This window comes from Lynx rufus, unplaced genomic scaffold (genome assembly GCF_022079265.1).
Source record: "Lynx rufus isolate CCGP_SWC_20201006 ecotype Redwood Valley unplaced genomic scaffold, mLynRuf1.p SCAF_8, whole genome shotgun sequence".
Lineage (NCBI taxonomy): Eukaryota > Metazoa > Chordata > Mammalia > Carnivora > Felidae > Lynx > Lynx rufus.
Window position 1 is genome coordinate 116,113,259 of NW_025814896.1, and position 288,358 is coordinate 116,401,616.

Here is a 288,358-nt window from a genome sequence, read left to right on the forward strand (position 1 = left end):
AGCTCAAAGTGGCTAAGTTAGGAATCGCCTCTATGACATGATATGATAGAGGCTTGCCTGTTATCGAGGCCTAACTGCTTCTTCCTGGGTTCCTGGAAGTCCTCCAGCTCCAAGGAGACATTGGCTGCTGTCTTCTGGCTCTGTGCCTCATCCCTTCCTGGAGGATTATGACAGAGCCTGGGGCCCCACATTCATGCCAGCCTGACCTGGGGGAAGCAGGATGTGCTGTAGGCTGTGACTTTGGGGAATCCATGTAAGCCCAGTTGGCACTTCAGGAGCCCAACTTCCATCTTCTGGCCTCCCTTCAACCCCGGCTTAGGGGAATTCTTTTCTGTGCCGCTCCAGAGGCTTTTGCATTGGGCACCTACCTGGAGGTCTGGGCTTCAGCACAGGGGCTTTCTCCTCTTCCATGGAGTCAGGACCATGTGGGCTCAAGGCCCTGGGGCTTTGGCTACCAAGGTGCCAGGATCTCTTTGTATTGGGGTCATTATGAAACCAAAGTTTCTTCCAGAGGTGGGTTCCATGTCACAATGTAAAATAGTAATCAGAACTCGCACCCTTGGGTTTCCCATGTGGCTGTGTGTAGTAAGGCACCTTAACTCTGTCTGTGAGCCTCCTGCCAACCCTTTAAAGTGCTATGCATGGAGACCTGTGTGTCTCTCAGTCTGTTAAGGGTCTGACTTCGGCTCAGGTCATGATCTCGTGGTTCGTGGGTTAGAGCCCCACCTTGGTCTCTGTACTGACAGCTCAGAGCCTGGAGCCTGCTTCCATTTCTGTGTCTCCTTCTCTCTCCGCCCTTCCCCCACTCTCTCTCTCTCTCTCAAAAATGAATAAGCTTTAAGATAAACAAATAAAATAAAGTGACAATCATGCCTTTGCAGACTTGCTCTTTCCTCCCTCTGAATCGTGTCTCCACTCCTTTAACTCTGCCTCCTCCACGCCACTCCACCACCTGGAAAATACCTCCCCACCTTTTAAGACACAACTGGAAACTGTCACCACATCTTCTGCCTCTGGAACAACTGCAAGCATGGGCTGTGGCCACCCCCTCTGTGACCCTGCAAGGCTCTGTGCCCACCCTCTCCACAAGCTTTTACCACGGATGGATCGATCTGTGGGGCAGCTGGGTGCCAAAGATGACCTTGAACAATTCTGCCTCTTCCTGCACACACCTTCCCCTGCCCCCACCAAGAATCAGGGCCCATTTCCTCTCTCCTTGAATTGTGGTGAGGCCTGTGGCTGCTTTGAGGAAATGATCCATTCCAGGACGGCACCTCCTGCTTCTTCCATCTTGGAACCCTCGCTATTGGGGTGCTCCTTGGAATCCAGCCACCATGCCTTGAAAAGCTCAAACTGCATAGCAGGCCCCATCTCTGTTCCACTCTCTGCTGCTGGCCATGTAAGTCAGTCATCTCAGACATCCTGGCCGGCCTGGCCCCCAGGGGACTGAAGCCCCAGCCAACACCACGTGGAGCAGAGGAATGACCAGGCTGAGATAATAAAATGATTGTTCACAGCCATTAAATTTTGGGTGGTTTGTTATGAGCCATGGATAAGTGAAACAAAAGATCTGTATTGTCTATGAGACTATAAACCCATTGAGGACAGGAGTTGGGGTCTTGGTCATATGTGTGTGTCTAGTACCTAGAACAATGGTTTGGCTGAGTGGTTAGAAGCTCAGAATCTGTTTTTGAGGGGCCTGGGGTTGAACCCCTTCTCTACCCTTTACCGGTTATGTGGCTGTATCAGTCAGGCAACAGAGCCAGTAAAATGATTATGGGACAAAGAGATTTATTACAGGAATTTGGCCTTAAACAGATAAGAGCTGTAGAGATGGTGGTCTGGAAGGGGAGTCAGAGGATCAGAGTCACTAGCCAGGCTGCCTGATGGGACAAGTTGGAACTTACCAGGAAATCCGAGATGCCAAACCCACCCAGCCCTATGGTGGATGAAAAAGGGACACATGTGGAGAGGTCTAGCCACCACCTCTGTGGGCCCACTGTCAACCTTCTGGTTGAGAGTGCAGGACCTCTGTTGGTCAAGAGGATCAGAAGTCAGAGTGACAAGCCTGATAAGAAGCAGAGGAGAACAAGGGCAAGGTGGGACCTGCTAGATACCTTTGAATCTGTCAGACACCAAGATGCATTGTGACAGCCTTCAGAGAGCAATGGCCACTGCTCCCCTTCCACCTTCCAGAGCTCATACAAGTTGTTTTTTTTTTTGGTCAACTCTATGCAGCTCCTATAATCTAGAGCCATATAGGGAAAGGAATTCTGGGAAGTGTAGCACCCAGCTTAACCTAACTGACACAGCACCGTCCCGCACAATTACCTTTACTTTAGCAAATCACTTTCCTTGGAGCCTCTGTTCCTTGTCAGTAGAATAGGGAAATTAACACTTACCAAATTCAGATTGATGGAAAGGTTAACTGAGAAATCCATGCATAGTTTGGCATATGCTAAATTCTCAATACATGCTAGCTATGTTGCTTGAGGTAGAAGAGCCCATTCATGCTTATGCTTGTTGGATAAATGAATCGGAACTCTTTGGGGAGGCATAAAGGGGGCAGGAAATACATTATGCCCCAGAACTTCAAGGCCAAGCAGGAGCAATATGGACCTGTCATGGGAAGCTTCACTTCTATCTTTAGTGACTCAAGGAAGGAGAAGAGGGAAGAAACCAGCATTGACGTGGCTTTGTGGGACCCCAGGGCTTCCCTGCAGGCTTTGCTTCATAATGGGAAGTTTTGCAAATGTGGAATATATCTTCCTCTTTAATTCTCCAAGTCTGCCAAGAATTTCATAGATACTAGCTATGGTGTGTTATCCCCATACAGTGGACGAGGCAGAGAAGAGCTGTGAGTGTGAAGGTGAGGGCATGGGCTGTGCTTTTGGGTCTGTTCAGAGCTGATGTTTGGCACATAGCAGAGCATCGCTTGGGTGGTTGGGAGAATGGGTGGAGTCACCAGGCCAGAGGATATCTAAGGGAGAGATCTCAGAGCAGGTTTGGCAGAGTATGAGGGGAAGCGAGATGCTGGCATTCCTCTTTATGTGGACAAGAAATGCCTTTGCCCAGTGGCTTCCCCTGAATTGACAAGCTGCTCACCACAGTTCCACTGTTAACCCCTAGAGCCCATCCTTCACACAGAGCTAAAGTGATCTCTTTATTGAAAACATAAACCAGACCATGAGACTCCCGAGCCAACTCTCCAATGCATATACAATATGCCATGTACATCCTGTGCTGTAGCCTGCAGGATCCTGTGTGAAGTGGCCTTACCACCCCTCCCCTCCTACTACTCTGCACCTCAGTTTCTGTGCTGAACTGCTCTCCCCCTAATCCCCCCATCCACACCCCAGCCCAGAGTGAGTAAGCAGACCTGAGCTGCTGACTGGATCATGTCTGCCCCCTCGATCTGTTCTTTTTTTCTGGCTTTATTGGAATATTATTAACATATAACGTATGTAAGTTTAAGGTGTGCAACATGATGACTAGATACACGTATATATCGTGGAATGATTGCCACAGTAAGGCTAGTTAACACCTCTATCCCTTTACATAATGGATCTTGTGTGTATATATATTTAAAATCTACTCTCTTGTGGCACCTGGGTGGTTCAGTCAGTTGAGCGTCTGACTCCTGATTTTGGCTCTGATTGTGATCTTGTGGTCGTGGGATCAAGCCCTGTGTCAGGCTCTCTCTCTCTCTCTCTCTCTCTCTCTCTCTCTCTCTCTGCCCTTCTCCTGCTTGTGCATGTGCTCTCTCTCTCTCCATAAAACAATAACAATTTAAAAAAATAAAATGAAATCTCTCTTAACTTTTTTTTAAGTTTATTTATTTTGAGAGAGGGGTCAGAGAAAGAGGGAGAGAGAGAGAGAGAGAGAGAGAGAGAGAGAGAGAGAATCCCAAGCAGGCTCTGTACTGTCAGCACAGACTGATGTGGAACTCAAACCCACAAACCATGAGATCGTGACTTGAGCTAAAGTTGGATGCTTAACTGACTGAGCCACCCAGGTGCCCCACAACTTTTCAGTATATAATACAGTATTATTAATTATAGTCACCACGCTGCACATTAGATTCCCAGAGTTTATTTATCTTATAGCTAGGAGTTTGTACCCTTTGAATCAACATCTCCCTATTTCCCCCACCTTCAGCTTCTGGCACCTACTATTTTGGTCTCTATTTCTAATGAGCTCAACATTTTTAGATTCTGCATATAAATGAGATCATACAGTATTTGTCTTTCTCTGATTCCTTTCATTAGCATAATGGCCTCAAGTCTCATCCATGTTGAAAATGGCAGGATTTCCTTCTTTTTTATGGCTGAATCATATTCCATTGTACAGATACCGCATGTGCTTTATCCATTCATTCATCGGTAGACACTTGGCATGCTACCATCTCTAGACTATTGGGAATAATACTGCAGTGCAGAGTGGAAACTATCCATCTCCATGGGAGTGCGGATATCTATTTGAGATAGTGTTTTTATTTCCTTTGGATACACATCTGGAAGAGAGAATGCAAATTCAAATGGTAATTCTATTTTAAGTGTTTTGAAAGTCCCCTCAGACTGTGTTACATAGTGGCTGCACCGGCTGACATTCGCAGGGAGGCTTCCCTGGCTTCCACATCCTCACCAATGCTTGTTATCTCTTGTCGTCTTGGTGACCAGCCATTCTGACAGGTGTGAGGTGGACTCTCATTTGTGGTTTTGATTTGCATTTCCCTAATGATGAGTGATGTTGAGCCTCTTTTCATTTCCTGTGGGCCTTCTGTATGCCTTCTGTGGGAAAATGTCTATTCAGGTCCTCTGCCCATTTTTAGATTGGTGGGGGTTTTATTTTGTTTTGCTGCTTGAGTTGCAGGAGTTCCTTGTATATTTTGGATACTAACCCCCTGTCAGAGAGATCATTTATAACAATTTCTCCCATTTGGGGGAGGTTGCCTTTTTATTTTGCTGATTTTCTTTTGCAGAAGCCCCTCGATCTTTTCCAACCCCCTCCTTCTGAGCAAAGGGACCTGACTTTGGGGATGTCCAGTTCTCCACTATTCTCTGACTAGGTTTGACCAAACTCCCACTCAATTCCTCCCAGCATCTAGAAGTTCTTAAAGGGGCTCACCCAGCTCAACCTCTGCCATGATGTAGTGAGTATTTGAGCCCTAGAGGGGGAAAGTGAATCAGCCAAGGTTAGAGAGAGGCAAGGCTGCACCTCTCTCTGGCTGCCACCTGGAGGGCAGTGCCCCCTGCTGCCCCCTGGGCTTTGGGGCCTGAGCTGCAGGATCTTGGAGAATGGCTCCTCATCATTCCTCTGGCCCCCTGACAGGCTTTGACCCCGCAAGGGTTGCAGTCTAGCCTCTGCATGCCCTGGTCGCTACCCAACTCCCTCCTGGCTGAACCTGAGCCCCTGCTGACACCTGGGGCCTCTGGAAGCATCTCGAGTCAGCCCCAAGGAAGATGGTCTTATTGTTCTAGGAGCAAGAGGGGAGCAGGAAGGAAGCTGAGGAGGATGATAGAGAGGGGAGGGCATCTAAGCTCACTGTGAGGAGGGAGAGAAAGATGGTTCCAGAGGGAGCATTTCAAGAGAAGAGAGGGTGCCGGGGTAGAGGGTGAAGAAGGGGGATGTGGCAACAGAATGGAAGCTTGCAGGTAGCATCACTGTTTGTAGCCAACTAGTCCAGAAAGCAGGGGCTGAAAGCAGAGGCCCGGAGCCAAATCTGCCAAGCCTTCCAACCTCGGCTAGTAACTCAGGAACCTTGGCCAAGTCACTTAACCCCTCTGAACTGACTTTCCACACCTGTAAAGTAAGCACAACAATGGTACCTATCTGCAGTAGACCATTATTTGGTGGACCATGCTCCTACCCTGGTGAAACCCCCTTCCACGCTGACTCTTGGGGTGATTCTGTGAGGAGCTTTGTCCAAAAGGTCTTCCATAAGGGTGATGCAAATGGAGGTTTGCTGAGCTCTTGCACACTGGAACTTCTCCTCTTGGAACATTTCTCCTTAGAGGCCACCCACCATGCTGTGAGAGAGCGCAGGCAGGCTTACAGACAGGCCCACATGGAGGGGAGTCAAGACCCTGGCCAACAACCCCACTGAGCTCCCAGCCAGTAGCCAGCACTACCTGCCAGTCATGTGACTGAGGCCATTGTAGACCTTCCAGTGGTTCCAGAGCCCCAGTGAACACCAGGCAAGATGGAAGAAACGCACACACCATCTCATGCAGTTATGGCGAGGACAGCAAGTGTGAGGCAAGCACTCCATCAATGCAGCTGTTATTTGTACTGTGGCCTATGATAATCATAACAAGCCATGAAATGTTAACCCTTGCTGCTCTCCACACACACGTACTTATAAGTAACAGGCATAATAGTTTGCAGTTTGCAAAGCACTTCCTCAGATTTGATCCACATTATGACAGCATGAGCCCCAACAGGATTAAGGGCCATGCCCAAGGTGACTCGGCTCCTAAATGGCTGAGCGGGGGCAGAAACTCGGTCTCCATATTCCAAATCCAGTGCCATTTGACACAAGGACTTCCTCACAGGCAGCAACAACAGGTCTTGGAAAGAAATGCAACAGTGTAGAGACTTAGTGGTTCCCTAGAAAAAGTGGACTCGGGGACCACTTCCTAACCATGTGGTCTTAAGCAAAATACTTAAAGCAAGCTTGGGGGCCACATCTGGGAGATGGAGGTAATGCCCATGGCCTGGCTTCCTTCCATTAAGGAATGCCATGAGATTCAAATAGAAGAATGGGTGAGAAGGGGTAATGGGTTTTCAGCAGTTTCTGTAAAATTCTTGGACAGGTTCTGGCCTCTTCTCATCCCTATGGTGGTCATGCATCTCTCGCAGGACAGTTTGGAGTGCCCAGAAGGCCTATGTGCCCTGCCCTCTGAGTGCTTGGAGTCTGGGAACATCTGACCGCTGCCAGGGGCTGGGCAAGAGTGCTGTTGGCCTGAGACACTGAGCAGGGCTGGCTCTGGCCCTGGGCCCTGAGCAGGAGGGTAGAAGCTACCCTAGTGGGTAGAAGCTGTCCTTTGTTTTACCTAACAACACCCCATTTGGACATCTGCAGGCCCCACTCAAGGCTACCACCCCTTGACCTTCTTTTCATCCAGCCAAGAAAGATGACGCACAAGCCCAGCCTCTCCCACCCTTGATATTTTCCTTCTCGGTCTCAATAGAAAGATTGTGGGGATGTTTCCTGCAAAGTGAATGGGGAGCACATGGCTCAGTTGAATGACATTCTCCCACCGCGGAAAGCTGATGACATCTGAGACCTCAGCGTGTTTGAGTAAAGACCGGAAGGGAATGAAAAAACAAGCCATGTGGCTATCTGGGGAAAGAGCTAGCCTGGCAAAAGAAACCACACGGGCATGGGATCTTGAGGCAGGAGTGTACGTACTTCCTCTGGCTCCCCCAAATCTTACCATCTCACATAACCAGAGCACAGTCATCAAACCCAGTAAATGGACATGGGTGGGATGATATTAACTGAGTCATGGAGCATATTCACATTTTGTCAGGATCTCATCCATGACCTCCCCTCGCGTTCAGTTGTCTTGTCTCCTTAGTCTCTCCACTTCCCCAATCTGCTATACCTTCAGTCTTTGTCTTCCCTCACCTCAATGCTGCCCAGTTAGCTTGTAAAATGTCTCTCAACTGTCTGAGGTCTGCTCATGATTAGATTAAGGTTGTGCATTTGGGGCAAAAATGATGCTGTGTCCTTCGCAGGGGCTGTGTGATGTCAGTGTGTCTTAGGCCTTGTGATGGTGATCTGGATCACCTGGTTAAGGTGCATTTTCTGGACTTCTCTGCTACAAAGTCACTATTTTTCCCTGTGTCATTACTGTCTTGTGGGGAGATCCCGTGAGGCTCTCTATATTTCCTGTTTCTCATCACGTACTTTTTGCTCACTAAATGTAGCATTCATCCATCATTCTTGCCTGCACCGATTATTACAGAGGTGTTTGCCAAGTGGTGATTTGCCCTTCCCATCATTTCTTCCACATTTACTAATTGGAATGCTACTGTAAGGGAGCAATGCCTTCTCTCCCATTTGTGTATGTATTCAATTACTTATTTGTATCAGGATGAACTTGTGACTCTAACTCTACTCAGTGGGTTATGACCCATTTCTATGCGTTTCTTTGTTGCTCGAACTGCTCCAGCTTTGACGTTTGGGTGTTCTGTAGCCTTGGTTCCTGCGTGTTTGTATCTGCCACGTGGAAGCTTCTATATCTGGACCCCCAAGGTAGCCATCCTGGTGTAATTGATGTGGACTGGGGCCTGGCTTTCTGACTTTCTAGCTGCCCCCAGGCCGTTCTGTGCAGCCTGGGTTGAGATCCACTGATGGAGTGCAAGGCCTCATTGACAGATGAGGAAGCCAAGGCTCAGAGAGGGGAAAGCAATTGCTCAGAGTTGAGCCGTTGAGTCAGGGGGCACCTGGGACCAGGGCCTTCTCTCCGGATTTCCAGGCCCGTGTCTCCCCACTCCTCCCTGGCTGCCAAATCACATGCCAGAGCAAACAGACATTCTGGACAGTGGTGTGTAAGATTTTTTTATGTTTTTTATTTTTGAGACAGAGCTAGAGCATGAGTGGGGGAGGGGCGGAGAGAGGGGGAGACACAGAATCCAAAACAGGCTCCAGGCTCTGAGCTGTCAGCACAGAGCCGGACGGTGGGGCTCAAACCCATGAACCGCGAGATCATGACCTGAGCTGAAGTTAGACACTTAACCGACTGAGCCACACAGGCACCCCAATAAGTAAATGTTTAAATACAACAGTGTTTCTTCCAATGGAATGGTAGATAGCCATTGAAAAGTTCACATTTCTAAATTAGGTAGAGACATAAAAAAGCTTTTTTTTTTTTTACATTTTTAAAATGTTTATTTATTTTTGATATCAAGAGACAGAGCATGAGCAGGGAGGAGCAGAGAGAGAGGGAGACACAGAATCCGAAGCAGACTCCAGGCTCTGAGCTGTCAGCACAGAGCCGGACGGTGAGGCTCAAACCCATGAACCGTGAGATCATGACCCGAGCTGAAGTCGGATGCTTAACCGACTGAGCCACCCAGGAGCCTGGACAGGGGTGTTTATATCTGGGGACCCCTGCAAGTCATTTTAGAGAGTCCATCAGGTCAAAGCCTGTGTGCCCTGCCCTCTGATCGGGTGCCACCTTGGAATAACGCTGAGATGATATTTGCCTTTTTCACTCCCACTCTTGTTCACACACGCAAGTGTACAATGTAGTTTTCCAGAGACTATATGACAGGTGATATTCAACAGATTGACTCCAGAAGCAGATCTGGAAATTCAGTCTTCTGTTAAGCCAGACGTTAAAGAGATTGGAAAAATAAAACGACACCGTGTTTCTCACTAATTTCTTTTTTGGAAAATACAGTTATCTCTCATAAATGCATTATTCAGGTTTATTATTTTAATGAATTAATGAACATCTTAAGTATTTGTCCCAGTAAGTGTTGATAGAGCCCATACCAAGTGCTTGGGACTTCTCAATAGGTTTTAAGAGTGCAAAGAGGTCTTAGTACCAAAATGGTGTTCTAGAATATTCTGGAAACCTGTTTTTCTAGAATATTCCCGCCAAATGAGGTATAACAATTTAAAAAAGAAAGCTACACTCTACCACCTTCGAATTCTCTAAGCACTGGTGGAATCTGAGAAGGGTTTTCTTGTTTGCTGCCTCGCCACAGTGCCAGGGACGTAGGCTCCTTCTCTGCCTTCCACAGAAATAAACATAGAACTTCCCAGAACACACATGAACAAAGGGCAGTGTGGCTCACACATCGTGAAAATAATGGAGATTTCCAAAATAAATGACAATATAAGTTTATGAAAAATACCAGGATAATTAAAACATCTGCCAAGCAGATATTTTCTAGTTTCGAAGAGGCCGTGATACAGATGGAATTCTTGAGTTGTAAGTGGGCACCAGGGACAGTGGGGAAATCCCGCAGAGGCCCAAGTCCCTCTTTGTCACCCTGTCCTCTGGCGGGTCGAAGCAGCTTGCCCTGGGGTGTCTGTGGTGTTTTAGCCCCAAGGTCTCAAGAGGCAGTGAAACCGGTGTAGATCGCACGTGGGGTTTTAGTGTAAAGGATTTGGATGGGTGGAGGGGAATGATTTTTGAGCACCGGCTGTGTGTTGTTTCCAGGATTAATGAGATCCATCCAGTCTCTGCCCCAGGGAATGGGAGCCCGTGAGCTTCTGTGAAGCCTGGCTGCACATGAAAACTGCCCCAGGGGGCAGCGGGGGGGGGGATTGACACAACACTGATGCCCGTGCCATCCCCATTCTGGGGAGGGCTGGCTGCCTGTAGTTTTAAAGAGCATCTGGTGATTTCCATGAGCAGCAGGGCTGAGGGCGATGATTCTAAATTAGACTTTCCTGGGTCTGCTACGGCCTCCAGCAAGGACTGGCCATGCAATTCGTGGGGCCCTGTGCAAGGGGAAAATGTGAGGCCCCTTGTTCAGAAAACTATTAAGAGCTTCCGGACAGTGAGAACAGAGCGTTGAACCAAGTGTGGGGCCCTTCTGAGCCCAGGGATTTGGTGCGGCTGCCCAGGATGCCCACGAAGCCAGACCTGCCCCTGCCTACTGTTTCCCCAGCCACATCCTCACAAGGACCCATAGCCGACTTTGCATCCTCAGTGGCTCTCCCGGGTAGAGTCATGGGTCGGTTCTTCAAGGCGGCCGGCCCTCCGGTCCCATGTACCTGAGGACAAATGAAGTCATCTCCAAAGCAGGAGGCAGGTGAGGGGGAGCTGGGCCCTTTGTTTGCCCAACTCTCCTTCTCCGAACGACCTCATTCTTCCTCAAGGCCCCATGTGCGCTGGCTTCTGGCTGCAGGCCCAGCCCTGCATCTCTCACTGTGCCCTCACGCCCTCTGAGCAGTCGGGCCCCTTCCCTGGCCCACTCCCTGGACCCAGAGGGACAGACCAGGGGACGAGGCTGCTACTAGACTCCCCGGCAAGTGCCGGTCACTAATGGTCATTTCCTGTTGGAGCGGAGCCCTTATGGAGTGAAGAGGTTAAGAGATGACGGACCCTCTCCAGCCAGCCCAGGGGATGGGAAGTTCCCGCTGTGGGTTGTGGTTACTTGTCGTCTTACCAAAGTTTCTGGAAATCGTGCTGCCGGCTGCTGTGCGGATTGCCTGCTTAGCCCTACGGGGTGGACAAAGCAGTCACCGGGCTGGTGTCTTCTGTTTGCCAGGTGCGTTCAGGGAGTCTCCGGTCCTGTCTGTGGCCAAACTTTGGCACCAGGTACAGGGCTATGCCGCGGCCAGGATGCCTTCTCTTATTTACCCTCTTCCTTTCTGTCTGGTTGGCTTCACACCTGGAAGGTGGCGCTTCATAAACAGCGGTTTTGGGGGAAAGAAAAAAAGCAAGCGTGTATGTGGGCAGGAAGGGCAAAGCATAAAGCTTATTTGTCTTGGCTCCCTTCCCAGTCCTAAGCCTGGGCCTTACATCCAGTAAGTAGTTAATAAATATTTACTGAATTAAATCACCTCACAAATCATCCAGATTTCCAGAACATCTCAGACCAAAGGCTCATTTTATGGGCAGGGGCATGGGGGCCTAAAGAGTGGACCCCCTCACTCTGAGCTCTAAGAAGGTAGACACCTTATTAGAGTCACCTGGGGAGCCTCAACGGCTCCTAATGCCCAGGCCGCACACCTGAGCAATTAAATCAGTGTCTCAGGGAGTGGGACGTGGGTGCAGGTATCATAGCAGGTGACCCACGTGAGCTGGTTGGAGAGTCCTGGCCTCAGAGGGAGGCAGAGGCAGAGCTTACGCCTGGGGACCAGGCCAGAGGGAGCACTGTCCGGGTGCCTGCTTGCTCGCACGAGCCGCGGTGCCCATGAGGTCCCTGCAAGGGGACCCCCAGGGAGAGATTGCAGGCGGGCATCTCTTAGGAAGAAGAGCTGGGCGGATTCGTGCAAGCTCGTGTCTACCTGGCCGGATGGCCCAGGACAGGCTGAGGGGCAGCAGCTTGCCCTGGGACAGGCCCCCAGCCCTGGCTCAGGGAGAATAAGGGATTCGCTCAGAGCCCCACTGCTGTGAAGAAACTCGTACTAGATGCGGCCCCTGCAGCCCCCACACACCCTGCTCTCTTCTTTAGACTCCCCCTGCCTTCTTCTAATCAGCCAGGGGAGCTGAGACACGCATGGAGCTCTTGAGGTCGATTATTTAGCAACAGTTTCTTTGAACAGCTTATTATCCAAAGTGGACACGGTTTAGAGAGACCAGAATGATGCAGGCTCGCACACCCACCACGAGCTGCACGACCACCACCCAGGGCTCTGCTTATCCATTCGTCGTTGATTCGTTCTGATCGTTTTCAGTTCAAATTTAGAATTATGGGGATTTGGGTTAACTTAAAAAATTTTTTATATAAAATGTTTTTCCTTTAACAATGAAACTCTTGGTTCCTAGCAATGACATCATAATCCCTCGCAGGATTATCTGAAAATAAACGCAATAATTTCAGAAAATAGCTATCATTACTAAGAGTATGATGACAAAAACAATTTGAGATTTTTTTTTTTTGTAATTCTTTTTGTCCTTAGGATATATACCATTAAGGATCTACATTATAATTCCCTGAAGTAATTCCTCTCTGCCTCATTAATCCACACACCTGATATGTTATGTTCCTTTGCTTTATTTTTCTTTTGATTTCTAGAAGTTGCTTTTTCATTTTTTCATTGAATTTTATAATTACATAAAACATCCACTTGGTTCCCAAGTCAAGTGTATCATGTAAAAATAAGACGTAGTCAAAGAAGCCTAGCTTCTACTGTGGTCCCACCTGTCACGTTCCCTTCCTCCTTCTTCATGTTGCCATTTTACTTTCATGATTCATATTTTGAAATGACTAATGAACTAGTTTTAACATAAGCCTGTGTGCACGCATCTGTATGGCTTCACCTCCTTTGATACAAGGCAGCCTGAGGATACACATTGTTCTCCACCTTTCTTTTTTCACTTAACATAATATTCTAGAGAAAAGTCCCCTATCACAGTGTCTACACAGATGTTCATCATGCCACTGGAGACAGCTGTACACAACCCAGTCACGGGATCACATTGTAGTGTACTCAGTTACTCCCTCCCATGAGCTTCTCAGTTGTTTCCAGGATTTTATCCCTACAAACAAAGCTAGCAGGAAGAGTTTTGTGTACGCATCTTATCATTCCTTTTGGCCAGTGTTTTTGGCATAGATTTCTCAAGGTGGGATTGTGGGACAAAGGTAAACGCGTAATCATTACGTTAGAACTTGGGAAATTTTCCGCCATAGGCATAGTTGGAGGAAAGTGAGATTAGTTGGACATCTTCTTGAGGATGTACATTTTAAGCCAAATGTCTACTTTTTCTGACTTTTTTTTTTAAAAAAAGCTTATTTATTCATTTTGAGAGAGACAGAGCATGAAAGGGGTGTGCAGAGAGAGGAAGGTAGAGAATTCCAAGCAGACTCCATGCTATCAGCACAGAGCCTGATGCAAGGCTCGAACCCACAAACATTGAGATCATGACCTGAGCCAAAACCAAGAGTTGGGTGCTTAACCAACTGAACCACCCAGGCTCCCCACGCCGCCCCCACCCCCACCGCCCAAGTTTCCATTTTTAATAGTTGACATGCTAATATATTTTGGTAAATCATATCATCAGTCAAAATGATTTGATTCTTGTAAAAAACAAAAAACAATGAATCATCCCCCAGATGTAGACGGCTTTGCATTTTGATTTTTTTGTTATTTTAAATTTGTAAATTTTTGCACCCAGCTTTAGTTTAGAGCTAAACTAAGTCCTTTCTGAATGACTCCCATGGAATCACCAGTAAGAATTTATTGTGCAAAAAAGAATGGAAAAGAGAAATGTGAGGCATCCTTATCTTGGCTTTCCAGAAGCTTATATTCCAGCTGGGGTGATAAGACTGAAAAATAACTATAACACAAGATAGTATGTAATGCAGTCAAGCATGAGCTGCAGAGAAATGACTTTGTGGCAAGAGGACATTTTAAGCTAAATTGATCATGAAAACGTGAGAGAAAAAGTGGGATTTGACTGGTCGTGGGTTGGTGACAGAAATGCCTTTCACGTGTGAGGGCTCTGTGTGAAGGTGGGAAGGGGCAAGAAGCAGTCAGGTACATTCATGTGAACCGGTTCACACCTGGGGCCAGTCCCAAGGACTGGTTGGCTGGGTTGGGAGTAGGCTGTCTGGCAGTCAGCAGGAGGCCACTGGGGACTGTGAGAAGGGGGTTCCACGATCAAACCGGGTCAGGTGTTCTGAGGTCGGTACGTGGAGACCGTGGAGCAGGGAGAGCTGGTAACAGGTCCCCAGATTTGTCGGATCTAATGCACCAGGAAGGAAGGACACACTCGGAGGCAGGTGAGGGAAGACTGAGTGACACTGCAGGTGCGTGTGCAGTGCTGGGACATGGAGGGGCGTCAGAGCTGCAGTGTCGTTACTTTAACAAATCCCCATGGAGAGAAAAATGTTGTCCATGTTGTCTTGCTTGAGTCTGGGTGTTGTGTGTGGAAGCAGTAACAGAAGAATTCAGAGGGACCAGTCGTTGATGAGATGGTCTGTGCACAACCATGGAGGACGCCTGGGTTCCCAAATACCCCCTACTGTTGATGGAGAAGGTTCCCACTGTGCAGGACCAGCAACCCCGGCTGGACACCTTGTTGACCTGCTTGGGCCGCATTAGGAGACATGGGAGCTCTCACAGTTGAGGTGGCCGTGTGGCCATCCACTGTCACCCCATTCTATTCTCAATAACAGTCCTCTTAAAATCCATCCATCCCCGACATGCATCCCGGGGACGAGGGACCAAACTCCACCCCTACTCCGGGAGGTGGCAAGCAACCCAGGAACTCAACCCACACAGGGTTTCTGGGCAAGTGAGCAGTTCAGGAATAATCACTGAAACCCAGTTTAGGGTTTTTGTTGGGCCACTGGGGAAGCGGTCCCCTGGGCTCTTTCCCACTAGGTTTGCCCCTGGGAGGATATAGGGACACAGCAACCACAGGCTCTGGTCATCACGTGGATCCTGCGACAAGTCAAGCACAGCCAGCAGAGCACACATTGCCTCTTAGCAATTTACTTCTGCTAAAATATTTTGACACGAAGATTAGCACGAAGTCGATGGCACAAAAATGCAATAAGCATTGCACACGCATAGATGAGCTTCTGTACACACCCTAGGGCTCACTGGCTGGCATTTGAAATGCCTCATCAGAAAGCCATACTCCACTGGGAGTTGCTTAAGCCCTGTACACAATTTATCAGTAAAGTGAGTAATGTGGAGGACAAGTGGGCATCTAGCAAGACTATGCTCTCCTCTCTCTCCCTTGCATCAACAGTGTGTGGAAATCCCACCAGGCTATGGCCCAGTCCTTGAAACCAGCTCTCAAGATCTGGGCTCCTCGGTCCCTGTGTGTCCCTCTGCTAGAGAATGACACCGTGGGCTCCCCTCAGAGTGAATCCTTCAAGCAAAATGCTTGTAGACCCTGAAGACAGAGCGGCAGGCATGGTAGAGCTTACAGGACAGGTTCTGCAGGAGAGGAAAAATAATTTTCCCTCTACCCTTCTGAGTTCTTGTCTTGGTGATAACAGATTAACACGAGGAAGACAATCAGAAATTTATTAACATGTATCCCTCAGGTATACATAGAGATACCCAAGGAAAAAGGAGTGACTCCCAGAGATAGCTTAGAATTCGGGATTAGGGATGCCTGGGTGTCTCATGGTTGGTGAGATGGAGCCCTGCAGTGGGCTCCGTGCTGACATCGTGGAGTCTGCTTGGGATTCTCTCTGCCCCTCCCCTGCTGTCTCTGTTTCTCTCAGAATAAATAAACTTAAAAAAACAACAACAACAACAACAAAGAACTCAGGATTAAATAACACCTTCATCAGGAAGGGGAAGAGGGGAGTGAGGGAGGCCTCTTCGGGGAGTCAATGACTTTTAGGAAAGATGTACTGGCCCTTAGAAGAAGATCTGGGTGTGGTGTTGACTTCATCTTCTCTCCTGTGACAGGAGTCCACCCTCGCTGGTTGATGAAACTCCCAGGGTGGGGGTTTATGGCTGTTGAGTCCTTTTGGGGAATGAGAATGGGTCTTCAGGCAGATGAGGGCCGTTCATAGAAAGTCTTTCCCTCTGTTTGCTGCTTTTCAAGTGCTTATAGCTCAAAACCAGCAATGCACCCAAGTGGCATAGTTTGGGTGGCATGTGTTTAACTATAGCCGTATTTTGGGGTAGCATATTCTGCCACCCTTAGGTTGCATGCTTTGTGTGCGTGTGTTTGTGTGTGTGCAAGCATACTTGCCAGGCACATTTTCATGCTTTGATTCAAGGCTTTGCTCCAAGATTTGCTTTCCCAGTTACATACTCCCTGACAGTGATGGTGGGTGCAGAGTCCCATTTCCCTCTTGCAGCTGGTGGTGTGGAGATCTGCCATTACAGCCCCACAAGTGTGAAATAACCAAATCGCCCTCAGGGCTGAACTGAGAAAAATGGGAGGAAAACCAAGTTCTGATGACATTTACTGAGACCTAAATTCGACTGTGGCCCCTAGACTTTTTCCAGTTATCGAAGAGGTATATTCCCTTTGTGTGTGGGCTTTTTTTTTTTTAACCATCTGTGAAAGAAAGAGCCCTGATGAGGATCTCCTTATACTACATACTGTATGGCTTTACCAACGTGGGAAAAGAAAGTAGCACCCAGTCGCCCGGCAAGAACAGAAACATGACACATGGGCAAACTGTATCTAATTCATTCCACTTTATTCTGGGATGTAAATTACAGATAACACAACTCACAAACATACCAGTGGACATTGAAAACTAAGGCCATTCTGTGAGTTATTTTTAAAACTTGGTGTTTTGTACATAATCTTTTAAAAAATAAATTACCAAAACCAAGATTCTCTTCTGAAATAAAAACTTAAGGTCGGTACAAGGCGGCTTTTGGGTCATCTCCAATCTGAAGCTCATGGTGTGACGGGACCGTTTTTGTTTCCTACGGCATAAATAACAGCTCTAAGGCAAAAGCCACCTCAGCATCTAGCTCTCCTCTCTGGATGTCATCACAGAGTTTACGACAGTGACCAGTGTTTACAAACCATTTTGTTCCCAGTGAGTAGCAAAGAGAGACTTTTACCTAAGAAACACATTGCAGAATTCCTGGAACAAGAAAAAGAAAGGGACCCGTAACTAAGGCACTGAAAGCACATTATTTATATAAAGAAATGTAAACAGTTGGCTACCAACAGGCTCCCTCCAGCAGAGTGTCGATTAGGGAAGTGCACAGGGGCATCATGGTCGCGGCCCGGGTGAAACGAGAAGGGCCCCCTTTCTGCAGAATTCGGGCTTGGCCACCAATGTCCGACTCCTGATGTGGTGAGGAGGAAGGAATGAATTTCAAAGTGACGTGAAGGGAAGCTGGTATTTCTCCCTAAGCTGTGGGTTAGTGTTATAACAAACAAGGAAGGGTTTTAGTAGGACTTTCAAATTACGGCCGTTGACCGTGTTTTCTTCCTGCCTCTCACCACTTGCTTCTGCTGATTTGCACGATGGCTTTGGCCTGCTTCATCAGTGGGGTCTGCTAGAACGTGTGACCTGGCCGGTGCCCTTCCCTACAGGTGCCTACTTCAAGTACAATGGTTCACGGCCCACACAAACCACACTTCAGTTAAAACGCTTCTAAACAGTGAAGATCGAGCAAATTGGACAGACAGTACTGTAAATGTTTCACGGTCCAATGGGTTTACCTTCAAGGGCCTGAGAGGGTGTGAGGTGGGGTACGGTGTGTAGACGCAGCCTGACAAGTAGCTGTGGAGTCCAGGGTGAGGGGTGGGAAGGGGGGGGGGTGCATTCCTGAGGCCGATCACGACACCAAAGTTCAATTACTTCCTGCTTGACGTTTTGTTACCAATTTTACAAAGCTCTGAGTTCCAAATCATCAAATGAATAGTCCTTGAACACTTTTTAAAAGAAAAGGACCAATATGTAGGAACACAAATAATTATGATTTTAAAAGACACCTTGTTGCAAAAGCACAAATACCCCCTCCCCCCAAAACCAAAAAACCAACAAGAAGCAGCTTTTTTCTTTTTGAAGTTATCATTCCTGATTCAGCAGGTACAAGGTCTATTATTCCCCAGTTCTAGTGTGTACGAATTTTGGGTAGATAAAACAAAGTTTGAATCTTCTATGTGTATTTTTTTATGATCAAAAGGAAAACATTTTCTACGAAAGAAAAAAAAAGATTTCCTCTTTTACGGATCTCACGCCTCATATGGAGGTTATACTTAAACCAGGAGCCATGAGAAGCTGGAAGAGGGCGGCGGGCGGCAGTATCAAGTGTGGGGTGGGAAACACAGCTTTTCTCTATCGCCCAGGACAATGTGAATGCGATGCTGACTGTGAAACTCCTTCTATGTTTCCAAATATAACCAAAAGGAAGTCTGAGAGAAACCTAAATTAGAGAACTCTTTCATTAAGGAAAAAAAAAAAAAAGCTAAAAAAGAAAACACCTGAAAAAGCCAGGAGATTCAACAGCTGGGTTTAGAGCAGATGTTCATAATAATGAATTAGTAGCTCCAGGCAGCATTAAGAACAGCCTTGGGGGAGCAGATAAATACAGGCTGGTGCGTGTCTGCGCGGCACTGGTCAGGTCCCTCCCAGGAGAGGTGATGTGTCAACAGCGTCGTACGTGCAACCTGTACTCTGAAAGAATGTCCTCCGTAAGTTGGGCTCATGATGTGCTCACCTTTCACGGCAATGCACACTTCAATTGTCGGGCTAAAAGTCACTGTGGAGCAAAAAGAGAAGGCGTTCATGCCAAAAGAGTAATAAAGCAATGGCTTTTGAGGCTGGTTCAAGGCAGGGGTGAAGTAGACGGGTTTGCTAACAGCTAAAGGCTTTTCACTGCCTCTGACCAGCACCCCCGTCCTATGACGAAAAGCACAGTGCCTGGCCCCAGCAGGGTGGGGAACATGACCCCGCACTTCTGCCTCAGAGGAGAGTGGTGCTGTTGGTTTGCTGGATTTCCCATGGGCTCCAAATCGAGGACTACTGAGGCAAACAACTGGTCAAAAGTGGGTCTGAATTTTACTACTGAAAAGAAGCCTGGGCCTAAAAAGAGTGAGCGAGCCCTGGTTATCCTTAAAAAGGGGTTCATTTTCGTGCTACCATTTTGGTTCCAAGAGTAAAATTTGTCAAGGCTATGAGGGTTGAATAATTTAGGATAAACCATTACTGCCCCGTCTGCAAATGCTGTTGTTTTTGTGGCAGATGTTACAGATACCTATGCACGTACAAGAAATACAATAACTTTCTCTCTGGGGGCAGGTTTGAAAGAAATATTTCAAAAGACACAACTTCGAGAATTTCTGACTCCAAGAACAGAACCTTCTCTATGCTGTTCCTTTAGAAAGGTAAGTGATGTGATGTGTATCATTTTTACGCAGAAAGAGCTACACCTGCCAATAAGCAGCAGAGACCCCAGCACTGAGCATGCTAGAGCACGTAGAAATGAAGAACTGTATTAATTCCTATCTTTAAAAACTCAAACTAAGGTTTCTAAGTGGAGAGCCTGTGGTTGCTCCCTGAGACACGTCCAGGTCTTCGTGTGAAAAGAGGGCACAGGTGGTCTTCTGATGTCTAGGTCAGTGCAAGGCTAAATGCCAAGGTTTTATGAGTAATGAAGGGCTTCTTATCGAAATGGTTGGTTTAAGGGCAAGGGATTTCTGGTCTCTGGCCTTAAGGAAGGCTGCAGTGGTCTGACTGGTGTAGAAATGAGTGTGGGGACAGTGCCGAGGGAGGGAGCTGGGAAGAAGGGCCCTCACCTCAACAGTCAAGTGCCAGCACTTGATCTGAGCCAGTGCTCCCAAGCCCCAGATCTGCTTCTTGTCTGGGGAGTTGGCTGGGGAATTGGTTAGGGAAGAGGACTGGGCCTGTAGGAAAATCGTGTATGTGTACCTTAACAGCCTGGCGATTGCTTAATAAAACTCTGGCCCGAGTTATTTCACAGCGATCGCTCCCTGCTTCGTGTATTGAAATTACATTCAGAGATTTAAAAAAAAAAATCGTGTGTAGCAATATTTTCCCACAAAACTAAGTGCAAAATATCTTTAACAAATAATGATGGTAGTAGAAATATCTGACATAGTCATGCAAAAATGCACCTCCATTTAAAAAGGCTCAACACATCTCCAAAAGACCCTTGGGTTGTTACCCTACGAGCTCACTCATTTTTTTTTACATTTAAATGTGGCTGCTTGTGTAAAAAACGGTAACATGCAAGTTCAATGATCTCCAGTCCACCAAATATTCTCTCTTGTAGCACAAAGACAACAACGGTGATGATAAAATACCACCGAACAGGACTGTACAAATATATGAGGAGGCACATTGCAGGGCTGAACAGGGTCCAATAAAGTATAGAGAGCAGTTTGACCGCAAAGACCCTCAGCTCAGACTTGCAAGGTGGAATTATGGTGTGGCCGGTGAAGTGAAAGCTCTTCTCCCCTTGGTAGAAGGAGCGCAGCCTCTGTTCCTTCTCCTCCCACCGCCTATGGCACCAGAGCTGGAGGCCCTCCCTGGAGGCGGGGAGAGTGTCCACTGGGTAGCGGTGCACGTGGAAGTGGATCTCCTTGGGAAAGTCGCCGTAGAGAAGGTGCTTCTCTGTCTGAGGAATGTTGTGAGGGTACGCCACTGTGATGTCGTGGACGGCATCAAGGTTCTTCCCTAGGTTTTGGAAAAGATGAAAATACAGACTGAGTGATGATCAATGGGGGTAGTAACGCTGATGCAAACCACAAGGCAGAACCAAAAACGGGGGTGGGGGTGGAAAAGGGACAGAGAGAGCCACGGTGAACAAAAAGGGCTATTTAAATACTGGTGTTTCTAGGCATTTGGGTCAATAAATTTACCCGTCATTTTTAGTCTTTTATCTGTTTGCTAATCACCACCAAAACCTTTAGAAAGAATTATCTTCACAGAAAGAGTAACCTGTCATTCTAGAACTAAATGGATAAGCACATTAAGTCAGGTTTGAGGTAGAAATAAAAGGATTAGCCCTTTTATACCAGGGGGAGTCACTGCTTTGATACCTCTTATTAATATACCTTCTCTCCAAATAAAAACACAGAATTTCTTACCTTTAACTCATTATTGCTATGATAGTACTGGAAAGAAACACTCAGAATTAGACTTAGTGAAGTGGTCAGAAACGCATGAAAACTTCCACATGATTTTTAATTTTTTTAATTTTTAACATTTTTTATGTGATTTTTCTATTTTTTAAAACCATATCAGCTTGAAGTCCAAGTGAGACCCTGCCAGGACACCATCATCCTTAGCAGTCTCCTGATTAATTACTTTGGGGTTAAGTGTTTTTAGCAAAGTCACATGCCAGATGCTGGAGAGAAGAGAGAGAGAGAGAGAGAGAACGAGAGAACGAGAACATAATCTCTAATCTCACTCAAGAGTTCATAACAGAATCAGGGAGACAGCTGCATAAACAGTGCCCTAATAGGGGAGGGGAAGGAGGGGAGGGAGCTGGGGAGGGAGCTGGCCAGGCAGGTGCAGTGGGCCCAGAGAGCATAGTGGGGCTAAGGGGCTCACAAGTACACTGGAGGCATCTGGTAAAGGCCTTCAACTGTCAAACTTGAGAATGTGAACTCTATTCTGTAAGCGACAGAGAAGCACGTTAGATGGTGGAGAAGCATTTAATGATTATCAACAGAGAAGGGATGAGAATGTGTTTCATTTTGGCAATGATTACGTTGGGGGCAGTGACAAGAATGGTCTGGAGAGGACCACGGGCAAGAGAGGTAGTAAGAGTAATTTGATGGTCATGACAAGGCAAGAAATGACAGTGAGGTAGGGGCCAAAGGAAGTGACATGTCTAAAAAAATTACAAGAGAGCTGACACGATAAGAGCGGTCAACTGGATGTGGGAGAATAAGGTGGAATGAGTTCCTGTGTTCTGGCTCAGGGTACTGAGTGGATGGTGGTGTCTCTGAGATTAGAAATGTAAGCAGGAGTAGTAAATCCTTAAAGAAACATGAGGATCGCCTACTTGAATCCTGTATACAAGGGCCAGAGAGGTTAAGCTTTTTGCCCAATGCACACAGCATGTTGGTGCACAATCTCTGAATGTTGCTTTCTTCCATACCATGCCCTCTTCAGTGAGAGCCCTTGGATCTGGATTTTGATTCATTACAGAAATGTATGATGCAGGCAAAATTAATCTGTGGGAATAGAAATCCAAACAGTGGCTGCCACGGGGGTGAGAACTGATCGGTAAGGAGCACAAGGAAGTGTTCTAGGTGGCCGAAACACTCTGGATCTTGATTAGGGTGTGGAATATACCCAACTGTGTGCATTTAAGACCCATGCACTTCATAGCATTTAAGTTTTACCCCAATATGAACAAGACACAAAGCAACTTCCCACCTTAACTCACCATGTTTACCCTTCCCATTGACCTTACTATTAGAGGTTGTTCTCCTTGCTTTTTTAATGATTAGGTCTTCTGTAAATGTCTACTGTCTCCTTTACTCTGTGATTTACTTCAGGATAAGGACTGGCTTGCAGTCTGGTTTCCTAGGTGTCTGATAGATATAATCAGTCCTTAATTAGGACTGTGGTCTAGAAAATGAAAATACCTATGTCAACAAGGCTTAGATTCAAAATTGGAGGACAGTGTTTTAGGGATGCTGAGCATTGTTGATAGGAGAGCGGAGGGGGACAGAAGGCCCGCGCAGGACGGCTCTGGTGGAGTTGGATCAGAACGCCTACAAAAAAAGGCGAGGCTGGACCTTTTTGACTCCAGCGGGGGGGGGGGGGGGGTCCACTTCATCTCACGACGGGAAAATAACAGGACACGTTTTGTCACTCGTCATGCCGCTTAGCCTCTTATTCCGAACCGGGTGCTCATTTCACTTACTTTCAAAACTCCCCTGCAATCAGTCAACATTTCTGCTTCACCTGCCCACACCCTGCCCTGAAAAGGTTGCCAGTCTCCTCAGCCTCACTCATCCACGGCCTCCCCCAGCAGCTGCCACCATCCTCAGTCACCCCAAACCACTTCACAGGGCTCCTCCTGAGCAGGGGGCTCCTACGAGCCCGCCTTCCTTCCACACGTGGCCCTTCATGCTCACAAACTGGTATCAAAAGGACAGGCCATACTAGTAAGAAACTAAAGTGCCCTTGCTTTCTATTTTTTCTGGGCAACCCGTGGAGAAGGGCGTGTATGCAAACACCTGTCTGTTCACTGTACAAACGGCAAGTTTTAAGACTGTGTTGGTAGCACTTACAGAAATGTTCCTAAGTGAAAAATTCTAGAAACCCTGCTGTGTAGAGCACGGAGAGCTGGGGAAGGAGACCGTCTGGGTTCAAATCCTAGCTCTGCCTCTTACTGACTAATTACTTGTCTCTGTAGCTTAGTTCCTGTATCTACAAACTACTTCACAGGGTTGTTGAGAGCATTAAATGAGCTAATACATATAAAAACACAAAAATAGGGTCAAAAGTATATATAGTAAATACTCAATAAATGTTAGCTGCTAACATTGAGTGAGCAGGAGAACTGGGGAAGGGAGAAGAGCCGGCTTATACCTTGCTTCCCATTTCCCTTGAGCTGCACTGGATCCTTAAGAATCACAGACTCAGGGGTGCCTGGGTGGCTCAGTCGGTTAAGCGTCCGACTTCAGCTCAGGTCACAATCTTGCGGTCACTGAGTTCAAGCCCTGCGTCAGGCTCTGGGCTGATGGCTCAGAGCCTGGAGCCTGCTTCCGATTCTGTGTCTCCCTCTCTCTCTGTCCCTCCCCCATTCGTGCTCTGTCTCTCTCTGTCTCAAAAATAAAAATAAACGTTAAAAAAAATTTTAAAAAAAGAATCACAGAGACTCAGAAACGCATTAAAGCCAGAGCAAGAGAGGAGATGGAGAAAGGCTTTTACACCCTGAGGTACCTTGATACTTCGTAAACTTTATAGTAAGTTTCTTGTCTCCAGATAACCCAGAGCCACACACAACCCTTTATCACTAATAGAGGAGCTTACTTTTCACTGACATCTTATCAAGACCTCCTGGCCTCTAAGACTAGAGCAGCCATTACTACTGGACCTGTTAGTTTCCTCCCAGAAGGTAACAGGTGAGGGTTAGCAGACTCGAGGGGCATGCTTCGTTCCAAAGTGACAATAACAAAATGCATATTCAAAAGTTGAAATGTGCCTTCATTACATGTATCAGCTTGTAATGGGGCTAAAATAATGCAATAATAGATTAAGTTCCTTCAAGTGCAAAGGATTTATACGGCCTTTAAAGCTTTTGGTATGAAAACAACATACTTTAAAATATGCAAATTAAGATGGCTGCCATCAGTAATATCCATTTTTAAAAGATCTCATTGCTTTTTAGATAGCATCTAGAGTTGTAATCTCAACTATCTAGCCACCTGCCATCTGTCTGTATGGCGCTTAGAAAATAATCTGTTCTGTTGCTGATACTGTGTCTTCTGGAAAGTTTCAAACTTTATTATTATTATTATTATTATTATTATTATTATTATGTAAAGCTACTACTCTGTTAGAACAATCACACTCATGTGGGCCCATAAATGTTTCTTTTCCTCTCCTGGAAGAACAGGACACTTAGTACCTCAAATCTTAATTTTTAGTCTAAGGCTGAGACTGAGGGAATATTTAATACATCAGTCAGGTTTAAGTAACCAACAGAGGTTTAAAAGATATGACTGGAATTTATAAATGTAATATGCAGCAGGGAGTGTCTCCAAGCATGTCAAGTTGAGCCCATGATGATTACAAGAGTCCTATTCAATATGAAAAGCTCATTGGGAGTGAGACAAGTTTATGTTTCAAATGAAAGAGTTGGGTGAAGAAATCCTGGTCTGCCCATAGCTGCTGAAGAACACATCCATCTATACAGTTCAGTGGCAGAACAACAGAAATACAAACTTTTTTTTTTTTTTTAACCCAAGATGGTCTGAAATTTCAGTTATCAACTTTATTCTTTCCCCATTCTACTTTAAAATACATGGAGAATATATAAAAGTACAATCTATTTTGGATTTCACCTTAATACTTTTTTAAAAATTAAGAACACATGTAAGCTGGAACACCAGGGTGGCTCAGTCAGTTAAGCATCTGACTTCATCTTGGGTCACGATCTTGCAATCTGTGAATTCGAGCCCCACGTCGGGCTCTGTGCTGACACCTCAGAGCCTGGAGCCTGCTTCACATTCTGTGTTTCTCTCTTTCTGCCCTTCCTCCACTCAGGCTCTGTCTCTCTCTCTCAAAAATGAATAAACTTAAAAAAAATGAAAAAAACATGTAAGCCTATATTCTATTACTCAGATCTAAATCCATAAATCTAACTATATATATTGGAGACTTTTATTTTTTTATTAAAAAAAATTTTTTTTAACGTTTATTTATTTTTGAGACAGAGAGAGACAGAGCGTGAATGGGGGAAGGTCAGAGAGAGGGAGACACAGAATCTGAAACAGGCTCTAGGCTCTGAGCTGTCAGCACAGGGCCCGACGCAGGGCTCGAACTCACAGACCGTGAGATCATGACCTGAGCTGAAGTCGGCCGCTTAACTGACTGAGCCACCCAGGCGCCCCTATATTGGAGACTTTTAAATAAAGTAGCTTGTCATCTAAGATGCATTTGTGTTAAAAGAAAATGCTGAGGCTGCTGGTTTTGTGCACTGTTTTTCAGATTAAAAAAAAAAATTACTCCAAGATGATAAAAGTTGGATTTAGTAACTTGACAATCATTCACTGTGGCACTTTAACACTGACATATAATAGTACATGGCTGACAAATTGGCACTAGTCAGAACAGTTTGAAGAATGGCTTTGAACAGACAGATTTAGATAGACTAAAAACACTAATAAGACAACTTTCAGCTTCAAAATAAAAGGGCATGCACAAACCCACTGAAAATTAAGTGGCATTGGGACTCAGTACCATCTTCTTACAGAAAATACTACTTCCCACTGAGAACATTATTCATTTTGCTTTTGTATAAGTTGAGTAGTTACTTAAGGAATGAAAAGTAGAGGCAGGCAGCTTCTGATCCTACGTCTCACCAGCTCTCCGGCCTTAGCTTGTTAACCATAAGCCTCCTCTGTGTGTGCAGATAATAACAGTGCCTACCCTCCTAGGGTTTTGTGAGGATCCACTACGTAAGACCTGTAAAGTGCTCAGAGAAGGTCCTGGCCTGTGGGATCTGCTCAGATTCCTGTCACTATTCCTCCAGGTGGAGTGACCACTTAGAGCACCTGAAGGGAGTTTAGGTTTAGGCTGCTACCCTCGGCCTTCCTTTCTTCCTCTAGACTTCCTCTTCCTCTGGGAGAGGTTCCAAGTGGGCTCTAGCACACCTTGTGGTTTATCCTCTGATTGCAGTCACGCCTCTCCCATAGCACAGAAGCAAAACCGTTGAGGAGACTGACCTTGGCTCTAGAGGGAGGCCCTAATTCCCCTTTGGATACACATTTCTCTCCATCTCTACCAACTCATCCTTAGACATTCTCTGGGAAGTGTAGATATTAATCCTCTGCTGGCATTCAGAATCAGAAAGTGATGGTCAGTGCTCTAGCATTGTTGACCTGCCCCATCTTGCTTTTACTTTCTTAGAAATCAAAATTAGTACCTCCTCTTTTTCTAAGAAAGAACCATCCTATGCTTAAAAATCAACTTTTAGGGGCACCTGGGTGGCTCAGTCTGCTAAGTGTCTGATTCCTGATTTCAGCTTGGGTCATGATCTCACAGTTCGTGAGTTCCAGCCCCATGACGGGCTCTGTGCTGAGTTGGCTTTGAATTCTCTCTCCGGTCCACCCCCGTTCAACACACACACACTTTCTCTCTCTCAAAATAAATACTTAAAAAAATCAACTTTCACCTGGAAAGGTGAAATTAAAAATTGTGTATTTGTGAACAATTTTGCTTATCCAAACTGAATTTGGTTCCTACAGATAATTTCAGGGACCTATATTTTCACATTCCTATCCTAAATCTGTTCAGCTTTGGTGTTTTGTATAAATGTATGAAATCTTTTCAGTTTTGACAATCTGTTGTCCAATAGACACTGCTTCTCTGAGTCTTTAAAACAAGTTTCATTTTCTAGATAGAATGAAAACATGTTGACATTTTCCACAATTTACAATATTGGTGTATTAATAGATCATTTAAGGCAAGATCAGAATAGTGTATACTTGGTGAGGACAGACTCACATACATATAGACATATACATACATAAGTATATAAAATGTATGTCCTGAAAAAAGAGATCTGTAAACATTTAACAAATAGGACCATACTATACATACTGTTTCATAACTTGTTTTTTCATTCATTTTTCCATTCATGCCATTAAAGAATTTCTAAGATGTCATTTTATGGGTGCATAATATTTGCTTGTGTAGAAATCTTAAAAATTCCTTTGTTTTTCAGATATTTAAGGTGTTCCCACATAAACTACATTTAAATTGATCATTATATAACTAATGATGGTGATTTTCTAGAATAAATTCCATAAATTGCTGGATCAAAGAATATGAACACCTTAACACTTTTTGCTAAATATGGGTAAATGACCTCTACAATGTTCAGTTAAAACCCGAGAAACGTAGGATCGTGCTTTTCACACTTTACCTATAATGCTTGGTATTATAATTTTTATTAAGTTGCAAACTGTATCATTTTTGTTTTAATTTGTATGTCTTTGATTAGGTTAAAAAGTCCATTGGATGTAAATACTGGTCATATCCTTGACTGTTTTGAAAATTCAGTTGTTTATCTTCTGGTTTGTAAGAACTCTACCCTCTATCCTAAGCGGTGAATCTTTCACACTGGTTTCATCAGCTGGTCACTAGTGTTTCCCTGGCCACAATGAATCGATTTTGTTGGATTTGCTGCTCTGTGAAAGCAGTGTTTCTTTTAGCCAGTTCCTCTGTTGTTTGTCTCTTTTTCAGTCAAATTTGCAAACCTCCTCCTTCATCATGGATTATTAATCCTCTGCATTTTTTTGTTGCAAATATTCTTACACAATCCATGATCTATGCCATTTATAGCAACTTTTCCAATAATTGTGTGTGTGTGTGTATGTGTGTGTGTGTGTGTGTGTGTGTGTGTGTGTGTGTCTATATAAGTTCATTTTTCTATTATAGCTTTTGGATTCCTATTTATCTCCCCTGTTCCTAGACTGTATGTATATTCTACATTTTTCTGCAAGATGAAAAACACTTTTTCCATTTAATTTTATAATTTAATTTTCTTTCAGTAGACATCAGTTTTTCTAGCATCTTTTATTAAATGACTCCTCTTTCTCTATAGTTTGGAAATACCAACTCAGTCACATGTTAAACTCTCAAATATATAAACATCTAGTCTCCCTCCTCTCTTCTGCACTATCTGTGTTTATTCTGGTTCCAAGACCACATTGATTTCCCTAGTGACGTATCTTTGGTAAAGCAAATCTGCCTGTTTTCTTTTTCACACTGTATTTGATTCCTGCTGGTAACTGTTTTGCAATGTAAACTTGAGAGCATTTAATTCCATTCTAAAATAACAACCCTCCTCGCCCCCCCACCGAACTTCTTCAGAAATTTCATTTGCATTATATTTACATTGTAACTTTGAAAGATCTGAACCTTTAATATTGTTTTTTTCTCTAAGAAAAAAGTATGCTTTTCCATTTGTTCAAAACTTATTTTATGTCTTTCCATAAGATTTTAGTTTTCTTCACACACTTCTGTGGCTTTTAACATTTATTCCTAAGTAATTTAAGAATTTTTGCTGTGATTATGAATGGAATATGTGGTCCCACTTCTGCTTTTAGGCAGTTACTGCTAGAGAGAAATCGTTTGCTGTACATTTATATGCAGCCGTCTTAACAAATTTTCTTATTAAATTGTTTCCTTTTTTTCTACATTCTTTTTGACTTTCTAGATTTTCTATCAGCTGCAAAAACCGTTTCATGTTCAATTTTCTCATCTTTAAGGTAGTCTTTAATTTTTTAAGTTTATTTATTTGAGAGAGCACAAGCGGGGGAGGAACAGAGAGGAAGAAAGAGAGAATCCCAAGCAGGCTTTGCACTGTCAGCACAGAGCCTGCCTCAACTCACAAACCTTAAAGTAATGAGCCGAAAATCAATAGTCAAGAGGCTTAACCGACTGAGCACCACCCCCCCCAGGCATCCCAAGGTAGTCTTTTCTTAGTGCCTTCATTAGCATTTACTTACTAATAAAAAGGATAGTTCTGACTTTACAGTGTGGATTTTAGTGCATTAGATCACTGCTGTTGAGTTTTGGTAAAACACTAGTGTATGTTATTAGTTCTATTTTGTTCTAGTTTTTATTAGGAATGGCTTAAGGTTTATCAAGTATCTTTTTAAGCATCTATGGTTAAGATTAAACTTTTTCTTTGTTAAAGAAAATAATAGCCAAACATCTGTATGAACCAAAGTAGGTGTTAAATATTAAAAGGAAAATATGAGAAATGCAAAGGGAATTAAAAATTATAGTGTAGGCTTCAGTGTCCTCCATAATAGGTCACTCCAATAATAATCAATCACATGAAAGAACTGAATAACTGTTGATAAATTTGGTTTAATAAGATTATATAGGTCTTTAGGTCTTTCAAAAATATTTTAGAGGGGTGTATCCATGGAACACCAATAAATAGGATTACGTGCTTGGCAATAAGAAGATTTAAACCCATTTTGTAAAAGTTAAGATATTAAAAGCCACATCCTTACATCAAAATCCCATAAAAAAATAAAGTATGATGTCCTCCTTTAACAGAGCACTTTTAGATAACCCTTGGATCAAAGACAAAATCAAAAGGAAAATTATGAACTCCTTAAAAAAGAATGAAAAATGGAATCAATGGATATAGTGAAGGCCGTAGTCAACAATAAATGCTTCATTATTAAAGAGGAAAAAGGAAAAAGAGAAAGAAATTACTAAGCTTGGAAACTGGGTGGTGGTGGTGGGGAAGTGGGGGTGGGGGGAGAATACAAAGGGAAATATAGTGGAAAAAATTACTACAGATAAAAAGCAATAATTAATGAAAGAAAACTAGGAAATAGTGAAAGAATAAAGAAGTACAAAAGTTGGTTATTTAACAAGATCCATAAACTACTAAACTCTATGAATGTGATTAAGGGGAAAAAAGAGGCAAATTTAAGATTACAGATAGCAGAGGAAACCATCATAAATATGGAAGAGATGAAAAGAATTATGGGAATGTACACATGATAAAATCGCTCTTACACATATACAAACTAGAGCAGAGTGTGCTTGTGCAAATGTATCGCAATACTAGAGACGTGCCTGATAAAATTCTGTGGTCAATTCAAAAGCCATCCAATATCATTATAGAGTCTATTTTCACCAGAAATGCAAACTATTCTGGCACTACTGTGTGATCAGGACAAAGGGCACAGGTGCTAATTTTCTAGGCAGGCCAACCCAGCAGCTATACTCTGGTGCCACGTCTTCTCAATCACGGGGATTTTAGTGTAGAAATTACAAAGCAAAAATGGACAGCCAGGAACAGAACAGCAAAATGAGCTAGGAAGTAAAGGGACAAGAATCCGAGTTCCAAATTCATCCCAGGACCTATTAAGCACAACGGCCACTTACACTTGTTTATCTGTAGAGGGTGGTGTTGATGACATGAACGTATTTTGCCTAGTCTTTGAAAAACTTAAACCCTGCTCATTACTCTTCAAAAGAAATATTTGTGCTGAAACGCTGTTGAGAGAAGACCATCAAAATGCAGTGTGAAAAACCAGAGCATTGACGACATATAATTTGTCGTTACAAAGTTGTTTAGATGTTCCCAAACTGCTAGACATGCATCAGTAACAGATGAAAAGATCAGTAGTGTCAGCACATGCATCCTCTCTACTCATTTGCTGGTCTTCAAATTCAATGAGATCAGAGACCACACATTTAGTCCCCTCACTCTGGTGTTAGGGTTGAAGGTGACTAGTAATGCATTTGGGACATTACTATTTATTTCTAAAAAAATTTTTAAATGTTTTTATTTTTGAGAGAGAGAGAGAGAGAGAGAACGAACGCATGAGCAAGGGAGGGGCAGAGAAAGAGGGAGACACAGAATCCGAAGCAGGCTCCAGGCTCTGGGCTGTCAGCACAGAGCCTGCTGCGGGGCTTGAACCCACGAACCAGGAGATCATGACCTGGGACGAAGTTGGCCACTTAACCGACTGAGCCATCCAGGAGCCCTGGGATATTACTATTTATTGAATGACTACTAAGTGCCAGGATTTTGAATTCAACAAGCTCTCTTTTGAGCACATCTTCACTGTGCCAGACACAGCTGTAGGCTTAGGGGTCACATTGGTGGACAAAAGGAAGATCTCTGCCCTCATGGAGCTTAACAGGATACAGTCACTTTAAAATAGGATCTTTTTTAAAAACAAATTTTTAATGTTTGTTTATTTTGAGAGAGAGATACAGAGCACGAGCAGGGGAGGGGCAGAGACAAAGGGAGACAGAGAACTTGAAGCAGGCTCCAAGCTCTGAGCTGTTAGCATAGAGCCCAACGCGGGGCTTGAACCCACAAACCGTGTGATCGTGACCTGAGCAGAAGTCGGTTGCTTAACTGACTGAGCCACCCAGGAGCCCCTAAAATACGATCTTTAACAACCTTTGTGACATCATCCCTCTTTTATAGTTGTAGAAACTGAGGCACAGAGAAGTTAAGTCACTTGCTGAAGATCAGTTAGTCAGCAATTAGTTTGACTAACTGCCTGTTTGACTCAAAGCCTTTCCGCTACCCTATTCTACCTCCTAAGAACTGCATATTAAAAACAGGAGCTACGGAGTCAAACTGACCTGGTTTTATACCTAGGCACAGTGATTTATTAACCATGTGGCCTTGAGCAAGTTACTTAACCTTCCTGAGCCTCAGGCCCCTCATCTGCAATCAATAATGCTTCTCTTGGAGGGCTACCAAAACCCAGAGAAGGAGGACCTGTCAGCCAGTTTATAAAGGTGGTCTAGTAACGTAAAGAAACCAATTCTATGCAAATGAAAGGTCTTGATGTTTCTATTCAAGTTTCTTTTAACCTTGCACTATTATTATTTCCATCTTTGAAGCACAATCACACACATGTTCTGAGTAAGAGCTTTGTTATGGTTTGATATATAGTCTAAATGATGACCTTCTATAAAATTCTGTTATGCATTCCTGGAATGTTTCATTGATGGACCCACCCAGTCTCAAGCTAGGCCCTACCACCCATTTTTGGTAGCAATCTAAAATACAGTGGAGTATCTAAGTTGCAATCTTGTAAATCTTAAAAAAAATTTTGCTAGTAACAGTGTAGCTCAACTTAAAAAAAAAAAAAAAAAGTTCCCAAAGCAAAGCCTAATGTGACTACAGAGTCTTCTCTGCAATTTCATCTTTTTCTCCTCTAAGAGTGAAAGGAAGTTTGGCTGAGGATATGGGGTATTATTAATGGGGTGTAGGGTAAGTTGCTGTTTTCAAGAGCAAGGCAACAAAGTAGAAGGTGAAGGCCTCTGGTGGCAGATGAGTTTGATCCTTGCCCTGGGCTCCGCAGGGGGAGCCACACGGGTCCCAAAGGTCTCATCAAACTGCCTTAGGCTTGTGCCACACCCCCTGTGACACACTTTCTCCTTGGATGATCTAAGAATTAAATTTCCTTGTTTTCAATCATTTAAGAGTCCGAATTCCCATTTAGTAAGCTTGACTGCAGTCTAAGATTCGGAGATCTCAGTAAAACAAGGTTTTCTCCATCAACTAGGACTGATCCAACCACAGTTGTATGCATTCATTCTACAGTAGGGGCTTGTTAATCCACAAGACCCTCTGGGCGATGGAAGGCATGTGGGGAGATCTTTCTGAGTGAAGGGCTACGCCTCTTTTGAAGACTGTTTGCCACTTCTTCATCCCACTGCCACCTGCTCATATGATGTTCTCTCAAACAACCAAATTAAATATGCCACCAGGGAAAATACTTTATAGCCTTGAGTTCTTTATTCAAACTAGTTATAATTTGTTCTTTCTTGTGTTTGTATTTTGTTTTAATGAGTCCTGTAAGGCAAAGTACAAAGCGAGGTGGCGGTGGTGGTGGGGAAGAAAATGGATCAATCCGGGGACCACTCCAAACTTCAAATGACGAACTCTCAAATGCACGTCGTCTTATATCCAGTTCTTCATTTGTGCAAAGGGTGCCACCATGGGATGAAGGGATAATCTGACAGGACTGTAACTTCTTTTTTACTGAGAGGATAAAGAATCAGGCTGTGTGTAGCTCAACCAAAGGACAAAAGTCTCAGGTGCTTCCAAGATGGCAAAAGAACAGCAGGCTCTTTTCTTATATAGTATATGGAGCATCTTTTGAAGTTTAAAACAATATGAAAAAGCAAATCAAGTTTACGTAGGTCAGAGGATGTGTCTCAAAGAACAGAGCAGACCTACCGATAACAACATTGTATACCATTTTGATACTTCCGGCCAAAAGAGGTTACATTTTTCTTTTTGCATGTTGTTTTCCTTTTTGTACTTCTTTATTTCTTTTAAAAATTATATGTGGATGAATCTCAAAGACAAATGGTTAACATAACACAGAATTAGACGTGAACCCAAATAGTCCTAAGCCTTTTGATCAGAATACCATCCAGGTGGCAGTCTACACCTATAGACTCATAATTCTTAGTTTTGAATAACTGCCCTGCTACATGCTCTGCCAGGCAGAAAACTCATTTGTTTGCATCCCATAGACTCTAGACTCAACTGTTGACATGAGGGAGGGAATATTCCACATAACAATGTTCTTTCTTTGTATTTTATGCCTTAGAGTAGACAGGATCAAAGATTCTTCTAAATATTCCCCAAACTTCAATGAGAACTTCCTTAGTGTTGACCTATTTCTCAAAGGAATACTCTCCAAAGAATCAATGGAGACTGGGGATGGGGAGGAGAATTAAGGGTGAGTTTATTTTCTAGTAAACTTTGTCCAGTTTCATCAGAAAGCAGAGGTCAGGGCTGATAATCTAGCCCACTTGTTTAGTAAGTGACTATATTCCATTTGAGCCGCAGAGGAGTGGAATCAGGACTGGGGGCCACTAAAGTACTGTTTATTAAGGAGCAGTTTCTTTCTTTGAAAACAGTCATCAGGACACAGGACGTAGACAGAGAAAAGGGCTCCCCGCTAAGGATCAACTCCTATGAATTGGCATAAAATCAGTCATTGGAATAATAACTTTAAACTTTCTGTTTAAAGTTCGTTATAAACACATTCCTCATGTGGGAAATGTCAAAACTGCAATGAGCTATCACCTCACACACCTGTCAGAATGGTTAAAATAAAAAACACAAGAAACAACCAGTGTTGGTGAGGATGTGGAGAAAAAGGAACACTCATGCTCTGCTGGTGAGAATGTAAATTGGTACAACCACTGTGGAAAACAGTATGAAGGTTCTTCAAAAACTTGAAAGTAATAATAACATGATTCAGTAATTCCACTACTGGGTATTTACCCAAAGAAAGTGAAAATGCTAGTTTTTAAAAGATATGCACACTCCTATGTTTACTGTATTATCACTTACAAGAGCCAAGATATGGAAGTAGCCTAAATGTTCATCAATAGACGAATGGATAAAGATATAGTGTGTGTGTGTGCGCGCGCGTGCACTCGCATGCGTGAGAGAGAGATTACTCAGCCATTAAAAAAAAAAAAAAAAGGAGATCTTGCCATTCGTGACAAGGATGGACCTGGAGTGTATTATGCTAAGTGAAATAAGTCAAAGAAAGACATAATTTCACTTATATATGGAATCTAAAAAACAAAACAAATAAACAAAAAAGCAACAGACCTAAAAATATAGAACTCATGATTATCAGGGGGAGGGGGATCAAGGATGGGCAAAATGGGGGGAAGGGGATTGGCTAATACAGGCTTTCAGGTGTGAAATGAACTAAGTCATGGGAATATAAGGTACGGCATAGGGAATATACTGGTACTGGATACTGAATATACTGGAATATCAATGGTACTGTCATAGCGCTATACGGTGACAGCTGGTAGCTACACTTGTGGTGAGCACAGCGTAATGTATGGAACTGTCAAATCACTATTGTACACCTGAAACTAACATAACATTATGTGGCAACTATACTTCAATAAAAATAAAAATAAATAAAATTTAGTTATAGGAGCGCCTGGGTGGCTCAGTAGGCTGGGCATCCGATTTTGGCTCAGATCATGATCTTGTGGTTTGTAGGATTGAGCCCTGCATCAGTCTCAGTACTGACAGCATGGAGCCTGCTTGGGATTCTCTTCCTCTCTTTCTCTCTCTCTCTGCCCCTCTCCTGCTCATTCTCTCTCTCTCAAAATAAATAAACTTAAAAACATTTAGTTACAGACATATGGAAAGTCAACATCTGGATATGTAACTACCAATCCTGAAATTTAAACTGGGAGAATAACAATGTATGAGGGAAGCAAATAAGTATATGTAGTGGGATGAGTAGTGTCTTCCTGAAAGCTCACTTCTACTGGAACTTCAAATGTGACCTGATTTCGAAATAGGGTCTTGGTATCTTGGTAGATGTCATTAAGGACTGAGATGAGGCTGTTAGGTGCTTGGCTAGACTGGAGACAGCAGCCGGCCTGCCTTCTAACTCAGCCTACTTCCTCAGTTAATCCCACTACCTTCATACACCAGGATGAGGGCAGGAATGTTTTTGAAGGGTACATGAGTAAAGTCTTATTAGTGCTAGAATACAAAGTGTCCTATTTGTAGAAATCTGCATCAGTGGGACAATGGGGATGGGGCTGCTGACCATGAGCGAGGGAAATGGCAGACACATACTAGAGGCTTCCTGATTGATGGCAGGGGGCGCTGAAATCTGGTGGTCTGCACCTTAAGGTTAAGGAGAAAGCTATGGCCAGAGTCTTAGAGCCATGTGGTACAGTAACCTATTACCACTTCCCAACACCAGTACTCACTCAGCTGAGGCTATACTTCATAGTGGGTTTGGGTTTTTTACATTCCAGTGTTTATAAGCAGTATGTAAAGACCTAAAGTTTTAATGTGTAATAAAAACCAGTGGTTCTCACCTTTTTTCCCAGACCTAGCTAGAAGCTCACCAGCACAGAGATGCTCAACAAGGGGTAGGGAGAGCTGTTTGAAAAATTAACCCAAGTTATTAGGTAGAATATTCCTGGTCTCTCATTCCACATATCTAAAATAACACCAAAGCATATACCTGTCCTACATTAATATGATAACACTTAATATGACACACATGGTATGCAATGCCTAATCACTGCAATAGGCAGAAAAAGGCACAGAGATTGAAAAGAAAAAAGTAAAACTATCTTTATTTAAAGCAATATAAAAGACTGTACAGTATCTTTAGGAATCTACAAAAAAGGTTGCTGGAATAAGTGGAGTTAGCAAAGTTCCAGGATACAAGTTCAACATAAAAAGTTACTTGTACATACTAGCAATTAACAACTGGAAATTCAAATTCTAAAGAATACCATTTAAATATATCAAAAATATGAAACACCTGGAAATAAGTTTAACAAAATATGTGCAAGACTGCAAACTGTAAAACATTGCTAATAGAAATGAAAAAGGCCTAAGCAATTGGAGATACTAGAAGATGGACTATTAAGATATTTCTCCTCCACACTGACCTATAGATTCAAAGCAATCTCCATTAAAACTCCTAGTATGCTTTGTGTAAATTAACTGATTCTAAATGTTATAAAGATCTGCGAAAGAACTAGAATAACAAAACAATTTTGAAAAACAAGAACAAAGCTGGAAGCCTTCCACTAACCTATGTCCGGACTCACTATAACGGTTCAGTGAGGGACTGAAAGAAGGCTAGATGTATACATCAGTGCAAAAGCAGAGTCCAGGAACAGAGCCACATACAGACAACTTCATTTTCAACAAAGCTGCCTGGGTGACTCAATGGAGAAAAGATGGTCTTCTCAACAAATGGTGCTGGAACAAGTGGATGTCTACATGCAAAGGCAAACAAATCGGATGCTTACCTCATACCATATGCAAAAATCAACTCAAAATGCATGACCGGCCTAAGTGGAAAGGCTAAAACTATAACATTTCTGTAAGAAAACACAGAAAATCTTTGTGACTTGAGGTAAGCAACAATTTCTTAGGACAAGAATAACAACCTAAAATTAAGAAATGGAGAAACCCTCCTTCATCAAATTAAACACTTGGGCTCTTCAGAAGACAACCATAAATGAAAAGGCAAGCCACAGACTGGAAGAAAATATCTGCGAACTGTATATATGAGAAAGGACTTCTATGCAAAATATATAAAGAAGTCTTATAATATAGTAAGACAATGTGATTTTTAGGAATGGGTAAAAAGATTGGATTTGACACATCTCCAAAGAAGATATAGTAAAGGCATAGAAGTCCAAGAAACACAACTTAAACATCTTTAGTTATTAGGGAAATACAAACTAAAACCACAATAAGATAAGCACTGCAAGGTAAGATACACTGTACATTTATTAGAATGGTCAGAATTTAAAAGGCTTTCATGGGGTTTTGGTGAGGGCACCAAACAACTGGAATTTTCCAACACTGCTGATGGGGATGTGAGAGCACAACGGCTTTGAAGGGAGTTTGGCAGCAGCCCAGCAACCATACTCGTAGGTATCTGCCAAGGAAACAGAAGCCCACACAAATACTTATACACAAATGCTCATCTCAATTTTTTATAGTATATTCTAAAACTGGAAGCCAACCCAAATGTCTGTCAACCTATGAGTGGGTAAGCAAACTGTGGTATATTCCATACAGCAGAATACTACTCAGCCATAAAAAGGAATAAACTGATAAATGCTGAAAGAGGCCGACAGAGGAGACTACATACTACTTAATTCCACTTCTATAAAAATCTAGAAAAGCCAAAACCATAGTGACAGTAAATAAGCAGTTGCTAGCAACTGTAACTCAGGGGAGATGTCTGAGTGCAAAGGTGGCTGGGGGGGGGGGGGGCATATGAAAGAAATTTTGGGAGTGATGGAATGTTCTAAATTTGTACTATAATGTAGTTATGTGACTGTGCATTTATCTAATACATCTAATTTGTATTTTGCGTTTTACAGCAAGTAAATTGTACCTCTAAAAGCAGTTATTTTTTTAAAGCTTTTCAAATATGTGCCCTAAAAAATACTTAAAGTGATAATATATCCCAAATTTGTAATATCTGCTAAAGTCTAAATGGAGCTTTAATATAGGCTGGTTGGATTCTAACCAAAAGGTTAGAAAACAAAGTATTTAAAGCTTGAAACAAATCCAAATTTATTTTCATGTACTAATTTTTAATGACTTTTTTGGTATTAGCATTTTGTGGAATGCAGAACATTTTCCTATTCATTCAAATGAGCATTAACATATCCATATGCTCTGCATTATTGTTTTGCAACATTTCCTGGCTAATGCAAGATATAATTTCCTAATTAAAAGATTACTCTAAATACAACCCGATGTTTTAAAATTTCTACTATCGTAATTTCTTTCAGGTCAACAAATAATACCTAACATGTTTTCTTGCTGCTATCTAGAAAGGAAAAAGATCAAATCAATGTGCTCCTGAAAAAGTCAGATAATTCAATTAGGATTGACAAAGAAAATAATAAAGATAACAAGATAAACAGAAGACAATGTGTCTTGAGATCAATATTTTTTAGGAGCAGATATTTCTAATTCATTAGATTACCACAGTGGCAGGTTTATCAAATGAAGCAAATACACACACACACACACACACACACCTCTCCATCCTTGGGCCCTTCAATATTAGAGTAACAGTACAGCATCTAATCTCTTCAGATTTGGGAGTATGTACTTCTGCTTTTAATGCTATGACACAGAAACTTACAAAACATTTGGGAACTAGTTCTACATAACCCCCTCTAACCTTCCCCCTCCGCTGGCAGATGCTCCCTCCCCCACCACTCAAAAGGACAATCCTTTCACCCCCCACAGCAACTCAACGGCAGCATTCTCTCTCAGCTGTGCATACAGCATGACACTTGTGTCTAAATGACCTTGCATAGCTTTGCTGACTCTTGCCCGGTGGCTGTAGATGAGGCCAGGCCTGGGCAGACTGTGGAGGGCACAGCTGCTCTGTAACCCAGTGCCCCCTCCACCTCTGGTACACAGGGAAAGGTCTCCCTTCAGTCCTTTATACAGGTGATCAATGACTGCTTAATATTTTGTTATGAGTGGATTTCAACAAGGCTTAACCATTCAATCAGTCTTGAGACTTTACCATAAAGTAATCTGATTTTGTCCTCCTGACAAGTTCTCATTCTTTTCCTGGTAAAAATTCTCCACCGTACCTCCACAAAGCAAATCAACGCAAGTGAACTGGAAGGCCCAGTTCTGAAGGTTTATCTCCTTTCACTTCACCCATTTATGGTACCACTCTCACTGCTAAAGGTTTCTGAGTTTGCTGACTCTCCTTTGCCCAGAAATTCATTTGAGCTTATTAGATGGGTACATGTTTTGGTGGGCGTTATTTTATTTGATTTTTTTGGCTGGGAACGGAGACAAGTGGGAGTCCTTGGTAGATTCCGGATTGTTACGCAGAAGTGGGCCTTCAGTGCTGTTTGGCAATCCTATGTATCTTTGTAGTCCATTCTGTGTCCCATCTGCCCAGATGTGAGTGCTTCATGCCTTTGCTTTTCTCTTAAAGTTTCACTACTTCCTCGCCATCTCTCATTCTCATCCTGTTTCTCCCAGGAAATAAATAAGAAAGTTCCACAGGCTCTTACCACTCCATCTCCCCACCTAAGTGGGCATGTAAATCCACGTACTTACTTTGCCTTCTCTGCTTTGTATGGATGATCTGTACACACTTGGGTTGACAGTCAATGCCTTCCCCTATGTGCTCGATCTTCTCCCCTCTTGTCTACTTGATGATTCTGCTCCAGCAATCTCCCCTCTCTCCTACGTCAATTCCACCTTTAATCGGTCAGTCCCGCCCCGCCCTTCTTGCTCATCATTAGCTCATTAACATGCTCATAAGTTCTCCCATCATTCTCCCATCATTCACTTGATGCCCATCTCCTTCCAGCTACCACTCATTTCTCTGCTTGCCTACACAGCTAAACTTGTTTATACTGTCTTCAATCCTCCTCTCTCATTTCTCTCTTGAATCCTGCTGTCATCACTCTACCAAAACCATTCCCATCAAGGTCACTGGTGACCTTCATAGAACGAGATCCAATAAGTTCCTCCCTCCTTGAAAGACCTTTTTACTTGGCTTCCCGCCCACATTACTCTTGGTGCTTTTCCGGCCTCACCGGTCACTCTTAAGTCTGATCTCTAAATACTGCAGGCTGATCTCTAAATACTGGAGCTCCTAGTCTAGACTTGGGTTTTACTCTTCTTTCTCTGCATTCCTTCCCTAGGTGACCTCGTCCAGTCTTGGAGCTTTAAATTCCAAATGTGTGCTAATGCCTCCCAAATCTGTATTGTCAGCCTGTCTCCCACCCTTGCAGACTCACATATTTGACTCTTAACTTCACATCTCCTTTTATATGTCTAATTAGTACCTCAAGTCTAACATCGTCTAAACTAACTTCTTCCTGGTCTTTTCCCCCAAAGCTGTGCTTCCCACATTTTTTTGCCTCAAAGGCCAAACTGTCCTTCCTCCAGTTCAGGCCAATAACCTCGCAGCCAACGATGTTTCATCTGTTCGTAAGCTCCACACCCAATCGGTCAGAATGTCCTGCCTGTTCTACCTTAAAAGATACCCAGGATCCAGCCAGTTCTTATCACCTCACTGATTTTACCTTAAGCCCCCCTCTCTCATCTGGATTATTGCAAATACCCTTCTAATTGGTTTCCCTGTTTGCCCACCTTCCCCCCTACAGACTTTTTCACCCTAACAGGAGAAAACGGAGTAATCCTTTTAATGTTAGTCACCGCACTGTAACACCCTCATTTGTCCCCTCACCCCGACAGGCAGACCACCCACCGAGACAGAAGACCAGAGTCTTTCCCACACTTGACGCTCCATAAAGCTGTGTGTAATCTGGCAGCCTATTACCTTTCTGTCCTCATTTACGAGGATCATGCTCCTGGCTCACTCTGCTTGAGCCACACAGAGTTTTGGGTCCTTCTTTGAGTACACCAGGCACATTCCCATCTCGGGACGTGTGCTGTTTCTGTACCTGAGATGTTCTTCTGTCAAATTTACCTTTTCGGGGAGGCCCAAGTACCCTATTTAAAATGGCAGGCTTCCCTCATTCCGGATTTACTTTGCTCTACAGGCTTTATCATCCTCTGACGTACCACGTATTTTACTTGTTTACTGTCTTTTTCTCCTGCTAAAAGTGCCACAGGGTAGTAATTTTTGTCTATTCACTGACCTTCCCTGGTGATTCCTCAATGTGCTCGGTAAATACTGCTCGCTGAATAAGCTGAATAAGCTGAAAAAGAGAAACTGAGCTGAGCTTCCCTCTCTGGTGTATTTATGCATGGAGGAGCGCCTGAGAATAGAGCCCTGACTCACAGCCTGCTGGAGAGAGAGGTGCCGTGAGACCGCCACCAGAGAGTCCTTGTGACCAATGGTCCTCCAAACCACAGGAGAGAAGGAAGATGAGAATGTATGCTTCTGTTCATCTGTGAATATCAGACACTCTGCTCCTGCCATCCTCTATGCCTATTTGTGTGATCACTGCTCTCTTACTGTCACAAGCACTGGTGTTCGTGAGTTCTCTATGAGTTAGTGGGCAACCTGGGATAATTTCAGTGATCTGTTGGGAAGTCAAGGTCAGGTGTGTGGTAACACTAGGTCAAAGGAGCCAACTGCAGGATTTCTACAGGGAGCCACAAGGATAGGCGCTAGCGATCTAACCTATCCAGTGTGGACAGGTGCCTGTTGCACGTTTGAAGAGCTAAGTGAGTTTGATATTCGCCCTCTCCCACTACCTTCAAACTCCCAGATGGATATTTTCTAGTTGATGGCATATTTGATAATGTTAAATACATGTTTTTTAAGCTGAAATTGTTTCCTGAAATTCAGAATGCAGTGCTGAGTGCTTTCTGCATCATTTCTCTCTGATAACAGAAGATGTTTCGTTAAGCATGCTGGAATGCAGCCTCTTCCTTAATTGAGCTATTACTGTGGAAGTATTTGTTTCCTAATCAATTCTCAAAAATACGTCTTGAAATAGAAGCACCAACCTCCCCAAAGAAAGCCTTGTAATTCTCTACTGTGCTGGTTTTTAATTTCTGTCCATGAGCCACATGGGTTCCTACCAGCTTGAAAAACTCTCAGAGCTGGCAATTCTATCAGCCCAGACGTTCCTCTGAAACTAGTACTTGGTGCCGTACTTGCATGGCACCCCCGTTTCTACTTTGATCGCTTATGGGGGGGCGGTTCTTTGTCAATGACCACAGTATTTCATCACTTACAGTTTAGCATCCTGTGGGTTCATGTGGTCTGTCTGCTACACGGTTCATCAACCACCTCCCTCTGCTCACTCAGACAAGCACCTTTCGCCGCTGCTGAGCTGCTTAGAGCCTTTCAAACCATGCCGACCTGTGAAGAATCTTACTGGACGCAGTCTAAGACCCCTCAGTTTCCAGTCCTGACTCGAAGCACCCCAGCCTGACTGGCTGGGTTCTCTGTGCCACTGTGTTCAAATGGAGAATAGCTCACTGGGGCAGAGGGGAGTTGGAAGGGAAGGATAAGCCACTCTCAGGAAGCTGAGGCCTGAAGGGACAGGCTGCGAATGGGACCTCAGAAAGTTCAGGATACAGAATGCCTTTCTTTTCCTCTCATGGCACTCCCTCTCACCTCCACTGAGAATGTGGACACGCGCGCGCACACATACACACACACACACACACACACACACTCCCCTTTCCCTAGGATTTCCAAAAACTAGAGTGAAATTATGATTGGAACAAATTTAGTTTGCTTCATAATGGACTTTCTTGATATCACAAAAGAGTATTTTCAGGATCTTTTTTTGGTAACAGATATGTTTTGGCTTCATCTGATTAGTTCACGTAGCTGTAGTCCTATTCACATACAGACAAAAATGCAGGCTTGCTTCTGGTCACACAATAGGAAAGGAGGAAGGACTGAAAAACCAAAAATAAGCTGAACACAGGAGTCAGAAGAAAAAGGCTAAAAGTATAAGACTGAGTGGTCAGGTTAGACTTCAATGAAGTATGGGGGAATGTGGGAGGAAAATAGTTAAGAAGGATCCCATAATAAAGTATGGGGGAATGTTGAAGAGAAATGGTTAAGAAAGAAGTAAACTGACCCCAAACAAAATTAAATTCAATATTTAATATCTATTAAATGTTCATCATTGAAAAACAGAGGAAAAGCAGAAGAAAGGTAAAAGGTAAGGAAGCAAGAAGGAGTCCCAAGTAGTTAAAAAAAAAAAAATAGTTGCATTCATGTTCATGGAGGCCCTTAAGGATATTTATAGATGGTCTGCTTGTTTCTAGTTAACAGTGAAGTTCTGGTAAGACAGAAAAGGCACATTTGATATGTTGAACCAGCTATCTGGAATGAAAACTGATTTCCAAACCTGAGGAATACAACAGTGTCCTAACTCTAAGCTCAGTATTTTGATATGAAATAGAATCAGTGTACTATTTTCAGTGGTGGCCCATTCCAGCACTTGTGATCCACTAGAATTTAGCAGGGACATCAGACCTGGTGGACAGAACAATTCAAATAGCAAGGCCTTAAATACTTGAGAGATCTGTGAATATCAAGATGATTTTAATATTCCTAATCTTCTGGTGTTAAAAACAATTTCTACCAGACCTTGATACACAAGTGGATAAATCACATTAAATTAAATCAGTCTGTACTTGGGGAGCTATCTTAATCAGAAAGAGATTTAATGAAAAGCCTTAGCTTAGATGAATACTCTAATTATTACAAGCTAGTATTTGTCCACAAAGAAGAATTTGTTTCAGGATTAGTCAGAGACCAGGAGAAGCCAGAGACACCAATTCAATAATGGAATGCCTAATTAAATGATAATGGAATCCTAATTATAATGTATTGCTCTCCCTTGCACATGATTTATTTACCACCACTCGGTTCATTAAAGAAAACTAAATAAAATGTAATTACTAAAAATAAAGGGGGGAAGAAAAAAGAATTGGTAAATTAAAACTTTTTTTAATATGGAGAGATTGAGATGTAACAAAGTCTAATGGTGAAAAAAATCCTGCCACACAAGATATGGCTATGTTGAATTAGTGCATGTAGACACTGTATATTTGTATTATGTCCTTCATAAGTCAGTTGTTGCCCTTCTATGCTTAGAGTTCTTTTAGGGAGACACACATCCGTCAAATCAAAAGTACTGATGAAATGTCCAGTAAGTGCTAAGTCCCAGTTACGATGGTGATCATAGATCCTATGTTAGCTACAGCTACAATAGGTTCAAAGACAGAGAAGAAATCCGTGTTTTTATGTTTATAATCTAATTAAAATATAAAATATAAACATGTGAAAGGTTAAGTAATAACACAGGAAATAAAAGTTAATGCAAAATTTTAACAGAAGTGAAGTGAGTGTAACAGAAAAAGAGTATCATGGGTTCAGAGAAGGACAAGATCACTGAGCTGGAATGTATAAACCACGTATTCTAGTTTAATATGTGCATAAACTAGTTGCTTGAAATTGAGAAGAAACAGGGTCTTTAATATGGGAAATACATTCTAAAAGAATTGAGTTAGGGAAAAACACACACCAGATATCTCTTTTAAAAAGACAAACTAATGCAACAGAATAGAGTTCAAAGCCATTCTGATGGATGAACGGGAACTTCAGAACACAGGTGACCCCACAAAGCAATGGCAGAATGACTGATGGCTTAATACGTGGTGTTGGAGAAAAATAAAACTGGGACCTCACCAACAACAAAGGAGGATTCCAGATGGATAAAAAATAAATGTAAAAGGTAGTTCTATAATTAACAGAGAACAGAGGCTATTTTTCTAATAAGAAGCAAGGAAGGTTTTCTTAAATTTCAAGAGCATAAATTTTAAGGTAAAAAATAATGATTTTGATTACATCAAGAATTTCTGTTTAATGCATATGTCATTGAAGAACATATTTGAAATGTCTAAAACTGAACATGGGATTAAATATCTAGCACATAGGAATTAGTACAAATCAGTAAGTCACTATGGTAATCTCAATACAAAAACAAATTATAAACATAAAAGAGAAAACCCAGAGACCTACCAGGCACATGAAAATCCTTTCCGATCTGATAAAAGCAAATCAAAACAACAGGGTACCCACTTTATATATATTCAACTGGCAAAAAGTAGAAAGCTGGATAATACCAAATGTCGGTAGGAGTGAGAGGAGATAGGCACCCTCGTGGCTTGCCAGTGGAAGTTCAGGGGAGAGTAACCAATTAGGTTAGTCAATTTGGAACCAGTCAAATTAAGGTCACCCAGGCCTAGGACTCAGCAATTCCACTCCTGGGCATCTATCCCTAAAGAAATTCCCACGGGCATCTAAGAGAGCCTTTAGAAGATACTCCCTGCAATGCTCCTGTGATGGTGAGAATCGGGGGCTACCTGGGAATCCATCTTTGGGATTCTCATAAATGAGTTGTGCAAAGGACATACCATGGAGAAGAAGGCCAAGTCAGAAGCCAAGGATTAGATAAGCACATAACAACATGAATGTATTTTAAAAGCAAAATGCTAAATTAAAGAGCAAGAAAACAGAATGAGATATAGAACAGTCCTATTTATATAAGCTTAAAAAATATAGAAATGTAAAACAAGTTTTACAGGAACACTGTAGAGCAAAAGATACAAATTAAATATATCAGAATGGTCGCCCATGGAATGAGGAAGAAATGGGAGTAGGGTATAGGGATAAAGTGGAATAAATAACAATAAAACAAAAGAGAAGCTTTTCCCAAAAGCAATGATAATATCCTCATAAACTGAGAAGTATGACTAACTCAGTCATCTCAACCCAAGGTCTTTATCAAGTAATAAAAGTATTCTTAAATAGTTAACAGACACCAAAAAAAAAAAAGCAATCAGGCCCTTTAAAATAACACAGCCCACAAGTCTTTCAACTAGCTACACTACCCATTCAAATAATAGCATATTTAGAAAAGAAGCGCTAACTAACAGTGGCGCCTGGGTAGCTCAGTTGGTTAAGCGTCTGACTTCAGCTCAGGTCATGATCTCCCGGCTTGTGGGTTTGAGCCCTGCGTTGGGCACTGTGCTGACAGCTCAGAGCCTAAAGCCTGCTTTGGATTCTGTCTGTCTGTCTGTCTCCCTCCCTTCCTCCCTCCCTCCTTCTCCCCATCCCCCTGCTTGCGCTCTCTCTCTCATGCTCTCAAAAATAAACATTTAAAAAAATTAAAAGAAAAAAAAGAAAGGAAGAGCTAACAAATTTTTGAAGCAGAATTTAAAGGTCAATCCTGACTGCCATAGAATGCTCTAATTTTAAAACACATCATGGGATAGGGGAGGAGAGGATGGTTTGTCTTGGCCGGTAAAACCTGTTGTAAACTGGAATACGACAGATTCTGAGAACAAGATTATTTAGATCTCTTTGGTTTTTATATGCATCGTTTTAGTTTCTGGTTGTGGGTCAAATGAAACCTGTCAAAAGCTTTTTAAGATTTAGGAACTAGCTTTGCTGGGTTTGCTCAGCTTCCCTTAATTCTCCCGTATAAATCTAAAACAGATCTCTCCTTGAGCTATGTGAATCTGCAAAGGATTTATACTATATGAGGATCCATTTTCTTGCTTTTCTTGGTTTTAATCTGAGATGATTTCAAGTTTATAAAAAATACTGAAGTACCAGGAAGAGTATTTCAAGTAAACTTGACCTTATACGCCCTATACACGTTAACATCTTTTACAACCATAGTACAATTAAGCAAAACAAGATTCACACTGATACTTTACTATTAGCTAACCTAGAGATCCAGTTTTATGCAAATTTTTCCAATTGTCCCACTGTTGCCCTTTTTCTGAGGATCCAATCCAAGAACTGATGCTGGTAGTTATTTTGTGGAGTATCTCTGTCTAGTTTGCCTGATGTTTCCTTATGACTAAATCCAAGGTATGCATTTTGGCATGAATGCTTCAGAAGTGATGATGTGCCCTTTTCAGCAAATCCTATCGGGATCCATTATCTATTCAATATAAATTGATGCCACTCGTGATGGGCCACATTCACCTCTTAACGTATACATCAGTGTGGTCTGTGGTGATAGTTACAACATTCAAAGTCAGGTTTTATCCCCACCCCCCAGTCCTCTAACCTCTGGGGTTTTGTGACAACATCCACGTGGCCTTCCTTCTCTAAATCCCACAGTTCTTTACGTGGCCTTCTCCCACGCACCTACCATTTTTCTAGTTTATACTAAGCATTTATTCAAAACCATTTGTCTTAGATGAGATGATCTACTCCTTAAAGGCAGGATGCATGTCCTTCTCATCTTTGTTGTCTCCACATTGCTTTGAACATACTCTTTGTACCAACAGCTGGGAGAAAAATGGTTCTCCTGTATCATGAAGACTAAGACAAAAAAAAAGAAACCCACTGAATAAGTGCCAAACAGTATGCTGGGTACTTTCTCTTGTTATTTTATTCAACACTCATAATGACCCCATGAAGTGGGTCTTGAGACTCAGGTTGAGTAATCTGCCCAAGGTTACAAAGCCAGTAAGGGACAAGGTGATGGTTCTAACGTAGGGTCGATAGGATTCTAAGGCCCTGGGGTTGGGGTTAAGAATATAATATTGGGAGACAGTTGAGAATTTCTCCTTGTCAGTTTGGTAAACAGAAGATCAGACAGATTAAGTAAATTTTCAAAAAGGCTTAGAGTTGGCTGAATAAAAAGACTACATTTAGAAGCTAAGTTTCCTGCCTCCCGGCTGTAGTTAGCACTTTCCACTGCGTAAAAGGATTGGAGTGAAGGCCCCCATATTGTACTCTGGTATTCTCAATAAGCACAGTTCTTAAAATCTGGAAGAATACAATTGGTTTCTACATTATCTTTTAAAAAGTCTCTTAAAATGTTAAGTTTGGCACCAAAAGCCCTTTAGACACACTTAAATATCTTAATTTTATTACACTGCAAATATAACTGAAATTCTTTCCATTTCTGAAACGTATTACAAACAAAACATCAATTAATCAACATTTACCCACAGCAGAAAAAACACACTGTTCTAATTGAGAATATGTCCAATGGAAAAGGAGGGGGCTATGGTATGTTTTCTTGCATGTGGTACTGAAATGGAAAAGTTTTCCATTACTCTTCTAGGTATGATTATGAATGCCTAATTTTACTTGAAAGAATAATGGGCTCACATGTAAATTTTTAAATGCTTCCTTCATTGACCTATAATAAAGTAAGAAATGGTATGGTCGATCACATCCCTAGGGTGAACTGGGTTAGCTTTTACTCCAGTGAATTTACATTGCTTGAAATAAATTTGTTACTCTTACTTTACTAAAAGGAGGTTTGTTCATATTATCTTCTATATCCAGTCTGACCGAGAAAACTAAAAGTTTGTAAGTGAGGAGGGTGATCATATAAATGAATATTCTCTACTGGTTCATTTACCTCTATAGTTTTATCTTTATGGTGCTGCTACTGTCCATTATTCTCGTGAAAATCAGTGACTCTTGGGGCAACATAGCAATACTCTCTTGTAGTTCCGTTATATCTGGCTCAGCTGTAGTCACAGAATGACTTCAAGTCTCTCTGATTTGACACACTCCGAGACCCTCTCCAGATGTAACATCCACTTTTCTTAACCAAAGGCTAAGTACAAATCTAACTGAGAAAGTCAGGCAAAGCAACTTGACAGCAAAAGTACATTCAAGAAGACTCCCTCAGAAATATTAGCTTGCACATTTAAAACGAAGGCTAAACTTACACTCTGGTGTATCTGTCAGTCTAGAAAAACAGCTCATTCTAAGGCTATTTGTCTTACATACTGCTGCAGATACAGTTTATAGAGGCTCCGTGTGTGTGTGTGTGTGTGTGTGTGTGTGTGTTTATCGGGGGATCCTGCTCCAAGTTGCAAGGTCAAAGTCCATTTCAAAGTCAAACTAGGCTGTCCCTCCTCTACGATGGGGAGGGATTGAGAACACCTCATTCTTGATCCTATCAGTGTTTACAATGGCTTAAAAGTAGCCATACAATCAGCTCTGGACCCTTGTAAATATACCTAAAATGAGAATTAACACTTGAGACTTCCAAAAATTGTCACAGACCATAGGAATTCATCACTGAATCATATGGAAGCAGGAAGCTTTTAATCTGATAGGTTGTTTTTTTTTTTTTTAACTCACCAACTCAATCAAGAATTTTACTAAATTGCGTAGGTTCCTCAAGAGTAATGAGTACAATGATGCCTTTATAGGTCATATATCACTTAGTTCAATGCTATCTCATTATAGACATTCAATAAGTATCTGTTGAGTGAATGGATAACTACCATAATTGGCTTAATAAAACTGTCTCAGCCTTCATTTTCACTGACGTATCAAAAAGATATTAAGTTATATCTTAATGACTTTAAACTTATGTGGCTTTAAATTCATGACTTACATGTCCCAGTCACCTGGGACAATCAGTGATGATGATATCAGATTTGCCAGAAAATGGGGTATACTCACATTTCTTATTGCATTTGAATTATAAGCCCAGCTGTACTTGATCCTTAGTCATGTACCTGAGAAAAGAGCTGCATGAGCCACTCATCCAAGAAACAGAGTGGAATGCCACTTGCTAAACTATTTTAAAAAGTAACCATGGGAGATCCATTTATAGCCAATAAATAGCCAATAGCTCTGGGCTGATGACCTGGACCACCCTTCCCCTTATGATGCTTGAGAACAGAGTAATTTCAGGACCCTCAGGGAATTTTGTTCATTTTAATTAAAACTTCAAATGATTTGGAAACTCTTGATCCAATTAAATCCCTATCCTCCCTGCCTAATGAGAAGCCCCATAAATCTCTGCATGGTGGCCGTGGTGGAAGTTGAGGGTACCTGACTGAGGGCTAACTATAATTTCACTGGGTCATTATTAATGGAATAGATGCTATGGGTATGCTTGGGCTGAGAAGAACTTAATTCTATTCAACTGGCCTAAAAATAAGACAGGTTTTTTGCATTCATCAAAAGAAACAAATGAACTATTCTTTAGATTTTCTATATTAAAGCTTTGTGGGCTACCTCCTAGAACATTTCTAGCTTGAGAGGATGTAAGAATGGTGGCATTGCTGAATAGAAACCAAGAAGAAAGGAAGGAAGGAAGGAAGGAAGGAAGGAAGGAAGGAAGGAAGGAAGGAAGGAAGGAAGGAAGGAAGGAAGGAGTTTAGCATTAGGTACATTATATTTGAAGCAATAGCAATATATCTAAATAAAATTATCCAATCCACTTATTGGAGACACAAGTAACTCAGACCAGGAGACAGGTTAGCCAGAAGCATAAATTTGGAAATCATTAGCAAACAGATGACAGTGCATGGAGGTATATTCTACAGGAGACACTATAATGAAAGAAGAGCCAAAGCGCAGGACATAACTTTGCTGGATGGTTTTTCCACTGGAGACCATAAAATGAAAGGAAGCCAGCAAAAGAAGTCCAAAAGGATAAAACTGTTCCGAGGAAAATCAGCAAGATAGGAAGGTACTGGCAAATAGGTGAAAGATAAGGTCCAAGATACCCACAGGGTCTAGGTACACTGAAACTTTTCTATCTGAACTTTTTTAATGTTTGAGAGAGAGAGGGTGAGCGAGCATGTGCGCACAAGTGGGGGAGGGGCAGAGAGAGGAGAGAACCCCAACCAGGCTCAGTGCTGTCAGCAATGGAGCCTGATGCAGGGCTACAACTCACAACTGCCAGAGACAGCCAAGTGCCCCTTATCTGAGCTTTTTGCACTCATTCTGATAACTGGTTTTTTGGCACGGCTGGGAGATCCTTTTTGTGTCAGGGTAGCAGCAAACTCTAGGTTATCTCCCTTGTTTTTAAGTTTATTTATGTATTTTGAGAGGGAGAGAGAGAAAGCTGGGGAGCAGCAGGAAGAGGAAGAGGGAGAGGGAGAATTCTAAGCAGGCTCCATGCTGTCAGCACAGAGGCCGACACAGGGCTTGAACTCACAACCTGTGAGATCATGCTCTGAGCCGAAGTCAAGAGTCAGATGCTTAACTAACTGAGCCACCAGATGCCCTAGGTTATTTGTTCTGATTAACTATCTCTTGTGGAAAATTAGTTAGAATTCAGGATTTTGGGGGAGTAAAAATGTGAACTTGGTATTTAAATTGGCACTTTCAGAATATAAAAGATAATTTAGAGGACTTCACGTGACACATGAGATTTTGCTCATCAGTTTCTAGAACAATCTAGATTCATTGCAATCGTTCACTAAAACTGCTACTGAACTGTTCTTTAAAGGTGGAGCTTTTAAACTACAGGGGAAAAAAGAGATGCGTATTTCACTCATAGGAGGGGGAATTATGTCACTGATAAAGAAAATAGCTTTCAGAATTATTTTAAAATTAATTTTGCTAGACTGAAATTGCCTTAAGTATCTAAAAATTGTACATATTTGAACACTTTTTGAAAGCCAAAGCAATTTCTAAGAATAGCAATACAGAGAAATCTGGAGAAATAAATATACTAAAATGTGACATGCAAATTGGTCTACTTTAGAATAAATCTGCATATAGAGTCCTGCAGTGGTACATTTTACAAAGGGAATTAAAGCCATGAAATTAACATTTTAATGAAGCAGACAGACTATTGACGTCAAGACTACTCACTGATTGCAGCTTCCAGGTGGCCTAATGAGATGAAAATGAAGTTTATACCTTCCGCTAGTCTAGGCTAGGGCTGTTTGGAGATTATGATTGAATTTAAATTAGAAAATACTGCTGTGTGCAAACATGTTTAGGCTAGCAAGCAGGCTCTGCAAACCTTGGCACCATAAATGCTTAATTTAAAATACTTCACACACACACACACACACACACACACAACTTCTTCTAAGAACTGTCCTAAAACCCATGGGAAGTGACTATACTCTGGAAAACATGGAAATAGCTTTATCAGAAGGATTTTCCTCTGAATTGTGTTATAGGGCCAGGAAACACAAGAATTAAAAGGGAGCTCAGTGGTTGGTCATCTAGGGCAGCCTCCTACCTCTGTGTGAATATTTCAAGTACAGAGACACCCTGAGGCAGCCTTTTTCATTGCAAGGCAGCTCTAAATTTGTAGAAATGGTCTCGTTATGCAAGGAAATTTGAGGCTGAAACTGATGCCCCTGGGACTCCCACTCTTGAATTTCAGGTTGTCCTCTAAGACCAACAATAGGGATACTGTTAGATTTTGTGCATAATAATCCTTTGAATATTTAAAGCAAGTCAGCGAATTCCACCTGTGTTTGTGTAGCCTGTGGGCTAAGAACGGCTTTCCCCATTTCTGAGTGGCTGAAAAAAATCAAAACATTAAATTTTACAGCACATGAAAGTTATATAAAATTCAAATTTCAGGATCCATAAATAAAGTTTTACTGAAACACAGACCCACCTCTTCATTTGTACTGCAACAGTGGAATTAAGTAGCTATGAAAGTAACTGTAAGTAAGGCCTGCATGGCCTACAATATTTACTATCTGTCCCTCTACAAAAAAGTTTGCCAAATCTTCTCTTAGTCTTCTAAGAGGTCACAGTTCTAAAGAACATAGGAAAGTTTTCCAGACTACTGGACATATTCCAGTCTGTCCCTGTCCCTTCCAGGTTGCTGAGGCATGGGAAGGACGAGCTGAAGGACCAGGCTGCCATAGTGCTCCGTCTAGGCCAGAGCTGGTCATACGGTCCTGACCAGCTGGGAGGGTGTTTGAACACACATGTGCTTCCATTTGTCCGAAACGAGAGAAGAACTGCACTGATGAGCATTAGTAACGTTTGCCATGGCTTATAATCAATACAAAAAGCAATCACCTGCCCGACACCTCTGATCTGTAATGTCACTCCCCAAAGATCAGCATTTCCAACATTTTAAGCTGTTTATTCTCAGGTTTACCTCCATATAGCTAAATAAAATGCCTACAATGATCTTTCTTAACTTTTTTTCAGTTTCCCTGTTATCAACTTTCCTGTTATATAAGAGGATTTTCCTCTTACAGCATTTTCTCCCCATATTTCCCTTCCTCCAAGGTCCCAATATAATAATAATAATTCTCAGTAAGGTTAATATCTAGTCTTCTCTAACAAGACAGATATTCACAGAGTGGTGGTGTAATGGCTATTATGTATCTTTTTTGTGCTACTAACCATTTTCCCTGGAGTTAATGTTCCACGTTTTTCTCTTTGCTTACTTTTCTAGAGACCTGCCTCTAGTTCATCCCCCAAACTTGGCTAGAAGGACAAATCTCTTTCTAGTAGATTCATACACATCAGACAATCTATCAGTCTCATCTTCTTGAAGACATTCCTCCTGGAGCCCTCTGTGTCCCTGCTCTGATCAGGAATATAGTCCACAAGACCTGTTGCACAGCCATCATCCTGGAAACTCCCTTCCTGGGTTGTTTCCCTTGTTTCCCGAGTCCACTCTCTTCATCTTTTTCAGTCTACTTCTTTATTTTGTTAGAACACCTCCTTCAGGGGCACCTGAGTGGCTCAGTCTGTTAAGCGTCTGACTTAAGCTCAAGTCATGACCTTGTGGTTCGTGAGTTCGAGCCCCACATAGAGCTCTGCACTGGTGGTGCGGAGCCTGCTAGGGATTCTCTCTCTCTCTCAAAATAAATAAACCTAAAAAAGAAAAGAAAATCTCCTTCAGTAGCCACCTAAAAAAGGTGCATGAGAGGTAAATTTTGAGACCCTGAATGTGTAAAAAATGCCTATTCTGTCTTCACACTTGAGAATTTGGATATATCAGGATTGTTAAATGGAAACCATTTTCCTTCAAAAAAAATTGAAGGACTTCATCCATTTTTTCTACCAGTGTTGCGTTGGATAACAAAATACTCTAATTTTTGATCTTTTGAATGTTATTTCTCCTCTTTGGAAACTTTTAGGATCTTTGTTTTGTTGTCAGTTTTCTGAAATTTAATACTTTATGTTTTATGGTAGGTCTTTTTCTTTTCCTTATATTGTGTACCCTCTCGGCTTTCTCCATCTTAAACAGTCATGTTTTTTAAAGAAATTCTGGCCTGATGACTTCTTGAAGAATTTCTTTGATAAGTAACTCCCTGGGGCAAAGACTGCAGCATTCAGGAAACGACTGTGTGAGTGATTACTCTGTGCACGTACTGTTTCTTACATACTTTGTCTTATAGATTGTGCATTATAGATTAATGTTAAGCTTCTTACATTTATTTTACTGAAGCAGCACAATGAATGTTAGGTAAAGCCTTATTATCCTTATTTACCAATGTTAACTCACCAGGGTCACACAGCTAGGAAGACATAAATCACAATTCTAGCAAAATTCTACGCTTTACTAATGACAATGTTCTAAATTATTAGGTTTGCTTGTTTCTGAAAGAAAGATGGGAAGTCTCTATTTCTAGAGATCTCATCTTCCTCTAAATTCATGTGGGAGCAATCTAAAGACAAAAGAAGGGAAACCAGGGATGGCCTTCTACTAAGTGTGACTGGAAGAGCCCTACCTAAGGACCAACAAACTAAGACTCCTGAGTAGATGGCCATGATGCTTAAACTTTCCACCATTAGAATCACTCCTTTATTTCAGAGCATTAAAACAAAAAAGCTCTCTGTTATACATAGAAAGGAAGAAAAAGAAAGGCTTTCAGAAGAAATAGTTGGTTAGATTCACTGGTCTGTGAAAAACCTAGGGAAAACAGACACAGAACTGATGCTTTTGAACAGGTCCGGAGGATAGAAGAATCCACAGTGCCATGTGTGTCCAGGCAGAAGCCTCAGGTGGCCAAAGAACGGCAGGATCTCAGTAAAGGATGGGGAGTCCAGAAAGGATAGGCAATGACCTCTGAAACCAATCTCAGCTTCTTAACCATTTTACCAAAGGGTGGCTTCATGAAAGCACTTCTCAGGACTCTCTTGAACTCTTGGAGTTGAAATACTTTGGACTTGGTTGCCTGCAGGAGGAATGAACTACACATTCTTCTGAGGAGGAATTTTCTAAGGTGCTGGTAAGGCCCAGTAAGATTGATAATACTAGAAAGGGTGTGTGGTTTCAAGCTCAGTCTGCTCTGCTGTACTGTTACCACAGCTGCAAGGATAATCTCACTCAAGCACACTCACCAGCCCATTACTTCCTGGTCAAAGCCCTAAGGTCATCCACTTGTCTGTCTGATGAAATCTAACTACTGTAGCCTAGCACTGGAAATCCTTTTGAGAAAAACGCTGGATGAAAGACAAGCAACCAGTCCCCTTGACCTAACAAGAGAGGTCTGCCAGGTGCCTCCTGTCCCCATCACTTCTATTCACCCTGACAGCCCACTGTTGGAATTGGCCCAAATCTGTCTTGTTCTCAACTTTGTTATTCCATTCTCCTGCATTTAAAAAATTTATATGGCTAACAATTGTTTTATATTTATATGATATAGCAATTGAATTGTACTATTTACAAAGCACTTATATATAACACTGATATCACTTTGTTGGTATGTCTCTGGCACTGCATTAAAAAAAAGGCAAATACTTTCATTAAAATGTATTATTTTTCTGTATCTGCTACCTTTGGGATATGAAGCTTGTACCACTGACCATGATAAATGGGTCTGTGCTAAACTAGTCTTATTTATGTGAATACTGAAAAGTATGTGTTGAAGTTAACTGGCCCACGTGGGATTAAACCCACAATCTTGGTCTTATTGGTCTTTAACCCAAAGAAATAACACACTGAAGCAAAGTTAGTGTTCTGCTTTGGTTGTTTTACCACTTCAACAATTATCTTCACTGACAGAGCAACTTAAGTGTTGAAAAGTCGCCCAGAAATATTACAACAGTTCTTGGCATATGGTAAAAATATTTGAAAAGTGATAGCATACCATATTCAAATTCAGAATCCCAAAATTCAGACTCTTGAAAACTATGCAGACCTATTATTTGAAACCTTTGGTATAAATATCACCTTGATATAAACAAAGAAGCCTTTCTAACATACTATTTTTAAATGTACCTCTTAAGGTCAACAAAAGCTCAAAGTAGCTGGGTCCGGATGGACGCTGGTTACGAATGACATGGGGTGGATGGAATTAGAATGGCATTGCAAACAAGGGCAAATGTTCCAGGTGGAAAAGGCTACAATGTGTTCAGGAGGTACTGAGAATCCAAACTCAGCAGAATGGGAAGATAGGGTGGAGGCATCTTTTTGGCTCAAGTTCGGCCTGGCACACTCAATATATTGGTGATGTGAAGGAATAACTAAAGCTTGAGAGAAGAAAACTACTGGGTCTACTATAAAAATCAGAAAGTATGCAGGTCTGGGAGAAAGACAAGGAATGGGAAAGCAGACAAGAAGGTGAAAGGTCAGAGGGGCTGACCAGAAGGGTACACCAGTGATAATGTAGTACACAGAGCAGTACCTAAAAAAAAAAAAAAAAATAGGTAAAGGATGGCAGAAATTAGGAATATAAATGGGTGTATCCCATACAACAAAAATGAAAACAGATTCTCTTTAAGTTTCAGGGAATAAAAGAAATATAATAAACCTCTTATTTTCAAAACTGGCTATGATTAAAACTGATCTTTAAATAACACAGGAAAATGATCAAAGGCAAACCAGTAAAATCTATAGGCAATCACTTCTGAAAACTAGCATAATCAAGGTGATAGCCTTTAGGTTCATGATTTATGGAGAAAATATATATGTGTACAACGATTATTTTGTGCTTGATTAAAATATTTGAGGATTATATGGCAAGATTCCTATATGGCATAAACTCCGTAGACAACTTTATCCACTAAAATTTGCCTCATTGCTTTTTTCTTAGCAAAGCATTAATTATGTACTGTTTCATTTCAATTAAAATTCCTGAGACAAGAGTAGAAAGGAAAAGGGAGATCACAATTTTATACACGGTGCTGAGAAATAAGACCTTCCCACATGATGGTTAATCTAGTAGAAATAATTGGTCACTTTGGTGGGAACTCTGGTTCTGAAAATGTATGCAATAACCCACACATACACACTCATGATCAAGGGAATCTTAGTAAATAGGGCTAAATGAAACTGCAATATAGCTTGATGCATATCAAGAAAAAAGGTAAGCCAAAAAAAAAAAAAAAAGAAAAGAAAAGAATTTATAAAACAGCACTAATTAGGGATTACACCCAACTACCCAAGTAGCTAACATTATCTAACAGATACGTGATCAAGTAGAGTAAGGTGTTTGGTGTAGAATCTTGATGGTGTTGTTTGGATGTTCACTGTAAACTTTCCTGAACTTTGTACATTTGAAATTTTTCATAATGTTTGACAAAAACTAATAACTAAGTGAATCTGCAGAGAATATAGAAGGGGAAAAAACATATATTCTGGCAAGAACAAGTTTATAAAACTTCTGATTATTTTCCCTTAATTTTTATTAGAATAACATATATACATCAATTAAAATATCAAATAGCACCATAAGGCTTATAATGAAAACCAGCAGGCCCTCGAGCATCTGGGTGGCTCAGTCGGTAAAGTGTCTGGCTCAGGTCATGATCTCATGGTTCATGAGTTCAAGCCCCACCTGGGGCTCTGTGCTGACAGCTCAGAGCCTGGAGTCTGCTTTAGATTCTGTATCTCCCTCTCTCTGCCCCTCCCCCAATCGCACTCTATCTCTCTCAAAAAAGTAAACAAACATTAAAAGAAAAAATCAGCAGGCCCTTATCATATCTCTGAGTTCCAGATCCTAAAGACACTAGTGTGAAACTAGAAAAACTTTATCAAAATATAAAACCTGTATTACACCTCTTGCGTAAGTTGAAAATGAGCGTGTGGGGTGAATAAATGAGTCACGGAATGCCAAAAATTTTACAATTAAAATTTTACACCTTGTGATGAAACTCGCAGGAAGTTGTCTTCTAAAATGTCACAGAAAATGTCTTCTGCATGTAACTGGAGGGAGTGAATAAATCACAGCGAAACGCAGGGAGCCTAGTGGAGCAGAGGTTTCTTAGTGGTGCTTATTTCTTAGGCAAGAGAAAGGAAAACGCTCAGCTGATTAGGAAGCCACACAACTTAAATATTGAGACTTGAGCATTTATATCATTGCCCAACCCACTGATTAAAAGCCCAACCTGAGTCAAGTACTACATGAAAGGAACGGATTGGTATATTGCCTTGAAATTAGTTTCTGGCAAAATTACCTATTCTCTAACTAGATAGGTGCTAGGATCGATCCCAGGGAAAATCTAAAATTGATCTGCCATTTTGCCAGTTAAAAAAAATTTTTCATATGGAATTTTGCAGAAATACCAAGATTTTAGTATGTCCAAATTCTTGATTAGCTAGTCAGGATCACTCTTTTTAAACAGTGATGTTAAATTCTAATTAATTCATTCTGCCAATAATTAAAATGAACAATTTACCAAGCACAGGGAAAGTATTTTCTTGAATGTGACTTTCTGACAATTCACTGAAGTTTCAATATAATATTCTCTTCATAGTTTTTAAGCTTAAGACTTACTGAATTTTGCCTTAAGTAATTTAAAACAACTGGAAATAGCAATGGATTTCTTGGCTCTTAACTTCTAAGAGCTGAAAGAGTTCAAGAAGAATATGTAGTTAACACAAAGGGAAGCCCAAGAGACCCAAAACAGATTCTAGCTCTATCAATTTTTTTAGTGTAGTCCAACTCTGTCATATAAGACACACATCATTTTAGTATAAATGTCAAATAACCTTAGTTTTCAAATAACAAATACAGTCAACCAGGAAAAACTTCCTAGAGATTTAGAACATTACTCTAAAATATTTTTGTGATGTAGAATCATAGAAAGGACAACACTAAAACAAAAATCAGCATAAGTAACAAATGGAATTCTTTTTACTTAAAGAAGTCTTAGGTTTAGCTCATCATTTAGTTGCATCTCACAAAAAGTAGACTTTCAAGTGCTGAGAGTGACTTCTGAATAGTAAGTTTTATATACATCTGTAAAATCCTTGTAGATAAAGCATTCTTTGGTGGTTAATCGTATCCTAAATACTGAATATCGGTTTTAAAGGGATGTGTAGAATCCATGATCCACATGCCAGAAGATACTGATATACTGGATTTGATCTTAAATTAGAAAAGCCCTCATCTAAGCGTTTGTTCTATAGCTACTCAACACTAAGAGTGGGGAATTCAAAAGCTATTTAATTTGGATTAAGTGGGAAGATGAGGAACTATTTTCCAGTTCAGACTTCTTCAAAAATGGCATTTTTGTTGCCTCAAGTGTATTCTGTTAAAGGAAACTGCTAACTTGGCAAATAATAGCTCCTACTAGATATACTTTTACAAACCACTCTTTTATTGTCATTTGTAATCAGTATCATACGTAGCTGAATATAATCAAACGAGTGCCATTAAAATGTACAAAATGGTTAAACAATCATCCAGCAGCTTTATTCACACTATTCTCTGCTTGGCAACCTCCTTCTTCATTCATAAAATAGTGATTTATTTCAGTCCTGTTCTATAAGCAATGTAATTCATTCTGAACTGAGAAAGTCACATTAATAGGCCTTTGTTATACATGAATAAAACTATTAAGCTTGGAATGAAAAATGTTTTCCTATCAATCGACTTCATAATTTATTATTCCTTTCTACTAATGAGTTTCACTTCAGGTGTTTGATGTTCCACCACTTGTTTTCAAGGTGCATGATGGAATATGGGAAAGGGGCTGGAGAAGAAAGGATAGAGAGTATCCAGTCATTCATATTGAGGGAGTCCTTGGGAGGTGCTTAGTGCTGTGCTGGGAGCTGGGATCAAAAAGATGAATGATCACTCTCATGATGTTAACAGTCCAGTAAGAGAGATAGGCACAGAAATAAACTACGAGAGTACTGATATAAGAACGTATGAGATACAGAGACATTCAAAGAAAGGAATGAGTAACTATGGTGGAGGGGTTGAGACAAGGAAATTTCTAAGAAGAGCAACAGCCAAACCCCATATTCAAGGTGTCTAGCTATACACCTCTAGACTACGGGAGTATTTATAAGGCAAAGAGAAAGATAAAGAAAGGTAGAATGGTATACAGTGTTATTGTTCACATGTTTGTTTCCCCTGAAAGTCTGCGGGCTTAAAGGCTATTATGCAAGACAGGCCTACATTTTATTAACTACTGTAGTTTCAGGGCCTGGTTATATATAGTAGGTGCTTAATAAAAAAACAAAACAAACAACTTTTGCAGGATTGTTTCCTCTGTCAGTGGCCATAACATTCCACCTATAACACATGAACCATAAAACACTTGTTTTCAACATTTGTAGACAATAATGACCTAAATTTAAAAATTAAAGCAACATGTCATTTTACTTAATGCAATAAGAAGGACTTCCATTTGTTGACCTTAGAGGATGCAACAAATATTCTACTTCCTAAGTTCATTGCTAAACTCAGGACACGGCAGTTGAAATCTGTACTTGAACAGATAGTAATACTCCTGATGACGTATTTATAGAATGCCAAGCACGGTCCGGGTACTGAGCAAAGCTCTTTATACAGGTTATGTCACCTGTTCCTGATAATAATCCCGAGGCAGGTATCTTCATTTTACAGATGTGACGGGGATAATAGTTTAGCCCACTGATCATCACACTCTAGTTTGTAAAGTAAAATGTTTTTCTCCTATGGCTGTAATCAATACATTTCAGTGATACAAACTGTTTTTACAATGCCCTAAACTGTGGAGATGGCACTATTTTATCTGCTGATTGACAAATGTCAAGCAAACTGCCTATCAGCTATCCAATTTTACCTCTAAGAAGGACTGAGAAGAGGGGAACATTTTAGAACGTGAAGCCTGTAACTGACAGCATGTTTTGATGTTACAAATCACACAGTGTATTCCATTAGTGGTATTTAGACAAGTAATGGATGGCATATTAATTAGCCTTGGCTAGGCATAGCCTTGCTGGTTTATTAGTACTATTTTTTCTTGTTTTAATACGGTATTTGGCACCTTCAAATCTTGTTTTATTTGTGCAAAAATAAACTGACCTGGCCCTTTGGTATGCCTGAGTATCTGAGTTTTCTATGTATATTTATTTCCATGCCACTACCTGCTGCTACACAATTAGTTCCTGAAACTCTTACTGAATTTCAAACAGTGAAACCTAAGATGATCTGTTTTAATGTCAAGTTTCCATTGCAAAGAAAATTTGTAATTTTCCTATTAATTACCCTCCTCTGTGTAGGAGTCATGCCTTATCACTCCCAGAATACAGATGAGGCCCACCTTCACATAAAAGTAGGTAATAAATAGGTTTATTGCCTCTTGGTAGGGCCATCAAATCTCTTTCTTTCTAATGCATTCTTCTTTTTGGAAGCCAAGTGATTTCCTTGCCTCCTATAAAGTTGCTTCATCTAAGGAATAACTAAGCAACTATCTTTTTTCCTATTTAAAAAGTAATCTCTCAAAACCCTCATTATAGTATTATAAGGTCAATGATGGAAGCTGAAAGTAAAGAGCTGGCAAAAGTTATTTTGAAGTTTTAAGTCACATCTTCACCTCCAAATGTTCTAGAATCTCTAGGGGTTTATTTGGATGAAGGCCCTTCCTATGCAGAAGGATCCAGAATTCTTACAGACACAGCAGGTTCCAAAATTCTTCTCTAGATAAAGTTGAAGAGTAGAACAATTACATAAGGAAAATCAAATGCACCAGAAGGGCAGCACTGAAGGCAGATGTCTTTGAACTCTCGCTCATGAGGAAACATAATTATCACCTCTGTTTCAAAACAGTTCAATAAAATAAAATTGAAAATGCCATACAGAAGGCAGAAAACTTAGTTTAAATTGCCTCTTGGATGCTGAATTTTATTACAAGGGTCCCTTTTCAAATGCTGAATAAACAGCAAGAAAGAATCCTGGCCCTAATTTACCAAAGAAAACAAAAGGGATAAGAAAGCTTGTAGGAGAGGCAGCAGGCCCAAAAAGAACTACAACATTACTGGGTGAAAGTCCGTCCCTCATCATTGGATACTTTAATAAGCTTGCAATAAAAAAATATATCTAAAATAGCTTTTTATTTATAGTTGTGTCTATGTGTGCATATACACATTTGTGTTTTGTTTTATTGCTTTGTGGGTTTTTTTGCAATGTTAATATATAAATTCAATTCACTCTAATACTAGCTTAAAGAACAGACATTAATAGTTCTATAATTTAGGAACTAGGTGAACAGGAGAAAAATATATTCTCACTCAGTTGTATGTGAAATTTAAATCTTTAATAGATGGTAATATACTGTCCCTTTTCTCTACTTTTTCTCCTTCACACGGTACCCCTCAGTTATGCTCCAAGCCTAGGATAAACGTATTCCAGCTATCACCCTTTCCTCACTTTGTCCAACTAAAAAGAAAGGAAAATAAGGTCAGCATCCAGCTGTGCTGCAGGGTGCTCTAACGCTGTATCTGGAAGAACTACGGTAATTGTGTTGCAAACACCGATTATAAACCCCAGAGAGATGACACCATTTTGTTCTCAATAAACCTAAATGTGGAACAACATTTCAATTGAAGACCTCATATATATTTAAAAAGCATTCTGAAGCCCACTGTCCTGAAAGAGCTATGGGAGTAGGAAGTCCCAACTGAAGCTGAGATTTAATATCTGATGTACTGGAAAGCAGGCCCATTTGCTAAAGGACCCATATGCCAAATAACCAATTTGCAGAGTTTACAAAATGTACCATTTACCAAAATCTTATTTACCTATCAAGTTTGTAGCAATTCGTACTGGAAAGGAAGATATTTTTAACAACTTTTGTGTAGCTTTATTTGACTAGATTTGAGTGTTTCACTAATTTATTACAGCTGGACAAAATGGGGGTTGGGGGACTAAGAGGCAAGGGGAGAGTCTGAAGCCTCAGAACCCTGGAGTTGTCTGGCTCCCAAGAGCTGTAGCAAAGTCTCCAACGGGACTTTTCGTCCACTCTCCTGCCCTCTTCACCTCCCTTTATGAGCACGGCAGTGCCGAGAGGCCTCTGCAGAGGATGTTTGGGGTCCAGCCACAGGAGCAGAAACTGCTACAAAGAAGGCAGAAAAGAGAGCAAGGAGTTTTCCCCCAAGGATGAGGTCTGAGTACTAGGCGGTGAGCAGATGCTAACTAAAAGCCGAGGGAATTCTTTCCAGGAGGGCCTTTGGTCATATCCAAGGGAGTACAGGGCCACATAGCCCTTGGGAGTGGGCAGGCTGGGGAGCCTTAGGCAGTGAAGCCATATCCATGGCCCTTGCTACCCATGATATGATGTGACCTGGTCAAGTAGCTTCCTTGAGCAGACTGCAGGACAGACTTCTACCAGGAGCTCACGCCCAGGAGAAATATTTGGAATTACTGGTGAGAAACACCTGGAGAGAGATGCCAAGGTTCAGTACCCAGGCTGGAGGGCCTCCAGGACAGGACTTTGCCGGTATGAACAGTGTCTCATCTGCATCTGTAGGCTACAAAGAATCTGGGACATTTAGAATGAGTGCAACAGCATCGAGACTGGCCAATTATATTGTTATTTTTTTAATGTTTATTTATTTTGAGAGAGAGGGAGACCACGAACAGGGGAGGGAGGGAGCGAGGGGCAGGAGGGGGAGAGGGAGAAGGAGAGAGAGAATCCCAAGCAGGCTCTGCACGATCAGTGCAGGGCCCGACATGGGGCTCAAACCCATGAACTGTGAGATCATGACCTGAGCCAAAATCAAGAGTCAGATAGTTAACCGACTGAGCCGCCTATGAGCCCCTGGCCGATTATCTTTTAAACACTTCTCTTGGATAAAAACCAAATTGCTTAATAGAATCAAATGGTTTGTCTAAAGGGAGAGGTGTTTAAAATTTTTTTACCATAAACAATGGAGTTCTTCATAGTCTAGATATTTTCAGGAAAAGGAGGAAATTCTAAACTATTCATGTTTTGCTGAATTCTTTTATCACAGTTTCTTTCCATTTTCTCTTATTACTTTGTCATCTTATCCTCTTTGAAAAATTAAATTAGATAATAAACCTATTTTTATAGATATAAAGCCTTAGGATATTACAAGAGGACCTTTCAGACTTCAGAACTTCAAAAGATAACTTAATACATCAAAGTCTGTATCTTCAGATCTTAGAATTTTTAAACTCAGTACAGCTAGTTTCTATTTAAAGTTTCCCTAGTGTGTTTTCTATTTCTGAGAAATTTTACAACAACAAATACAGTTACTAAAAATAATCTCTTTGAAATTACAGTAACTGCATGAGAGAGATGTTGAATTCTGTAGTCTCAACTTTTTTAAAAAAGCACTACCAATGTTTAACCACAAATTGACTAAAAGTTTTTTTTTTTTTTTTAATATGAAACTTATTGTCAAATTGGTTTCCATACAACACCCGGTGCTCATCCCAACAGGTGCCCTCCTCAATGCCCATCACCCACCCTCTCTTCCCTCCCATCCCCCATCAACCCTCAGTTTATTCTCAGTTTTTAAGAGTCTCTTATGGTTTGCCTCCCTCCCTCTCTTTTCCTTCCCCTCCCCCATGGTCTTCTGTTAACATACAGTATCTGTCTTTCTCTGTATGACTTATTTCACTTAGCATAACATTCTCCAGTTCCATCCCCATTGCTACAAAAGGCCATATTTCATTCTTTCTCATTGCCAAGTAGTATTCCATTGTGTATATAAACCACAATTTCTTTATCCATTCATCAGTTGATGGACATTCAGGCTCTTTCCATAATTTGGCTATTGTTGAAAGTGCTGCTATAAACATTGGGGTACAAGTGCCCCTATGCATCAGCACTCCTGTATCCCTTGGGTAAATTCCTAGCAGTGCTATTGCTGGGTCATAGGGTAGATCTATTTTTAATTTTTTGAGGAACCTCCACACTGTTTTCCAGAGTGGCTGCACCAGTTTGCATTCCCACCAACAGTGCAAGAGGGTTCCCGTTTCTCCACATCCTCTCCAGCATCTATAGTTTCCTGATTTGTTCATTTTAGCCACTGAGACTAAAAGTTTTATAAACACAGAGAACTCAAGATTCCTGAAATCTCAAAAATCATCAAATCTCAGAATTGGAAGAAATCTCAGAAATCTTGTAGTTCTATCTATGAGTGGGGAAAAGAATAAAGGCATTAAGCAAAGGGAGGTATTAATAGAATAGCTATGGGGGGCAATAATTTAAAGTTATAAGAAATGGCCAGAAAATGAGGTGTTTAAATTTAATGTTTCACAGTTGGAGCAGCTCCAAAAGACGAAATCTGAAGTATGAACTAGTGTGGATAATGGGGAGATCAGGACACTAAGCTAAACGTGTCCATGTGTTGACAGTGTGGTGACCTGAGAGGAAGGCTAAACCAGAGGCAGGAAGGCAGGCCGAAGGGAGCCAGGTGCCAAATCTCCTCCCTCCGGTGAAGTGAGGGCTGAGAAAGTATGGCTAATATCCAAGAGGAGTAAAAGTCGCTGCATTTATATGCAAAAGCCTCAAAGAAATCAGTTATTTTGTGATTTTTTTTTTTTTTGGTTGTTGTTATAGCTCCAAGGTGCATAGGTCAGAAGTGAAGAAAACTTCCTAAGGTAGAAAGACCAGACAAGGAACAGATTTCACTTGGGAGGGCAAGAGGATAGAAGCATGAGATCAGGAGACAGCTATGTTTTAATAAAGGCAGTAAGGTAGACTGTGAATGTTATGGGTAAGGCTTCTAGTGGCTATCGGTAGTTAAGTTTTGGGGAAGTCAAAGTTATATGTGGATTTTTGACTGTGCAGGACAGTGTGTGTGGTGCCCCTAACCCCTGTGTTGTTCAAGGGTCAGCTATACTGAGCTTTATTTTAACGACAAGCCACAGTAACGACCTTGTAATTAATACCCAATAAATAGTGAGTTCTATCTGTTGGCTAATTTAGCTGTATCTTAAATTTGTGTAGGCCAACACTTTAGATAAAAACACCAAAGAGCTAGTAAGAGCATAAAATAAAATGAACTGGTTTATAGGGCAGGAAGTATGGTCAGAATACAAAGATCTGAATTATTAAAATTTCAAGTGATATAAAAAAAGGATGACCTTTACGTGAGAATAACAATGTGCTTCAATTTATGCAAATGTTATGAGCGCCTACCCAATGGGAATCAAGGCTTCATAAAAGCTAAGAACTCTCAGGCATGCTTCATCATATTTTGCTGTGTCTAACTCTGCCATTTTCTGTAATTGTTGTTTTCAGGGTAAGTGTCCCTCCCCTAGCCAAACCTTGTAAAATGTTCAAGTTGGTACACAAAGTTCCTTCAGCATAGCACAGTGAATCACTGAGCAAGAGACTAAAAGGGAATTTAAAAAGGAAGCCTAATCTTTGGACGGATGGTATATTAAGGTATGAGTGTCCTTACCTATAGAAAAGGCAAGGTAAAAGCTCCATAAGAAACAAAGGTGGGCACATTAGAGCTTGGGGAGAACAGAGATAATACAGGAGAATACAAATAATCTAAACACTAAATCACCTGAGCCACCAAGTTAGAGTGATCTTCCCTACAAATACAACATACTTCACTGTTAGTGTTGAGAGGGAAGTTAAATACCTAGAGAAAACAGCATTCTCCAAGTTAATGCCTCTGGGGTATTAGCCTGGTAAAGAATTCTGACACACTTTACCCTTGTATAGAGGGCCACCATTCTCTTCTACAATGTGGCTGCAGTGGATGTGTGGTCTCAATTTAGTCATTCAGCAGCTACTGAACAGCAGAGCAGCACTGAGAGAGAGAGAGTGAGAGACAGAGAGAGAGAGAGAAGAGAAGAGGGGGTGGTGCACACAGCAGGCGGACACACCCGTGAGTCTTGCTCCAAAGAAACCTCAATCTAGGGAAGAAGATAAAATAAGTTTGCAAGTTATTTGACTCTTAAATGTGGTTCAACTGTTGCAGAAGGCTGCAGGATCGGTCTTGCAGCTGAAGAGATGGAGACATGAGCTGGACATAGAACAGGTGGGTCTGTTCAAAAGGAAAAGAGACGGAAGTGTTGCAGGCCATGGGGGGAGGGAGGAGTGAGGCCGGTGCAGGCAGTGTGAGTCACCACTTTGGATGGGGCTTAGAGCTGCAGTGGGGAGTCTGGGAAGCCAGACGGGGCCTGTAGCCCAAGGTCAGAGAGCTCAGCAATGCTCTCACTTGTTTTATCAGCTTCCTTTTCTTATTTTCCACAGCAAATATTCCAAAATCTCATTAATCACCTCTGTGTCCCAGGCACCCAACCATCATCGTCACATTACCTGACCTCCAATGTGACCGAACAGTCTTCCATCAAAGCATGGCTCACTGTCTCACCACCTACTCCCTAAACCAAAATATATATTCAAGCTCAGCCTTGCTTCCTGCCTTAGCAAGTGAGGAATCCTCTGTTCTTTCCTTCTGTTCCTGTCCCCTCATGATTTCTGAGAAAATTTGCTCTGTCATGAATCCACTCTGCTTTCAGCTTTTCCTCTATCGAGTTTTCTCCACCTTTAAAAATACATCCCTAGTCCTCCTTGATGCAGCTGCCCCTTCTAGTGACCACCCCAGGTCTGCCCTCTCCTTTATCAGTAAGTTCCTTGGAGGAGCCACCTAAACTTGCTGTCTCCACTCACATCCATCTTTGCACCACTTAAATCTGGCTTCAGAAACCCCCAGTACCGAGAAATTCCTCTCGCCGAGATCAACAAATACCACCTAGTCACTGCACCCAAGGGACTCTGCACTGCACCCAAGGGACTCTGCAAGTAAAGATTCCGTTGACACTTAGAACTTCAGAGAAGTTGCACGTGTTTCAGAGAACGAATCCATTAAAGTCCATGAGCATCTGACCTTGCTAACAGGCCAACTACTGCTGAAAAAGACTTACTTAGATGAAATCAATATTTGCAAATACAAAATTGTAGCCATTTATAGCCATATACAGAAAAGCCAAGATGTTTTTTAAAGTCTCAAAACCATTTGTACAAACACAAATAAGACATTTGTCCCATGATTCTTTCTTAGGAAATAGCTTTGTAATTAGGATGAATCATACTTTTTTCCTACTATATGCCACCATTCAGTCTGTAAATACCTCACTCATGAATCAAAAGAGATGTAAAAAAAAAAAAAAGATGCAATTACTTTTACGGAGTTCTTCCTTTAAACTGCACATAATTCAGAAATCTCAAAATAGGACTCTTTGGCAACGACCATGATGATGACAAAGCCAAGAGATCTTACTTTATCTGAGAACAAGTAGTAAACTGCTTTCAAAGTTTCTCTAGTATTCTCTTAGAATGCTGAGAAGAGAATCACTTACTCCCCAGCCGCAGACTATATAAAGTCGTAAATACTACTTGTGAAATGCCCACTATTTCTGATTCCCTTTAATGTCTACTTTGTTAGAACTGAGGCTTCATGACAACTAAGACGACCTCTCTAACTTCAGATCTTACCACGTAAAAAGATGACCTCTGGCCCCTAGTCAGGCCAGTCTCCACTGCTGGGCCTTGAGCCCTCACTGTTCTCTCAATTCCTTACCAAATCAAACCCTCCTATTCCCCAAGATCTAATTCAAGGTCTGGGGCACCTGGGTGGCTCAGTCAGTTAAGGTCCGACTCTTGATGGTGGCTCAGGTCATGATCTCACTGTTCATGAGCTGGAGCCTGAGGTTGGGTTCTGCACGGACAGCAAGGAGCCTGCTTGGGATTCTCTCCCTCCCTCCCTCCCTCCCTTCTTTCTCTCGGCCCCTCCTCTGCTTGTGCTCTCTCTCAAAAGAAACTTAAAAAGCTCTAATTCAAGGTCTAACTCAATCTAACTCTCCCCCTTACTCTGCCAGCTCACTACAACGCTTCTCTACGCTCGTATATTGTTTCTGTGGTACTTGATCATACACTTTCTAAATGTGAGCACACGGATGTGCTCACCAGTGTTTATTCTGATGCTGCCAAGAGCATGCCTTGATCACACAGTATTAAATATAAAACACGGGTCTTATCTAAGATTCTTATCTAAGGTTACATACATTTAACAAAAAGACACTTTATTTAGAATATTTAAATACAGGGGTGCCTGGGTGGCTCCGTTGGTTAAGCATCCCACTTTGGCTCAGGTTATGACCTCCTAGTTCATGAGTTTGAGCCCCACATCGGGCTCTCTGCTGTCAGTGCAGAGCCCATTTTGGACCCTCTGTCTCTCTCTCTCTCTCTCTCTCTCTCACACACACACACACACACACACACACAAATATTTAAAAAAAGAATATTTAAATATAAACACCTTATATTTACAATATTTAGTCACAATTTTAATGATAATACATTACAGGGCAAATTTTTTATAATGTTTGTCTTTGCCTAAACTCTATCAAGTCTATCCTAACTTCAGCTCTTACCAATGTCTATCTCTAACCTATTAAAATATAAGCCTTCATTATGACTGATTTAGTAACGTAAGTAGTGGGTACAGTCTACCTGAATTACTAAGGAAACTAATATTGGAACCAACATACTGTTTTTACTGATGAGAAAGGTTATTAATTTCTTTAACAAAAATTAATTGGTGGGGCACCTGGGTGGCTCAGTCAGTTAAGCATCCGACTCTTGGTTTTGGCTCAGGTTGTGCACGATCTCACGGTTCATGAGTTCGAGCCCTGCATCAGGCTGTGTATTGACAGTGCAGAGCCTGTTTGGGATTCTCTCTCCCTCTCTCTGTTCCTCCTCCACTCATGTGTGCATACTCTCTCCCCACCCCCTTCGAAATAAACATAAAAAAATTAATTGGTAAACTACTTGGAAACTTCATCTGGATTTACTATTATGAATCTATTGTGCTTGTTAAAATTCTGTTCTAGAGGAAAGCAAGTAAGCCTTAGGACACAGAAAAGAATATGTAAAGTCATTTCCATGTATTCCCACCAACAGTATGAAGTTGCTCTCCTGAGCGGAAGCATAGACTGGCCAAGTGATAGATTGTCTATCAAAATGACATCTAAGGGCAGTCTGCAAAAACATGATACAGGTGGCTGTCCAGCTATGAGGACTGCTGACTAACTGGTTGAGGAGCTCGTCAGATCTGCTACCCCAGAGCAGTGATAACTGTGGCAGAGCAGATACTGACTAACACCACTTCTTCTGCTCTAAGTTAGTTCATTACCATCGTAAGTCACCAAGAACTTCACACCCAGTGAGTAAAATGTAGGAAGGCCCCTTGTGTCTTGACTTCTAAGAAGGTCACTGCCAAGGTTCATGTTTGACTAGGGCAGTTTTTCTTAGTTTGGGTAATAATATGCCTTCCCTTCAAAGCCTATGCACACATACACTCTAATACCGGACTTTGGCACTGCGGGCCATGTTTTCCTTACGTGACCTTCTGCTAGAGGCCATTTCAAACCTATGAGGAAATGGGAAATACAAATCATAAACGATGAATACCGGATTTTAAAACTTTTGTACAACAGACTCAAGAGTTCTGCCACAAGTTCCCACATGGAGCCCCAAGCTACTTTCAGACTATATGTATGCAGTGCAAAATTACTCCAAACAATGGATATTGTTTGGCGATACAATCTATCAATTCAAAGAAAGTAGCTATTAACCTACCAATGAGACACACAACCCTCAACACAAATATCTCACACTATCATCTAGGAAACTGTATAGCACCTTCACAGCTTCAAACGCTAATTGTTTAAAAGTCTATAATATGTTCTGTAAACTCTTTTAAAACGTGTTCTGTATAAGGAGTCACAGACAGATGTTTACTTCACAGTACTGAAGTCTCTGTTGGAGAAGTATCTTAGTCCCCATAAACAGGCCTGTAACACGAACAGGAGAACAACAAAGACCAAGAAGAAGGGCACAAACAGAACACCTGCTGTCCCAAGATTTAAGACAGTATTGTTCTCATGTAATCTTAGAATGGAAAGAATCTAGCACATAGTAGGTTACTGTGTGTTTATTATATTCAAATGAGACTATAACTGGAAAAGGGACTTGATAAAACAAAACTTGAGAAATCAGTAGAAGTCAGTGGTTACTTTCGTTTCTTTCAATTATCATTTCCTACGAAAAAGACAACTAAGCCATAATGAAAAGTATTTGCATGACGTTATTATGACAGGATAAGCACACTCACATGGGCATGCTGAGTGTCTGTGTCTGCTCTGACGGATTCTCTAAGTCGGTTATCTTATCAAGTAGGAGAATACTTGGAATGTGCTTTAATGTGTTCAAATGTAATACTTCTGTACAGAGGGAATGAAAGCCATTGAGGACAGACATGCTTCCCTCTCCCACACAACTCTGTTAGGAGAAAGCAACTTAATTTTAGAAAGTTCCTAATATACTTTCATCTGGTCCTTCCTCAGTGCAATGCAGAGGGACCAGCTTGTGACAACTGTGCCAGGACTCGCTTTGCCTCGTCCAGATTCTATGACAAAGTGAGATTGCGTTTAGCAATCCGATGATAAATGTAGGGTGCCTATGTTACAAAATCTGTATAATGACATTATATAGAAGTGAGATTTACATCACATATAAAAATATTCTCTGCAGGGGCACCTGGGTGGCTCAGTTGGTTAAGCATCTGACTTCTGCTCAGGTCACGATCTCACGGTTCATGAGCCCGAGCCCCGCGTCGGGCTCTGTGCTGACAGCTCAGAGCCTGGAGCCTGCTTCAGATTCTGTGTCTTCCTCTGTCTTTGCACCTCCCCTGCTTGCGCTCTCTTTCTCTCTCCAAAATAAATAGACACTAAAAAAATTTTTTTTCTGCAGAAAAACGAAAAAAAAAAATGCCTCATTCAGAAAGCTGTCCAGATATTGTTCAACATGAATAAGTAAACAATTTCAGTATGTAGTTTTATGTTCTTGTGAGACTGATTTTTCACCATCTATTTGTAAAAAGCGAAGGCACATGAACTTGGTCTGCATGTGCATGTGCAGAGACACACACACCAGCGAGGTCAGTGTTGTTTTTTTTTGTTTTGTTTTTGTTTTTTTTTAATTTTATTTATTTATTATTTTTTTTTTCAACGTTTATTTATTTTTGGGACAGAGAGAGACAGAGCATGAACAGGGGAGGGGCAGAGAGAGAGGGAGACACAGAATCGGAAACAGGCTCCAGGCTCTGAGCCATCAGCCCAGAGCCCGACGCGGGGCTCGAACTCACGGACCGCGAGATCGTGACCTGGCTGAAGTCGGACGCTTAATCGACTGTGCCACCCAGGCGCCCCAAGTGTTGTTTTAACAATACCTTTGCAATACTCAAACATCAATTTATTTAAAAACAAAATAAGAAAAGGTCCTACCAAGTGGAACACTATACAGAGAAAGTATTTTTAATACGGAAGAAAAAAATCTGTAAAGCTAAAAGAGAAAAAGGTACAACCTTTTATAAATAATGCAATGGACACATGCCCAGAATAAAGGAGAAACCAAGTAAAGCTTTTTTGGACAAACCCAAAAAAGAAATCTATCCGCAAAGAAATTATATACTATATAAAACCAAAAGGCAGTCACAAGTTCCTGTTAAGATGAATTTCTGGATTCGCGGGTCCAGAGGGTTTAGATTCAGGCCAACAATTCAACTTGCATGAGGATATATTTTGATTTTCACATTAACAGGAATCTAAAGCATATTGCTACATGCATTTTGCATTTGCACTAAATTCTTAAAACTTGCTTCAATACAACAGTATAAGGACAGAAAAACTGAGCATGTAGCTGCCACACGGGTCTCGAACCACGTGAGGGAATGGTACTGGCGTCCTCTACTGTCGTTCTGTAGCTCCCACTTCTGCCTTCAGAGGGAAAGCTAGCAGAACGTTTTAATGTATGTAACAATATTCTTTGCAATCAATGTACAGTTTGCAGAAAGTTCTCAAAGGCAATTCCACAAATTTTACTTACGCAGCTTCTTCCGCAACGCTGAATTCTAAAATAAACATATTTTTGAGTGTCACAGTTATCAGCATTTTTCAGCATGTTACTCTTAAGAAAATAATATAAACATGGTAATGGCATCAATACTTAGGCAAAGACAAGCCTTTTGAATGAGTAAAATATACCAAGTATATAATTTTCACTCCCCTATGAAAATGATAATCTAACCAAAACTAGTATATAGATTAATGGCGCCACAAGACCTGCATCCATAGTCATCCTGGCCTACCTTCCACACTAATAGGTATTTATTATAGCTGGCTGGTATTAGAAAAACAGTAGATAGCCCTAGGGCAAGAGTTTCCTCCTACTGAAGTCAAGTAGTACAAGAGAGGCCCTAGGTTGCAATGATTGTCTCCTTAGCACTATCTCAGAATCTGAACCTCACTGAGTAGGGAAATACTAATAAACTAGGGAAACCCTACCTAAGAACCCCAATTCCATACTGATTTTTACATCATCAAATGCCAAGACCTTGTTCATTTAAGTTAAAATTAATATGCTTTTATTAATGTCCCTTATAAAAGCATAGGTAATCTAAAAAACAGGAACAACAAAAAACAGCCCTACTTTTGTCCTTTGGTAATTAAAAAAAAAAAAAGACTATCTTAAGATAACATTTATTATCAAATGTGCACCTGCCTTATGTGGCCCTCCAGCACTGCCACAAATCTCTCCTCTATTGCAATAAGAGAGTCCATGTGAATTAATATCTGATCGCTAGACTGAGGGTGGTAGGGGCATTACCAATCAGACGTGCAAAAACAAGCATATCAAGTGCATATGTATAAGATGCTGAAAATAGATCATCTACAAAAATCTGTACAAACCATAAATACACTGAGTACCTGTAATATTCATGACGGTGTCTTAGGGGCTCAAATACAAAAACAAGACACGTTATCTATCCTAAAGGAGCTCAGAGTCCAAGGGAGAAAGAAAAAAAAAAACTATAAAAGAGGATGAAAGAAGTGATGAAGACAAATGTATAAATGAGAGTAAGAAGAAGGAAGCCCAATAACCTGGAGAAGCCAGGAGATGGTATGAAGTAGAATAGTCATTTGAACTGTCTTGAAGGATCAACAGGAACTACCCAAATGGTTGGAACAGTTTAGGAAAAGGAATAGCATGAGAAAAGTATATTCCACGTAGGTGGACTGAAGACAGGGCAAGAGGTCACAGGAAGAAATCAGTCCAGAAAGGTCAGACAGGGACTGATCTTTGGGCAATGGTCCACTGACTATGTGACTATTTGGTTAAGCATTGCAGAGGACATAATCCCAAGTGTCCTATAAGAAACACACTGACCAACCTCAGTTCAGAGGTAGGTTGCCTTCACTTCACACAGGACGCTTCACTCAGTAGGCTCCTCAACGACCCTAAGAGAATCCTATTAGTAAAAGCCCCTGGCCCCACACTTAAACTCGTGACACGAGATATCTGTAGAACAGATCCTTTAGGAAGAATAATCAAACTCTGCGTGAACTAATTCCTACCTGAATCTCAGTGAGTGAAATCCCATTCATGGAGAATGGGTTGAAGACATGCAGTGTCTCCAAACCTCTGGAGTTGAGACACTCTCAATCACATATAGCCGGCTGTGCTGGCCTCTTAGGAGACTGTCTTTACTGAACTGCTCTTTCTCATTCTGCTGTCAGCCAGTGAGGATGAACGCTCTGAGGCTATGTGTGACATTAAACTTAAAGATAAAGACGCTGGTCACGACAGTGTACAATGTCTTCCATGAGGAGCCATGCGTGGGAGGTCTTTCTCTCAAGTCCTTCAGAAATGGTCATATTTTTTCTGAGCATAGGATATGCTTTAATCTTACGGATTTGTCAATGATACTATCCAGTTTCCCCCTAGAGAAGATGCCAGAAAGCTCAAGCCAATTTATGGACCCATATTTTATAAGAATATAGAACCTATGTATTTTGTGTATTAACCATATAACATATGTTTTATATACCAACCTTACACCCTTATTTTCCCTTTAATTTATTCTCTAATATTGTGGTGCTGCTGTCATTGTAGCATACATATTTAGGTCCACCACTTTAGCTCTTTATGGGAACACAGCAGGGTATGAAAATACATCAACCAGTTAGCTGATGGGTTCAAAAAACTTAGAGTATTATATGCGAGGCCTATGCTGAAGGCTGGGGATAAAAATGGTCAGGGAGACAGACTTGATTCTAATGGGCATGAAATTGAAAGTTCATAGATGAAATAGACAAATGATAATACAGTCAGTAAAACATCTATGCAGGGCTGGCAGAGGAGGGAACACACTCATATGGGGAACAAAGAAGTCTAAGAGCCGTGAAGGTTTCCTGAATGAGGCTAGGAGGGGCTATGCCCTGGTAGGGAAGGCTCAGAGTACTGTGCACTCTGGGAATGGGAAGCAGTTCAGGAAGGCAAGGAGTAAAGGGACAACAAAGGAGAATGGAGAGAGGTGAGAAAGCTAAGCAAAGACCAAGTCATGGAGGGCCTGGAAAATCATGTTAAAAAAAAAAGGAGATTTTTAAAAAATGTTTATTTCTTTAAGAGAGAACACAAGTGGGGGAGGGGCAGAGAGAGAAAGAGAAAACCTCAAGCAGATTCCGTGCTATGAGCACAGAGCGCAACACGGAGCTCAATCTCGCAACCATGAGATCATGACCTGAGCCGAAATCAAGAGTCGGACACTTAACTGACTGAACCACCCCGGTACACCTAAAGAAAGTAGATTTAACCCTGGAGCATTGTGAAACCCAGGACGGGTTCTGGCCAGGAGCTGACACAATCAGATTTGCACTGTAACGTTTATCGAGTGCTTGCTCTTTTCCAGGCACTGTGCTAAGTGCTTTATGTACTGCACTGAGTCCTTATAAGAGCCCTACAAAGTAAGCACAGTTACTCCATTTTACAGATGATGGAAGTAAGGCTTGCTGAGGGACACTGCTAATTCCGGTGATGCCAGGGTTCTCCCCAGGTCTCCTGACTCCAGAGCCTGAGCCTCTAACTTAGTGTGCTGCCATCCTCATTTAGAAAAAGGCTTGATGTTCCAGTACAACATGGAGAAAGGACTGGTTAAGGCAGGCCCAGAACTAGGAAGACCAGCTGAGCTGCTATCTGGTAATTCAGGGGAGATATGATGGCAGAGAGAATGAAAAGAGAAGAATGAATTTGAGAGTAAAGAGAATCCCAAGGCACTTACTGGTTGGGGTTTCACGGCACGTGAGAGAAGCAGAGGGGACGGATCCAAGAATGACGCCCAGGTTGTAACTTGAGTAACTGAGTTGATGATAAACAGCGGTTAAGGCGAAGGCTCCACAGCTAGATTCCTAGCTCTGCCATTTGAAAGGTGGAAATCTTGGATGACTACTTCTCTGTAGCTCGGTTTCCTCATGCATAAAAGGAAGATGATAATGAAACCTCCTCTAAGAATGGAATGATTTAGTTCATGTGAAGCACTTAGGATAATCCTGGCACATAAGTACACAATCTCACCAATATTACCATTATCATCATTATAGTGCCAGCAATTGGTGTGGGGATATGGGAGGAACAGCAGTGTAGGGGGAAATGACAAGTTCAATTTTCAACACTGAAGTGCCTACAGCACCTCCAAATGGCAAAGGTCACATGTATGGCTCTGCACTAAGAAAGGGATTTACGAACAAAAGATTTGGACTCAAGCCAAGAGCATATGGAATGACCATTCAAGCCACCAACCTGAGTGACATGGAGTGGGAGAACAAAGGAACCCAGGAAGCCTTATAAGGAACACAGACACTGAAGGGATACCCAGGTAGGAAGACTCTACAAATGAGTCTTGAGAAGTGGCCAGAGATGTAGGAGAAAAAAGGAGAAGCCCCAGGGAGAAAGTATTTCAAGAAGAATCTACAGTGCCAGTCGTTGCTAGGAGAGGAAGTAAGATATGGATGGAAAGATATTCAATGGATTTAGTAATAAAATCTTTGCCCTAATGGTCTAGGTGACATGGCCACTGCTGTCCGTTTCGGAAGCTAAGAAGTAAAATGTATTAGAGCAGCTATAAATAACAGGTCCACTATGCTAACTAAGTCCTATTAGAGTGGAAAAAGATAGTTCAGATGACTGCCAGCAGTGGAAATAGGGATGGACCCTTAGAAGATCACTAAAGGACAGTATCTGGGGATTAAAGCAAGGAACAAAGCACTACAGGTTTTAGCCTGAACAGACTTAACTAGACGCATGATGCACAAAGCATAAGGCACAGTCCAGAATAGTCAATTAATTCAAATAGGTTGGCTCATGTGGTATGAAGAGGGGCTTCTGAGTGGTAAAATTTAAAAAGTAGATTAGAACCATATTATAGAAAGGCCTGACCATGGAATATGGAAGTGATGCAAACGTTTAAATGCCTTTCCTCCCTGGAAAATGCCTAATTATTCTTTAATTCTCAGCTCATATGCCACCTCTTCAGTGTCACTTTAGGTAAAGATCAACTAACCTTCATGTCCTCAAAATACTTTCTATTTACATCTTACGGCACTGCGTTACGATTATGTTTTCTAAACCGTATGATACTCACAGGAATGGACTATGTATTGGTACCTGCGTCTTGCGTCTTGCAGGCCAAACAACACCTGTGCCCAAGAAACATTTTCTGAATAAATATATACACAATGACATTAGAGTGGCACCTTATGAAGACTGAGAGCTAAGTAATATGGATTGGCAAAGAAGAAACCAGAGGTAGACCAGTCAGAAAGCCAGGAAGTAAAAAGGAGAAGTAATGGGGTCCCTCCATTCAGGCCACTGTGGAAACAGAAGAAGGTAGGATGTCTCTCTAAAAAGCAGTATCGGGGCACCTGGGTGGCGCAGTCGGTTAAGCGTCCGACTTCAGCCAGGTCACGATCTCGCTCCGTGAGTTCGAGCCCCGCGTCGGGCTCTGGGCTGACGGCTCAGAGCCTGGAGCCTGTTTCCGACTCTGTGTCTCCCTCTCTCTCTGCCCCTCCCCCGTTCATGCTCTGTCTCTCTCTGTCCCAAAAAAATAAATAAACGTTGAAAAAAAAAAAAATTAAAAAAAAAAAATAAAATAAAAAGCAGTATCAGTAGAATTTGGTGGCCAATTGAAATAGGACAGAGAACAGGAGTAAATTTTTTTAGAAAACCTTAAGAAAATGGGGGCCCCTGGGTGGCTCAATCGGTTACGCGTCCGACTTTGGCTCAGGTCATGATCTCATAGTTTGTGAGTTCAGGCCCTGCATCAGACCCTGTGCTGACAGCTCAGAGCCTGAAGCCTGCTTGGGATTCTGTGTCTCCCTCTCTTTCAGCCCCTCCCCCACTCACGCTCTGTCTGTCTCTCCCTCAAAACTAAATAAACATAAAAAAAAAAAAGTCATTTAAAAACCTTAAAAAAAAGGAATACCCTTTGACTCAGTAATTAGCCTTGGAAATATATCCCAAGGGAATAATTAGAGATTTATGCATACTTTGGTATTATTTATAAGGGTGGTAAACTGGAAACAATTTTAACTTTGAACAATGAAGGACTAGTTAAATAGTGGTCCTTCTAATATGTGCACACATTAACATATACTTACGCCAATTATGCAAGGATAATGATAAAACATGCACATTATAATAAGTCTTAAAAATATTTCTAAAACAAAATATATGATCTGACTTTAATTTTGTTTGCGATGTATGAATACAGGTGGAAAAACACAGGAAGAGTTTCTGTCAAAAAGTATACAAGGCACACACCAGGTATTTCTGAGATGTGACTGAGCAGACCATAGGTACCTTTTCCTTCTTTATAATGAACTTTCCAATATTTTTATAATAAATATATTGTTTTTATAATTTAAAAAATCCCGTTTTTACAGGAAGTGAGTTAGTATTGAGAAAAATCAAGTCACCAGTTTATTGTTTTTGAGGCTCAGCGGCAAAAGAAAATTACGGGACCACAATTTGAAAGAACAGTAGGAGTGTCACTTTCTTTGTTTTGCCTTACAGATTAGAGATATGAAGGAGGAGCAGATAAATATAGGAACCAGAATAATGACATGCTTTACAAAAAGGAAACTCTTGATGTATTTTTCCATTTAAACAAAATGCAGAGTATAGCTAAGGGTACCAGGGAGAAGGTCTTGGAAAGAGAGAAGAAAAAGAAAAAAATCCTACAAAGGTTACATCTTTGTAGCACTTGGCACAGAAAAATTGTTAACTTACTACATAGTGGGAAGAACATGGGCTTTGGCATCAAATGGAGCAGAAGTGAACTCATGTACCACCCAGCAGCCATGTGACCCTGGGCAAGTCGCTAGAGTGAGTCTGTCTCCTCAGGGGTGGCATGGGGCAAAGCACTGCCTAGCGCAGCCATGGGAATGAAATGATCTGTATGACAGTGACTAGTCGGGTAGACATGAGCTCAGGGCCCCACCACTGGACTTTGATTCATTTAGCAGGTCTGAGCCCACACCTGATCATCTGTGTTTTAAATAGCTCCCTGGGCATTAGTACTGCTTGGGCAGGGTAGAGAAACATGTGAACCGCTCAGTGCCTGGCACATGGTAGGTACTTGTTAGATGGCTGTTTTTATGTAGAGAAAGAGGGCTCTGTCACTTTTCATTAACACAATGCCAAGACCTGTCCTAAATGAGCTCAGATTTTCTGCTATGAAAGAGAACTAAAATGAACAAAGATAACAGAAATGTCATTAAAGACCTAAAGGCATGCCATGGCATTCAGAGATTCAACCTGACAGACTCCAAAGGTCTTTGACATGTAATCACATATAATTTTGCTGAGGAGAATTTAAATCATTTCTGCTTCATGACATGTAGGACCAAGTCCTTTAGTTGATCCATGTGCTTTTTTACTGATCAGAACCCAGGTTCATTTAGGTTTGCTGTATTCTATTCATCACCATAAACAGATGAAAGCATTGTTCTTTGTAAAAGGGTCTCAAAAGAGAGTCAAACGCTATGCTACAGAGAAATTTGCAAATTTGGGGAAATGGAAAAGGTTTCAGAAAATATTCTAGCAAATGTCAAAGATCTACTGTATAATTACATTTTTTAAACATAAGGGAAAGGTCTTATCCTTTTTCATAGTTTCCAGCAATAAAAAGTCACATGAAAAGGTCAGAGTGCATGGCATTTAATGCACCCAATATTTCAACAGTTTTTCTCTCTTTCTTCCTAGTATCCTAGATTATGCTAGCTGTTAGGAAGAGTCACCGAAATGCAATCCCAAGGGAGGCTCATCACTCATCAACTAGGATAAACATAATGTGAGCCACAGAGAGCGATGGCTCCTGCTGGCCATCTTTGGTCCCCCACCATCTACATCCACTATAGGCAAGAAACAGAATGGATTATTAGCTGTGCATGAAGCAAAAAGTCCAAGAAATTAAAACACTCTGAAAACACTGAAGATTGAGCTATCTATGATTAGTCTACTGCCTAAGTGCCAACTTTCGTGGAGCAAATGAGAACTATCATAGACCAAAATGAGAGAGCCAAACACAGGACTACCAGATACTACATATGTAATCTGGGGGTTCAAGTAAGCAATTCTCTGTCCCTGAATACAGACCGAAGAGTTTTTTAATCAGATGTGCTGATCTAAATTACCTGGTGGGAATTTTATTTTTTCCTTAGTGACTAACCCTATATCCCCTAGATTAGTAGAAATACACCATCTTTCATATTTAGAATATAAACATATGAGCTAAACATGGATTATCTTGGAATTTAAAAACTCAAAACTTGGGGTGCCTGGGTGGCTCAGTCGGTTAAGCGCCTGACTTCAGCTCAGGTCATGATCTCGTGGTGAGTTCGAGCCCCGCATCAGGTTCCATGCTGACAGCTCAGTGCCTAGAGCCTGCTTCAGATTCTGTGTGTGTGTGTGTGTGTGTGTGTGTGTGTGTGTGTGTCTGCCCCTCCCCTGCTCACACTCTGCCTCTCTCTCTCTCAAAAATAAATAAACATTAAAAAAATTATTTTTAAAAAACCCAAAACTTAAATATATCTATATGATGTTTTATAGTCTTAATACATGAGCTGATTTGCTTGAATGACTTCAGCTAGAAATGGACATCTAAAAACATGACTATTTGGGGGCAGGAGTTTAAGTTTTTCAACAATGGCTCCAAACAACCTTCTTAACTACTGTCTATTATTCTACAGTACAAGTCTTCAGCTCGATCACATTCATTGTGCCTAGTTTACTGCACAGCCTCATACTGGCCCAAACTCTATGCCCTTTCTTGTACTCTTCCTATCTTGCCCTCAGCCATCCTTGAAAGTCCAAGGAAGAAATTAAGCTTCTTAAAGAAGTGAAGTGTTTCGGGGCGCCTGGGTAGCTCAGTCGGTTAAGCGTCTGACTTTAGCTCAGGTCATGATCTCGCGATCTGTGGGTTTGAGCCCCGCGTCGGGCTCTGTGCTGACAGCTCAGAGACTGGAGCCTGTTTCGGATTCTGTGTCTCCCTCTTTCTCTGACCCTCCCCTGTTCATGCTCTCTCTCTCTCTCTGTCTCAAATAAATGTTACAAGTGAAGTGTTTCAATACTATATGCTCTCTCTTTACTGAACACTCCTATAATTACTCAAAATGTTTATATACTATATACCATAAAATTTAACATGTAATGTGATATTTTTTAAGATTTTTCTAGATGTATTCTTATCTACCCAAGAAGACTGTAAACTTCTAGGCAAGGTCATATTTTATTTTTAATGTCTACCAGTTTATTAAAGGATATGATAAAGCATACATATGAACAGTCAGATGAAGAGATACATAGGGTCTGGGAGGGTCCCAAGCAGAGCAGCTCTGTCCCTGTGGAGTTAGGTGAGTTATCTTCCTGGTATGTAGATGTGTTCACTAAGCAAGGTCATATTTTAAACAAGACACACCCTCAAACAAATATGAAGTGTTTTATCCTCACCCCCAACCACTTTAACCTAACTTCAAGTGTTTCAAATGTACGCATTTGTGCCGCCTAATGGTGAAAAGTAATTATTGCAGGGTTATAACTTAGTAATTGGCTTCTAAAACATTTAACAAAATCAAATAATGGTGGGACCAAATCTTTATTTAAAATCAAAGAAGAGTAAAGCTATTGTTAAAAATGATGAAGCACCAGGGGAGCCTGGGTGGCTTAGTCGGTCGGTCATCCGACTTCAGCTCAGGTCATGATCTTGCAGTTTGTGGATTCCAGCCCCATGTCGGGCTCTGTGCTGACAGCGCAGAGCCTGGAGGCTTGCTTCAGATTCTGTGTCTCTCTCTCTCTGCCTCTCCCTTGCTCATGCACGTGCTTGCTCGCTCTCTCTCAAAAATAATAAATAAACATTAAAGAAAAATTTTTAAAAAATGATACAGCACCAGAGATGATGATAATATAACTAACTTTTGGTATGAATGAGTTACAAGTTTAAAATTGTCTGATAAATTTATTAGCACTGTCAATTAAAAAAAAAAAAAACTTTCTCATATGAAAAGCCTTTTTTCCCTAAGTTAGAAAATTCCTTTTGGGTTTGGGTTAATATAGTACTGGAAAAACATATAATCACATACTGAAAGGTTGTGAAACCATCCAAGACAGATAATCTATCAGTGTAATACATACTTAGAAGAACATCCAGGACACTAGGCTTGTCTTATTTTTCAGATAAAAGGAAAAAACATTTAACTCAACCATGTGCAGAACATTCCATACCCTCAAGAAGGTTATGATCTAGTAAGAGTATAGAGCAAGCACATTAATGGTGAAATTTAAGGTACTCAGGGTAAACCTTTTGCAGTTACTACCACAGGAATAACACATCTGTGTAACATTATATAATGGGTGCTATATTTCAGGGTAAATGTGTGTCTTCTAAATGTTCCTAATCTCTGTGACATGTATTCTGAACAGAAGTGCAGAAGCTACTTTCCTTGTTTTGCATTTTCATTTATCCAGTCCTTCTTGGTAGGACTTCATCCTTAGTTTCTTGATGTCCTAAACTTCTCATGTGCCCATTGCCAAACAGACATCGGCAATGCTGAATTTAGTTATTATGGTGAGCAGTATTCCACTGCAATAATTTATTTATACAGTCATTTGTTTTAACAGAGAGCTTCTTTTTTCACCTAACTGCTTATCAAAAGCAGATCTCAGGAAGCTAAAGATCAGAAAGGTGGGCTTGGCCCTTTTGGGGGCTTTAATTTGTTTCTAAGATCTTCACTTCTGATCCTTGATGAAACTTTTGATGCTCACTAGATACCACCCCTCGTCCCCCAAAAGTAGAGCTGCCCTTGACTCTCCACCTGATTCCCCCTCCCCTGTCATGTTAGGCAGAACCATAACCTCCTCCTTTGGGACTACCATCCCTCCATGATCTGGCCATTTAGCTACTGCTTTTTCTTTTTCAACATCTTTTTTGAGGGAAACCACACAGTTCACTACTACAAAAGTGCTTTATGGAGACTCTGTTAACTGAAATCATACTACAAATACAAGAGGCATGGGGCATGCCTGGGTGGCTCAGTTGGTTAAGCGTCTGGCTTCAGCTCAGGTCATGATCTCACAACTCGTGAGTTCGAGTCCCACGTCAGGCTCTGTGCTGACAGCTCAGAGCCTGAAGCCTGTTTCAGATTCTGTGTCTCCCTCTCTCTCTGCCCCTCCCCTGCATGTGCTCTGTCTCTCTTTCTCTCAAAAATAAACATTAAAGAAAAAAATTTTTAAAGAGCATAGGATATTCAGTCAGAGGAACCAGATTCTAATAACTCTGACAAGCTTCTTCATCTCAATTTCTGCTTCAGTTTTGTCCTACAAGTTAAATATTAATAATGATAACTACCATGTATGGTAATTGTCAGGATTAATTGACCTTAGGCATATGAAATACTTGGCTCAATGCCTGGTACTTAGTAAGTGCTCAATAAATGTTAGCTGCTGTTACTATAATCACAATCCTATTTCTTTATTATTATTATAAGGTACAGATTCTATTCCACTTTTCTAACTGAAGTAAATAGAACCATCTAACCGTGTTTCTCTTTTTTCTGATATGGCGGGTGGGGGAATCAGTTGCCAGTTCTAGCAGGAAAAATTACACAGTGGTTGTCGACTAGTTCTCTGAGTGATGACTAAGTAACACACATTCCCCAAAGTTATAAATCAGCTTGCTTCTGAAATATTTTCCAGATCTCAGAACAAGAGAGCTCTACAGATATATCCTTATCCAGTATAAAATAATCTATTATCCTGCCTACATTTAGGAAGATCTTTTTTAGCAAAAGATGCGTTCCAACAGCATGCTTGTATTTACAGAGAAATCCAGTTGATGAATGTGTTCTATGATGTCAGAAATACCTTCAAAGAAATCATTAAATACTATAAGCTATCAGATTAGTAAGGACATAAAAAACACATTATTGAATAAGAAGGGTGAGCCTAAGCTGGATGCCACAGTTAAGTGGTACCACATATTAAAACAAAAACACACAAAAAACCATCGCCACTTTAATGTCTTGGTGCCTCCCTGTCCCATTCTGTAGGCGGAAAAACTGTGTTCTCCAGGAGCTTCACTGGGTAGATGGACACTTGCTATTCATATACAATATGGCCATCAAGCCCACAAGCCCATTTCGCATTACCTATGACCATAGAATTTCAAGAGCAAGCCAAACTAATAGGAACAACATTTTTGGTTTACTATCACAATGTAGTTTTGGATTGACTATACGTTTTTTTTAATCATGGGTATTTAGTTGGAAAGATGCTTCAGCCTGGCAGAGTTCATTAAGATTATACTTTGTACCTTAAAGCACATTAAACCCTAAAGGAACAACAATGATGCCATTAGGGAAAGATAAAAGAACTTTATACCTTTGCTTGTATGATGGTTCAACATCTTTCATGTTAATCCACAAGCAGTTTTATGACAATGTAGCAATTATCAGATGAAGGTGATAATTTGTCACAGATGCCATCATCGTACAATATGGCTTGGTAGAAATCAGAGTGGAGAGCAGAAACACGTAAACAAGATTTTTCTTCTAGGTGACTGTGGGCTTCAAATCATTCTTGTAAAATCAGTAACACGTCAGCACGTTTCTGGATAGTTCCATTTCCATATACTTTCATAAATGTTATGTGTCTCTACACATGTATGTATCCATATACAAACGTACAAACATGCAGCAATAAGATGTACAATGGCTTTTATATAACAAATATAAAAATGTAAGCATTTAAATGGATGTGATATCATCAATGAATCACCTTGTCCTGATATGCCCTTCAACAGACACAACTCTTGAGGAAGTGTGAGGTAGAATTATGAGCTACAAAGTAGGAAGCAGAAGAATGAGGTTCTATCCCTGACTACAGAAATTTCCTAACCACCTGGAGGTCAGTTCAACTTAACTATAAAACGGAGGATACAGTCAGTACTTGCCTTCCTACCAACCAGAATCATTTGTTGGAATGAGCGGAATAATGAATGCAAAAATACTTTATAAGGTATAAAGAACAATAGTGTAAGTGTTAAGATACTTCCAAGGTAGTTTTGCTACTTTGAGAAAAATTTAAAAAGAGAATGATAGTCTACTTGTATTATTTTCTGTTATCCCAAGAGAAGGAAACATTTTTTATAAGGCTATCTTTGATATTTGATAAAGAATATATACTAAGACATTTTAGTGCATGGGGTCAATTTAGTATAAATGTGACAGTATCTTATACCTTGAGAAAAAATATGAAAAAGTGCTTTGTAAATTCTAAAGGGCTACATACAAAGTTCAGCAACCGTTGCCACTTACATAAAAACACAGCCTTTTGATGGTGCTTACCTTCTCTTAGGCGGTCTACGACAAAAGTGAAGCCTGTAGTTCTTGGGTGTAAGACATATTCATATTTCTGAAGCCCATTCTTTTCAGCAAAATCATTACTTCGAGCTTTGCTGTTTTCTAAACAAAACAACAAACTGTTAGAAGCCATAAAATAAAGGAAGAGAAGTGAGATAAGGAAGCCCTGAAGGATTTCTTTGATGAAATGGCAGTTATTCCATCTGTAAATACTGAATACGGCATATTGAGTCAAATGAGAAGATACAAACACTGCAGTCCCTAACAAAGATCCTAGAGTTTGGGGAATTTTGAAATTTTTATAATAAGGTATTAAATAGGACTTGTTAGAATGTTTCCTGAAATTCATATTAAAATATTTAAAATTCTTAAAGGGATTTCATAAAATAGTCAACATACAATGAAAACTGAGGTACAAATAAAATACTAACAAACCGAAATTTTCATAAAATAGTCCTTACATAACAAAAACTGAAATACCAAAAGAGGTTAATAAAACTAAAATACTTAAAATAAACATAAGGACCTCTATACTCAGAAAAAAACAAGTAGTCAATATGCCAAATATATCAAATCAACATTTTTTTAGCCCAGTAATTTAGGGCTTCAATGCAAAGTGAAATCTCTGCCCTGCTCAGGCATAGAGCATGCTAATATTACTAACCAAAACCTCTCCCCAACAGAATGGGCACATGATTAGCACATCGTGTACAAACATCTGAACATGGTTTGGCTGAATATAGTTACAGAGTCAAGTATATGTTCCAGTTGTTGGCAAAAGTTGCTTTTTCCATTCCATGAGGTAACTTTATAAGTTCCAAGAAGAACCAAACCCATTATTCAGCAAATATATTTGGAAAAAGTAGTGTTCAGAAATTTGGCCTCAACTGCTGGGAGAGATCATGAAATACCTTCTGATGACAGCAGATGTTAGAATCCGCAACTCTCAGCTGCATCCTAAAATTTATAGACTATTCCAAGTCACAAGAAAAAAAACTTTCTCTATATAAACCCAACCTTCCTCGGAATAAATTTAAGATCACGGAGTCCTCAAACCTCAAAAAACCATAGATGAATTCTTCAACATGACAATATTCAAAGAATACCCCTTTAAAGGTGTTACGCTATTTTATAGTTGAAGAATCGAGTCAAAGAACTAATAACCACAGTCCCTAGAAAGACAAAAGTACAGGCTGGAAACATGAAAAGGAGTAAGTTCTTCTCACGTTCATTTGAGAATATCCTGGGCATGGGACTCTAAAATAGTTTTTGATAGACAGCTAGGAGGCCCTTCCATGGAATGAAGAATCCCAGGGACACTACAAAGATGAATAGTTAACTACTCTTCGGTTTCCTCTTCCGGTGCATCACAGACTCTGGGGATCGGAACTCTGTCGTAGAATGGGAACACAAGTAGTTCTAAAAATGTAAGGTCACAACGTGGGGCAGTAGAGATAATCAGAGACACAAAGAGATTAGAGATGCAGATTTTTCCTTCCATCCCCACTTCATCTACCCAACCCCGGACTCTGATTATTAGTAAGCATACCAGCCTCCCTCTTTCTGACCACAGCCTCCTGTCTCGTCAGCTCACTGCTGGTAACACTCCAGTGCCAGCCCTGCTCACTCCTTACACTTGGAGTTGACTACTGGCCACTCTGCATTCTCAAACCAGCCAGGCATGTTTCTACTTCAGGGTCTGTGCAGGTATTCCTTTCCCTGCCTGGAATGCCTTCCAGATACCTGCAAGGTTTTCTGCTTCATTCAATTAGTCTCTACTTTAAGAGAAATTTAACGGGCTTCTTTTGACAACTTCTATAAAAGAGTACTCTATACCCTATCTATTCCTCTCCCTGTCCTTATCTTGCTTTATTTCTCTGCACAGCATTTATGAAGACTTGACATGTTTTTATTAACTGATTGGTTTTTTTATTCTATCTTTCCTCATAGAATGTAAGCCTCATGAAAGTAGGGACTTTGTTTTGTGTATAAAACTTCATGTACTCACATTTCTTAAATGAAGAAGTTCTATGTACAAAGTGTTTAATTACATGAAATATTATAATTGTTAAAACCCGGAAAAGCTTTTTTTTTTTTCCAAATCACAGACACAGAACTCAAAATTACAGTATACCAGCTGTTATGGTTAATTTTATTTATCAAAGTGGCATAGCCAGGTTACCCGGACAGTTGGTCAAATATTATTCTAGATGTTTCTGTGAAGGTATTTTTCACTGAGATTAATATTTAAATCAGAAGACTTTGCATAAACAGATTACTCTCCATAATATGGGTGAGCCATATCCAATCACTTACAGGCCTGAATAGAAAATGACTAACCTCCTCAAGCAAGAAAGAGGTCTGTCAGCAGACTGCCTCTGGACTTGAACTGCAGCTCCTCCCTGGGTCTCCAGCCTAACTTACCCTGTAGATTTTTGACTCGATAAACCTCCACTACCATGTGAGTCAGTTCCTTAAAATAAAGTCCCAATTCCCATCAAAACTTCTCTCCATCTCACTCTCTCGCTCTACACACACACACACACACACACACACACACCCTGTTAGTTCTGTTTTTCTGGACCCCAACTAATAAACCAATATAAAACTCCCCAACCTTTAAAACACATGTTTTGAAAGAATAAATAATGAAAGGAGAGATAATACCACATTAAGTGCAAAGAAAAGTGTAATTCCAGTTTCACCATTATTCAAAATTATACATGTGTACATATGCACATATATATGTGTATGTGTGTGTGACCAAATGACCAAAGCAATGGACCAAAATTACAATGGTGTTTGTTTGTGGGCAGTGGGATTATAATAATTTTTGTGCTCTCTTCTATGTTTCTAAATTTCCCCAAATTCACATCTATCACTTCCATACGCAAGAAAAAAGTTATAACCAATAACATATAAAGATAAAATATATGTAAAGTTACATTTAAAAACACTAACTTGAAAATGTTGCAAGCCAGTTGGACTCTGAACTTAAGGTTATAAAACATTCCCTTCAGGCTTAAAAAAAAAACAAGTTTCAAGTTAACTGTGGTAACTAAAAACACCCTTGAATTAACAGACACTTTTTCAAAGACAATCATTATCTTAACTCAAAACTACATGTATAACCCTGTTAAAAAAACTTCTGAAAGCTTCAGGACCTGTTTTCTCTAGCTTTTGTAAGCTGGCCTTAAAAAATGTAAATATCATTTTAACTTAAAAAATATAAAACCACAACATGTAATGGTGAGCAGAACCCTGAAAATAAGCAACTAGATGTTAAGTTCATCACATAAAAGAGACAGCTGAGAACAAATACAGACTGAAAAAAGTTTTAAATATATACTTCATAGGCTCTGAAGATCTAACATATAAGCATTTTAACACTAATATACCATAAAGTCACACCAATCCAGAAGCTTTTTTTCCCTTAGCTTTTAATGACTAAGTAACTTCTAGAGCTGCCATTCTTTAATGTACATTTTGGCATTTGCAAATATAAACCAATCTATCACTTCAGTAAATTACCTTTTATAATATGGCTGATATTTCAACACCCAAATATATTCTACATTCTTTTTTTTAAAGTTTATTTATTTTGAAAGAGAGAGAGAGCAAGCATGAGCGAAGGAGGGGCAGAGAGAGAGGAGAATCCCAAGCAGGTTCCACGCTGGCAGTGCAAAGCCCGATGTGGGGCTCTATCTCACAAACCGTGAGATCATGACCTGAGCCGAAAGAGTTGGATGCTTAACTGACTGAGCCACCCAGGCACCCCAAAGTATTACATTCTTAACTATTATAAGATTTAAATATGGCTATGTGTCCATGGTAATTTCCTAATGATAGTTCAGTTCTGGGAATCAATTAATCTACAAGCTACAATACATTTTCAAGCTTCAATGATATGCATCCAATATTATCCTCAGTATTATTCTCTGTGATCCAACTACTTTTAGAATTTTAACTATTAAAATCAAACCTATATAGTAAGCATATATTAGTACATTAGTACATAATACTACTGAATAAAAATTGCCATGGTTTACTTAGCTCCATCCAAACAGGTAAGTCCAAGATCTCTTCCATGGTATCAACAGTGAATGTTTCCCAAAATATCTGAATTTTCCTCATTAACATATTATGGCTTAGTCACCCATTCACTTAAATAGTTGTATAAAATATATTTTTCATCTTGAACTCTCTTTGTAGGTACCAGGTTCCACAAATTATTATGTCCACATAATGAATTAGTATGTTCATTTACATCTTCTCCCCTCTTAAGCTCTAAAAGTTGCCCTTCTCAGTAGCTCTTAAGTTGCCTCGATCTGGTCTTGAAGATTTGGAAGACAAGTTCATGTTCTGTCTCTCCATACTATTTGTGAGTTTTAGACTTTAGTTTGTCTTCTCTCGTACAGCAGACCTTCATCGACTAGATCCTTCCCAAATTCTACTGTATCTTTCTTGAAGTAGCCAGGTTATTAACAGCTTTAAAATTTTGCTCTTTTGAGTCGGATTCTATAGAACTGCTTCCTGTCCAAGCTTACCCACACTGCCAATACTCAACCACAACAGTTCTTCTGTCTTAAATGCTAGACTGCAGTAGGTGGCTTCATCTGCAAAAATGATCTGTGCCTTAAAAAGTGTGAGAACCACTGATCTGGAAGAATAAAAGACTATTTTGTTTTTAATCTTGTAAAGAATTCCTTGAGATCCACTGGTATTCTTGACCCATGCATATAGTTTAATAGCTGGGAAGGCACAAAAGTCCTAAATATATCCTCCTGTGTCGCCCTCCACAAATCTGTGGTAGATGAATTTTCTTGAGGACAGGGCAAAGCCTTTCCTGCTTATAGTAGGGATAAAGCTTTAAAATACCCAGAGAAAGGGGCACCTGGGTGGCTCAGTCAGTTAGGTGTCCGACTTCGGCTCAGGTCATGATCTCACAGTTTGTGAGTTCAAGCCCCATGTCAGACTCTGTGCTGACAGCTCAGAACCTGGAGCCTGCTTCTGATTCTGTGTCTCCTTCTCTCTGCCCTGCCCATGCTCACGCTCTGTCTCTCTCTGTCTCTCTCTCTCTCTCCCCCGCCCCAAAAATAAACATTATAAAAAATTTTTAAGAAATACCCAGAAAAAGGCAACATAATAACTTAAATCAACAATAAATGAATGGGTTACATCATATGTTTTTCTTAGGAAAAAAAGAAGTTGAGAAAGAAGGGCTTGATGGATAAATACATATATCTTGAAAGAGGACAGAGAATATATAGAACAGGAAGGGGATTTTAAAATTAGCCTTTATTCTTAACATTTCATTGGCTATTTGGGTGTGTGTGTGTGTGTGTGTGTGTGTGTGTACAGTGGATCCATACAAACCATATACAACTATATAAAAAGCTGATACATGAAATATATAGTGAGACTTAAAACATAAAGCTTGGGGCGCCTGGGTTGCTTAAGTGTCTTGACTCTTGATTTCAGCTCAGGTCATCCCAGAGTCTTGAGATCGAGCCCCACACTGGGCTCCACACTAAGTGTAGAGACTGCTTAAAATGCTCTCTCTCTCTTTGCCTCTGATCCTCTCCCCTACTCACGCTCTCTCTGAAATAAATACTGTAATTAAAAATAAAATAAAAATATAAAGCTCTAGGATGGCAAGGAGGAACAGTAATGGCCTCTTGAAGTTGCCCATCATAGATTCCATGGTCTGGAAACCAGGAATTCTAGGTTCTGACGTGCTACCGATGAACTGAGTGAGTGATCTTAGTGGCGGGCCATTAATCTTAGTTCAGTTGCTTCATGTGAGGAATAAGTTTAGACTAAATGATTTCTAACTTCCTTCATGTTTTAAAATTCTGTGATCTAAGCCTAGGTTACCTACCTGTGAGATCAGTCCCTTCTGGGAATATGAGGAGTTGAAGTGGTTCATGGATGTCACAAAAATAATCAATCATGTCTTCAAAATGGCTCTTGTCATCTTTCCATTTCCTATGAATGAAGATATAGGCAGCAGCCTGCATGGCCCAACCTAGAATCAATTTAACAAGTATTTACATACAATTTTATTACCAATATCCACATAGTATTGAGTATTTCAATTTTTTTTTTTTTTACTATGGATTAGTTACTATCCTAATCACCTCACGATATACCTTGGGTTAAATAACACCTATACCAGAGAATAGTCTTAAAGGGTTTGCAAAATTCTCAAAAACTTTTTTTCAAGCCAAGCCTAGCTATTAAAATAGCAGGGAAAAAAACTTTCCTAATATTTACCAGTAAATCATCCAAAGTTTTAACAATCCTAACCATTTTAACCAAGGTACCTACAAGAGATATACAACAATATGTTATTAGGCTTATAAAACAGTAAGCAAAGGATTGTTCTCAAGTCATGTATACAAGCATTCTCTTTCATATTTCCCATTCTGTACCAGTCAGTGTCTAAATTCAACTATTTTCAATGCTGGCCACTTCTTTAGATTTTATTGAAAACACAAAATGTGTAATGGGTACTAAACACACTAACCAGAATATACACTGTGATCACAATCCCTTTACACTTAGGGCGAATCAACCTTGCTACCAAAGAGGTAGCCAGCCTTGGACGAGCCATGTTTTACCTAACCAGCCATCCCTTCCTGGCCAGAAATGACTAAAACTAGTGTGGTAAATAGCTGACTTAAGACAGCCAATCTATAGCCTGTTCAATAGTCTATGAAGCACGAAACACTTGGCCCAAACACAGTAACTCTCATGGCCAATCAAATGTTCTCCCTCAGAATTTTACCTGAGACCATGGAGAAAAAGCACTGGCAATATAAAGGTAAATGGATGGATAAAAAAGCAGATACTATGACAGTAGCAGCTGAGGGAAAATAAACATTGCACACTGTAGTACAGATCTAAAAATCTTGCTGAAGTGCCTAAAGTTGATTGTAATCCAGAGCAGAAGACAGTTTTAGTCTCCACAAGCTGGCCAGTCTATGGATCCGCCTCTCGGGTGTCCGTAAGAGTCCATCTCCCTTACAGCCACGTGTATCTTTGCAGTAAGTGGTAGTTCCTTGCAAACAAAGAACACGACTAAAACGATAGTTTTAAAACGTCATTTGGTAAAGACAGTGGCACCCTGGGAATATATAAAAGGATCATTAAGTCATTTGTTAATGATTTTAAAAACCATAAGACTCTTTGGTTTGAATAAGTCCGAGCTAGAATACTGGAGTCTACAAATACAAATGAATACACACCCAACAACCCACTTCAGTGTAGGTCTTGCTGCTGTACTCCCAATTATTAGTCACGCACTGTACTGTCAGTCATATCCATCAGTACTGGACTTGATCCCATCATCTCTCCTCCTTCACCCGAGGACACTGAGGCCCACAGTGTAGCGCCTTTCGGCAGTGTAGCTCTGGAGTGAGATTGCCCGGGTTAGAACCATAGCTCTACCACAAAAGAGCTGTTCAGTCTTTGTCCCTCACCGACTCCAAATGTCAAAATGAGCATAATGCCGTGATAGTATGTACCGAATAGGGATTGTTGTAAGAACTAAGACTTATCACAAACTGCCAATAAATAATAGCTATTATCATTATTGTGATTAAGAAGTTATAATAATACTAAGAATATTATATCAAGGATCATAAAAATGTAACAAGTTCCTATTCACAATATCAAAACAAAAATGCTTTAACGGTCAGTTATATGAATATGCCACAACTTATACTCTTGAGGGAGAGATTTCTTAGCTATTAGGAATAAAGTTAATATGGATATTCTTGTATCTTTTGTCAAACACAAGCACTAAATTCTATAGAGTTGAGTACTCAGGAGTGAAGCAGCTTCATCGCAGGATGTACATATGCCCAGCTTCAGTAGACAGCATGTTTTCGAAGTGATTGTATCAACTGACACTCCCACGGCAACGTATGAGCGCTCTACCTGCTCTATTAATGGCTTCGGCAACTCTAGGTCTTATAGGTCCTTTTAATTTTAGCCCTTCTAATCCAGGTACAGTGGTTTGAGCTTGAATTTCTCTTATGATTAATGACAGTGACAGCCTTTTCATATGCAAGTCTTCGATGTCTTTGTGAAGTGCTTCTCCAAACTTTTTGCACACACATACACAGTAACTCTATATAACTCTAGGTTTCAAAGATGCAATATGCCAAATATCATCCCTCAATCTGTAGCTTGCATTTTCTCTCCCTTAACGGTGTCTTGTTATACACCTAACATCTAACACTAATGAAGCCCAATTTACAAATCTTTTCCTTGTGGCTGGTGCTTGTAGTGCATCATTTAAGAAAATTTTGCCTGCTCCAAAGTTGTGAAGACATTATTCCACGTATTCTTCTAGAAGCTCTACTGTTTTAACTTTCACATTTTGGTTTATAATCCATCTCAAATGAATTTTTATATATCATGTGAAGTAGCAGTATAGGTCCTATTTTCCATATGGATATTCAAATGACAAGTATTGAAAGGACCATGAGATCATTAAATAATAAAATATTTAAAAAGCATTACACAATAAATGAAAACCTATTACTATAAAAAAAAGTATCAAACAAGATAAAAGTATATAGATTCAAACAAGAAATATGTCTTCATTACCACATCTTTCAACCCTGGTCCACCTGTCATAATTTGTTTTATAATCACAGCTAATAGTTTGATGTGACTTATTCTACATTTAAAAAATTCATTACATGTATGATTGGGGTTTTAAAAAAACACTTAAGAGTCATACCTTGTATACTGTTCTGTGATTTCCTTTTTTTCATTTAACGTGTCTATACATATGGATCTACTTCATTTTTTAATACCTGCACTGTATTCTCTACTAGTGTTTCTCAAACCAATTTTAATTTTAATTCCTTAACCATTATTGACTAACAGTTTCGTAAAATACAATAAAATGAATTACTAGGGCAACGATCACACACTTGGAAGTTATAACAATGTCACGACACTCTAAAAATTCCCACCTACTATTCTTCCCTGTTTATGTCCTTAGGGGAACTGCTGTTTCTTTTCCTGACATTTATGTTTCATGTGTGTTGGACTTTGATTTCTTGCCCACCTCTCTCCCCTTTTCTGTCTTTAGCTGAAATTACTAAGTTTTCTCAGCCTCCTTCCTTTGTTCTCTGATGCAGAGGTCAGCAAATTATGGATCAAATCCAGCCCACTGTCTTTGAATGGCACACAATCCAAGAATGTTTTAGAAGATACGAAAAATACATCAAATTCAAATTTCACATTAATGAACAAAGTTTGATTGGAGCTCAGCCATACCCATTTATTTATATAGATTATCCACGGCCACTTCTGTGCTGCAGGGGCTGAGTCAAACAGGTGCAGCAGAGACAGTACTGCCCACAACGCCTGAAATATTTTACTATCTAGCCCTTTATGAAACAGTTTGCTAACTCCTATTCCAGTGATTTGGAAACTGTATACTCTATTTTGTTCTTTTAATGGTCATCAAAGTTTTTTCAACTTTCTATTTTTGACAAACATTTAAACTTCTATAATTATATCAACATTGAGTCAAACAATAATGCTCTCCAAACAAAAAAAGTATGTTTTCCTCTTGTCCCCTTTCCAAAATTTGTATAAATCATCTACTAGTTCTCCAAAGCTGCTATTACTAACACATTCCTTATGCTTCACAGAAACAATTTTTTTTTCATGGAAACAATTTTAATTACTTAGACCTGACTCAAGTTCACTGGCTTCCCTGCTTATCACTGGTTATTTTATCTTATGTCCTTGTTAGTCCTCCTGAAGGAATTTCTTTCAATAAATGTTTGACTCTTTGCATTCCTAAAATGTATTTATTTGTCCTCAACTTTTTGGAGGGTAGTTTCGCTAAACACAAAACTTGAAATTCCAAATCATTTTCCCCTGAGAATTTTAAAGCTTTCTTCCCACACTCTTCCATCATCTAATATGGCTTGTGAGAAACTGGACATCAATCTGATTTGTGGAGATAACCAAATTTTCCCCTCTGGAAGCTTTCATGATTTCCTCTTTATTCTCAGTTTTATGAAATGTGACCTGTATGAGTCTAGGTGAGGCATGTTTTCATTAGTGTCTGCCCAGCAGTCGTTACATTCCTCCAATATGAGTCTTTAACACTGGGACTGTTCTTTTCGGTATTTAAGAAGATACACTTTTCTCCCCTTCATTCTCTCAAACTTTCTCTCTGGAACTTCTGTTAGCTAGATGTTAACTTCTGGACTCATCTTCTACTTTTCATCTCCTTTCAATTGACATTGTGCTCAAGGAAAATCCAATCCATTGGTTTCATCATCTACCTCACTAGTCTGATTTTATCTGGCCTACTTACTGAGTTTATTTCAGCAATTGCCTCTTTAATTTTTAAGACTTACAGTTGATTCTTTCTATAGCAGCCAATTATTACGGACAAACGGCAAAATATAGAAGCTATGACAAATAAGAAGAGTAATAATTTTAATAAAACTGCTCACTGAATGATTGCCATGTGCCCGATATTATTCTAAGCTGAATTGTTAATTCTCAAGACAACCCTATGAATTAGGTAAAATTATTATCCTATTTTATGGATAAGGAAACTGAGGCATACTGAAACTCAAAGAGCTAATCAGTGGTTAAAACCAAGTTTCAGACAGAGACAATCTGGCTCCATAGCTGATGTTTTCAACCAGTGTGCTAAACAGTCTGTCTGCAATATATACTTAAATCTCTTTAAAGGTATTAGGTAAATAAACATAGTTTAAGTTCTTCTAGGAGAACTATATATTCCTCAGAGGTTAGACTTCCCATTTTTTTTTTTAGTACTAGACTCTCTTTAATGCTGTGCATTTTCCTCAAATTTCAATTCTAAACGGTCTTCAAATTTATAAAGGATGTTCTAGACTGAATGATACTGACAGGTAAAATGTATTTCTCCAAACCAAGTGAGAATATCTGTTGCTCCCTTGGGGAAAGGGAGCTGTAGCAAGACTTCTGGGGCTGTGCCATGAAACTTGTCTGATGGCCTGTATATGTCTCAGAAATCCCAGAAAGGGAAGTAAAATGGATGCATCAGTCAGGTTCTTGGACCTTTCTCCTCTGAAGATGGGATTATTCTTCTCCTTTGTGCCTTCACCTTCTCAAATCCATTTGTACATCACTAATGCTTCTGAATCTTTTCTACTCCCTTAAGCTTGAACGTTTTTCTCCCTTTCATAAGAATCATAGGAACAATCTTGTGAATTTTTTTCCCCATGTCATTGCCATCAGTGTATACTTTGTGCTTAAAGCAATATCCACAGTTTTAACATTCTGGAGATCCTCAAACATACATTTTTATGACATTTACTTCACATGTCTATAGCTAGATAAATAACAGTACAATTGATCGTGTCATCTGAAATTAGTCTGTATTACTTGTTTTTTTCATACTTTTCCATTGGAGGGCATTCCATCCATCACCTGAATTTCTAAGACAAGGATTGGGAGTCTGGCAGGTTTATAAAGACAGATTTTGTGCATGCTGGCATGGCTCCTTCTGTCTTCCTTCTAAAACCCCATTTATGTTATCAGCATTGCCTTCTCTTTCTCAAAGCAGACAAGAGTAATCCCCAAGCATACTCTATTGTCAAAAACCACTGTATAATTTTAGAAACTGGTTTTCCTTGGCTTAAATTCTCTTTTATCAAATTTCAGAGTTGTATTAAAAAAAAAACGAATTGAGTGGATTTTTAACATCATGCACTCTTCTGATTAAAAAAAAAGCTCTTTACACATTTTTTTTCCTTTTTTCCACTTCAATGAGGATACAGTTAAGGGAATCATAAAAACATCTGCACTACTCACCTAGTCCTATGAAAACTGAACTTCAAAGATAAATTAATCTGATGTATCACTGTTGTCCATGTATTCATTAATTCATTATGGTATCTACTATGAGACTATAAATGTGACACCAAAAACAACATGGAAGAGACAAATTGTTCTCTTCATTACATCTTCAATCCTAAGGGAATGCTATCCACAGGCATCTAATACATGAGAATGAGTGATATAAACAGATGCAAATTTTTGTACAAACTTACATCACAACAGTCATGAGCAAATACTGTATTTACTGAGGGTGCAGTTATGTACAATGATAATTTACATATAAATCCAGAACAAGTAATTATTTCTCAGAATTTCAACTTTGGTCAGGGTGTTAAATGCTACACAAAGTTAGGGAAGCCCTATCTTCTTTGAACTCAACATTTTATATTAGGTAATGCTGTCTACATCCCTCTCATAAGCTGCTTAACTTGCAAGATAAAAACCAGCCTTACTGCAAATTTCACAGACTCCACAAAGAGATTAACCTATCTACCTGCAGACAGTAGGATGTCGTGCTTGACACTAAGGAAACACCTACCGATGGCTTTTGGTTGGCGAGATAAGGCTCCTTGCTTATAATTTGTGGGTTCACACTAGTGTGGGACTAAAATCTGTCTTTCATACTGGGCAAGATTTCCCATTTAATCAATTTCCTAGATGAATTGACATCTAAGAAGCCCACTGCTGTGCAACATGAATTCCTAAGTGAAGTACATTACTAGTTCTGTACACTGAGAAGAACAACTAGCATGTGATAGACAGAATAATGTCCCCACAAAATAGGTCTATCCTCATTCCCAGACCTGTGAGTATGTGACATGGCAAAAAAGAATCAGCTGAACTTAAGATAGGAAGATTATCCTGGATTAGCCTACTGGACCCAATGCAATCAGAGGGGTCCTTAAAAGTGGGAGAGGGAAGCAGGAAAAGACTCATGTAAGCGAGAGGGATGTGACCAGTCTTTGTTGGCTTTAAAGGTGGAGAAAGGGGGCCAAGCGCAAGGGACTGAGTGTCCAATTAAAGCTGGAAAAATCAAGGAAACCGATTCTATACAAAAGCCTACAGAAAGAAACCAGTCCTGACAATGCCTTGATTTTAGCCCAGAGTCACCTCAGACTGGTAACCTCCATAACTGTGAGATGATAAATGTGTGTTGTTTAAGCCACTCCACTCACAGTACAAGCACTAATAGGAAACTAATACGAGCACAATCAGGGCCAAGATCTCAGTTTCTAATAGCATTCATTAAGAAATGGAACTAGGATTCCTTAGAGAAATGTGGAGTCCAGGGCTGGGGAGGGAAAACACAAGAATCTTATACCACTAGAAAGTGAAAAGTTAAAAAAAAAAAAGGTTAAAAAAAAAAAAAGATGGAGGCCCAAAAAGACACAAACGCCAACCTCCAAGATATTCCACTGGACAAAGCCATACAATGTCAACAACAACGTAATAAGTAATACGAAATTATAACCCAAAGGAAAAAATATCAACAAGTTCATATTGGTATAATTAAATGACTGAATAAATAAATGAGAAGGGACAAATCTTCCTTACAGAATTACAAATAAAATATGTAGACACTCCTCACTGCAGGAGGTAAAGTTCAATACCCACCCCCTCCCAGCCCTTGTATGTGGGCTGCCGTTAGTGAATAAACATATATAAAAAGGGGGAGAAAACAGAAACTTTATGGTGGAGAAACCTGGCAGGCACCACCTTAAGCCAAATGATTACAATTAACAGCACCAGTGATAAGCCATGTTGATATCATGGACCTCCCTGCTAAAATGAGAAGAGCACTTTATCTCCATGGTGCTTTTCCCTCTAACCCATAGCCCCCATCTAATCATGAGAAGATATACAAACTCAAATTGAAGAACATTCTACAAAGTATGCAACCAGTACTTGTCAAAAGCACCAAAATAAAGAGAGACTGCCACTGAATGGAGACTAAGGAAACATGGTGACCAGAAGAAAGGACAGGATCCTCAACTGGCTCCTGGCACAGGAAAAGGACATCTGAAATCCGAATGAGATCTGTAGTTAATGGGATTGTACCCTCTTCTTTTGACACATGTCCTAAAGAAGCTAGGTGAAGAGAAACATTTTTTGTACTATCTTTGCAAGTTTTCTATAAATCTAAAATTATCCCATATAAAAAGGTGTTTAAGAATCAGCTATTAGTTGATCCAAATTTTTGCTTGATTAAAAATATATATATAAACAACCACTGCTTTGCATTCTAAACTCGGAGACCTTAATATTCTTACTTGGGATTCGTTTACCATTTACTTGACTATAATAGTTAAAAGATTATCAGTAATAACATTTCTAAGATATAGTTTTGGCATTATTTGTACCGTGGAGGAACATTTCTAATTCTTGGCTACATCATATGTCCCTGCCTGGTGTTCATTACACAATGGTGTAACACTCAGAAATATCTGACTGCAAGCACAAGGAAAATGTTTACTGTAAGATTTATGATAAGGAATAAGAAAAAAAACCCACAGTTTTTTTTAAACTCCCCTAATAATGACATATATAATAAATCTAACAGCCAATTCATTTTTTCCTCAGTGTTGCAATGCTGCCTTTCTCATAATAAAAAATAAAATAAATAAAATTTCAATTTAGAGAGCCCTCTCTTAGCCACAAGTGAAAGGACAGCTGAAGGCACTGCAGTCCAGTTCTCTATTGACATTAAGGTCAGGGTCCATGGGGTCCACTGGGGCCATCTCTCCTATCTTTTTACTATTATTATAAAGTACTCTTTTCAAAGTTGGCTCAAACTGATCACTGAAAGATTTACTTTGTTTGTGCTTCTCCACTAAATGCAAAACAGACACAAGACCCTAAAGCTCCCCCTAATTCTTTCACTGCTCTCTCCTAAAAATCACCCTGTCATAAAAGCATTCTTTTTAGGTAATTTTTAGAATCTACTTATTAATTTAAGCAAAGGAATCCCTTCATTTTCAGTAGGCATAGGGGTACTGAAAAGCCGAGAATCAAAACATGCTTCATAAGCTCGTATTTGGGAGGCCAAGCAGCCTGAAGCAATGCAAATCTGACTGGGATATTAGAAATGGTACACACCTCTAATTGGGACATCCAACTGAGGTAACCAATTGTATTAACTTCAGTAAGTGATTGCTTGGATGGCCTTAAAGCCCAGAGCAGTTTCTCCCACCCCAAAGAAACTGTAAACTTCCATACAGCTCAGGCTTTAAGTTTTGTTAAGAAGTAAACTAACAAATTCATAAGCTTCATTTAAATTACTTAGATCTCAAGACAATCCTAAAAAGTTACTTAGTTTTCAGTATAATCCTAGAAAGAAGTATAATCCTGGTATACAGCCTGGCACATGACTTAACTGAACTGAACCTTTGTTCCCAATGGGTTTCCCTCCCTCCCTGACCACCCCCCGCCCCCGCCAAAAAAAGGCATCAAAACTCATCTCAGCCAAGTAACTCTGGCAACTGAAACTATAAAATCAACAATTACAAGAACTTATTTTGCAACTAGAATTGCTAAGATGAAACTTATCTTTGCTTTGTATCTGAAAAGACACAGATCTGAATGTGATATCTAGCCACAGAACTAAAAGGTTTAATATACTGTACTATATTTCATTTGATGGTTTTCATAAAGATTTTGATTCATGATAAGCACTGAATAAAATGTACTGAATGAGTAAATCAATCATTGGATATTTTTCTTTAGAGCGTGGTGAAATGGGGAAAGCAAATTTTTGGCCATGAATGACAGAATACTAATCTGTAAGTCATATAAACAATCTGGATTTATGTTTCTTACATAAAATAAAGCTGGCCCCAAGGCTGGTTCGGAGGCCAGGCTCTCGTATTCTACTCCGCCATCCTCTTGGACACAAGACAGCTGCGGCAGCTCCAAGTATGATGTGCTCTAACAATAATGTCCCAAGCAGGAAAGAGGCAGCTCCATCCTCCCTTCATCAACTCTTGCCCTTTGATGAAGGAGGAAATCTTCCTTAGAGCCTCCTGACACACTCCCTCCCTTTTGTCTTGACACTGGCTATTAGGAGGCAGAGAAAGTATCAGGTATTTTCATCCTGTCATGAGATGTATACATTAATAATAATAAAAAAAAACAGTTCACTGTCAAAAATGGTGAAACATCATCTCTGTGTGGCCTTTAGGTGTTTAGTAATAAATGCAACAACACAGGGAACAAGGCTGCTGCGAAATCTTCTATAATTTAGATACAAGAAGAAGCCAGACATTGATCAGTTTCTTGTGGTTTAGCCATACAAAAGTTTGCTGTGAGAGTAACAGCTACAGTATAGGTATTAAGTAGCCAGGATTTGTCTAGTTAGTAACCAGGAACCCTTGACGAGAAGTCCCCTTTGAAGAAAGGGTCACAGAGGGACCTTCAAATATGTTTGTGGAAGAGATTCCTTCCCGGAAGGCCAAACCAGTTGTTAGCCTGGATGATGAACACACTTATCTAAGGTAGGCGACAAAACTCATGTCTTGGTTGTACCAAAGAAACTAGTGGGGCTGGGATGTTAGTGACACCAAGTCTTGTGAGAGATTTCTCCAATTAGAAATTTATTCCTCTTCCTCTTCGAGTTGTGAAGTAGCACTAATTTTTTTCTTAGTTGACACACAGTGTTAGTTTCACGGTGATTTGACAACTCTGTATGTATGTCATGCTCAGCACAAGTACAGCGACCATCTGTCACCATACAATACTATTACAATACCACTGACTACTTTTACCTATCCTGTACTTTCCATCCTTGTGATTATTCCATAACTGGAAACCCATACTTCCCACTCCCTCCTTCACCCATTTTTACCCGATATCTACCATCCACATCTTGTCAACCACCAGTTCTATTTATGTGTCTGTTTCTACTTTTTTGTTTATCCATGTTTCATTTCTTAGATTCCATATATACATGAAATCACGTGATATTTGTCTTTCTCTGACCTATTTCACTTAGCATTATACCCTCTAAATCCATCCATATTGTCACGAATGGCAAGATTTCATTCTTTTTTATGGCTAATGTTCCATTGTATACATACAACATCTTCATTCATCTATTGATGGGCAGTTGGGTTGCTTTCCTATCTTGGCTATTGTAAATAATGCTTCAAGAAACATAGGATTGTATATATCTTTTCAAATTAGTGCTTTTGGTTTCTTTGGGTAAATACCTAGTACTGGAATTACTGGATTACATTTCTATTTTTAATTTTGGGGGGAAGCCCCATATTGTTTTCCACAGCAGCTATACCAATTTGCATTTCCACCAACAGTGCCTTAGGGTTCCTTTTTATGGACACCCTTGACAACACTTGTTACTTCTGACCTCTTTGATACTAGCCATTATAATGGAAGGTGATACCTCACTGTGGTTTTGATTTGCATTTCCCTGATGATCAGTGATGTTGAGCATCTTCTCATGTGTCTGTTGGCCATCTATAGGTCTTTTTTTTTTTTAAGTTTATTTTGAGAGAGAACACACATTGAGTGGGAAAGGGACAGAGAGAGAAGGAGAAAGAGAATCCAAGCAGGCTCTATGCTGTCAGCTTGGACCTGGTGTGGTGCTTGATCCCATGTTCAGTTTCACATCTAAACTGAAATCAAGAGTCAGACACCTAACCAACTGAACCACCCAAGCACCCCAGCCATCTGTATATTCTTGGAGAAATGTCTATTCATGTCTTCTGTCCATTTTTTAATTGGATTATGTGTGTGTGTGTGTGTGTTATTTAAGTTCTGTGTATATTTTGGATATGAACCCCTTATTGGACATATCATTTATAAATGTCTTCTCCCATTCATTAGGCTACCTTTTCATTTTGTTGATAGTTTCCTTCACTGTGCAAAAGATTTTAATTTTGGTGTAGTCTCAATAGTTCGTTTTTGCTTTTATTTCCCTTGGCTCAGGAGACATATGTAGGAAAATGTTGCAAAGGCCAAAGTCAAAGAGATTCCTGTCTGTTTTCTTCTAGTCTTATGGTTTCAGGTCTCACATTTAGGTCTTCAAACTATTTTGAGTTTACGTTTAGTGTACGGTGTAAGAAAGTGCTCCTGTTTTCTCAACACCACTAACTGAAGAGACTGCCTTTCCCTATTGTACACCCTTGCCTCCTTTGTCACAGATTAGTTGTCTATACACACATGGGTTTATGTCTGGGCTCTCTATTCTGTCCCATTGATCTATGTGCCTGCTTTTGTACCAGTACAGTACTGTTTTGATTACTACAGCTTTGTAAGTACATCTTGATATCTGGGGTTGTTTGTGACACCTCTGAGTTTCCCTTTTCTTTCTCAAGATTCTTTTTGGCTATTTGGGGTCTTTTGTGGTTCCATACAAATTTTAGGGTTTTTTATTCTAGATCTGTGGAAAATGCTATTGGTATTTTGATAGGGATTTTATTGAATCCGTGATTTGCTTTGGGTAGCATGGATATTTTAATAATATAAACTCTTCCATTCCATGAGCATAAAATATCTTTCCATTGGTCTGAATCATCATCAGTGTCTTCATCAGTGTTTTATAGTTTTCAGAGTACAGTCTTTTACCTCCTTGGTTAATTTTATTCCTGGGTATTTGATTCTTTTCAGTGCCATTGTAAATGGAACTGTTTTGTTCCCCTCTCTTTCTGCTACTTTATTAGTGTACAGAAATGCAACAGATTTCTATATGTCAATTTTGTATCCTGCAACTTTATTGAATTAATTTATTATAATAGTTTTTTTGGTAGAGTCTTTAGGGTTCTCTGTGTGTAGTATCGTGTCATCTGCAAATAGTGACAGTTTTACTTTTTCCTTACCAATCTGGATGTCTTTTAATTCTTTGACTGCTATGCCTAGGATTTCGAGTACTATGTTGAATAAAAGTGGCAAGACATCCTTGTCTTATTCCTGATATCAGAGGAAAAGCTCTCAGTTTTTCACCATTCAGCATGATGTTAGCTCTGGGTTTTTCATATATATATAGCCTTTATTATGTTGGCCTCTAAGCTCACACTGTTTGCAGTTTTTATCATGAATAGGTATTTAATTTTGACAAATGCTTTTCTGCATCTATTGAGAGGATCATATGATGTTTACCCTTCATTTTGTTAATGTAGTGTATCACACTGATTGATCGGCAGATACTGAACCATCCTTGCATCTCTGGAATAAATCTCACTTGATCATGGCAAATGATGCTTTTAATATACAGTGTGAAATTGGTAAAGTAAAAATCAGGGTCCACCAAACTGGATGAAGTCAAAGACTTCCAGGGCTTAAAGATATTAGTTTTAGAGAATGTCAATTTAAAGTAGGAGAAAGCAAATAGTAATAATAATAATAATAATAATAATAATAATGAAAATAAAATAGGAGGAAGCTATGTAGGAGAGGAAGAATTTTCCTTCTCATAGGAGATAAAGTTTGGTATTATAAATTGCACATATCTCAAATAGGAAAACATCCATTCTTTGTGCTTAATACACAGTTGTTAATAAAAGTTAAGGTCACATCAATTTGGTAACTCTTAACACTGTAGGAGCAACGACATCTTTATTTCAACAATGTATACTTTACTAATCCTTATAAATACATCAATGAAACACAGTTAAGATGGAAAGTTGGACCACCTAAATGATTATCTTTGCATCAACACCTCCCTGTGTTACAGCACTTCCATGTGTACTAGCTGGGTGCACTATAATCGTTGTTGTTACTGGGGAGTTGTAGAGTAGACTTTGACTGTTTTATTCAGGATTGATAAAAAGAAAAATGCTTAGAAAACACCAAAGGTATTTGAAATAAAATTGCAGTTATTTCTGTAAATCAAATTCACAAAAAATATTTAATGTGACCAAAAATATTTAATGTTTTGGCAGACAGGTCAGTACTCTGGGAGGCCAAACTTAGGAGCTACCCCCCACCCAGTTTGAATTATCCTGGGAAAGCAGCCCAGCCCAGGTGAGCTTCTGGCATACACTCAGTCTGCGTGTCTTTAACAACAGAACCGATAGAAGCATTCATCAGAGGCCATGCTGTTACTCCCCCTTCTCCCTGATCTCATTCTGAACAATTGTATTTCACAATTTCACATATTTCATAACAATTCTATCTCACAATCTGTGATTTTCCTACTTTTCACCATTCTGTTATGTTGCAGTTTTAGAACTGCAGAACTGCGTGACAATTTACTTTGCAACTATGATGTCAGGTCAGGGAGATTTTAAATTTAATACACAACATGGCCACTTTTTAAATCACTATCTCTTTAATATTTACTCCTCTTTATACTTTGGAAAGGCCTCAAACTCTTCTGCCACTAAGTGTCTGGAAAAATCAAGAAGCCATGAGTTGTGTAGGCACACATGAACAAAAAGCCCATTTGCCTGGTGATTCTGTACCAGGCAAATAGGCTTTTTATGACATCTTTGGGTTAATATTTCATTTCATTAATTGCAACTAAGTGGTTACAAAGTTGGCTAAAAATAAAAATCTATGTGTATACTACCATTAGATACAGCTGAATTCTAACTATAGGACATTTTTGGTTAAAATTTAATTTCCTGTATCTTAGCAAACTCCACCAAACTATTAACTTTAACAAAATTCTTTATAACCTGACCTGGAATCCAAATACCCTTACTGATTTCTTTCCTAACCCGTTATATTAGTCTGTTATTTTTATACCTTAGTGAAAGAATTCTTAAATTCCAAACTCTCATCCATTTTCCAACTTGGCACTACAAATATAAAATATCATTTTTCTTCAGTCATTTGTAAATGAACTAAATAGACTAGAAAACCCTATTCTAAACATCCGGTAAACAAACATTTATCAGAAATAATTACAAAGAGCAATATTAAATATTCCCTAAAGTCATGTCAAACTGTCAACAGGCTAAGTCTAGTATAATCTGAAGCAGGACTGGGATGTTTCCATTCTTTTCCCTTTCATTTCCCCCTGCAAATTCCAGCTTTAATACTCTCATTTGCAAACATGCTCCATTTGAAGTTTGGTTTGATTTTCGTGTTTTGTTTTCTTTCTGCCTATATTTTTGCCTTAATTTTCTTTGCACTTATTCACCACTGGTTCTAAAATCATTTTCTCTAATCCATAATCAGTTCTCATTAAATTTTGCATTTTCAAGAAATCCTACCAAGTCTACAAATATTCAAGAACCTACAATGTGAAGGATACTCTATAAGGAGCTTATAACTCATGTGGGGTTAAGATGTACAAATGGAAAAGCTAAGAATGAAATACTTAGATAGGAATTCATGACAAAAGAGGAGAAAGATTTGTGACAATAAAAATGACTATACCAGTGAAGAGCAGGAAGAAATAAAGCTTAGGTGGTGGGATAAAGAGAAAGAGTATGGGTCTCTGAGACACTGGAAAAATAAGAGGCCTAATATGGACCTCTGTGAGGCAAAAGGCAGAGGAGGGATGTTCCAAACCGAACTACAGAAGCGACAAGAAGCAGCAAAAGCACTCCACTGGAACTTAATCCTCACAGCTACCCAATAAAGCAGTGCTACTTTTTTAACCGAAATGAAACTGATATAAAACATTAATTTTAGGTGTAAAACAAACTGATTCCATATGAATATATACTGGGAAATGATCACTATAGTATGTCTAGTTAACATCATTACCACTAGATACAATAGATAATTCTTCTCATAAGAACTTTAAGCATCTACTCTCAGCAACTTCTAAATGTTCAATCTAGTATTATTAATTATACTTACCATGCTGTATATTTTATCCCCATAACTTATTATTTTATGACTAGAAGTTTGTGCCTTTTGATCACCTTCACAAATTTTGCTAAATCCCCAACCCCCAGGCTCTGGCAACTACCAATGTGTTCTCTGCATCTGAATTCAGGTTTTGCTGTTTTCTTTGTCGTTATATTTTATTTTTAGATTTCACATATATGTGAGATCATATGATATTTGTCTTCCTCTGACTTACTTCACTTGGCATAATACCTTCAAGGTCCATCCATGTTGTCTCAAAGGCAGAGTTTACTCTTTATCTATGGCTAACTAATATTCCTCTGTGTGTATAACTCAAATCTTTTGTTTTTTAATTTTAATTCCAGTGGAGTTAATGTACAGTGTTATATTAGATTTAGGTGTACAATATACTGATTCAACACTTCCATTTTTACTCAGTGTTCATCATGGTAAACGTAATCTCCACCTATTTTACCCATCGCCTCACCCACCCCTCCTCTGGTAACCATCTGTTTGTTCTCTATAGTTAGGAGTCGGTTTCTTGGTTTGCCTCTTTTTTTTCCCCTTTGTTCATTTGTTTTTTTTCCATAAATTCAACATTTGACTAAAATAATATGGTATTTGTCTTTCTCTGAATGACTTATTTCACTTAGCTTTAAACTCTCTGGAATCCAACCATGTTGTTGCATATGGCAAGATTACATTCTTTTTTATGGCTGAATAATATTCCATTGAATACATATACCACATCTTCTATTCATTCATCTGTCGACAGACATTTGGGACATTTGGGTACCTTCCATGATTTGGCTATTATAAATAATGCTGCAATAAACATAGGAGTGCATGTATCCTTTTGAATTAGTGTTTTCCTATTCTTTGAATAAATACCCAGTAGTTATTATAGGGTAGTTGTATTTTTAACTTTTTTAAATTTATTTTTATTTTTTTAATTTATATCCAAGTTAGTTAGCATATAGTGGAACAATGATTTCAGGAGTAGATTCCTTGATGCCCCTTACCCATTTAGCCCATCCCCCCTCCCACAACTCCTCCAGTAACCCCGTTTGTTCTCCATATTTAAGAGTCTCTTATGTTTTGTCCCCATCTCTGTTTTTATATTATTTTTGTTTCCCTTCCCTTATGTTCATCTGTTTTGTATCTTAAAGTCCTCATATGAGTGAAGTGATATGATATTTGTCTTTCTCTGACTCATTTCACTTAGCATAATACCCTCTAGTTCCATCCATGTAGTTGCAAATGGCAAGATTTCATTCTTTTTTTTTTTTTTTTGATTGCCGAGTAATGCTCCATTGTGTGTGTGTGTGTGTGTGTGTGTGTGTAATAGTGCAGTTGCTGGGTCCTAGGGTAGTTCTATTTTTAATTTTTTGAGGAACCTCCATACTGTTTTCCAGAGTAGCTGCACCAGTTTGCATTCCCACCAGCAGTGCAAAAGACATCCTCTTTCTCCACATCCTTGCCAACGTCTGTTGTTGCCTGGGTTGTTAATATTAGCTATTCTGACAGGTGTGAGGTGGTATCTCATTGTGGTTTTGATTTGTATTTCTCTGATAATGAGTGATGTTGAGCATTTTTACATGTGTCAGTTGGCCATCCAAATGTCTTCTTTGGAGAAGTGTCTATTCCTGTCCTTTGCCCATTTCTTCACTGGATTATTTGTTTTTTGGGTGTTGGGTTTGATAAGTTCTTTATAGATTTTGGATACTAACCCTTTATCTGATATGTCATTTGCAAATATCTTCTCCCATTCTGTCAGTTGCCTTTTAGTTTTGCTGACTGTTTCCTTCATTGTGCAGAAGCTTTTATTTTGATGAGGTCCCAGTAGTTCATTTTTGCTTTTGTTTCCCTTGCCTCTGGAGACGTGTTGAGTAAGAAGTTGCTGCGGCCAAGATCAAAGAAGTTTTTGCCTGCTTTCTCCTCAAGGATTTTGATGGTTTCCTGTCTTCCATTTAGGTCTTTCATCCAGTTTATTTTTGACTATGGTGTAAGAAAGTGGTCCAGGTTCATTTTTCTGCATGTTCCTGTCCAGTTTCCCCAGCACCACTTGCTAAAGAGACTGTCTTTATTCCATTGGATATTGTTTCCTGCTTTGTCAAAGATTACTTGGCCATACGTCTGTGAGTCCATTTCTGGGTTCTCTGTTCTGTTCCATTGACCTGAGTGTCTATTTTTGGGCCAGTACCATACTGTCTTGATGATTATAGCTTTGTAATACAGCTTGAAGTCTGGGATTGTGATGCCTCCTGCTTTGGTTTTCTTTTTCAAGATTGTTTTGGCTATTCAGGGTCTTTTCTGGTTCCATACACATTTTCAGATTGTTTGTTCTAGCTCTATGAATAATGCAGGTGTTATTTTTTTTTCAAAGTTTAAATTATTTTTTTAACGTTTATTTATTTTTGAGACAGAGAGAGACAGAGCACGAACGGGGGAGGGTCAGAGAGAGAGGGGGACACAGACTCTGAAGCAGACTCCAGGCTCTGAGCCGTCAGCACAGAGCCTGACGCGGGGCTCGAACTCAACGACCGCGAGATCATGACCTGAGCCGGAGTTGGACGCTTAACCGACTGAGCCACCCAGGCGCCCCTGCAAGTGTTAGTTTGATAGGTACTGCATTGAATATGTAGACTGCTTTGGGTAGTACTGACATTGTAACACTATTTGTTCTTTCTATCCAGGAGCATGGAATATTTTTCCATTTTTTGTGTGTGTCTTCAATTTCTTTCATAAGCTTTCTATAGTTTTCAGTCTATAGATTTTTCACCTCTTTGGTTAGATTTATTCCTAGGTATTTTATGGGTTTTGGTGCAATTGTAAATGGGATCGATTCCTTGATTTCTCTTTCTGTTGCTTCATTGGTGAATAGGAATGCAACTGATTTCTGTGCATTGTTGATTCCTGCAACTTTGCTGAATTCATGAATCAGTTCTAGCAGTTTTTTGGTGCATTTTTGGGTTTTCCATATAGAGTATCATGTCATCTGCAAAGAGTGAAAGTTTGACCTCCTCCTGGCCAATTTGGATGTCTTTTATTTCTTTGTGTTGTCTGATTGCAGAGGCTAAGACTTCCAACACTATGTTGAATAACAGTGGTGAGAGTGGACATCCCTGTCTTGTTCCTGACCTTAGGGAGAAAACTCCCAGTTTTTCCCCATTGAGCATGATATTAGCATTGCGTCTTTCATATGTGGCTTTTATGATCTCGAGGTATGATCCTTCTATCCCTCTTTCTTGATGATTTCTATCAAGAAAGGATGCTGTATTTTGTCAAAAGCTTTCTCTGCATTTATTGAGAGGATCATATGGTTGTCCTTTCTTTTACTGATGTGATGAAACACATTAATTGCTTTGTAGATACTGAACCAGCCCTGCATCCCAGGTATAAGTCCCACTTGGTTGTGGTAAATAATTCTTTTAATGTATTGTTGCATCTGATTGGCCAATATCTTATTGAGGATTTTTACATCCATGTTCATCAGGGAAATTGGTCTATAGTTCTTTTCAGTGGGGTCTTTGTCTGGTTTTGGAATCAAGGTAATGCTGGCTTCATAGAATGAGTTTGGAAGTTTTCCTTCCATTTCTACTTTTTGGAGCAGCTTCAAGAGGATAGGTGTTAACTCTTCCTTAAGTATTTGGTAGAATTCCCCTGGAAAGCCATCTGGCCCTGGACTCTTGTTTTGGGGGAGATTTTTGATTACTAATTCAATTTCCTTACTGGTGATAGGTCTGTTCAAATTTTCTATTTCCTCCCGTTTCAGTTTTGGTAGTGTATAGGTTTCTAGGAATTTGTCCATTTCTTCCATATTGCCCATTTTATTGGCATATAATTGCTCATAATATTCTCTTATTATTGTTTTTATTTCTGCTGTGTTGGTTGTGATCTCTCCTCTTTCATTCTTGATTTTATTTATTTTGGCCCTTTCCTTTTTCTTTTTGATCAAACTGACTAGTGGTTTATCAATTTTGTTAATTCTTTCAAAGAACCAGCTTCTGGTTTCATTGATCTATTTTTAACTTTTTAAGGAACCTCCATACTGTCTTCCACAGTGACTACACCAGTTTGCATTCCCACCCACAGTGCTTCAGGGTTCCTTTTTCTCCACATCCTTGCCAACACTTGTTATTTCCTGAGTTTTTTATTTTAGGTATTCTGTCAGGTGTGAGGACATATCTCATTTTGGTTTTGGCTTGCATTTCCTAACAATCAGTGATGTTGAGCATCTTCATGTGTCTGTTGGCAATCTGTACGTGTTTGGAGAAATGTCTGTTCATGTCTTCTGCCAATTTTTAATTTGATTATTTAATTGATGTCTTTATATTTTTTTGGTATTAACCTTTTATCAGATATGTCATTTGCAAATATCTTCCCCCATTCCATAGGTTATCTTTTAGTTTTCTTGGCTGTTTCCTTTGCTGTACAGAAGCTTTTTTTGGTGTAGTCTCAATAGTTTATTTTTGCCTTTTTTTTTTTAATTTTTTTTCAACGTTTATTTATTTTTGGGACAGACAGAGACAGAGAATGAACGGGGGAGGGGCAGAGAGAGAGGGAGACACAGAATCGGAAACAGGCTCCAGGCTCTGAGCCATCAGCCCAGAGCCCGACGCGGGGCTCGAACTCACGGACCGCGAGATCGTGACCTGGCTGAAGTTGGACGCTTAACCGACTGCGCCACCCAGGCGCCCCTTATTTTTGCTTTTATTGCCCTTGTCACAGAAGAGAGATAAATCCAGAAAGATGTTGTTATGGATGATGTCAGAGAAATTACTGCCTGTGATCTACTGTAGGATTTTTATGATTTCAGGTCTCACATTTAGATCCTTAATCCATTTTTAAAGTTTATTTATTTATTTTGAAAGAGAGTGTGTATCAGTGAGAGGGGGAGGGGCAGAGAGGAACACAGAGAATCCTAAGAAGGCTCCATGCTCAGTGCAGACTCCAACACTGGGCTCAGTCCCACAAACCGCAAAATCATGACCTGAGCCTAAATCAAGAGCCAGACGCTCAACCACCTGAGCCACCCAGGTGCCCCAGGTCTTTAATCCATTTAATTTGTGTCTAGTATAAGAAATTGTCTAGTTTCATCCTTTGCATGTTGCTGTCCAGTTTTCTCTTGTCCAGTTGGCCACCATTTGTTGAAGAGACTGCCTTTTCCCCTTCTTGCCTCCTTTGTTAAAGATTAATGGATCCTATAATCATGGGTTTATTTCTGGGCTTTCTGTCTGTTCTATTGGTCTATGAGTGTATTTTTGTGCAAATACCATACTATTCTGATTATTACAACTTTGTAATATATCTTGGAAGTCTGGAATTGTTATACCTCCAGCTTTGCTTTTCTAAAGTGCTTTGGCTATCTGGGGTCTTTTTTGGTTCCATATAAATTTTAGGATTATTTATTCTAGTTCTGTGAAAAATGTTGCTGGTATTTCGACAGGGACTGCATTAAATCTATAGATTGCTTTATGCAGTATAGACATTTTAACAATATTTGTTCTCCCAATCTATGAGCATGGAATGTCCATTTCTTTGTGTCATCTTCAACATCTTTCATCAATGTTTTAGTGTTTTCAGAGTACAGGTCTTTCACCTTTTTTGTTAGGTTTATTCCTAGTTATCTTATTTTTGGTGCAATTCTAAATGGGCTTATTTTCTCAATTTCTCTTTCTGCAGTTTCACTATTAGTGTATAGAAATGCAACAGATTTCTGCATATTGATTTTGTATCCTGTGACTTTACTGAATTCATTTATCAGTTCTAATAGTTTTTTGGTAGAGTCTTTAGGGTTTTCTATATATAGTATCATGTCAGCTGCAAATAGCCAAAGTTTTACTTCTTCCTTACCAAATATCTCAACAAAATACTAGCAAACAGAATCCAATAACACATTTAAAAAAATCATTCACCATGATCTAGTGGTTTTTTAGAGGTTCAATACTCACAAATCAATGTGATACATCACATCAATAAGAGAAAGGATAAAAACCATTTGATCATTTCAACAGACGCAGAAAAACCATTTAACAAAGTACAACATCCCTTCATGATAAAAGCCCTCAAGGGGCGCCTGGGTGGCGCAGTCGGTTGGGCGTCCGACTTCAGCCAGGTCAAGATCTTGCGGTCCATGGGTTCGAGCCCCGCATCGGGCTCTGGGCTGACGGCTCAGAGCCTGGAGCCTGTTTCCGATTCTGTGTCTTCCTCTCTCTCTGCCCCTCCCCCGTTCATGCTCTGTCTCTCTCCGTCCCAAAAAAATATATAAATAAACGTTGGAAAAAAAAAAAATTTTAAAAGCCCTCAATAAAGTAGGTTTAGAGCGAACTTATCACAACATAATAAAGGCCATATATGAAAAACCCAGAGCAAACATCATACTCAATAGGGAAAAACTGGTAGCTTTCCTTGTAAAGTAAAGAACAGGACAAAGGATGTCCACTCTCACCACTCTTAGTCAACATAGTACTAGAAGTCCTGGCCACAGCAGTTAGACAAAAAAAGAGAAATGAATGGCATCCAAATTAGTAAAGAAGAGGTACTAAACTCTTATTTAAATATTTAGTAGAATTTACCTGTGTAGCTGTCTGGTCCTGAAATTTTGTCTGTTGGGCATTTTTTGATCACTAATTCAATTTTATTGCTAATAATCTGTTCAAATTTCCTATTTTTTTCTGCTTCAGTTTTGCTACGTTTTCCGCTTCTAGGAATTTATCCATCTCTTCTAGGTTGTCCAATTAGTCGGCACATAATTTTTCACATAGTTTCTTACAATCTTTTGTATTTTTATGATATTGGTTGTTATTTCTCCTTTGTCATATCTAATTTTATTTGAATCCTCTCTCTTTTTTTTTTTTTTTGTAAGTCTGGTTGAAGGTTTATCAATATTGTTGATCTTTTCAAAGAACAAGTTCCTGGCATCATTGATTTGTTCTATTATCTTTTTTGGTTTCTATATCACTTATTTGTGCTCTAACCTGTATTATTTCCTTCCTGCTACTGGTTTTGGGTTTGGGTGATTGTTCTTTTTCTAGCTCTTTTAGGTGTAAGAGATTAAGCTATTTCAGATTTTTCTTGCTTCTTGAGATAGACCTGTATTGCTAAAATTTCCCTCTGAGAACCACTTTGGCTGCATCCCAGAGATTTTGGACTATTGTGTTTTCATTTCCATTTGTCTCCATGTATTTTTTTATTTCCTCTTTGAGTTCTTGGTTGACCCATTCATTGTTTAGTATCATGTTATTTACCCTACATGTATTTATGTTCTTTCCAGATTTATTTTCTTATGGTTGATTTCTGGTTTCATAGTGTTGTGGTCAGAAAAGATGTGTGGTATGACTTCAGTCTTTTTGAATTTCTTGAGACTTGTTCTGTGGCCTAATATGTGATCTGTTCTGGAGAGTGTTCCATGTGCACTCGAAAAGGTATCTTCTTCTGCTGTTTTAGGAATGGAATGTTCTGAATATATCTGTTAAATCATCTGGTCCAAGGTGTCCTTCAAAACCACTGTTTCCTTTTTGATTTTCTGTCAGGATGATCTGTCCATTGATGTAAATGGGGTTTTAAAGTCCCCTACTAATTTTGTATTATTATCGATTAATTCCTTTTTGTTATTAACTGTTTTATGTATTTGGGTGCTCCTATATTGGACACAAAAATATTTACAACTGTTATATCTTCTTGTTGGATTGTCTCCATTATGATTATATAATGTCTTTGTCTCTGTTACAGTCTTTGTTTTAAAGTCTATTTTATCCAAGATCACTATTACTACCCCTGCTTTCTTTTTGTATGCATTTGCAAGACAAACATTTCTCCATCCTCTCGCTTTGCATCTGTATGTGTCTTTAGGTCTGAAATAAGTTTCTTATAGGCAACATACAGATGGGTCTTTTTTTTTTAACCAATCTGTCACCCTATGTCTTTTTCTTTTCTTTTCCCTTTCCTTTTTCCTTCCCTTCCCTTCCCTTTCCTTCTTTCTCTTTCGAGAGAAGGAAAGAAGGCACAAGTGGGGCAGGGGCAAGGAGAGAGGGAGAGAGAATTCCAAGCAGGCTCCACATTGTCAGCACAGAGCCTGACACGGAGCTAGAACCCACAAACCGTGAGGTCACAACCTGAGCCAAAATTGAGATGGACACTTAACTGACTGAACCACCTAGAGCCCCTGCCCTGTGTCTTCTGACTGGAGCACAGGGCCATTTCCATTCAAAGTAATTATTAATAGATATGTATTATCATTTTGTTGTTTATGGTTTTTAAAAAATTTTTTTAACGTTTATTTATTTTTGAGAGAGGCAGTGTGAACGAGGGAGGGCCAAAGAAAGAGAGAGGGAAACACAGAATCTGAAGCAGGCTCCAGGCTCCGCACTGTCAGCACAGAGCCTGACATGGGGCTCGAACTCATGAACTGTGAGATAATGATCTAAGCCAAAGTTGGACACTGAACAAACTCAGCCACCCAGTCGCCCGTATACAGGTTTTTTTAATAGTTCTTCTCTGGTCCTTTCTTCTGTTGTTCTCTTCTTTCATAAGTTGGCTTTCTTTGATGATGTACTTGGGATTCCTTTCTCTTTATTTTTTGCATGTTTATTACTGCTTTTGGATTTGTGATCACCACTAGGTTTGTAGATAACATCTGCTGCATATAGCAGTCTAAATTAACAGTTACTTACGTTTGAACCTATTCTTTACTCCCCCACTCCCACCAAGTTTAGGTATCTGGTGTCATACTTTCATTTCGTGAGTCACTTAACTGATTTTTTTTTTTTAAATGTTTATTTTCGAGAGAGAGACAGAGTGCAAGTGGGAGAGCCAGCCCAGAGAGGGAAAGAGAGAGACAGAATCCGAAGCAGGCTCCAGGCTCTGAGCTGTCAGCACAGAGCTGACACAAGGCTTGAACTCACGAACCGCAAGATCACAACCTGAACCAAAGTCAGATGCTTAACGGCCTGAGCCATCCAGTCACCCCTGATTTTTTATAGTTATACTTATTTTTACTGCTTTTGTGCTTTCTAGTTATTCTTGATTATGGTCTTTCTTTTCCACTCAAATATTCCCCTTTAACCTTTTTTTTTTTTTTTAACATTTATTCATTATTGAGAGACAGAGAGACAGAGCATGAGCATGGGAGGGGCAGAGAGACGAGGAGACACAGCATCTGAAGCAGGCTCCAGGCTCTGAGCTGTCAGCACAGAGCCCGAGACAGGGCTTGAACTCACAAGCCATGCTTCATCGACTGAGCCACCCAGGCGCCCCATCCCCTTTAACATTTCTTACAGGGCTGGTTTAGTGGTGATGAATTCCTTTAACTTTTGTTAACTTTTTAACTTTCTCTCCCCTTGTATTCTGAATGATAGCCTGGACGGAGAGAGTATTCTCAGCTGCAAATTTTTTCCCCTGTCAGCACTTTGAATATATTATGCCACTCCCTTCTAGCCTGCAAAGTTGCTGCTGAAAAATCCACTACAGTCTTGAGGTTTCCCTTATATGTAATGGTATCCTTTTTCTTTGCTCTTTTAAAATTCTTTCTATTTTTGGCCATTTTAATTACCATATGTCTTGGTGTGGACCTCCTTGGGTTGATTCTGTTGGGGGAATCTCTGTGCCTCCTGGATCTGAATTTGTTTCTTTCCCCAGATTCAGTAAGTTTTCAGCTATTATTTTCTTCAAATAAACACTCTGCTGTCTTTTTTCTCTTCTCCTTCTGGGATCCTTATAATGCAACTGTTACTACACTTGATGGAGTCGCTGAGTTGCTAAGTCTATTCTCATTTTACATTTTTTTTTTTTCTCTCACATGTTCAGCTTGATTACTTTCCATTACTTTGTCCTCCAGGTCACTGATTCATTCTTCTGTTTCCTTTAGGCTGACATTTATTCCATCTAGTGTATTTTTAATTTCATTTATTGTGTTCTTCATCTCTGATTGGTTCTTTTTCTATCTCTTTGTTAAGGGTCTCACTGATGTCCTCCACTATTAAGTTTAGTGAGTATCTTTCTATTATTTTGAATTCTCTATCAGGCATATTACTTATCTCCATTTCATTTAGGTCTCTTGATGTGATTTTGTCTTATCGTTTCATATGGAACATACTCCTCTGTGTCTTCATTTTGTATGCCTGTGTCTGTTTCTATGTGTTAGGAGAAGTCAGCTATGTATTCTGCTCTTGAAAGTAGTGGCCTTGGGGCGCCTGGGTGGCTCAGTTGTTTAAGCATCTGACTTCGACTTGTCATGATTTCATGGTTTGTGAGTTCAAGCCCCATGTCGGGCTCTGTGCTGACAGTTCAGAGCCTGGAGCCTGCTTCAGATTCTGTGTCTCCCTCTCTCTCTGCCCCTCCCCTGCTCACACTCTTTCTCTCTTAAAAATAAACATTAAAAAAACTTTTTAAAAAGAAACTAGTGGCCTTATGAAGAAGAGGCCCTGTAGTGTCTTACAGTGCAATGTCCCCTGTTTGCTGGAACCTGGCACCTCAGGGGTGGTTCCTATGTGTGTTGTGTGCACCCTGCTGTTTTGACTGAGCTGCTTTCTCCTTCAGTTCAGTTGTCTGCAGTGGCTCGCTGCCTGCTTTGGGCAGTGTTTGGTCCCTGTGGTGTTGGTGGGCCAGTCTGAGGCCACCTTGGGCTTGAGTTGAGTCAGACTACATGTTTGTCAGAGATGCAGTGGCACCAAACTGCAGGACACTATCCCCATGTTGTCCCCCAAAAAGCTTCTGTTGGTGGGCAGGGACTGCAATCAGACCAGCTGTTGGCCCCCCAGCTCTTTTCTGGGGGCTGTAATCTGAATAGTGTCAGGCAGGGCAGGAGTCACTTTGGAGTGGTGGTGGCTCTTCTTGGGGCTGTTTGTATACTGCCAGGCTTGTACCTTTTTTTTTTTTTTCCATGTTTATTTATTTTGAGAGAGAGACAGAGCATCGGGAGGGTCTGACAGAGGGAGAGAGAAATCCCAAGCAGGCTCCACACTGTTAGTGCAGAGCCCGATGCGGGGGCTTGAACCCACAAACTGTGAGATCATGACCTGAGCTAAAATCAAGTCAGATGCTTAACTGACTGAGCCACCCAGGTGCCCCTGAAGAAAATTTTTGTTAATGTTTATTTTTCAGAGAGAGAGCACTAGTGTGGGAGGGGCACAGAGAGAGAGGGAGACACAGAATCCAAAGCAGGCTCCAAGCTGTCAGCACAGAGCCCAACGCAGGGCTCAAACTCACAAACTGTGAGATCATGACCTGAGCCAAAGTTGGACACTTAACTGACTGAGCCACCCAGGCACCCCTGGACATGTGGCCCTGGTTTGAATAGGCTCCAGCCAAGAGAGTATTGGACAGAGTGGATCTGCAATATGCTGGGGGTATGGCATGCAGTTTTAACAAGGTTTGTGAGCTGATCCTCCATGAGAGGGGACCCAGGCCCCACAGATCATGGGGTCAGGAGATAAGGTGTTGGCAAAGTTCGTGCTGGTCTTCTAGGAGAGGGCACCAGCAGCACTGGGAACGAGGCAAGCCTGGCTGGATGGGACGGATCCACAAGGTACAGTATAAGCAAGTTAGGTAGTGAATTTCTATACTACAGGTGGTCGTGTGTTTATGCTAGGGGCGGGGGGAGTGGGGCGGGGCGGGCATGAAAGGGAAGTGGCACCTGCCCATTCATTTGTACCTGGAGAAGTCTCCCAGTGAGCTCTGTCCCTCAGAGATCCAATCTGAGATTAGTAAATAATTCTCCCTCCTGTATACCCAACACATTTTTTAAGCTGCTGCTGCTTTGCTGTTATCTCTTTGTGTTTGTTATGCTGTCTCTTTAAGGGCACAGACTCCGTCTTCTTTTGCCTTCTGCCCTCCCAGCTCTCAGAGAGCTAACCCACTGATTTTTAAAATTGCAGACTTTAAGCCCTACTGGTTAAAAGAACTCACAACAAATTTAAGCCCTTCTGGTTTCTGAAGCCAAATGTTATGGGGATTCATCTTCCCTATGCTGGCTTCCCAGTGTGATAGTTTAGTTCTATTCCCCTCTCCATGCCCACAGGTCCCTCCTTTTCTTGGACAGTACTGTGGTTTCACTCCCCACTGCATCTCTGCCCTTCTTACCCTCTTCAATGTGGCCTCTTCTCTACATTTAAGTTATGGAGTTTGTTCTTCAGTCTTTGGTTATTTTCTGGGTTATTTACCCTGTTGGGAGTGTTATCTAGTTGTATCAGTGGGACAACATGAAATTAGGGTCCTCCTGTTCCCATATCTTCCAGCAATCTCCTATCTCTCATCTTCTTCATCCATTGATATGGATGGATGGTTAGGTTGTTTCCGTATCTTGACTATTGTTAATGAACATGGGGGTGTATATATCTTTTCAAGTTAGTGTTTTCTTTTCCTTCAGATAAATATCCAAAAGTGGAGTTGCTGGATCACACGGTAGTTCCGTTTTTAATTTTTTAAGAATTCTCCATATGGCTTTCCATAGTGGCTAAACCAATTTAAATTCCCACCAACCATGCACAGGGCTTCCCTTTCTTCCACATCCTCACCAACACTATTTCTCATCTTTTTGGCAGTAGCAATTCTAACAGGTGTGTAGTGATATGTCATTATGGTTTGGATTTACATTTCCCTGATGATTAGTGATGTTGAGCACCTTTTCATGTACCAGTCAGTCATCTGTATATCTTCTTTCAAAAAACGTCTACTCTGATCCTCTCCCCATTTTTAAAATCAGGCTTACTGGGGGATTTCTGGTGTGATTTTTGTTTGCATTGTTTCTGCTATGCTGTTGAGTTTGAGGAGTTCTTTATGTATTTTGTATACTAACCCACTGTCAGATATATGATTTGCAAATATTTTCTGTAGACTGCCTTCTCATTTTTTTGATGGTTTCCTTTATACCGGAGATTTTTAGTTTGATGTAGTCCTTCTTTATTTGCTTTTGTTTCCTTTGCTTTTATTGTCAAATCCATAAAGTCACCACCAAGACCAGTATTAAGGAGCTTACCATCAATGTTTTCTTCTGGGAGTCTTATGGTTTCAGGTCTCAAATTCAACTTCAATCCATTTTGAGTTAATCTTTGTGTATGCGGTAAGATAATGGTCCAGTTTCATTCTTTTGCATGTGGCTGTCCAGTTTTCCCAATATCATTTACTCTTCAATAATGTGTATGATATATTCTTGGCTCCTTTGTCATAAATTAATTGACCATATTTGCATAGATTTAGTTCTGATGCTCTCCATTCTCTTCCAGTTATCTGTGTGTTTTATGCCAATACTGCTCTGATTACTATGGACTTGTAATACACTTTGACATCTGGAAGTGTGATGCTTTCATATTTGTTCTCATGATTGCTTTGGCTGTTTGGGGGCTTTTTTTTTTTTTTTTTTTTTTTTTGGCTCCTTACAAATTTTAGGATTGTTTATTTCTGTGAAAAATACCACTGAAATTTTGATAGAGATTGCGCTGAATCTGTACACTGCTTTGAGTAGTATGGACATTTTAACAACATTAATTATTCTTATCCATGAGCACCAAATATCTTTCCATTCATTTGTGTCTTTTTCAGGTTCTTTCACCAATATCTTATAGTTTTTAGTGTACACGTTATTTTACCTCCTTGGTTTAATTTATTCTGAGGTGTTTTAGTCTCTTTAACACAGTTACAAATGGGATTATTTTCTTAATATCTCTGATAGTTTATTATACATAAATGCAACAGGTACTTGAACTTTTTTTAAGTTTATTTATTTTGAGAGAAAATGAGGGAAGGAGAGAGACAGAATCCCAAGCAGGTTCCTCACTGTCAGGGCAAAGCCCCAAGGCAGGGCTCAAACTTACAAACTGTGAGATCATGACCTGAGCTGAAACCAAGAGTTGGACACTTTTAACCGACTGAGCTATCCAGGGGCCCCAAACATTTTCTCTCTTTTGTGTATCTACTCCAAAGTTTTGCTTTGTAGTTAACCTGAGACTTACATAAGACTACTTATATCTTTAACAGTCAATTTTAAGTTAATAACAACTTAAATTGGGACACATTCTAAAGCTCTACAATTTGTACTCCTCCCCCATTTACTGTAGCATGATCCACACATGTTCATCCTGCTCATTTATTGTTTATATAGTTTTTTAAAATAAGCTCTTAGATAAATGTGGACCAGCTAAGGCTATTAAAACAGTTATACATGACATTAAGAGAAAATTTAATAGTTCCTAGATTCTGCCTAAACATGTTTGGCTCTAAAGTTAATTTCACAATAGGAGATAAATATTCTATATTTAGATTCAAGTCAACGTAATACCTATCTGGAGAGTGCAAGCTTCAAATCTATTTTGTACTATATTAAATGGGAATAAAACTTCTGAACGCTATAAGGTAATGCAATCACACGGACCTAAACTCATCGTTTCTTCATACGCAGATGTAAAATTTTTATTTTACCAGAGACTTCCAGCCTAATTTGCTTTCTTGGAAACCAGACAACTCAGTCATCATGTAATCAATATGCAGTTATTCGAGTGAAGATAGTGAGGGCTTGTAGAAGACAGCTGTGCAATGAGGAGGGAGGGAGGCAGGCCTGTTTTCTTGGCTGCACCAGTTTAGAGTGGAATTTCTGTTTGACTAAATTGGGAGGTGAAAGGAACGTGTGTTGTTTCAAATACCACAGATTCTCACTGTTCTCAACAAATCTTGGTGCACTTTCTCGAATAAGTGGCCATTCGCTGTATGTCCTTGGGACCACTTCTAGAGACTTTAAATGACTGTTGTTTTAGAATTTTCACCATTTCTCTGGGCAGTCGGTCTATGGAGGCTCATGCTTCATCCTGGAAGTGCCTCTCATGTTATCTTTTATGCCCAAAATGTTTTCTTGGGTTGTACTTTTGATTGTCTTCTTTAGGGACTCTAATTATATATACATGTCAGACCTCCTTTGGCTATCTTCCATTTCAACCACTTTCTGACAATTTTTTCCCTCATTTCCATTTTCTTTGTTTTCCTGTACATTCCTGATAGGATTTTTTGCCTTTATGTTCTATTTTTCTTTTCTTGAATTCATTTCTTGTTTACATTTTTTGCTTTCTTGACCATTACTGTTCTTTGTGTTGCTTATACAGGTTTTTTTTTTTTCATATCCCCAAATGCTTATTTGATGACATTCTCATTCTTAATTTCCTTGTTTTCCTCACTGCCACACCTCTCTGAGGAGCTAACTCTTCTGTGTGTATCTGATTCTCCCTCAGAAGCAATGCTTCTCTGAGGCTGCCTCTTCATGCCCTGCTGTCTTAATAGTCATGTCCCTGTATCTTGTGCCACGAACCACTGTGTCTGACCTGTGTTCGGCATTTGGTATTAGGCGTTTTCTTAGTTGTCTGTGTCCCTCTACTCTTAAGCCTTACATCCCCACCCTTAGCACCAACGGGCTTGCAACAATAGGAAGTCAGAAGGAACACTTAGGATTTATGTCTCTATTAAGGCAATGAGAAGGTCATGGTATTCTTTGCCTCCTAGTCATACTGAAGAGATGAGTGAGCCATGTTTTTATTTCCTCTGATTGTTAATCTGAACACTTTTTAAGTCCGAGAAAAATCAGCTGCCACTATCCTCCAGAAAGCTAATTGTTCTTCGTTGTTGACAAAGTTTGTCAGTTGCATTTTTCTGTATGTAATTTCCTAAGTTTTTAATATTCCATTACTATATTTTATGCAGAATCAGGAACAATAAACAAGACATTGTCATTGTTGCTACTGGTGACACATGCCTTCTCTTTTCTTTTTTGATCAGTCCTTTTAGGGATGTGGCAGCTTTGAAAATACTGATAAGGTCTCTGACATTTCTCTCAAGAACCGAAGTCTGTGCTTTCCCCCTAGAATCTTGAGGACAGTGACTGCTTCCACCAGTAATATACTGTGGATATGTGAGACTATATGAATTCCGAGGCGAGGTCATAAAATGCCTTGTCGTTTCACGCTGGTTTTATGAGGATGTGAACTCTAAAGGAAGTTAGTTGCTATGTAAGAAATCAGTTTATCCTGAGAGTACAAATCTCCTGATTAGTCCATCCTGAGGACAACACCTGCCTTTTGCCCTCACAAAACTATTTCAGTACACTGACAGGGGCAGAGTTCAGAAGGCAAAGAATTCAAATAATAAATGTTACACAGGAAGCCACAGAAGTAGAGATGTAATAGATAAAGCAGTCAGGGGGCTTTCATATACCCATATGTGAATAACTGGTTTGAATACATATTCAGTCTGCTCCCCCACTCCTTTCACATTATGTATGGGGCGGGAAGGGTTAAGTTTTATCCCTACTATACAACATGTTGCATTTCTAGGAATTTTTAAACATAGTATACAATGAGAAAAATGAAAACTTTAAAAAAAAAAAAAAAGCTATGGATTAGGGAAGTTCAGAAAATACCAGCAACTAGTATACTGCTAAGAACCAATGGGTTGTCAATTAACATTTATTGCATGAATGTGGATGAATCAGATTATTTCGAGTAGGTTTCTGGCCTAAATCACCATAAGCCTGATACGAAATAAAAAGTTACTGAACTATTAATTCATATCCTTCAAAGTGCTGATCTCTCTGGAACCATATCTACTTCCTTGAGAACAGTTTAGTCTCTCAATGTAAAATATTTCAAAAAAGATTAAAATAATCTTTTGCAATCCATGAAGAAAAAAAACAAACTGGTGACTGTTTTTAGGCTAGTGAGAAAAAAAAATGGAACGACTTTAATACTTATGTGGCGTTTAACAAATTATTCTGTCGTTTTATCACATATTAAATGGACAGCTTAAAATAATTTGTGAATAACCTACCAAATCCAGGAACACTTTTGAGACTGGCTTTGAGGCAAATTTTCTCCAATCTGAGGTAGCTATATCTCATCAGACAATTCCACAGGAACATCCAGTCCATTCTTGTCCGATGATTCATGATAATGACACTTCTTTCTCCAGGAACGAATGCATCACCTGTTATAATAACTTTTACACCAAACATGGTCTCCAACAATGCCTAAGGAATAAACAATATAGGTATGTGACAATTTAAAGTTATAATTTCCCATAGGTAAATTGTATCATGTTCTGTAAATAAATCTGATTTCTAGTAAGTCAAAGGCATAGTGTTTCTCAAGATTATGGCTTCTATAATAAATCTGGAAAAAGAAGTTAATCTGGAAGAATGAGAATATAAAGGCAGTACTTTTTAGTTTTATTAATTTAGGTTTCTGACAGTTTCCTAATTAAATGTTAGCTTTCATTGAAATCTTCAAGATATATTAACTTGAAAAAAAGTGTAAAAGATACACAAGAAGATTCCACTGCATAATTTTTTAAGGCTATAGATACATAGGATGATTACTTTCCAGAAAGGATAATCAAGAAATTTAGCACTGAGTACAGGGCTGAAGGAACAGAAAGTCAAAATCTTCATTTTATACCTTTCTCTATTATGATCTCTTTAAACAAACACACGTATCTATTTAACAATATATAAATAATAAACCAGATGTTTATAAAGTCCTGCAACCCTAGCACCTACAACAGTGTCTGGCACCTGGAAGATGCCCAAATATTTGCTGAATTTGTTTAATTAACTTTTCTGCTAACCAGCCGTATAATATACATGAAATATTGAGAGGAAAGTATATTACATGCTGGAATTCTTGTGGAGAAAAAAAACAGGAAATAAGAAACCTTGATTTCAATCCCTTATTTAAATTTTCCAATAATTTATATATAACAAATTAATATAGGACTTCACTATGAATGGAGAGAAAACTGGTCCAAGACAGAGCAAAGGTAAGAAAATCAAAACTTCTCTCCGGCAACAACATCATGAAAACCTCTAGAGAAGCACAGCACGTACAGTGCAGTTGAAACAACGAAAGTAAATGAACTACAGGTGTCTATGACATGGATGGCACACAAACATAATACTGAGAGAAGCGAAACAAACAAAAAGTGTCCTGTAGAAATTTTTTAAAACAGTAAGATATTTTAGGTGTATATAGCCAGTGAAATTGTAAAGAACAGCAAGGAAAGGGCTATCTTACAGTCAAGTTACTGGCTACTTCTACCAAATAGATGATTGTGATTTGAAAGCTAGATGGCTTGCTGGAGGGCGGCCAATATTCTAGTTCTTGACCTGGTTGATAGTTACACCTTAATATATAATTTTAAAGTGTGCGTTTATGTTTTATTAACTGTCAATGTTTGTTACATTTCACAAAAACTTTTTTTTAAATAACATGACACAGGTGAACAACAGGACTTTAAAACAAAAATAGGACCAAGAAAAAAACAGTTCAAAGGGAATATCAGCTAAGGAAAAGTTAGAAATGTTTTATGCCCAAAGAATTATAGAGTCAGAGTGTTAACACCTTAACAGAGTAAAACAGGTATCTCACAGGACCCAGTGAGTTACTTTCCCACAGTAGAGATCCACTTTAGGGCATGGGTGTTTAACCTGACATCAAGTCCTAAAAGGACAGCCTTCAAGAAGTAAATAAACGTGCCAATACCATACTATCTTGATGATTACAGCTTTGTACTAGAGGCTAAAGTCCGGGACTCTGATGCCTCTAGCTTTGGTTTCCTTTTTCAATATTACTTTGGCTATTCGGGGTCCTTTGTGGTTCCATACAAATTTTAGGATTGTTCTAGCTGTGAGAAGAATGCCAGTGCTATTTTGACTGGGATTGCATTGAATGTGTAGATTGCTTTGGGTAGTATTGACATTTTAACAATATTTGTTCTTCTAATCCAGGAGCATGGAATGTTTTGCCATTTCTTTGTGTCTTCTTCAATTTCTTTCATAAATTTTCTATAGTTTTCAGCATACAGATCTTTTACCTCTTTGGTTAGGTTTATTCCTAAGTATTTTATGGTTCTTGAAACAAATGTAAATGGTATCGATTTCTTGATTTCCTTTTCTGTTGCTTCATTATTAGAGCATAGAAATGCAACAAATTTCTGTACATTGATTTTGTATCCTGTGACTTTGCTGAACTCATGTATCAGTTCTAGCAGCTTTTTGGTGGTCTTTTGGATTTTCCACGTAGAGTATCAGGTCATCTGCAAAAAAGTGGAAGTTTGACTTCTTTGCCTATATGGATGCCTTTTATTTCATTTTGTTGTCTGATTGCTGATGCTAGGACTTCCAACACTATGCTGTCGTGTTCCTGATCTCAAGGGGAAAGCTCTTAGTTTTTGCCCATTGAGGATGATAGTAGCTGTGGGCTTTTCATTTATGGCTTTTATGATGTTAAGGTATGTTCCTTCTTTTTCTTTTTTAATTTTAATATTTATTTATTTTTGAGAGAAGGAGACACAGAATTAGAAGCAAGCTCTGAGCTGTTGGCACAGAGCCTGACATGGGGCTCAAACTCACAAGCAGTGAGATCATGATCTGAGCCCAACTAAGCCACCCACCCAGGCGCCCCAAGGTATGTTCCTTCTATCCCAACTTTCTTGAGGGTTTTTAAAGAAAGGATGTTGTATTCAGTCAAATGCTTCTCTGCATCTATGGACAGGATCATACCGTTCTTCTCTTCTCTTCTATTAATGTGATGGATCGCACTGATTGATTTGCAAATATTAAACCAGCCCAGGAATGAATCCCACTTGATAATTCTTTTAACATGCTGTTGAATTCGATTTGCCAGTATCTTGTTAAGAATTTTTATATCTGTGTCCATCAGGGATATTGGCCTGTAGTTCTCCTTTTAGTGGGGTCTCTATCTAGTTTGGGAATCAAGGTTAACGCAAATCTATAAACATCAAGACATTATGGTACTGGAACAAAAACAGACACACAGACCAATGGAATAGAACCGAGAACCCAGAACTGGACCCACAAACGTATGGCCAACTAATCTTCGATAAAGCAGGAAAGAGCATCCAATGGGAAAAAGTCTCTTTAGCAAAGGGTGCTGGAAGAACTGTAGAGCAACATGCAGAAGAATGAAACTGAACCACTTTCTTACACCATATTCAAAAATAAACTTAAAATGGATGAGAGACTTAATTGTGAGACAGGAAACCAATCAAAACCCTATAGGAGAAAACAGGCAACAACCTCTTTGACTTCAGCTGCAGCAACTCCTTACTCAACATGTCACCAAAGGCAAGGGAAATAAAAGCAAAAACGAACTATTGGGACCTCATCAAGATAAAAAGCTTCTGCAATGCAAAGGAAACCAACAAAACTAAAACGCAACCAACGGAATGGGAGAAGATATTTGCAAATGACCTATCAGATAAAGAACTTACCAAACTTAACACCTGAAAAACAAATAATCCAATGAGGAAATGGGCAGAAGACACGAACAGTTTTCCAAAGAAGACATCCAGATGGCCAACAGACACAAGAAAACATGCTCAACATCACTCATCATCAGGGAATTACAAATCAAAACCACATTGAGATACCACCTCACACTGGTCAGAGTGGCTAAAGTTAACTCAGGAAACAAGAGATGTTGACAAGGACATGGAGAAATGGGAACCCTCTTGCACTGTTGGTGGGAATACAAGTGTGCAGCCGCTCTGGAAAACAGGTGGAGGTTCCTCAAAAAATTAAAAATAGAACTACCCTAAAACCCAGCAATAGCACTACTAGGAATTTACCCAAGGGATACAGGAGTGCTAATTCACAGGGCCACATGTACCCCAATGTCTATGGCAGCACTTTTAACAAAAGTGGAAAATCATGGAAACAAAAATAGCCAAATTATGGAAAGAGCCTAAATGTCCATCAACTGAGAAATGGATAAAAAAGATGTGGTTTATATATACAATGGAATACTACTTGGCAATGAGAAAGAATGAAATCTGGCCATTTGCAACAATGTGGATGGAACTGGAGGGTATTATGCTAAGCAAAATAAGTCCATCAGATAAAGACAGATACCCTACGTTTTCACTCATATGCGGAAGTTGATAACAGAAGACCATGGGAAATGGAAGAGGAAAAATAGTTTCAAAGAGAGAGGGAGGCAAACCGTAAGAGACTCTTAAATACAGAGAACAAACTGAGGGTTGATGGGGGGAAGGTGAGGAGGGCACTTGTTGGGATGAACACTGGGTGTTGTATGTAAGTGACGAATCATGGGAATCTACTCCCGAACCCAAGAGCACACTATATACACTGTATGTTAGCTAACTGGACAATAAATTATATTTAAAAAAAGAAGAAATAAACATGGACCCCTCTTGAAAAAGTATACACAGGGCACCTGTGTGGCTCAGTTGGTTAAGCCTCCAACTCTTGATCTCAGCGTCCTGAGTTCAAGCCTATGTTGTGCTCCACATACTGGGCATGGAGCCTAGTTTAAAAAAAAAAAAAAAAGAAAGAAAGAAAAGTATGAACAGGTACTTTGCTAAATGCCTGTAGTTTTCATCATATTTTCAAAAGGGTCCATAACCACTCAAATAATTATAAGCCCCACTCCCCAAGTCTCTGAGCAGTCAAGTCTCTATGCACAAGACTTCATGATAGAGAGGATCATGGCAGAGTCCTCTAGGCTTGGACCCACAAGCACATACTTGTAAGTATAAAGGGCCATCAACTCCCAAAATGAGTCACTGAATTATATGTCTTGGCCCAGAGGACATGTGTGAAGTCATCATCCATGGCTTATTAACTTGGATCAGTTCCATTCTGCTTTCCAAATGATATACTTTACAGTTTTTACAGAGAATTGAAATGCAGAATGCCCTTCCCTTAACTGGTAGAAAGATGAAGTTGATTACTAATTGTGTGTTGCACCACAGAAGAGTTGTTAAAAATCTTAAAGCCTTATAAATCCCAAACCTCAACCCTCATCTTTTCAATGCAATTTCTAATACATGTATCCCGTGGATCCCAAAACAATCTTTCGCTTTTCATTATGGAAAATGTCAAAATAAATCCAGACTGTCTGTCCAGGAGCATATCATATGGCATTTTCTCCCTTGCCATCCAGCACTCTATCAGAATGCACCTGAAAGTTATATATAACCTTTTGGACAGCCTAGATCTCAAACTCACATTCATCATTTGTAATACCAGATAAAACATAATCGAGTCAACGTTATTTACAGGTCTCACAAAGAATTACAAATATATACTACACAGAGGTAAAATTGAACGTCTGTAAAGAACTCCAGAATTCAAATTATCCAGATCAAAAACTGTTAAAAAGACACCATTCTTACATTTTTTTTCTATTTCTAGTCTAGAAACTAGTATAGAAGACAAACTAATCTTATGAAATTTCATAATGCTTTATGGAAGCGATTTCTGAGGATCTTTTATAGACCACTGATTACTACTTCCAAGTGTTCCACCGTGTCTAAAGGTTCCCCTCATGATCACAGAGAAATTGGTTTTACCATTATGCCCGAAGCTCTCATTTACCATTCCAATGACTCTTTATTTAGACTGAGCTAAAACCAACTCTGTGGCGTTCCTCATCTCCCAGTCTGCCTGGGCCTTTCAGACTCCACTTAGCCTCACTCCTCAAATCCTTTGCTTTATTTAAGGTCTTGCAATCCCAAGTCATTCGTCAAACACAGCATCCCTTTTCTTAGCAGCAGGCTATTTGTTCTAGGACTGGGCTGGAATCAGCAGGCTGTGGAAGAGACCTGTATCCTAGGTGGGGAGTTAGAAAATGATCTCTAAATCCCTAAGTCATGACTTATGGTGAAAGGACAGAACTCCAAACAGTTTTCAGAATCCCAGGTTATTAGCTAACAATTGGTCTGCTGGAAAGACTCCAAATTTTGAGAAGTAAACACTGCTCTTGGACACGTGCAGAGTGTGACCTTGACAGTATTGATTATGCTGAAGAGAAATGTCCCCAAATAGAATGACCAAAGACCACCCCTCACTGTAGAAATGTACCAAGAGAATGAATGGACACTCTGCAGACTGTTCTGGAAGGAATTCTTACACAAGTAGGTTAGTTTTCAAAATGAAGGGTCTCTGGTTTACAACAACTAAGTGAAGCTTATAGAAGACTTTTTAGAAATATCTACTTAGTACAGTTAATCTGTGAGTTGTTTATTTACTTTTCTGGAGAAATACTTTGTAAATAAGCATGCTCGGGGCGCCTGGGTGGCGCAGTCGGTTAAGCATCCGACTTCAGCCAGGTCACGATCTCGCGGTCCGGGAGTTCGAGCCCCGCGTCAGGCTCTGGGCTGATGGCTCGGAGCCTGGAGCCTGTTTCCGATTCTGTGTCTCCCTCTCTCTCTGCCCCTCCCCCGTTCATGCTCTGTCTCTCTCTGTCCCAAAAATAAATAAAAAACGTTGAAAAAAAAAAAATTTAAAATAAGCATGCTCTAGTGGGTAAATTCCATGTATGTTTGAGGGCTGTAATGAAACAATGGACTTTGTATCTTTAAAGTAATTTAAAAATCTACCTCTAAAAATTCACAGCCTGAGAAGTCACCTTCTGTCCTCTAACAAAGGAAGTAGTAGTCTCTCATCAAATGAAAGACAAAAACAGGTCAAACTGTGTATATCTACAGCTAGGAAAGATAGTTTAGGTAGAACACCATTACCTCCACAAGGCCAGAGGTCATATCCGTCCTGTTCGTCATTACATTCCAGCAAAATGCTCAGCACATAGTGGACACTTAATAAATAGTTGTTGGACTAATGTTCTAGGATCCTGCTGACTAATTCTGCCATAGACAGCAGTTAACAAAACTTACCAAAAAATCCTTCCTGCTATTATGAAAGGAAAAAGAAATTTTGCATTAATGTATAAGGAGGATCCACACTGATACTGTAAGATCATAAATATTCAATGCAAAGTACTTCCTACTGGAAAAATAAAAGAAAATAAATAAGCAAGGGACTGCTGTTTCCAGACCTGACAAAATAAGCGGTATTAGTCTTACCACTGAACTGAGTTGCAGGAAAATAAGGTTATAATGAATTATACAGGTGAAAACTCTGTTATGAAACCACTGAAGAACCCAACATAAATTCTAGAACTTGAAAGTACAGTACATTTTATAAGTGTTTATTTATTTATTTGAGAGAGAGGGAGAGAATCTCAAGCAGGCTCCACGCTATCAGCACGGATCATCACGTGAGCTGAAATCAAGAGTCAGATGCTCAGCTGACTGAACCACCCAAGCACCCTAAAAGTACAGTATTTTAAACAGAAATCCTCCGTGTGAACAAAACAGCAGTTAAAGGTGGCAGAAGAGAGGGTCAGTGAACTTGGTGACTTGTGTTAACAATACAAGCAACCTAACCTACAACTCTAGTCCCAAAAGGGGATGAGAGTGAAAGGAGCAGAAAAAAATGTGAGGAAATAACCACCCCAAATTTTCCAATTTGGAAAAAACAAAGCTACCGATCCAAGAAGCCCAATGAAACACAGCAAAATTAACATCAAGAAAACTAGGACCTAGGCATAACATGACCAAAACAAACTGCTAAAAAAGAAAAACAAGAAATCTTAAAAGCAACCAGAGGAAAAGGGCACATTATATAAATGGAAACAACAACATATATGCTAACTAACTTTTCAACAAAACAAGGAGAGCATAAGACAGTAGAATGTGAAAGTTGGAAAAGAAGGAGGAAAATGTCATCCCAGAAATTTCACAGTCAGCAAACTATACTTCAAAAATGAAGGCAAAATAGGGGCGCCCGGGTGACTCAGTCGGTTGAGCATCTGACTTCAGCTCAGGTCATGATCTCACGGTCCATGGGTTCGAGCCCTGCGTTGGACACTGTGCTCACAGCTCAGAGCCTGGAGCCTGCTTCGGATTCTGTGTCTCCCTCTCTCTCTGCCCCTCCCCCGCTCACACTCCATCTCTGTCTCAAAAATAAAAAAAATAAATAAAAATAAACACACATTAAAAAAAATGAAGGCAAAATAAAAGAAAACCATCTACAGGAGCCCTCACTACAAGAAAACCTAAATGAAGTTCTTCAGGCTGAAGGGAAAGGACACTAGACAGAAACTCTAATATACAGGAAGAACAAAGGATACTATGAATGGAAAATATTTAGATAAACATAAGAGATTATATTCTATGATTTCTTTGAAAGAAATAGGACCATGTAAAGCAAAGAATTATAACACTGCATTGTCAAGTTTATTTTGTGAGCAGAGTAGGACAGCAGCAGCACAAAGGATGTGGGAATGAAAGTCCTACACTGTCACAAGCCTTACACTTTATGCAGTGTGCTAATAAATACCAACTCCAAGGACACTGTGACATACTAAGGATACATTATGTAATCCCTAGGTTGTGACTAAATTGTGTTCACACACAGACACACCATTTTCTTTCAAAACAGACGCGGAGGGAATATTGTACAACTCCTTCTATGAAGCCAGCCAGCATAATTCTGACACCAAAGTTTGGGCTAGTCTGACCAGGGCACTTCTCACCCAACAAGTATTTATTAAGGGGTACCTCGTTCCAAGTATTTCGGCAACCTAGGTCTTTGGCTTCTCAAAGGCTTTGTAGGACTATTCCTTACCACCTTTCCTCTTCGACTGTGAGGAATCACCACACCACCGGGACTGATTGTGTTAGCAGCTACCAGATTTTTTTTCCCTTACGAAGTGAGGCATTCCCTGACTTGAAAGAACTCTGAACCTTCTTCTTTTAAAACAATCAAGAGGTACTAGTTGACTTCTTACCACTGTAAGTTAGAGTCACGTGACCCTGACCAATCCTGAAAGATTCTTCTTATCACCTAGATATGGCAGCAAACTAGGTTTAATCTCAGCTCTGCTTAAATAATTTGCTTATGCGTATGGCCTTCAGCAAATTATTTGATTTCTCAAAGCTTCTACTTCTTCGGTAAAGTGGAGCCTGAAATGAAGACATCCTAAAGCCCCTAGCACAGTACCTGTCACATAAGTGTTTTAACAGCTATAATCATCATTGCCCTTTCAATAACAACTTGTCATTCCTCTCCTTAATCTGGAACCAGTTATTTATCATCTACCAGTATGCTCTAAGTCCCTTTCTTTGTGCCTGTAGATTAAGTTCAAATAGAGAAAAGAAACGGGGAAGAGGAAAGGGAGGAGGGACAGAGAGAGATGGGGGACTACTTTTAGTTTAACGATACCACATTTCATAAAACATATCTGAATAATTTTTTTTTAACAAAATAACCTTTGACAAGGCACAAATGCAATTCTTAAAATTATTCACCAGAAGAATCCTTTCTAAAATATGAAAAGGGTGCACTGTAAACAACTCCTCAGCCTCCACGGGAGGAGTCCGGGAGGAGTCCGCAGCATTAGTCTACCTTCGTCTCTGCAAATGGAACCTCGGCCGTCCGCCTGAGGGCAACTAGGCAACAGCATTTCAAAGGACACAGGGTGAAGAAAGACCCTTCAACACTTGAAGGAAAAGGATTCCCTCCCTGTTTTCCTTGTCGGGTATGTCCCCATCACCTCTACCATGACTGGTCAGTAAACCCAGGAACATGAAGTTTCAGCTGTTGCTCAGGAAAAAGAAAGAACAGAACAGTCTCAGGAAATAACAACCTATTCAAGGTAAAGGCAGCTACATGGGTGCCCCTCCATTTCTGGGGAAGGCACTGTGGGTTAGCAGCAACAGGGAAGGGCTGAAGCAGCTTTAATCCAGACAAGGGAGGAGTCTGGGCCAGCTCAGAATCACAGGGAAATGTGCTCAGAGCTGTATGCACTGACGGTGCAGAAAACACCTGTCTGTTCCAAGAATCTACTACACATTTTGTACACACTTACATTTACAGATGTTCTCATTCTAGCCCACAGTCAGGAAATCACTTTATTCCTAAATTCTGCGGTTACTGGGAAGAATTAAATCAATCACATCAATGTCAAAAGTTCAAAACAACAGTTTCATCTCAATCTTAAATTGTCATTATTCGTAAAATAAAGGGAAATTGAAGAATTTTTACATCATTAACTATCTATATCTTTAGATTTGTGCATTTTGCAACATGTAAAGTATACATCAATGAAGGAAATAAACTTCATGAGGAATATAAAAGAAAACTCTTAATTTGGAATATGGCTCTTAGATATTACTTCAAGGACACGAATTATATTTCATGTTCTCTAGTTTCTGTATTTCCTCTAAATGCTAACATACCTCTTATGAAACAGAAAGGATTCACATGCTTATCACGTTATCAAAGGGTAACATTCGAGTAACTCTGACTCTAGCTTACCACAGGTAGTGTGAGCCAAGTTGCCACGAGGCGGTTGTTGATCCAGCGATACCAAGATGGGTTTACAAACATCAAAGGTAAAAAGGGACCCAGCATGAATATGCTTCCAAAAAAGCTTCCCCAAAACAGAGTGAGTATGAAGTAAATCCCTTTCCATGACACCATGATTCTGAAAGATACGTAAAGAAAAAAAAAAAGAATATATTTTGTTACTATACACATAAACTGCCCAAACTGAGAATGCATAAAATAATCTTAAATTACAAGGCCACAGAAAAGGCTCTGGTAAAGAATTTAAGAACTTGAATACCATAAAGGTGACTCTCTTATATGTCCTACAGGTCTAACAAATTTCCAGTACATTAGAAATGAATACTCTCAGCAGAGTAAGTGTCTGACTCCTCCCCCCACCCCAAAGCTATATTATTTAAGAAGCGCCTTTGGTTTTTTTAAATCTAGTTATTAGTATTAACATAAACATGTATGAGTTACCCAATACAAACTCTTAAAATATTCCAGAGGTTTTTTTATATCCTACTATAAAAAGTCGACTTAATGGACCAAGAATTACAGAACAGTTTCCCAAGGGTAATCATGCCTAAAAGCGTTGACAATCTTATAGAGTGCACTAATTTTTTTTTTTAAACCTAGAAATGCTGGGGCTCCTGGGTGGCTCACTCAGTTGAGCGTGACTCTTGATTTTGGCTCAGGTCATGGTCATGGCTCATGGCTCATGGAATAGAGCCCCATGTCAGGCTCTGTGCTGACAGCACAGAATCTGCTTGGGATTCTCTCTCTCCTTTGCTCTCTCTCTCTCTCTCAAAATAAATAATTTTTTTTTAATGTTAATTCTTCACACTAGAACCTGAAAGTAATGTCTTTGGGCAACTGTTCTTAAACTGGCTTTTTCTTTATGAGCTGAAAGAATAAAGAGAAGTCAGATTCCTCACTTTATTTGCCAAAAGATTACTTTCAGGGTCCTCATAACCAGAAACACTTAATACTGACATTTTAAAAGAAACTGTTGGAAACACAGTTTAAAATGAATAATCAAACATTTGATTCTATAACCTAACCTATATTAGAGCAACAATATGTTTTGCCTCAGGATAATACAACTGTTGGAATCATTAAAATTCTGAAAACAATAATGGCCTTAAATTTTTCATTTTACAAGAGGTATTCCAGTGATCAAGACCTGTGGTTCTTTTTAAATATTCAGAACAGAAAACAAAATTTCAAATGTCAAAGTGCTTTAATAAATGTCAGACGATAAAACAGGTCAAATCCCTTAACAACACAGATTCGACTTTATCTGGGTACGGAGTATGTTTTTAAATCTCTACCAATACTTGACGGTGTGTGTACAAAATCCTTCCAAGTACAAAGAGAATGAGTAAGAACTGGTTTTTTCTGAACTCTAGATCTGAACTTCTAAGTAGAAGTCAGGTGAGGGACTGAGGGTACAGAGAAAAACCACTGAAATGCAGTGACCACTTTGCTCACCCAGGGCCCAGAAAGGTGTGTGTTTGTTCCTCCACACCCTCAGCTTTGCTTTGTGAGGCCTAGGTTCTCCTCTTCACACTGAAAGATGACACTCTTGGCAGCTTTTATCGAGTCTTTAGATTTAAGCTTTTTTTACACAGGAAAAAGAAAAAGACCATCTGCAGTGCTGCTCCTCTATCAGAAACCCTGTAACTCCCTTTTTTGCTGTTTCTGCCAATTAGCCATTAGCTGGCTCTGTTTAGACACTTAAGAACGGGACTCCACACTGTATCTGTACACACCCATCAAAGACTCAGACATACCTCTTCCTCACTTAGTAAACTATTTCTCATTTGATGTGATTAAACTCTTTTAACTCCGTGTATTTCTTCTCTTAGATATCACCTAATAACATCTCACTTTACAGTGATGAAGCGGAGGACCAGAAGAGTTCCGATGACTTTCCCATGTCCCCAGACCAGCTGGAAGCATCAAGTCTTTCTGCCTTCTACTTCTTTCATGATATTATCCTACGTCCTTCTCGCCAAGTGGCCGGGAATGAGAGGCCCGAGTCAGCTTCTAAACACGTATGTAAACACAGACTCAAGTAGAGAAGGATGTGTCCCATGAACATACAGGGGTTATTCAGGCCAAGTCCCATCTAAAATTACTTTTCTGTCCTGCTCCTGTCTTTTCCCTAACTTCTCAATCATTTGTTCAATGACTCAATAAGCATACAAAGAGATCCTACTGTGTGCCAGGCTCTGTGCTAGTCACTTGGGGATACCACAGTGAGTATGACAGTCATACCAAGCTCTCGTCAATCATGGCCTATCTCCTCACGAACTTCTCCCTGGCTCTGCATTTAATCCAGTGCCATCCGGTCTTCTTCCAAGTCTCACAGGTTTCACAAACAAACACGGTTAACAGTTATGACAGCTACACGCTTATTTAGAATAGCTAAAATGGGGGGGGGGGGAGGGGACCTGGCAATACCAAGTACTGGTGAGGATGCAGAACATTAAGAACTCACACACACTGCTGGTGGCAATGCAAAATAGTATATATGCTTACGATGTAATCCAGCAATTCCAAATATACAGGACAAATGAAAACTTATGATGACACAAAAACCTGTACACAATTGTTTATAGCAGCTTCGTTCATACTTGCCAAAAACTGGACGCAACCCAAATGGGGCAGGGGATAGGCAAATAAATCCATAGACCAGATATCTACAGCTTCTCGCTCAGGAAGGAAACCTCTTTTCCTTCATAAAATGTCCTTATGTAATCACCGAACAACTAAAATGTGCAGTAGCATTGTTCTCATATTCTAATAGGCATACTAAGAAATAAGTGCAATTCAATGGGATACATGCTACAATAGAAGGTATAACAGAGCATGCAACATGTGTTAAGGATAGTTCAAGGTAAGGCAGGATGAACTGTACTAAAAGGGATTAAAGAAGGCATCAGACTCTTGGAGGATGTGAGGCTGGGGGTGGGAGAGATTATTCCAGGCAGTAAAACAAAACATGCAGAGTCACAGAAATACAAAACAGCATGGCTTAAGCAGGGAACTGTAACTCATGAGATTTCAATTAGGTATAGTGTACCCATTGGGGAGCTGCAAGAAATCACAAGAGCACAGGTCCCAGGGACAAACTGCACACACCCAGGCCAGGACAGCCAAGAAATACCACCTGTAGCATGTCACCATGGGTAAGAAAAAAACCTAGGGCCTATGACTCATGTTTTGGGATAAGTGGTAAGGGTGCATATATAAGTGTCGACTCAATGAGTAAATAGATTGGTTTTGTTAAAAGCCTTAAGAGCTAACAGCTTCTCTTCCCTTCAAAACTGACAGCACATGGAACTTGTCAGCAAAAATCCCAGCATAGACAGATGCTGGTATCAAGGTCTGGGACCATCTGCTCCAGCTCCACCATGCAAAAGCCTGATATCGTGACCACATCACTTCATCTGGATGCTTACAGATGAGGAAGTTGGGGAAACTCTCAAAGGCCTACCTTTTGAGCACCTAATATTTGCCAGGCACTTTACAGAAGGCTCCTGGTCGTTACATATTTAACACCTACATATTGAACTATTCATAAGCAATGAAAAGATCCATAATAGGTAAATAATTCAAAATTTTGCTGAAACTCCCAAATTTGACTACTCCGAGGCTGGTGTCAAAAAACAAATCATTTAGGTAGTAATAATCTGGTCAACTGTCCAGTATCCTAATCTCAATGGCCCTTTATTCTGTCTCAGTTACCTCCTAAGCACTTGGTAGGGCAAGTTAGAAACACAGTGGATTTGTAAATTTGAGGTTTTAAAAGGACCTTACTATATACCTTTGATGAGTCAAGCATGTCTTAAAATAGGCACTTTACAAACATTCTCATCTAATCAAAACAAGAGCCTCAAAAGTAAGGTATCAGTAATATCAGTGGTATTTGTAGGTACAGAACTAAGGGACTCGGTTCCCCAGCACTGTTAATACTGACAGAGGTGCGCTAAAGAGCCTATCTATACCCAGGGGCACTCCCAGAAAACACAGTGGAGAGTTTGGAACTGGTATAAGAAATATTTAAAGACAAAAAAAATAAATAATGAGTAATAAAAGTAAGAAAGAGTTAAGCATATTATTTAAGCCCATCTTCTCTAAAGAAGGTAAAACTGGGCTTCTAGATTAGGGGACACACAGTGGGATTAAGTAACCCTACACATAGAGAATCCTAAAGCTGAGACCCAGACCATCTTTCCTCACTGGGCTTTCAGGTGGCTGGGAACAAGAGTTTAGTCCTAGTCCAGTGCTCTCCAATAAAACCTCATGCAGTGATGGAAATGTTCAGTAGCTGTGCTGTCCAGTATGATAGCCAATAGCTGTATGTAGCTAATTCAGCTGAGGAGTTATTCATTGGATGTGGCAAGTGGCTACTGTACTGAATAGCACCGCTCTAGGCAGACTACTGGGGCACACTTCTCTGGGGATCTGACCAGACATTGAGGAAAAACAATATAGAAGCACCGGGGGTACCCTAACAAACGGTCCACTTGGATCACCCTATAGTGAAGCCCAAAGTTCATGTAAGCCTCACCTACATACAAGTTCCTCAATGGCTTTTTAAGTCCCCTATTTTTCACTGTAAGCAGATAAAGAGACATCTGAGAAAAGTCTGTAACATAACATTAGAGTCTAAAACAGAAAAAAAAATAAACTTGAAGGAAACAAACTATTCAGGAAGAAGAAAACTATCTTAAACATATCAGAAAGATTAAAAAAATACTGCATCTAGTAAACAAAAACGTGAGGAAACATTAAGAGAGTAAACGAGCTATTGGAAGTTGACCACATACAACGTTGAGCAAAAATTAAAAACTCAAAGAGTTGAAAAATAAAACAGAGGAACCCCCCCCCAAAAGTCAAGAAGATAAAGGGCTGGAGAAAAAAAGAAAGAGCATTAGAGGACCAAACAGGAGGTCCTATATGCAAATCATATGAGTGCTAAAAAGAGAGTAGTGAGGAATTGAAGGGGAAGAAACCAACAACAAAAGAATTTTTAAAATTTTTCCTCCAAACTTGGTGAACAGGACACTCCACATCAACAGGGCCTGCCGAAAGCTAGGATAATGGATGAAAACATGCTCACCAAGGCACAGCACTGTCACATTCAGGACAGAGAAGACAAAAGGACATTCTACAAAACTTCTAGAGAAGGTAGAAGAGCAGGTCACAAAGGATTAAAAATGAGATTGGCTTTGGACTTCTCAGTAGAAACATCTCAAGAGCAATACCAGAAGCAAGATGAAACAGAACAATGCCTACAAAGTTCTCAAGAAAATTATTTATCCAGTCACTTTATCAAGGATAATAGAATAACATTATCATACATGCAAGATCTCAAAGGTACCTCCCATACAATCTTTTTTCAAGAAACTATTAGAAAATGGCCTTCCTAAAACAAAGACTAATGGAGATGAAACATGGGAAATGAGAGCTCCCACATAGGTGAGAGGTCCAGGGAATCTCCAAGAAGATCATGAACGAAGATCTGAGGATGACAGTCATGCACAAGACAAAGAAGGTGTCCAGTCCAAATTGGGGATGGGTAACTCAGAAGAAAGACTCTTTGAAAGCTGTATCACCAAATTCCTTATTCTTAAACTATCTTTTTGAGCCAAGAACAGAATGTCCAGGTGAACCTTGGCACAGATTCTAATCTGCACTTGGCTTCTTGAACATGTTCTGATAAAATTCCTGCAGGCCAGCTGATGACACTCATTTTATCTACCATAAGTACTCTGTTTTGATCTACTCCTGAGACGGGGTGGGAGGGGGGTGTTCAAGGTGAATTTAGGAGAAAACATATTCCCACCAGAAAGCCAGAATCTGCAGACTCCAGCCAGATGCCCTGACTATGGTGAGCGCTGGACTGTGGTTTTTTTTAGGACTCATTTATGTATGAACTTGCTCACTAACTTCCCCAGAAACAGATCTGGTCAATGTTCTGGGACACCAAGGTCAGACTACCACCCAGAGATTCTGCACCTCTAGAAGCCTTCATCTAATGATAGATTACGCTGCTTGCTTCTCAACTTTTCAAATACATACATACATACATATGTATACATATACGGCTTAGGGATACATACATAGGTGATAAAATTTGAAAGAGAAATAATGACTAATATAAAAGGGTAATAGTTGTCATGGGGGAGTCCACAGGAGACTGGCAATATTCTATTTCTTAAGGATGGTGGCTACTAATATGCTCACCAACAGTGCCATTTAAAGTAGTGTTCTTTATGCACTACTCTTAGAAGCTAGATGAATAAATACTTCACACCCAGACACAATCACACTGATTTAGTTCTTTCATAAACATAAGTGAACTATGTATGAGTTGATTAATTTCTTTTAAATCCAACAAAATTTTTAAATCCCTGGATGCATGTTAATTTGCATGACCTGATTCTGATGAATATTTCTGCATTTTTCAGAATTTAGTAACATACACACATCTGTCTCGCCTGATGAAATGGTTTGCTGCTTTATTCCCCAGTGAGAACTGTATTTGTTTTCCTTTCAAGTCACAAAGACAGAGGCTCAGAGCTAAATTTAACATTTAATTTGAGAAGCAAAGATTAGGGTTATTATTATCTCTTTCTCCTCTTACAACCTTTTTATTCTTATTGGCATTCTCATTATCATGTATGTCTTTTATTGTAAATCAGTTTAAATTCTTTTAGGAAGCAGATTGTTAATTAAAAATAAATTTAAAAGAATGCTAACATTAGTGACCTTATTCATCATATTTTACTTAAAAAACAGTCTCTAATGTCAAGAAATCACTGGACTATTACACTAAAGAATTTAAGTTCAAGATATTCTGAAGACAAAAAGGTATACTCCTTTAACAAGCAAATCACCAAAAGAAACAAATGAACAAAAATAAGCCAAAGACACAGAAGGTAAAACACCTTTCTGTATCAAGTTAGCAATCATAAGGCAGGTGGATGAAGCTGAAAGGATAATGTATAAGGTTTGCTCAGGCACCTTTACCTGTTTGGGAAAATGACACAGACAGTAACAGGAAAGCCAAACAAACTACACAGTTTCATTCTTCCTGAAGCAGCACAAGAGAATAATATTTTCCCAGATACTAGAAGAAGCTGCAAGGTAAACAGGCATTTAGTTACGATCATTTAGATGAAATAAAACCACAGTTTACCAATTCTGATAAACCCAACAGGCGGTTACAGAGCACAGAATGGGGTCAAACCTCAGTTAGACCTACCCAAAATGAAGCTGGATTTCAGTAAACAAGTCTGCTAACTCCCTCTGGCGGGGAGGGGTCCATTGTGAGAGTTTCTAACACATCTAGGGTTATGTTAAAATGACTCTATCTTATTAAAGTTTAGTGAGAGAAGAAATTATCTGTGTAAATACTCAGAGTTATCTCTAAACCCTGATGCAATTCTTTCTCTTTCTTTCTTTCTTTCTTTCTTTCTTTCTTTCTTTCTTTCTTTCTTTCTTTCGAGAGACACAGCAAGCCGGGGAGGGGCAGAAAAAGGAGGGAGTGAGAATTCCAAGCCCCACTAATGTGGGGCTCAAATTCACGAATTGCGAGATCATGACCTGGGCTGAAATCAAGAGTTAGAAGCTTAACCAATTGAACCACCCAGGTGTCCCAACCCTGATGCAATTCTTTTACTTAAAGTGTACTTAAAGTTGATACCTAGAGGGACACCTGGGTGGCTCAATCGGTTGAGCATCCGACTTCGGCTTAGGTCATGAGGTCGTGAGTTCGAGCCCCGCATCAGGCTCTGTGCTGACAGCTCGGAGCCTGGAGCCTGCTTCAGATTCTGTTTCTCCCTCTCTCTCTCTGCCCCTCCCTCACTCATGCTCTGTCTCTGTCTCAGAAATAAATAAACATTAAAAAAAATTTTTTTTAATAATAAAAAAGTTGATACCTAGTAAGAAGCAGACAGTATATACTGTATGATTCTATTTGTTTAACGTTCAAAAATAGAAAAAATAATTTATAACGTTAGAAGTAACATTAATGGTTATACTGGGAGGTATGGAGCATGGGTAGTGACTAGAAGGGGCACCAGGGGCTTCAAGGATTTTGGCAATATTGTTTCTTGATTTGTGTGCTGGTTACATGTGGTGTATTCACTTTACAAAAATTTGTTGAGCTATACATTTGTGATCTATTTACTTTCCTATACATATCTTTTTAAAAATTTTTTATTTATTTATTTTGAGAGAGAGAATGAGAAAGAGAGAGCATGAGCGGGGGAGTGGCAGAAAGAGAGGGAGAGAAAGAGAGAGATGATCCCAAGCAGGTTCCATGCCATCAGCGCAAAGCCGGCCACGGGGCCCCATCTCATGACCAGGAGGATCATGACCTGAGCCAAAATCAAGTGTCAGAGGCTTAACCAAATAAGCCACCCAGGTGCCCCTCTATATATATATTTCAACAATATTTACCCCAAAAAGTTATATATGTAATAATTTAAACTGGATACCTTGTAAGTAATCACTTCCACATATGAAGTTTATAAGAAAATACAAAGCGTCCATAAACATGACGAAATGTTCAACCTATTTTCAAGAAAGTGGAAATTAAGACAACAAAACACCGAGGCACCTGGGTGGCTCAGTCAGTCAAGCATCTGACTCTTGATTTCGGTGCAGGTCACGGTCTCATGGTTCACAAGTTTGAGCCCCACGTCGGGCTCTGCACTGACAGCATGCAACCTGCTTGGAATTCCCTCTCTCCTCTCTCTCTGTCCTTCCCCTGCTTGCTCTGTCTCTCAAAATAAATAAATGAACATTAAAAACAAAAAGTTAAAAAAAATACCAATTGTTTTCTTACCAGATTGACAAAAATGTCTAATTTTTGCCTTTGGTATTCTAAACATCATTTGTTGATGTCTTTGCCTTCACAGCTGAAAGAAGTATACATTTTAGAGGGCACACTGGTAAGTGAGCTGTAATAATACATATAAGCTATAATAATTTTGAATATGCCTATCATCATGAATTCCTTCTAAGTATTTACCCCAGAGAAATACTCAACTGCGTGTACAAAGATCTTTGTTGAGCATTATCTGTAACCAAAAAATCAGAAACATAAATGTCCACTGATGGGAGAAGGGCTAAACTGTGGTACAACCAATGATCATGGAACACTATGCAGCAGGTGGAAAGAATGAGGTCAAACTGTATTTTCTGAAATGAACAGTTCTCTAAGATATATTGCTAAGTGAAAAAGAGTATGATACTATTTTCAAAAGAGGGGAACCACACCCCTGGAAAAAAAAAACCTTATGCTATATGGTTTATATAAATAAATGTAAATGCACATAAATCTGTCTATAAGGACACATAACGTTTCCATGGTCTGTAAAGATGGAAGAGGCTGTGACTAAGGCTGGTGGTCAAAGAGAAATAGATGCTTTCTTTAATGTTTTAAAGAGACATTTCCATTTGATACTTACATAGCAAAATGGGAAGAAGCAGAAAAGAGAGGTAAAAGAGGAAGAATGAGAAAAAAAAAAAAAAAAAGCACCGTCAACATAGCCAAAACAAGTCAGCTTGTCAGATGCCAGCAATACCTGTTTCTCCACAATTCCATAATCAAAGTAAAAATGATTAAATGTTGAGGTAGAAATAAGTCCTATCTCTTAGACAAATTACTGTTTGTCATACTATCAACTCAAAGTTTTACAGACAAATTAAAAACTACAATTAAAAACAAACTGAGACAGGAATGGTAAAGTTCATACCCTGGGTAAGCTAAAAGTACGCCAGCACCCACTCAAAACCACCGCTGAATTTATTTTATAGCATTTATCCATGTTAACTTGAAGTTTAAGCTCATGTTCCATTTTTCACTTCATGAGACACAGAGCCAACCGGTAAAATGTGCAAAGAGCTAAGTGATGGAGGTATATAGACTGTCGGAAAGCAAGCAAGGAGTTTCCTGAAACTCTTCGTATACACAAAATAGGAGCCCATGAATACATGTGTATAAAAGTCTCATAAGGATAAAGTTCTAGCAGAAAGCAGTTATTTTAAAAGTTTCTAAAAACAGAATGTTCATTTCTGACTATCCCCATGGATACTTTAATCAAAAGCATACTCTTAAAAAGACAGAAAAGGAAAAAGTTAAAACAGCTGTCTAAATTTACCAAGTTATTTCGATCATTTAATTCTGATCAAACAGAGAATAAGTACCAATTAGAGTCATTCCACAGTCATTAAAAAGTCATAATAATATCTGCACTATTAAACACTAACCATCCTCAGACAAGGTACTGCAAATGGTAACATAGAGTCTCTGCCCTCCTTGGCAATATCATCTAGGTGCAGAAAGAAGAACACATCTGTAAAGGAGGGAGGAAGCAATACAAGGAAGTATATATTAAATGCCAAGTTCATGAAAAATCAGTAAGCTTGACAACCAGCTTGCAAAATCTTAGAAGTCTAGAGATAGAGTTAAGATCACTGAGCTTTAAACATCTTTCAATTTCATAGATGATTCTCTCATTATGCCAGTGAAGAAAGTGGGGAGCAGAAAGGTTGAGGGATCTGACCTGTGCTTACAGTGGCACAGCCGGTGGCAACGGAGCTAGGCTAAGACCTTCCACCAGCTCAGCGTTCCTTCCATTAGACAAGAATCATAGATGGCTAAGGCAACCAACTGAAACATGAAGAATTAAGATGCAAACAAGGTCTGGGCTTAGAGGAAGGATAGTAGTGAGTCAAGCTAGGACTAAAAGCAAGGGAAAGAGGCTACCTCTTAACATTCTTGATGGTGCATACTGTGCAGTGATTGGGTTAAGCATGAGAAAGATTTCCCAAAGTCTCGGGATTTCTGTTGGGTTTTGTTTCTTCCAAATTGTTTCAAACAAAATGAACTGTTAACAGCAAGCATTTTTTTTTCATGAAAATGCCACCACTTCTTTTTCTGCAAAAATGGCAAGCACACTCACTACATTTCAACAATTTCCTGTTGTTATAGAAGTTTCCTTGTAAGATGTAAAAGTTAAAACCGCATACACCCACACTAAGTGGAACACTACTATATTAAATCATTTCAGAAAAACTGGTTAGTACAACTCTCTTATACCTCTTACCTATTATTCAAGAGACTACCATCCTTGATCCAATGACTTACAGTCCTCAGAATGTTAGAGTACCACATAACCCAGCAATTCCACTCCTAGATATATATACCTAAGTGAAATGAAAATATATGTCCACATAAAAACATATAGATGAATGTTCATAGCAGCGCCATTCATAATAGTCAAAAAGTGGAAACCCAAATGTCCTTCATTTGATAAATGGACAAACAAAAGGGATTTAGCCATCAGTGGCTATCATTCAACAACAACCAGAAATGGAGTGAAGTACTTGATACATGCTACGACACAGACAACTTTGAGATTATTAATGCTAAGTGAAAGAAACCGATCACAAAAGTCCACATATTCTATGATTTCATGTATATGAAATGTCCAGAAGAGGCAAATCTGTAGAGACAGAAAGTAGATTAGTGGCTCCCTATGGCTGGATGCAGGTGGAATGGGAGTGACTGGAGGGTGAAAGAATGTTCTAAAATTAGACAGTGATGATGGCTGCACAACTCTGAACAGTCTAAAACCATTACCTGTACACTACTCTTTAAATGGGTGAACGATATGGTATGTGAATTATATCTCAGAACAAAAAAAGTTCATTAGCTGGGAGATTACCAAGACACAAGTAACTCTAACCACTTTACCCTGAAGGCCGTGAATACTGAAGGAAAAGAGAAACTGTAAGGATGACGACCACTTCAGAAATTAGAAAAAAGCATATACAGGGGCACCTGGGTGGCTCAGTCAGTTAAGCGGCTGACTTCGGCTCAGGTCATGATCTCACGGTTCGTGAGTTCGAGCCCCACATCGGGCTGCACTGTTCTGACAGCGCAGAGCCTGGAGCCTGCTTTGGATTCTGTAACTGCCTGTCTCTCTGACCCTCCCCTGCTTGTGCTCTGTCTCTCCCTCAAAATAAATAAACATTAAAAAAGTTTTAAGAAAAAAGCATATACAAGCAAAACAAGTACAAAAGGGAACCAAAATCGAGACAGAGTGCAATCACTGAACAGAAAATAACCTAGACAGACAAGCATCAAAATATTACCAACGACTCTCCTTGCATCGTGAGACTATGATTTTCCTTCCAAATTGTACACAGAAAGTTTTACTTTTAAATTATTTAATAAAATCCCAATAACATTTATTTCAAAAGGAAAAACGAGGGACCAGGATTTCTTACACTAAGGGACTAGAGAGGTGCCATTAATAATATACCATTGAGTTTGATAAAGTTAGCCACTAATGAAAAGCATAAAATGGGAATTTCATAACATTAAAACACTAGCCCAATGTTCTTCATATGTAAAAGATGCTGACATTCTGATATCAGTAACTTTTCTAATATAAATTACTGGTATTCACTAGAAGGTATAAAATACCACTGTCTCAGGGTGGCACCTAACAAGTGTTTTGACTGGGCAAGGAATAAAACGTTTTTCTGTTTCATATTACAGTTCTTCAACACATCACAGACTGATCACATTATTTCTAACATTACATTAACATCGTTAATAAAAGACTTTTTACAAATCAATATAAACTGAATGAAAACACTACCGTATTCTCAAAAAAGTCAACTATCATTCATAGCAATTTTTTCTTTTAATAGATACAAGCAAAATAAAAACAAAAACAAATGTTTCCTTTCTACAATTTATTCTTCACACAGCAAAGGGAAGTTTACCCGTAGATGGCTCATGGAATGTATTCAAGGCTTCATAAACCCCTAAAATTGTAAGCTAATTTATGTGTGTTTTTCTTCAGAGAGGATCCCTAATTTGTATCACAGGGATTTGTAATTCAAAGAAAGTTAAGACACTACTGGTTTAGAGACAACTGAATAGCAGCCTGAAATGGTCTTCTGTTGCAAAGGAATTCTGGAGACATTCTTAAGTCTCAAGAAACTATACTGTGTAATTTTCATTTATGAAATACATTTATCAAGTATCTGAGCAATGAGGTGAAACCAAAGATAAATCATATAATGACATTATTCTAGAAAAAACTTAGTTGGGAAGTCAAAAAGCCCACAAAGTATTATAAGCAAAGGCAGAAATGTTACATATCATAATACTATTTTATGTATATTTATTTATATTAGGCTTTGTTTTAAAAATATTTGAGATACCTTTATTAATACCTTATAATATGAATGGAATCAAGTAATCTTGATTCAAGGTATTTCAGACTGAATTTCATTAACACTGCTGTTACTCATACATTGTGGAATTCTGGGTGAATACTACAAATGTATAAAACATTTTTTTCTAACTTCTGAAAGACATGACTGAGATTTGGGTCATGTATAAAAGTCTACTTTGTACAAATAACAACAGGGTTAATATCTGGAACATCTGTTTTGCTATTAAAACATTATTCTGTGACCTTTTTTTCCCTAGACTTGCAAAAATCAAAATAAATAACAGATGGAGAATGACCCTGGAGCTCTCTCCATGTATTTTAACGTGTTTCATGTAGCATGTTCTTGCCATTAATAAAAACACAGGTGGAGAAATTAATACGAATGCCAATACAAATACTTGATAACAGAAGCTCATGACGCCTTAAGAACAGCAATTAATATTTATAGAATTTTTAAATTTATTTATAGAACTTACAAAGCTAACTCCTGAACAAGGAGGTAGTTTTCAGGACAGTATAATGTATAAAATATTATGAAAAACATCTCTGAAAACTCAATTTAAAAACCACATCACCTATCATGGAAAGTCAAGAGTTGTGACAGGCTGTAGAGATCATTCAGTCCACTGGTTTGCAAACTCTTTCAGCCATAGGACTGTTCATTCAAAAATCTCACCAGAAAGGCTCATATGTAAAACACAAGCAGAGCAGCTGTGATTCAGACCTGTTTCCACTCTCAGACCCGACTCCTCACCGTCACTGGACCTCTCTGCTCTAAAGGATGTTAAAGAATATCATTTGGAACCAGTGGCCCAAGCAAAAAAAAACCCTTCTTACCATAGATGAGGCAACAGAGATCCAGATTCACTTTTCCTTAGTGCGAAGAGAACTCTCCATCTAGACTACCTTAGTGGTTTTGTTCCTCTTTGAAAGACCTTCACATTAAGTCAGTCACAAACTCACAAAATCTTTTAGACCAAAGGGGTCTTCAAGCAAGCCAGGACTTCTCTCTCACTCTCCGTTGGGTCTCTCCTCTATTCCACGCTGCCTTTTTTTTTTTTCCAGAGATGTTCAAAGACACAGGAAAGAGATAAATACTCTATCAAGTGTTTTACAATATTTACAATATAATTTACAGTAAAATACTCCAACATCTCAAAACTCTGAAAAGTAGGTAAAAATACACCCATTTTACAATTGAAGAAAGTGAGCTCAGAAACATTCAAACATGTTCAAACTATTTAACTGGCAGGGAGCAGAGCTAGGATTTAAACCCATATCCATTTAACTCTACAGCCTGTGCTCTTTCCAATAAACCACTTTACATTTAAAAGCCAGACTATAAAAGAAGGGGGAAATCCATAGTCCAGGCAGAGAGAAACACCCATATAATCTCCAAAATCAAATCAAGGTAATAGGTATCTACTAACATGAGCACCCTAAGTTAGCAGCACTGAAATTGGGTTGTGAAGAATATGGCTGACAAGACTTTAAGAAAGAAGAGAAACAAAATAAGCATAAGACCAGCAAAGCAAAGCCAGATTTAAATTAATGAGGCATAGCTGCTGAATGCAAGGAAAGATTCATGAACACATATTGAGGAAATCAACAATAAGAAATGGAATTGTTGCACTGAAGCAAAAGCATGGAGTCCAAAAAAGAAAAAAAAAAAATTACAGTCAGAAGGCTGCCAGAAAAGAGTAAGTTATCCTCTACTTAAAACAAAAATACTCACAGAAGAGTAATATGCCTTTCATATGCTTAACAAAACTCTACAAAACTATTAGTTCTTTTTTTTTAATTTTTTTTAATGTTTTATTTATTTTTGAGACAGAGCATGGGCAGGGGAGGGGCAGAGAGAGAGGGAGACACAGAATCGGAAGCAAGCTCCAGGCTCTGAGCCATCAGCACAGAGCCCGACACGGGGCTCGAACTCAAACCGCAAGATCATGACCTGAGCCAAAGTCGCACGCTCAACCAACTGAGCCACCCAGGCGCCCCAAACTATTAGTTCTTAACGCAAAAAGTCCAACACTAAAACAAAATGTTTTTCCTCTATAACGTAATTACCGTTGATTACCTGGAATCTTGATGAAAAAAGAACTCAACGTAAGGGCTGAAGTCAAAAGTATCAAAGTTAAGTTGCTATAGAATTCCACATCAATGATAAACATCAGAAGCAACATTCTAGAAGTTTCAGGGGACACTGCTCCCTCAAGAGATTAAATGACACACATACAAAGGAACTTGAACTGGCTGGTGCTGGGATAGCTTCCTGTTGTGTTCTGCCACAGGCGCCTCTGGAAACACCAGATTATCAGAGAGGGCTGAGCCTGGAGGGTAAAGACAACACATCTTCCTGAGTGTTAATTTGACTCTATTTTGGAAATACCACTTTACCTGCAGTACAAGCACGTAGGGTAGACTACAAAATTCTCATGCAACCTACAATCCAGCAGGGGAATCAACAGTGAAATAAGTAAACGGTGATATTGCAATAAAGGTCAGGAAATCTTTGGTTTTGGCCTTTTGTTTGTGTGTTTACTAGGGGATGAGCAAGTGGAGACAGGAACTGGAGACAGCACATATATGACACTCCAGGTCTCTCGGGCAGGTGGGTTCAAGGAACTGAAATAAGATTCAGGTTAGAGTATTTATTATGACAATATACTAACTACGAAGTATTAAAAAAGGACCATATATTCTCTTTATAATATTGGAGGAGGAGGATGCGAGGCTTTCAGTTAGCATGAATCCACTGCATTTGCTATCCAGTTTACCACTTTCCTTCATGCTCTTTCATTTGGCCTTTGTGACAACCTGTGAGAAAGAAAAGGTAGGAATTTTACAGATGAAAAAATGGGTTTGTGCCCAAAGTCATAAAGCCAGAAAACGGGAGCTCTGGCAGGATCTCTGAACCTACAGGATGTCCTCTGGTTATTACACATACATCCATATGTCTACTACCTCCACGATGTCCAGAAGAAAGACCCTAAGAGACTGTGCCAGGGGCAGGGCCAGAGGTTAAACGTTCACTGTGCTGTCACTCCACCACAGAACTCCCCTTAGCCAATAGATGAATTTAGAAAGAGTAACTTCAATGTATCTATGTAGCTCTACAGCAAGCAACAAGTCAAGAATAACATGCAGTTAACTCCCTCATTCAAAAATGAAAAATGTTTTCACATAAACTTTTAGAAAGACCATGAAGCTGTTTTTACTTCCTGTACCACTGGACTCATTCTCCTCCTAGAAGCAATGAATAAAACAAGAGCGGCAGAGCAACTCACAAGACCTGGGATTCCCGTGCAAGCTCTACTAGCAATCACACTAGTGTCATCTTGCAGAGGTGACACCAAGCCCTGTCCAACGCTCTCCTCTGCCCTTTCACCCCACCCCTCGTCTGCTTTACCAAAGATAAGAGAAGACTGCGTCTGGAACATGGTTCAGGGGGCAGTACATGTGCTTAACAGCATCTTAGAAATTTGGGGGGGGGGGCTGTTTTTTGTGGGGTTTTGTGGTTTTGTCTTATGGCATAATCATATTTCATATTTTAAATTATTTTCCTTTTATTTTTCCTTTATATTATAGTTAGGGAATTGTATTAATCTCTTTCAATTATGTGAGTAAAACAATTTTTTGTTAACTATTAATTTTATTTCAAGACACTAAAGAGAGTATTACAAAATACTTACTATGAAAAAGGGGCTTTGGGTTAGATAGAATCAAGAATTGACTAGAAGATCTCAAAGGCTCTTTCCAGTTCTATAATTTACTGATCCTACTAATATTTTGAACACTAATAATGAGACAAAGAACAGTGATAAAGACAGTGTACATGAGGATTTGTGAGCAAGAACAAAAACTTCTAAATCTGCTTCTGCACTTGATTAAACAATTAAATTTGTAGAAAAGCAATTATATCCTACTGCCTAGGATGTTGTATACCAGAATACTGTGTACTTCACTGTTAAGAAAAAGATTAAAATGTCCCCCCACATCACTATTACATTAGGGCTTAGAAATACAAGCTCAGAAGGAAGCCCTGGGGTTAGCAAAGACTCAGGCCATACATCTCAATCATCAACTTAAAAAAATCACATTTTATGAAATGGGCATAATGTGAAATGAACCCTAAAATATTAGGATAAAGTTAAACAGATATGGGTACTCCTCCCTCCAAGCCAAAACAGAGAAACTGATGACACATTTCTAAAAAACTTATCAGAGGATTCTTTGACAATCAACCTTCCCACTCCAAAAGCTCTAGATATCAAGAGAACATGATATTTCTTTACTAAGCTATTCTAAAAGTTACTGTAAACTATATTACTTACAAAATATATTCTTAAAAAAAACTGATAGGAAACCTACTACGGGCCAGGCCACGTGTGCGTGCACACACATGCACACGCGAGCACATGTGCGCACACGTGTATTTATATTTATGGATAATGTTTATGTAATATCACATTTGATTATTGTAACAACTCTTCAAGGTAGATATTACTGTTCACTTTTTCTCTGAGGAACATGAGGTTAAAAGACATTAATTAATAGAAATTTTCAGTAATCAGGAAGATATGGAACAAAAGCCCTTCAAGACTATAAAGAAATAGCACAAGGGAGTTTTTTGGAGATGGAGGTTACACCAATCTATGCATACATTTACACCCATATAAGTACACCAAAAGAAAAAAAGTCTACTTAAAAAAAAAGCTTAACTGCATTTCCTTAACTGCATGATACAGAAAATGGCTGACATAGAATATTTCTCCTGAACTGCATTTCCTTTCTGTTTTTTTTTAAGTTTTTATTCAAATTCCAGTCAGTTAACATACAGTGTAATATTAGCTTCAGGTGTACAATATAGTGATTCAACATTTGCATACAACACCTAGTGCTCATCACAGCAAGTGCCCTCCTTAATCCCCACCACCAATTTCACCCATCCCCCTACCCACCTCCCCCCCTGGTAACCATCAGTTCGTTCTCTATAGTTGAGACTCCATTTCTTGGTTTGCCTCTCTCTTTTTTCCTTTGTTCATTTGTTTTGTTTCTTAAATTACCATACAATTTCATTCATATATGGAATTTAAGATGCATTTCCTTTCAATGCCACAGCCACAGTATGCTTTAGGTTCATAAAATAACATTGTAGAAACACCTTAGTCCTTTGATAGTTCAGGTTTTTTATGGAGATTCTAATTAAACAACTTCTCTTGATATATCAACATTTTAAAAATTTAGGTTATTACAACAAATATTAAGTCAGATTTTACAAAAGTAAATGCCTTCCAAATTTCTTTGAGTTCTGCTGCATGAAAGTCTATGTTTAAGCTAAGTATATACATAATTAGAAGTTGCTAGTCACAACCATTTCAAAATCAGGAAGAAGGGAGAGAAAATTTACTGAGTATATATGTCCAATATGTCCAAACATTACCGCATTTTCTTTAAAGCGTCTTATCTCACTGAACAATTTCCTCACCCCTGGGAGACAGAGATCTTCCCAATTTTACAAAGAAAGAACATGGAGTTTAGCAGGTTAAACAATGCAGCCCACGATAAGCCAGGATAAGCCAGAACTTTAAGAGCAAATTTTAGTGTGACTATAAATAAGGGTACAAATTCATTGCACGTGGAAATTTATAAATGAAATTAACTGTCAGTGCAAAATACTGATTTGTCATCTATAGAAACAGACAACTATCAAGTATTTGCTAAGTGATACAAAATTCTTCCAACCAGGAAGTCTGAGATAATGCTAACAAGCCAATTTCATATGCTGGATTTGCCTAGTAACCAAGAAAGCAAGCTCTTCATTAGTTTTTTGTACCAACAACTAAAAACATCTATCTTGTTAAATCAAGAACGTAACTTATTAGAGTTGTCTATCACATAAGCAGTAACTCAAGGATAAAGTATCACAGAGCCAAAGCTTTTTGCCTCCCCTCAACTCTGAACTTCTTAAGAAATCCAAACTCTTGGGGCACCTGGGTGGCTCAGTTGGTTAAGGCATCCAACTCTTGATTTCAGCTCAGGTCATGATCTCAAGGTTCATGGGATCAAGCCCTGTTTTGGGCTGTGTGCTGATTGCACGGAGCCTGCTTAAGATTCTCATTTTCTCTCTCTCTCTGTTACTTTAATGAACTGCATTTCTTTTCTTCATGTGTGTCTCATTTCTACAGGACAGACATGTAACATCTATTCTTGTATCATCCACAGCATCTCATACCTAGCTGGTAACCAGAAAATATATATTTTTTAAATTTTAGGTTACAAACTAATTTAGGATGATTCTTAAATGTACTTATGTGATATACATGATATAAATATCTAATGTAGGTTTAACCTAGACAGAGTATTACAGTTTCCTCTTGAGAATAAAAACTTTTACATGTGTTATCTTTCTTAAGGCTAACATCTAAATGATAGCTTCTAAGCAAGCAAAGAAACCCAAATTCCTGTATCGCCTTTTGATACGACACATTTAAATTATTAAAAGCTTTTTTTTTTCATTTGGCCATATACACTTCTCCCAGAAAGTCCAAGCAGATCTTTTACAATATACAAAATTTATGGAGCACTACCACAAATGCAATTAACAGGCTAAAATTAAGGCATAAACAACCACCCCTGCAAGTAGGAAATGTAAACAAAAATTATTCGCTCTTAGGCAGTTAAAAATAAATCCACAAAATGTAAATGCAAGCCAACACTAAGGCCACCTGCTAAGCTTAAAAAACAAAAATCCAGTGCACGCATTACCACACTAAATCATAAGATTCAAAAATATAGCAAATCATAAGGTCATACAGTTTAAAGAGGCAATACAGGTTTCTCTCCCATACCTGCAAGTGGTACTTTCCTACAAAACCTTTCATAAGCCAAATGGCATAAAGTGAAGAAGCAATTACCATTACTTCATTATGAAAAAACCTGAGCATTCCCAGGGCCAAAACATAACCTCTCTTAGGCTTTTTGATACCTCAGGACACATCTTGCTAACAGATGCACAAAATAAACCGAGAAAAAGCACAGATGCTCACACAGTTCAAAGCTACGGCGGCTTGATACCAAGATGCTGAGTGTGTGGCTCCCAGGATAGGAGCTTGGTGGCGCCACTCTCGCTGCTTGGGCATGCATGCTGCCTCTTTAAGGGCTTGCTGCCAGACAAATGCTGAATGCTAATTTTGCTTTTGACTTCTTTTGATGAGCAAAAACAGGTACTAATATAAATCTTTCATAAAAGGGATACAACATGAACTTTCGAAAAGCAGGGGATACCTGTATACCACAGTCTCTGAAGTCAAACTGTACAGACTCGCAGTAACTCATTATTCACTGTACTGCATGGCCTTAAGCGAGTAGCTCACTGCGTCCAGATCAGTAACAACAGTCACTGTGCCTGGCAGTATCTACCTGCCTGGCAGCGTTAGTATCAGTACTGAGTTAACATATACAAAGCGCTTAGAAGAGTACCTGGTATATTTAAGTGTTCAATAGATACACTACTTTGTTACCCACGGCACAAATACACCTATTCTTTCAGTTAGTTTACTTTATCAAACATGTTCAAGTTATTATAACAAATATATATTATTCATCCATGGCTAAGTGGGAGACAATATACTGACCACTTCAGTTTACTAGATATGAACCACCGCTCCTGTCTATGTCTCCAAATTAGTTTCCTATCCACAGTAACTACAACTTCTTTCTCTCATTGAAGACTCTCTACAATAATACTGTCCAACAGAAAAATAATGTGAGCCACGTATGTAGTTTGAAATCCTCTAGTAGACACACTTAAAAAGCAAAAAAAATTGGGGCACCTGGGTGGCTCAGTCAGTTAAGCATCCGACTCTGGATTTCAGCTCAGGTCATGATCTCATAGTCCTGGGAGGCAGCCCCACATTGGGCTCCGCAATGGTCATGGAGCCTGCTTAAGATCCATCCTCTTTCTCTCTCTTTCTCTTTCTCTTTCTCTCTCTCTCTCTCTCTCTCTCTCCCTCCCTCTCATGCTCTCTCTCAAAAAAAGCAAAATAGACAAAATTAATTTTAATAGATTTAACGCAATATACATAAATTATCATTTCAGTGTGATCTAAAATAAATAAGAAACTTTACATTCATTTTTTTATACTAAGTTTTGAAATCTGCTATGTATATTAAACCCTCCAGCACATCTCAATTCACACTCTAACACGTTACAAGTGCTCAATGTCATGTGTTGAGTGCACAGTGCACCTTGGCATACTTCAGCCCACAGGAATGTATGAAACACACTGATGACTACAAGGTAAGATCAAATCTATAACGAAATTTTCATGCTGTATTAAAATAAATCTGTTGAAAGGAATTAGGTATTATAACTTGTGAAGTCACAATCTTAAGACTTGTCCAACAGGAAGCACTTCAAAGACCTTGTTTCTTGAAACTCTTTATTTTACAGATGAAGAAACCCAGAGAAGTGAAGAAACTTGGTGTCATCAGTAGGGGCTCCCTGGAAAATCTTTTTGAGCCCCAGGCCTCCGACAATGAAACTTTACACCTCTTCTACATCAGGTTTGCCTCTTAATTAACCAAAGCATGTAGTCAGACAGGCTGTGGGTTTGAATCCCAGCTCTGCCACTTAATAATTGTGAAACTTCCAACCTGTTACTTCCGCAATTATAAAAATAGAGGTAACAGCAGTACCTACAGGTCAAAGGGATGTTGTTCAAAATCAGGTGAGCTACCACATGTAAAGCACTTGCAGCAGCGAGGTACACAGCACATACTTAGTAAATACTGGCTGTTACTGTTGTTATTAAAAGCTGATGGATGGTAGCCAGATTAAGATGCATCTGTATGAATTGTTAGATACAAATGCTTCATCTGAAAGGTAAGAGTGTGCCAGCTTTTTGCAATGTTTTAAAAGGAACAGTGGGTTTCCTGTACACAAGCAGCCAGAGCCTCAAATGGCTCTCTCCAGACCCTCAACTGGCTCTCTCCAGACCAGGCTGACACTACAGGGCACTCCTTGACCCCTGTCTTACAAAGCCCTGCAGGGCAGAATCGCCCTTTCTTCCTCGATCAGAGGACACAGAGGTGGCTCCTTCCCCGCTGCATGCCGCCTGTGTGGTAAGAAGCTGTGAAGGGCCGCTGCTCCTTGCGGCAGACACCCTTCCCTTCCCTCCTCACGGGGCCAGGGGAGTGAGAGACGCAATATTTCGTGTGTTTTCCGTCATTTTACTTACACTTGTGGGTCGTAATCTCTGCATAAAATCCATCCACCGGGGGAAGGGGGGCAGAAGGTCCTGCTCATCAAAGCTACCATTTACCAAATCTACCTCTGAAATAATACAAAATTTGTCTATGGTCAGACTAAGCCACATGCCAAGGTCACAAAGTGAGTTAGTGGCAGCACCAGGTCTAGAACTGCAATGCAGGTCAAGTGCTCTCAACTTGACAAGGAAGTGATTTGAAAGCTTGTCAGTACAAGGGAAAACTGCTCCTAAGGCAGAGTACAGACTGAGAAAAATGATTGGAAATTTAATAAAATACAATTTTGAGTCAATAATTTCAAACATAATCCATAACAGCATCTGAAGAATCTCCATAGGGTCAACAAGAAGCTGTTTTATGAGCATTATTTGTCAATTCCTCATAAAAATACAGTCACGGTACCCGAGAGAGACATCAAGGACAGAATTAAGGATTGGTAAGTATAGATACAAGCTTTGCACTGACTATAGTTCTAGAACTCTAAACTTTCTAGCTCTAAGATCCTATGTATTTAGGAGGAGGGATCTGAGTCCATGCTGCCTAGGCGAGCGGGATCCAGGTGAAATTGTGATACAAAGAAACAATAAACTAAAGATTATTTCTAGAGGAAAAAATAAAATAAAAGATAGTCTCTACGAGCCAGGATCTGAAGAAGCCAAGATCCAGGGAGACAGCCTAAGACAGGCTGTTCTGAATATAAACCATTTAAAGCAAACAGAAAGCAGGCATGATTCTAAAGGCAAAGCTCTCAGGCAACTGCCCTGCAAAGTCAGCATGGTCTCAATCCCAAATCGGTCATTACTGAGCACAAAGCCAACACTACCTTTTCCTCAAGTTATAAACGGAAAATAATCAACTGTTACTTTAGCAGCAAACCATTAAGAGTTCATATACATGGCAGATTTTAGGGTTGGAGTTTTTAAAAAGTTATGGCCAAAGTACTCTGATATGAATTTATTAACATTCATTATGATTACTGTGCTTTGCACAGTATCTGGGTCTGACTAGAACATGATTCGTGTGATTTACTGTAGTAACTACAACTCTACAACCAAACATTGCTAAAGACAGCAGTGAGGAGAAGGGTTTTCTCCCAGGTTGATGCTGAAGACCTCGAAAGCTCTGATGTTTTCTTTCTAACCATTTTACTGAGATGTAGTTCACATACCCTAGAAGTCACGCACAGAAAGCGTGCGTCTCGGTGGGTTTCAGTGTGCTCACAGAGCATGCCATATCACCATGGTCAGTTCTAGAACATTTTCAACACACTCACCCCGGGCTGAAGAGCACTTGTGGTCTCTTCTACTTACTCACTCTGTTTCCAGTTAGCCACATGTTTCCACTCACCTGGTTCAGGTCTTAGCCCAAAGGTCACTTTCCCAGAAAGGCCTTCCAGGACACCCACGTTAACACCCTAACACCAAGCCCACAGAGCAGCACACACTCAGAGCAAGCATCCTCTCACCTGCTGCCCCTACCCTCAACCCCCTCAACTTTATTTTTCTCCAGATACTGACCACATTTAGCATTCCAAACGTTTACTTGTTTATTGTCTGTAAACTCCAAGGAGGTGACAATTTTGTCTTACTGCTATACCCCCTGGGCCTAGAACATGATCCTGTTGTAAAAGTTCAGTGACTGTAGAGGGAAAGGGGGAGGGAGAGGAAAGCAAAGGAAGCAGCTTCACCACTACAAATTTCATGAGCTTGTAAGGTCTTTGTTCTAATTTATTCTTATGGGTTCTCTGTACATTTTTCTCCTTTAAAATTAAAGTCTAACCAGAGAAAGTGAAAATAAATGAAGTTAACTAAACTTAACACCACTGCAGATGTCAATATCTATGCTACATCTAAAGATTTGTTCCCTGAGGCACCTGGGTGGTTCAGTCAGTTAAGCGTCCAACCTCGGCTCAGGACATGATCTCGCGGTTTGAGTTCAAACCCCACGTCGGGCTCTGTGCTGACAGCTCAGAGCCTGGAGCCCACTTCAGATTCTGTGTCTCCCTCTCTCTCTGACTCCCCCTCCCTCTCTCAAAAATAAACATTTAAAAAAGTAATAGTAAAGATTTGTTCCCAAGTTTTCATTCCTCAAGGTCTTTACTGAATGCCTAAACAGTGTACCATGGAGAACACAAAAGAAATAGAAGATAGTCATGGTCTTCCAAAAGCCTATAGTCCGTGTGAGCTAGCCGTGCACAAATTAAATATATGCTGCCTTTGTTTTTCTGCTTTTGTTTTTCATTTTTTTAAAAAGTATGTGAACAGCAAATACATAATAAACACCACAGAATTTGGGGAGAAAAAACAATAATCTGTATGAACTGAAATAGTCAGAAACTGCTTCCTAGAGAAAGTGGTGTTCTTAGAGTCAGGGAAACTGAGGTAACCATCGAACCAAACGTGCTTCACACACTAGTTTAGTTCTTGCATGTGTAGTCGTAGCAAGGTGGGGAGGAAGGTTCTGGTTGGTGGACAACTCTCTCCCACACACTCAGCGATCCAGGTGGCTTCCGTGTGGCTCCACATTCCCCTAGTTCCACATTACGGTACACATCCAGCCAGTAGAAGAGGAAACTGCACCGAGAACTGCCACACATCATTTCTACTCACGTTCTAGAGGCTACAACTCAGTCACACAGGAGACAAGAGCCAGCTCCAGGCTCAGGAAGAGAAGAACAAATTCTGGTGGAGAGCCAGGAGTCTCTGCCACAAGGAGGATTTGAAATGAACCAGGAAGGGTAAGTGGCATGAAACTGGAAACAAAGGAACCACACGAACAAAAACAAGCAAGTGAAAATAAGGCAACAGTAGACCAGAAGAGTAAGAGGACAAAGCTGGCTATATTCTGAAGAACAGTGACAGAGACGGTGTTGGTCAGATCAATGGTTCCCAAATGTAAACTGAAGACACATCCCAACACATGTCAAAGTTTCTACTGGTCTACAATGAAGTGAGATAAGTACAAGTCGATAACCTATTAACAATGCTAAATTAATTACAACATGTTTATAATTCAGTTTTCTGTGACTTACATAAAACGTGGTATCAGAATTTTGTGGCTTAATTTTTATATTAAAAAATGTTTTAAACATGGCAGTGAAGGCTATCAACAGTTCTTTCTAAGACAATGTCCTTTCCTGACTAAAACAAATTCAGTCTCTGCCTTGTAGGCAATGGGGATTTACTTGCACTATCCAGTTTATTACATAATTATAATGCTTAATATTTTCTAACAAACATGTATAGCTTTGCAAATTAGGAAACACTGATTACTCCTAAATAGTCCTAAGAATTTAAATGTAAAAAACAGGAGTTACCTGAGAGTGGGCAGAAAGCCTTACATATATAAATTGAACTCAAAAAACATGCCTCAAAGATTGAAAAGAAAAAATAGTTGACTCTATATAAACATATAACATATATGACAAATATTAAACTCAAAAAAAGGGAGCTCAACAAAGCAGTAAATTGAAAAATAATCTACTATGGAATTAACTCAAAATTTCCTTTTCTAAAATAACCATTTTTAATCTAAACATTATGTAATATACTTATTCTAATTATTTATCTTAGCTTACAGGGGGAAATGTTAGTTACCATTAAAAACAGCAATGAAGAGAGGCTCCTGGGTGGCTCAGTCGGTTAAGCACCTGACTTCGGCTCAGGTCATGATCTCACGGTTTGTGAGTTTGAGCCCCGCATCAGGCTCTGTGCTGACAGCTCAGAGCCTGGAGCCTGCTTTGGATTCTGTGTACCCCCCATCTCTCTGCCCCTACCACACTCATGCTCTGTCTCTCTCTGTTTCTCAATAATAAATAAACGTTAAAAAAATTTTTTTTTTAAACAGTAATAAAGAATGTCTTTGTTAGAGACATTCAAATGTCATCATTCAACTAGGAGATAAAAATAAGAATTTTACTTGGAACAAAGGAGTGTGAAACACTAAAGAAAGTGAACACTGAGAACTACTTATGACCAATGGAAATATGTGCTTATTCAAGACAGAAAGCCAATTCTGAGCCTCCATTAAACCAAACTTCTACAAAAATCACTCTTTCTACTTTTTCCCCTGTATACCACTAATGCAAGGTTTGAAAAGGATAACACTGCACAGCATGCCTCCTTAAAGATAGGAAAACCTGGCAGAGGAAAGATAAGAGGTGCAAATTCCATTTACTGGAAACCCAGTGCATGCCTCAGGAAGTTCCCAACGGTTGTGCAAATGTTAGCCATGCATCTTTCTAGTCAGTTTAGATCAGCTAAGGGGTGACCAAACTAGATGAAATCAATCATGCAAAGAAAACATCTGCTGATAATTTCTAAAGTGAGTGCTTTCCAATAGTCATATGTATCTCTTATCACAATGCTTTCCATGGAAAATATTCAAGTATTCATTGGAGAAAGATCAGCCTAAGTAGAATTATTATCAAAAAATACTTGTGGGGCGCCTGGGTGGCTCAGTCGGTTGAGCATCCGACTTCGGCTCAGGTCATGATCTCAGTTTGTGGGTTCGAGCCCGGCATCAGGCTCTGTGCTGACAGCTTGCTCAGAGCCTGCAGCCTGCTTCAGATTCTGTGTCTCCTTCTCTCTCCCTGACCCTCCCCTGCTCATGCTCTCTCTCTGTCTCTCAAAGATAAATAAATGTTAATTTTTTTTTTTTTAAATACTTCTACCAGGCCGCCTAGGTGGCTCAATCAGTTAAGCATCTGACTCTTGATTTCAGCTCAAGGTCATGATCTCACAGTTTGTGAGTTCCAGCCCTGCACTGGAATCCAGGCAGGTGCGTGGAGCCTAATTTGGATTCTCTCTTCCACTCCCCTACCCCACCTCTCTCTCTCTCAAAATATAAATAAACAAATTAAATAAACAAACAAACAAACTTCTACCACACGGCAGTCTGTTAGTTTGGATAATTTAATTAGGTTCTAAAATACTTCCTGCTTAACTGAGAGATTACTTTTTAAAAATTTAACACATACATACGATTTCTATGGCAAAATATCTGAAAAATTATGTCTGTAAGTAAATTTCAGTTTGCTAAAATTTAATTTACCACACATTTATTTTTAATTTTTTTTTTTAGTATTTATTTATTATTGAGAGACAGAGACAGAGCGCAAGCACGGGAGGGGCAGAGAGAGAAGGAGACACAGAATCGGAAGCAGGCTCCAGGCTCTGAGCCGTCAGCACGGAGCCCGACGCGGAGCTCGAACCCACAGATCATGACCTGAGCAGAAGTCGGACACTTAACCCACTGAGCCACCCAGGCGCCCCTAATTTACCACACATTTAGCAAAATGAAATAGTATTTGATAGTTTAATTTATTTAAAAATGTAATCACTTTTTAAAAATATCCAGCAGGGGTGCCTAGGTGGCTCAGTGTTTTGAGCACCTGCCTCTTGATTTTGGCTCAGGTCATGATCTCATGGTTTGTGGTATCAAGCACCTTGTTGGTCTGCCAGCCAGAAGCATGGAGCCTGCGTGGGATTCTCTCATTCTCTCTCTGCCCCTCCCCTGCTCGAGCTTGCTCTCTCTCAAAATAAATATATTTTTTTAAGCGTCTGGCAAATATGTTACTAAATCATACACACTTAAGCAAACATTCACATACTGGAACATGCTCGTCATACCAGTTTTAGTCATATTAAAATTTGATGGCTAAGGTTTAGTAAATTTATGGATAAGCTTTAGCATTCCCCTAAGCTTGTGGACAAAGAAACAGAAACTACATCTGCACTAGGGATTCTATACTGCACAACACAGCTCTTGCCCATAATACTCTTCTAGTGCTACTATCTTAAAATTACAATTTAAAAAATACTGGTTAATAGTAAAGCTAAGAGGGGCACCTAGGTGACTCAGTGAGTTAAGAGTCTGAGTTCAAGCCCCATGTCAGGCTCTGTACTGACAGCTCAGAGCCTGGAGCCTGCTTTGGATTCTGTGTCTCCCTCTCCCCTTGCCCCTCCCCCACTCTCTCACACACACTCTCTCTCAGAAAATAAATAAACATTAAAAATTTTTTTTTAGGGGCGCCTGGGTGGCTCAGTTGGTTGAGCGGCCGACTTCGGCTCGGGTCACGATCTCGCAGTCCATGAGTTCGAGCCCCACATCGGGCTCTATGCTGACAGCTCGGAGCCTGGAGCTTGTTTTGGATTCTGTGTCTCCCTCTCTCTGACCCTCCCCTGTTCATGCTCTGTCTCTCTCTGTCTCAAAAATAAATAAACGTTAAAAAAAAAAATTTTTTTTTAAATTAAAAAAAAAATTTTTTTAAATAATAAAGCTAAGAGTTATAAGACACTGAGAAAACACTAAAAATTTAAACTAGGAGTCTCAAATCTAGGGCCACAGAGTACAATGAAAGCCTATAAAGTAAATTAACTTAAAAAAAAAAAACATGAAAAATCATTATTTCCAAATGAGACCTATATGATTCAAAAAACAGACTTGGGGGTGCCTGGGTAGCTCAGTCGGTGATCTCGTGGTCATGATCTCAGGTCATGAGTCTGGAGCCTGCTTCAGATTCTGTCTCTGTCTCTCTGCCCCTTCCCTGCTCATGCTCTCTCTCTCAAATATAAAACATAAAAAAAAAATTTACAAAAAGACAGACTTGGGAGGTTACAATACTCACTCCAACAACACTATGCTTAAAATATTTTTCAAACTCCTTGTTGAGAAATTCCTATAAAACCTTTAGCACATTCTAGTGATCATCCTCAATGAATGGCAACAAATCTTCAAACTTGGAAAGCCGTTTTGAGGTTTTCAAGCAATTTAGGAGTCACATCCTGCTATACAGAGTATGATGAATCATCAAGAAACATAATACATGGTTGATTGAAAATGAGATGTAAACATAAGGCAATGACAATTTTCTTGTGAGACAACCCTGGAAGGGTAAATCCTCCCAAAATGCTCTGAGTACATTTCTCACCTAGATGTCAATGGAAGTCAGTTTCACAGTTAAAAATCATTTAGTCCAACTCTCTAATTTTACCACTAAGAAAACAAAGTGTCTAAAGGTGAAAGAAACTGCCCCAAACCTCCCTATTTAGAGCCAAACTAGGGACTTAAAGTGAGGTCTAATTCCTAGTTCGATATTCTTTCCCATACACCACACTGCCTGTTGTCTTCAAGGTTTGCGAAAAGAAAAGCAGAATTGCCTTTAAAATCCATTAAGGGTTTAATTAAAGAGCACCTGGGTGGCTCAGTTGGTTAAGCATCCAACTCGGTTTCGGCTCAGGTTATGATCTCAGTTTGTGGGTTCAAGCCCCATGTCAGACTCTGTGTTGCTGGTGTGGAGACTGCTTGGGATTCTCTCTGCCCCTCCCGCATGTGCACATGTGCACACTGTCTCTTGCTGGCTATAACAGTTTTTCAAACTTTCCTTATTTTTGATTACCTAGAAAGTAAAAAACTAAGATCCCAGACGGGTCTTATTCCAGAAGATGCTTCTTAACAACTCTCCTGAACAATCTCCTATAATCCAAACTGCCTGTCCTTAGAATTTAAGGAAGTCTGTGTGTTGGGTCAGTGCAGTGGGCCTGAATTGACAGACCAATCACATTTGGAAAGTAAGATCCTACAATAATTTTTTTCTAGATAACTGCATTAATGCATGGTATAATCAAAAGAATTTATGAATGAGCTGTCATGGTATGTAAGACCAAGTGACTGCAAAATATAAGTAATATTCCCAGTGACAGGACCAAGCAGGCAACATGATTGCTTCTTTTTAAGTGGCCATACTAGCTTCCTACGCTATTATGGAAAAACAGAGGATTTTTTAAATATTCAAAAAATTTCTACTTGCTTTCATTTAATGGAAGGAGTGCTTATAAAATATTATTAAATTTCTTACATACATTTTAGGATTAAGTTGTAGCCAGTGCTAATTATAACATGTCTGGAAAAAAATTTAACCTACATGGATTAAAATTCTATTTATAAAGGAAAAGTCCAAACCGCAGAAACAGTGCTTAGTTTAGAACAAGAACATGTACATAACTGGCAAATGCAATCCCTGTTTAGATGTCTCTCCTACTGAAACACTGTAATTACAAAAAACCAAAATGAATTTCTAAGTGTTTCAAGATGAAATAGTCCTTGCATAATTTCCAAGGCTTATAATTACTTTCCTGAAAAGGTAAATACTCCAAGTTTTAATTTAATAGAATACTAACTCTAGAAGTTAACACAGATTGAATATTTAACTCTACAGTGGAAGCCACCTATGAAATTCAGAAGCTCTTAAAATTATTTTATTTCATTTCATTTCATTTTTCAGAGAGAGCACACGAGTTGGGGAGAGGGGCAGAAGGAGAGAGAGAATCTCATTCCACTCAGCGTGGAACCAACGCAGGGCTAGATCCCACGACCCTAGGATCAGGGCCTGAGCTGAAATCAAAAGTCGGAGGCTCAACTGACTGAGCCACCCAGGTGCCCCTGAAATTCAGAAGCTTTTAAATGAACAATAGAATGGTAACCAAAGGAAAAGTACTGGGAGGCTAAAGGCCAATGCTAACCTCCTACAGCCACTTAAGGGAGTGGGGTAGGGTGAGGGTGGGGGAAGCACCCCCACCCCCAAGTTTGCTGAATGGATTTTTAAGATTCCTCATACACGTCAAGGAAAATGCATCACAGTGCATGGTCCCTCACTTCCCATTTCCTCTTCAGTCAACTACAGTCCAGCTTTCAGCCTCTACCTTTCCACTTAAACTACTTCAGGAAAAAAGTCTGCTTTCTTTTTTTAATTTTTAATGTTTATTTACTTTTGAAAGAGAAACAGAGTGTGAGCAGGGGAAGGGCAGAGAGAGAGGGAGACACAGAATCTGAAGCAGACTCCAGGCTCCGAGCTGTCAGCACAGAGCCTGACGCAGGGCTTGAAATCACAGACCACGAGATCATGACCTGAGCCCAAGTCGGACGCCCAACCGATTGAGCCCCCCAGGCACCCCACAAAAGCCCACTTGTCACGCTGCCAAATCCATTGCCCACTTCTCTGTCCTCGCTCTACTCCACCTCTCAGCATTCCACATGAATGGCCACCTCCTCCTTGAAATGCTAGCCTCTGCTGGCTGTTGTGACACCATTCTCCTGGTCTGCCTCTGACCTCGCTGGCCCCTCTCTCCTGGTCCCCTTGGTTGGCTCCTCCTCTCCTCTATGGGACCTCTAAATGCTGGGGCTTCCTACCACTGGGACACTGGTCATCTTCTCTCCATCCTCTTTCCCCTCCCTCCTTCCTCTCCATTGTCCCCGTGCTGACCTTTCTGAAAGGTATTTCCAACCCAACCTTCTCTTCTTGAGCTCCAGGCTCTCAGATTCAGCTGGTTACCTGACACCTGGGTGTTTAAAAGTTCTGTCAAACTGAACACATCCAGAATAAATATATTATTCCTGTCCCTTCCTCTCTGTCCACTCAGCAATCATTTTTCTCCATCTCTGTAAATGGCATCAGCATCTACCCCAATTCTCTACCAAGAAACCCAGGACTTACCTTTCATTCTTTCCTTTCCCTCACACTCCCAAAATCCAATAAAATCAGCAAGTGTTCTGTCAACTTTATCTCCAAATATACATCCTAAATCTAACATTTTGCATCAATTGCCATTGCCACCACCTTAACCCAGGCCATCATCATCTTTTGCTTGAACTATTACTGACTTCCTCTCTTTCAGTCTTGGCCAAACCATATCCCCACCTACAGCCAGTCCTTTCTCTGTATTGTGGCAAAATAAAACAAAACAAAAACAAACAAACAAAAATGGGAACCTGATTATCATTTCCCTGTTTAAGACCCTTTAATGGTTTTCCACTGAGCCTAGAATAAAAATCAAATTTTTACCCAAAGTCTACAAGTCTTACCTAGGTTGGCTCCCACCCTCACCTTTCCAAGTATATCACCTCTCATTCCCTTTCGCCCACATTCCAAGGGCTCTCTCCCAGCTGGTTCTCTCACAGGCTACTTCCTGCCTTGGGGCTTTGTGCAAACTGATCACAATGCCTAAAATGGTCTTTTCAGACTTTGGCTTAACTACCTTCCTTTCTTCTTTTTAGGTGTCAACTTAGTGTTGTCCCCTTAGAGAGGCTGTCACTAAGGCTGACCTAGTTAATAGTAGTTAGCAGTTAGCAGTTAGTAGTTAGTAGTAGTGAGAGCACTACTTTTTCTCCTTCCTCAATCCTGATCGCATCTTTTATGACTCTCATTACAACTTGCGGTTACTTTGTTCATTCATCTGTTTTCCTGTTTTAGGCCTGAAACTCCCTCCAGAATTTTAGTTTTACAGTTTTATGGTTGTGAGAACCGTACTGATACTGCTCACGATTATAGCCTCAGCATAAAACCCAGCACACTCGGAAAGAGCTCAATTACTACTTGCTGAATGACTTAGTATAAAAAATGGGGAAGATCAGATGAACTGCGACTGCCATTTTATGTTTTTTCAGGAATCCAAAAGCGGGTATAAATAAATATGGTTGAGTTGATCACAATGTCTTTCAATTCTTGGTCCTTTTATTGTTTTTGAATTTATACGGAGTTCTTTCTATTTAAAAGTTATAACCATACAAGAAATACAAGTAATACAAAAGAATAACAGAAAAAATGTCATCTTACATTCAGAGAGTATTTCCTAGTCTCCAACATGTTTTCCAATGTTTACTTCAACTGAAATACAGAAAGCAGGTATTATTTCCACCTTATAGAATCATTAAGACTCAGGGAAGTCAATGAATTGCCTAAAATAATTTTTTTAGTGTCAAAGCTGAGGTTTTGAACCTTGTTCAAACCTTGTTTCTTTTACTTTTTTTTTTTTTTGTATTCTGTTTTAGTGCACAGTTTCAGCCTTTTTTAAACTGAAGCACACAGTAAAGCACAGTGAAGGGCACAACTCCTACGAGTATACAGTTTGATGACTTTTTACAAAGTATACCCAGATCAAGACACAAATTACTGCAACCCAGAAGCCTCCTTCATGCATGCTCCCTCCCAATCATTAACTACCCCCAATCTGACTGTAACCACTATTTGACTCCTAGGACTATAGTTAGTGCTGTTTTTTAACTTTACTGAAATGAAATAAACAAGTATATACTCTTCTGTATCTGGTTACCTCAAAGTTATATGTGCAAAATTCATCCATATTAATACCTGTGCGAATGGCCCATTCTTTTCCATTGCTGTATAGTAGTTAACTGTAAATATATACCAAAATTTATCTATTCTGTTAGATGTCAGAATGTTTTCCAGGTTTTAGCTATTATGAATAATGCTGCTAATGAATGCTCTTATTTTGTAGATGAAGAAGCTTAGGCCCAGAACAGGAAAATGACTTAGTCAAAGAAACATAGCAATTGGGCAATCCAACTGGATCTCAGAAGGCCTGATTTCCCCTTTACTATGTGACATGATCAGCACTCAGAAGTCCATTTAAATCTTAAAAGGTATTTTTTAATGCTTACATAATACAAAACCAAGTCTTAAGTTACAAACACTATGCCAAATATTACTGTAGTATCTGGTTACCAAAGCTACTTCAATAAAACTTTTTAAATAAATGTAATCTTCTCTAACTTGTGGCATTCGATGAGATTATGAGGTTTGGGGTAGAAGTCATTTATTTTTATACGTATCACTATTCCAGAGAGGTTTATTTAATTTACGGTCAAATAAAATTTTGGTTCCCAGATTAGAAATGTCTCAAATTAGTAATTCTGACAAAATATGGACAGAGACAACAGTCCCAAATTATGAACAGGTAGCATTCCAAAACTTTGCTTTTAAATCAGTGGTTTGGAATTCAGAATGCACTTTCTCATAGAAATTATATAATACACAGTAACCACGTTTTCAGATCAGCCTGCAAAAGCCAACTTTACTTAAACATACCTAAAAATAGCACTAATAACAACACAGTCTTTAACTACTATGAACAAACACCTAACTTCAAATAATAATTTATAAAACTCTATCTTAATACCCCCCATCTTATGTTAACTCCTATCTCCCTGTCTTTTCTTCAAAATGCCTCTGTGACCAGCTTATGCCTATTTTTTAATCCCTCACCAATACTCTTCACTTTATGTTCCCAGATCCTGGGCCACAGAATTCAGACCACAACTTATCCCATAATTTCTACCCCTTAAGCAAGCCCTTGAGATTTTCAATGCTATAAAAAACTCTGGGAGGAGAAAGACAAAGAGAAATGAGGTAGGGGCAGGGGATCACAAAATCTCAAGAAACCCTAAAAAGTAGGTCTGTTTTCACCAGAAAGCACAATCACATGGAATTTTTCTAAGTTCCTACATTCACTGAAATGTTCTTCACTGCAGCCCCATTCAGTCCTTCTGGACTTTTTAAAATCCTGGGGTGGGCAATTCCGAGCAACTCCCCTTCCATTAAGAAAGCTACCTATCCCATTCCTTCTCACATTCTCTCTCATTTCTCACTCTAAATGGAAAGATAAAGGGGCATGTTGATAACATCTAGTCCTTAGGTCACACGGAACTAAAGGAGAGATGGTGCTTCGGGAGTATTCAGGCCATTAAGGTCACACTAATCTACAACATATTATATACAAGTTAGGAACCGCATACAAAAGTTTTGGAGCGAAGAAATAGTTTCAGAATGGATAACAAAGTTTCCAGAAATGAGAAAAATCTACCTTTATATCACAACATAACATTCCGTTTCTTGTGGCTCACCTTTTCTTTCCAATAATTATAGTGAAGATGTATCCTACATTGTCTCCGTACAACTAACACTGAACCTAGTATACCACAAATAGGTAGAATTCAGGGTAACAAAAAAAACAGATCCCAACTTGATGAAATTAATTTACCAACAAATGGAAAAGTCAATTTCTACTAAGTCTGGGTGAGGAAAACCAAAGGACAAGAGCTATATTAGCTTTGAAATCCAATGAAGATGATGATAAGTGGCCAAAAGAAACGTTAAAAGTCAAAAATGTCCTCAAAGAATTGTTAAGCACAAGAATGAGCACTGGAGTCTCTAAGCTTTAAATAATGGATGTTTTACAGGAGGTAAACTAGGAAGGAAAGACTGTATCATTCTGTCAAATAAGTCTTTAAGTATGTAATGGGCCAATAACCTTAAATGGACTAAAAAAGTTAGGTGCAAACTATAAAACTACCATTTCTGTGACTGAAGGGAACAAGAAACCACACATATGAAGTGTGGCAATGTAAAGATAATGTATCCAAAAGTAATCCGAGCTAGCTTGTTACAGACAACTAAATACCTCATCAGAGAGCTGCCAACCTATAAACAATAACAGTGTACCTTTACCTACCCACTATTTAATATAAGCTGGTCCTTCCTGCTTTCACCACTTACTGTATGACTTTAGGCAAATTATTTAACCTCGCTGGGTCTCAATTTCTACATTGGTAAAATAGCACTAAAAATGCTACCTACCTCATGATTATTGTGAAGCTTAAATGACATAGGGTAGATTCTGAATAGCTCCAGGGACAGAGTAAATATTCAGCAAAGGTTAGCGACTATTGTTTTCTTCAAACTGGTATATTAAAAAGTTACTTGAAGTCACTTCACTAACACTACTTTTGAAAACTTCACAACCCTCAGGACAGTGCTAACACTATGTGGATGTTCAGTATTTATTGACTGAAGACTAATAACTCATACGGAATCTAGAACCTTGAAGTTGAAGTAGATTTTAGAAGTATCTGGAACAATTTCACTTACTTCAACAATAAGAGTCATGGGAAATTATCAAATATTTGCTTAAATATTTCCAGAGACAGAAACTTGCTATACCAACAAGGCATACAGAACAATTCTAATTACCAGAATGTTCCTTTTGAAGTTCTCACTGTCCTAATTACTCTCATAAACTTCCTATCTGAACGGATGAATTCACTAGAGGGCAATATTAGGCAATATTAGGAGAAATCATCTATCAGAAAAAAATCATTCAACATTTATTCTGGCTGAGAGAAATACTGCACCCAGTTGTATAATACAAGTATGTTAATGTTTAAATTATTCATTTAAATATACACTAACATACATGTTCAGAAAGATTCAAAGAAAGGTTATAAAATCATTAATACTTAAATGTCCCTGGGAATAAAGTAAGTAATTCAGATTATCATAAAGCATGGGCTTTTTCCAATCCCACAACAAGGCCTCCCAACAATTTTAAGCAATTTTAATAATTACATGTTTATAAAAGAAAAGCATACAAAACCAGATTACATTTATTACTGCTCCTTGCAGCCATACTCTGAGTAACCACAGCTTTCCATGAAAGGACCCAGTGCCCAAAAGAAAATTATCAACTTCTTTAAGAAAATCCAAATCTGGACCTGTGTATAACCAATTATTTAAATGATCTAAAACCAAATTATTTTGAAATGCCCACATTCATTAACAAAGTGATGGTACAACTCTAAAGGTTCAGTTAGCTCCAAGACGGTCCCAAGAGGAAGAACTGCCCTCGAATACCCTCTGACTCCCACTCATCGTAATTCACAACATATGTTCACAGTGATACATGGAAAGAAAAAACAAGGAAAAAGAGGAATTGTTTATAGCACACCCTTCCACCTCATCGCATTCCCACTGTATGTGAAATTTCACAGCTCACATGCAGATTCCATCCCATCAGGTAGAGGGCTCCACAGAATCCCCTCACCCACAAGCCACTTGTGTCTCCACTTGCAATCCATTTCAGCATTCCTTTACTTCAGATCAATTTGCAGGGCTTTTGATTTTTTTCCCTCTGAATCAGTTATACCATTTGCCTGATTCTCTAATTTATTATGAGTTAAATAAAATCTTTAACATAAGTTTATTTTTCTATCTGTGTAAATCACCATATCATCATTTAATGCACTAGTCAACGTTTTTACTATTGGCAAGACATTGTTCAATACGTAGATGTTGTTCAGTACTTAGATTATCAACACAAAAAATACTCCAAACAGTGAGTATAACTGGACTTTCTGGAAAGGCCCATCTCCCCATGTAAATTAAGAAACAGGCTTTTGAGGAATCAATACCTTATGAATTTCATTGGCATGAATGAGGTCATGAGCTCTGGATGAAGCAAGGAAATCAGGTTTCAGAACCTGCAAAGCCCATGTTCAGAGTGTAGATGATGGTCAAGCTAGTGAACAACCACCACAGTGAGGTGCTGTCCACTCACCTCCACTGGCCATTTAATGTTTCCCTTTAAAAAGTTAAAACAACCAAGAATTCATGTCAGAAGACAAATAAGTTGATAGTCTCTGCTCAATAAAAGGTTCTCAAAATGTGCCATCCCTTTGAATGTGTCCACATTCATCTACACACCCATAAATGTAGGTAAATGTTTATATCACTTCAGCAAAAATAGCAACACAAGAGTCTTTGTTTGGTTTCATAAATTATCAAGAATATAATCATGGGGTACCTGGATGGCTCAGTCTGTTAAGCGTCCGACTTCGGCTCAGGTCAATGATCTCAGGGTTCACAGGTTCGAGTCCGGTGTCGGACTCTGTGCTGACAGCTCAGAGCCTGGAGCCTGAGCCTGGAGCCTGCTTCATGAATTCTATGTCTCCCTCTCTCTCTGCCCCTCCCTCACTCATTCTTTCTCTCTCTTTCTCTCTCTCTTAAAAATGAATAAAACATAAATATAAATACAAATACAAATATATATACATATATATGTATATTATATATATTATATATTATGTATATATATATTTTGTATATTTGTGTGTGTATATATATATGTATATATATATGTACATATATATATACATATACATATATATACATATATATATATATATACATATATATATATATATATATATATATATATATATATATATAAAATGATGGAGGGGTGCCTGGGTGGCTCAGTCGGTTGAGCATCCGACTTCAATTCAGGTCGGGAACTCACGGTTTGTGAGTTGGAGCTCCACATCAGGCTTTGTGCCAATAGGGCAGAGCCTGGATTTGCTGTCTCCCTCTCTCTGTACCCCTCCCACTGCCTCCCTCCCTCCCTCCCTCTCTCTCTCTCAAAAATAAACATTAAAAAATAATATAATTATAGAGAATTATAAAGGGAAGTAAAGAAATAAGAAACATACTGATAACAGGGTCAAAGCAGATGTTCCAAATTCAAGTGATCTAAGTCAAGAGAATAGGTGGTTTCTAAACTCACCGGATTCTTCTCCATCTACATGCTCTCTTTACCCCAAAGACACTAAAATTAAAAAAGCATCATAATAGATATCAACCCCTTCTACTAATTACAATGTGATGGCTAATTTTATGGGCCAGTGTGGCCAGGGACAATGCTGTTTCAGGATGTGTCTGTGAGGGTGCTTCCAGATGAGATTAGAATGTGAACTGGTGGACTCAGTAAAACAGACTGCCCTCTCCAATGTGGGTGGGCATCACCCAATATGTTGAGGGCCTGAATAAAACAAAAAGCAGAGGAAGAGGAACTCACCCCTTTTTTGCCTACCTCACCGAGCTAGGTAGGACATCTCATCTTCTGTGGCCCTAAGACTGGGATTTACACCCTCAGCTCCCCTGGGTTCTCAGGCCTTCAGACTCAGACTGAATGACACAACTGGCTTTCCTGAGTCTCAGTCTTGCAGAGAACAGATCATGAGATTTCTCAACCTCCATAACCAGGTGAGTAATTTTTCATAAATCTTTCTTCCTACTTCCTCTCTCTCTACACACACACACACACACACACGTATGTGCATATATACGTAATAATAAATAACATTACATTACATTGTATTACATTATAAAATAACATAAATAATAATAAAAAATAAATATACATAAATACATTTTAAAAATGGATATATATAAATATCTATCTTCTACTGGTTCTGCTTCTCTGGAGAACCCTGACTAAAACATACACACACACACACACACACACACATCCTGCTCTTGTTCAGAACAGTCTCATTTATTTTATATTTATATACATTTTTATTATATATATTTATATATGTATATGTTTATAAATATATATAGGCAAACTATCTTCCAAGAGGAAACACCTGCCCTCCATTGACTGGTGAGGCCATGGATATACTACTGTACGTCAAAAATCAACCATATTCAGACACAACAAATCATTACACTATGTTTTATACTCCAGAGAGGTTGGAGAGAAGGATATAATTTATTTAACGCAAAAAAAAAAATAGTTTCAGGCAACACAATGATTCACAGATAATCTTTCCTCTTCCTTATCTTTGATTTAAAAGTCTCACTTAATGCATTAGCTAAACATGGCACAAAAGATTCGGGGCAGGGAGGGAGGGGGAGTTGCTGGCAAGACTTAACGAAGCAAAATTATCTAACAGGACTCTTGGGTTCTTTCCCAAAACTATTTAAGAAAACTGAAAATATCTGAAATGAGTAAAAAAGGTAATATCTCCTGCCTCTCTACAAAACAATACTTCCAAGACCTGGTCTACCAAAAATATTTTGCACAGGGGCGCCTGGGTGGTTCAGTCGGTTAAGCATCCGACTCTTGATCTGGGCTCAGACTGTGACCTCACAGTTTGGTTTGAGAGATGGAGCCCCATATGGGGAAGTGACCCCACAGGGTGGAGGCTGCCTAGGATTCTCTCTCTCTGTCCCTCCCTAACTCTCTCAAAATAAATAAATAATTTTTTTTTAATTTGCCCAAAACCTATCTGAATGCCATTAAAATATCTATAGAAAATTCAAGTAATAAGGCAGTTTACCAAATGCAAGAACAATATGTATTATAACTCTAAGGGCACTTCCATTTTGATAAGAAGAAAAAAAAAAAAGTTTCCATTTTTCTGAGCAATTTCTGATGTAGCCATTGGTCCATGATCCTTATCCTCTTGTGTAAGCCTCAGGGAACACAAAACAAAACAAACAAAACTAATATTTATGAACATGTATTTCAAATCAAGAAAAAAAATTAACACATGAAAAACTTTAAATTTAGAAGTCTCAATATGTACTTTTTCACAAGCCAATAATAAAAGTGAAGCCTTAGAAGTAGATACAATTGTCAACTGTAACAGTTCAGGGTGTAAAACCCTATACTCAATGAGGAGGTCTGAAGGCCCTGTCTCCTTTTTTCCCCTTTACCATAAATGTTTTCTGTATATTCCTGACCATGTAACCACTAAATACAAAAATTACTAACATGTAAAAACTACTTCTGTTCTCAATTTTGAGACTACTTCCCATAAACTGGCAAAATTTTTAAATTAGCTTCAAGTTTTGCAATTAATTCCAACTAGAAAAATTTGTTTAACTTAAAAGAAAAACAAGGGTATTTATGAAAAGCCCACAGCTAACATCATACTTAAGAGTGAAAGACTGAAAGCTTCCCCCTAAAATAAATCTACAGATTCAATGTAATCTCTATCAAAATTCCAAAGGCCTTTTTTTGCAGAAATAAAAAAGCTGAACCTCAAATTCACATAGAATTACAAAGTATTGCAAGTAGCCAAACAGTACTGAAAAAGGAGAACAAAGCTGAAGGATCACACTTCTCGACTTCAAATCTTACTACAAAGCTTACAATGATCAAAACAGTGTGCTACAGGCATAAGAAGAGACATGCAGACCAACGGAATAGAACTGTGAGAATACATAAATAGACCCATACATCTATGACATCTATGGTCAACTGATTTTTGACAAGGGTGCCAAGACCATTCAATGAGGAAAGAACAGTCTGCAATAAATGGTAGTAAGTGGACATCCACATGCAAAAGAACGAAGTTGACCTCTCTATCATACCCGTGGACAAAAATTAACTCAAAAGGATCAACAACTTAAATGCAAGAGCTAAAACTATAAAACTGTTAGAAGAAAACACACAGATCAATCTTCATAACTTCAGATTTGACAATGGATTCTTAAATATGACTAAAAGCCCTAGCAACAGAAGAAAAAAATAAATTGGACTTAATCAAAATTTAAAACTTTTGTACATCCAAAGGATACTATCAACAAAATAAAAAGACAACCCACAGAATAAAAGAAAATGTTTGCAAATCAAGGGTTTAGTATCCAGAAAGTAAGCAACTCTCATAACTCAACCACAAAAAGACAAATAACTTTTTAAAAAGGACAAAGGATGTGAATAGACCTTTCTCCAAAGAGGACATACAAATGGTCAACAAGCACATGAAAAGATGCTCACATAGCCTTTGCCATTGGAGAAATGCAAATCAAAACCACAATGAAATAGTACCACTTACTCAACAAGGATGGCTATAATTTTTTAAATGGGAAATAACAAGTAATGGTGAAAACATGGAAAATTTGGAACCCTTAAACATCGCTGATGACAGTATAAAATGGTGCATGTGCTGTGGAAAACAGGTTGACAGTTCCTCATATATAGAATGACTATATCACCCAGCAATTTCACTCCTAGGTATTTACCAAGGACTAGAAACAGGTTCTCAAACAAATACTTGTCCACAAATGTTTATAAAAGCAACATTATTCACCATAGCCAAAAGGTAGAGACAACTTAAATGCCCATCAATGGAGGAATGGCTAAACAAATTGTGGTATATACACAGCAAATACTACTCAGCCTTAAGGATGAATCAAGTACTAATATATGCTACAATACGGATGAACCTCAAAAACATTACATTAAGTAAAAAAAGTAAGACACAGTAAGTACATACTATATGATTCTATTTATATGAAATATCCAGAACAGGCAAATTCATAGAGACAGCAGATTTGGGTTGCCAGGGGCTGGGGAAAAAAAGAGAAGTATATGCTTAAAGGTACCGGGTTTGCTTCTGAGATAATGAAGTGCTTTGGAACGAGAGAGAGGTGGTGGTGGCACAACACTGAATGTACTAAATGCCACTGATTTGCTCACTTTAAAATATGTCAATTTCACCTCAATTAAAAAAAAAAATCAACAGACCAATACCAAATGTCATACATAGCCTTTTTTCCAAGTGTCCACAGTACAGGTCATTTATAAAAACTGATAGTCTGGGGGCGCCTGGGTGGCTCAGTTGGTTAAGCGTCCAACTTCGGCTCAGGTCATGATCTCACAGTCCGTGAGTTCAAGCCCCGCGTCGGGCTCTGTGCTGACAGCTCAGAGCCTGGAGCCTGCTTCTGATTCTGTGTCTCCCTCTCTTTCTGACCCTCCCCTGTTCATGCTCTGTCTCTCTCTGTCTCAAAAATAAAAATAAAACATTAAAAAAACAAAAAACAAAAAAAAAAAACTGATAGTCTGGGGCACCTGGGTGGCTCAGTTGGTTAAGAATCCAACACTTAAAATCTCATGGTCCAGAGCCTGCTTGCGATTCCCGTCCCCCTCCCCCAAAATAAATAAGAAAACTTAAAAAAAAAAATGATTATCTGTTAAGCCATAATTTTACAGGGCACATTTTCCAATTTTATTTATTTATCTTGAGAGAGAGAGAGGGCACAAAGGAGGGGCAGAGAGAGAGAATGCCAAGCAGGCTCCGCAATGCCAACACAACACAGAGCCTGATGCAGGCCTCAATCTCACAAACCCTAAGATCAAGACCTGAGCCGAAATCAAGAGTCAGATGCTTGACTGAGCTACCCAGGTACCCCACGTTCTTCCTTTTTAAATGGGAGGCCACATGACCAATAAGTGTTACTGGTCAGAAACCAACGGATCCAATTCAAACTCTACAGAATACAGGAGACTGAAACGGTGTAGTGAGTCATATACAAAGAAGACTTTTGAAAACATACTCAGGGCTCCTGGGTGCCTCAGTTGGTTGGGCATCCGACTCTTGATTTTGGCTCGGGTGGTGATCTCAGGGTTCCTAAGATCGAGCCCCATGTAGGGCTCTATGCTGACAATGAGGAGCCTGCTTGGGATTCTCTCTCTCTCTCTCTCTCTCTCTCTCTCTCTCTCTGCCCCTCCCCACTCGCGCTCTCTTTCTCTCTTCTCTCTCTGGCACTCTCTCAAAATAAATTAATTAATTAAAACTTAAGAGAAAAAGCAAAAAATATATTCATCCAAATTTACCCAACATAAAGAATGCTATCTCCTTCAGACTAGTTACTTTGAATATACTTATTCTGCTGTTGCACTACTAAAAATACTTTCAAACTTGTATAGTTTGAAATATCCTTTGGTCAGCTCAGGTGACAGACAAAAAGGTAATTCTCAATTGTATTTACACCTTATTTTTAAATAAAACTGGTATTAACCAACATGATCACCTGACCTGATCACCTAGATTGGCCCTAAGTTAGCTAATTACAAACAACTCTAACTTCAAAGAATAAAGTTTTAGCACAAATTCAGTTACTTAAATCAATACACTAAAACTTTTGAAGACATGCTGTGTCTTCAGATCTGCTTTTGTCAAAGTAGATCCAGGCTTCGGAAAAGGTCCCCCTCCAGATAAACTGAAGCATTCACTGCCATCAACACCACCTTTCAGTACATGTCCATCAACCTTCTCCTTTCCTTTCTACTCACAGTCTTCCTACCTAGAAGGGTCCTCTCCCCAGCCAATTACCAAAATCCTACCATCTCCTCAAGACCATACTCAAGTAACATCTGCTCCATGAATTGCTCTTTTGAATTCCAGAAATATTTCATGATCTGTACTGCTCACTTGGTCATCACATGCTATTTTTATACTGACATCTTTTAATATATTCTGGCTTTTCAATTATAGTTTTTAAGGAACTGGAAAATGTATCTTCTATCTCCAATGCAATTCACTGGAGATACACACTGAGTGGCCCACCCAAGACACACAAGAGGTGTTTGTTTTCATTTGTTCTATATAAAGACTAGGACAGTATTATTAGCCTGGACCTGATGAAATGTGGTGAATCTTGAGTAGCTGCCTAAGGAGTGTGGGTTCCATCCTACCATAATGGAGAATTGCAAGTTCCTGAGCTCCACAGTGATGTAGAAAAAGCAGTCCTCAGTCCACAGCTGCCAGAGGGGGAGTTGGTAAAGTTCCAACCCTTCAATCAAGAAGGAGCTCAGCAAAAAGGGTTAAGTAGGGACTCTACAATCAGAAGGCACTGAGTGTGCCACTGCCAGCTCAAGGACTCTGGGCAAGCTATAGGACTTTTTAAAAGCTTCACTTTCAGGGTGCCTGGGTGGCTCAGTCAGCTAAGCGTCCAACTTCGGCTCAGGTCATGATCTCGTGGTTCATGGGTTCAAGCCCCGCATTGGACTCCGTGCTGACAGCTCAGAGCCTGGAGCCTGCTTCAGATTCTGTGTTGCCCTCTCTCTCTGCCCCTCGCCCACTTATGCATGTGCTCACTCTCTCTCTCTCTCTCAAAAATAAACATTAAAGATAAATATGTAAGTAAACATTTAAAAAATAAAATAAAAAAAATAAAAGCTTCACTTCCTTTATAAAACAAGGATGATAAAACAAAAACCTACCTAGCTGTAATATTACATAAAATAACACATACCACAATGCCTACCAAAGAATAAACACTGCAGCCTGCCACCAATTCTCTGATATCAACTGGGTATCCTACAATTGCTACCTGGCGTTAGTATCAAATCCCACAAGCTAAGGGGCAAGACACCCAACAAGACTGCTTTTGCAGCACACATCCCCCAAGCTATCAGAACTTCTAACTTGGCTACAAATTCAAGGGCTCCCATAACCCTCATTCAAGTGCAGTAATTTGCTATAATGATTCACAGAACTTGTTGAGAACACTATACTTAACCAATTACAGCTTTATTATAAAGGATACATACAACTCAGCAACAGCCAAGTGGAAGACATGCATAGGGCCAGGTCTAGGGAAAGAGAATGGAGGGATTCAGAACTTCCACACACCCCCCTCTCTTGGGGAAATTCAGGTGTCCCCCTTCTAGCACATCCATGTGTTCACCAGCCTGGAAACTCCAGTGTCCAGAGTTTATATAAAGGGGTTCGTTACATCGTTACACAGGCATGGTTGATTGAATCATAATTTATGTATGACTGAACTCAATCTCCAGTCCCTCTCCTCACCCCAGAGATCAAGGGGTGGTAAAGTTCTGACCCTCTAATTGAGAGCTGAGTCTTTCCCAGACCCTCCCTTGAAACTATCTAAGGGCCCATCCCCGAGTCATGTGATCACCATAAACTCAGGTAAGGTTAAAGGGGGCTCATTATGAATAACAAAAGATACTCCTACCCCTACTCAGAAAATTCCGAGGATTATTGAAGCTCTACGTCTGGATCCAGGGACAAGAACCAGACATTTCTTTATTATATCACATGCACAATAAATGGAAGCTATTATTTTAGAAACCTAGTAGTAGGCTATCAAAATAACACAAGCATAAAGATGAGGAAGAAAAAAAAAACTTTACAAAAGAATAGAAAAAAGGGGGTGGGGGGGGTCAAACTGAATATAACAATTCAAGTCTGTATGACTAAATAGAAACAGACACATCCAGCAGGGAACTGAGGAAGGGACTGAGAATGAATTTAGTGTTAACCAAGTTGAGATCGAATCACAACCAGTGATTTCAAAAGGACCCAGGCAGATGAAGAATGTGCACCTAGAGACGGAGAAGGACACGGCAGACTCAGTTTTCAGACTTATCCACATAGAAAAGATTCCCTACCCGCCCCCCAAAGGAAGCCCTCACTACTCAAGAGAGGATACCTGCTCGTGGTGTCACATAACCATCTACTAGAGCCAAACAAAAGCAAGTTAGTTACTGCATTAAGCCTAAAAGGCAAGGGTTGACCTCTAGAACATACTCCATTTAATATTTTGGACTCTAAACAAAATGGTAATTCATTTTTAACATAAAGATTCAAAAAGAACCACATGACCTGGGAATGCAAGCTGGTGCAGCCACTCTGGAAAACAGTATGGAGGTTCCTCAAAAAACTAAAAATAGAACTACCCTACAACCCAGAATTTGCACTCCTAGGCACACCCAGGATACAGGGGTGGTGTTTCGAAGGGACACATGCACCCCCATGTTTATAGCAGCACTATCAACAATAGCTAAAGTATGGAAAGAGTCCAAATGTCCATTGATGGATGAATAAAGAAGGTATAGCATGTGTATACATATATGTACACACACACACACACACACACACACACACACACACACACACACACAATGGAGTATTACTCAGCAGTCAAAAAGAAGGAAATCTTGCCATTTGCAACTATGTGGATGGAATTGGAGGGTATCATGCTAAGTGAAATTAGAGAAAGACAAAAATCATATGACTTCACTCCTATGAGGACTTTAAGAGACAAAATAGATGAACATAAGGTAAGGGAAACAAAAATAATATACAAATAGGGAGGGGAATAAAACTAAGAGACTCATAAATATGGAGAACAAACTGAGGGTTACTGGAGGGATTGTGGGAGGGGGGGATGGGCTAAATGGGTAAGGGGCACTAAGGAATCTACTCCTGAAACCATTGTTTCAATTAGCACTATATGCTAATTTGGATGTAAATTAAAAATAAAATTATAAAAAGAAAGAAAGAAAGAAAGAACCACATGACCAAATACCAAACAGAAATGCTAGGTCTTGTTCTTTGACAGAAAAGGACCATTTTATTACCTATCAACAGGAAACTTACAATGCATCTAACAGAAGTGTTTATTTTTTCAAGGAAAAGTTATGGAACAACCACAGAACGTTTCAACAACACAACATAAACAGAACAACCATAATCAATTCAGAAAATCTTCCTGTTCAGATACATGAAGCAGGATAAACGCTTCAAGCACAGACACCATTACACAGATTTTACTCAAAGCTTTTACAGTCCAGTTTTTAGAAAGTACATTCAATAACTAGGAACTACCATTTTAATGGCCCACACTTCAGAAGCATCACAACTTATTTTACCCCACAATGTACATATTATAGAGGTGGCTTTTAGACAACAGGCTTGAGCACTGGAAACTTGATCAAGGCGAAAGGGCCCACAGAGACCCCCCTGGCTGAATACAGACATGCCCATCAAGCCACCCACTTCCAAATACTCATAGGCCATAACTATCCAAAGGACTGCTTACAACCAGACACAGTTACCAAAAAAGGGAAAATTCCCCATGTTCCCATACCTCCTCACCTTCCCCCTTTAATAACAGCCCTCACCTCCTGCCTCATGGCAGACAGCCTCCCCTCTGTTGTCCTGCCTGCTGCTCCCTTGAGGTATATTCAATACGTTTCTATCCCTTTGTTCTGTCTTGGGCAAATCCTTTCACAGCCCGTGCCCACTATCCCCCACCCAAACATCGCCCCACATCTAGAGGCCCCCACGTGACTGGCATAGACACCACACATATCATCACCTCCTCTTGTTGCTAGCATCCCAGAACAAAGTCTCAACTCTGTCTTTCAGCCAGTGAGGGTGAGAAATGGAGGAAGAAAGGGAAAGCAGGGAGTGGGAACAGCATACTGGGCTAGTCAGATGGTTCCTGGTATCAAAAGGATACAATGGGCCCATGGGAATGACACATTCTAGTACTGACTGCGTTAATGAACAGGCTTATTGACTCAGGAATCTGAGAGACTGTGCTGGCTGCAGTGCTAAGTAAGGATGGGAATGCCAGAAGAGTGTGGTAAGAGCCCAGTGTGTCCCATGTTTCCAAACTCCAGACTGAAAGGGAGGCAGCGCTGTTAAACCGGCCATGTCCTTGGAGTTTGGGTTTTTCCCAGATAGCAACACCTCTAGACAGAATATAGAGTGAGGGCAAAATCCAAGCCTAGATCCCAACCTCCAAAGGGAATGGGGTAAGGGACAGCTCCCTGCCCCACACTCCACAACATCTGATGTATTCAAGTTCCAAAGACTGCTAGAGGAACTCGAAGATGTTCCGAAAGAAAGCAGGTATGACACACTATCCCCACTTCCTGGACTCTGGGTCTAAGGCCAAATTAAAAGGACGATTCTACGGGGCGCCTGGGTGGCGCAGTCGGTTAAGCGTCCGACTTCAGCCAGGTCACGATCTCGCGGTCCGTGAGTTTGAGCCCTGCGTCGGGCTCTGGGCTGATGGCTCGGAGCCTGGAGCCTGTTTCCGATTCTGTGTCTCCCTCTCTCTCTGCCCCTCCCCCGTTCATGCTCTGTCTCTCTCTGTCCCAAAAAATAAATAAAACGTTTAAAAAATAAATAAATAAATAAATAAATAAATAAATAAATGGACGATTCTACTCTGCACACAGAAAATGTCTGCATCAGGCAGATGGTTGTTTTTGTTTATAGTAGTACTTAATTCCATTAGAGTATGTAAACCAATTATAACTATAGTTATCTACCTACATATAAACTCCTTGTTCGCGTGGGGGGCATCTTGCATCGTGGTTTATTTTCATTATCCTAAGCTAACAGTAGTGAGGATGCCCTTGGCTCAAACCACCCCCTAACTTGCTCCAAATACATAACCCACAGAAAGCCAAGCTACTCCCCCAACCCACTGCTAATTTCTGACAGGCTTAAATTCTCTCAGCCTCTGAAGATCCCCTCTCAATCAATTCACCAATGCTACCTTACTCCCAACACCTGAACCCCCAAAGCCCCGAAAATTCCTGAAGTAAAACATTTGTAAATACTGAGGGTCAGAGGGAATAGTCAATGTAAGTAACAGATATCCTTGAGCCATCTCTCCAGTTCCTCCCTCTTCTCTCACCTCAAGTCCTACTCCCCCCAAAAATCACCTTGGAAACCCCAAATGGTTACCCCTAGATTAAGCAAAATTCAGCCCTTTCCGGTTCTACTTACTTGTGAGCATTCCCAGTCCATCAAGGTGCTGAGCTCTAAATTTAGCCTTCCTTCTATCAAGATCTACCCTCCAAATTTTTTTAAGGCAAAAAGATAATATTTTTGTTACCTTGTTAAGCCACATTTCCAGCCCTAATGCTTCTTCCTAGTACAAAGGAAAGCAAAACAGGATCTCCATGACCAATGTTTACTGAATTAAATTACCAGGCCACTGTTGTAAGGAACTGCTCATCAGATCAGACTGTCCACTTCCCTTTCTCAGAGCAGCAAGGTCACGTGCACGTTTAAAATGTCCTCACTTCCAAAAGCAACTGTTATCAGTTGCTTTGCTTCATTCTTTCCAATTATCACCAGTGAAATCTAGGACCTAACAATCAAGAAAAAATCCCTTCATTTTTTGTTACAAATTAAGAACTTACGTCTCAGGAAAATAAAATCAGTTGTTCACAGTCTTCTAAATTTTTTTTAATGTTTATTTATTTTTGAGGGGGGGAAGAGGGAGAGAGGGAGAGAGAGAGAGGGAAAATGAACATGAGCGGCGGAAGGGCAGAGAGAGAGGGAGACACAGAATCCAAAGCAGGCTCCAGGCTCCGAGCTGTCAGCACAGAGCCCGACTTGGGGCTCACAAGCCGTGAGATCATGACCTGAGCTGAATCGAACACTCAACAGACTGAGCCTCCCAGGCGCCCCAATTGTCCACAGTCTTCTAATAACAAAACAGTTCTTCAGATGTAGGAGGTACTGTGAGAAGGGTGTGACATCTCTCTTAAGCCTCACAACCACCACAGCAGAAAAAGCACCGAGGCTACTCCCAGTGGTTAAACAGGTTAAAAAACAAAATCCCCTGCTCCGAATCACAAGGACAGGAAATGCTACCAAGGGATTCAAGCCCATCAGGCTAAATTCACAGTTCAAGCTGTTAATGGATTATTTAAACAAATAAAAAGATAACTTGGTGTCTTCCATGCAAATATAAAATGAATACCTGTCTATGATTTTACTTTACTCACTAATTATGGCCCAAATAAGATGTTCCATCTGGCTCAAAAGTGAATCCAAAAAGCACAAACATATAGGCAATCAGAAATGGTGAAACGAGGGACACCTGGGTGGCGACTGCAGTTCAGGTCATGATCTCGAAGTGTGTGGGTTCGAGATCCACAGCGGGCTCTGTGCTGACAGCTGAGAATCTGGGGCCTGCTTTGGATTCTGTGTCTCCCTCTCTCTCTGCCCCTTTCCTGCTTGCGCTCTGTCTCTCTCTCTCTCTCTCTCTCAAAAAGAAATAAACATTTAAAAAAAAAAAATGGTGAAACGAATTTGCTTAATAGATCCAAAACTTGGCCTCTTACAGAAGAGAGGAAAAGAGATAAATTGTATCTCCAAACAAAAAATTCATATGCATGTCTTAAGAACAAGAATAATTTGCGGCACCTCGATGGCTCAGTCAGTTGAGTGACTGACTCCTGGTTTCGGCTCAGGTCGTGATCTCACAGTTCATGGGTTCCAGCCCCGAGTTGGGCTTCGTGCTGGCAGTTTGGACACTGCTTGGAATTCTCTCTCTTTCCCTCTCTCTCTGCCTCTCCCTTGATCGCTCACCCTCGCTCTCCTTCTCAAAATACATAAACAAACTTTAAAAAAAAAAAAAAAAGAATTTGCATTGCTGTCAGTTACTAAGAACTTACGAAGTTGTAAAATAAATGAAAAAACAAAAGCTGCAGACCCCATAGGCTAAACCTACCAGAAAAGTGCTCCAGACATCACACGGTTTCCAACGAAGACCCCAGTAATCCTCTGGGTTACTGAAAGACTTTCACAGAATTTCCTTACATAGCTCTTAATCACTATGCACAACGCCTATTTCTCCTTTTAGAAAAGAATCCACAGCTTCAAGGTTTCCAACAACCTCTAGAAAAACGGAGTCCTCTCCAGAAAACTAATCTTCCACTAATATAACATTTTCTCTGTCACATACTAAGCCAGAAATTTAGATTCACTATGAATTTATAAATGTATATATACATACACATGCACATGCACATATGCACATGCACACACACACATACAAATACAGAAATAATCCACTAGATTGTCAAATTTCTTAAGAGATCTAGAACGAATGAAGGCATGGTTTTACTGAACAAAAACACAAGGAATTACTCTCTGGAGAAATAAAGACAGAGTTAAGCTATCACTTCCAAGTAAATGACCCAAAATTAACTTCTTCAGTGTCTTACTGGCCTATTTATGTATCTTAATTTCTATCCTATGTTTTCTTCCATAAAAAAAAAAAACAATCCCAGTCCAACTTCCACCTATGGTAAAGTCGATTAGATCTGCTGCCCCTACTGTTCCAGCTAATTGCAATTGAAAAACCCTGCACAAACAAAAGAAGACTCTGAAGGTGGAAAGAGAAAGGCACACCAGCTGGGAACCCGGGACCCATGGAACAACACAGTGGTGAATCTCCTGGGCTTTCCTTTTGGCTCATATACCATACGGACATGGAGTTGAAGAAGCCAGTTATCCAGAAACGCCAAAGGGGGTTGGGCAAAAAAAGTCTCTTCTCTTTCAAAGGACCAAGAAAAGAACAGCACAACAAACTTTTAGATAACAACCACTGCACTCCAGCCAAAAACCACAGACAAAACTGTGGCCCACGCCATCCACTACAGCATTGGCCAAGTAGGGAGCTAACCTTTCACTCTCACCAGGCTGTAACATTACACCTCAACATGACTCCTTCCCTTAGCCAATCCTTTACCCCTGCAGGGGTGATATCAAAGGCCAGACTTCCCTGCCACGTAAGTTTAAGACTCCCTTCCCCAGCCACACAGTGTCTATGGAAACTATCTGTAGAGCCTGGACTTTACTCCCGTGACAGTTACAAGGCACTCCTTCCCATCCCCATGTGGGCAGTATGCGGCAAGGCCTAGTAGAGAGGCAAGACTTTCACCACCTCCATAGTGTGGGGTAGGAAAGCCACCCCTCCCAGCAAGGTCAGCGGAGGCACATGGCAGGAAACAGTCAAGTTTGCAGAGTAGTATTCAGCGGAGGCCTAGAGGGGAACTGAAATACCCACCCCTGCCAGGCAGCAATGAGGAGCCCCACTCTGTGTGCAGGACAGACTACAACTCACCCAAAATGAAACAGGTAATTTGAAAAGCCCTGTAACCATTAGGAAAATTGAACTCATAATTAAAAACCACTGGAAAAAGAAATCTCCTGGCCCAGATTGTTTCATCAGAGAATTACACCAAATTTTTTTTTTTAATTTTTTTTTCAATGTTTTTTTATTTATTTTTGGGACAGAGAGAGACAGAGCATGAACGGGGGAGGGGCAGAGAGAGAGGGAGACACAGAATCGGAAACAGGCTCCAGGCTCTGAGCCATCAGCCCAGAGCCCGACGCGGGGCTCGAACCCACGGACCGCGAGATTGTGACCTGGCTGAAGTCGGACGCTTAACCGACTGCGCCACCCAGGCGCCCCCCAAATTTTTAAAAAGGAGTGAACACAATCACTTCCAGAAAATACAAGAATAGGGAGCACTTTCCAATTCCATTTATGAAGCTAGTATATTACTCTGATGCAAAAACCAGAGAAAAAATAGTACAAGAAAAAAAAAAAACTACAGACCAATATATGAATAGAGGCACAAAAATACGTAACAATGCATTAGCAAATAAAATTCAGCAGTACATAAAAAGTTGAATTTAATCAGAGATGCGTGGTTAGTTCAATATTCAAGAATCAATCAGTGTAATCCACAATATTAACAAATTGAAAAAAAAATCCACATGACCACACTAATCTATACAGAAAAATTATCTGATAAAATTCAATGCCTGTTCATGAGATAAACTCTCAGAAAAAAACTGGAATAAAGGAGAATGTCCTCAACCGGGTAATGAGTATCTACAAAAACCCTCAGTAAACATTATTATACTTAATGATAGAAGACAAAATGCACAATCCCCATTACTGGGAATGAGGCAAGGATGTCCCCTCTCACCACTCTAGTTCACACTGTACTGGAAATACTAGTCAATGCAAGGAGACAGGAAAAGGAAATAAAAGCTACACAGAAAAGAAATAAAACTGTCTTTATTTGCAGAGGACATGATAGTTTACACAGAAAATCCCAAGAAATCTACTCCAAAAACCTCCCAGAATAAGTGAGTTCAACAAAGTTGTAGATACAAGACAAACATTTTTGTCTATTTTTTAATGTTTATTCCTTTATTTTTAGAGAGAGAGAGAGAGTGTGTGTGTGAGAGAGAGAATGCAGGTGCAAGTTGGTGAGGGACAGAGGGAGAAGGAGGGAGAGAACCCCAAGCAGGTTGCACACTGTCAACGCAGAGCCCAATGTGGGGCTCAAACACATGAACTGTGAAATATGACCTGAGCCGAAGTCAAGAGTAGGACACTTAACCGACTGAGCCACCCAGGCGTCCCCAAGATAAACATTTTAAAAAGCAACTGCATTTCAAGTGAAAAGGCAACCTACATGAGAAAATTTTTGTAACTTATATATGATAAGGGGTTTTGTATCTAGAATATATAAAGAACTAGTATCACTCAGTAATAAGAAAGCAAATAACCCAATTTCTTAAATGGGCAAGGGTCACCTGGGTGGCTCTGTCGGTTGAGCCTCTGACTTCATTCAGCTCAGGACATGATCTCACTGTGTGTAAGTTAAAGCCCCACATGGGTCTCGCTGCTGACAGCACATAGTCTGCTTCGCATCCTCTGTTCCCCCTCTCTGCCCATCCCCCACACATGCTTTTTCTCTCTCAAAAATAAACATTAAAAAAATTTTTTTAATGGGCAAAGGATCGGAATAGACATTCTTCCAAAGAAAACATACAAACGACTAATAAGCACATGCAAAGATGTTGGACATCATTTGCCATCAGGGAAATGCAAATCAAAACACTTCACACCTCCCGGGATGTTATAATGTAACTTCTCTATAATGTCCCTATAATCAAAAAAACAGGTAATAATAAGTGTGGGTGTGGATGTAGAGAAATGGGAACACTCACACACTGCCGAGGGATTGTAAAATGGTACAGCCTGGAGAACAGTCTGGCAGTTCCTCCAAAATTTAAATATATGTTTACCAGACGGCCCAGAAATTCAAGTTCTAGGTGAACACCAAAGAACAACTGAAACATACATGTACCCAAAAACTTGTACTTGAGTGTTCAAGGCATCATTATTCATAATAGCCAAGAAGTGTTCATCAACTGATCAACGGATAAATAAAATGTGTCCTATCCATGCCTTGGAACAGCTCATTATTCAGCCATAAGGAATGATGCACCAACACATGCTACAGCATGGACAAACCTTGAAAACATGTTGGGTGAAAGAAGCCAATCACAAAAGACCACATATTCTATGACTCCACTTACGTGAAATGTCCAGAATAGACAAATACACCAAGACAGAAAGCAGATTAGAACGTGCTTCTAAGGGGAAAGGTTGGGGGTTAGGGAAGTGTCACTGCTCATGAACAGAGGGCTTCTTTTTGAGGTGATGAAAATGTATTAAAATTAACTGTGGTAATGGTCGTACAACTCAGTGAATATATTAAAAATCACTACCAAATCCACAGCTGAGTTCTTTGCAGAAACTGACAAGCTGATTCTAAATCATATGGATTTGTTGGGGAACCAGAATAGACAACACAAACTTGAAAAAGAAGAACAAAGTGAGAACTCATACTTCCTGATTTCAAAACTTACCACAAAGCAACCGTAATTAAGACAGTGTGGCACTAGCATAAGGACAGACATAGACAATGGGATGGAGAGTTCAGAGACAAACCCATTTGTCTATAAAACCACAATATGACCCTGCGACTGCATTCCTGGGCATTTATCCCAGTGAAATGAAAACTTAAGTCCACACAAAAACCTGTATGTGAACGTTCATAACAGCTTTATTTATAACAGCCAAAAACTAGAACTAACCCAAAATACCCTTCAATGGATACATCCACACCAAATGCTAATGATCTTAAGGAATACCAAGCAAGAAAAAAAGAACAAACCATTGATACAGGCAACAACATAGATGAACCTCCACGGAATTATGTTACATAGAAAAAGACAATCCCCAAATGTTACACACTGTATAATTCCACTTATATAACATTCTTGCAATAGCAGAAATTACAGAAAGGAAGAACATATTAGTGGTTGCCAGAGAAGAGGGTGTATGGCTATCCCAGTACCACATAAGGAATCCATATGGTGAAACTATTCTGTGTCTTGGCTGTATCAATGTCAATATTCTGGTTGCAATATTGTGCTACAATTTTGCAAGATGTTACCTTGGGGAAAACGTACATGGGTTCCTTCTGTATTACTTCTTGCAACTGAAAGTAACTCTATAATTACCCCAAAATAAAAACTTAAAAGAAAGGCAGAGGAAGATCTGACCACATACAGAAGAAGAAAAGGCAATGTGACCACAGATGCAGGGAATAGAGTGATGTGGCCACAAACCAAGAAATGAAGGCAGTCACCAGAAACTAGAAGAGGCAAGGAACATATTTTCCCCTAGAGCCTCTGGAGGTGGCACAATCCTCCCACACTTTGACATCAGCCAGTGAGTCTGATCTTGGACTTCTAGCCTCCAGAACTGTGAAAAAAAATTTTTTTGATGTACTAAGCCACCAAGTTTGTGGTATTTATTACAGCAACCACAAGAAACTAATATAAATACCCATCTCCTAGAAACATTATAAACAACGAACAAATATGTATGGAAAATGCCCTGACGAAGTCAGAAGCACAACTGCAAAAGAGAAAAACGTACACAATGTTAGAGGGCTTAATTCAAAATAAGAATATTCATGCCCCTAGTTTTTGAGAGTTAAATAAATCTGAGACAAAAAGAGAAATAAAAATAGCTTTGGGAATAATTATGTCCCATGTAGCCTGAGTTCCCTGAAGATTAGCCCACTCAATACACAAGAACTATTTATAACAGTGGCTCTAGCAAAGATTCAGTCTTGATTAACTCTGACTTCTAAGGTATTTCTTCTCAGAAGGCAAGAGAAGGCAAATTGGGCTGGTTTCACTCCAACCCTAAATAAACTCAGCAAAATAAGGTTACTCTAGCACCCCCTAGACTACTCTACATTACTTCAATCCTACTTCTACACTTCTCTTCCGTTGTTACAGAGGACAAAGCAAATATAGTTCTTCTTTTAATCAATTGGTCTTAATTAACAGCCATGCAGAAAGTACAACTTAAGTTTCTATTTGTAGTTATTTACATTAACAAGTATGTCAGTCCAGTAATTCACAAATTCTCCAGTTTGAATACTACATCATAAAATACCATTATGTACACACAGAAATAAAAACCCAGTAGTGTATGTTTACTGAATTTCACAATGATATAAAGGCACATGCAAGAGTATTAAGAGTGCCAGGGCACCCGGGTGGCTCAGTCAGTTAAGCATCTGACTCTTTATTTCAGTTCAGGTCATGGTCTCACGTTCATGGATTTGAGCCCCACATTGGGCTCTGGCAGTGTGGAGCCTGCTTGGGAGTCCCTCTCTCCCCCTCTCTCTGCCCCTCCTGCATGCTTCCTCTCACTCACTCACGTGCTCTCTCTCTCTCCCCCTAAAATAAAAAAACTTTAAAATATATTTTTTATATATTATATATATGTTAATGTATAAGTTTATACATTTTTATATATATGATATATATATATAAAGAGTGTCAAAATAATCACAACACATGAAAGGGGAAAAGGGCAAAAGGATGTCTCATTTAAAAATCCACATTATAGGGGCGCCTGGGTGGTGCAGTCGGTTAAGCGTCCGACTTCAGCCAGGTCACGATCTCGCGGTCCGGGAGTTCGAGCCCCGCGTCGGGCTCTGGGCTGATGGCTCGGAGCCTGGAGCCTGTTTCCAATTCTGTGTCTCCCTCTCTCTCTGCCCCTCCCCCGTTCATGCTCTGTCTCTCTCTGTCCCAAAAATAAATAAACGTTGAAAAAAAAAATTTTTTTTTTTAAAAATAAAAAAAATAAAAATCCACATTATAGGGGCACCTGGGTGACCAGGTTGGTTAACTGTCCAACTTTGTCTCAGGTCATGATCTCACGGTTCGTGGGTTTGAGCCCTGCATCGGGCTCTCCGCTGACAGCTGGGAGCCTGGAGCCTGCTTCCAATTCTGTGTCTCCCTCTCTCTCTGCCCCTCCCCCATTTGTGCTCTGTGTGTCTCTCTCAAAAATAAACATTTTAAAAAATATATTAAAACTCCCACATTACAGAGAGAATCACCCTATGCAGCTAGTCAATTGTGTTCGCAAGGATATACAGGAACTTTGAGTATAACTCGTAATACAAAGCATACTCTTATTCAAATCATAATCTCTTACACTTAAAGCCACATAAGTATATTTACATAAAGTATATTTTAAATTTAAACTGGATTAAAACAGGCAAAACAGCAGACTCTGGAACTAGACTGCCTAGGTTCAAAAACCCATGTCATTTAACCTTTCTGGGCCTCAACGGTAAAACAAAGACTATAATAGTATTTACAGGGGACACTGTGAGAATTAGAGGAATTACAAACTTAACAGCATTTTAGGACTGAACCCAATATGTAGTAAGCACTCAATATTAGCTTTTACGATTATTATTAATGGCTACTAAAAGAGAGTGTCACCAAGACTGCCTATGGACCTCATGTTTTACAGCTGCCATGCTTACCTTTCATCACAGAAAACCCACAGGTGACAAGAAGTGACAAAAATCTGTGATCTCTGTACAGAAGACACTGATTTATCCCCGCCCTCTAGACAGTAAATGCAAGGACAGGAATTGTGTCTTATTCAACTGTGTCCCCATCACCAAGTTCATGGTTAAGTGTCCAAAAATATTCCAGTTAAATAAATAAACATTACCGTGTTCAAGCCACTCCACTTACCATCATTTTCCTCTGTAAGCCCACAGAGGCAGATTTTTATTTAAAGGCTATGCAATAAAAACACAATTCTAAGAAAGCACTTGTATTGCAACAACAGGACAGCAGAAATAATGAGAGCCAAGACAAAGCTGCCTTCCCCAAGATACCAGAACATTCCTGTGGGGAAAGAGTTACTATCTGAGCTAAAAACAATCCCCTCTCTCCACACAAAGAAGGCTGTGAATGGCTGCAGTGCTCACTTCTCCTCCTCCTGGTTCTCTTATTCCTAACTTCTGTCATTTGCTTTGTGACACCTGTCCATACCAGGTCACCAGCTCCACGAGTTCTCCCAAGGGGATTAACTATACACTTATTTTAAAGCATAAAATGGAGGTGAGCTCTTATGTGACATGGAAAACTAGGGGTAGCTTAAGTCTTCCCTTTATTGTCCCCAGAGCAGCAACCTACTTCCAGTGAGGAAGTTAACGATTTCAGTTTTCAGAAACCTCAACTGTGAAAGTCTGCTGATAAAAGTGGCTAATCACCCCTGGTCAGCTTTCATTGATGGTGCCCCTCAGACATGCCTTCCATCTGCCTCTGGGGTTATCACAGTAGGATCCCCGTGTCCCCACTGCCAGACAGAGAGGACCAGGTAAAGACGTGATGGCTGAAAGTTCACAAAGGCCTTTTTCGAACTTTCCCTCACTGCTACTGGGAACTCACCACAGGTTTTTCTCAGCTCCATTACTTTATCCAAAACCTTGCAGCCAAAGGGATCACAGGAGTCCTCGTTATCCAAGAGCAATTAGCATAGAATGGAAAAAGCCACACAGTGATTTCTCTTAAACAGAGACATTTCACAATGATGAAAAAGAGAGACTGGATTAGAATTTTCACCTTCAAAAATGAAACGAAATACAAATCAACTTATTTGCATAATGTATCTTATATTAACCAAAATTTAGGTTACACTCACAACTATGCACTAATTCTCAGGACAAGGAATTAATAAGGGATTGGGACATAATCTTGTGGCTAAACTGTAAAACGGCATATGACAATCTTGATTTCACATTTGCCTTTTGCAAGACAATTATCACAAAAGAAAAATTCTAGATTTCATCATTTATTCCCCTGAAGCCTCTCATGCTCCTTTTAAATTCTTACAAAGCATCTCTCTTGTCATCATTCCTGATGGTTTTCCTCATCAAGTTAATTAGCCTAACATAGCCAATTCTCACTAGCACCTCTTTAAAGGATAACAGAAAGTGCACAAATCTTAGGTGTGCAACTTGAGTTTTTACATATACATACACCCATGTAACTACTGCCCAACTCAACATACACAACATTTCCAATACCCAAAAGGTTGCCGGAGGAACCACCGCTTCGACTTCTAGGACGGGGAAATAGCTGAACCTGTTTTGGGACTTCACTTAAATGAATCATATGGTATACAATCCTTTGTCTGGCTCCTTATGTCTATGAAATCCATTCATGTGGACGCGTGTATCAGCAGTTCATTCTTTAGCTGCTTTTATAATGTTTCCTTTTATAAATATACCCAGTTGACTTGTCCATTCTACTGCTAATGTACGTTGGGTTTTACCTAATTTTTAGCAGCCACAAATAAAGGTTCTACAAACATCCTTTCACTTTTGTCTTGTTTTGTTTTTGTAGACATATAAATCCGTTCCTCTTGGATTCCAGCCATTCTAGAAGGTGTGCAGTAGCTCACTGCTTTAATTTCCATTTCTCTATTGACTAATAATGTTGAGCACCTCATTTTTTAATGTTTTATTTATTTTTTGAGAGCAAGAGAGTGTGAATGGGTTAGGGGCAGAGAGAGAGGCGGACAGAGGATCCAAAACGGGCTCAGTGCGGACAGGCTGACAGCAGCCCAATGCAGGGCTTGAACTCACCAACGGTGAGATCGTGACCTAAGCCGAAGTCAGATGCTCAACCTGACTGAGCTACCCAGGGGCCCCTTGAGCTCCTCTGAAGGTATGTATACAGACCTTCAGAAATCCTCTAGTAGAAAGAGCCTGTTCAAAATTTCTGTATATTTTTTAATTGACTTTTTCTTATTAATTGTATACACACACACACACACACACACACACATTTTGGGTAGGAGTCCTTGGTCAGATATATGAATTGCAAATTTCTTCTTCCAGTCTGTACTTTGCCCCTAATTTTTTTTTTTTTAATGTTTATTTATCTTTGAGGGAGAGGGAGGGAGAGAGAGCAGGGGAAGTTCAGGGGCAGGAGGACAGAGGATCTGAATTGGGCTCTGCACTGACAGCAGGGAGACGGATGTAGGGCTCCATCTCATGAACCATGAGATCATGACCTGGGCTGAAGTCAGACACTCAACAGGCTGAGCCACCCCGGCACTCCTGCCCTTCATTCTCTTAGTGGTGTAGAAGGAGAGAAGTTCTCATTTTAATTTAGTCTGAAGTCCAATTTATCAATCACTGTTACAGTCATTGCTTTCACAGTCCTTTCTAAGAATTTTACTCTAGTATTGCTAGAGTACTAGAGTACTAGTTCTCTGACTTGTGCTTCTGGTCTGAACAGTTCTCAACCTTGCTCTGAATGCATGAAATCCTGCATCTCTGCAGGGTTTCCAACTTCACCTTGCAATCAATTTGGAACGCACTGTTCGATGCTAGACAACTCTAGGGTTATGAATGTTTGCATGGAGATCACTTTTACAACTAGAGAATTCATTTGTGATTACTTCCATATTATAATGGCCTTCTGCACAAATATATTAAAAACCTAATGTGGGGCGCCTGGGTGGCTCAGTCGGTTAAGCGTCCGACTCGGCTCGGGTCATGATCTCATGGTTCATGAGTTCGAGCCCCACGTCGGGCTCTGTGCTGACAGCTCAGGGCCTGGAGCCTGCTTCGGATTCTGTGTCTCCCTCTCTCTCTCTGCCCCTCCCCCCGCTCGCAATCTCTCTCTCTCTCTCTCAAAAACAAATAAAACATAAAAAAAATTTAAAAATCTAATGTAAAAATAAATGAAAAAATGTTATTCTAACAGTTTACCCCCAACACACTTATGAGGATTCTTCCCACTCCTTTTTCATGGCTTTGCTCCAGTGGATCCACCTTCACACTAGACCCTGCAGACTTTTATGATATTTAAGTTTTCTGTAGTCTATGAAACCAGAAGCCTAGAGGAAGTCATATGCCTGGTTCTGTTAAACTTTATTGACCCAACGACATCAAAGGGTTTACAATTCTCCTAAAACCCAGTAACAAAGAACTTTCTGCTCTACCCTTCACTAAATTCACAACGTCTCCAATCCGCAACCATATTGTTACCAAAACAACCAACACCTGTTTACTTGGTTATCAAGGGTTCCCTTCTCCCACCCCATTATTCTTCACACCCAGTCAATCTTCCATTCCGCCTTCAAAATGTGGTGGCAGACTCTGACCTCTGGTCTGCCAGTAAATGCCCTGCTTCTCTCCCTCACCACCTCTTGGAGTATGGAAACTGTCCTTAACTGGTCTCCTTACATTCTGAGTATCGCCCTGTCACCAAAATCATCTCTCCAGAACATAAACATATTACTTACTTGACTAAGATTGTTTTACAGGCCCCACTGGGCACAGGATAAACTTACTCTCTCAGATGAGAATTCACAATCATTGCTGGCTTCTCTCTCAGCAACTTCTGCAAAACTCTGGTCTGACCCCTGGACACCAATGCACTCTCACTTGTCCTGACTCTCCACTGCTAACTCCTTTGGCTAGAAAACCTATCTCCTTTATCCTGCAGTCACTTCTCTTCCTATCTTAGCCACGGCCACCCCCAACAAAAGCAACTTGTATGTGTTTCCACAGCTCTCTGTACCCACCACAACTATATGAGTCCCTCTCCCACTGCATTAATTATTTATCTTATTCACTGGTCTACAAACTTTTGGACCTGAAATTTCTCCCTGTACTCCATTATGATAAGGTCAGGAATTAATCTTTACATGCCAAAGACTTGGCAGGGCAATTCCATAAAGGCTCAAAGAAAGAATGAATGTCCAAGCTAATTTTATTCCATATCCTTTTTTTCCTATAGAGACTAGAACACTTAATGCAAATACGTCAAAGCAATGAACCAACCTAACGTAAGCTTTCGTTCAAAAGTCACCCAGCAAATTATTCTTTTGGAGTTTAATAAAAACCAAATCTTCCTTAATTATTGATTTTTGCTTCCTGTTAGAAATTAGTCAACTCTTTGTTTTAAAATAATTTTTAAAATAAAGGGCACCAAAAGATGACTATACCACTTAACCAAAGTAACTGTAGTCATCACCATATAAATCACTGTTGGATGCTAACGGAATGAAACACAATTATTATTTATAAAATATAACCAAAACAATCACAAACAAAATTACTTCATTGAAAACCGTGTTCCTATATATCTCCTTAACGCGTAACAAATCTGTACGATACCGGAAGACCATATGGCGGTTAAGAACAGAGTTGTTCCATTCAGTGCCTCAGTTTCCTCATTGGTATAACAAGATGAGAAAGTACTTCACAAAATTGCTAGGTAACTGAGTCAGCACAAATAAGGTTCTTGGCAGAGTAACCACATAGTAATAAATGTCAACTACTATCACTGAATACTTTTAACTTTCTTAACCCCTTTCATATATACATTGCCTTGTTTTGTTTTGTTTTCTTCACAATACAATGAGCTTGTTTGGACAAGAAATGCTTTGCCCGGTCCAGAGAGGAGACACTGACAAAGAGGTTATATGATTTCCCTGATGTATTTTAATTGGCAGAGTAGGAACTAGAAACCACACCTACCCCAGCCCCAGGCCAAACTGACCAAATCTCGAGGTAGCACTTTGGGAGAAAAAGTCTTTTAGGTTTTCCCCACTGTTTCCTCTTGGCGGTCAGCAACAGGCAGATGGGAGCAGATGAACTAACCCATTAGCTCAAATTAAAACGTAGGAGAAGCCTCACTTTCACAGTACCTGACACACAGTGGGCACTAAAAGACAAGAACTACTGGGGCTGAAACACAAAGTGCTACCGTGTTTCTCAATGACAGAACAAGGCAAAATCAAGCCTGCTATCAAAAAGAAAAGTCACTTGATAATTACGCTCATCTATCACATCAAAGTAAAACGTGGCAAGAGAAACTTTTTTAAAAAAAGAAAAAAACCTTTAAAAGTCGGACAATTTCCTTTTATTCTCAAAAATCAACAGTTGCAAAAAGGACTTTCATTAAGACACTTTTTGAAAACTCAACTAATTATATTCCATGACATGTCTTTGCCCAAGTAAGCGACTGACGTGTATAGACAGTATTTCATCTCTGAAAGCCCTTCACCATACTTGTTACTTCCCTGGGCTTAAACTGAATCCCAATACTCAGCCGCGTATACAGCCACGTGCATATGGAATACAGTTAATGAGCTTCAAAGGCAGATGCAATATTCCGAGGAACCCAACTGAAGCAGGTAAGTACAAAGGAACCAAAAGGTCCCTGAGGCATCTCGAGTGCCCTACCAGTATTTCTTCTCTTCAAGGAGCAGGTAGAAGTTAAAAACACCTCAAGGATCAGGCTTGACAGCAGCTCCTGGCTGGGGCCTACCTTTCCTTTCGCGGCACCGCCACTCGGGCACCTATGGGCAAGCATCTGGCGCCTGAAGGCTATAACACAGATCAGGGCTGGCACGTGGTGGCCACTTGGGACGTTTTGCACAGTGGCCGAAACAGGAGTATGTCCGGGGCGAGGCAGCTCCCAGACCCGCTCACATCTGGAACAGGAAGGTCTGGACACTAATCTGGGCCGTCCAACGGGACACCTGGCCCTCCTCGCCCCGCAGCCGCCTCGCCCTCGCCTAGCCGGCCCGCGCGGTCCCAAAGCCCCCCGACGTGTCCCCAGACTCCTGGAGTAGCTTCCCCGCGCCTCCTCTCACCTGAGCCCGCGACGCCGCCACCTGCGTCAGGACCCCAGTTCCTGGCCAAGTGACCGTTACCTGGGCCGCAGCCCGGGGAGAACCTCGGCTCCAGGGGAAGAGCCCGTGAGACTGCTCCCCCTCCGCCAACTCGGGAATCCCCCGGCCGCCGCCGCCATTTTACCGGCGCGCAACCCCCACCTGATAGTTCCAGCTTCCCACCTGTGACCAGCAGAGGACGTCGAGCGTCGCCTTGGGGGACGCGTGGGCGACCTGGAGAATCCGTGGGGGTCACAACCTCCGAACAGAACCCGCCGCTAATTCATCCCGAAGCGGGGAGGCGTCCGGCCCGTCGCCCTAGTAATGCGTCCCGGAAGGCTCCATCCTGATTGGCTGCGAGCTCCATGACGAGACGGCGTCCCCGGCTGCGTGGGAAGCCCGGGTTCCCAGCGCCCCGCCCCTGCTCCCCTGCGGGGGCCACCCCGGGCGTCCGTAGTCGAGGGCTCCCTTAAAGGGGCCGCGCTCTCTTCCTCTTCTGGCCCTCCCGAAGAGGGGGGCGGTGTAAGGGCGAGGAACAATAGCAATAGGAAACCACGGAGGGCATTGTCCCAGGGAACCTCATCGTCCAGCCAACCCCTAGTTTCAGACTGGAAAACAGAAATCTGGGGAATTGAATTTACAAGCCTACTTTACTAGCTCGAGGTCCCGGGGCAAATCAGTGGTAGAACCAGTTCTAGAACTCCGGTTCCTGATGCGCAGAGCCAAGTTCTCCCTAGCAGGCGCAGCATTTCCCCCTTCCTAGAGAAACTTCTCCTCCGAGCGCCCACAGCCGTTACTAACCCTCGTAAAAGGTGCTCGTCGCTTTGCACTGTGGTGTATCCGCCCCCTTACCTACAGGATTCTAAAGATCCATAATAGTGGGACTGTGGTTAAACCCCTTCATTTCCCACACTACGCTTTCCTCCTGCTAGCCTTCAACAAAGACTCACAGAGTAAAAAATCTTAAAAAATAACAAATATAGCCACGCATCCACACAGCCACTCAGCAGTCATTCACGTATGTTTATGTATTTGTTTATTCAACACATCACGGGATGGGGGGGATGAATTGTCTAAGTACAAGGTTCATGTCCTCACAAAATTTATAGCGTAATAATAATGGACATATAGGTTTGGGAGGCAGAGCTTCAATACAGCAAAATTATCCCTCAATTTCTTTGTGAATCAAAAGTTCCTGAGCTCCTTTCCTAAATCGGCTTCACAACCTCTCCAATTTTGTTCAGAAATACGGAAGTATTTAAGATGTGCTAAAATTGTAATAGAAAACGACCAGAAACAGCAGAGGTAAACACCAATACAAAAGCTGACTCTGCAGGGGCGCCTGGGTGGCGCAGTCGGTTAAGCCTCCAACTTCAGCCAGGTCACGATCTCGCGGTCCGGGTCACGATCTCGGGGTCTGTGAGTTCGAGCCCCGCGTCAGGCTCTGGGCTGATGGCTCAGAGCCTGGAGCCTATTTCCGATTCTGTGTCTCCCTCTCTCTCTCTGCCCCTCCCCCGTTCATGCTCTGTCTCTCTCTGTCCCAAAAATAAATAAAAACGTTGAAAAAAAAAATTAAAAAAAAAAAAAAAGCTGACTCTGCCAATTATCTCTATAACCTCAGGCCTCGTTTTTAGCTTTAAAATAAGATTGCTAGAATAAAAGATCTCCATTTTTCGCGCAACTCTTACAAGTTTTTAAGTTTCTTGATGTCAGACCAGGGGAAAAACCCTGAAGGCACTCCTGGGTTTTGAAAGCAGGGACTATGCAAATAGTTTATCTTTGCATCTCTGTAACTGCTAGAGCTGAGGAAGAGAACTCTGTGTATTTGAATACAACAGATGTTAAATAAAGATTAACTGACTTGAGTGAATCACCCTGGTGTCTTCTCTATTTCACCTTCTAGCCTTTGGCCTTTCTTGAGGGTGAAGGTGGGACCTAAAGGAAAGGACTGAAACTGGAATCTTGAGGGTATTTGCTCTTTTTTTACCCAAAATACTCCCAACACCCACCACATTTGTGAGTGTCCTACACCAGGCAACTCTCCAATTCTCTCTGGACACAACTGGGTATCCTCCACTGTAACTCAATTCACTACTAACTACTCAGAGTTAGCGCAGACCCCGCAGGTTAAGGGGTCAGTCGTACAAGGCTGCCCCCCACTTCAGACACCAATCAAAAGTTGGGGCCTCTGGTACCTCTGACCATCCAGCTATAAACTAGGAATTCCCACAACCCCGGTGCTCTGGTTCTAATTTGCTAGAACAGCTCACAGTACTTGCATTTACTGTTTATTGTCAAGGATACAAACTCAGGAACAGCCAAATGGAAGAGATGCACAGGACAAAGTATGGGTGGGTTGGAGGGGACACGAAGCTTCCATGCTCCTCTAAGCACGCCAGCCTCCCAACACCTCAGTGTGGGTACCAACCCAGAAACTTTCAGAACCCCATTAGTTAGGGTTTCTTAGTGGAGATTTCATTACATAGATGTGTTTGATTAAGTCATTGGTCATTGCTGATTAGCTCAACCTCCAGCCCCTCTCCCCCTCCCTGAAGGTAGGTCAATTAGCTTGAAAGTTCCATGATTGGTTCTCCTGGCAACCAGCCCCCATCCTCCAAGGGTCAATCATTAGCATAAACTCCTGTAGAAAGGAGCTTGTTATGAATGACAAAAGACCATCCTATCCCCAATCACTCAACAAAATACTATGGTATTAGAAACTCTGTGCTAGGAATGGGCACAAAGACCAACTATATATTTATTATAGCACAGTATTACAGAAGGTACAAGGAAAAAGACTTGAAGGAGAAATACAAGAAGTATGGCATTCAAGCACCCTGGCTCAGTCCCACTATGGACACTACAAGACTTGAGCCCAAACCATCTGTTTGTAATCTCGGAAAATTTGTGCTACTGTCATCCAGGAAATTAGGGCCCCGCCCCCTCCAATAAGTGAACTCCAACAGTGTACAAGTTACCTTCTGGACATTTCCTGTGGTGTTTATCTGCTGGAACTTTCCACACTGACCACTCTTGTACTGTGTGCTAAACTCACTGCTTAAACTTCATGAACTTATAATATAGTTGGGCATCTCTGATCATAAACTTTACCAGTCAGGTAAATACCAAGGAAGAAAAGAGTTCAAACTGTATAGAAGACACTTTTGTCCTACTTCAGGCTATCACCCCAGTAATAACTTATTGACTCTTGGTAAAGAAGGTCCTTTGCACTAGGAATGAGGTCCACTAGGCTAAAACCATTCTTGAACCCCAGGCCCTGATGGAATTACAGTTCTCTTAGATTCTCCCCATAGAATTTTCCTAAAATGAATCCCATCACCAATCTTGCCCTAGTAAAAGAAGATGTAAATAGTACAAAGAAAGCTCAAATGCCAGCTTCTTCCACTTACTAGTTATGTGGCCTTAGGTCACGCAATCTGTCTGACACTCAAGTGCCTTTATCTGTAAAATAGGGAGAATAATCTTTCCTTTTTGAGTTGTAAAGGAAAGAGAGAACTCATCTGATAGCAAGCTCTTGTCTTGTACCTCACTTCTAAGTGTGGTTCCTCCAGTGCAGTGTTAAAGCCATCCATGGGGTTGGAAGCCAAACAAATCTTATTAATCCCATTTCTGACACTTGGTACACTGATAATTTGGTTAAGTCACTTAATTTCCTTGGGCCTGTTTCTTATCTGATAAACCTGGTTATTAGTGCCTATGTCATAGGATTGTTGAGCATATTCAAAGGAATAGCAACAACTACCTGCCATTTATTGAGTACTCTCAGTGTGCCAAGTGTGCCAGTGTGCCAAGTAGCATGTCAGCCCTTTTGATGAATGGGGTAGGATGAAACTCAGGATGGTTAAGCACCTTGCCCACGGGCTCACGGTGGGTTGGGGGCAGAGTAAAGGATTTGAGTGTGTGTCTCTCTGACATTGATGCCCTTACTCCTAACCCTTCTGCCCAGCTATACTGAATTTCTTTGGGGATAATTAGCATATGATCCAAAGGTCCTCACAATTCATGCTGACCCCCTTAGGTCTTCACCCCAGTCTTTCAAGCTTGCTCCTTCTAGGCCACTTACCAGCCAGCTAAGCCATTTGCCACTGCCTTTGTCCATGTATATCCTCCTCTTGAGCTAATTCTCTCCCACACAAAATAAATGACTACACACACTGGCCTCAACTATGCCCATTGGGAAGACTACTCTCACCCTGAGTAGGTCTGCAGTGAAGTAGCAGTCCATTTTCCTCTTGCATCCACAGATCAAGCCTATCAACTTCATCACACTCAGGTTTTTCCTTCTCTACCATCTGGTTTAGGGAACTTCCATGGATTAAGGGAGAGGCATTGGTGCAACCGTAGTAGGAGAAATGGAGATCCAGGCCATCTCTTCATGCAGCTACTGTGTGTCTGCTGGGCCTGCTCAAATTCAATTTTGGATGGACCACTTCCATTTTAAAAGATTGCTGCTAGACCCACACTCAAGAGCTGGTAGATCTGATAGATCTCTTATTGCCCAGTTCGTGATGGACAGTTTGAGTTGCATAATCACTTGCCCTGTGGTCAAATGCTCAGATTCCATCAGGGCTCAGCAGCATTCCAGGGGATGCTTTCTAAATGTGCATGGCTCTCTCCTGCAGGTGGCATGGCCATGCCCCAGAACCCTAGGGGGCTGCACCATGATTCTCATTTGGGGACTTGCCAGGGGCCCTGCATGGTCTTACCTCCACAACAGATACCTCTGGTTTCATGAGATGTGTCAGGTGGTATGACACAAGTGACAGGGCTGCTTATACCATGCATGGGCTAGACATTCTGCTGAGTCCTTTCTTGATCTGAGCCATACCTTCCACAATCTGAAGAGTTCCACCAAGTGTCATGCTTCTTTCTCAGTGGGAAAAAATACAAGGTGCAATAAGTTGTCCTTGATTTTGGAGGAGGTCCTGACATGCCCTAGACCATTGGATCACTTTACCACCCAAATAAGGTCTACGCTTTAGACAATTGTATCATGCCAAAGTTTTCTTTGTTTCTATATATGTTCTACACTGATATAAGATATTAACTTAAGGACAAGCTGGGTTGAAGGCATACAGAAATTTTAGTTCTCCCTTCGCATCTCTACCATAGGTCTAAAGTTATATCAAAAATTTTTTGGGGTGCCTGGGTGGCTCAGTTGGTTAAGCATCCGACTTTGGCTCAGGTCATGATCTCACGGTTCATGGGTTCGAGCCCCACATCGGGCTCTGTGCTGACAGCTCAGAGCCTGGAGCCTGTTTCAGATTCTGTGTCTCCCTCTCTCTCTGCCCCTCCCCCACTTGCACTCTGTCTTTCTCTGCCTCAAAAATAAATAAACATTTAAAAAAATTTATTTTTATAATAATAACTGTTATATAAATTTGTCATCAATGTAGCAGGCTTCTGAATCTTTCTGGGGTTTATCCACTTTCTGGAATTTATGTGTCTCATCAAGGCATACAAAATACTTGCATCTCTGCTCATCAGATCTGACTAGCATGAAATTTCAATATGATAGACCAAATGTAGTAGTGTGTAGAATGGCCAGATGGTCCAGGTCTCTTTGGAATATATTGGGACAGAAAACAGGAAATGAACATAGCCCTAGAGCAAGACTCTAAAAGTGTAATATTGTCTGTCCCACATGAATGTTATTTTCCCCTGAATCTTTTGTTTATCATCTTCGTTGAGAGAGAGGGAGCAGTTCCAGGGGCTTTGTTTGGCTTTTCTTGCTACAATAGCTCCTACTCCATGGGTTAACGCCCAATATGAGGGCTCTGTCAACTCCTGAGTATGTCCATTCCAAGTATACATTCAGAAATCAGGGAAATAATCACCAAGTTGGTAAGTGGACCTGGTGGACCCACTGTGAGACAGACCTGAGAGAACATTTATTATCTGACTCCAATATGCCCCTACTTTAACAGGGGGCCCATAATGGTGCTTTGGACTCCTGGGTATCCCCACCAACTTAGACCCTGGGTTCAACATCTCTCAAAAGTTCAGGCTATTCCTCTTTCCCCAGTGAATGGTTATCTGGGGAATAACCCTAAATCACTTTGGAAAAGGACTGAAGAAATGTGAATATACTTGCCATGCTGTTCCAGGTCCTTCCTCATGGACACCCAATCTCTCCTTCAGTCCATGTGTTGTAGGTCTGGAAATATGCTCAGTTCTTGAAATCAGACAAGAGATCATGGCTAGCCATTGAAGAGAGATTGACCCCAGCCTTCTACTCATCCTTTATTAATCTCTGCTGATTACATATTAAGCAATACCCTTCCTTGCTGCTCATCTACTTCTTATCCCTAGAAATACTGTGGTCTCTTATTGAGCTCCATAGTTCAGGTCAGTCTCCCTGGCTGCCACAGTGGTCTCTGCTATTCTAGGATCTTGTTATCTCCATTGTACTAGGGGATCCTATTCTATAACAGCACTTTCCATCATCAGCCCCGGTCTACAGAATTCAAACACCACTGAGCTTCTCAGTGATGCTGGTGTCCCGATGGAGCATTTGCTATTTGACTTCAACCATAAGCATTTGTCCTTAATAGTCATCGAGGCCCTCCTGAAGAACAGAGTTAGCTGAAAGGGTTTCTGGTCTTATTTGGTCAAGGTATTTTAGCACACTTACTTCTAAAGCTTTTTGATTCCTATGTCCACATTCTGTCATGATAGTTCTGGCATGTCTACTTTATTTAATGTGGTCATTACTTTCCCCAGTTTCTAAGAATCACCCCAGCACTATATTAGAACTGGTTCCAAGAGTTTTTACCACAGTGTTAAATACTGTCATGGGAATGTGTCTTTTATTAGCAAATTTCCCTAAACCAGCATTTTTTTCCACCCCCTTAGTCCAATGCACTCATGATCCACACATGGTGAACTAGACCCTACAGCCACTGTGGCATATAATCTTTTCTCTCCTTTATAGCCCAAGAACCTCCCCTATCAGATCAGGGTGAGATTTGACCCATTTTGAGGAAGGGTGGCTCCTGTGTTCCAAACACACAGAGAGACCCACTTCTGCAGGTATAGATGGTTCAGGGAATCTGAGGGAATCAAGTTGCATCTACTCAGATATCCCAACTCTAAGTCTCAAGGCTCCTTTTCCCCCCAGTTTTATTGAGATATAATCAACATATAATGTCTAAATTTAGGGTGTACAACATGATGATCTGATATACACATACATTGTGAAATGATTACCACAATAAGTTTAGCCAACACATCTATCACCTCAAATGATTATCCTTTTGTGTGTGTGTGTGTGGTACTCTGGAACACGAATTATACCACAAGGTTTTTCGACCTCGAGACAAGGGGACCAGCCATTTATATTCCCATATCAGTCAGTTACTGACTGCTGGCTGCCTGAGGGTAGGGGTGCATAACCAGCTGGGCAAGGCAGCTCCTATCAGGCTGATGGGAGTCCTTGCAGAAAAGGGGAAGCTGTGAGCCACTAGGAACCAGTGCTCACAGCAGCAGGGGGATGGGTGACCCATCTGGAATGGGCACCAACAGCATTCACTACAGACAAAACACAAAAGCTAAGTAAATGTCAGCTTTTTTTTTTTTTTTTTTTTTTTGGAGTTTGCAGACCATTTACATTTAATGTAATCATCATTACTTTGTGGTTGAGTTTATCCATTTATTTTTTAATATGAAATTTATTGTCAAATAGGTTTCCATACAACACCCAGTGCTCATCCCAACAAGTAAATGTTAGCTTTTTAAAAGAATACATATATGGGCACCTGGGTGGCTCAGTCTGTTAAGTGTCTGACTTCAGCTTCAGCTCAGGTCATAATCTCATGGTTTGTGAGTTCAAGCCCTCATCGGGTTCTCTGCTGTCAGCACAGAGCCCGCTTTGGATCCTCTGTCTCCTTCTCCCTCTTCCCCTCCCCTGCTTGTGCACACTCTCAAAAATAAATAAACATTAAAAAGGGGGGGGGGGAGGAAGGAAGTTGCCTTTAAAAAAAAAAAGAGGGGCACATGGGTGGCTCAGTCGGTTAAGTGTCCGACTTCAGCTCAGGTCATGCTCTCACGGTCCGTGAGTTTGAGCCCAGCATCAGGATCTGTGCTGACAGCTCAGAGCCTGGAGACTGCTTCCGATTCTGTGTCTCCTGCTCTCTGCCCCTCCCCTGCTCATGCTCTGTCTCTCTCGGCCTCAAAAATAAATAAAGACATTAAAAAAAAAAAAAGAATACATATATGATCTTACCTGCCTCAAATATCGGAGAATGCTGTATAGGAACCCATTGCAGTAGCTGCCTTTGGGAAGAAGAATTGAATACCATTGAACTGACGCCTTTTGTACTGTCCGAATTTTAAGCAGGTGCACATATTACCATTTTAATTTTGAGGAGAAAAATATTAAAATCCCCTTTAATGTGCCTATAACATTAGGACATGATGTTAAGCCACTCTACTGCTCTGAAGGTCAGTTTTCCACGAGTTTCAGAATCCTTCCCAAAGCCTACACTAGAGTATCACAGCTGATGAATTACTCAACCCCATGAGCCATTGATTTAATAGTCATATTTAATAGGGCACCCCACAATGTTCAGGGAAATGCTATGACAAGCAGGAAATCCCAAGTCCTCATTCTTATTGTACTTTTGTTATTTTAGGGGATAATCTCTACGCCCTTGAAATTGCTTCCTCCTCTTCAAAATGGGATAGTAATGAGGTAAAATATGTTCTCAGTAACAGAGCTCAGAAAGAGGCAAAGAAGCTACTGCCTCTCCCTCCTGAGGAACCACTCTCCTCAGTGCTGATGACTGGAAGGAACACGCAGCCCAATGCCAGCAGAGACCACAGGTACCTGACAGGAGGCCAAGAGCTAACCATTGCTTATAACTCGGTTTCCCCATCTGAGAAAGTCCCTGTGACTGAGACTTAGCATACTCTTAGTTACCCAGCCATGTTCTGGAACTCAAAAGGTATTTGGAAGTAAGCGTTTTGATTTCCCGAGAAGGCAACGTGACTTAGGTAGTTCAGGAGTCTCGGTGCTGGAATGAGTGGCTTAGAAGATGCAATAAATTGGTGTCAACACAAACCAGGGGTGCAATCTAATTCTGACGATTCTGTTTGCTCCTCTAGCTCTAAAAGGTGTGTGTACGACCCTCCCCCCTCCCCCACAGATGCTTTTTGCTGACGTGTCCAGCTTGCATCTCCCAGCTCCCTGGCTCTCTGTCTGTGGCAGAGTTCAGCCAATGGGAGGCACTGGCAGGAGTCTGCAGGGTGGGTTGAGAGAGAGATCAAGGCATTTGTTCCCCAGGCTGCTTCCCTGTGGTCTGTGGGGTGACAGTAGCTTTATACTCCACCAAAGGCCATGGCTCTTCTCCTACAGCTCAGCACTCACTGAGTTCTGGGACCCATTCCCTCCCCTGCCCCTTCAGGATGTATGGTTTTCCTGATTTATCATATCTAGACCTGGGGTACTTCACCATCCTCTATTAGTCTCCCTTGATTCAGACTCCACCTTTATGATAATCCCTTTCATTCTCTCCAAATATCCCTTCTGAACATTCCAATTGTTTCTTGCCGATATACTACCTGATACACCAATGGACCAAAATTTCACTTAGACTAGTAAGATTAAAATGCCAGAAAGTAAATTTAGGACCCTGGTGATGAACCACTCCTCCAACATGACATAAACATTTGTCCTACTGTTATCTGACATAAACCCTCTGTATCAGTAAGGAATGCTTGCGGCTGTAAGTAACAGCAAACTCAATTTACAATGGCTTAAACCACATGGGTATTTTTTGCTAATTAACTCAAAGTATAGATGTAGGCAGTCTCAGAACTGGTTTTCTAACTCAAGGATGACAGCAAGGACCCTAGTCATTACCATTCTTCTGCTCTGCCTTCCTGAACATGTTGGTTTTAAATTTTCTTACATGTTGCCTCATAGCCTTAAAATGGTTGCCACAACCCCAGGAATCACAAAGGCAGGAAACCGTAAATAGGGGAAAAGGTGTTCTCCTTGGGAGGCTTTTTCTTTTTATTTAGGAAGAAAAATCCTCCCCAGAAACTTCCCAACACATGTCCCCGATTGTCCCATCTGTCAGAACTTAGTCGCACGGCCACCTCTATCTGTAAGGAATGTGGGAAAGCAAGCATCTGACTTTCTAGAATCTATAGGGGGAGGTGACAAAAGAAAAGGGGGTTGGGAACCGAACTGAGTAACCAGCCAACACAGTTGATCACATCCTATGCTGCCAGTGACCCTCTCAGCCCAACTGTTCCTCTCTGAGAAGTTATTTGTCTTCCAATAAGAAATGTCTGTTACCTCTTCCCTACTATTTCACTAAATGGTGGTGAACTTTAAAGCCCAATCCCAATTCCTTCAGCATCTAGTTATGACCTCCATTGAATCACCCCTGACGTCTACATAATCCATCTGGGATGGCCATCCAGAAAATTGTACTAACTATATTTTCTTAATTTCTGTGTTCTTGCTGCTTTAGTGTCTGGGGCCTGACTCCCACATATGGCAAACAACTTGCCTGGGAGTCTGCCTTTCATAAGCAAGCTAACCAGTCCAGAGCTTGCCCCACTCCCACCCCACCCCCATCACCCCCTACATCTCTCCTCTCTGGGTCTCATGCTCCAGGCTTAATTTCCCTGCCCTGACTACCCCAAGGTCAGGAACCAGAAAACTTGGGACATCCCCTATACCCCAGAGCCTGTTGAAATTACTCAAACTAACCCATCCTGAACCTGCTTACTCTGCCTTGTCTGTCCCTTCCTATGGAAACCACAATAAAGGCTCTGCCCACATTGCCTTCCCACTGCTTCATCTCCTAACTGAACCTGGTGCTTCCCCACGTGGCCACTGCAGTACGCAGGGTCTCCTCCTCCTGGCAACCATGACTAACCAACAGCGTTTTCAATGGTAGACTTATGTGTTGACCTCACCTTACCTGGATAATATTAAAACGTACATTAAAAATTTTTTAATGTTTATTTATTTTTGAGAGAGAGAGACAGAGACAGAGAGATAGAGGAGGGGCAGGGCCAAAGAGACAGGGAGACACAGAATCCAAAGCACGCTCGGAGCCGTCAGCACAGAGCCGCACACAGGGCCCGAACCCACCAGCCGTGGGATCGTGACCCGAGCGGAAGTTGGATGCTCAACCGATGGAGCCACCAGGTGCCCCAAAATGTACATTTTATTTTATTTTTTAATAGGTTTATTTATTTTTGAGAGAGAGACAGACAGAGCATGAATGGGGGAGGGGCAGAGAGAGGGAGACACAGAATCTGAAACAGGCTCCAGGCTCTGAGCTGTCAGCACAGAGCCCGACGTGGGGCTCAAACTCACAAACCGCGAGATCATGACCTGAGACGAAGTTGGACACTCAACCGACTGAGCCACCCAGACGCTCCCCAAAACGTACATTTTATTTTTTTTTTTCAACGTTTATTTTTTTGGGGACAGAGAGAGACAGAGCATGAACGGAGGAGGGGCAGAGAGAGAGGGAGACACAGAATCGGAGACAGGCTCCAGGCTCTGAGCCATCAGCCCAGAGCCTGACGCGGGGCTCGAACTCCCGGACCGCGAGATCGTGACCTGGCTGAAGTCGGACGCTTAACCGACTGCGCCACCCAGGCGCCCCATCCAAAACGTACATTTTAAAACAAAACCCTTCTCCATAATCCACTCCCCTTGGTGGTGTCCTATCTATCGCCCTCTCTATCCAGGGATCAGCTCTGTGGGGTTATTGATCCTGGACTACAATCAGTCATGTCTTACCATCGTTCCCCAGAATAGGCTCATATTCCCCATGGTCATCCCACGAGAGTTCCTATGAGACAAACACATCTTTTCCTGCTAATATTGCCACTGCTGGGAAGTATAATTTAAGGCATGCCAAAGACCACCTGCTTTCAGCATTGAGGAGAAAGACACAACTGGCATTTTAGGAAAAGAATGCCATCTGCTACAAACTAAATTCTTTAATATTACTATACCCCCAGAAATGATATATCATTCTCATTTTACATCTGCAAAAATGTGTATTAGTTTTCTACTGCTGCTGTAACAAATTGCCACAAACATGGCCACTTAGAACAACACAGATTTATTCTCTTACAGATGTAGAGATCAGAAATCCAAAATCAGTTTTACTTTGGGCTAACATCAAGATATTGGCAGGGCCGGTCCCTCCTGGAGGCTCTGAGGCGAGAATCCACTCCCTTGCCCTTTTTTGGCTTCAAGTGACCCATCAGCATTATTTGGTTGTGTGGCCCTGTCCTTCAAACACATCACTGATCTCACTGCTCCCCACAGCTTATCACCTTCTCCTCTTCCACAGTAAAATGTCCCTCTGCCTCCCTTTTTCTTTCCTTTTTTTAAAAATTGAAGTGTAGTTGACACACAATGTTGCATTAGTCAGATGTACGACATTGGACAAGTCTGTACGTTATACTGTGCTCACCACAACCTGTCACCATGCAATGCTATTACAATATCATTGACTATGTTCCCTATGCCGTACCTTTCATCCCCGTGACCTATTCACTCCATAACGGGAAATCTGTATCTCCCATTCCCCCTCACCCCTGCCTCCCTCTTATAAGAACACTTGTGATTACATTTAAGGCTCACCCAAATAATCCCAGATAATCTTCCCATGTCAAGATTTGTAATTTCCTTATAACTGCGAAATCTCTTTTGTCATATGAGGGAACATTCATAGGTGACAGAAATCAGGACTGCATAGTTTTGAGGGCAATTAGCCCATCATATGGGATCTCACTGAGCTGAAATCATACTGCGCATGACATTGCTGCAGGCTGCAAGGGCTGTGTCTTTCTGGAAGGTCTAGGGGAAAAATCCAACTCCTTGCCTTTTCCAGCAACTAAACTTGCACTCCTTGGCTTGCAGCTGCTTCCTACCTCTTCAAAATTTTTTTTTTAATGTTTATTTTTGAGACAGAGAGAGACAGAGCATGAACAGGGGAGGGTCAGAGAGAGAGGGAGGCACAGAATCTGAAGCAGGCTCCAGGCTCTGAGCTGTCAGCACAGAGCCTGACGTGGGGCTTGAACTCACGGACCGTGAGATCATGACCTGAGCCGAAGTCGGACGCTTAACCGACTGAGCCACCCAGGCGCCCCACTTCCTACCTCTTCAAAGCCAGCAGTGGAGTCTTTAAACCTCTCACTGACTCCAATGCTGCTTCTGTCATCACTTGCCCTTCTTTGACCCTGACCCTCCTGCTTCCCTCCCTCTTTCCCTTATAAGGACCCTTGCGATTACACTGGGCCCAGGAAGACCTCACCTGCAAAGTCTGTTTGCCATATAAGGTAACATATTCAAAGCTTTGCGGTGGGTGGGGGGGGGGGGTGGTGTTAGGACTTGGGCATCTTTGTCTTTGGTGGGGCCATTATTCCTGTCTACCTGACTCAGGCAGAGAGCAGCTCAGTGGTTGTTGGGGACCGGGGTGGAGACGAGCAGAAGGGAGGGCCTACAAAGGAGCAGGAGAAAACTTTTGGGGGTGATGGTTGTGATCAGCGTGATTGGGGGATGGTTTTATGGGTATACGTATATGTCAAAACTTATCAAATTGTACCCTTTTAAAAAACATGTGCAGTACGCTCTACATCAATTATACCTCAATAAAACTATTAAAATATTAAATGTGGGAGAAAAGTGAATCTTGAGGTTCAGAGGTTTTGGCCCAAGTGTAGGAACTAGTAAGTCATGTAGGGCGAGAGGTACACTCAGTCCATCTGATGCTGAGCTCCGCGACTGTGACAGTGTCGCTTCCTTTGTCCTATCTTCTGCGTATTTGGGACGATAATGTTAGCCCCCTGGGGCTTCGACTACATGGTACTTGCTTGATAAATGGTCACTTCCTTCCCTTTCTTCTTACTGACTAGCTTACTGACTTGGCGAGAACTTCTGAGTATCCTGGAACATGTTCTGTGTCACAGAACCTGAAAGTCACCACTTTCTTCATGAGAGACAGAAAGGCGTCTGAGAAAAAATGCCAAATGGTGCCAACAAGATAGTAAATCAGCCTCATCTTCAGAGATTCTCAGCCACAAACGCCCCCAGACTCTAACATGCAAACCAACAGTCGGGATCAGACGTAGTGTGATCTCTCAGAAATGGAGGCTTGTTCTTTCTGTTGCCTGGTGATGTGAGATAATTCCCATGGACAAATAAGAGGCGGCAAGCATCTAGAAGCTGCCCTGCATTACAGACAAACAATGGCATGCTCAATGCTGGCTGTAACAAGGTCACAAAGCCCTTCTGCCTGAGGTGCCATGCTTGGACCATGGTGGTGAATCACAGCAGTCAGGACACCAAGCCTGTTTCCAAGATTTCCTCAAGAGAGGAAAATATACCCATCTTTCCATCAGTTATATATTTATGTGTTTAGAAAAAAAAAAAAAGGGCAGTGTCCTCTATTCCTAGATAAATTAAAACCATCTTGAAAAAAGGGCCCAGATATCCATTTTCCCTTGGGATTCTTCAGAGAACACTGTGTACGAGAGTTGCCCACCCTTGCTGGCACTTGTTGTAGGCTTGCAGGTTGCAGACCTTCACCTTGGATCCATTTCCTATGTCTTAATCTCTGTGTCTACTATTTCCACCCATGGCCATACATCTTCCATGATCATATTCAGCTTACGTTGGTCATGTCGATCAACCTAGGGAAACAGGAGCCAATAAACGTAAAGAATGATGAGAAAGAGAAGAGGGGAGAGGAGATGTTGAAATCTTCAGTTTACCACCGGGAAGCACTGTCCAGTTCATAGACCTGCAGGCAAGCTACTAACATACAATACATTTAAGATGTATTACAGTCATGGTTTCACAAATGGTAAGTAGGGGCGCCCTGGGTGGCTCAGTTGGTTAAGCGTCTGACTCTTGATCTTGGCTCCGGTCATGATCTCACAGGTTATGAGTCAAGCTCTGCATCGGGCTGTGTGCTGACGTGGTGGAGCCCGCTTGGGATTCTGTCTCCCTCTCTCTCTGCCCTTCCCTGCTTGTGCTCTCTTTCTATCTCTCTCTGTCTCTCTCAAAATTAAATAAACATTTTTTTAAAAAGAGTAAATACAGTATAGAGAGCTGGATGTGATTGAGTTCTGCCATCACTTGTCAACCCTATGATTTGAGGCAAATGAGTTTAACTTCTTTGAGCCTCAGTTTCCCCATCTGTTACATGAGAGTAAAAAGTAGGTTCTGGCTGTGGAGCACACGAAGGAGATGCTTAGTAGTTAAAGGTTGCTTTCTCTTCCCTTCTTTTTTTTCTGTCTGCCTTTATCTAATTTGGCTTACGAATCTGTTCCAGCTAAATGCTTCTAGGGAGACGAAAATGTGAATGTCAATCAACCCAGAAAGAAAGTGCTAGTACACCACGACCCACGACCCACGGTGAACCATTACTCCTCAAAAGCACCAAGAGTAGGCAGTTCTGGCCCGCAGCCATGGTTTGGCACTGAATCACGTCCTGTTTTGCATTGTGCTCTAATTGTTTCAAGTCATTTCCCCTCTCTGGGAGTCAATTTCCTAGCCAGTTGAAGCCTGGGCATGAATAAGATCCTTGGTAAGCCCTGTCTAGTTCTTCTCAGTTCCCTCTTCTACCCAAATACCTCTACGTGCGACAGAAAAACCTGGAATGTGGTAGTGGTGACCGGGAGCTAAGGCAAGCCCTTTACTTAGAGCAGGTTCTCTCCAGTGAAAGGTAGAGGTGGTGCTCGAGGCCTCTGACTGCTGCCCAGAACACCACCTATCCCAGACGGCCCTCATACAGAGCCATCACCAGCCACCCTCAACTCAATGTCCACCCCACCCCCTCCTGCCCAGAGCATCTGATGACAAAAGAGGACTCTGAGTTCAGGTAGTTCGAGACCAGCGTTCCGAACAGTCCTGTTGGAATTAGGTGGTTCATTGGGGGTGACTGGGTGGCTCAGTCAGTTAAGCGTCCGGCTCAGTTTTGGCTCGGGGCATGATCTCACGGTTTTGTGGGTTCAAGCCCTGCGTCGGGCTCCACGCTGGCAGTGCAGAGCGTGCTGGGATTCTCTGCCTCTCCCTCCCTCTTTGTCATCCCCCACTGCGCTGTGTGTCTCTCAAAATAAATAAATGCACCTTAAAAATAAGTAAATAGGGGCGCCTGGGTGGCTCAGTCGGTTGAGCCTCCAACTTTGGCTCAGGTCATGATCTCGCAGTCTGTGAGTTCGAGCCCCGCGTCGGGCTCTGTGCTGACAGCTCAGAGCCTGGAGCCTGCTTTGGATTCTGTGTCTCCCTCTCTCTCTGCCCCTCCCCCACTCACGCTCTGTCTCTCTCTCTCTCTGTCAAAAGTAAATAAACATTAAAAAAAATAAGTAAATAAAGTTTAAATATTAAGGAAAAAAAGAATGAAGTGGTTCTCAGGCATTGGTACCTTCTGTTGTTTCCCACAAGGTAGCTGACATGGCTAGGCTTTGTGCTCACTCTCAGGAACACTGGTTCTAAACTTGGGCTACACATTAGAATCACCTGGGGAGCTTTTAAAAGCGCAGAGATGATAATTGTATTGGTTCAGGATGGGGTCTGGGCACTGGTATTTTTTAAAAGCTCCCCAGGCAATTCTAAATGCATTCAAGATTCAGAATCATTGATCTAGGTCAGAGACTGGAGTGTACTTATTGGGGCCTGTACCTGATTTTCTGAATACATCTGCAATAGCATAGTGACAAGCCCCAAAAGGGAGAGTTGAAGGAGTGAATGACTGTGGGTCTGAATTCCCAATACTTAGCATGGTGCCTCCCTCATAGTAGGTGCTCAGTAAATGTTTGTTGGACAAATAAATGGGTAAAAAAAACAAAAAAGTTTTGAGATTGTATAATGGAGAGAGTATTGGACTACAGGCAAGGAAACCATATTCCCTGCTGTGATATTGTGATTTGTAATAAGAAGTATATGTTCTTGGGGTGCCCGGGTGGCTCAGTTGTTTAAGCATCTGACTCTTGATTTCAGTTCAGGTCATGATCTCATGGTTCCGGAGTTCGAGCCCGGTGCTGGCAGTGCGGAGCCTGCTTGGGAATTCTCTCTCTCTCCCTCTTTCTCTGCTCCTCCCCCTGTTCACTCTCTCCCTCTCAAAATAAATAAACAAACTTAAAAAAATAAAAAAGAAATATATATTCAGTCTTCCTCCCGGTTCCTGGTACAGAATTCCTAAAACCCTTGGAATTTCCTAAGTGATGATAGCAATCTTTTGTCATGTCAGTGAGGTGATTTTTAGAAAGCTCCTAGGTCACCTTTGACTGGGGGCTGGTTGCCAAGGCAACAAACCACCTGATCTGAGGCTTGGAATTTTCAGTCCTAGCCTTCCCTCCAGCCCTATCTCTGGGGAGGAGAGAGGAGCTGGAGACTGAGTTCCATCACCACTGGCCAATGACTTCATCAGGTATTTCTGTGTAATGAAGCCTCCATAAAACCCCAAAAGGATGAGGTTTGGAGAGCTTCCAGATTGGCAAACACATGGAGATATGGGGATACTTTGAGATCTTGGAAGCTCGGGGGCCCCCTCCCACACACCTTGCCCCATGCTTCTCTTCCATGTTACTGTTCCAGAGTTCTAGCTTGCAGCAGAGTTTTCCTCTTGCCCCCAGTCTGATCCTGACATCACTAGTCTTCTTTGGGATCTTCAAGCCATGCTGGCCGACCCACATCCCAGCCCTGACAGCAAGCCTTGGACAGTAGGTTCTGCCTGGGCCCTCCCAGGAAGCCCTTTACTCCCAACTCCCTGATTCTCAGCACAGTATTGGCCCAAAGTGGGTGCTCAACGGGTAAGTGAACGAACGTGCCTGCATTTCTGGCTCTGAGCGCAGCTTTAACATACGCCTCTGTCTCTTGTTCCCATCGGATGGCTATGGACTTGGTTTCTTGAAAGGGGTATGAATGTGCTGGCTTGAACGTCCCCTGCTGCCACCTAGGAGAAGCATCCGCTGTACCACCCACAGCTCTCTGCCTGCCTCCCCCGCCCCCCACTAGCCAAGCCAGGCCTTGGCCCTTCATGTAGGGGTATTTGGAATTCAGACAGAACACATGGTGTTTGCCCAGGATCTTGCTGTTTTTATTTATGTTTTTAAATAACTTGTTTTTCTTATTATTACAAAATAACACATGTTCTTTTGAAAAATATCGGAAAAACCGGGCAAGCAAAAATTAAGAAAGGACAGATCTTTCATAAATCTCTCAGTCTCAGAGAATCACTGCTCAATGCTCACACACACGCACACACACACACACACACACACACACGTGTGTGTTATACATGCACACACACACATGTGCACACACATGCATACATATTTAGGAAATGGGGTCATCCTGTACTTAGTGATTTGTAACCTGCTTTTTTTTCACTTAACAAAGTCTCACTGCTTTAAATTGTCATCTTGCACTATTATTTACCCCCACCCCAAGGGTCTGCTTCTGTTGTCATTAGTTGCTCACAGTTTTTCTGTTTGTTTGTTTGTTTGTTTACAAAATGAGCCACATAAGTCAGAAAAACCCAAATCAATGGGCAACACGGAGGACTTTTCCAGCTGATCGACGCAGTGGTAATCTGTGCTTTGACCAGAGGTGTCTGCTCAGAGAGAAACCTTGCATCCTATAAAATGGTTGTTTCATCAAGAGCTCCAGGGCTCAGGCTTTAGTAGAAACAAAGAATTTACTGAGCAGCCGTAACCTTAAAATTGCTACAGTTTCTATGAAACTGGAAAATTCCATCACCACAGCCAATGTCAACAGCACAGGCAAGAAAGGAATGTAGGAATTCAAAGGAAGGGAAGAATTTGATTAAGAGCGACTATGGGTAACTGGCAAAAACTCTCTGAAAATGACCAGAAGGCGCCGGCTTCCAGCACAGGCGTCCAGAAATTAGATTATAGGCACTGGCCCTCCCTGAAGTGGGCAAGGTGGCCGGCATATCACACGCGTTTTCACACGCGTTTGTGCAAAAAAAATGAAGCTAGCCTAGATTTCAGGTTCTGGCAGGTGGGCAACAAGCTAATAGCATCCCAGGAAGACCCGCCCCCCCAACCCCTGCCTTGGGGCCACGTCCCTGCCAATCTTACAGTTCTTCTGCCACATGCCCACATGTGCACACCTCGGGTTCATCCCGTGACTCCCACAAATGCTGTGCCTCCTGACCGAGAGCATAGTGGCTGGCAGGGGGGAGGGCGCAGGCTTGCAGGGAAAACACTAGGATTCAGACTGAAGGAGAAGTGAGGAGGTACAGCTTGCATCACACATCAAACAAGAAGAGCTTAAACTGCATTATCTTCTTGGTTCATCCTTCTCACTGAGAGAATTGCCAAAGCCTCCAAACCCAGCTCCCTTCTTTTCTGATGCCCTCGAACATGGCTCACTCACCAACGTGCCGCCCGGCGTCATTTTTCATAGTCTAACTCTGCAATCTCTTGTTTTCGATGTTCTCTTTATTCCTTACAGTTACAAAACATTTTTTTTTTAAATGATGAGGACTCTTAAGCTTTACTCTATTCCCTTTCAAATATGCAATTTGGTATTATTAACCATGCCGTACATGACAAGCTCTTTACTAATATTTATGAAAAGCAAGTAATACTTGCACACTGTTTAGAAATCCAACAGAACCAAAAGGCCCATAATGGAAAACATTAGTCACTTGCTCTAACTCCCTACCAACTCCCTACCGCCCTGCCCCAGTTGTGGCTATTCTGCTGGAATTGTGTCTCTCTTCTTTATTTTTCTAATATTTTTGTGATGTAGTCATACTGATAGGGAGCATTTTCTAATTCACTGTGTGCCAAGAACTGTGGATTATTTAATTTAATATAAATTAAATTAATTTAATTTAATATGAAATCTTACCAAGTTAGTACTATTATTATTCCCATTTCACAGATGAGGAAACAGAGAATCAGAGAAGTTCAGTGACTTGCTTCAAATTGCACAGCCAGCATATGGTGGACCTAGCATCACTTTATATTGCTTTTATAATTTTAAGACCAGACTCTACACATGCTCCCCTCATATAATCAACACTAAGTCAAGCATTATTAGGGCAGAAAGGATCTCACTAAATACACTCATCCCACCAGCCAGCTCCAGTGGTTCTTAGATGAGATAAAATTCAAGAAACTTAGGAAAGATTAGCTTAAAAAAAAAACAAAACTGTAGATCAGTCCCTAGGCCTGCACTTGAGTGGGCCCCCTTGACTTGAGGCCTGCAGTGTGGAAATGTGGTTTCTTTCTCTCTCCTTCTTCTTCTTCCTCTTCTTCTTCGTCCTCCCCCTCCTCCCTCCCACCCTTCTCCCCCCTCCTCCTCCCCTTCTTCTTCTTCTTCTTCTTCTTCTTCTTCTTCTCTTTCTCCTCCTCCTTTTTGTTGGGCAACTTTCCTTCCTTCCTTCCTTCCTTCCTTCCTTCCTTTCTCTTTCTTTCTTTCTTTCTTCTTTCTTTCTTTCTTTCTTTCTTTCTTCTTTCTTTCTTTCTTTTCTTTCTCCAGAGACAGCAGAATTATTAACACCATCTTTGATTTGGGGGAACCAAAGAGAAGCTGCAAAGCAAACCTCTTCCCTTTCTGATGAAGTCCATGTGGACCTTTGTGATTGCCACTATCTCTGAGGTTTTTAGAACACCTAACCCTGGAGATCACTTCCTGGAGTCATTTTAATTCCACGAATCACCTCTGCACTCCAGGGTCACTCCTGCAGACAAGACAAGGAGACTGAAACAGAGTAAAATGACCTCCAGGGAGTCCCAGAAACAGAAACTCCTTGTATGGAGAATGAGTTCTTTATGGAGTAAGAAGAATATGCAAGCACAATGTTGCTCCTCGGAGTTACTGGTACACAGGAAGCGTAGCCTGCGCCCAGCACACAGAGATTCAGGAAGGAGAGAGCACATTTGGGGGCTGCTGAAATTTACCATGACTTCAACTGGATTTAGAGAAGTGGAAAGTTCCAGTCTGTGTCAGAACACCCTCACGGGGACAGGAAGATAGAACTGGAACTCTGCGTTCTGACGTGATACAATTACTTCACAGATACTGCCTGGTACTCAGCTCTTGACACCCAAGAGCTGGCTTCGGGTTGAAAGGAGGACATAGAAAAGGCAGGTTGAAACCCTTGGAGATTTCAGGTGTACAAAACAAAAGCGTCGGGCGTTGCTTCTGAAAATCAAATCGGAGAGGAGGCTGAGTGAAAGCCAGCTATGGAATTTCGCCACCATTTCTCATCATCTCCATTGATGAGGTAAATAACCAAACAGTTCCTGGTTCATCAGACTTTGAAGGGTACAAAAACCCAAACCGAAATATCCTATCAGAGCGAATCTGAACACGAACAGGGCACTGAACATAAAAGCAAGGAGTGCTCATCTCATCAGACAGACAGCTCTGGATCTAGATAATGAAAACAGGGCAGTTACTGCCCAGCTCAGCCACGGAGATAAAGGCTAGTGGGGACACGGGGAAATTGCAAGCAAGGTATTGCAGCTCAATGAGGATCTCTGCTGGAAAGCAGGCCGGAGCTAAGTAAAGTAATAACCTTGTGACTCACGTATCAGGGCCTGAGACGACAATGGCCTGTTTGGTTGGGTCTTCGGGACAAGAGAAAAACTGGCACCAGCAGAGCAGGGATTGGCCCAATGGCAGGAAACAAAGGAGAGTAATAAAACCAAATGTTTCAAGGTAGGAAGAGATCACTGGTGATGAACGGCGGAAAGAGATTTCTGAGAGCAACATTTTATTACTTTGGGACGCTGACAGCCAATGTATCATATCCACGTTTCCTGATGGTAGAGTAACAACAAAGGCAAGGCAGTAATAAAGGACAAGGCAATCAAATAAAAAAAAAAAAAGATTTATTTTATATAGTTCCTAGCACTGACAAAGGCCGATGTAGCACAATGCAGATGAGTGGTGGAGACAAATGAGACTGGAGAAAAGGGAAAAGTAGGTGAACCAGGTTGGAAACCCAGTTACCTGAAGCAGAATGACAAAAGACAAGGGGTTGGGATGGGTAATTTGGGAAAGGGACAAGAACATTTTTTGAGACATTGGAAAATTGGAAGCATTTAGAGGTCTTGGTCCTTTTCCAGAAAAGAACCTATTGTTCTTTTTTTTAAATTTTTTTTTTTCAACGTTTATTTACTTTTGGGACAGAGAGAGACAGAGCATGAACGGGGGAGGGGCAGAGAGAGAGGGAGACACAGAATCGGAAACAGGCTCCAGGCTCTGAGCCATCAGCCCAGAGCCTGACGCGGGGCTCGAACTCACGGACCGCGAGATCGTGACCTGGCTGAAGTCGGACGCTTAACCGACTGCGCCACCCAGGCGCCCCAAGAACCTATTGTTCTTTATTGTTATGTCTGTGAAGACCTGTGGCCAGGGATGATGACCTAGGAGATCCAGTGACAGCCCTGCCTAATGCCACAGAGGACGTCCTGAGGACATCTGAGGGCGTTTCTGAGGTCCCAAGCCTTTACATTTCCTGTGCAAGGACACCAGGGAATTGCTTGATCAGCCTCAGTGGGGTGAAATTAAAGTTGGCCTTTTTAAATCCTTGGAATGGAAAATGAACATATGAAATTTCACACAGACCCGAACTCTGTATATATCTGACTTTGTGTTTTTTAGATTCTGGCGCTCACCCCCTCTTCATCTAAGTCATCGTTGGGCCACTGAGTAGATACTGGACATGGCTTTCCCACAGGGGCCCTGGACCCCATGCTTCCAATCTTGCCTTCAGATTTACTCTCCGTGGACCCGTGAGTGTCTTACCCAGGGTCAACACTTCAGTATCTCTATCACCAGTGACTACAAGGTACAAGACCTTGCTGCTTATACTCTGAGCTAGAAGAAAAAATGACTTAAGGTTAGGAAAAGGATATATTTGCAAACAGATACCTCTCCCCATGTTCCACAGAAAATCTAGGACTTACTCCTCTTACCATCATCATTATCATCAGCAGTAACAGCCAGATATTGAGTACGTGTGGCTCACCTGGGCTAAGAGCTTTATATTTAATGCATTATGTGATCTTTATCTCAAGTCTATGAAGAAACCGCTGCTACCAGCCCCATTGTTCAGATGTGGAAACTGAAGTTTCGTTTGCCCAGATAAGCATCTGGGGGCTGGCAGACCTGGTGAACCTATCAAGAGCCTGCACCATATCCATTAGCTACGCTCCTGCTCATAATCTTCTACTCCTCTGTAAACTCTTATTTTTCCTGGTGAGAAACTGTCATGAATTACCCTACAGGTTTATGCTAGGTATATGGCAGGTACTCAATGTCTAATTTAATTAAAACCAATGAGCCTCCAGCTCACTGGTGTTCACGATTGCCTTATGAACCCACTGGCCCCACAGACCTTGCTTTTGAGGGTTTTATCTTGATTACTTTACCCATTAGCTCATGCTTCTCAGTCGGCCGGCCAACCTGGTTTTGTGTGAAGTAAACGCTTTTCAAGCCTTAAGCTCTGGCCCACTGAAACCCAGTGAGGGGAGAAGCACAGGGTAAATTCTCATTACCGACAGTTCAGTATCTTATCCAAAGTGGGAGGGGAATGGTGAGGCGTAGATGCTGGGAGGGGGCCAGCTTGACTCGGTATCTTGGCACCCTTAGCGATCGATGGTTGTGGAAAAGCTGAATCCAGAATGAACATCTGCCCAGGCTAGTCAGAAAGGAAACAGCTTTTGGTTAGCTAATTAATAGCTTCATCTGCAGCAGATGATTCCATTTTCGTGCAGTAGCTTGAACACAAGGGCCTGGGAGCCTGGATTCACTCTTTCTACATTCCCTAGGTAGTGCTAGTAGGTCATGGTGCCTCCCAGCCCACGTCCCGTCCTATCTGGCTGGGTCCTTTATAAGAGGACCTCATATCTGTCTGGGCTGACTCTGGCTGATTTACTGTTCCCTAAGGGCATAGGCCTCAGAATTGGAGGCCTTTCTAGGCTACAGATTTGGGGAGTGGGGCCCACGTGCCTCTCAATATGGCTGGATGATTTCACTCGTGAGGTACCAGGCACACATCACATGATACACAGATATAATGCAGGTGCTCACTGCTCTTTAGGGGCTTACCACCTGGTTGGGTGTTTGTGCACGCATATCCGTGTGGGTGTGTATATGTGTGTGGTTGGGGGTAGGACCTGGTGGATAGATCAATATACATGAAACCATGTATGATCAAGGACTAAATTGCTTTACTGTCATTCAGAAATAGGATAATTCGGTTTGGACTGACAAGTCCTTGAAAGATGGAAGAAATTCAGAGAAGCCAAGAGGACCTTCTGGAGGGACAGCATGTACAAAGGGATAGAGGCAGCAGTGAGAATCAGGAATGTGAGGAAGGTTGAAGTCTACGGTGTAGTGTGAGCAGGAAGAAGACCAGGTGTAATGCAGCCCTGGGTTACTGTCCCGGATCCTGGTTTCCTCCCTCCCAGCATCTTTCCAGAGCCCCCGAGGGATTACTGAGCAGCACTTCCCTTGGAGCCCACACATAGTTCTCTCGAGCTACTTCTGACACTTCATGGCTTTTACCTCTTTGTACCTGTTCCTCATTTCTAGACAGTAATCTCCTTAAAGCTAAAGACTAAGGCTTCTCTGTCTTTGCCTGGCACATAAAACATGCTCAATAAATTTGTGTTGAATAAAAGGATGAATGAGGATATCAGTGGAGTAAGTGGGCTGGTTCTAGAATGAAATATGCTGTAGTTGCCCAACACTCTAATTCTGCTTCCAGATGACGAGATGTGGCAGCTTGGGCTTACATTAATTTATTCCCTCATTTATTTATCCAACAAATATTTATTGAAAGCCTTCTATGTTCCAGGTACTGTATAGAAACTCAGGATACAACAGTTATCAAAACATCAAAATCCAGCCCAGGTAGAGCTTATGTTCTAGTCAGGGAGGCAGACAATCAGGCTTGGCTACCTAGTTTGTGGGGTCCGGTGGAAATGTGGGCCCCTCTCTCAACAGTCGGGGAAAAAGTGCCATTAGAGGGACTAAACTATGAATTTTTTCTTTGATTTCTGCATTCTCCCTCTCAACTTGTCATGACATTTTTAATTCGCCATTTAATGTCATTCCAAGAAAAATGATCACTTAAAAATGATCAGCATGAATTTCCCCATTCATGTTTACCTTGTGCAATGCCAATCTTTCTATAAATTATTTTTATGTTTATTTTTATTTTTGAGAGAGAGAGAGAGAGACAGAGTGTAAGCGGGGGAGGGGCAGAGAGAGAGAGGAGACACAGGATTCAAGCAGGCTCCAGGCTCTGAGCTGTCAGCACAGGGCCCGCTGTGGGGCTCCATCCCATGAACTACAAGATCATGAGATGAGCCGAGCCGAAGTCGGCACTCAACTGACTGAGCCACCCAGGCGCCCCTGTGCAACGCCAATCTTAAATCCAAGAGCATTTAACTCATACGTATAATCATGAAATTACATAATGTGTATTTCACAGCTCACTCTTGCATATCTACTTGGTTCTTCCAGAACAGAGGATATGCTGCATAAAACTAATTCAGCTGTTTTTGTTTCATTTCTTGACACATGGCATTTTGCCAACACGCTCTACCTTCAGTTTACCGGCAAGCAAGGAAGGACTATAAGGAGAAAGAACTATGGGTTGCCCTATGAGGTCCCTTTGTCAATATGGAAGTGTGGTGGGAGGAGGGCTGACAGTCCCCAGAGGCCACACCAGAACTCGCTTTGGATACAGAAATAGGCAATGGTGTTCTAACAAACACAAAAGACAAAGGAACCCTATCATATCCATTCTACTCATGTTACTTCCCTGTACTTTATTAGGATTGGGTTGGAATGTGCCTTTCTAGAAGAACCACAAAACCTTTGACCTTTTCCCCACTTTGTCTTTCTCATTACACTTTCTCGACACACTTGCAGATGTTCATCAGAAAAGCTCACAGCCAGAATATACGCTCACTCCCATGGCTCAGTGGTAAGGAACTGCAGGATTCTTGATTAAACATGATGTTTGTTTGCCTTTGTGGCGACAACTTTGGGGTGATGCTGCAGGACATGTGGTGATGTGTGTGGGTGGTGAGCGGGTGTTGTGTCTGGGAGGTTTAGATGGTGTAGGGTGGTCGATATGTGTTTGTGTATGTGTGTGTGGTATTTGCGGCACATGTTTTGTGTGACTGCCTGATTTGCATGTAGGGCGTGCATGTTTGTGTATGTGTGCAACGCGAAATGAATATTAGCTTAAGTTTTCTCAGCAAACTTTTCCTCTGGGTTGTAGAGCACATATCTTCTGCTTTCCCCTGAAACGCCAGTCTGTTCTCATGTTCTAAGTAAAATAACATGCAGCTTTTTGACATTCACAAACAAAACCCAGTGGTTTTTATCTGAGTCAAGTGCTCCCCGGGGCTTTGTTTTTTTCCCCCTCCTCCTTCCTGTAAATCCATTTTATGCGTTGGAGTCAGAAGATGACATCTTGTTACATCATGTTAGACAGCACCATAATTTTTTCCAGCAGACCATTTCCAATCTGGCGAAGCAGACAGAACTGAACAAAGACAGACAACCCAGCATAAATAAAGGATCAGTTCATGGCCCTGTGGGATGGACCCAGAGGAGCCTTGTCCCCAGATCCCAGGCCGAACTTGCCATTTCAAGTTGTAACTCCTTAGACTGGAACGGACAAATGATTCAGGCTCGCTGCTCTCCCAGTGACACTGTGCAGTCTCCTGCAGGAATGCGGATGCCTGTGGGGGAGCCGCGCTCTCTGCAGGGGGAGGGAGCAAGCGAGGGAGATTGATGCTTTGCCTGAGGTCCTTCCTATACTATGCACAGGTCAGGCCTCTCTTTTGCTTTCCGGCTGCAACTGCTATTTATAGTCCCCTCTCTGTCATTCTGCCTGTGACCTGTGGTCAGCTCAAGGTCTGTATTTAAAACGAGCTGTTCTCTGCTCAAGTTCAAGTCCACCATTGTGGTTTTCCTTTAGCAGTCTGCCATCTGAAACTCATTGAGGAGGGCTCCCCAGGTGCCCTCCCCACCCCTGGTATGTCACGTATCAGACTGGGTGTCTGGGTTCCCTCAACTTGGCCATGCATCAATATCCACAGCTTGTGCTGTGGTCAGAACTAGCTCTGGGTGGGGAATTGTGCTCTCTCAGATCTTAATGGGGGTGATCTGCCAGAATGCTCTCTCTAAGCATCGAATCATTGTCAGCCTTTGACTAGAAATTACTGACTGGCTCACAACTGTATATCCTGCCTAGGTAACTAAGGCACAAAACCTCAGGATCTATGAAATCAGGAGGTTTTAAGAATGCTGTACTTAGCACAGGATGGTCCAGGTTTGAGTCACAATTCCAAGCTGTGTGACCCTGGGCGAGTGGGTGAAACTCTCTGAGCTTCCCCTGTCTCCATGCAGAGAGAATGTTTGCCTCCTGGGATACTGTGAGGATTAAAATGTGATCGTGCATGTGAAGGTAGTCGGGAAATTTGCCTCCTCTCATATTCTATTATTTCAACTTCTCACACTTCTCAAAAGAATGTGGCAAGAAATGAAGGTGAAGGAATTGAGACGCTCTGGACATAATAGAGAAAAGGATTTCTAGGTGTCACTCAAGTTAGCCAGCAAAGAGAGGTAAAAATGGATTTTTCTTTAAAAAATAAAACAACACATAGCTCTGGATTGAAACTTAGTATGGTGTTAGTAAATACTGTCAATTTAATGTAAGTCAATAAAGATTAATTGAACATATTCTATATGCCAGTCAATATAGTTGGCACCAGAGTTATGGAGAAAACAAATAATTAAAACAGCAATTTTTATCATCAAATAGGGGAAGTAGATAATACAGAAGAAAAGATAAACCAGCATTCAATCTCACTGGATAAATGTGGTATGTGATACATAAGAGAGTGAGAGGAGTTCTCTATTAACTACTGTGGGCATCACTGATCATAATTTTGGAAAATGTTTTATTTAGATCAATACTTTATATCACATCATAAAGGAAACTCTGGTTGGGCGAAGAATTATATTTAAATAGAGCATTTATAGGGCAAAACTACACAAAAGAATCAGCATAGAGGCTTTGCCGAATCAATGGAGAAATAGCTTTCTCAATTTTGAAGCAAAGAAATCAAGGCAAGTGTAAATATTTAAAAAGTTTTAAAATAACGAAAAATGGTAACTCTAACATAAAACGCCATGAGGAGGCTGGAGAAATATTTTCAGCAATCCTGGCAAAGAGTGTATACTTTATAAGCACGTGATACCTTATGCGTAACTCATTAAAAATTTAAAACAAAACATTAAGATTTCAACAGGCGAAGGAGAAAACAAGATGAACAATGACTTAACGAAAGAGGAACTATAGATTGCCTATAAACTGAAGGAAAAGAAGTTTATCTTTATACTAAAATAAATGTAGATTAAGGCAACATTGGATCACTAATTCACATTGTTAAATCAGGAGAAGGTAAGATAAAATGTGGTGTCCACAGCCGATCAAGCTGTGAGCTATGCTGGTGCTGGCGATGTCCACATTCCCGGAGGCAGCGTGAACTGCTACAACCCATTCGGAAAGTGATTTGATAACGCATATCAAAACCTATAAAGATATTCATACCCTTGAAGCTAGATATTGCTTTTCTGGCAGTTTATCCTAAAGAAATCAATGGCAAAAAAGCTACACGATTGATGTTTCAGTGTTGTGTAACAACCAAAATTGATAACAAATTAAACGCTCAAGTAAAAAGGCACAGAAAAGAACAATATGATGATCCTAAAACCTTAAGGACACTACGCAGGTGTTAAAATAATGATAATAAGAGATTGATGTACAGAGATGTTTGCGATAAAATGACAAAAATGAGAATATGACATTTAATATTTTATCAAGATAATGATTTAATTCATACAGAATAAATTATGTTTTAGCAAAAGAGGAAGAAAATATGCAGACGCTTGAAAATACTTGTTTCAAGGGATTCAGATTGCGACTGTTTTTTATTAATTTGAAAAGTGTTTTAAGTTTTGCTGTATCAATTTTTGATTTGGAAAAAAACTATGAAAAAGAAGGGAAAAGCCCTCCCCATTTTGATTTGAACTTTGGGTCTATTCCTATCGTAGCTCTGGCTCCTTCTGCTTCGACCTCTTGCTGGCGGGAGTGCGGGGGTCCCCCACGGCCCACCCCCAGCTCTGCTGCAGGGCAAACCCCCCCACCGCCCACCCCCAGCTCTACTGCACGGCAAACTCCAAATACCTGGCTGCCTATTGGCTTTCTGACGTTGCTTTTGTGGTGGCTTTTTGTGTTGCCACTTCTCTGGCAGGAAACAAGGAAGGAAACGTTTTCTTTCAATCCCAGGGCTGCAAGGTTCCTGGACTGCCCCCTTCTATTCTAGAGCAGCATCCCTCTCTCTCGGCCTGCCCGACAGCATCCGCTGACTCCCATGCATCTGCCCCTTGTAATGTGCTCAGCTGTCTCACTGTAGTGAGAGTAAAGCTCAGGCTAGCTGATTAGAAGTACAGGCTTTGCATAGGCAGTTAGCTTGGAACAGTTGGAAGAGAATACCAGAGGGAATTAAGTGTTCTCCTTCATTCCTCTCCCCAGCTATTGTCTAATTCCCTTAGGGCCAACCCCTCAGCCACTATTCTTTTCTGTAGACTGCAGTTCTGTTCACCTGCAATTCAATTCGGCAGTCTTTTGGTGCCATACACTGTTCCCAGCCCGTGGCTTACAAAGATGAGTGAGACACGGCCCCTGGTTTCAAGAAGCTTGCTATCTAGTGTGAAAACACACACTAAATCAAACATTTTCCCTATATTGATGTGTTAAGTCCCAATTCTGACATCTGGCAGCACATGCTAGGAAACACAAAGAAGGTGCTAGGCTGATCTAGAAATTCAGAGATGGCACCGGTGGGTTAGGTAGACAAGGAAGGATGAGGTGGGATCCAGTAGGGGGTGGTGGGATGAGGTACAGGATGTTTGAGACAGAGGAAGGAGCATTAGCCAAGACTAGCTTGAACAACAGCGAGCACCGTGGGCTGAAGAACTACCTTTCAGCTTCCTGGTGTTTTTTAAAAAGCAAACCATTCCAGTGTCCAGCACCTGCTTCTTTTAATAATCAGGATGCCAGAGAAGCCATTCTTTCAAACATCACACTTGGGAACCACTCAGTTCTTGGTCTACTTTTTCACTCCTGTTTCCTTCTCACGACTCTCATCATTGCTCCCCTCTCTTCTCCCAAGGGGTGCTTGCCTTTGCTTCAGCTTCATCTCTAACCCCATGTTACCATGTCCCACGGCCACCCCACCAGTCATGTGCTCTCTGCCTATCCCTGGATTGAGGCATGAGACGTACCTTCTAACTATCTTTGGTTTATACTACCAGTCTAAGAGCCCACGTGATTTCCACTTGTGAAACTATGCAACCTTGGATGTTGTTAACTTTTCCTGGAATGGATTCTGAGTTGTGTAGGGGGAAATCAGGTTGATGCAACTGCTATATTTAAAAAGAAATCTTGACATTTATCAAGTGTTTCACATCCTAGGAATGAACCAATGACCTCATTTCAAGTGATGATTTCAAGAAAGTAACAGTATAAAACATGAATGAGAAATTGATTCCAACAAGAGTGTAAAAACCCTTCAACCGGGAAAGAACAGCCTTTTCAACAAACGGTGCTAGGACTAGATACCCACATGAGACAGAATAAATTTGGACCTGTACCTTACACCATACACAAAAATAAAATAAAGAATAAATCAAAGACCTAAATATAAGGGCTAAAATTATAAAACTCTTAGAAGGAAGTATAGGTACAAACTTTAGGACCTTGGATTAAGCAATGGTTTCTTAGATATGGTGACAAAAGAAAAAATAGATAAATTGGACTTTATCAAAATTAAAAACCTTGAATCAAAGGCTACCATCAAGAAGGTGCAAAGAAACCCACAGAATAAGAGAAAATACTTGTAAGACATATACCTAATAAGAATCTAACGTCCAGAGTATATAAAGAACACTTACAATTAAATAACCAAAAAATAGGGGCACCTGGGTGGCTCAGTCGGTTTAGCGTCTGACTCTTGGTTTTGGCTTAGGTCATGATCTCACAGTTCATAAGTTTGAGCCCTGCATCGGGCTCTGTGCTGACAACGCAGAGCCTGCTTGGTGTTCTCTCTCTCTCCTCTCTCTGCTCCTTCTCTGCTTGCGCTCACGTGCTCTCTCTCAAAATAAATAAATAAACTTAAAAGAAAAATAACAAAAAGACAAATAGCCCAATTTAAAGATGAGCACAGGACTTGAATAGACATTTTGCCAAGGAAGATCTACGAATGACCAATAAGCACATGAAAAGATGCTCAACATCGTTAGGTAGTAGAGGAAACGCAATTCAAAATCACCCTGAGTTACCACTTCATACTCATGAGGATGGCTATAATAAAAACAAAACAAAACAACAAAAGAAAATAGCAAGTATTGGCAAGGATGTGAAGAAATCGGGGCCCTCATGGATTGCCAGTGAAAATGCAAAATGATGCAGTTTCCTTGGAAAAGCTTGGCATTGCCCCAAGATGTAAAATACAGGGTTGGCATGTGACCTACCGATTCTGCTTGTAAATGTATGTACCCCAGAGAACTAAAAACATATGTCCACACAAAAACATGTAAACAAATATTCATGGCAGCATTATTCAGAATAGCCAAAAACAACCCAAATGTCCCTCAGCTGACGAATGGATCAACGAAATGTGGTGGACCCATATAATGAAATAGTACCAACACTCGCCACAATGCGGATGAACCTTGAAAACATTACGTTACGAAAGAAGCCGGGTACAAAAGGCCACACATTATATGATCCCACTTATATGAAATGTCCACACTAGGCAGATCCCTAGTAGATTAGTGGTTCTCTAGGGCCCTGGGAAGGGACAATGGGGAATGACTTTTTAGTGAGTATGGGGTTTCTTCTTGGAGTGATAAAGTGTTTGCCATTAGTGGTGGTGGTCACATGACAGTGTGAATGTACTAAAAACCATTGACCTCAAGACTTTTAAATGATTCAACTGATGAATTTTATCTCAAAAAAAAAAAAAGAGTGAAAAGAATGAGGAGGGTCCCTTACACATCACCGTCCTGGATTTAAGCTAGCCTTGGGGACTCCACTGTGACTAACAATGATATGATTTGATTTGACAAGCACTTCTTATGCTAGGTGCTAGGAATAGGTGGGAACAGATATGAATGATGCATGGGCTCTGTCCTCAAGGTGCTCACCTTCTGTTAGAGGATACAGACACGTACCTCGCTACCTGGAACACAAGCCAGGAGGTAATACGCAGCACCACACGGCGAGATGGTTCTGCTGGAGTAGAAGGGGAAGCGGTGGTTTATTCTGATTGAAAGGACACTGGAAAGCTTTACAACAGAGGAAACATTTGGACAGGATTTTAAAGGATGAGTAGGAGTTTGACAAGTGGAGGAGGTGGTGCATTCTAGGCAGAGGACCAGCTTGAGCAAAGGTCTGCAATTGTATACAGCATTCGCAGATATGCCAGATGGTATCATTCGAGCTATGGTTTCTCCTTGTAGGCTTCTGCCACCGCTTTATTTGTTTTATTTTTTAATTAAACATCACAACCATTTCCTCTGTGATCCTTGATTCTTGCCTCACAGAGTACGAGCCGTCAATTTAAGAGCAGAGGAACAGAAGCATGGATCTTGAGCCGGCAGGTAGGGTTTACTAGGATCCCCAAGTTCCCCTGCTCTGCCTGCATCCTACCTCTGGCTGTCTGGGTGCCTGGAATGTGTTTGGCATATGGCTCTGGTCCCGCTCTCTGTTTCTCCAATCTGGGGACCCCTTTTTTGCTGCAACAACAAGCTCCATCCATCTGCCAGGTGGACGGGCCCTCATTCCCTTTTCTAAAGCTTCTTGCTTAATGGTGGTGTCTTCACCCCAGCCCTGCCCTCCCTCCCAGACATCTGGAAGAGGAAACCAGGGAGGAGGAAACGAGAGGCCCACCACATTCCCCTGGGAAGTGCCATCCTGTCTGCCTCCTTTGGCAGCTGGCGCTGCTTGGCTTCTATTTGGGTGTGGACCCACTGCCCAGACAGGAGGTGGCAAAAACCAGTGCTCAAAACAAGCACCCCTCTAGGAGGAGTTTGGTGCCTAATGAATTATTTGGTGAGGAGCGCAAGCACAAAGCATTCTGGAAGAAAAGATGTTTTCTCTCTGAAGCCCTGAGGCTCCCAGTGCCTCCCAGATGAAAAGCTCACAGAGCAGTCCTCTCGAGTGTGTTTGACTGATATTTGCTCCCCGATGCACTAAGCATAAGCCTGGTTTATTATGTTTACACTTTTATATCTTCAGAGCATAACTGATTCATTGCGAATATGAGTGCGCTGGACAGTGGAGGCATCGCTGAACAGGCTTTTCCCTAAAGCCAGGAATAATCGCCTGCACAAGGGATCCAGTTTGATGAACTATTCAGTGTTCCCAAACCTCTATGCTTGGGGGAGATCAGGACAGGGTGACACCTGGTCTTTTTAAGGCAGCTCCGCTCAGGATAGAACATTGTCCTCCCCAGGAGTGGATCGTGTTAGCACATGAGGCCAGTGTGGCTGCCTGAGACTGGCCCTCCTGCCCTGTGACCCCCCCCCCCCCAGTTATGGAGCTGAGGACCAGACAGCATTGTAAATATGCTCCCTAAAAATCCAAATAAAAAGAAACATGGATTTAACACTGACTTCTCCTTGAACAAGTTGCTATTTTTTTTTTTTAACCAACTTGTATTCCATTGTCTCTCGTTCTCCGAGGCAGGACAGTACAGACAAGTACCAGCTGTGCGGTGGGAGGCTCAGCCTGCGCTGTTGGGGTGAGGAGAGAGGAGGGAAGCAGGCCTGAATGTCCTTACTTGGAGGGGTCGGGGGGTCAGCGACAGTGGCAAGGAACAGATTTTTCCAGCCGCTTTCAGGCTGAGATTTGCACTGCATAATCTGAATGCTTTTATCTGTTTCTGAAAATAGACAGGAATTTTTTCCACAGGCTGCTCCAATCTGGCCGTGGAGACGTGAGGGAGGATCATAGGGAGACAGTTGTATGTAGTCCAGTAAGTACGTTTGTGACCCTTGCCCCCCAGCTAGCCCTTCTCCATATTGGCCCTGTTGAGCCACATTATTTCAACGCCCCTTGAAGTAGGGAGTCAAAAAAGCTGGAAATACTTTCCATTCTGAATTTTGTGTAGCTTTTGATATACTGAACTGTCATTTCTTACTTTTCCTTAAATGCACGTGACCAAAGACCCCCATGGTTAATATAAAAGGCCTCTGTGAGTCACGAGTACTTGTACAGAGGGAATGGTTAATTGAGTCTATACAGGATGACATACATGGGAGCGGTGAACAGGACAGAAGGAAGAAAATGGTTTGATCAGATATTACAGTTTATGGTTGTTACCAATTCCACAAATCACATTCTCCACCTTTGTCCTGGATTTAGACTACAAAGAACCACCACAAATGATCTACAAAGAGCTTCTGCAAGGTTAACTCTGGATTAAGTCAGACTCTATCTCTCAGCAGCTGGTCCCTCTCATCTCAGATCAAAAGGATCTTGAACCTTCTAAGTGAACTGCTTTCAAGCAAACAGCAGGGGAATCTCTAATAGTATTTACATAACATTTTCTCTTTTCCAATTATGTATTGGTTTCTTCTTGGTACGAGCCTATCTCATAAATATGGAAGCCATGACACAGAAAAAGAGAACAGTGTTTAGTTTAGGGTCATGGAAAGAGCCAGAGGTGGAACTGGGAAGAAGACGAGAGCCTTTTAACTTCCAATCAGTGTATCTAGATACCACTTCTCCTTATTTCAACAATCCTTTCACCCGCCTACCAAGAACAAAGAGTTATTTGTGTTGAGCATGCGGTAAAGCATGCCGATTTCACTGGTTTTTCAACTCGGAGAGTTTCTTGGGGCCAGAGGTAGCTGGTACGTCTTTGAGGGTGGTGAGTTTGGGGAGTTTATTTGTAAGGTTCTTCTAAAGGAAACCTTGTTGTGAATGGAAGCCAGAGAAGAGTGCCAGTTTATTCTGGAATGGTGCCAATGTCTTGTGTCTCCGGAACTCCTTTGTTTTCCTCACCACCAAAGAACCCCACGGTTAACTCCGGTCATTGGTGAGAAGGAAAGAGAAAGAACAGAAATGTGAACTCCTATTGTCACCTAATGCAGGCTGAGGTCTCCTCTTGGACGCCTCTCCTGCTGACGGCTGTGCCTGGGAACTGCAGTGGGTGAGTCCATTTCTTAATGAAGCAGTTCTTCATTGAGTGTGAAGCGGAACATTTCCTTTGTCGGCCCCCAGGAACCTCACACTTGGTACTGCAGTATCACGGAGACTGCCGCAGTCGTGGGAAGGCAATTGCTGTGTGTACAGCCCTGTGTGTCTCCCCAGTGGTTAGCTCCTGGTCATCAAGGAGAACAAAGAATGGGAAGAAGAAGGAGGAGAAGGTCAAAGAGATGTGGGAGAGTGACTGGAAAACAGGCCGAGAAGAAAATAATGGGGAGGCAGGTAATAGACTTTGAAAGTAACAGGGCACGCCAAAGAGAAAAGGAGAAAAGGTGTGTCAGCAGAGAGAATGCACATGCCTACTGCACCACGGAGCTCGTGATCGACCTGGACAAGCAGCCTAACTCTCTCAAGGACTTTCAAGCACCACCACACATAGGACTTCACAAGAAAGAAAAGCAGGAAGTTGGTTAGTTTCAAGTCCTTGGAAAAGAGGTGGGCTGGCCGGCTGACTCATCCTCCTGTGCTCCAGGCACCCAGCATACACGGAAGCTGTCCGATGTGGCCACTGGACTACCGGTTGTAAAACAGTCTGATGGCATACAGGGCCTGGTGGTTTATCAACATGGTTCTTAACTTGCCCCAGCACAGCTCAAGGTGGGCAGCACGGCTGTTCTTTCATAGTAATTTTGTGGAGTACGGTGAAGGAACAGACCTTTAAAGAAGTTTTTTTTAATGTTTATTTATTTTTGAGACAGAGACAGAGCATGAGCAGGGAAGGGTCAGAGAGAGAGGGAGACACAGAATGTGAAGCAGGCTCCAGGCTCTGAGCTGTCAGCACAGAGCCCGACGCGGGGCTCAAACTCACGGACTGTGAGATCATGACCTGAGCCTAAGTCGGATGCTTAACCGACTGAGCCACCCAGGCGCCCCAGGAACAGACCTTTTAAAAAAAGATGCTCACAATGGAACAAGGAACAAAGGAACAGGAATTATTCTCCTGCATGGTGTGACAAAGCACACGGGGCTTTGGCATTAGAAGGATGTAGGCTTGAGTCCTGCCTTTTCCAGTCTGTGACCTTGAGAGATCAGTTTCACATTTTTGATCTTCAGTTTTATCATCTACACACTGGGAGAAATAACACCTATCCTGCAGGATTCTTGTCAGGTTTGGTGGTAAGATGTGCACAATGCCTGGAGTTTGGCGGATCGATAACTGTTAGCCATTGCTGTCTGTTAGCTTCCACCAACAGAGTGAGGACTGACTTCTCCAAGGAGCATTTTCCTAGAAGCCCCGCCTCCCTAGTTATATATATATATATATATATATATTTTTTTTTTTTTTGTGGGCACTTTGGGAAGGAACTACGATCATTTGGTGCAAGCCATTCCTTTCTTTGTCCAGAGAGGTGAATGGTTGATTCGGGATCACAATGGATGTAAGCTGGTGGCAGAGCTGGGACTTGGGCACCTGGCTTCCCAGGCTGTACTGCTCCTCATCTGCCTGCCATGATCCCGGTAGTCCCTGAACACAGCCAAGTGCATTTTTTTTTCCTGCTAAGTTACTGACTGGACAGTACTTCTTTATGATAACTTTATAATAATAAGTACTTCTTCAGAGGAGAAGAGGACACAGGTGAAAATAAATGAACCTGTCCCCTCTTCCCACCCTGCCAATTCTCCCTCCATCCTCTTACCACCCAGGCCATGGTGCAAAGCAGATAAAGTCTCCTGCATCTCTTGGGTGCTATCGTCGGGCAGGAAGGGAGACTCCTGCTTACAATGTGCTGGCAGTTCCCTCAAGACTTCACAGGAGCTGTCCTTTCTCTCCTGGGATAAGTAGCAGTAGGGACTTACCCAGTGGGATGCCTTGCCTGGTAGCGTTGGCTTGTGGAAAGCCATCCAATGGCTGTGCAGGAAGTCCTCTAAATCCTCTCTGCCAGGAAGAAGGTTCAAAACTGGCCAGAACCTCAGCGACAGCTGAGGTATTAATGGAAAGTGAATCAACCCTGAGGCCCACGTAGTATACACTGCATTTCTGTAGACCTTGCAACACAGCTAGAGAGCTTAGAGGAAAGAAGGAAGAGAGGGGGCCTCATCCCAGGCTGTTGATGTTAGTTCTCACCACGATGGGTAGTTCGTGCATCGTTTTCGAGGCTGAGAGACCCGCAGAGTTGGAGTTGGGAGAGCAGGGTAGTTGAGATAGGTGGAGAGAGGACTTGGGGCTGAGGAGGACCGCCTGGAGCTGTACCCCGGACCAATCTTGCCTCGGGGCTGAATTCAAGGCAGCCCTCCCTTTCCCTTTGGTAGGAGGAAGACAGCCAGAGATGGGTGAAAACGAAAGGAAATCTCTTCTCTGTCCCCTGCAAAAGGGGCGCGCGCGCGGGATTAGGCGGGTGTCTAGCCAGGTAAGATTTCGTCCTTTAGGGAAACTGTTGCTTAGGTGCTGGCTGGTGCAGACTCTGTCTCGCACACGCCAGCGCAGTATCCAGACGCCCTGTCCTCTTCACCTAGGCTCGGAGGCCTTCCTGTGGCCAGATGTTCCCAAGGCTGTGACAGCAAAGCCAAGGCACCCGCGGCGCGCCAACATCCCGCAGAGTCCAGGACACGGGCGGCGTTGCCCTCAGCCTGGGAGACGTTCCCGTGTGTCCGTGAAGGGGCAGGTCAGGCCACCAAGGGGATGGGAGCGGTGCTCGGTGAGTCAAGGCCCCACCCGAGTCCCAGGCCCTTCCATCTCCCTCACCCATCCCCCCACGACTGCCTCCACTCCGCTCCCTTCTGCACACACAGGCCGCCCAGCTCAGGGCCTGCGGCTCAGCCCCCTCCTCTGGCCCCTACAGGCCCACGCACGCCACGCCCACGCAGCCGCGTACAACACTCACCCCCCCCCCCATAACATGCACGTGCACACCATGCACGCCCACGAATACACCACCATGCACACGCCACGCACGCCACGCACACCACGCGCTGGCACGCCCGACCTCAGTTGTTTCCACGGCCGGGCCCTCGGAGCTGGGCGCCGAGCTGCCGTGCGCTCTAAAAATAGCTGTGTCCGAAGTGATGAATGGAGAGGCATTTGCTCTCCTTTTCCTGCCTCAGCTTCGGGGCCTGAATCATGTTGGGAAATGACATTCTGTTAACACAAGCACTTTTGTTTCCTCCCTTGCTCTCTCATCATCCGGTGGGGCCCTGGCCAGGCCCGGTTTTCAATGTTTAAATCCTCTCCGGGGGTCCATCAACACCCCCACACACTGACATCAGGGAAAGCCTTCCGTAGGTACAAACGGAGGGGAGCCTCCTGGGCCAGAGGAAGGAGGGGCTGAGGCACATCTGTCCCCACCCTAACTCCGCGGACGGGCCCTGAGCACCAGACACCCGGCCTGGAAGGCCTCCGAGGTCGGGAGCAGCCTGCCCTCGCCACCTGGCTCAGGTGACCGCTCGGTGGCCGCGGAGAGCGAAGTGGAAGGGGACCCCGATAGATGTCTTGGCAGCTACTTGCCTCCATCAGAGAATGGCTCCGTGTCATCTGCAGCCAGACTCGTTGGGGAGCGGACTTCTCAGCAATGCGGGGAGGAAGAATTTTGGGAAACTTTTGAACAAAACTTCCCAAATTAAAGGCTGTTCGAGTTTCCTTGATCCTAAGTTCGCAGTTCTGTGCGGACACGGCTCCTGCTCAGCTTAGAACTCCAACCAGGGTGTCTGGCTCAGAACAGGTGTTCGATAAGTTCTTTTTGGTTCGAAAGAAACAAATAGCCTCTGGAGGGCCTTCGTGGGAGAACTACGGTCATATACCTTTAAACAATAAAAAGTGGGGCCTCTAATATCTGAAGACGCTGGCAAAGCCCACACACCAGGACTCGAGAAAAATAATTTCCTACAGCCTATCCTGCAGCCTCGGTTCCGTCCCAGCTCAGGGCTCCTCTGGAGCCGGTGATTCTCCAGAACAAAGCCTCTGACAGCTCTTCCCCCTCAGACAGAAACCAGCTCCTCCTGCGGAGTCTCTCTTCTGGTCCCTACATCTCATTTCTACTTTTCTGCTTGGATGTATACAGGGTCTCGGTCTAATGGAACCTGTCTTAGAGGACTTTTTTTGGACGCATCCTCTTAACCTTTAACCAGTTCTCAAGCAAAATGACAGAAGCTTTGGGCTTAAACAGTAAACCTATAATCAGAAGTCTAGGATATCCACCTTTCTCAGAGCTAAGAGCTTCGTTGTTCACTGTTGGACTTGGGCAGAATGTAGTCAGCATTCAGACATGTTACTGCCAGACCCCTTTGTGATCATCTCCCCCATCTGTATTTGGAAATATGCAGGGACACTGGGCACAGGTTTCAGTGGACACGCTTCCCTGCTCCTTGTGCTTCTACACACCATCCCCACCTCCGAATTACACACATACTTGTCCTGAATGGAGATGAGAAACTTGTGGACCCAAAGCCAAGGCCGGGAGAGGCTCCAGGGCCAGCAGTTAAAAACAGCCACAGGCTGGCCCACAATGACGAACAGAGGCTTGTTGCACCCTTGTGAACTCAGGGGACACAGATTTGCTATGTATGGCACGAGGTTCATGTGAACAAGAGGGCCGAGATGGGAAGATCTCTAGAACATTCTAGAGAGACAGGCAGATACTTTGAGAGACTCTCAGGTTCCGAAAACGGTGTCGCAGAGATGCACACTCTGTGGGTGCCAGAGATTGATGGAAGAGTGGAGGTTGATTTGGGCCTGGGAAGGAGGGGCTCCAGGCAGGGCTCTACCGCCAGCTCTCGGGGTGACCTGGGGCATCTTTATTGGTAAAACGAGGCAGGATTTATCTCTAGTTCTGTGACGCTGACACGCTCTTGTATTCACAGATGTGGGAGGAATCCATCAACAGAAGGAAGAGAACAGCCCCTGTGGCTCACCAGGTTGGTGGTAGGATGTTCCAGGGGGTTCCTAAATAGAAGGCTTCCCTTTGCCTTTTCAGTTTCTTAACTCTTTCTCCATAACCCTTTGCAATAGGTCAAACGTGCTGTCTCCTAGGGGGCCTGACCACCATTTTGGTGGTTAGAGCCTTATTCAATTCCACCCAACACCTCCTTCTCAGGTCCCCCTCATTCCTTCCCCTTCTTTCTCAGCTGCCCTTAGATTGGCTTTTTCCTCTGACTTCCCTGGCTGCTGAGAAAATGGGGAGCCTTTTCTCCTGGTTCTCTGGGCCTTCAGTAGAGGTCAGGTTGGACCTTGTACCCTGACGCCTGAACCGTGTTCTACCCTCATCTCCCACTCAATGGCATTTCTTCAGAAGCATGTTCCTAGTTTGGTGCATTCCTCCCCAAGTCAGCTTTCTCTGGGGGCCTCTGTGTTCTTGCTTGCTCGCCAAACTGCCTGAAACCTTTCTTGGAGCAACTCATTCTCACATTGTCCTCTGTGTTTCTTGTTTGGACACATAACTCTTCGCATCTCTTTTTGATCTTGGGCCTTTCCCAAGACTTTCATTTTCTGTACTTCACTCTAGCTCTTATGCTAATCACCAGAGATCATGTAAAAGGCATCACCAAGAGGAAAGAGACCACACAGACCTGAGTCCGCCTCTCCCCCAGTTGTCTCTATTGAGAAAGGATTACTGTGCAATCTCCAAGAGTCTGAGAAACTTTACTTCTTGCAGGTTAACATGGTTAATTGTTCCCAGGGATGTTTCCATAGTGGAGCCAAAGCTCACCTTCAGGATATTTACAGAGGTGATCAGAAATCTCCAGCACTGAAGAATGCAGTGCATTTCCACATAGCGCATGTTCACTTTTGCTAAGTCGTCTCTATTTGTAGGTGTCATTCCCTTGCTGAGGGTTAACTGCTCAGGAGGCTTTTGATCTGTATGTGAAAAAGCAACCGGAGTCGATCCAGCAGGCAGGCCAGTCTGCCAGCTCTCTCCTTCTTTTCTGTTTGTAGATGACATCCAAATAGCCCTGTTCTGGCAGGTGCCAGAGAAGTCACTATTCTAAAATTAAAAGGGAAGGAAGTCTTTTAAAAAAAAAAAATTTTTTTTAAAGTTAGGCCCTGTAACTTAACCTTTCCCTCAGTGAGGCAGTCTTCTAGGATAGCTGGTTTCATGCTGTAAAGATAAATGAAAGGCCAAGTGGGTATGAGAGCCCCTCCTGGGGCTATGGCTGGTGACTGGACAAGTCATTTATTCCAGGGCACAGCCTGGCTTCTTGCCAGGCCCTCCAGTGTATGCCGAGCCAAGGAGAAACCTGAGTGGGGTGGATGACCCCCTGTGTGGGTCCTCTGCTTCCCAGCTAGGGCCTTCCAGCATCTGGTGGATATGCACAATTAGTAATGCTTTTGAGGATAATGATTTGGTCTCATGGAAAAAGGAGAATTGGTCCAAGATAATGTCTGGTAAACTTTGACACTCCACCCTGAAGTGATCTTGCTCTCATGTAGAATCACTAACCAGCTGTGCGATCGTATTCCAGAATCTTCCTCAAGGGCCAACTTGCCGTTGACTCCATCCCCAAATTCCAGATTTTCTCAAACAAAGGGAGCCCTGATGTGGAAGGAGCTGCAATCAGCCAGATGGAGGAGAGGTGCAGATTGCCAAGATTAGAAGCACCCTTTGAGATGTTTTGACCCGACCCCCCTCATTTTGTACATGAAAAAACTGAGATTCAAAGAAGAGAAGAGAATTTTTTAAGGTCACCCAGTGGAAGAAGTGGGACAAGAGAATAGATGTTCGAACACAGAACCCCCAGGCCAAGGTACCCACTCACCTCTTAAAGTTGCACACCCCTCCTTGACTCCTTTGCTTAAATTATGTCTGAGGGTGAGGGAGAGGATCCCAAGCAGGCCCTGTCCACACTGTCATCACAGAGCCCAACGCAGGGCTCAAATTCACGGAACCACAAATTCATGACCTGAGCTGAAATCAAGAGTCGGACGTTTAACTGACTGAGCCACCCAGGCGCCCCAACATGAAGTTGTATTTATAGAGTTTGCCAAAAGGAGAAATCTTGCTATTCTCTAGAGGCAAGGAGAAGGTGGTGATAGCACAGTCCCGTTTTTATTAAGCCATAAGTGCAAAGTTAAACAAGATGAAGCAAGTTGTCTAGGTCTGTGATCCCCCTAAGAACCCGCATCGGTGAGGTCTTTTCAGAGGATCAAACAGAAAAGAGCCTGTAATATTTGTTATTCAATGGCAAGTCTTACGCACCTACTTTGTATAGAACGTTGTGCTAGGTGCTATGAGGGATAAAGGAGGATAAAATGTGGCAGAGAGTTGCAGTGTTAACAGCCAGGGGGGTGCCTGTCAATGACAGTATTTTTACAGGTACACATAAACACATATACGCACGCGTGCATGTACACATGTTGAGGAATGGTATTTCATAATATTCAGTTTATTCTCTTTATTCTGAGATCATGTCCTCTTTCGCGGCGGGGGGCTGTTGTAGTTTAACTTTCTCAATTTTTAATGATATCCTCTCAACAAAATGTTGGCAACCCAATCAGGGTTCTCTTGAGTATTTTTGGAACATATTGGTTGATGAAATCCCAAAGTTTTGACAAATGCAGATGTGGTTGAAAGGACATGGGCTCTAGGGGCAGACAGACACAGGTTCAAATCAGGGTTCAACTATTTATTAACTATGTGACCTTGGTAAAGTTTCTTAACACTCAGAATTTATTTTTCTGCCTGCAATACAGAAAGTCCCCAGAACAGTGGGGGGAGTACACACCCATGGAAGGACTCACAAACGTTATTGCCCATCTCAGAAATATTTCGTGTGCATGCATACATATTCACCTACATTGTACCAGGTGCTGTATGGGTAACGAGACCTTTCATTGTCTTGGCTGTCAAGGAGTTAAAAATGCTGCTGGTAGGACAGTCTACCTCACCAGAAATCATTGTAGAGATGTAAAGTCCAGCATATCTTTCTCCTTTCCCTGAATAGTTTCTTTGGTTCGGTAACAGTGACAGAATTTTTAGCTATTGCTTTCCACAGTTCACATTATATTGTTTTTCCATGGCTGGTTTCAGTTTATACTAAGGCTCCCTCAAAACTCATAAAGTTCCCTTTAAAACCTTATAAAATTTCACCTGTGGATGTTTATTGCCCACAGGATGTGAGCTATGTCCGTTTGGTTTTGATAGATTTACCATTATTAAACTTGGGCCCCCATTTTCCACCAGTCTTAGGAAGATGGCTGCCTCCTGATTTAGCACAAAGGACTCTTTCCTTTGTCCTCCAGTGAGTAAATATTTCAGCTTCCTGGGATTGAGCTCAGCTCATGTGCGATGATTCGTACTCCTAGACTCCTGAGGTCCAGGAGTTTGCTCCGGCTCTTGGAAGTGGGTATTCTTCATGAAGGTGCCCTCCAAGTTCACACCAGCCTCCCCAGGCTCCCCCCAGATGTCATTGCTAGAAATCCATCCACAAGCGTTTGCTGACCTGCATGGGGATTGGCATTTCAGGGATGACAAGGATGTTAAAAAATGTTCTTGCTAAAGTCAGGGGCAATTCTCAAGTGTATAAAAACAATCCAAAATAATTTCTTCTATTTACTCTATATTTATCTCCTTGGGACATTCACCCATTTGCTATAGTCCTATATGATAGTCCTATGAATATTTGCAGAAAACATCATGTCTCTCCTTTAACCTTCTTTTTTTCCAAGCCAAATGTGACCACTTGATTGCATCTGACTTTAAGGACCTGGTTTCCAGACTCTTTGCTATCCTGGTTGGTCCCTTTTGGGCTTCCCATTTGGGTGTGTGTCAGAATCATGCTTGAGTCAAGAAGTGTCTTAAGGGGTAGATAAAGACCCTTCTTCCTAGGATGAAGAATAGACCTGAATGTCAGGAAGTGCTTTGGGAGTAGTCAGAGAGTGCTCAAAGTTCACGGTAGGTTCAGGCCCTGGTCAGGTAAAGGCCAATTCTGGGAGTTCCAAATAGGCAGGCAGAGTCCCAGACCGAGAATCCAGAGCCCTCTGGGGGTCTAGGTTGTAGAGTCAAAATTAAGGAAGAAGTACAGAGATACCAACTGGGATAATATGAAGGGAAGAAGGGACACCTACAATGGAAGTAACTCAAGTTCTTAAGCCTCATGCCTATGGGATTCTGGATCCTGGGTATGATTACCATGTGAAAAGATCAGAGAAGAAGGTGTGGGAACAGTCCGAATTAAGAATTGTTATTTAAATCTAAGCTTTAGCAGAAGGTTGGATGAAAGCTACCAACCTCTCTTGTATTATCAGGATTCCTTTGCTTGGAAGGGCAGATACCGCACTCATCCTGTTTTAAGCACAAAGGAAACTTACTGGTTCATATAACTCCAAGGTATTGGTCTGAGGGTGATTCCTAGTTCAGGAACTATTGGACCCAGGTGACTCTATCTCTCAGCTCTAAGTTGATATTCCTCTTAGGCAGATGTTTCCAAGTTGTAGCTTCTAGCAGTTCTCATTCATTTCCTCCTAGTTTCACATTCAGCTAAAAATGAACTTATGTTTCCTAAGAATTCTAATAACAAGTCCCAGAATTGTGTCATATGCACATTTCTGGAGCTCAGAGGTGGGCAGCTGACCATGTGAGGCAGAGAATGACAGAGGGGTGGTTTCCCAGAGGAAATGTGGGTGGATCTGGGGAAGTACAGATGTCCAACACTCTGCCCCACTCCAGATTTGCTCTGGGGATCTGGGGACACCAGGTTTGAGGTAGGGCAGTGGTAAGAGCTGGCAGTGGTAGTGAGTTGACAGTGTCTGTCATTTGGAAGACCTCTTCTTTGTTAAAACTCAGCCCAGCACTTCAGATATAGTCCAACCAGTGAGAGGTACAAAGGGGCCATCTCCATATTCCAGGCCCTGTTCTTTAACAAAGCCCAGGCCCAGATTGCACTGAAGCCTCAACACTCCTACTGGATTCTCTGCACGTGAATTGTCATTAAGGCACTCCATGCCCATCCTTTCTCAGCTATGGTGGTGTATATTCAAGATTTTGCCTTTAGCGTTGTCCCTTTCCAAATCAGGGGACATTTTCCAGGGTGAAGAAAGAAGATTTTAAGCAATCTTGCTTCTCTTCATCGTTCTCTTCCTCTGGAAATAATCACAACAAAACCTCATCATAATTTTAAAGTTCAAGGTTTTGCTGGGTTTGGTGAGCCAGGGTCTGACTTGGACATCAATGCCAGCACAAACTCAGCTCATCCTGGATCTCAGCTGAGTTGTTTATCTTTCCCTGATCTTAATCTCAACACTCTTGTGAAGGCATTTTTGGGAGAGGGGCACTCCTTAGAGGGGGGGCTCCTTGGAGAGGCAGAGTGACTTCATCCCTCACCCCTTCCCTTTGTTCTTTTTTTGGACAACAAGAATCTTGTCCTTTCCTGTCCTCCCTTTCAATCCTTCCACTCTTTGAGCTGGAAACTTTCCTGACAAAGTAATGTTGGAGGTGACAAATCATATATGGGTCACATTCCCCTGTCTGCTCCTCCTCTTGGCTACCTCTAAGCTGGAAAGTCTGGAAAACGTCAAATGATTCAGAAAGTGAGCTGAATGGGTTCTTCATGCTTTTCATTTGGTGCCAGGGAGCAGAGCAGTGGCTGATGCAAGAACTGGACAGAGTAGAAGTTGAGCTTAAAAAATAAAGGATAAAAAGAACCCAACGATAGCTAAGGACTCCCACACAAAGTACTTAGGAAAAGCACTCAGTGGGGGACCATGTAAGGCTGTGGGACTTCTGTTGAGGCTGGAAGACAGGACTCTCTCTGCCTGCAGGATGTCCTCACTCAGTGCTTACAGAATCTGCACCTGGGGCCACTGAAAAGGAAGTGACGACCTCAGGCAATCAGAGCAATTGCGAAGGGTCTTAGCAAAATCTTAGTGTATGGACGAATGTAACGCGTATCACATCCACAGGTGGTGAGCAGACAGCAATGGAGAGAAGGCCCTCATGGGATAGTGACTTGTGCCCCTACCGTTCTTCACATTCAACAGGCTGGGCACACCCCACTGGTATGATCTTTAAGAGCAGGTAGCCCCCTGTCAATGGTGAAGACTCAGCCGGTTACTGCTGACTCCACTTTTCTCCATGAATCCCCCACAACCTCCTTGCCACCCTTACCTCATACCACCCCAGTCCACTGGTTTCCAGGATCCTGCTCCATCCTGCTCCCACCGGAGAGACCCTCTCTGGTTTCCTGGGGGGTGGGGCAGAGGCTAAAGTGAAGCAGGTCTTCCTCCATGCTTTAACACTCAATGTTGAGCATAAACTATCTTGTTTCTGTCAGGGCCGCCTGCTTTGACGGCATGAGCTTTTCCTTTCAACAACATCCTCCTTGTATAAATCAAAAATCCCGTTTTCAAAATTTTTAAATTTGGAAGTGAAAAAAAATAAACACTGGCTTTTCCCCCTTTGCACTCCTGCTTGAATAATCCTAATTTTCTCCAAAATGACATAGATGTCTTAAAGAGAATTAAGACTGAGAAAGCATAGAAAAGCACAAAGATTGACATTTCAATATGTAATTACATTTCATTCTCATTGGGTTCTGTGTAGCCACAAAATTAGGTAGAAAACTGACCTCCAGAGATAATCCTTTCTTTTTTTTTTCAAATAACAATTGTATTGAGAAGTCTTTCACATACCATACAATTCACTCACTTAAAGCATAGGATTCAGTGCTGCTGTTATTTTTTTTTTTTAATCATCTTCACTGAGTTGTCACAAATAATCTGTCAATAGAAGTAGTGCATTGAGAGAGTAGATACTGGGATGGTGGGTTTTTGTTTTTTTTTAAATTCTGCAGAAAGTCCAACTCAAGCATACTAATCTGCCTCATGTGCAGTGTGCCTGTGGGCACCAGACCCACACCTGCTCTACACTGGATTAGGGGAAAACGGAGCTTACATTCGCTAAGGAGCCCAGCCCTTCACATAGATTTTATCATGTAACCTTCACACAAAGATTCTCCCTCTTAGAGAGAATATTATCCCCATTTCTCAGATGAGGTAACTGAGATTCACATCACCACATTAATGAGTGGCAGAGTTGTAGACTTTAATGAAAGTCTACATGAATCCAAAGCCATTCTCCTGCCTTAGATTGCCACTGAGGGTAAAAGATAGCATAAGAGCTGATCTTGAAAAGTACCTGAGCTTAGATTCTGAACTTCTCTACTGTTCAGGAAACTCTTCATAGAAAGCTATGCCACAGACTGGTGTTCTCAAAATGTGGTTTTGAAATCACTGGTTTGTCTGTGCTAGCCTTAGGTTGAAGCTCAAGAGGTTTGAGGGAGACTTTGCCACGGGCCTCCCTCAAAAGGAATAGATGACATGGCCTAGTGCTGTGGGCTTGCGTCATGAGACCCTGAGCAATGAATGTTTCCAGAACTCTCCTGGTTCTGCTCTTAATCCTGAAGACCAAGTACACTTAGGGTAGAGACAGGTCTGCCTGCACATGGGACATTAGCCCTCTGCTCTCAACCTCCCCCTCCTTCCTTGGACTTCTGAACCCGTGGGTGTACTTTCTTATGCTTCCCTGCCTCCCTCTTTGGACTTTCTCTTGTTCCCTTCTGTTCTAATAAAGCCTTCATGGGAAAGATCTAAGTGGTTGGTAGTGCCTCGTGTTGGTAGATAGATGGGAAAAGTCTCATTTACCATTGCTGGAAATTTAAAGTGAGGTGCCCCATTTGATGGTGATTGACAGTATATGTGAAACACCCAAATAGGCAAATTCAGTGGCAGCACAATTCATGAAACAAATGCTACAGAAATATTTGCACAATTGTGCAAAGATACATGTGCAAAGTTATTTGTTAGAGTTTTGTTTGTAGTTGAGAATACTTAGAAATAACCCAAACAGGCATTGATAGGGGACCGCTTATGTAAACTGCCATAGCCATGTCAAAATAGTATGCAGCCATGAAAAAGGTAGTGCTCTACATATTTTCATGGAGATATGCAAAGTGATGTATATTTAAGTCATGGAGAGCAACATGCATGTTATAATGGTTAATATATATTAGCAACTTACTATGTGTTGGACACCTGTGCCTTCGTTTGTTGACTTATTTAATTCTCCAAACAACCATAAGAATATTATTTTTTTCCTATTTTCAGATAAGGATTTACAAAAAAAAAATTTTAAATCATCCCCCAATGCCACACAGCTAGTAAGTAGCCAACCAGAGATGCAAACCCAGATCACTCTGTCTCCTGAGTTTCCCGGTGCAATCACATTTTTGTAGAAAATATGAGGAAAGCCTATGCATGCATTGATGTTAGCTTGAGTGTTGAGTAGAGAAAAGTTTGCTTGGTGGACTTTATCTTTCTGGACTCCCCACGTGTTCTCTCCTTCCATCCCCGACAGAGTTGATTACCCCTTCTGGGGGGTTTCCAGAGCTGCTTATGCATACCTTGAATCTCCTTTGCCAACTTCCACTTTAAACATTGGTTTCTATGTTTGTCATGACTATTATTATGCTCTCTCCTTGGAGGATGAATCTGGCTTATTCACTTTGTTTTGTTTTGTTTTGAGAGAGAGAGAGAGAGAGAGAGAGAGAGCGCAAACGTGAACACGGGGTGGAGGGCCAGACAGAATCCTAAGCAGGCTCCACACTTAGCATGGAGCCTGACACGGTGCTTGATCCCATGACTCCAGGATCTGAGCTGAATTCAAGAGTCTGACACTTAATCCATTCAGCCACCCTGGCTCCTCCTAGTTTATTCAGTTCTTTATCCCCAATTCCTGGCATAAAGTAGATAGATGGCCCCAGAACAAAGGTTGAAACCATATAGAGGTTTCATACACACTGAACTAAGGTCAGGGGATCAGGTTTGGGTCAAGGTGTCAAGACAGATGATCACTGCTGCTATTTTGGGAAAAGAGCCTGCTAAGCAGACCAGGAGCTACATCTCAGCTGTGCTAGGGTCACCTGTGCAGAATGATGAGCCCCACAAGAAAGCCTTTCACAGGCCAGAGCAGATTTGTTGGGAAGCTAGTGAACCCTAAAGCTGCAGGACTCCTCGAGATCTAATACCTAATTTTGTAATCTTTACCTTAGAGAGGGCCAGCCCTTCAAAGGGCGTAAAGTTCAAACTCCATCAAATCTAGATCCACCTCTTCCAGAATTTCTCCTTCCTTCTTTCTCTCAAGTATACATTTCCCTCCCCTTTTCTTGAGGTGATCCATTCTTTCCTAAGTATACCTTTTAAAGCCAGATTTCTTGGTTCTGAGTGTCCCCCTCATCAGTCACCTTAATTGTCATCTTCTACACCTCAAAGCAATGTTCCCCAGGAAGGCAGATTGTATGTCCTGGGTCTCCAGTGGTGTTCAAACATTTTGAGAAGCCCAGGGGAAGAAGCATATTTATCTGTCATCAAAGCTCAAAGGTCAACTGAAATGTCAAATGGCGTTGCACCAAGTTGCAATCGTACTTCCTCATGTGGGGACACCAAGTGCTCATGCTTATTGGAAACTTGACTGGCAAACACATTCATCTATGATTAATTAGAACATGAAGAAACAGTCATCTTAATGGGTCATTTTTAAAAAAGTCATTTAATTGATTGGAGACCAAATCTTTCCAAAGCAAATGTTTAGGGAGAGGCACTTGGAAGCAAAAATACTGGGAATCACTCCTGTAAACCTTTGTCTCCAGCATGATTAGACTTCTCAAAAACAAAGCAGATCCCAGAGCTGGGAGCAGGCAATGCTGAGTGTACCAGGTTAGAATAAGCAGAAAGCATGTGTCCTCACCATCACAGGTCTGTCACTGCCAGCGTGGGCCTGCCAGAAAGCTCTTTCAGGGGGAGACTTTTTATTTTAAGGAAATGATCATTGAATGATTCCTGCAAAAGTCCCTTCACAGCCCTGGACTCTGTTCACACGGCCTGCCCCTCAGGGTTGGGAGTAGAAGAAGCTGCTTTGCATGGCATCTGGTTTAAGAGTGGTTCATCTTTTGAAAAATCTCCCCTTAGCCCATCTCAGCCCAAGTGTCACCGGAAAAATAACAAAAGTGTCACCTCTCTGTGCCAGAGAGGTGGCTACCCAAGCAAATCACATATTTTAGAAACTCTCAGGAAAGGAAACAGCTGCCTTCCCTACAAATGGGAGATTCCCCCACCTCTCGGGTATCTTTGCCCATCCTGCAGCCCCAGTGCAACATTCCCTCATTTCCAGGACCGACTGCTCCAACTTAGGACTGGGACTCCATCTACCCAATTCAGGGGCTCCTATGAGGTGACTCTGCTCTTTCAGGATCCTGATGGGATTTTGCAAACCCCAAGCAACACAAAGTGGAGCCATTGCTCAACGGATTCCTTAAATACCACCACCTGGGGTGAACGTGGCCAGCTGTTCAACAGCTGTACCACTTTGGCACTCAGCTCCAGAGGTATAGTAGAGCTGTAATAAAACAAGATGAAGAGGGAACTCTCGGGTAAGAAACGCACAAGGAGAGCTGCAGCAGAGCCCAGCTGAGTGTCAGCTCAGCCCCTTGGCCTGGCTTCTCCTTGTCTTTCCAGTTTTATTATAAATACACTCATATAAAACTAAGTACCACTCTACTTTTGTACAACACTGTATAATTTAAGCATTTCCCATGCATTGTCTCCCTGGATCTCTTAGCACTTAAAACTGTTTAAAAATTAGCTAAATTTTAAATGCATTTATAATTTCCACCACCCAAACCATATATATATTTTTGCAAACATTGTCTCTCACTTTCCAATGAATGCAGCACGCGCGTGCACACTCACACACACACACACACACACACACACACATCCCTTTCACCTTTTTTCTCTGTCTTTTCTAAAGCAGTCATTCCTCCTCTGGCCAGTTCTCCTGACACCATAATTACAGGTTTTTGCAATTTTGCTTTCTCGTCTAAATCTCTAAGATTGTAATCCTTTGTTCCTTTTTCCTGCTCACCTTCAGAAAAAGGTTCATTCTTTGTACCTGTGGCTTGCTTCTCTACCTCCAGCTCTCACACTAGCTTAGCCACCTGTCTGCAAATTCTTTCATGACGAGAGGACAATTAGAGGAACAAAGATTGGTGCTGCTGAATCAACTCCTCCCTAAATCACTTTTTGATGGCTGACCTTCTGCCCCTAAATCCTATATTGTCTTGAATCCAGCTCTTTCATGACTAGTCAGGCAAATTTGGAAAAGTTACCTAGGCTCTCTGAGCCTCAGTTCCCTCAGTGTAAAATCAAGATACTAGTAGAACTGACCTCGTAGGCTTGCAGTTAAGACCTAATGAGCCAATGATGCCTGTATACCACAGAGCCCCATGTCTGGCATGGTGTGGATACCCACACCTTGCCAACTAAGCTCTCCATCTGTTCTATCGTGAACTGGGAGTTCAGTATTGGGAGCAGAACACCTGGCTAGGGAATCACAAGACCTATATTCAGTTCCAGCCTTTGCCTCCTTGGACAGTCATTCTAGTCCCATTTTGCACGTGATAAAATGGCGATAATAACAATCTTCTGGGCTTATCAATCAGCACGTTTGTAAGGATCAAATGGAAGGTGTATAAAAGTGCCTTTAAGCTAAAGGTGACATACCAACACAATTATTAAGAAGACATGCCGAGATCTCCTCCTTCTGGGAATCATTGCTCCATTAATGGGACCCTGATGATCTCCTATAAGAGGCAATCTTGGCCAGAAAATGTTGGTTCAGACACCTTATTTTCTAAGATCAATTCTAGGTGGTCCTTTCCATTATTTTTAGTTTTTTACTTCTTTTGGCCTTTTCTTCAATGTGAACGCCAAGAATTCTCCCTGGGCCCTTAGAGCAGAACTCCCGTTCTGTTAGAGGAAATTTGATGGTAAAGAGCAGGGACTCTGCAGTCTAATGATCTGATTTTGGATCCTGGATCTGTATGACCATGGCCAAAGTTACTTTCTGTGACTCAATTTTTTTATCTTTATAATGGGTATAATAATACCGGCAGCCATTAGTATGGGAGAGATTTTATCAGGATATAGCAACTGAGAGTAATGGGCAAAGGATTTCCTCCCAGAAAGCAGATCCAGGGTCTGCTAGATGGGCCAACTAGGAATTTACTTTCCTGCCAGGGCTAGCAGGATTCGATATAGTCTATGGTCCAATGTGTATTTCCTACTTTTCCTTTCTTTGAGTTGAGCTGGAGTTTTTGTGTTGTGTTTATTATCCTTTCTCTTTCTTACCTTTCTGTAACAGGTGTATTGGGGCAGATAAGCTGTCCTTTCAACTTACAGGCTGTGATCATCAAAAGCACACATGGACCTGACAGGGAACTGTGTGCAGTAACCAGAGATCCTGAATTTGAACTTGATGAGACTTTGTGTTTTCATCCTTGGTGATGGGGGGCAGGGGTGAGAATATGTAAAGGAATAAGGTGTCCACGGTGCTGAGGAGCCAAAGGAGTAACTGTGGCATTTATCATCCAATAGCTTATCAGTATTCACTAAAAATTTCTCTTGTGCCTTTCCCAGTGTAGCAGTAAAAATACAGTTCTCCATTTCCAAGCTTCCTTGCTGCTAGGCACGACCATGTAATGTGGTCTGGTGAATGAAATGTAGGTAAAAGTCCACTGGGGAGGTCTTAGCTTCTGGAGTAAAAATACAAAGCCTTGTAAGGAGAAAGCCCTTCACCCTTTCTCCATCCTCCTGCTTTGAAATGTGGATGCAAGGCTACAAGGAAAGTAGCTATCTTGCAACTGTAAGGCAACAAGCAAGGAGGTGAAATCCAGGAGGTCAACCACAGAGAAAAAGTCCTCAGTGGAATGACTGAGCAACTGGTCTCAACCTGCCTCTGACCCCATGCTTAAACTGTGACTCTCCTATTTGTTTAAACTACAGTTTCTTTTGCAGTTGATTGTAATCCTAGCTAGTATAAGAGCAGGGATGTTGCAATTAAAAAAAAAAAAAAAAACTATCCCCTGAGAATGGGTCCTGTGAAGCACTAGGAGATATGGGGGCAGTTGGCTGGGTGAGCAGTGAAAAAGCTAGGTGATTCTGGAACGGACACAGTGAACACTGTTCACTCAGGGGCTCTGAGCTGGAGAAGAGGATGAGAAGTCTATTTCTCGTGCAAGAGTTAATTTGAGGATATCATACTTCTGGGAAGATGCCCAGTGTGACCCTTTGTGAAGCTATGCCCAAGACAAGTGTAGAACAGAAGACCAGCCAGCCCATGCTGGGACTGACCGACTCTTGAACGTACCTGAGGACACCTGGACAAGATGGAGTTGCGTTGAGCTGTGGACTGTTCTAGGATATGGCACGTTCATTAAACTAAGCTTTAGTTATCTATTTTCATAATTACTGCATTTTGAGTATTTGGGGGGGAATGGGGTCTGGGTTTATTTTTCTCAAATATTCTTGGTCTTCTGTACAGGTTTCATCTGAAAAGTGTCAATTGTTTCTTTCTGCTCTGAAGATGGGCACAGTGCTGCGAATGACTCTCCCTTGTAAAGACGTAGAGAAGCCAGCCAAGCTGGAGCAGAGGTGTGGAAACTCCAAGAATAGGAAGGTTGCAGAGACTCTGTACTGTATCAAGTTTTGACAAGCTTTCTCTCCTTCAGCTATCAATTTCCTTCCCAACATCCCTACATTGTTTTAAATTGACACCATTCTGAGGCATTGTTGGTCACTTTACCATTTTCCCCTACTTTGCTAGATTTGTAGGAAATTGTGTGGTCCCTAGCAATGAAGTTATTAGCCTCAGGAGCAGGCCCCTGTCATCAGCCTGATGGGTGCTGCTTTTTTGATCTGTTGTGATCATTTGCAGGGCTGTCCTGTGAATGGCTCTCAGGAGGTAAACCTCATTCTGGCCCTCTCCCCACCATGTGCCAATTCATCTATCTTTTTTCTGAGATATCTATAGATCCTTCCTTTTTCTTCATTAATCTTCTCTATCTTCACTCATCTCCATGACCCTGCCGATGGAGACTTCCCTCATCTATTCTTTGATTTTTGCTATTTCCGCTTCACTTCCTTCGCCTTTATAGGAGAAAAAATGCTCTGCATTGATCACTCCTGAGTGAGGGGAAAGCTATTCTGTTAAAGTCTTTGGGTTGGTGCCTTCCTTTGAGCATTTTTAATGTATTTTTAGCATGTCCTACTTCTTCATGGTCTCTTGAAAAGGGAGTTAAGTCTCCTCTCCCCTTAATAATCTTTTTTATAGTTTCAATTTCTTCCTGTTCCAATGGGAATTTGCATACTCTCTATTTTATCTTGCCAAGTTTCCAAGACTTTGAGAATTCCATTTTGATCAGGAGAGAGGATCTTGGTCATCACCCCACTTTTATGAGCCTTGTGACTTTGGGTCAGTCACTTAACTGTGCACTTCTGGTTTTCCATTTACATACAAGGATAAATACACTTTACTGAAAGGCAAGTGATAGATAAGATAATTACTCGAGTTTCCTTACTGCTTTAACACCTGGACTTCTGTGATCAGAAAAGAGTTGGTTTTCATTTTGTAATAACCTTTTTCATATATATCCTGTCCTTTTCATTAGTAAGTCCTTTTCTTTTAGTAAGTTTATAATATCCATAGCCCTTACAGTGTTCAGAAACCTTTCTTTTTTTAAATGTTTATTTATTTATTTTGAGAGAGAGACAGAGAGAGCAGGGGAGGGGCAGAGAGAGAGAGAGAGAGAGAGAGAGAAAGAGAATCCCAAGCAGGCTGCACAGTCAGCCCTGCCTGACACAGGGCTTGATCTCATGAACTGTGAGATCATGACCTGACCTGAAACCAAAAGTTGGATGCTTAACCGACTGAGCCACCCTGGCACCACTCAGATACCTTTTATATGCATTATCTAGCTTTGTCCTATGGCTAGCACATGTAACTAATGACACTTGAATTCTGTATCCTTAAACATTGTCACACAGAGTGTGATCATGCTTCCTTGCTGTCATTCCACTTTCCCCAAAAACATTATATCAGGAATTCAATGCAAAGTTAACATATGTAGCTTTACCTTATTTTTTAATTGGTTGTCTAATATTCAACTGTATGGGTTACTATAATATGTCTAATCATTCTCTTATTGAGATAATTAGATTGTTTTCAATTTTGCTATCATGAATACTACTGCCATGAATGTGCTTATACATATATATTCATGCAATTATTTCTGTAAGATATTTCCCTAGAAGTGATATTGCTGCTTTTAGGATATGCTCATTCTTAGTTTAATAGCAATGAGTCCTAAATAATTGTATCCATAGACAACTTTTTAACATCTGGCTTGGCTTTGTCCCTTTTCCTCATGACAATTCTTTTGTCTACACTTAAAATATGGCATTGTCCTAAAAAATATGGATGTCCTTCCTTTGGTGCAAAAAATACTGGAAATTTATGTTATAGAAATAATTAAGGATGAGTACAGAGATTAGCTATGAAGATTTTTAAAAATTATTATCATTATTACTAAGTACCTATTATGCACAAAGCATTGTATAAGGTATTTTAAATATATCATTTCACTTATAACAATACTTTTTGGTAGGTACTATTTTTAAACTCATTAAGCAAATGAAGAAACTAAGCCTTAATGAGACTAAGTAATTTCCCAAAGATATGCAGTTGATATGCAGGGAATCTGGGAGCTGACTTCAGAAAAGTTTGTCACCGGAACCCACAGGATTAATCCACTGCACAAACTCCTTATAGCACAGTATGCAATAAAGAAATGTTGGAAATAACCAAACTAACCAACAATAAGGAAATGGTTACATAAGTAAAATATATTTATATAGCATATATTATATGTAGCCATTAAAATAGTGTTGCCCACATATTTATTATTATTGATATGACAAGATGTGACTTTCAGTTTTTTAAAAAGAGATATTGCAGGGTGACTTGGTGATTCAGTTGGTAAAGCATCTGACTTTGGCTCAGGTCATGATCTCATGGTTTGTGGGTTCGAGCCCCACATCAGGCTGTGCTGACAGCTCAGAGCCTGGAGCTTGCTTCAGATTCTGTCTCCCTCTCTCTCCGCCCTTACCATACTTGTGACTGTCTCTCTCTCTCTCTCGAAAATAAATAAACATTAAAAAACTCTAAAAAACAAAAAGAGATATTGCAAAGTGGTATGATGATGGTCCCATATATTTTTTTTTTAATGTGAGTGACCTAGATCCTTCTATATGCAAGGAAGAGCTAGAAAATCGTCTTTGGGGTCATAGGATTGAGAGTGTTTTTTAATATTATCTTTTGTCTTTTATTTCTCCTGACTTTTTCTATAATAATTATATATTACTTCTGTAATAAGATTAGATTAAAACTAAGTCTTAAAAGTAACAAAAAAGGGAATCCAGTTTTGTCAAAGAGGTTTATTGTTTTTGTTTTACGTATTACAGAAAGAAGTTTGATATTATTGAAGTGGCTTTGAACTTCCAAGAAATTTACTTCACCTCTTTGACATTCTGGTTTGTTTCAGATAACATCCATAAATTTACATAAAATAATCAACCTTTCCCTTGTGGCTTTTTTTTTGGGGGGGGAAGTCATATATATTTTCAAGCCTGTTTTTTTACTCTACATTTTATTCTTTTACTTTCTCTTTCACATTTGTTCATCTTTCCAACCTGCTCCCATAGCTTCTGAAAACCCACCTTCCTTTCAGAGCCTTCCTTCTGCTTTTGGAGATATTGGGCTCTGACACAGCTTTGTCCTGCCACCTCTGTCTCCTTACTCTGCAGAGTATCTGTGGAACCTTTTAATATATTTTGTAAGAAGTTAACTCCAACAACTGCACATATTTTACTACGGTGTTACAGAGACACAGAGAGAGAGAGACGCAGAGAGAGAGGGAGAGAGAGAATCCCAAGCAGGCTCCACACCCAGTGCGGAGGCTGATATGGGGCACAATCTCATGACTGCAAGATCATGACTTGAGCTAGTATCTAGAGTCAGACATTCAACTGACTGAGCTACTCAGGTGCCCCAAGTTTTATAGTTTAAAGTGCTTTTGCATGAATACTCTTATTTGATTTTTCCCAGTAGGTCTTTATAGGAAACAGGAAAAGTCTCATAAATCCCATTTTACAGAAGAGAAAACTGAGCTTCAGCAAGTTTGACCTCACTAAACCTCCACATCTAGCAAATCACAATGCAGGGAGCCAAGCCTAACTTCCTGATTCTAAGCCCAGTGCTTTTTCTTTCTACCACCCCATACCACTGCTGAAGAGAGTTATTAAAGACCACCGGATGGATAACTATTCCCCAGATCTAAAGACTTATACCTTGATTGGGCAAACAGATCCTTTAACATCCAAAATGGGACCCAGACAGTGCTTCCAGTCAAGGTAACTTTGGGCTAAAGGCCACCATTGTCCCAGACACAGCAGACACAGAGCTATCCATGGTCCTGAGATCACTTGCCTTGAGCCCTCACTGACCCTCCCCGCTCTTGCCCATCTGACTTGTTCACTATTTGGTCATTACACACCACTTATTCTTTCGAATTTCACTGACTATTCTGTCTCATGTGGCCTCTATTTATCTTCTTGCTTATTCATATCAGCAGGTCTCAGAATCAGTAGTGCCTACTAGTCCAGAGTTCCATATATGCTCCATAAAAACTTTTCCCTACATGGTTGTTATCCTTCAACCAGGATAAAACCAGCTTTTTGATAAATAGTGAATCCAGGAGTAAACCTAGATCTTTGATACATAGAGAATTTCTCTACTCATCTTTAGCCTTGAAAAATGAATATCAATCTACATCCAATTTTTCTTTTTAGCCTTCTGCATATTTATGCCATTTGTTTCATGTGTATCTGCCTCCAGTCTTCTTTTACCTATACTTGTGTTAACATGTTAACATATTTTCTTATATTTGTTTTTCTCTTAAATTTGCCTTTTTTGTCTCTTCCTTGCTTCCCAGGCTTTATGCAATGATTTGTTTCTATTGCCACTTTCCTGCTTCTGGGTTTTTGGTCCAGCAATAGTTAACCAATATGCTTCTTAGTTTTAATTTGTCTTATCTCACTTAGTGTCTCTCAAAGAATGGTCCAGAGTCTATGTGAGTCAAAATACTCTGTGGCTATCACTGACATTTAGATTTCTGGGCTCCATCTCTGACTGATTCTTCCACTTTGGTCTGGGGCCCTTCTCCTTCTGGTTTTCCTTATTATGAACTGGGATATCCCTGTTCCCAGCAAAGCCCTGGCCAGCACATGTGTAAGTCGATCTGAGCTCTGCCTTTTCAAGACCCCATGCTGTCATTCCTTCCAGTGGATATTTCTGCTCTGCTGCCCTTTGTCCCCACTGGACTGTGTATAGTTTGTGACTACACTGTGCTCTCATATCTATTCTCTACAGCTCCTCCTCCCTCCTTCTCATCCTCTATCTTAACCCTACTTTAATTTGTTGTCCTTCATGGGTAGCCTGCTAGAATTTCTCTGGACCTCCTGGAGCTCTAGTATTTCTATAGTACTTCCTCACTCTGCTCTGTTTTATCATTTCTGAGGGGTGTGTGTTTTCATCTTAGAAGCTGTCACCTATAAAGTCAAATTTGTTTGATTCTAATGATAAAGTTGTAAGTGAAGTTGAAATATGTATTATTCCTCCTTTCCAGATGAGGAAAAGGAGATCTAGAAAACTTTAGGTTCAAGGTGAGTGACAAGAGGTGAAACTAGAAATGTTGTCTGAAGAATTTTATATAGCAATTCAATTCCACAAATTATTCCTGAGTTTCTACTATGGTCAAAGCCCAGAATCAGGCATTATATATACATGAATGGAGAAAAACTTCCCTCTCTGGTTTCAGGAAGCTGCCAGTGGCCATGAAGAAGTTAAGAAATGCCCAAATAACATAGCACCAGCAGCTGTGTGCAGTGCTCCAATCTTCAATACATTTAATCATGAAATAGGACCTAGAGAAATAAGGGAATGCTTGAATACTTTTAACTAGGAGGTAAGGAGTGATGGCACAGGAATTCTTGGGTGTGTGGAGTTTGATATGGGCATTGAAAACCATGTAAAATTTCTAGTGGAGTATATTACATGTTTGGAGAGAATGCCCGGGGGACTTCAGGTTTGGGGTTTGAGAAGTTTGAGAAGTAGGTAACTTTAGGATAGTAACTCGAGGCCACATCAATGTCCTTGATTTCAATGTCAAAGTAAATTGGAGGTGGGGGAAGTCTATAACTTCATTAAACCAGGCTTCCTTCACACATGAATAGGAAAAACACAGAATCCTAAATATTATTTAACAAATGATAGCACAGATTTGGGCACATAAAATGGAGAACTTAGCAAAAACAGAAGATGAGACAAGCACAGAGACCCTGAGCAAGACAGTGACAGCATTTCTGAACATCAAATTGGGGATCAAAGTCAACGAATTTCCCTGGAGAGGGCAGCCCTCCATCTCAAAGAGGGAGCTGGCACATGCCGCCCAGAGCTTGTGTTGACTTCCTAATGAGTGTCCCAAGTCTGAAATATAGCCTGATCATTGGGGTCTTTGTAGTGTCTTTCACATTGTAGTCATGGTAAATAAAACTCCTATAAATGTGTCAAGCCACTTGAGCAGAGAAATGGGGAGTGTGGGAAAAGGTGATGTTTAAGTACAAGGCAAAAAGCTGACTTTTCTAAAGTATGTATTAGCAGCATGTAGCTAAAAATAGCCACCTGTTCCAGGTTGGATTGCAGATTGGAAAAGCTCTTCACATACCATATTCAAAAAGCATCTGTCACCCAGTAGCCATGGCAACAGGCATCCCTGAATAGATGTAGAGAGATGTTTTTGGAATGGAGCTGGAAAAGGAAGTGGACATAACAGCCTCTGGGTAAGGGGTGATATTTTCTGGTCCTCCCTTGAGTTGAAGCCTCAATCTTTCTTTCCTACTTCCTAGCCCTTCTTATTTTGCACAGCCATTGGTTCTTGTTTTTTGTTTGTTTGTTTGTTTTTGTTTTTGTTTTTTTTAAAGCAGCATCTAGAGTTAGTGCCCTTCCAATTGACTAGACAGGAGAGAAGATGGGGAGAAGGGTGGGACATGTAATGGCAATGAAGAGGTGGGATGGGAGGCCAAACTGCTTGGGTGAGCTTTGGGAACTCCTAGAGAAGGGAGTAGCCCAGAATCTAATGTGCATTATGTTCTTTTGCTATTCACATATTTCCTTTGTCAATGGTTGTCTAAAATGTATTTATCCCTTTATATTGACAATATTAAATGCCATGGATCTTTTTCTTTTTATTGCTCTTTATGCTTTGTAAATGCCTTGAGGGTAGGGAGTCCTCTTTTTAGCTCCCCACCTAGCACTAGAACACTCCTTCGAACTGTCAGTGTTGCTTGCATGATACAGCAGCATGACGTTCTCTTAGGGCTCAGAATGCCTACACAAAAGTTGTGTTTTGCCCTCCACCTGTCAACTCCCAGAAACCCCAGTTATGACAAATGTTTGAATGTGTTGAGCAGGATTCTGCTGTACAGATCCTCCTTGAAGATAGTCATAAATTATGAATGAGACCACTCCAAATAATTGTGCACAATAAACACTCTTAAGTACATGAATAAACATAAGTGACTAAAGATGCTTAGGGTGACTTTGGTGATAAGGGCAGAAATGTAAAGATGGAAAAAAGCCAGAATCTCTTGAGTGTGTTCTCTAGGTGACTGACAGCCTGAATAAGGCAGAAATTTGACCTGTGGAGAGACAGGATCAAAATCAGATTACTAGACAGGTGAAGAGTCAGCATATATTTTCTCAAGGCACAGTTAAGAGTCCTTGTGGCTTTCATGAGATTTGCACTGGACAAGATCTGAAAACTATATTCCTCTAGGAAGAGCTCTTTGCAAGCACATAGTTCTAAATCCTGGCTAAAAAGGTTGCTGAGAGACACTTTTCTCTGGTATTCTCAATGCCCTTTTGCTTACCTAATGAGGAAAATAATATATTTATCGAGCACCTATGCCTATGTGTTCTTCATTCAGCAGGCATAGGACCATTCATTCATTAATTCATTCAACAAATCCTTCCTGAGTGCTATTGTGTGTGGCGTGCTGCATGGTCCCTGTCCTCGCGAACCTTATATTTGGACAAGAATGGGATATTGTTGCTGTTGTTATGATGGTCCCTGATGGTGACGGTAATCCTCTCAGCTATGATAGTCATCCCACTGCACAAAGCAGCCCAGTTTACCACACAGTGCATTAGCTACAGTTGACCTTTGAACAACACAAATTTGAACTGCATGGGTCCACTTATACATGGATTTTTTCTCAATGAATTCAGTATAGTACTGTAAATGTATCTTCCCTTCTTTATGATTTTCTTAACATTTTCTCTTCTCCAGCTTACTTTATTGTAAGAGTACAGTATAACATACAAAATATGTGTTAATTCACTGTTTATGTTCTTGCTAAGGCTTTGGGTTAACAGTAGGCTATTAGTAGTTAAGTTTTTGAAGAGTCAAAGTTGTATGTGGATTTTGACTACAAGGTGGATTGGTACCCCTACCAAAGTACCCTATCTTGTTCAAGGATCAACTCTGTATTTTGTTTTCTCTATTCTTGGTGCTCCAGCAGAGGGGGTCTTGCTAATCCTGGAGAGACTACCTCTTCCAGGGCTAGCTAATTCTTAGAGATAGCACATGACTCCCCTGTGAATCTGTGTTTCATATACAAACCAACAAACCCAGAGCCTATACTTGCCAACTACCTCCTTTATGGAGCTCTCACAGGTTGAACCACTATCCATTAGCCACAATCACCCCAGGGACAGGTACCAGGTAACTAGGGGAAGTCCCTATATCCCAGGGAGCCTGCTGAAATTATTCAAGCTAGCCAATCCTAAACCTGTATTACCTGCTTACCCTGACTCACCCATTCTGTCCTAGGAAAACCACTGTAAAGACTTTTGCCCATGTTTTCCCTTCACTTCTCTGCCTCCTTACCAACCCTGGTCCTTCCCTGTGTGGCCCTGTGTGTGGAGTGCCCCCTTCTCTTGAGAACTGTAACAAAGTATATTTTCAACGGCCATCATCTCCTGATCTGTTGGCCTCATTCTACCTGAATAATAATAAAACCTACATTTTAAAAAAGTTTTATTTACTTAAATAATCTCTACACCCCACATGGGGCTCAAACTTGGAATCTCGAGATCAAGAATCGTATGCTTCTCTGAGCCAGCCAGGTGCTCCAGTAAAACCTACATTTTACAACAGTAAGAGCTTAAGCATTGGTGTCAGATCGCCTGGATTCAAACTCATCTCCACCATTTACTGGCTGTGAGACATAGCCTCCATTTCTTATATCTAAAATAGAAACAACATCTAACGCTTTTGGCACTTAGAAGAATTAAATGAGATAATCCTTACGAAGCACTTAACCCATAGTAACTGCCATATGTGAAGGCTAAATAAACATGAGAACTAGATATATGTTTGAGAGGAAATAGAATGCCGGGCTTATGCCTTTTTAAAGTCTATAATCAAGTGGAACTTTCTAGAATTTCCAAAGAGTCTTCCTATTCATGATCTTATTTCATCCTGACAGCTCTGTGAAGGCAGATGGGTAGATGGAGCACCCAGGTGTTACAGACAAGGAAACTGAGACTAAAAGAGAACTAGTTCGTTAATGGAAAAGATTGGAGTGGGATCCAGCTGTCCTGACAACTAGTTCCTTCCACCAAGCCTTTCTACTGAGAGGACAGATGTGGTGTGGATGAGGACTTGGCAGTCAGACCGACCAGGCTTAAAAGCCCAGCATCACCACTTCTTAACTTGCACATGCTGAGCAAGGTTAGAAGCCTCTGATCTACCATTTTCTCAGCTGTTGAAAAGGAGAAAATAAATTTTTCAATCATTACTTACTGGAGACTTTTAAAAAGGAATGTAATCAAAGCTAGCTGGGGTATGCAATAATAAGTACTCTCATATGTAAAGCACTCCTATTTTCTTATAAAGAAAATCTCAAATATAGAAAAAGCTAGCTGCACAGCATTGCTCACCACAATACTATCTAAATACAATTTGGAAGCAAGCAGCCTATTTAATAACAAGGAGCTAGATAGAGTATATTCATATGATTGGATAGTATACAGCCATTAAAAATGGTGTTTACAAAGTTCATAACAAAAACTGCATTTACTGTTAGGTCAATAAATCATGCCTTCTCTCCCATTTTGGTATCACCTAGGTGCTGCACTAGGGACCCTGAGGCCAGTAAGAGTGTCCCAGAGTGAAAATGTTGAGAAAAAGCAGATCCAGGCAGTGGTATATGAGCCCAGAGATTAAACACTTGCTACCCAGTGTTTCAGAGAGTGCCATAATGAGACCCTGGGAAGGTTACCATTGATCCCTTGTTTTCTTCACGTGGGGGGCCATCGTCCCTCCAATTTATACCCTTATGCTTCAAACTATAAGGCAGCTCTTTCTGCATCAACTTTACCTCCTGTTCAAACCTACTTTCCTCTGCACCTCTGAGGTTTGCCCTGCTGAATCTTAGCCTTCCCTCACATGTGTCACCTGAAACTTCCCATCCTCCCAGAAGCCTTTCCTGGCCTGTAACGAGATTGGATGCACCTTTGCTTTGCTTTCACGTTGGCGGAATCTTCTGGTCCTCAAACTCATCAGTCTCTACTGTCATTGCTGGGCAGATACCCTTCTTCCCCACCTGGCAGAAAGCTCTTGTCAGGACAGGGCTGGGCTCATCTTTCTCCCCATCATTTCCCTCATAGCCTGCAGGCTCAACATACTTTGGTAGATGAATGAATGAGCGAATGACTTATGTATGTATGTAGGTGTATGTGTGTGTGTGTGGGGGGGGTACTTAGGGCATGAGTTTCTGGAATCCTGAGGAATAGGCTACTGAACTCTGCCAGCTGCCAGTTTCCCCCTGTCCCTGCTTTTGCTTTTCTCCCCAGTTCAGGAAATGGCAATGTCAGCAACACCCCCCAGGGCAGCACAGACAGCCCTGTGAGAGAAAGAGGGTTGTCACTCTCCTGTTCCTTTTTCTAGCCCAGCAGATGTTCTAGGACAGCCCTCCAGGGGCTGGTGCTGCATAGCCCATACTGAGCACTGAGACCAAAAAGGCTCTGACAGGGAGGTTTTGGGGGTCATGCTCTCTCCATGAAAACTGAGTGGGGCCTCTGCTCAACACTGGTGCTGTTGTGTATCTTCCTGCTTCCTCCCAAACAGCTCATCCCAGCTGGATCGTAAATAAGAGAACAATATAGCCACATATTTATAGTCTCTGTGAATCACTGGTGACTAATTTTTCCCATTTTGTAACCCCAAATAGTTTTCTCTGTAGGCTCCTAGTGAGGGCAAAAACCAGCCAATCATTTAGATGACAATGCACATTTTTATTAAAAATAAAAAATCCCTTTCTTAACATGGGACAGAAGGTTGGCAAATACAGATATTTAACCAATGACTGCTTCTCTTTCTGGAAAAGTGACATTTTTATCTGTACCCAGCTCAGGAGAATCAAGGAACTTTTTCAAGTGAATATTTAGACAACCAGGGCTTTCCAAGGCTCTATGATCTTCCTCTAGCACCCAGAGAAGATTTAGAAGTTAAAAAAAAAAAAAAAACCCAGAGTGAAAGGTATCACTCCTATTTTTCCGTTGTGTTTGTTGGCTGGGTCTCCTTAGCAAAGAAATGGTCTTCCAGTATTTTGGTTACATATCATTATGTTCCATTTAGTAAACCCAACTTACAAAGGAGGCAGGGACAGCCAGTTTCCAATGCCCCAGCGCCTCTGACATGTTCTTATTTAAAACTAATTGCTCCCTGTAAAATTTGGCCTCTTGAATTTTGTTTTTCCATGATCAGCATTCTTCAATGTCTCCTACCAAAAGGCTCTATCAGTCATGCATAGCTTAGATAATTTATTGCATTGCCTGTGAGGATTTATTTCTATGGTGTGTTTCTAGAAAACTCATTCAACTCCTAAATCAAACAATGGAAGGAAATGAGTGTTGGGGGAGAAGGATCTAGACAGGCGATCTGGGGTAAGAGGAGAAAATATCTGAAGATGTTATTTAACCAGAAAACAAGATTGTCTGTATTCACGATTTCTAAATTGCTGGGAAATCGATTGACAAAGGTGCTTGGCTTAGAGGTGGCCCATGTATGCATAGAGGTGACAGAAAATGTACTGAGAAGGCACAGCCAGCTAAGTGGTAGGGCCCAGACAGAAGAGGTTGGCTAGAAGGAAGAAGAGTCGGGTGGTCCCTGGGATTCTGAAGGACAAACAGGGTGGGTTCTGGGGAGTCTTGCTGTCCTCCAGCCTGGCTGAGGTCCAATCATAGTGCAAGTCTCATGTCCTACCACCTGCCCCTAGTGACTCTGGCTGGTGCTGGCTGCCTCTTCTGAAGTCCCATTGCAAAGAATGTGCTTGTGAAATAATTTAAGCTGGCTGTCTGTAATAATTTGAGGCACACAGTGTCATTTTGCCCTAGAGAGCTCAAACCTGCTCCTTTGGGTTTGAGTCGGTTTCTTGCTCCCAGAACCAAATGACTTTTCACCTCTGGATCTCTACCCAAGGCATGTTTTGACCGTGGAACCAGGCAGGCTTCAAGGAGCCAGGCTTTCCTGCCTGCCAACTGAGATTTGCCAGTGCTGATTTTACACATTCCTATTAGTTTTTAACGAGTATTTTGTTTTAGCTATAAAATCACAACTGCAGGGCCATAAATTTACAGATCATGTGATTGGAAGTGCATTCTTTCTTTTTCCAAGGGTGTCTATGTAGAGCTAAGTTCCTAATCTTTCATTTACCCCATCCTTGGTAATACTCCACAGGTATAAATTGAGCACTTACTGTGTGCAGAGCCCCATCCTAGATACTATAGATGGCATAAAAAAAAAAAAAAGAGTTGCAGTCTCCCCTCAGGATCTGAGGCTGGAAAGGAGTGAAGAAATGAGTACTAAGTGATCAGCTCCATGAAGACACTCTCACCCACCCATTTCTGGTGCCCTCCTACCTCTGAGGGCCCCTCATTTTCCCCTCCCACATTGCCCTCTGTGTTCCAATCATCAACTTCTCTCAGTGCCCAGAAGGTCATGTCCTCTCTCTCACTGGCCAGTGGTCATTCACACCTGCTGTTTCCTTGACTTAAAACACCAGTCTCCCCATAACTGTCACCTTGCCCAGGAAACCTTCCTGACTAACTGTAGCCCTCAGCACCACTCTCCCCTGCCAAGTACTCTCCAGGTCACAGCATCTATCATACTCCATCATTGTTCCTTGTTTCATCATCTGTAACTCTTGCAACCTCGGTGAGGGCAGGGCCTGTGTTTGTCTCATGTATCTGTACCTCTAGTGCCCAGCACAGTACGTGCCCCTTGTAGAAGGGACCCAGTAAGGATGTACTAAAAGAAGGAAGAAAGGCCTTCCCTCTCAATGTAGATAGAAGCCTTGTAGAAGCTCACTTCACGTCGTATCCTTTTTTTTTTTTTTTTAAGTAGGCTCCATGCCTAGGGTGGAGCCCAATGCAGGGCTTGAACTCATGACCTGACATCAAGACCTGAGATCAAGAGTCAGATGTTTAACCAATTGAGCCATGTAGGCACTCCGGAACATTCCACTTTTATCTTACTGACTTTGAATTCAGGATGGTGACAACACACTTCCCCCTTCATACCCCATGACTTTGGGAACCCAAGACAGGTCTTCCCTAAGCCTGAATGGGTTAAGGCAATGGGGATCTGACACCCCAGCCGTTGGCTCAGGTACCTAGTGACCAACTCTCTATCAGAGTTTTCACAGAGATATTCATGAAAATACAGGCAAGCCCCTCATCCTTGTTCAGCAGTATCTTATTTTAGGCCTGTTAGGGCAGATATACAAGTCTTGTCTTCCTTTCTCCCAGCAAGTAGACAATGGCTGTTTAGCTGGCAGGAAATGGTGACTATAACCCAGGAGAAGTTGGCTCTGTTGACTCTCATTTTTCTGCCATAGTCATTTGGGACATTTCAGCAATCTTTGGAATTTATATTCATACACACACACACACACACACACAGTCTTTATAGTATTGGTTACAAAGGCCTGGACAGTAGGGGCATGTGACACTAGGGCAGGGATTGGAGTCAAGGCTAAGAGTGGGGACAGCTAAGAGCCAAATTTTGAGCCAAGCTGGAGAGCACAAATAACGCCCACTTGGAAGGCCAGAGGTAGCACTTGATATCAGAATTGTAGATCCGAGAGTGGGAGTCTGGTGGAATGGGATCAATGTACAAGCAGGTTGAGAGTGAGGGGGTGGCCCTGGACAGCTGCCTGGAACACTGAGTGGTGGTTGGCAAGCTCGAAGGGTAGTGGTTCAGGGGTGGGTCAGGCTGGCTGCAATGGTTATGGGCAAGGTGTATAAAACAGGATAATGTTCATGCCCTCAACAAGCTTAATACATCATAAATAGAAGAGGTGTCGTGGGCATAAATAGTTCTCAGATGAGAGGGGCCAAGGGAGCCTCATCCTGGTTCTGAGGGTGCTTCCTGGGGGTGGTAGCATTTTAGAGGAGCCTTGGCGGTGGAGGTTAGATAAAGTTTATCTCGTGTGGGTGAGGAGACAGAGGGGCACTTTAGTAGAGCTAAGCTGTGAATACAAGGCTACATTCCAGTTGGCTGGAAATTTGGTTGGAAGAGACTAAGGCCCTATTAAACCCTCTATATGCCAGACTCTGTACTAGAATTTATTTCTAGTTAAGTTTTTTTTTAATTTTTTTTTAATTTTTTTTTACGTTTATTTATTTTTGAGACAGAGAGAGACAGAGCATGAATGGGGGAGGGTCAGAGAGAGAGGGAGACACAGAATCTGAAACAGGCTCCAGGCTCTGAGCTGTCAGCACAGAGCCCGATGCAGGGCTCGAACTCACAGACTGCGAGATCATGACCTGAGCCGAGGTCGGACGCCCAACCGACTGAGCCACCCAGGCGCCCCTTTTTAAAAATTTTTTAATGTTTATTTATTCTTGAGAGAGAGACAGTATGAGTGGGGGGCGGGTGGTGAGAGAGAGGGAGACACTGAATATGAAGCAGGCTCCAGGCTCTGAGCTGTCAGCACAGAGCCCTACATGGGGCTCAAACTCACAAACTATGAGATCATGACCTGAACCAAAGTCAGACACTTAACCTACTGAGCCACCCAGGAGCCCCTCTAGTTAAGTTATTATTAAAATTGATTAGCTTATAGCTTAGAATTCTCAGCATAGCACAGGGAGATAGGAATGATTAACCCTATTTTAGAGATAAAGCAACTGAGGCTCAGAGAGGAGAGAAATTTGCCCCAAGGCCTGTGAGGTTACAGTCAGGAGAGGGTGAGGAGAAGAAGGGGGTGGGTCTCGAACAGCAAGACCTGAAAGTCCAGGGGAAGGCTTTTGATGATTTGACTTTTTTTTTTTTTTTTTGGGGGGGGGACATCAGCAATTCCGTATGGTTGTCAAAGGCACTTCGGAGCCTAGGACCATCTCTGACCTGCTGCCCAGCCTTTTCCAGAGGCTTTGATATGTGAAGTGTTAATGCTGTGTGATTCTTTCCCACTTAGACAGTAAGAGGGTAGTTGTCTTACAGGAACTAGATGGCAAAGATACCAAGTGCTTGGAAGCCCAAGGTCTCAGTCCAAGTATGAGGAAAGGTGAAAAGAAGATGTGATATAAAACATGTACCCCCTTGTTTTTGATGTTCCTCTCTACCTTCTACCCCCCCACCCTCCCTCCACAATCGACCCAGAGAAGAAGAGATTTTAAAGAGCTAGATGTGACCCCAAGGCTTTACAAGACAGGAGGCCTTGTCTTTGCCTGGAGCCTGGGGTGGCAGAAATGGCCGACCTCTGCTTTAAGTTCAGGCATCGCGAATACCTGTGTCTCACTTGCCTGGGAAGTCCAGGGAAGATGCTGAGCCTCGGGGGGTCCTCTTGGCCACCATGGTGTGCTCCAAAGACACAGAGTAGAAGAGGCAGAGTAGCAGGTCTAGGCAGGCAACACCCCTAACCCCATCCACCCACACACACACACACTTTCCACCCCCTGCACACACTCGTTTCCCATGGCCCTTGCAGGGGGAGTGAGAATGAGCTTAGAGAGCATGACCACAGGGGAACCGCAGTCCTGAAAGGGGCCTGTGGCAGGCAAGCATGGTGCAGAGAGGATGTAGCAGCTTGGAGCAGCTGGCCAGGGGCCAGATAAAGCGAGTATACAGGCTTAGAGCGGGGGGTATCTTTGATGACCAGACAGAGACACATTACATCTCATTTGAACTTGGGACAGACTGAGCAGGAGACGTTGCCTCCCCCTCTGCACAGATGTGGCAGATCCCGAACTTAGCATCAACTTCAGGGAGGAATGAGAACAAAAGTCCCAAATTTAATAGCGCCGGGTCCTGAAATGAGTGACTTCAGTGACCGATTAACCTAGAAGCAACGATGCTGGTTTCTCTGCATCAGCCAGAATGGGGTTTGAGACAGAAAATAAATCCAATTACAGAAAAATAAAGAAAATGACATTGTATAGACCAGTCTTCTGACCGGGAGAACCAAAGCCTCTGTGTTTACTTCTTGCCTTCTTTACCCCTTCCCTTCTTTACCCCTTCCCCATCTTGCACCCCATCCCATCCACTTCAACATGCTGAACTGGGCCTCCTGTTTTACAGCACAGTGAGCCTGGTAAACAAACAAACAAACAAACAAACAACAACAACAAAACCCCAGGAATTTATAGCCTGAAAATAATGAAGCTAGAGGGGACCTTTGAAATGGTGTTGCCCATGGGTGCCTGGGTGGCTGAGTTGGTTAAGCATCCAATTCTTGGTTTCGGCTCAGGTCTTTTTTTTTTTTTTTTTTCTTGGTGGGGGAGGGACGGGTGGGGGGGGAAGAAGGCAGGGAACGGGGAGGGGGGGAAACGAATGGAGAGGAAGGGGGGCGGGGAGGAAGCGGGGGAGCAAACGAACGAGGGGTCGGCTCAGGTCTTGATTTTGTGGCTTCATGCCCCACATTGGGCTCCTTGCTGACAGCGTGGAGCCTGCTTAGGATTCTCTCTCTCCCTCTCTCTGCCCCCCCCCACTCGTGCAGTCTCTGTCTCTCTCAAAATAAATAAATAAACTTAAAAAAAAAAAAAAAGAAAGAAATGGTGTTGTCCAACGCCTTCAGTTCACCAGGAAAAGACATGCTTTGCATAGGGTCTGAACACAGCTGAGAAAACTTGGTCCCTGAACTTTTCCCACCACTTTTTCCCATCCAGCTCCTGTTGCTACTGGTCACCCAGGTGAGGAAACCACACCCTGGCCCCTCCTCGCCAAGCCCAGCCTTACCCCACAGCCATAGCTCCTTAGGTGCAAGCTGCCTATCCCCCAGCTGGATGGGCTTCCTAGCTGGATCCCCCTAGCTGGGTGGGTGATTTAGGGCAGATACCACCCTGACAGGGGAGGGGGTGTGAGGGATGAGGGGAACTGTCTACCATGTAGCCTTATGGGTCACCCTCCTACAGACTGACCTCTTGGCCCCGGAACAAAGCAGTTCTCCAACACACCATGGATCATGCCTTCTGGGGGACAACATGACACATGCCAGAGATTCTTTCCAAGCCACGATTGCTCTGGAGCTGTGGCAGCAAGTCTGCCTGCTGGGGCCTGCGAGCTCCCTCCAGGCTGTGGGGAGGGCGGGGAAGTCTCAGACTTCACTGAGTTAGGAGTGCTGGCTGCCAGGAGACCACCCCGAACACCGAGAACCCAGGCGGACAAGCATTTGGGCCTCCCTGTCCTGAGGGTCGACTCTAAATCAATGCCAACCTTCTACGGAAGGAAAGCCCCAGTGTGGACCTGACTCTGACCACCCTGGGCTAGGACCTCTTGCTCACTATGCTCATTTAATCCTCACAGACCAGGAGACAGGCATTATTATCTCCTTTTCAGAGATGAGAAAAATGAAATTTGTAAAGGTTAAGTGGCTTGGTTGAGGTCACAAAGTTTTTAAGGAGAGGCTGTAGGATTAGAAGCCTAGTGTGTCCACTCATTGGATACTGTGGCCTTTTAAGCTAGATCCTTGTGTGTGTGTGGGGGGGGGGGGCTGGGTGGCTCAGTCAGTTAAGCAAACTCTTGATTTCAGCTCGGGTCATGATATCAAAGTTGTGAATTTGAGCCCCACGTTGGCCTCTGTGCTGGGCATGGAAACTGCTTGGGATTCTCTCTTTCTCTCTCTTTCTCTCTCTCTCTCTCTCTCTCTCTCTCAGAAAAAAACTAGATCCTTGTGTAGAGAGGGAGAACAGCCCAGCCTTGCAGATTAGGGTTTGGGAGTCAGGGCCCTCAGGCACGTGGCTTCACCTCTCACCAGCCACGGTCCCTGACCATGCACTTCTCTCCCCGGGAAGTGCAGTGATCAGCACTGCTTCTCAGGATCTCCCACACTCCCTTAGGGATATTGTAAGTTGTGGGCACAGCAGCTCTGTGTCAGGAGTGACACTCCAAGAAGGTTGATCACCCATGAGCAGGGCTTACTGGAATCAAACACACCTGCAACAAAGTCAGACTTCCCTAGGATAAAACACCAAGCACGATCATTATTGAAACTAGGGCCCAGGGCCCCTTCTCACCAAGGCTCAACCTTAGAAATTATGGAAATTCGTCTCAAAATGTTGAACGGTTCCTGATATTGACTGTAGTGCTCTTTTACACACCTTGGCCAAATGTTTACTTTTTCTACCACCACTCGGTTGGCTCTTTAGTTATAATCTGCCATCAGGCATGACAGTTTTCCTTGGTGTCAGGATTAGCTTAACCCTCACTTTCCTTGTGCCACATGCACCCCGATCTCCACACATGTTGAAAGTAGAGGCTGGTGCCTCTGCTGACAGCAGGGCCCTTGCCAACCCCTCCCATGATCCAGATACAGGGTTTCTGGTGTTCCCTCATAAGTTTCCAGATGATTCTAGTTTCTTCTGCACCCACACCTTCGCCCAGCGGCACGTGCCCTTGCATGCACACGTACACACTCATGCACACTAACACGTGCCTAAGCATACCCAGAAGGAGGAATCCTTGAAACACTGTCTGCTCCCCACCTCAAGCTTTGGGTGCTGGGTGGGCTCCAGGTGCAGGAACTTGGGCCCTGAGTCTGTGGAAGGTTGGAAAGTTCTCCTGAACTCTCCAGGCCTTCAGCTGCATCTGTGCCTATTCCCTGAAGGGTTAAAGTGTCCCTTAGTGACTAAGTGGGGCCAGAGCCTGGCTCACACCCAGCACTGGGGGCCTGACTCAGAGGGCAGTGGTGGTCCTCTGCTACGTCCTGTTGTGGAGGATGCTGTTCCCTGTCTCCAAGGGTAGGCTCTCATACCCAGGCAGGCAGAGGAAGCAAGGAAGGGAGACGCCCATGGGGTTTATAGAAAAGCCTGGCTCCTGGCCTTTTCCTTGTGTGGTGGCTCCAAGGCTCCAGGAACCCCATGAGCTTGGAGAAGCCCTCCTGGTCAATGCCAGAGATCAGAGGAAAGGTAATTTTGGCAAGTGCTAAAAATAGGCCTTGCGGTTATTTTAGACCTGTTTTGCTTCCATCGGAGGAGCAAATTTTGGATTCTGCTCAAACTTCCTGTCAATCCCACCAGTTTCTCCCTCCTCCATGCTCACTCCCCAGGCTGGTGGCATTCCAAGGGTTTGGACTATGACCCATGGTCATTTTACCCCAAGCTCTGTACACACATGGAAGCACACACAGAGAATTGAAAAGTACGTGAAGCATTATCTCCCTTTACTAGATATGATGTCCTCTATTTTCTAGCCTATCCTATTTCATTTTTAAAAACTCCTGGTTATGACCCACAGATTAATTTCATGACTAGTGAGTAGCATCCACAGTTTGAAAAACATTTAAACAAGCTATCCTTCCTTTTTTTCTTTTCTCTGATGCTATCGCTAGTCAGTTATGTGGCTTTGGGAAGATCACCTGAACTTTACAGAACCTTTGTGTTTTTTTCATCCAGGAAGAGAGGGTGAGTCAATCCTATGGATTCCCTGAAGCTGTGTGAATTTGTTGCATTCTTTCTTGAAAGGAATCACCTGTGGCATTTCCCAGTCGGCCCAGTTTGGGATTAAAAGTGTCAAGTTCAAAGCAAAGGGAGTTTGGCATCTTTCCTCCACTGGTTCAGCTGTGGCTTTGTGGTGACGAGTCAAGCTTTGGAGGTGGACAGATCAAACCCCAGCTCCTCATGGGTCAGCAGTATGGCTGCCTTAACCTCTCTGTGCCTCAATTTCTTCATCTGCAGACAAGGATGTTACTGTCTCATAGGGCTGTTTGGGGTTAAATATGACAACAACAGAAATTTATTTCTCCTCCTCCCCTCCCCTTCCTTTCCGTTTCCTCCCCTTCCCTTCCCTTCCCTTTCTGCTCACATTTACTAAACTTCCTTATGGAGATACTTCATCCACACCACTTCCTTTAGTTAGAGCTCTGCAGGTTGTAGAGCTCTGTCCCCCACTGTCCCCTTGGTCCTCGCAGGCATGCCGTGGAGTAGGTAGGCTGGGTAGGTATGTCGCCCATTTTATTGATTGGAAGAAGGCTACTAAAATGATTTGCTCGAGGTCACTCAGAGATTAGAGGCTGTAGGCTCAGGGCCTCTCATGCCTGATCAGTGGTTTGTCCTGCAAACCTGCTAATTTAATATAGCCTTGGGGAGAGCCCTTGGCCTAGAAAGGGCCAGAGTAGTGATTATACAGGTAACCAGATAGGATCACAGGTGTCTGACTTCACACACGGGTGTTAGTTATTTTTATGGACAGTTACCCAAAATCGCTTATGATAAGGATAGAAAAAGTTTTGACTCGTGTTGACCTTTACTATAATTTCCAATCATCATATTTGTTCATTTAATTATTTTCACCTGTTTCCCTTTCCAAAATATACAATCCACCTGCATAAGGACCGTGTTTGCTTGGTCATTATTGTATCCCCAATACCTAGCACGGTGTCTGGCAAAATAAATATTTATTGCCTGAAAAATATTTGTTGAGTAAATGACTAAACAGGCCACCTGTGGAGAGACTGAGCAGGGAATCTCTATATTTACATGGCTTATTTGATATCTGTGCTCTTTGACCTGGGTGATATTAATATTATGTCTTATACACACCAAGGGAGTGGGGAAATTAAAGTAATTGTGTGGGTAATTCAGAGAACAATGAACCACCCACTTTAACCTTGATTACCTCGTTATTTTAGACAGAAGTAGTTTAAAACCCAAAGAACTGAAATAGTTGCCTAATTTCTCCATTTCAATAGATTCTTGCAGTCCTAGCTGCAGACAGATGTGGAAAGCCTTCCTCATTAAGAGTGTGGCCCTAAACATAAGAGACTCTTTTTTTAAATGTTTATTTATTTTTGAGAGAGAGAGAGACAGAGTGTGAGCAGGCGATGGGTTAGAGAGAGAGACACACACACACACAGAATCCCAAGCAGGCTCCAGGCTTGGAGCTGTCAGCACAGAGCCCAATGTGGGACTCGAACTCATGGTTCATGAGTTCATGACCTGAGCTGAAGTTGGACGCTTAACTGACTGAGCCACCCAGGCGCCCCCCAAGAGACTCTTAAATACAGAGAACACACTGAGGGTTGCTGGAGGGGCTGCGGGTAGGGGGATGGGCTAAATGGGTAAGGGGCATTAAGGAAGACACTTGTTGGGATGAGCACTGGGTGTTATACATACAGGATAGATTACTAGAATCTACTTCTGAAATCATTATTGCACTATATGCTAACTAACTTGGATGTAAATTGAAAGAAAGAAAGAGAAAGAGAAAGAAAAGGAAGGAAGGAAAGAAAGAGAAAGAAAAAGAAAAAGAAAAGGAAAGAAAGAAAGAGAAAGAAAAGAAAGAAAGAAAGAAAGAAAGAAAGAAAGAAAGAAAGAAAGAAAGAAAAGCAAGCACTACAGCAGACACACAGCACACAGGCAGCACTCACACACAGGGGCATGAAGGGGAACAGGAGTTTGAGAAAGAGACAGAGAGACAGGAAAGGGTATCTAAGAGGCTCGCTTTCCGGCAGGAGAAACTCTCTATGCCTGGCCTTCTGCAGAATTCTGTTTCCTCCCTCACCTGTGCACTGCTGGAGCCCAGGTAACCACTCCTTGACCTTGACAAACCAGACCAGCTCCAAGTTGGACCCTTACAGGCAGAAAGGACCAGGCTTAGAGACAGAGTTCTAAGGAGATACATTTTTCAACTCTGGATTTAAAAAAAGAACAGAAAAAATTCAAGCCTAAGCCAAGAAGTTTGGCTTTGTCATGTCAATAGTATTTAAAGATGTTATTTGGCTGGAGCTGGAAATTCTGCGAATGAAAAACAACTTGGCCCCACTCTTGTCTCCCTCTCCTCCCTCTCCCTGTTGGTTTCCAGCTGTCCTTAGCTCCCCCACTGAAGCCCCACCAGTGTTTCTTTTTAAATTATTTTTTTGATTTTGAGAGAGCATACGCATGAGTGAAGGAGGGGCAGAGAGAGGGAGAGAGAGAATCCCAACTGGGCTCTGAGCTCTCAGTGCAGAGCCCAACATGGAGCTCCATCTCATGAACCATGAGATCATGACGTGAGCTGAAACCAAGAGCCAGATGCTTAACCAGTTGAAAGCCACCCAGGTGCTCCCCCCAAATCACCAGTGCTTTTGATATTGCCCTGGCCTGGAGCCCATTTTCCTCTCTGCACTGCCTGCTTCTGTGGAACTGGGAGATCTCAGTTATCTACCAGTCTCCTGAGGAGAATGGCACCACAGGGGGAGAGCAGAGTAGCTTCTTGGCATTTGAGGGAAGGTGAGGTGGAGGCCAGAGGAAGGAAGGAAGGAAGGAAGGAAGGAAGGAAGGAAGGAAGGAAGGAAGGAAAAGGCGGAGACATAGTTCTCACTGCCTGCTGTGTACAAAGTCATCACTGGTATGTTGCTTTACAGGATAATGTATTTGAAGCTCAGACAACCCTGTGAGATGGGTATTGTAGGTAGGACCACCCCCACTTTACAGTCGAGAACACTGAAGCTCAGAGGGGTTAAGTGATTTACCTAAGGTCACAACGTTTAGTATGTGGCCACATCTTTCGGATTCCAAAACCCACGTTCCTTCCACCATGTACAAGGAAGTGATTGGCACAGAGTCAGGGAGCCATCTGAATATCCATCAAAATGTATTCAGCCTTCACTTGTTCTCGCCTGTCAGCTTTTGCCAACAATGTTCCCTCAGCCTTCCATCAACCCTCCAGCCATCTCTCAGGCTGAGTTCATCTCTTCCCTCCCTCTCAAAGCTTCCCTCACTCTCCCAAGCTAGAGTTAATCACCGTCTCTGTTGTGGTGAGTCTGTTGAGTAAGTCCCACGCTGGAGCATCTGTCTGTGTCTGCCTGATGGTATGGCTGCTGGGGCATGAGGGTGATGCTTAATGAGGCCAGGGCATTTTGATCCAGCCTGGCATCAGCTTGAGAAGACACAGGGAGGAGACAAAGTGTGGGGCACATGAGGCAAAGGAGAATTTTCTCCACTCCAAGTCAACAGACCCTGCCCTCCACTGGAGTTTGCTGTACTGGGGGTGGTGGTGGTGGTACTCACATCACATTCAGATTTCAGAAGGCCTTCTCCATCTTGCCGAGAAAGGGGGAATGCAAGAAACATTCAGGGGAGAATTGAGCTATAAGTTCTGAGCTCCTTCCCAAAGCAGAATATAGATCTGTTTCAGAAATGGTTGTTAGATGAATGAATGAATCACTTAATGATTCAATGTTGCTACTCTCAGGAGCCACACAGCTTGGTCCTGGGTCAAGGGGGCTGGGGGAAGATGACTGTAAATACCACTCCTGAGTCCCCCTGGTTTTACCCCAACCATGCAGGTGTACTGGCTGGGCACTGGCTGGTCTTCTGGGTTCTTCCCAGGCCTGAGCCTGGCATTTTGCTATCTCTTGGGTGCCTCTGGGGATGTGATAAAGCCAAGGCCCCACACCCCTGTCTCCCATCCTCCTCTTCTTTGCTGCATCGCTTGTGGTCCCACTCTCCACCTTGCCACTGGGATCATGCAGAGACCAGACCAGAGAGTGGCCCTGGGCCTCAGTCCTCTCAACCTAATGGCAGCAGCAGAGAGGCTCCCAAGCCTGGAGCACAAACCCATGGCTTCCCACAAACACCAGTTTATTCTAACTTGAACCCCAGGAACAAAATGTGCATGAGCAATGGTGCACAAATGTGGGTGGGCACACGTGTGCGTGTCCAGGGTGGTTTCTCAGCCTCGGGATATCTAGTAGATACCAGGTTGTTCTTGGAGTTTGAAATTCAGTCCATCCGATCCCTTCACTGTATAGTTTATTTTGGTTAATAGGAGTCTTTATCTGAAAAGTGGGACATCAGAAATATGTGGGCAGACTTCATGACCACACAGGAGGAGAAATATCTGCTCATCGTGACCTCCTCCCCTCCACCACCACCCTGTGTTCTAGAACCTTCTCCCTATAGACAGCTCCTCTCCTTTCCTCACATGCTTTATTAGAAACAAAACAAGCATAAGATGCTCAATGTCATTCATCATCAGGGAAATACAAATCAAAACCACACTCAGATACCACCTCACGCCAGTCAGAGTGGCTAAAATGAACAAATCAGGAGACTATAGATGCTGGAAGGATGTGGAGAAATGGGAACCCTCTTGCACTGTTGGTGGGAATGCAAACTGGTGCAGCCACTCTGGAAAACAGTGTGGAGGTTCCTCAAAAAATTAAAAATAGACCTACCCTATGACCCAGCAATAGCACTGCTAGGAATTTACCCAAGGGATACAGGAGTGCTGATGCATAGGGGCACTTGTACCCCAATGTTTATAGCAGCACTTTCAACAATAGCCAAATTATGGAAAGAGCCTAAATGTCCATCAACTGACAAATGGATAAAGAAGATGTGGTTTTTATATACAATGGAATACTACTTGGCAATGAGAAAGAATGAAATCTGGCCATTTGCAGCAACGTGGATGGAACTGGAGGGTATTATGCTGAGTGAAATAAGTCAGAGAAAGACAGATACTCTATGTTTTCACTCATATGTGGATCTTGAGAAACTTAACAGAAGACCATGGGGGAGGGGAAAGAAAAAAAAAGTTAGGGAGGGAGGCAAACCATAAGAGACTCTTGGATACTGAGAACAACCTGAGGGTTGATGGGAGGTGGGGGAGAGGAGAAAGTGGGTGATAGGCATTGAGGAGGGCACCTGTTGGGATGAGCACTGGGTGTTGTATGGAGACCAATTTGACAATATATTCTAAAAAAAAAATCTAGGAGACTATTTTGAAAGATAAAATTATATACATTATAGCAAATTATTTATAATATGAAGGACTGCCCCCCCCCCACCGCCACCAAAAAAAAAAAAGAAACAAAATAAGCAGAAGACATTGTTGATGACACAGAGATTTTTTTCATTGTCTGGGACACCCCCCCCCCCCCACCTGTCCTTCCCTGCCCTGCCAGCATGTGGCTCAGCTACCACAGCAGGCCACACTCTCTGACACACCTTTGTACCTTTTGCTTCTTTTTTCTTGTAGCCTTGCAACAACCTTCTGATCATGGTATTATTATCCTATTTTGTGGGTGAGAAGACTAAGGCTCAGAGAAGTCCAGCGGGTTGTCTGCAGCACTCAGCCAGCACCCAGTAGGAGTGGGATGAGAACCTCTGTCTTCCGACCCACCCAAGTGTGTGCTCTCAACCAGCATTCTCTCTCAACCAGCAGACAACTCCGGGGCAAATGCAGTGTCTACATTTCCTCTGGGCCACAGAGCTGCCTGGGAAGAAGCCTGCTTCTCCCCCTCTGTCCACTCTCCACACTCCAGAAGCATTCAGCCTGAGCTGCTGAGTGTGGCAGGTGCTTATGAAATGGCTCTGACACCCCAGGAGCCCTCAGAGGGGCCAGCCTGTGGGTGTCTAGGGAATCCAGAGCCTCCACATGACCCCCCACCTCCGGAAGGGCTCCTTCTGCCCCAGGACCACTGGCTCCCCCTCAGTGAATGGCCCCAGAACCCTGACTCCCAGCTGTCAGCACCAGCAATCCTCACTTAGGAGCTAAGCCCTGGCACTTCCCAGGACTGCACGGGGCCAAGATTCCCTTCCAGAGAAATACTTCATCTGTCTTCCAGCCTGGGGCCTGTCCCCTGTCCAGTGTCTTCATAATTCAGATTCCTGTAACTACGAAGAGGCTGGCACCCATGAGCAGGACTCTTTCCAGCTGAGTTCTATGAGACAGGTGATGCCTTTTCCATGAATACCAGGCTCTCTACTCCCTTTGGGCCTTACAGGATTAGAAGGATCCCCCACACACACCAAATTCTGGTGGCCTCTGATCCAACCCAGATACTCCAGGAGTCATCTGTGATGGAGCACTTGGCTTTCCATCCCCGGGGTAGGGTCAAAAACTTGGGGACAAGAGTCTGGAGCTGGACAGAAAGAGAACAAAGGAACGTTGGCACAAATGAAGGAGCTGGGGATCCTACACTTATGGGGGCGTCTCATTTTAGACAGGGTTACTCTCTCAAATCAGTGCACAAGGGAAGACCGTGCACAGTCACGATCCCCTTGATGCCTCCTTCTGAAGCTACCACCACGTTGGAGATCTGTCAGACTCTCATTAGTGTTGCCAGCAGATGGAACTTTGGCTAAGCGTGCACCCAGGTGACTGTCCCTAAACCAACATGATGTGATTCCACAGTGCTCTGCTAAGCATTTCCACACCTGGCTGTGTCTCGTTGGGCAGAGCAGCAGGGCCCAGGGTGAACAACACTGAGAAGCTGGGAGCCCACTCCAGAGGCTTGACCCCTGTGCACCTAGGCTACCTTCACGTCACTTTTTGGGAAGTTGCTCATTTTGAGGTGTTCCCTGTTGCTGTCTCCTCCCGACATCACCTCTGGAGACAGCCAGGCTTGGGGCCACTTTCTGGTACAGAACAATCAGGATTCTCCAGCACAGCCATAGTTTTAGGGCCTCTTCCCTCCCCACCCCTCCTGCACTGAGAGGTGTCACTTGGTAAGGGGGTAATAAATCCTTATACACTAGAGGCTGGTGTCTTTTTGCTGTTGAGGCGCGAGGAGTGAAAGGTGTGAGTCTCCAATGTGACTGTAGCTGACAGAGCTACAGGCACACACCTGGGTGTGAGGTGGAGAGAAAGGTGGTGGGGGAAGGGGGTGCTTTCGATGGTGGGACAAAGTAGGGCCAGAAGCTGATGAGGCCAGAAAGGCTTCCTCTGAAAGAGCCAAGGGCACCCCGGGGCTAAGGAAGCTGTCCTTTAAAACAGCGAGGATCAGAGAGAGGGCACCAAATCGTGCCCAGGCTGCAATAATTAAAAAAGTCTTTCTTCAAATGACTGATGTTCCCTGAAAGTCCACAGGACGACGCAGGTAACTGATGTTTTGCAAATACCGATCCAGGTTTCCCCCCGCTCTCTGAAAGTAGGGCCTTCCCACAGAACCTTTCTAAGTCTGGCGGAAAGCAAAGAAGAGATGACAGGTTCGTAAAAGCAAAAACCCTCTTCGAATTTCTTCAGGTTAGGAAAAATTTTTACAGGCCTTTGGTAAAAGTGAGGTGGCACAACATGAACTTTTGAAAAGCAGGGATCCTTATACCAGCATTTACAAATTCATTGTTTACTGGGAAGCCTGGGTGGCTCAGTCAGTCAAGCACCCAACTTAGGCTCTGGCCTGATCTCAGGGTTTGTGAGTTCGAGCCCCACATTGGGCCCTCTGCTGTCAGAACAGAGCCTGCTTTGGATCCTCTATTCCCCTCTCTCTGTCCCTCGCCTGCTCACTCTCTATCTCTCAAAATAAATAAAGAAAAACTTTAAAAAAATTCATTATTTATGATAACAAAGGCAGTGCAGTGATTGTTATGAGAAAGCCAACAGCCCAAGAAACAGATGACCAAGAAAGTGAAAGTCCCCCATAAGCCCACTGTGCTGGAAATAAACACCGTTAACAGTTAGGGTATTTGTACCGGGTTTTAGTCAACCAATTACTTGTATAGCAAAGGCATGCGCAGGAGGGGAAGCACGTGTTTCAAGCTGCCTCTCAGCTGTCCCTACCTGGAGAGCACCTTGCCAGGGTTCTCAAAGGCAAAGCACCTCTGTCCACCTGGTGGCACCACCTGCATTTCCTGGGAGGAGGGACCCAGCTCCGGGCTGCCTTCTAGTTCAGTAGGAGCCATCTCAGCCCCACCTCCTCCCCCAGGCACCTCTCCCTGCCGACTGGTACGGCATCTGAGTCCTTTCCCAGGACTCCTTGGGGGCAGGCAACCCCTCCACGGCACCCCAAGTCCTGCCCTGTCCTCAAGGCTCAAGGATGGTCAGATTCTCAACCCCACTCTTGCTCATAAATGTCTCTGTCTGCTGTTCTTTAGTAGAAAGTGGGCTGGATTGGAGGTGAGGGCTGGGTCGGGAGAACACTGGAGTTCCTTGAACCCTCATGCCATCTAGAGCACTTAAATGCGTATAAGTCTTTCGTCATGAAGGTAAATGACTCACGGTTACGTGGCTCATTGGCTGGAGAGGTGGTGCTGAAAGCCAGTCCTAGCTGTTGGAGAATCAGGAGACTTCGCATGGGGTCCTCCCTGGTGTTATGGGGTGCACAGCCATGGGGAAGCTGCTTCACCTCCCTGGACCAAGTGTCCCCATCTGTAAAGCAAGGAGGCCGGTACTCAGCTGTGACCGTTCTTCGGAAGCACCTCAGAGGCTTTAACAGTCTGATGTGTGGGCTCCGCCTGGGGATTCCGGCTGAATCCGTGTGGGCTGGGGTCCGAGTGTGTTGCCTTCTGTGGCTCCCCTGCAGCACCATGGGTCCTCGGGGCTAGACTGCCCTTCACGGGTGTATGGGTGTTGCTAACCCACATTTTATTCTCTCTCCCTGGCTCCCCAGACTCAAAGTACTCCTAAAAGGGTGTTAGACTCCAAAGGCTATGGGCTCACGTCTCAGTTCTCTCACTTGGTGACCTCAGGCAGACCAGTTAACCTCTCTGTGCCTCGCCTTCTAGCCTGCAAAATGAGGAAGAAAATAGTGCGTGCCTCACAGGACCGTAGGGAGGATGAGATAATGTGTGCAAAGTGCCTCTCGGCAGGCCTGGCACTATGGCTCAGTGGAATGACTTACTTCCATTCTCTCCGTAACTCTTAAGGTCTGAGGTCAAATGATCACCCTAAGTCTTGAGTGTCCAAATAGACGGAAAGCAGGAAAAGGTACCAAGGGAAGGCAGGAACACCTGGGGGAGATGAACCCATTCTTCAGCTGCTCAGGGAGTTGCTTCTGTGACCTTACTTGTCCCTGAGATGCCCAGACACAGGGCCTGCTGTGTAACCAGGATATGGGCTACCCAGCCACCGAACCTTTGGCAGAAGCTGGAAGAGTTGCATCTTCAAGATCCAAAGAAGTCCCTTAGCATCTGAGCTCCTCATCGTGGCAGTGGGCACCTCCTCGATGTCTGCCCCCCAGCAAAGCTCTCCTGGCCACCACACCCTGCCCTTTTTTTCTCCCAAGGGTTGAGATGTGACTCACTGTTTGTTGTGACTCTGCGGTTGAGCTTTCCAAGGTTTATCTGGGGGGAGGCCTGGTTCTTTCTTCAGGACTCACCCTGTAAAATATCTCTGGACTCAGCTCTGCCTGTTGCAGAAGGATCTCTGCCTCGAGAGAGGGAGGGAGCCCCGGGCACTGGAACCAGACACACCTGCTCTCCCTCCTTTCGCTTTACCACTTGCCAGCTCTGTGATCTCAGTCTTGTGGTTTTGCCTCTCGAGAGGAGTTTGAACACGGGTTAGCCTGTTTGACTCCGTTCTCCTCCTGTTGTGTTTGATCATGGCGCACGGTGACTTTCTCATGACTGGGAAAAAGCTGAGGAGGCAAAGGGGTCAGGACTGGAATTTAATTTCTGGGCCTCCCAGCCCGGGACCTTGGAAATAGCAGGGCACACAGAGTCTGCAAGCCTGACTGCAGGCCCGGCCCAGTCACCAGCTGACTGCCACCTTGGGCAAATCAACAGCTTCTCTCCACCTCATTTACACAGCTGTGCTATAACGCAGTTAGTCTAAATCAGTCATTCCCAAAGTGAGCTAGTTGGTATACCAATTTTGCAAGCTGTTTCTCAAAAAAAAAAAAAAAAAAAAAGTCTCAAAGGTCAAATAAGTTTGAGGTATACTATAAACTCCACTCCCCAATTAGCACATCGTAATATATATACATCAATCTGTTAAAGGTGCCGAGAGAACCAGTAACACAGAGGCCAGTTTGGTTTTATTCAACTCACTTTTTCCTAAACTCTTTTGACCATAAAATTTTTCAATCCTATTAACATCCTAGAGCACTGGTGATTGGAGAAAACCACATGAGAAATGATGGTTTTTAATCCAGAGCTGGGCTTCTCAAACTTGAAAGTTCATTCAAAACACCTTGTTGATCTGCTGATTCTAACTCAGCAGTTCTGGTGGGGCTAGAAGCCAGCAAGCTCCCAGGTGATACATACCACCGAGTGAGTCCCAGAGGGCAGATTCCCAAGGGTTTTTCAGCTTCAATATTGGAAACAGTGCAGAAATGGAGACTCAGGGACCCAGGACTCATAGAGACCTAGGTTAGGGTCCTGGCCCCACCACTTCGTGGCAAGGTGACCTTGAACAAATCTCTCTACCAAACAGAGCATTCGTTTTCTCATCTGTGAAGTTTCAAATAGTATCATCCTCATAGGATTGTTTGATGATTAAATAAGTCTTCTCAAATAAAACATGTAGTGCCAGACCTAACCCATGATAGGAGCTCACTATACACTGGCCGTCGTTCATTAAATAGAGTCTATGCGTCTGTCCTGCTCCCACTCGTAGGCTGCTACCACGTTCACTTGCAAGGCTGCTTGCTGCCCCCCGGACCTCTTTCCTCCCAGCATGATGGAACTGCCATCTCTTTTTATGGAGCTTTACATGACCATTCTTCTCCAGCACATTCTAGTAACTTCTCCTGCTTCCAGGGCATCAGAGGAGCTGAGAGACAATGGTTCTCCTCTGGTGATCCTAGACAGATTGTGCCAGCAGCCCTAGGGTTGGCACAACCCACATTTTTCCTGACCCTGTTGCAAGGGGTCCTCATTGATGGGTGAAGCATGATCTCACCACATTATCCATGGGCCCTGCTGACTGTCTGGAGTTTGTATGTCACACGTGGAGACTGCGAGAGTATAACCCTATCATACTCACCACGATGTCCCTTATAAGTGCTTTTACAACTGAATCATATTCAAACCTTCCTATAAAATGTTCACGTGTGTCAGCAAGGCCTGTGTTTGGGCTCTATTAAGCTCTCTTCTTGTGTGTAGACAGTGGATTAAGACTACATCACCCTGGCTGCGCAGATCTTGCCCCATCTTGGAAGCTAAGGAAGGAAGAGGCAAGGAGGATCACCATTTTTGACCGCCTTTCAGTGTTCGGCTCTTGATGTATAGCCTCATTTAAGCTTTGCAGCAACTCTGAATGGTTCTGTTTTTATCAGGCTCAGAGAGGCTAAGTAATTTGCCCAGAGACACACAGCTAGTAAGTAGGGGAGCCTAGTAAGTAGGGGAGCTGAGATTAGAGTTCAGGATCATTTGATTTTATTTCTGCTATGCTTTTTCTGCTCCCAGTCTTGATGGCAGAGGATGATAGCCTATAGCTTCCAAGTTTTACTTGTTATTGGAATACCTGGAAAGAAAATAAATCCTCTCTCAAGTTAAGTTATATATCTGGACCAATGTAACCATAGTGACAGTGCTGTACTATACAACCATGGAAGCTGCTGTTCTGAGCATGTGGGCAGAAGTAGGGACAGAGGAGAGAAGGTGAGTCCATGCCTAGGACAGGGTGACAGGCAAGATCCACTCTAGTGGGCCAGCTTATGAAATACCCTGTGTTAGGGACAATAACTGGAAAGGATGGCATTTCAAAGGCAGATGAGAAGGGAAACTTCAACTTGAGCAGATCCAGACACAGTGTGGGTCATCTTCCGAACCTGGCACGGGTCAGGACAGCCAGCTACTCTGCCTGCAGTGGCCTTGGTCTTCTCTGGCAGTCTCATCTCCTTGGAGGGTCCCAGGAGTGGGATAAATCACATCTTCATTCTCTACCTCTGGTTTAGACCTATGTCATCCCTCCGTCTGGTCACAGAGACTGGTGCGTGCAGAGGTGTGTTGAGTTGCCCACACACAGTTGCACACATCTGGGAGCTTCTGGACTTCCGGATCCCTGCACTGCGTCACATACTTTATTTCTATGCCCTTTCATTTTTCCAGTGATGGAAGGGTGAGTGAGCATATGACCTGTGTCACAGGCCCAGGTGAAAAACCGTTGAAACCAAGACTTTCTGGAATGTCCCTGGAGTTGCAGGGTAAACTAGATAAAGTGCAGGTTGTTTGTCAACCCTTCCTCCAGACTCCTGAAAATTGACTTGGAGAGCCTCTCTGACCTCCGCTGCCAATAGGTCCTCGAGAGGCACAAACACTATTTAAAGCTGACAGCTCCCAACCTGACAATTGTCCTCTACACCATGCAAATGTGGTATGCCTAATTAATAACCTGGGATGCCCTGTCTGCTCCACACTCAAGGAGCTCAGAGCCTTTTTCTCGGTAACCACGGCCAGCTGATTTTTAATTATCTTTCGGACTGTCGCCTTTTGGAGCTCTGGAAAGGAAGTGCTCACCCCAGCTGGGCTGGGGCCAGGCCTGTTGGAGAACAATGTCCTCCTCCGAGTCCATTCTGTTTATCTCTCAGCTGGCATGCCAGCCCTCAGACGGGACAGGACTGTGCTCCTGCAAACCAAGAAGGAGAGAGTCTGGTGCCTTGTCGGCACTTCTGTAGGCTGCAGAGCTGGCATGATTCAAGAAACTGACCTCTTTTTAAACTCTTAAAACTTTGCATCTGGGTAGGACTGCCTCACTGAACGAGGCAGCTGAAATCTTCTATTGTTTTCTTAAATCAACACCTTTTTGTTTTTTCTTTAATGCATTGCCTCAGTCAAGCCTTGCAACCGTGCGAGGCAGCTACATTTGCTACCCCCATTTTACGGGAGAGGGGACTGAGGCTCAGAGAGGGTAAGCCCCCCTCTCCTGCCTGAGATTGCATAGTGGCAAGAAGAGAGTGCTGAGATTCAAACCCAGGCCGCCAGGCTCCTGAGCCTACCCTTTTGCAATGACCTCTTCCTCCATCCTTGGAATTGGGCGTATGCTCAGTTCTGTGGACCTGGAAACGGGTATGAGGAAAACACCTCAAACACCAAGCATCTGGTTTATAACTTTGACCTACTCTATCCCAGCAGCCTGTATGCACCTGCTGAATGCTGCTGAATAATGGAAGGGCTGTGTGGGGTCAAAGTGCCATATTCTCCCCACCGCAGTGAGGGTGAGGTCCAGGGACTCAGTAGACAGAGACAGATGTCTGTTTCCGGGAGGGGGTGGCTAAGCTCCTGGGATTACAGGTTCCTGCATGTTCTGTAGCCAGTTCCACTGGATGTTTTAGGAAAGAGATGGCTCATTCTGTCTTCATCTGAAGTTAAGAATCTGGGATGCTGCAGAGAGGGAAGGGGTGAGACATGGGGCAGGATGGGAGCAAGGAACTCTAGACAGAAGACCTTCCTGCCTTCTGCTGTTTATTGTTTTTCCACTGCCCTGATCCCAGGGTCTGCAACCCTTCCCCCTTACTTTTTCTTTGACCTTCCTCTCTGGCATGTTTGAAGCCACAAAGCTGACAAGCCAGAGTTTTAAAGTAGCCCTGGGCCAAGTGTGGTAGGTTGAATTGAGTTCCTCCCCCCCCCCCCCCCGCAAAGGATGTGTGCACATCCTAAGTCCTGGTACCTACGAATACAACCTTATTTGGAAATAGGGTCTTTGCAGGATTAATTAAGTTCCAGATTTCAGGAGTGGGCTCTAAATCCAATGATGGTGTCCTTGTGAAAGTGAGGAGAGGAAGATTTGAGACACAGAGATACACAGAGAGGAAGAGAGAGAGTGTGTCAACACCTATGAAGGTAGAGAGAGAGAAATTGGAGATGCGCCACCACATGCCAAGAGATGCCAGGAGTCAGCAGAAGCCAGAAGAGGTGAGGACGGATTCTCCTCTAGAGCCTTTGGAGGATACGTGGCCTGGCGATGACACCTTGATTTTGAACGTCTAGCCTCTAGAGCTGTGAGAGAATACATTTTTGTTGTTTTTAAGCCAGGCTGTTCATGGCAATTTGTTATGGCTGCCCTAGGAAACTAACACACCAGGGCCAGACTTTGTCATCATCTGGGTCCCTGTGGGGGGCACCTGTAGAGCAGTGCCCACCCTCCGGGACAGAGATGTGCCAGCCGGGACTTTGAGTCTGACCACGGTGCCAGGCTCAGCCCACAGTCAGTTGTCTGGTTGCTGCAACTTCGAGGACAGGTACTGGGGTTAATGGCTGGAAAGTGGTGCCTGAAAAAGCTGACCACAGTCAGAGCTGCCCTGGGAAACATTGGGCTGTTCGGAAGGCAGATGTCTTTCCCACTTTCCCTCACCTCCCCCCGCCCCCAAACTAGGCACAGTCTGTACCCTGGCTGGGTGGGAGAGGATTGGGAAAAAGGTGGGTTAAACGGCTCCCTATAATACAGTAACAGATATGTGTGAAGGATCCTTGGAAGCTCTAAAGGAAAGAGGTTTGGGCCTTTCCTCTGAAGAGCTGACAGAGTCTGGAAGAGGAGAGAAGAAAAGAGAAGGAGGAGGAGATAGTTCTTTGACAAAACAGCAGCAGTGGGTGGAGCCGTGAGGACCGGAATGGCTGGCTGATGAGAGGTCCCTGGAGCAGGATTGGCCAAGGGAACAGCACAGTGGTGGCTTCTCCTCCATTTTCAGCTTTTCCTTCTCTTCTGCTCTGCCATCACCCCGTCCCTGATTTCTGCCAAACTGTAAAAGTCAGTTACGCCAGCTGTCTTGTGTCCTTGCTTCTTTGCGGAATGCAGGGAGGGAGATGCGCCATGTGTGGGGTGAAGCCGCATGGACAGCAGATGGCAGCTACAGGGGACAGACGTATGAGGCTGTTGATCAAGCATTCACTGGAAACAAGCTGGATTGAGAGAGACGTAACTGCAGAATTCCCAGGGATTGGGCAAGGGGGATGAAGGAGGGCCTAGAATTCTGACCACCAGTGGGATGGGAGAGATTGGCAGGTGCTCTGGACTTTGGAGGGAAAGGTGAGTTGGAGGACTCGGGGCTAGCCAGGAGGCAGCTCTTGGGGACCCAGGTTCCACTCAGTTCCTCTCTCCCCACAGAGCTAGCAAGGCGTGTAGCACACAATCAATTCTCAATAAATCCCCAGTGACTATGTCCATATAGTATTTGGGTCCATTGAGAACCAAAATACTATATAATATGCACAGGGAGCTCCCAGGCTACAAAGCAAAGTCAGACTATGCATTGGGGATCTTACAGGGATGTGGCCTTCTGTTCAGTCCCACCTGGCTCTGTGGAATTTCTTTCTCTTTCTCTTCCCCTAAACAAATTTGTTTATTCAGTTTGTAAACTTTGGTCCCCCCCGCCCCACTGAGATGATCATTCCCTACAATCTAGTTATTCAGTTTGTAAACTTTGGTTTTTCCCCCAGATGATCATTCCCTACAATCTAGAATTCTCATCAAACAAGTCACGTTTTATTTCTTCTGTTCCTTTAAGGCAACTTCTATTACTTTCCACATCCTGGACTTGAGATTTCTTGCTTACCCTCTTCCTCTCTCAACAGCTTTATTGAGATATGATTTACCTACCACAAAATTCAGCTTTTTAAAGTGTACATTTCAGTGGTTTTCAGGCTATTTAGAATTGTGCCACCATCACCACTATATAAATCCAAAACATTTTCATTGGCCTAAAAGGAAAGCCCATACCCATTAACGGTCACTCCCCATCTCCCATTCCCTAAGCCCCCAGAAACCACTAACCCATTTTCTGTCACTATGGATTTGCTTATTTGGGACATTTGACATAAGTTAATTCATCCACATTGTAATATGTACTGGTGCTTCCTTTTTTTGTTGAATGAATAATAATCCATTGTGTGGATATACCACTTTTGT

The 288,358-nt window shown here is 41.6% G+C and overlaps 1 protein-coding gene across 1 annotated transcript; it reads right to left on the bottom strand.

The window, feature by feature from the left end:
• Positions 1–16,791: 16,791 nt before the first annotated feature.
• Positions 16,792–199,352, bottom strand: LCLAT1 (lysocardiolipin acyltransferase 1). Its single transcript, XM_047068456.1, has 6 exons — positions 199,251–199,352; positions 134,835–135,003; positions 124,463–124,661; positions 91,908–92,054; positions 86,012–86,128; positions 16,792–20,781 (listed from the first exon to the last, which is right to left on the bottom strand). The coding sequence occupies exons 2-6, from the start codon at positions 134,997–134,999 to the stop codon at positions 20,279–20,281; spliced, it is 1,131 nt and encodes a 376-aa protein (XP_046924412.1). The 5' UTR covers positions 135,000–135,003; positions 199,251–199,352; the 3' UTR covers positions 16,792–20,278.
• Positions 199,353–288,358: the final 89,006 nt, after the last annotated feature.

What these genes read in the sequence shown, in the direction of transcription:
- LCLAT1 (XM_047068456.1), bottom strand. Translation starts at nt 134,999, where the DNA reads ATGGTGTCATGGAAAGGGATTTACTTCATACTCACTCTGTTTTGGGGA. An exon ending in CAAAAGTGTTCCTGGATTTG is followed by an intron (nt 92,055 to 124,462) that starts GTAGGTTATTCA and finishes AATTGATTCTAG; the next exon opens with GTTGGGCCATGCAGGCTGCT. An exon ending in AGAAGGGACTGATCTCACAG is followed by an intron (nt 86,129 to 91,907) that starts GTAGGTAACCTA and finishes TGTTTTGTTTAG; the next exon opens with AAAACAGCAAAGCTCGAAGT.